Source organism: Schistocerca serialis, chromosome 9 (assembly GCF_023864345.2).
Source record: "Schistocerca serialis cubense isolate TAMUIC-IGC-003099 chromosome 9, iqSchSeri2.2, whole genome shotgun sequence".
Lineage (NCBI taxonomy): Eukaryota > Metazoa > Arthropoda > Insecta > Orthoptera > Acrididae > Schistocerca > Schistocerca serialis.
This window is the reverse complement of record NC_064646.1, coordinates 418,840,463-419,074,010: the sequence shown is the minus strand read 5'-3', so window position 1 is coordinate 419,074,010 and position 233,548 is coordinate 418,840,463. Positions and strand designations below refer to the sequence as shown.

General features: G+C 42.9%; 3 protein-coding genes across 3 annotated transcripts in view; 2 read left to right on the top strand and 1 right to left on the bottom strand.

Annotated features, from left to right (window-relative positions):
* Positions 1-16,408: 16,408 nt before the first annotated feature.
* Positions 16,409-60,130, top strand: LOC126419265 (uncharacterized). Its single transcript, XM_050086423.1, has 7 exons — positions 16,409-16,550; positions 28,348-28,426; positions 49,543-49,601; positions 50,547-50,582; positions 50,720-50,828; positions 58,449-58,513; positions 59,871-60,130. The coding sequence occupies exons 1-7, from the start codon at positions 16,479-16,481 to the stop codon at positions 59,928-59,930; spliced, it is 480 nt and encodes a 159-aa protein (XP_049942380.1). The 5' UTR covers positions 16,409-16,478; the 3' UTR covers positions 59,931-60,130.
* An 833-nt stretch (positions 60,131-60,963) lies between these two features.
* On the bottom strand, positions 60,964-186,844 carry LOC126419667 (hatching enzyme 1.2-like). Its single transcript, XM_050086853.1, has 6 exons — positions 186,797-186,844; positions 143,633-143,894; positions 118,567-118,731; positions 101,910-102,215; positions 77,876-78,009; positions 60,964-61,065 (listed from the first exon to the last, which is right to left on the bottom strand). The coding sequence occupies exons 1-6, from the start codon at positions 186,842-186,844 to the stop codon at positions 60,964-60,966; spliced, it is 1,017 nt and encodes a 338-aa protein (XP_049942810.1).
* A 41,620-nt stretch (positions 186,845-228,464) lies between these two features.
* The window catches only part of LOC126419666 (major royal jelly protein 3-like), a 53,981-nt gene continuing 48,897 nt past the window's right edge, over positions 228,465-233,548 (top strand). Inside the window, exons 1-2 of the mRNA XM_050086852.1 lie at positions 228,465-229,148; positions 229,225-229,433. Of these exons, the coding sequence (XP_049942809.1) occupies positions 228,527-229,148; positions 229,225-229,433 (831 nt within the window). The 5' untranslated portion in view covers positions 228,465-228,526. The remainder of the gene's footprint in view (positions 229,149-229,224; positions 229,434-233,548) is intronic.

Below are 233,548 nucleotides of genomic sequence, written 5' to 3'. Positions count from 1 at the left end.
CTAAAGCTCCATCTGCGTCTTTGCGAATCACTATGTAATCCATGGCAAAGGGAACGTTTTACCGTTCCATATATTAAAGATTCTTTCCATTATAATCACAGACGTGAAACTGGAAACAGTGTCCGTTTTTAAGCCTCTGCGAGCTATTACATTCATAATTTTTTGAATGCTATTCTCTTCTACATCATTCAGTAAATGCACTATCTTTTGTGATTGCACCGGTGCACTGCATTGATCGGAACACACCGACTAAGCATGATGTGCTTAGCATAGCTACATGTCCTTGCATTGCACTGCGAAACTTTTCTTTGTTTAGCCGGTTTGTTGCTGCACTATACTTTAATTTCACCACTTTCGAGCAGTACCGAGTTTCCGTTGTCATAGGTAAGGCACGAAAAGTTTTGGGAGCCAGTTTAACGTCACAGTCAGGACGCTACAAAATGAATCACAGTTAAGCTTTGCATTCCAAAATTACTATCAGTTTCAGTGAAGTTCAGTCTACAATTCATTTCTTTGTCAGATAGTCTTATTCTTCCAGTGCAGTGTTGCATTTGCTTCTTTATAGTTCCGTGCTTAGAATTTTATTTAGAAATGTTGCGTTCATTAAACTGCAGGACATTTTATAGAAGCTGTTTGGACAGTTATTTTTTCAACATTAGGTTTGTGATTTTATGTGGAATTTTTATTCTTTTAGTTTTGTGTGTTGTAACTCGAAGTCATATAATGTGACGTCATTCATTGTAGCATTGTTCACTGCACCGCGCAATACAGAATCACAGAACAGCTTATTGAGTATACAGTTTCACGTATTCTAAATATCATTAGTAAAGGTTAATTTGCAATAGAGTCATATAGTTTCAGATTGTTTTGGCTACATGTCTATCAGCTAGCGTTTACGTAAGCATATCGCTTGCACTGTTGAGGTTCGCATTCAACAAGACACACACGAAGTTAAGAATTGGAAACTAGTAGCACTTCCAACGATAACAAACTTTTCTTAATACATGTTACGCCATTGATTGTCCAAATTGACTGAAACCAGAAATATGCAGTTATTTTCCTTTAGTATAGCAGAGTAAAGTATCACGCTTACTATAGTTGTCAAGTATATTCAAATAAATATGTCGAACACTGCATGACTCTAGTGAATGTCTTGTGAGGGGAATGATAGTCTCACTTTGGGCTATTGGCTGATGGTTCACGCGACCTGTCACTTTTTCCAGCTAATCTTTCTGTCACCAGCCGTGTAACGTACAAATAAACGTAGAAGGAGTAGCAGGTTGGAGCTAAATGTCAGGGCATTGGAAATGGAATAACAGCTCGTGTAGAAAATTATGAAAAATGAAACTCTCACAGTTCGTTTTACGTAGTATTTCATCAACAGTTTTCAGAACAATTTTGAAATATTTTCGCCCACTCGGAACCTAAACTTTCTAGGCACAAAGTCATGTTTCTCAACGTAACTGCCAGGGTGTGTACGTAAGTGACTCATACAGTTTTGAAAGTATTGGAATGACTCAGATCAGCAAAATAGGGTGGATGTCCCACATTGTATTGTGACATCATGAGTGTAATGCATGGAACATAAGAATACTTAAAGTAATAAAGACGGTGCCACTCAGTACAGATTCTCTCACCACTCACCCACCTTGGAATTAGAAAATCTACTAGTCTGCTTCAAGATTTTTGAGAAATAAATACAATCTCAGTCGGGTGATGACAGGTCAACAATATATATAACTGTGTCAAAAATTTCATAGCAACTACCTCCCAGTTCTTTATTCATATAATTCACTTTGAAATTTATACTTGCACTTCCTTTCATAAAAATTTCGGAAGTTCTGTGTATTCCACAAGACTGCGAAGGCAGCAAATCAGGCCTAATTTCCGCCAGCACTATGTCGAGTGTATTTATACTCAGTCCAACATAACTGTACACCATTTTACCAAAAGAAATTGAAAATATAAACTAAATTACAATTCTTCGAAAATGTCTTAAAAATTATTGACTGAACAATGGCTACAAGCAGAAAACAAAAAAATGGTTCAAATGGCTCTAAGCACTATGGGACTTAACTTCTGAGGTCATCAGTCCCCTAGAACTTAGAACTACTTAAACCTAACTAACCTGCCCGAGGCAGGATTCGAACCTGCGACTGTAGCGATCGCGCGGTTCCAGACTGTAGCGCTTAGAACCTCTCGGCCACCTCGGCAGGCAGCAGAAAACATTTATAGAAAAAATCTGAAAGTAGATGTTAATGTAGGAAGCATTTGTTCCTAAGAAGTACAATTTGCAAATATTTGACATTCGAGATGTGTGTATGCAGTAATAACATTTGCATATTTGATTAATTTCTATTTGTTTCATTTTCATTGTAAAGAATGATGTAAATTTTGTCTCTGTTCTCTGCTAACATCAGTACAATGTAAGTATTCTTTGGGTGGATAAATGAATAAATAAAAATATTATGGAACCTGCCATACACTTGCAGTGATTTAGAGGAAATCATGGAAATTCTGAATCAGCGTTCCCGAAATGATATTTTGAGTCCACTCTTTCCAAAAGCCAGTTTACTGACTTAGCCACTGATGAAAGAACTGCGGTGTGGAATCCTAACATCTGTTGCTTCTAAGATGAGGAGGCGAGAGCGGCTACTGAGAAATTAAATAGCAGTCAAGTCATGAATTTCGGCAGTAAATTTTCTACTGCGCGGTTTATTAAGGCAATGGCACTTTCTTGCCGCCAGGACTTAAACGAAGCGCACCTCGATTTTGGCTTAAATTTAGGGGCTAGCCGAAAAACAGGTCTTGATTACAGGGACGATCACTGGCCATTAGTTTTCACACTAACGATTACACTTTGTTTATAGCCCATTTCACTCGTAGCTCTACTTAAGCAGTTCTGACCGGAAGAAAGGAAAGTCTGGCAGGTGACTAATGAAGCGAGGAAACCAGAAATGAGAAACAGATAGGCGGGTGGAAACGCCTCCGCGCCTAGAATTATTGTAATTACCTGAGCTCGCGTCGCAGGTCAGCCGGAGTGGCTAATGGGAATCACCACAGAGGCCAGGCTGGCTCGGCTAGCTGTCAGCTGGTTTGACTAACCACAGGGCGCCAGCAACAAGCGTGACGCACTAAACAGACTACACTTAACGCTCAGCGGGCGTTGTCACGCAAGCAACTTTCTCTCCGAATGATGCACTTCCACTTACGGCGATAATATTCTACTGGAATGGAAGCGAGACACCATTCTGACGTTCTAAATTTTAATGAAAAATATTTGGGGTCATACTGAAAGGCTGGGTTGCAAATTATCATCTCTAAAATTGCTGAAGAAACGATGGAGGGAGGTTGTAATGGTACTTGAATTACGTAACCATTACGGCACCTCACCTCAACCTCTCGATACCAGCAATATTCTACTGTGTTTCTGTAAAATAGTTAACATATTTCTGTGACAACATTCAGATTTGATTTCATTAATGTAGAGGTACTTCGATACATCGATATGTATATATTGCAATGATATTATTGTTATGTGTATTCTTTCTTTTGTCACTATGATCATTGACGTACTTGTAACTCTGATTTTTGGGCGCTTAAGCGGTTATTAGAGAGTCAAGTTTTGGTCGTCATGTTAAAAAGACGCAAATTGTAGTCAGTTTATGAAATGTGAACTTTAACAATGAGGAAGATATTTTCAAGTATGTTTTATATTGTGAAGTGATGTTCTGGAACGAGTTACGTGATATTGCGACAAAAGTAATAAAAAAGAAGTGAACTTAAATTCGGGGTGCTGATTACTTTTTTACATCACCATTGTCCTTGCAAAAGTTTAATCTTCAAGAATGGTTTATGAAACACATCTATAAAACTTTTGAATATCGCAGAATAACACCTAGACCTCTTTGCATCCGAGCTTGGAATCATCACAGCCTAGATTTTCGACGATTGAGCCATGAGTTCACAACGAGACCAGCGTGGGAAACACGAAAAGATGAGTGCTTAGTTTATCCATTATTTCAAGAAATGACTTTATTAACTGCGCTCTAATGACATCTGCCACATAATATAACTTTGTTGTTGCCCGAAAATGGAATATATAGCAGCGTGAGCAACACTACAATCATAATTAATTTTTGACCTTTGTTGTGGTAGGGTTGTATATGTAGGGTTGTATATGCATAAAACTGCCTGACACAGTATGTAGCAAGTGCTATGTTGGCAGGTAACAGAGCACGAAAGATTAAATAGAATGGACAGAATACGTAGAACAGTAGTTGGTTTATGTAGATTCAATGAGATGTTTAGTTTTAGAGGAAATATCCACTCGCCAAATACGAAAATTGCAGACTAAGAATTACAGCTTTTACAAATAGTGTGTTTTAAGGTTGGTGAGTATCTCCAAGTACGCAAGGAAGAAGTAAGTAACTCATTTTCCTCTAGACAGTAGGCCAGATACTGAAGTGTGGACGCGTGGATGCAAGACGGATAGATTATACTGACAAGCGTAGTCCGACTCGCTGTGCAGCTGCGACGTGACATGTCTGCGGGAAGACTGTTAAACTCAGAGAAAGGCAACTGACACACGGAAGTGGGTACATATTAACGTGCCAATTACTTTGGAGAGGACTACATATGGCAAACATAAACCTTTCCTTGATTAAAATAATACAACAGATGTATAAAGATAACATTGGCCAAGTGAAAGTTGGTAATATACTTTCACAGAAATTTAGAACAAGCAAAGGCCTTTTACAGGGCTGTTCCATGCCACCATTATTATTTAAAACCTATATAGATATTAGCCTTAGAGCATGGTCTCGTAAATTTAATAGTATGGGATCAGAAATAAGAGATGGAGTTTACCAACATCATTTATTGTTTGCTGATGATCAACTAGTCGCAGGACAAGATCGGGCCGCGCGGGATTAGCCGAGCGGTTTCAGGCGCTGTAGTCATGGGTTGTGCGGCTGGTCCGGGCGGAGGTTCGAGTCCCCCCACGGGCATGGGTGTGTGTGTGTGTTTGTCCTTAAGATAATTTAGGTTAAGTAGTGTGTAAGCTTAGGGACTAATGACCTTAGCCGTTAAGTTCCGTAAGATTTCACACACATTTGACAAGATCGGAAGGATGTTAACTATATGTGCAATCAACTAACAGTAGTATATAAAACTTGGGGTTTGAACATTAATTACCGAAAACCAGAATACTTGACTAATGATTCAGATGAGCTATACATTGAAGGAAAGAAAATCAAAAAGACGAACACTTTCTGTTATTTGGGATCCATTTTAGAAATCGACGGAAAATCAGAGTCAGAAATCAATAAAAGAATTAGTAGCGGAGGGAAGGTCACTGGGATACTTAACTCAGTCTTATGGAACAGCAATGTAATGAGCAGAACTAAAAAATTAATATACAAATCTATAGCAGAGAGTGTGGCTCTGTATGGAACGGAGACCTGGACAATTAACCTGAAGCACATTAAAAAATTACAAGCTCTAGAGCTGGACTTCTGGAGAAGATCGGCAAAACTCTCCTGGAAAGAGAAGATAAGGAACACCGAAATAATAAGGAGAACGGAAATAAAAGAAATATATGACGTAATGGATAGGAAGAAATTACAGTGTTACGGGCATGTGCGACGAATGGAGAAAGCCAGAATATCAAAATTGATACTGGAGTAGGAACCGAAGGGGAGAAGAAGAAGAGGATGACCTATGACCACCTGGCTCCATAATGTACAGCACACAATGAGGAGAATGGGCGCAGAGGAAGAGGACACACAAGATCGAAACACCTAGAGGAATATTTTGAAAATGTAGTTTAAGAACGTTTATTCTTTGTATAGTAATTTCCGAGAATTTGGAGATAAGCCTCAGTAATGATGAAAAGCTCAAAATAGTAATATGATCACACCACCTGTAGCTATACCCCTAACGCCCTGTGTATAAGGTCATCTACATAAATAAAGCATATGACAGCATTGAAATATTAGTAAGGTGTCTGTAGATCACGTGGTGTTCTATTATCAAATACAAGTTAAGACAAATGAAGAGACTGACAAAAAATAAATGTCCCGGTTGAGACGGAAATCGGCAGGTGTGATGTACATGTACACACAAATAAATGATTACAATTACAGATAAATTGGACGAATTGTTCAAGAGAAAGAGCTTCACAAATTGAGCTAGTCAATAACTCGTTGTCACATCTCTAGTCCTTGGCATTGACAGAGTTGTTCGATGTCCTCCTGACAGATACTGTGCCAAATTCTGTTCAATTGGTGCGTTAGACCATGAAATTCCTGATACAGAGCTAGCTGAAAGGCCTGCCCATAATGCTCAAACCCTCCCAATTGGGGGAAGATCCGGCAGCTGTTGGCCCAGGTAGGGTTTGGCAAGAACGAAGACAAGCTGTAGAAACTCTCGCCGTGTGCACGCGGGCATTATCGTGTTGGAATATAAACCCATAAGGGCAACAAAGTGGGACGTACAATATCGTCGACGTAGCGCTCTGCTGTAAGGATGCCGCAGATGACAAACAAAGGGGTCCTACTAAGAAATGGACCCAGACACTCCTGGCTGTTTGGCTACATGGCGGATGACAGGTAGGTATCCCAACTCTATTCAAGACTTCTCCAGACACTTCTTCACTGGAATCGGGGCTAGGTTCGAAGCGGGACACATCACTGAAGACGAATCTACACCATTCGGAGAGATTCCAGGCAGAATGTGCCCGACACCACTGGAAACGGGTTTTTTGGTGTATCGACGTCAGTGGTAGTTGACGAAAGGGGCGCCGTGAACTCGACCCACGTTCGGTGAGCAGTCTATTAATGGTGGTCGCTGAAGGATCAGTTGCGCGTTGGATGAATGCGGGACTTTGTCATCTCTGTAGGTCGAGCCCTTCTTTCTTGAAGCTGTGCTGCTCGGCCATGGTTCAGCCGTTGAATAGTGGCATCGCTCCTGTTACGATGTCTTGCCCTCCGCCAATTACTCCAACCGGCATCTTTGAGACCAGCTGGACATCCCCTCTTGAATGTTGACCAGGGTATATTGCTCAAGCGCCTCTGCGAGGCATAGTTACTGTACAAGTGAGTACACGAAATGAAATTCGTAGGGACTTCGGGCCTTTCTATCAACATGCTCCTATTTTACTATCATTGTCAGCTGCCCAGCGAAATTACGCTGTAGCAGCACATACTTATCCATCGGCCGCCGAGGTTGTATGAACATCAGTTTACTACCAGTTTGCACACCTCCTTCGTGATAAGTCATTTCTTTTTCTTAGAAAGTAATTTGGCTAGATTTATTACAGCAGCCAGTGGTAGCATTAATTCCATGGTTCAGTTTTAGATGTGAAGATGATCTATTTGGGCCGGCCTCTGTGGCCGATCGGTTCTAGGCGCTTCAGTCGGGAATCGCGCTGCTGCTAGAGTCGCAGGTTCGAATCCTGCCTCGGGCATGGATGTATGTGATGTCCTTAGGTCAGTTAAAGTAGTTGTAAGTCTAGGGGACTGATGGCCTCAGATGTTAGGTCCCATAGTGTCAGAGCCATTTGAACCAAGTAAAACTGAAAGATTTGTTCACAGATATATCCTCTAGTCTCCTCTTAACCAGTGAAGTGCGTGGGAAGTGGTATTACGGTACTGTGTGGTTAGGGTTTGACCCCTTTATTGCGCTTAAGAAAATTCTAAATCGGAAGGATTTTAACACATTTCACAAAATAGTGTAGTGTGCACGATAGAGGAAACTTCGGGGACAGTGACTGAGCTCCTTTGAGGCAATGATCTGTGTACTGTGCTGATCCCGACCTTAAACCATTGGCCCACTTTTGGGATAAGTTACAGCTTTGGCTTCCCACCAAACTCCAGAGTCCATCACTACCTTCTCTGGTTTCAGCTTGAGGACGAAAGACTTCCCATTCTTCCACATACATTCTGATACCTCATTGATAGCGTCCCTAGCGGAGCTGAAGACGTCATAAACGCGAAGGGTAGGCACACACCGTATTAATATCCACGAATGCGTGTCTGATTACTTTTGGTCAGGAAGAGAAACAGTGCGACCCGCATTTTATGCAGAGTGATACTTGCTTTCCCAGCAGTAGCTGCAGTTGGCTGACACGCGCAGGCAGCCGCCAGGTATCTGGGCGAGCCGATCGGGTGACGAGGAAGGAAGCGCAGGGCCGCGCCGATAGCGGGCGATAGAGGGTGAGCGTGCGTGGCCCACGCCCGACAGATACTCGGCCCGCAGAGTCAACGAACTGGCCCACTGCGCGCGCGCACGGCAGTTCCTGCTGGCCTCGTCGCACCGCGCACGCGCTGTTGTGACCGGAAGCTTCCGCAGGGGCGTTCCTCGGCAAGTTCCAGCTCATGGAATTGTAACTGCATACACAGCGTAGTTCGTGCAAGCATCATCGTCATCATCACCATCTTCTCGTGCTAAACACAACGCATTGTCACTGCAACAACCGTTCTCATAGCTTTTTTTTCCATCGTGCACCAGCTGGTTTCTGCGTACGGAAAATTAAGCCTGTTGTCAGTTGTAAGTATTCGTTACTGAGTAACGAATATTCCACGAAACTCGAAGTACTGATTCTGCGCTCTATAAAACGTTTAATTCCTTGCATGTCTTTTCTCCCGCAAAATCGCCCATGCCTTGGGTCGAATTCCGCCAGTTCGTCTATCTGGAAACCAAGAAAAATGCCTGTACGTACTTGGTAGGACATACTCTCGCCCGCTAAACCACAGGGCAGAACAGGTGATTAGGATTGTGGAAAGGGCCAAATAAGGTGTCGGTCAGGTACACTCAAAAATTGTAATTTAATACAATTTAATAATACCTTTAAACCAAAATGGCACCTAGCCCAAGCTTTAGAACTACGAGTTTCAAAAAGGCAATTATTTCACGGCTGAGGGCCTCAAAACAAGAAATCTTAAAAGTCAACGAATTGAAAATGCAGATAAAATAGCAAATAAAATAATTAAAATATATATGGTATCACAGCTACGCTGGAAAGCCTCAAGGCAAAAGTAGACAGAACACACATGCAAAGTGCAACACATGCAGCTGAGAGCCACAATTAAATTTGAAAATTTTAAAATATATTACCATAACCTTTTAAGGCAAAAGGGCGCAATGTTTTTGCTTGAAGGGTAATTTCAAGAATAAGGTTTTAAGCGGCTTAAGGCCCACAATTGATTTTTCCAAAACTCAAAAATACATAAAGTCTAGTAAAAACCAGAATCTTTAAATCATTGGCTATGATAGATTATAAACAGACAATTAAACACTGGTGAGAAGGACAATAAAGAAAACGGCACTCAGTCGCTCTGCCCTTGTTCACTTCGGTGAGACAGGTGGTGAGCCCAACTACACTTGATCCATCGGAACGCAACCACGGGACAGTCACGGACCGACCGACATGCTTGCCACCAATCAGCACACGAGAACTCAAACACAATAGGTTACGAACGTGATCATGAACAATGAAATATGTATTAGCTGTCAAAACTACACACCATCTTGGACAGCTAAAACAGGTGAGGAAAGGATGCTGCCTGTAATTATGTTAGTAAACAGGGCAGGCAACCAGAACACTAACGGCCACAAGGCAGAAAATTCCGCTGATGCACTCAAATTGTAGTCAACCAATATAGTTAATTGCACCACATGGTGGCTAAATTTCAGGAATAGAAACACTCGGTGCTGCTCACAAGAAAACCTCCCCAACAGCGAACCACCGAAAAGAAACACACAACATGAATGGACGTGTCTTGGGTAGTTGACACCACTACTCAACTTTGACGTCCTGGGTCGGTGAACCACTAAGCTCGTAGCGATTGGACAGCTCCACACCCACTCCGACACTGCACCGCACGGAGATAACTTCTCTGGTCCGCAGCAACCGACCGACTCCCCTCAGAATGCCGACAACATCTAAAATAGTCGTTAGGAAATAACGTCAACTACACACACAACCTGAGAAACACTTGCACGAAGACAAATCAGGAGTCGATGCACGCACACACACACACACACACACACACACACACACACACACACACACAGCCGACTCATGAACGATCGGCGAGTCAAAACGCGTCGTCCGGTAGGACGACCGACCGACGATCCACCAAGACCGTGGCCCGGCTCAAGTGATGCGTGGCGGCAATGGTCGGGCGAGCCATGTCGACGCAGACCTCACTGCTCCAACCCGACTGCACTAGTGCCGCATTGCAAGTCCCCAACTGGCAGGTCCAGACTGCGCTCCAGACGCGTTCCAACTGACTGCCGTCCGAACTCGCGACCCGAACAGCCTTGCGACAGACAACCACCGGAAAGTAATGGCAGCCGAGCAAAGATACTACGAGAGGGGATATATCGATACGCGCTGCTAGCGCCGGTCACGGTCAGGCAAAGCAGCAACTCAGTGACAGTAGTAATTTAAATTAACGTAGTGAGGTGGAAGTACGTTAAAAACAGGGTGTGAAACACATGATGGCGGGAACACGAGCCACGCACAGCTCAATGCATAACTAGTGATCAGGATGAATATAGATCGCAACCCAGGCACAACTACCAAGGAAAGATAACATTCTTATCGAGTTTCCAGCCGGATCAAACTGTCATGATAATTATCGGCGAGAGCAGCATAGCTTTTCTCACCTGATGATGGCGGTCAGATGGACAGCTGAAATATTGTGCTCAGATGTTTGATCCAGCTGGAAACCCGACAAGAATATACTAATAAGCCGGGAAAATCTACATACTCACTAAGGAAAGACGGTAAATATAGGTAAAAGTATGCAAACTACATTGGTGTGCAAAACCTAAGCACGAAAGCAACTGCCAAGTAACATAGCTCGGTGAAACTTGGATCACACATGGAAAGAATTGTAAATAGTAAAAAAGAATCATTATACTGATGTTGCCGCGATTTATGGTGGTTCCCTGAACACTAGAAAACCGCCGAACATGGTTCTTAATAGTGTGTGTGATCAGCAACGGACGGCAGTGCATGTTCTGCAGCGTGCTCCTATGCTGCCTGGGAGTTTTTGTGGTTGGGCGTTCCGTTCACCCACCAGCGCCTATGGCAACTGTTGGATGGTCGTTGGAGTACGTGGACATCGGGCAGTACGTCTCCCCAACGCATCCCAGACTTTCTCGATGTGATTAAGTTGGGGAACAGGCCGCCTAATCCATTCGCCGAATATCCTCTCGTTCCAAGAGGAGCTCCATCTGCACAGTCCCTTGCGGTCACGCATTGTCATGCATGAAAATGAAGTCATGGCCCAATGCACCCATGAAAAGACGCCTGGGGAACTGCAGCGACACAGTAACGTGGACCAGCCAGTGTACTGTGTTCAGAGATTTGGAGGTCAATACGTCCATGCACCTTCATACCTCGTCACACCATAACATATTCGACAATGCTGGACGTATCCTCATGTGATGGTAACAGGTCATACAACCAGAAACATTGTCCAACATGATCGTTATGACTTCCAAATTTTTGAACATGGTACACTCACTGGTCACTGCTATTGCGATACTGTACTCCTTTCTACGTGCGTCTTTTCAGGGATGAGTTCGGCCCTGATTTCATTTTTATGCATACAATGCCCAACCGCATCGAACTGCGCTGGTGAATGAGCTCTTGCAACTAAAGAATATTCGGTGACTGGCCTGGCCTCCCCTTTCCCCCTGTTTAAATATCACTAAGGACGTGTGGAATGCTTTGGGAAGGCGAATTGCAGTACGTGCACATGCACCAACGAACGTCCAGCAGTTGCCACCTCCGCCGCCGGAAGAATGGCTTTCATCGGAGCACATTGCAGACTGACGTCCGTTGTGATAAGAACCATTTCACACCTTTGTAATGTCCAGGACAATAATCACAAAGCGTGGTGACTTCAGAGCCATTACTTTGTTTTGAATAAAAGTGTAATATTTAGTTCATCACATTTTCTTCAATTACCTTGTGTACTACACTGCAGCTGTTATTTCTATGTTTCTTTGTTGAGGTCTTCAGTCCAGAGACTGGTATGGTGCACCTCTCCATGCTACTCTATGCTGTGGAAGTTTCTTCATCTCCCAGTACCTACTGCAACCGACATCCTTCTGAATCTGCTTAGTGTATTCATTTCTTGGTCTCCCTCTACGATTTTTGCCCTCCACACTGACCTCCAATACTAAACTGGTGATCTCTTGATGCCCAAGAACATGTCCTACCAACCAATCTCTTCTTCTAGTCAAGTTGTGCCACAGATTTCTCTTCTCCCCAATTCTATTCAGTACCTCCTCATTAGATATGTGATCTACCCACCTAATCATCAGCATTCTTCTGTAGCACCACATTTCGAAAACTTCTATTCTCTTCTTGCCCAAACTATTTATCGTCCATGTTACACTTCCATACAAATACTTTCGGAAATGACTTCCTGACACTTAAATATATACTCGTCGTTAACAAAATTTCTCTTCTTCAGAAACGCTTTCCTTGCCATTGCCACTCTACAATGTATATCCCCTCTTCTTCGACCATCATCAGTTATTTTGCTCCCCAAATAGCAAAATTCATTTACTACTTTAAGTGGCTCATTACCTACTCTAGCTCCCTCAGCATCACCCGACTTAATTCGACTACATTACATTATCCTCGTTTTGCTTTTGTTGATGTTCATCTTATACCCTCCTTTCAAGACACTGTCCATTCCGTTCAACTGCTCTTCCAGGTCCTTTGCTGCCTCTGACAGAATTACAGTGTCATCGGCGAACCTCAAAGTTTTTATTTCTTCTCCATGGATTTTAATTCCTACTCCGAATTTATCTTTTGTTTCCTTTACTGCTTGCTTAATGTACAGATTGAACTACATCGGGAATAGGCTACAACCCTGTCTCACTCCCTTCCCAACCACTGCTTCCCTTTCATGCCCCGCGACTCTTATAACGGCCATCTGGTTTCTGTACAAATTGTAAATAGCCTCTCGCTCTTTGTATTTTACCCCTGCCACCTTTAGAATTTGAAACAGAGTGTTCCAGTCAACATTGTCAAAAGCTTTCTCTAACTTTACAAATGCTAGAAACGTAGGTTTGCCTTTCCTTAATCTATCTTCCAAAATAAGTCGTAGGGTCAGCATTGCCTCACGTGTTCCAACATTTCTATCAAATCCAAACTGATCTTCCACAATGTCGGCTTCTACCAGTTTTTCCACTCGTCTGTAAAAAACTGGCGGTAGTATTTTACAACCATGACTTATTAAACTGATAGTTCGGTAATTTTCACATCTGTCAACACCTGCTTTCTTTGGGATTGGAATTACTATTTCTTCTTGAAGTCTGAGGGTATTTCGCGTGTCTCACACATTTGCTCACCAGATGGTAGAGTTTTGTCAGGGCTGGCTCTCCCAAGGCTGTCAGTAATGCTAATGGGATGTAATCGACAGTGCTGTATCAAACTCTTCACAGTATCATATCTCCCATTTCATCTTGATCTACATCCTCTTCCATTTCCATAATATTGTCCTCAAGTACATTGACCTTGTGTCGACCCTCTATATACAACTTCCGGCTTTCGCTTTCACTTCTTTGCTTAGAACTGGGTTTCCATCTGAGCACTTGATATTCATACAAGTGGTTCTCTTTTCTCCAAAATTCTCTTTAATTTTCCTGTAGGCGGTATCTATCTTACCCCTAGTGATATATGTCTCTACATCCTTACATTTGTCCTCTAGCCATCCCTGCTTAGCCATATCTCTTCCTGTCGATCTCCTTTTTCCCTGCTTCATTTAATGCATTTTTATATTTTCTCCTTTCATCAATCAAATTCAATATATCTTCTATTACCCAAGGATTTCTGATAGCCCTCGTCTTTTTACCTGCTTGATACTCTGCTGCCTTTACTATTTCATCCCTCAAAGCTACCCGTTCTTCTTCCACTGTATCTCTCCCCCATCCCTGTCAATTGTTTCCTAATGCTCTCCCCGAAACTCTCTATAACCTGTGTTTCTTTAAGTTTTCCCACATCCCATCTCCTTATATTCCCACCTTTTTGCAGTTTCTTCTATTTTAACCTACAGTTCATAACCAATAGATTGTGGTCAGAGTCCACATCTGCCCCTGGAAATGTCTTACAATTTAAAACCTGGTTCCTAAATCTCTGTCTTACCATTATATAATCTATCTGGAACCTTCCAGTATCTCCAGGCCTCTTCCATGTGTACAAACTTCTTTCATGATTCTTGAACCAAGTATTAGCTATGATTAAGTTATGCTCTGTGCAAAATTCTACCAGGCGGTTTCCTCTTTTATTTATTGCTCCCATTCCATATTCACCTACTACATTTCCTTCTCTTCCTTTTTAGGGTCCAAATTTCGTAGAGCTATGTTACTTGGGAGTGACACATCATGCGTAAGTCATCCTTAAGTTTTTCACGTCAGTGTTGATGTCAGCACTGGAAGCATCGAATATATGAGGCGGAACAAAGGGAAGAAAAATAAGGAAAAATGCTGCGTTTGCAGTTTCTGTCTAGTTGACTGCTGCTGATGGCTTCCTCCGATAAGTTTGTTGTTACTGCCGTTGCTAATACCTGCAAAATTACGTTGCATAGGAAAACAAACGAAGCATTTGAGGTGGACAACATGGTTGTGCCTGGTCGTTCAACTAAATTAATGTGTCTTATCGCATAGCCAATTGATAGTTCAGCTGTTCACTCAAATTGGGAAGTGGAGAAGTGACGCTATTTTTAAACATTACATGTTGAACCGAGAAAAACTAGAAAAGATTGCTGAGGAAGAAACTGATGACACAAACACAGCAGGGGAGTGAAGTAGCCAAGGTGAAAATTCTAGCGGGCACTCCATACTGTAGTCAAAGGTTACTCAGTAATTTATAGTTGAAACGGCGTAAGAAACTCCCAGACAGTCCAGTGGATATGGCACGGCAGTTTCGAGTCGCTGTCTCAGCCAATCGCGCAACGCGATTTTGTTAATATTTCTATGACTACGTCTCATGTTGTTGCACCACTATAGTTGGCTTTTACTTTCACATGCAACAGCTTGCCATTAGCACTTCAAAGCTGGCAGTAGTGTTCCTACGTGTAATGACCTTACAGATTTTCGGCTACAGAAACGTGTAAGTGATACACTATGTGATCGAAAGTATCCGGACACCCACAAAAACATACGTGTTTTATATTAGGTGCTTTGTGGTGCCACCTACTGCCACGTACTCCATATCAGCGACCTCAGTAGTCATTAGACATCGTGAGAGAGCAGAATGGGGTGCTCCGAGGAACTCACGGTCTTCGAACGTGGCCAGGTGATTGGTTGTCACCTGAGTCATACGTCTGTACATGAGATTTCCACACTCCTAAACATCCCTAGGTCCACTCTTTCCGGTGTGATAGTGAAGTGGAAATGTGAAGGTACACGTCCAGCACAGAAGCGTACAGGCCGACCTCGTCAGTCGACTGACAGAGACCGCCGACAGTTGAAGAGGGTCGTAATGTGTAATAGGCAGACATCCACACCACCACACAGGAATTCCAAACTGCATCAGAATGCACTGCAAGTAGTACGATAGTTAGGCCGAAGGTGAGAAAACTTGGATTTCATGGTCGAGCGGCTACTCATAAGCTACACCTCACGCCGGTAAATACCAAACGACGCTTCACTTGGTGTAAGGAGCGTAAACATGGGACGACTGAACAGTGGAAAGACGTTGTGTGAAGTGACGAATCACGGCACACAATGTAGCGATCTGATGGCAGGGTGTAGGTATGGCGAATGACCGGTGAACGTCATCTGCCAACGTGTGTGGTGCCAACAGTAAAATTCGGAGGAGGTGATGTTATGGGGTGGTCGTGTTTTTCACGGAGGGGGCTTGCACCCCTCGTTGTTCTGCGTGGCACCATCACAGCACAGGCCTACATTGATGTTTTAAGCACCTTCTTGCTTCCTACTATTGTTAAAAGAGACTGAAGAGTGGAGATTTTCAAATCAAGGAGCCCAATAAAATAAGTTCGGAAAGTAGACGGCTGAAAGGTGTTTGATTTGACAATCTGTACTGAACAGCCGCAGTCCTGAAACCATCTCTGAAAAGATGGACATACACATACTTGAAAAGGTTAACGCTGTCAGTAAACGAGAAATGTAGGAGGAAGGACGTTCGTTTATAGACTCGGACCGTAGTGCGAGTGCCGTTCTTGACGTCCTCTGTGCGACAGCACTCATTGGATGATTGCTGCGGCTAGGCTGGCTTTTGTTGTCCCTTGCCGCAGAATAAGACTCTAAGATGGAGGGGGCGGGGGGGGGGGGGGGGGAGGGAGAAGGTCCAGAGACATAAGAGCAGTGGCCGGCAGTGCGTATCTCTATCTGTGGCGAGCGCGGAGCACGCATCCCGGCAGATAGTAACACGGCTATAAAACAAACGGTCCAGCCGCCCGCTGCACGTCACACCGCGCCTCACGATGGCTGCTGCTGCTCGTCTCCTCCGCCTGCTGCCGCCGCTATTGTTGGCAGTCAGCTGCGTCCTCGCTGCGGTGAGTCCGTCGTTAACGCACTACGTAGCCTACGGCAAGACTTTGTGGAGAAAGAAAGACTACACGCGAGGTTGGCCTCGGCAGGAACACGTTTCCAGAGCTTGTGTTCTGAATATTGTTATCCCCTTGTCCTGCAAACTATAGTCTCCTACCATATGACAGGCAGATAGAATGGTGTTTCCCAACCTTTTTGAGACCAGAGTACATCAGATGTCATTCAGTACCTCCAACAAAAGTTGGGACCAATTAAAAATTACAATGTAAATAAAAATTAACTCCTATTTTAAAATGGCAAATTATTTATGATTGTTAAGAGGACATTGTATGTTCTATGCCGCCAATTTTGTGATCCATTATCTTTTAAGGCACCAACTTACAATTTTCCATAATTCTTGAGTGCACCTTTCTAGATACACTGAACTAGGCTTATTACTAAAATTGTATTGTGGGGCATGTTATCTTTTCTTTTTCGAACACTCAATGCTTGACAGAATTTTGTAAATAAATGAACATAAAAACATAACAACTCAGAATATTTTAATTATTCTATTTTCATATGTGTTGACTCTCACACTTGGCATGCTGTGAAAATTTCATATCTCTACCATCAGTACTTTTTTAAAAAACGGGTCATTTATTGCAAAAAATGTAATTCAGAGATACCGAGATTTAAAACTTTCTTCATTAGAAATTCTTATACAGACTTACATTTCCGCCTCCTTTATGCACTAGAATTGCCTGGCCCATAGTCTGTGTCTTCTTCAGTGTCACAACAGCCCAGTGCTTGTATCCTTTTTTTTCTTACTTCTTTTGTCATTTGCTGAGCAGCCAACTCTGCTTTACGTACACGACGCTCAACCAGTTCCCGCAGTCCTTTAGCTGTGTTCTGTCCAAATCTGACCCCTAACTTCTCCAGAACCTTAAATCTTTCATAGTTTCCACCATTAAAATCTATTACAGCATCAGACATTGCTAACTTTAGAGTCATAAAGCCAACAAATACACATTTAGGCACACGGTACCACACAACATTACTGAAGGACTCATTCACGATCTGGATTTTCCCATCTAAACACTTCTTTCCTAGCTCAGGATTTGCCAAATCTCTGTAAATAGGTTTGATTGCCTCCATTACTACCAAAGAAAGAGAAAGTTTATGTGCAAATTCATACAAGGTGCCAGAAAATTCAGTTTTCCTATATTTACACGAAGTGTTTGGTGCATGTGGACGCAAAGTATGACATTGCTTTTCATCGTGTTTTCAAGTACTTCAGAAGAAACTGCAGGTCTCACATATCTGTTACCCTCAAATTTGAGTTTCTTGAAGTTACTTCTGTGCTTAGTCATTTTATTTATGTATAAGAAGCAACAGGATTTAGCTTACTACAAAAACAGCCGATAATCACACTACTTTCAACGAAAACTAGTATCAGAAAGAAAGGACTGATTTGTTTATTCGTAATGCCAACTTCTGAGACGTAGCAATAGGCACAAAATAAAGAAATTCAGAGTCTTCTTCCCAAGATATGACTGCTCAACTGTGACACTATATGCGTACCCGCGAAATTTGACGTCATACGTAAACAGTCAAAATATTATTTGAAGATCTGACGATTGTCTGATTTTAATATATTATATACCAAACTGTCCAGGAAAGTCCAAGTACATTATGGAATAGAAAACCTAAAATGTCAGATTTCAACTAATTTCAGGTACAATGCAAATAAAACTCTCGCTAGTTCTACGTTTTTCACTACATCAAGAAGTATCGAGTCGGTAGGATATTTTAGGGCATTTTGTTTTGTTTATTTCTCACAGCTTTGTGTTTTGTTTGGTGTCCACCACTGCATGTCGTAAGTCATGTGTCAAATTAATTCGTTCTTTACTTATATTTTCATTACTACCATGAGCGAAGCTCTATGTCCCAATCTGTGAACTGTGAGTAATGAAATCGGTATTTTTAAGAGTTCTTCCTATAGTGGTAAGTACTAATCATCGAATATCAGCGTAAATACTCCTGATACCAGTGTTGTTTCGTTGAAATCTCTTTACACTGTGTTGCCTTTCCGATGTTCAAAAAACTGTACTTTCCATCGTAATACACTATCTGAAAATATTCCTTTATTCACAGAAACTGGTCTTGTACCACTGATTATCACACATCAGTTTCATAAATCACAAAAACAGGTGCTATTAAATTATATTATTGACAACGAGTGGTAACTAGTAGCACTAGATGGACAGCAAAAGAAGTAAATAGAAAATTAAAAATGTTCTTCAGTGCTCTTGGTAAACTAATTAAATTTTCAAGCTACTGGACCGCAAAAGAAGTAAACAAAAGGTGAAGATAACATCAAGTGTTCTTGGTAAACTAATTAAGTTTTCAGAATGATGCTTTTATTTTTATTTTTTACAACTGAACGTCTACAAAGCGTCCATACTACCAGTTTTTACTCATGACAGTGAGACATGGTGTTTTAACACGAAAGCCGTTCAAAATTTGAGGGTAACTCACAGAGCAGTGCAGAGATGTACATTAAAAATTATGCAGAGAGTAATACAACTAAATGGATCAAGGAATATAACTATGGTATTGATGATAAAAATTTGATATGGCCTGGACAGTAATCAGGAAGCGGGACATAGGAAGTTTTTTTCTGGATTCCAAGAAATAACAGAGAAATGGGAAGGCAAACTAATGGAAGCAGGGTAGGTAGATGACAACAGAAAATTAATGGAACTATCAGGAATTCGTACCGCTGAAGAATGTAGAGGACGTTTCAATATAGTAGAGTACGTCAAATTGCTGATGATCAGATATATATTAGAGTATACTGCAATAGTGACAACAGCGATTACTTTAAAAAATATTTTAGGATAGTCACTAAATCATAACAACCAATTTTGCTTTACCTCTGAGAAAGTTTCGTTTTACCCTCATGGGGTAATTAGCGCCAAACTGAAAACCACTAAGGTAAAAGAAGTTAATTTCTTGGGGTTACAGCTCGATAATAACTGGCAGGAGCATACCAAAAACTGCTGAAACGCCTAAACAACTCCCTATTTGCAGTGCGGATGCTATCAGACATAGGTGACAGAAATATGATACTGCAGTGCCTGTGTTATTCTGAATTATGATGGGAGGTTCCTTTGGTCATGCACAAATTTTCGTTGTCATCATTCCTTTCTACAGCTGATGGTTGTCCATTATCACAATTGCAAATACGTTTAATGTAGGTGATATAAAATTAAAAATTTAGTATACTTTGCTAATTTTTATGTCGTGCAGGATCTTTTTTTGGGGGGGGGGGGGGGGGTAACTCATCAAAACAAGCTAAAGCTCTCTAGTGCGAAAACATGTAATACGAATTACTTGTGGTGTGCACTCAAGAATGTCGCAAAGAGGCCTAGTGAAGGGACTGAGGATCTGACTACTTTTTCGCAATATTTAAAAGTTGATCCCCTTTTTGAAACCAACAGTTCAGTTCGTAGAATCGATACTAAAAATAAGAATAATCTTCACAAAAATTTAAAGTCATTTACTTTGATCCAGAATGGTGTCGATTATTCACGAACACGGTCTTCAGTAAATTTTCAGCAGCTTAAAAAGTTTAATTAGTAATTACGTTCAGTTCAAAAGGAGTTTGAAGAATTTACTAACTCTTTCTGTTCCACTGATGAATTTCTTAACAGAACCGACTGATGTGTATATTGGTTCAAATGGCTCTGAGCACTATGGGACTTAACATCTGAGGTCATCAGTCCCCTAAAATTACTTAAACCTAACTAAGGACATCACACACATCCATGCCCGAGGCAGGATTCGAACCTGCGACCGTAGCGGTCGCGCGGTTCCAGACTGAAGCGCCTAGAACCGCTCGGCCACAGCGGCCAGCACTGATGTGTATATGTCATTAATAATATCAAATAACGCGATTGTTATATAAATCTAACTTCTGTATAAATTCAGTGCAGTAATGCGATTGATGTAGATAAGTGATGTAAAATGATTTTTCTGTTTGATGATGATGGCTACAATAACCTGAGAATTATCATATGCGCCTCAGTGCAATGAACATTTACATGTTTTCTGATTAGTTTGTTTTAAATGAAAATACACGATCCAGTTACATGAACGTATCACCTGTCAAAATCCTGAATAATCAACTTTTGCAGCACGGACGTGCAGGAATACAATGAGGTATTCTCGAACCATGGTGACACCTTCAGATGGCCAACTGCACTAGGTTTCTCGGTTGAGGGTCCAAAGCACGAGCAGCCCGCTCGAGATGATCCCACAGATTCTCGCTTGGGTTTCAACCTGGGGAGTTTGGTGGTCATAGGAACACAGTAAACTCATCCTGATTCTCTTCAAACTACGCAGGTAGACTGTGAGCTTTTGACATGTTGCATTGTCCTGCTGGTAGATGCTATTGTGCTGAGGAAATCACAAACCGCATGTACAGATGGAAGTCCAAGGACAGATACGCACTTCTGTTTATCCATTAAACTTTCCATAATTACGAGATTACCCAGGAAATACCTCCTCAAGGACTGCCACCTTAACGTTGGTGGGGAGGTTTGTGTGATCCACTGAGCTATGCTGGCGGGAACTATGATCCCAGTAGGGTCACCCATGCCAGACAGGTCAGTTGGTGAGATTCCAGATAAAGAGTAGTCCCCCCAGGGGACTTGTCCTGTCTTGGCAGTTTGTGGGTGGCAACCACATGGTCCCTTAGCTAAGCCTGACATTACTACCACTTACTTGTATCAGGCTTTTTCTGTTTTCTTTCCTATCGGCCTCCCTTGGCCAGCTCTTACTCTTTCGGACCCAGTGGTATTAGGTTTCGAGGACTGAGGGTGTCTTGCATTTCTCTTTTCTATTCTCCAACAATCAAAGTTTGGCAAAGGACCCTGGAGTCTGCTCAGGCTCCGATACCTGTTTGCAGAAACAAAACTCTGGGAAAAGTCCAATGAAATTTGAGAAATCAATGCAGCTCTACCAACAAAAATGCTTCAAATGGCTCTGAGCACTATGAGACTTAACATCTTAGGTCATCAGTCCCCTAGAACTTAGTACTTAAACCTAACTAACCTAAGGTCATCACACACATCCACACCCGAGGCAGGATTCGAACCTGCGACCGTAGCAGTCCCGCAGGTCCGGACTGCAGCGCCTAAAACCGCAACGGCCACCACGGCCGACTCTACCAACAAACCAGACTCCCACATCCTTGAGGGCATGAGTCGTGAGACCCCTAGACAATGTATGACACACAGTGAATACGGGCTACAAAGCCAATGGGAAAGGATGAAAGGCGAACTTATTCCCGGCGCCTTTAAATAACCGGAACATATCGGCTAAGGGACACAACCCCGAAAGAAAATCCCGGTCCTCCTAGAAGGGGGTTGGTAACCAACTCTCAGAAGACACATACTCCCAGTACCCAGGGAATACCACGAAAACATTCCCAAGAGTATAACGCTCCCTCCTCTGGCCTGGACTCATACGAAGGTTATTGCAGGACAATAACCGCCAACGGCCATCTGTCCGATGGAGCGTAAAATGTTATCATCTTGAAAGGACACCTGCCACCACTCCGCGGACGACCAGTTCCAGTATTGGCGTACAAATTCTAGCCTTCGTGGTCAATGAACAACAGTCAACATGGTGCACAAAAAAGGCGTTCGGTGTAGAGGCCCAGACGCAGCAACTTTCGCTGAACAGTCGTTGAGGAGACACTGTTGGTAGCCCTTTGGTTCATCTGGGGGTCAGTTGATCAGTGGTTGTACTTCTATTCGCCTGTACACATCTCCACAGCCGTCGTTCATCTACGTCATCTTTGGGCCGTGGCGCATCACAGTTTCCTCAAAGCGGTTTTCAGTTAGCACCATTTTGCAGTGTATGGTATGCTTCAACCATTGCAGCACGCGAACAATTTACAAACTTAGCTGTTTTGAAAAAGCTTCCACCCTTGGCCCGAAAGCCAATGATCATGACCTTTTGGAACTCAGGAAAATCGCTCCGTTTCTGTATTACGACAATGACTCTACTGTTTTCTGCATCCCCCTGAAACATTTTACATACCCTCCACTGCTACTACTACCACCTGCCGTCTGTTAGTGGTTATTGCACGATGACGTCGAACATGATGATCCAGTCAGTGTGACTGGACTGTGTATGTTTAAACTCTTTTAGTTACTCCGCATCCCTGACGTTCTACGTCCGGGAGGATTCCCCAACGGTCTGCTGGAATTAAAAGTACTTCTAATCTAATACACATTTCCAGCGAAATCTGTGTCCACTTAGATGACAGATGCAACAGTTACAAATTCACAGGGTAATGTACAAGGTTTCCCTTCAGAAAACGGGAGAGATAATGTTTGCTACCATCGCTCAGTTACTTTACAGTCTCCAATGAAGTACATTCACAAATGTCAATTGAACTTTTAAGTACTGTGGCCAGCAACCGGTGTTTACATTGAAAAGATTTGAATTTGAAAATGAAAGAATTTAGATTTTTGTGAATGAATTATCTAAAGAAACGGAGGAGCTAGCTGCAGCTTATCGTTCTTTGTTAATACAATGTGAACGGCCGGATGTCTTTATCCAATGTACACAATACTCTGAGGTGACACGAGTCATGGGGTACATACTAATGTTGTGCCAGTTCTTGCACATCATAATGCAGCAACTCGACTTGGCATACGCGCCCGGGTTCCCGGTTTCGATTCCCGGCGGGGTCAGGGATTTTCTCTGCCTCGTGATGACTGGGTGTTGTGTGATGTCCTTAGGTTAGTTAGGTTTAAGTAGTTCTAAATTCTAGGAGACTGATGACCATAGATGTTAAGTCCCAAAGTGCTCAGAGCCATTTGAACCGTTTGACTTGGCATAAACTCAATAAGAACTCGGAAGTCCTCTGCAGAAGTATTGAGCCCTGCTGCCCCTATAGCCGCCGATAATTGCCAAAATGTGGCTGGTGCAGGATTTTGTGCGAGGTGTGTCATGGAAGTTCGACGGGATTCATTTCGGGAGATCTGGGTAGCCAAACCGTTCGCTTGAATTGTCCAGAATATTCTTCAAACCAATTGCGAACAATGGCAACCAGGTGACATGAAGCATTGTTATCCATAAACATTCCACCGTTGCTTGGAAACAGGAAGTCCATGAATGGTTGCAAATGGTCTCAGTTGGCTCAGCTGGACCAGAGAACCCAGTCCATTCCAAGTAAGCGCGCTCGCGAGCACATACCCACCCGCCCACTCACCCCCCCCCTCCCCCCCACACACACACACATTACACACACACACATTATGAAGCCACCACCAGCTAGCACAGCGCCTTGTTGACAACTTGGGGCCATGGCTCCGAGGGGTCTGCGCCAGGCTCGAACCCTACCATCAGACCTTACCACTGATATCGGGACTCACCTGACCAGGCCCGGTTTTCCAATAGTCTAGGGTCCAACTCATACGGTCACGAGCCCAGGGGACGCGCTGCAGGCGATGTCGTGTTGTTAGAAAAGGCACTCGCGTATGTTGTCTGCTACCATAACCATTTAATACCAAATTTCACCACACTATCCTAACGGATACGTTTGTTGTATGTCCCACAGTGATTTCACGCAATGTTGTTTGTCTGTTCACAATGAAAACTCTATGCAGACACCGTTGCTCTCGATCAGTAATTTAAGGACGATGACCACAGCTTGTCCGTGGTGAGAGGTAATGCCTTAAATTTCGTATTCTCGACACACTTTTGACGCTGTGGAGGTATATTGCATTCCCTGACGATTTCCGAACTGGAATGTCAAATGTGTCTCGCTCCAAAGTAAAATTCCGTGTTCAAAGTATCTTAACTTCCTTGTGAGGTCATATTGACGTCTGTAGCCTTTTCGTATGATAATCACGTAAGTACAAACGATAGCGCCAGCAAAGCATTGCCGCTATCCATGATTTTTTCACCTCAATGTGTTTCGGCAAGCGACGACGTTGTGAGCATCAGGTGCGCCGACAAAGTCATTACCCAGAATCTGGCGCATGCTTGTATCTCCTCCTGAGCCCCTCCCTCATACCTCGTTATTTTCTGATGAATGTGCTACATATCTCAAATACGAGGAACACGGTTTTCTGATCTAAGGAAGATGAGATGGCCCGGGATGTTATCACGATACCTGGCCACACCTAACCACTTCCAACAACTGTGTGTTGAATAATCTAATCCCATCTGTCTCAAAGCCGGTATAAGACGTAGAATTGTTTTGGATCTTTTTGAAGCATAACCCTGTGGCGCTCCGTAATACATTGAAGTGCCAATGAAACTAGTACAGTTATGCGTATTCATATACAGAGGTAAACAGGTAGAACACGAAGGTGGGGTCGGCAACGCCTATATAAGACAACAACTGTCTGGCGCAGTTGTTAGATCGGTTACTGCTGCTACAATGACAGGTTATCAAGATTGAAGTAAGTTTGAACGTGGTGTTATAGTCGGAGCACGAGCGATGGGACACGGCATCTCATAGGTAGCGATGACGTGGGGATTTTCCCGTACGACCATTTCACGACAGTACCGTTAATATTAGGAAGCCGCTAAAACATCTTGTCTCCGACATCACTGCGGTTAGTAAAAGAGCTTGCAAGAACAGGACCAACGACGACTAAAGAGAATCGTTCAACTTGACAGAAGTTCAACCCTTCATCAAATTGCTGCAGATTTCAATGCTGTGCTATCAACAAGTGTCAGTGTGGCGAACCACCCAACGGAACTTCATCGATAGGGGCTTTCGGAGGCGAAGGACCACTCGTGAACTTTTGATGACTCCACGACACAAAGCCTTACGTCTTGCCTGGGACCGTCACCACCGACATTGGACTGGAAATATGTTGCCTGGTCAGACGAGTCTCGCTTCAAATTGTATCGAGCGAATGGACGTGTACAGTTTTGAAGACAACCTCATGGATCCATGCACCCTGCATGTCAGCAGGGGACTGTTCAAGATGGTGGAGGCTCTGTAATGGTGTGGGGCGTGTGCAGTTGGAGTGACAAGGGACCCCTGATACGTCTAGGTAAAACTGACAGATTACACGTACGTAAGCATCCTATCTGATCACCTGCATCAATTCATGTCCATTGCGCATTCCGACAGCTGTGGGCAATTCCAGAAGGACAAAGCGACACCCCTCACGTCCAGAATTGCTACAGAGCGGCTCCAGGGGCACTCTTCTGGGTTTAAACACTTCCTCTGGCCAGCAAACTCCCAGACATGAACATTATTATCTGGGATGCCTTGAAACGGGCTGTTCAGGATTCATGGTATCAGTTCTTTCCAGCACTACTTCAGACATTAGTCGAGTCCATGCGACGCCGTGTTGCGGCACTTCTGTCTGCTCGCGGGACCCTAAACGATATTAGGCAGGTGTACCAGTTTCTTTGGCTCTTCAGTGTAAGTCAAGGACTGTATGGGTTGTGCAAGGTACGATTATGCACATATACGGGTAGATCCACTGGGTGTACAGTTTTCATTTGTAAGGACTCCAGTATATAACGTGCGTATCCTGTTTTATTATAGGTACACGAGAACTTCTCGGGCACACTGTGGAACTACTGCATGTAATCTGTATCTGCAGGAAGTAAGGGAGATCGAGTATTTTAGGTAGCAGTGGAGATGTGTTCATTTATATTTCCATCGATGTCTACGTCTACATTCATACTCCGCTAATTAAAGTGAAGTGCGTGACAGAGAGTACTTCCCATTTCACCACATATTATAGTTTCTTCCCTTTTGATTTGCGTATGTAGCGGGCCTATGGCCAGAATTACTGCTTAAATGGCTCAGAGCAGTGGTGCACGTGGAGCAGTGCATAAACTGCCAACATCTGAACGGAGTTTTCTTTCAGATGTCGAAGTAAATTTTCTCGACGAAGGCAACATTTGACTTATATTTGACGTTCTACATGTGAACTTAACCAAGAGGTTATTATTTATTGTTACGTGTGCATATATACGTAGTTTTCAGCAGACTACTATGATTTTTGAAAAAATAATTGTACATTTTCTTCTTGTGTTATACTATTCGGTTGGTTGACTTTAAAATGATGCTTTCTACTAAAATTAGTCGTCAATGAAGCGTTCACTCAAAATAACTTATGGTTGTAACATGAATTTCGTCCAGTTATGGACTGTAATCTCCATATATTCACACGCGTTCGTAACAGGTGGGGGTGGGAGGGGAAGGGGGGCGGAGCAGCGCCCGTGGCGCATTCTGGGATCAAAAGTGTAGGCTTTTCATTTGTTTCGGAATTCTGGTTTATTTCTGGAATTCTCTGTGATTCTACTTAACCGAGTGTATTGCCTTCTCAGCATTACATTTCCGGCAGTCATAGGAAAACAGGTTTTTGACGTGTTTCGTTGATTTAATCGGTATGTGATGTGTTTGAGATTCAAAGGAAGTTCTGGGTTTGCTGGATTTGAAACGAATGTTCTTAGATCGTCTTTTATGTAGGTTAGCAACTACCACTTCTGCCAAACTCACTCTCGTTTATTTCTTCATGTTCTTGTTACCTTTGTTGAACACCTTTCTTGTAATAGTATCATGACCAAAAATGGCATTATCACTGGTGACTCTTCGAAAGATCGAGCGTGGTGGCAGAAGGCCCTCTTTTACCTTAAGAGCACATTGCGTGAGTAATGACAAACAGAGATACGCTCAGTAGCAGGTGGTGAACAGGCAATACAAACAGATACGGCGGCACCTAGCAACAGCTGACTAATTCAGCCTCGTCGTTCAGATTTCACGTCAAGCTGCAAAATCTGCACAGGGATTCATAAGGTCTCAGCATCTGCACTGTCGGCACCTCAGCCTACAAACTGTTCTTCGCAGTACAAGTATTTGATTTCTTATCTTCTGCGGCTTGTTTCAAACAGCTGAAGGTGCAGGGCAGCAAAAACAAAAGACGCATTCTCCGGTCTGCTAGTTCGTTTGCCAGCAGAGCCGCCACAGGAATCTCTTTAGTTTGAGCTCAATATTGAAGTGGACCTTGAAGAGCTAGTAGTTGTGCTCTCTGTGCATCGTCGAAATAAAAAGAGAACGCAGAAAAGGAAGTTCTGGGTACATCCCTTCATTGCTTATCGTAAAGTAAGCAGGTTATTTCACACGCTACATAATGAATTAAGAAATTACAGTGGAATTTTTGAATTACATTAGTATGTCAGTACTTTCATTCAACGAGCTAGTGGAGACCTACACAGACGAACAATAAAAAGGACACGGTTTTAAGGAAAGACATCTCATTGACTGATTCAATCGAGTAGTCTTCAGTGATGAGCCCAGCCTCGAATTCGGTCACGATGACCAGCGACGACACATTTAGTGACCTTAAATCAATACTGTTGCAGCTGCACGATAACAGGTAATAAGTATCTGTAACAGGTATCTTGATCAGATCTTGCGATAATTTATATGCATATTCTTTGTCAGTCGTTAGAGTAATTAGTAAAATGGAAAACTTAATGAATGTAGAAACGGTGGTTCTTACTCATATTATGAGATCATTTTTCCTTAAATACAGGTTCGTGAGAGTAAAATTCATCTGTGACAAGATACGATTACGCTTTTAATAGTTGCTAACAGTATCTTCCAGAAGAGTGAGACATGGTCTTCATGCATGCGAAACGAGTTTCCTCTCGTCAGGATAACGTCGCACTTAGATTTGCTACCACGAATAGGGTATCCTCCTATATTTAAATTTTAGATGAGTGTTAAATGTACCTTAACTAGTATATCTCCTTTTCCAGCCAAGCATCACATCGGAAGAGATGAGGACGGACATCATGGTGATACAACAGTGCAACGAAACGCACCCTGTGCCGCTTAGTAAGTACATCATAATCAAGAATTCACCTGCGTCATCAACACAAAAGAATTCATTTGCATATACCTAAAAACAATGTTTCCGACCTAAGTAAGGACGTTATGCCTAAACCACCGTCTAACAAATGGGAAAAAAAATCAGGATTTTTTCGAGAACATTAAGGAATAGTCTTTTACTACTTACGTGGAAAATAATTTTTACGTATTCCAATTTATAACATCATTTTATGAGCATAAATTGTGACCCTTGCTGTCCAGTCGTGATTTACAATCACAATGTTCTGTCCCCTGGGTTCGAACACAGCCACACCTGATATAAGCAGTCACCATCGTTCTGCCAAAAACCTTGTGTAACAAGAAGGAGCGGACAGAGTTTCAGGGCAACGTCTTACCGTTGGGTTGGGAAACTGCCCTTAAAGGCGGAAGAATCAGTAATGATCAACGATTTGATAATGAAGAAGGCAGTGGAATCAGGGCATTGAAGACGCACAGTGTTGATCCATAGGGCATGTGGCTTTAACAGAAAAAATTTCGTGCTAATCTCTCCATTGACAAAGGGTTTCATAAGTCTCCCATTCGGATCTCCGGGAAGGAGTTACCCAAGTGGAGGTGACCATGACAAAAAGATCGAATAACAACGAAAGGGTAACACACAGAGTCGTGGAGTGGAATATCAGCAGTTTGAGCATGGTGGAAAAACTAGAAAATGTGAAAAGGAAAATACAAAATCTTAGTCTTTTTATTGTGGTAGTTAGTGAAATGAAATGGAAAGAAGATAAAAGGCTTCTGGTCGGACAAAAATGTAGGGCAATATCAACAGCAACACAAAATGATACAACAGAGCATAGATTTGATTATGACTAGGAAATCAAGGAACAGGGTGAGTACCTGTGAGCAATTTAGTGATATTGTTGTTCTCACCCGAATCGACAGAAGACCAATGCCAACAACATACTTAAAGTATACATGCCGACGTCCAAAGCAGAAGCTGAATAGATAGACAAAGTATGAGGATATCGAACAGATAATTCAGTACATACGAGGAGATGATAGTCTAATAATCACGGGGAATTAGTAGGGGAAGGAATGGAAGACGGATTACGGGAGAGTGTGGGCTTGGTAGAAGGAATGGGGGAGGAGAAAGGGTAATTGAATTCCAGAATGATATTTTCACTCTGCAGCGGAGGGTGCGCTGATATGAAACTTCCTGGCAGATTAAAACTGTGTGCCCGACCGAGACTCGAAGTCGGGACCTTTGCCTTTCGCGGGCAAGTGCTCTACCACCTGAGCTACCGAAGCACGACTCACGCCCAGTCCCCACAGCTTCACTTCTGCCAGTATCTCGTCTCCTACCTTCCAAACTTTACAGAAGCTCTCCTGCGAACCTTGCAGAACTAGCACTCCTGAAAGAAAGGATATTGCAGAGACATGGCTTAGCCACAGCCTGGGGGATGTTTCCAGAATGAGATTTACACTCTGCAGCGGAGTGTGCGCTGATATGAAACTTCCTGGCAGATTAAAACTGTGTGCCCGACCGAGACTCGAACTGAGTTGTGCGATAAATTTCGGCTAGTAATAGTGAATACACTTTTTTTAATTACGAGAGGTGGAGGTATACCTGCAAAAGGAGTGGAGGTACGGAAAGATTGCAGCTGCAGTTCATAGTGATCAGAGAAGGATTCCGGGGTGAGATAGTGGGGGTTTTATCCTTTTTTTGGTCTTTTGGCTATTTTGGTGCAGACCACCTCCTGTGCTAACCTCTTCAGTTCAGATCAGCATTTTTTAGATGTTTACTCCAATCTCTCTTCCTGTGCAGTTTTTAACCTTTACAGCTCCCTCAAGTACAATGAGAGGTATTCTCAGATGTCTTAACACGTGTCGTATATCCCGTCCCTTCTTTTCAGTGTTTTTAATAAGTTCCTCTCTTCGCCGATTCTACAGACAACCTCCTCATTCTTTATCTTCTCAACCCACTTATTTTCACCTTTTTTTCTGTAGCACCATATCCTAAACGCTACGATTCTATTCTGTTCCGGTTTTCCTACTGTTCGCCGGCCGCCCGGTGGCCGAGCGGTTCTAGGCGCTACAGTATGGAACCGTGCGCCCGCTACGATAGCAGGTTCGAATCCTACCTCGGGCATGGATGTGTATGATGTCCTTAGGATAGTTAGGTTTAAGCAGTTCTAAGTTCTAGGGGACTGGTGACCTCAGAAGTTGAGTCCCATAGTACTCAGAGCCATTTTTCCTGCTGTTCATGATTCTCTACCATGTAATGCTGTGCTTCAAACCTACGTTCTCAGAAATATGTTCCCCAATTTAAGGCCTGTATTTGCTATCAGCAGGCTTGCCTCGACCGGAAATGGCCTGTGCTAACCTGCTTTGTCACTGTCATCCTTGCTTCGTTCGTCATGGGTTGTTTCCGAGGTATCAGAATTCTTTCGTGATCAGTACTGATAAGCTTTTCGCTATTCTCATTTCACATACTTCTCACTACTTTCGTCTTCCTCCGATTTACTCTCAGCCCATATTCTGCACTCAGACTTCATTCCATTCAACAAAATCTATAATTGTTTTTCACCTTCACTGAGGATAACATCATTGCTCCTTCTGTATGTACGAGTAGATTGAGCAATAGGGACAAAAGACTGCACTGCTGTGTTAGCACCTTTTTAATCGAAACGCTTCGTTCTTGGTCTTCAAAACTTATTAACTCCTCTTTGCCCTTTTACACATATTACTCCTACTTCTGTCAGACTTTCGAATATCTTGCACCATTTAATAACGTCGAACGTTTTTCCTGATCGGCAAATGCTGTAAAAGCGATTTTATTTCGCTGCAGTTTTGCCTCCGTTATGAAGCTCAACGTCAGGACTGCCTTTCTGGTGCCTTTACCTTTGATAAAGCCAAACTGATCGTCTAACACAAACTCAATTTTTTTTATCCATTCTTCTGTATCATATTCTTGTCAGAAACTTGGATGCATGAGCCGTTAAGCAGATTGTGCCATAGTTCTCGTTCTTATCTGCTCTTGCTATCTTCGCAATTTTGTGACTAATATGTCCTGAAAGTCTAATGGAATAAATTCTACAACCAGCTCAACTCTTCCCTTGGTTGCCACTAGCCCCAGTGATTTTAGAGATTCCGATAGAACGTTATCAGCATAACCGTCGTATTTGAAGTTAATCTTCCATAGCGTTTGTAAATTCTGATACTAATCTGGGTCTCCTGTCTTTTCTATGTTAACCCTCACTTCTTCTTTTGTCACGTCATGAGACAAGTTCCAACCCTTAAACAGGTCTTTCTTCTACTCTTTACAATTATCAGATCCCTCTTTTGCGTTTAACAGTGGCGTTCTTATTGTACTTTTGATGTTGCCACCCTTGATTTTCATTTTCCAGAATACTGTTTTGACTTTTGTATATGCTGAATCTGTCCTTCCGACGAACATTTCTTTTTCGATTTCTTCTCGCTTATCCTAAAGCCATTTCATCTTGGCTTACCTGCACTTCCTATTTATTTCATTTCTAAGTGATTTATACTTCTGCATTCCTGTCTCTGAACGTTTTTGTACTTCGTTATTTCGCTGATTAATAAATACTACTACTAGATTTCTCTGCAGTTACCTTCCTTGTAGTAATGTTTGTCCATCCAACGTCTGTGACGTTGTTCGCTTCTCTTCAACTGAAATATATACTGTGGTATTCCTTACAGCAGTATCCACATCTCTAGCGAACTTCAAATATATCATTCATTACTTCAGCATCTCACTTCCCTCCACACTGGTTCTTTCTGACGATTTTATTAAATTTCAACTTACTCTTCATCATTACCTAATTGTGAGGTGAGTCACTGGGCGTTTTCTCTACCTGATCATGATGTAATGTAACTGGAATCTTCCCACATCTTCCTGCCTTTTCCAAGTATACTTCCTGCACATTTGATTCTTGAACAGATCATTCGCTATTAGTAGCTGAAATTTGTTGCAGAACTCAATTACTCTTTGTCCCTGTCATTCTTTATACCAAGCCCATATTCTCCGGTAACCCTTTCTTCTACTCCTTCCCTTGCAACCGCATTCTAATTCCCCTAGACTATTAGATTATTATCTTTATTTCCATAATTGCTTCTTTTATGTAGAGAATGAACAGTATTGGCGAGAGACTGCATCCCTGTCTGTAACTGACTCTGTCCAAGCTTCGGTGTCATTTTCTGTTGCTTTTGATATTACTCTATATTCTTCTGACCACCATCATTAGCTTCTTTCCTTTTCATATCGCTGAGCCCGCTATATCTACATTGAGGCTTAGCATTTCCCTTTTCATATTTTCTAGCTTTCCTAATACGTTCGAACTTCTGGCAGCCCACTCACCGACCTTGTGGTCTCCTCCCCCTTGGTAGTCCCAACCCAGATATCCGACTGGAACTGCTGAAATTGTGCGCTACTGTTCTTTGTTAACGTAGTTTCTCTCTGTAAACGTATACACTTTTTCGATGAGTTGTTCCTCTATCTTTACCATATCGCACACCTCTTCGGTTAAGACAACATTACCGCAGTGTGGATCAACACGATATGTGCTGTTTCATGTAGAAAGTATGACAATATTCTATTGTTGTTGTTGTTGTTGTTGTTGTTGTTGTGGTCTTCAGTCCTGAGACTGGTTTGATGCAGTTCTCCATGCTACTCTGTCCTGTGCAAGCTTCTTCATCTCCCAGAACCTACTACAACCTACATCCTTCTGAATCTGCTTAGTGTATTCATCTCTTGGTCTCCCTCTACGATTTTTTACCCTCCACGCTGCCCTCCAACGCTAAATTTGTGATCTCTTGATTCCTGAGAACATGCCTTACCAACTGGTCCCTTCTTCTAGTCAAGTTGTGCCACAAACTCCTCTTCTGCCCTATTCTATTCAATACCTCCTCATTAGTTACGTTATCTACCCATCGAATCTTCAGCATTCTTCTGTAGCACCACATTTCGAAAGCTTCTATTCTCTTCCTGTCCAAACTATTTATCGTCCATGTTTCACTTCCATACATGGCTACGCTCCATACAAATACTTTCAGAAACGACTTCCTGACACTTAAATCTATACTCTATGTTAACTAATTTCTCTTCTTCAGAAACGCTTTCCTTGCCATTGCCAGTCTACATTTTATATCCTCTCTACTTCGACCATAATCAGTTACTTCGCTCCCTAAATAGCAAAACTCATTTACTACTTTAAGCGTCTCATTTCCTGATCTAATTCCCTCAGCATCACCCCACTTAATTCGACTACATTCCATTATCCTCGTTTTGCTTTTGTTGATGATCATCTCTTATCCTCCTTTCAAGACACTGTCCATTCCGTTCAACTGCTCTTCCAAGTCCTTTGCTGTCTCTGACAGAATTACAATGTCATCGGCGAACCTAAAAGTTTTTATTTCTTCTCTTTGGTTTTTTATACCTACTCCGAATTTTTCTTTTGTTTCCTTTACCGCTTGCTCAGTATACAGATTGAATAATATAGGTGAGAGGCTACAACCTTGTCTCAATCCCTTCCCAACCACTGCTTCCCTTTCATATCCTTCGACTCTTATAACTGCCATCTGGTTTCTGTACAAATTGGAAATAGCCTTTCGCTCTTTGTATTTTACCCCTGCCACCTTTAGAATTTGAAAGGGAGTGTAACAGTCAACATTGTGAAAAGCTTTCTCTAAGTCTACAAATGCTAGAAACGTAGGTTTGCCATTCCTTAATATTTCTTCTAAGATAAGGCGTAAGGTCAGTATTGCCTCACGTGTTCCAACATTTCTACGTAATCCAAACTGATCTTCCCCGAGGTCGGCTTCTACCAGTTTTTCCATTCGTCTGTAAAGAATTCGTGTTAGTATTTTGCAGCTGTGAACTGATAGTTCGGTAATTTTCACATCTGTCAACACCTGCTTTCTTTGGGATTGGAATTATTTTATTCTTCTTGAAGTCTGAGGGTATTTCGCCTGTCTCATACATCTTGCTCACCAGATGGTAGAGTTTTGTCATGACTGGCTCTCCCAAGGCCGTCAGTAGTTCTAATGGAATGTTGTCTACTCCTGGGGCCTTGTTTTGACTCAGGTCTTTCAGCGCTCTGTCAAACTCTTCACGCAGTATCGTATCTCCCATTTCATCTTCATCTACATCCTCTTCCATTTCCATAATATTGTCCTCAAGTACATCGCCCTTATATAGACCTTCTATATACTCCTTCCACCTTATCAAAACAACAAACATAAATCAATGATATAATAATGAAGAGTTTATTTATTCTTCTTTGCTTAGAACTGGGTTTCCATCTGAGCTCTTGATATTCATACAAGTGGTTCTCTTTCCTCCAAAGGTCTCTAGCTATCCCTGCTTAGCAGTTTGGCACTTCCCTGTCGATCTTATTTTTGAGACGTTTGTATTTCTTTTTGCCTGCTTCATTGACTGCATTTTTATATCTTCTCCTTTCATCAATTAAATTCAATATTTTTTTCTGTTACACAAGGATTTATACCAGCCCTCGTCTTTTTACCTACTTGACCTTTTCTGCTTTCACTGCTTCATCCCTCAGAGCTACCCATTCTTCTTCTACTGTATTTCTTTCCCCCATTCCTGTCAATTGCTCCCTTATGCTCTCCCTGAAACTCTCTACAACCTCTCGTTTAGTCAGTTTATCAAGGTCCCATCTCCTAAAATTAGCACCTTTTTGCAGTTTCTTCAGTTTTAATCTACAGTTCATAACCAATAGATTGTGGTCCGAGTCCACATCTGCCCCTGGAAATGTCTTACAATTTAAAACCTGGTTCCTAAATCTCTGTCTTACCATTATACACTCCTGGAAATTGAAATAAGAACACCGTGAATTCATTGTCCCAGGAAGGGGAAACTTTATTGACACATTCCTGGGGTCAGATACATCACATGATCACACTGACAGAACCACAGGCACATAGACACAGGCAACAGAGCATGCACAATGTCGGCACTAGTACAGTGTATATCCACCTTTCGCAGCAATGCAGGCTGCTATTCTCCCATGGAGACGATCGTAGAGATGCTGGATGTAGTCCTGTGGAACGGCTTGCCATGCCATTTCCACCTGGCGCCTCAGTTGGACCAGCGTTCGTGCTGGACGTGCAGACCGCGTGAGACGACGCTTCATCCAGTCCCAAACATGCTCAATGGGGGACAGATCCGGAGATCTTGCTGGCCAGGGTAGTTGACTTACACCTTCTAGAGCACGTTGGGTGGCACGGGATACATGCGGACGTGCATTGTCCTGTTGGAACAGCAAGTTCCCTTGCCGGTCTAGGAATGGTAGAACGATGGGTTCGATGACGGTTTGGATGTACCGTGCACTATTCAGTGTCCCCTCGACGATCACCAGTGGTGTACGGCCAGTGTAGGAGATCGCTCCCCACACCATGATGCCGGGTGTTGGCCCTGTGTGCCTCGGTCGTATGCAGTCCTGATTGTGGCGCTCACCTGCACGGCGCCAAACACGCATACGACCATCATTGGCACCAAGGCAGAAGCGACTCTCATCGCTGAAGACGACACGTCTCCATTCGTCCCTCCATTCACGCCTGTCGCGACACCACTGGAGGCGGGCTGCACGATGTTGGGGCGTGAGCGGAAGACGGCCTAACGGTGTGCGGGACCGTAGCCCAGCTTCATGGAGACGGTTGCGAATGGTCCTCGCCGATACCCCAGGAGCAACAGTGTCCCTAATTTGCTGGGAAGTGGCGGTGCGGTCCCCTACGGCACTGCGTAGGATCCTACGGTCTTGGCGTGCATCCGTGCGTCGCTGCGGTCCGGTCCCAGGTCGACGGGCACGTGCACCTTCCGCCGACCACTGGCGACAACATCGATGTACTGTGGAGACCTCAAGCCCCACGTGTTGAGCAATTCGGCGGTACGTCCACCCGGCCTCCCGCATGCCCACTATACGCCCTCGCTCAAAGTCCGTCAACTGCACATACGGTTCACGTCCACGCTGTCGCGGCATGCTACCAGTGTTAAAGACTGCGATGGAGCTCCGTATGCCACGGCAAACTGGCTGACACTGACGGCGGCGGTGCACAAATGCTGCGCAGCTAGCGCCATTCGACGGCCAACACCGCGGTTCCTGGTGTGTCCGCTGTGCCGTGCGTGTGATCATTGCTTGTACAGCCCTCTCGCAGTGTCTGGAGCAAGTATGGCACACCGGTGTCAATGTGTTCTTTTTTTCCATTTCCAGGAGTGTATAATCTGATACCTTTTAGTATCTCCAGGGTTCTTCCATGTATACAACCTTCTTTTATGATTCTTGAACCAAGTGTTAGCTATGATTAATTTATGCTCTGTGCAAAATTCTACCAGACGGCTTCCTCCTTCATTTCTTACCCCCAATCCATATTCATCTACTGCGTTTCCTTCTCTCCCTTTTCCTACTCTCGAATTCCAGTCACCCATGACTATTAAATTTTCGTCTCCCTTCACTACCTGAATAATTTCTTTTATCTGATCATACATTTCATCAATGTGTTCATCATCTGCAGAGCTAGTTGGCATATAAACTTGTACTGCTGTAGTAAGCGTGGGCTTCGTGTCTATCTTGGTCACAATAATACGTTCACTATGCTGTTTGTAGTAGCTTACCCGCACTCCTATTTTTTTATTCATTATTAAACCTACTCCTGCATTCTATAACATTGAAAAATATTCTACAATATTCGTAAAATTACGTGAACATTATAGAACAATTTCGAATGTTTTTCACTTGAAAACTACATTGCTGCGAAAGAGATAGAAGGATCCTATGATAACGGCTACTTCAGACGCTCGTATCTCCACAACTTCAATTGCTACCACCGCACGGTAACTGTCTGCGGGAGCTTTAGGAGGTATCGTCAACTTAACCCACAAACACTTCAAAATAAGCACAATTGTGCAAGGACGTTGCAGAATACCAAAACTGTTGTCAACATCCCCACAGAAAGCTATCACATTCTTTATCCAATAAAGTAATCAATTCCTGTGAATCCAGTACGTTATTCTGCTGATATTGTTTCTTTTTTATTTCAAAGAAAACTAATCAGAGAATGTAACTTAATATGAGTGCCGGCCGATGTGGACGAGTAGTTCTAGACGCTTCAGTCTGGGACCGCGCAACCGCTACGGTCGTAGGTTCGAATCCTGCCTTGGGCTTGGATGTGTGTGATATCCTTAGAGCCATTTGAACCATTTAATATGAGTTTTAAAGTGGCCATAAAAACCATTGACAGCAGAACAGAATGTATAATCAACACAACAAAAAGAAAATAGCCCAAATTAAGAACTAGGTCATAGACCTGGAAATGAATTTTTGTATTTGGAGCAACTGAAAGTAACGGCTGCATGGGCAGCAAAATAAAGAAAGGAGTAAAAATGACCCGAAGTGCTTTTGGTAAACTGAATAGTTTTCAGAAGTAAATTGGTAATACTTCTGGAATGGAATGTGTACGCCGGCCGCGGTGGATGAGCGGTTCTCGGCGCTTCAGTCCGGAACCGGGGGACTGCTACGGTCGCAAGTTCGAATCCTGCCACGGTCATGGATGTGTGTGACGTCCTTAGGCTAGTTTAAGTAGTTTTAAGTTCTAGGGGACATGACCTCAGGTGTTAAGTCCCATAGTGCTCAGAGCCATGTGAACCATTTTTTGGAAAGTGTACACTCAGTGTGCAAGAGAGTTTTCGACTGACGGCAGTGTGGCATTATGTTTTAATGAGAAAACCTTTCAAGTACAAATGGTTGCTCAGAGAGCACGGAGAGGTGTATGTTTCCAACTAATAGGAGTGGCAAATAATCAAATGGATCAGGGAATAGACTGGAATAAAAGTCGGAATTAAAACTGCAATGAGGACGAATTTGAAGTCTTTGGGACAATTAGCCAAGTAGATGGTATATGCACCACAGGAATTCTTTTCTGTATTGCAAGTGACAAGAAAACCGACCCGGTGATGTAAGGCAGTCAGGGCGGATGACATTAGAAAATATGGAGGAAGACACATATACAGGGTGTTCAGAAAATGTGTCGAATACTTTAAGAGGTGGTAGGACTCATCAAAATAAGAAAACTAAGTCCAATAAACATGTGTCGGGGCCGGCCGGTGTGGCCGTGCGGTTCTAGGCGCTTCAGTCTGGAACCGCGTGACCGCTACGGTCGCAGGTTCGAATCCTGCCTCGGGGATGGATGTGTTGCGGTGTAACGACGTATTAGGGTTTTCGTTTGATATATGTATGACCATGTGCAGACTTCGTCACCCACGTCAGTTACACTCACTTCAAAAAATTATTTACATTTTTTTTTAAATTGTCATAGAATGGTTCTTGAACGAAACTGTAAAACATCCGTTGAGTCGTATGCAAAGAATTACATCACTTGGGCCAATTGGTTTTCGTAACTTTTTCCCAATTTAAATTTCGTTTGTTTCTCGTCAGAAAATTATATCGACACACGTTATCTTGATCTAATCGATATCAGAATAACACATTAAATAAACTTTTTTTTTTAGACTCAAAGTTTCGGCCAACGCTGTCTGAATCAATAATCTTGTCAAATATATTATTAATCCGTTCACATAACTCTTCATAAATAAATCTTCACGACACGTGTTTCAACTTTAGTAGCATGCACTATTTTTATTAGCTTTCTACACATACAGATGTGAACTTGAGCGTTGACAGACAGTGACTAACATTTCAATAAGACTAAGCTCATTATGACGTCATTGTTGTACAAAAAAGAGTATAAAAATTCATTTTTAATTTTTAGAAACACGACGCAACAACTCGGTTCCAGGATCTTCTGTTGCTCCTTGGCTGTCGACCCGCGACGTATAGCGGCCAGCAATTTCCTCTCTGGTCGCGGCAACGAAGATGCTGTCCCCGTTCGTTGCGCCGATCTCTCCGTACATGAAACACATAAAAAAAATACAAAACTTTTAGATAATTCACATTTATTACAAATAATAAGAAAACACATAAACAAAAACTAAATTAAACTTATAGTCACCTGCAAACTGGGCTGACTTGGTGGATGGGTGACGTTTAATTTCGTCCCACTACATACCCCACCCACAAGCTCAGTTTGTCAGGTTTTAACCGAAATTAAAACTGTTCAATATACAATATTTAACTGTTAATACATTTTCCTCACATTTTACGTAACCTAGAGTCCTTGCTATTAGAGAGATTTAATCCTTTTAATACGATATCGTTGTGACTATTTGTCATTTACTCTTAATTGTGCTCTTATGGTAATTCGTAACCGAATATAGGGAGATTGCTCCTCTTCAGTTAATAGTTGCTAATAAATACTAATTTAGTACGTTCTTTAACGTTGTACATTAGGACAGAGCGTTCAAATTGTGATAGATTAGTTTCAGCTTCATTTATTTACTAGAGTTATTCTTTTCAAGAATGTATATTACTAATAAGTTTCTCACAATAACTAATAGTACTATTTACTTTACGTCATTCTCTTCCCTAATGCCTTATTTATGCCTGAGGTCAAGAAGAAATCAAGCAAAACTCTCTTTAGAATCTCGGCACGGCTTTCTTTACCTTCGGACACCTTGTTGGGTAATGGCCATTTATTTAGGAGAAACAAGCGAGAGAGCCCCGTTTGGTGTGTTCTGTATTAACACTATTGCAAACCTCTATTAAAGGCACTCTGCTATGTTCTCGTGAGCCATATAGCTCTGGACGCCCATGGTCCCTAAAACTATTAACCATCCCCTTTGGTTCCTACTATCCGAGTAAATTTAAAATATGCAAAATTCCTTTTGACCTAAGAGCAAAGTTTCTTCCATATAAATCCCCCTTTGGGTTATCTTCCTCTTTTTGAAGTACCAGTAGATTATTGTAGAACACATGTTTAAGCTTTCTGTCATTTATTTAAAATAACACGTAACTATCACGAAAAACTTCACATGAATAAACTATGAACGCTCTTCCGTGTGTAACATATACTAAATATTAACTTATTTAGGAATGAAGGGTTTCATTTGATCAACACTATATAATCCTTTAATTACACCTGATGAAGGTTCCATAAGAAGTAATGCTTTGGGATGTACAATCTTATGTACAACATATGGACCTTCAAAGATAAAGAAGAATTTTCTACATTCCTTATCGATCTTAGAACTTTTAGGATGAGATCGTACTAGCACAAGATCTCCTACCTGAAATGAGGGTTCTACAGCCTGTTGATTATAACTTTTAATTCTCCGTTCGGCATTTTTTACAATCTGTTCGCAAACTTTTTCGTCTGGAATATCTTGTTGTATCTCATTTACTGGTGGCCAAGGTAAAGCAGCTAGTAAAGGCTCACCTATAATTCGTTTGCCTAAAATTTCTATAGGTGATAATCCCGTCGTTAGGTGAGGCAATTCATTTAATATCTTTTCGAATTCAGGCATTAGTTTGGCCCACCGAGTATGTTTATGTGCACAATAAGTTCTACATAATCGTCCTAATTCTTTCATGACTCTTTCTACTAAATTACTTTGAGGGTGATATTTCGAAATTAAGATATGTTTGATTCCATATTGTCTTATCATATCTTGAAATCTTTGACTAATAAAGGCACTACCGTTGTCAGACATAAGTCGTTTAGGAATGCCCCAGTTAACAAAGTAATTTCGGGTGAGGCAGCGTATAATGCTTGCTGTATTCGCTCGTTTCAAAGTATACAGTTTCACATGTTTGGACCAACATTCCATTACAACAAACACATATGTTAATCCTCCTGAACTCCGAGGCAGAGGGCCGAAAAAATCTAATGACAGTAGATCCCACAAACCTCGAGGAATTACAGCATATAATTTATAACGCTTGGATTTGTTATTAACTTTAACCTTTTGACAGGTTTCACAAGCCCTAATAATACTTCTCACAATACGTGACATATTTTTGAAATAATAATACTTCATTAGATGTTTAATACATTTATGAATTCCAAAATGCCCGTAACCTTCATGAATATAAGTAATTAACTCGTCCACAACAGTTTCCGGAATGCAGATTTTCCATCTTTGGTGTTCCCTCTGTGCTTTCCAATACAACAAGTCGTTAAAATATAACCACACACCCCGGGTGTTAACTGTTTCGTCCCCATTATTAAGGTTTTGTATAATTCGTAGAATAACATTTTTCTTTCTTTTATGTAATACGGTAACCTACTACTTAGGACCCGTATTAGATGACTTTCAATTAATTTAGCACGGTTTAAATTCCATTCAAAATAATTCCTATAACCTCTCCACCGTTTAGAATATGGAGGAGGGTCTAACAACTCTAAAGTTAAGTGTTGTTGTTTTCGTCTTGACCAATAATTTTGCTTAAACTGCTTAACAAAATCATCCCAATCCCTGAATTCATTTCTATGCAGTACTGCCCATTCCGCAGCTTCTGCTTCTAAATGTCCTATTACAAATTGAATGCGTTTTTCATTACTCCATTTAGGAGATAATGATGTTTCAAAAGCTTTTATAAAGATTATAGGGTGCAGTTCGCCTCCTGGTTTGAATACAGGAAATCGACTTGCTACATTTGAATTTGTTGTTATGTCATCCAGACATTCTGCGAGAGAAATAGTCGGATTTTGTTTAGCTGGCAGAGACGGAGTTGCATCGGATTGGCTTGCCGTGACTGCCTTATTCATATTGTTGTCGTCCGAGCTAGCAAATTCGATGCGACTGTTGTCTCTGATTATGTTATTACCTCTGCTACCTGAAATGTTCTCGTTATTATCTAATTCCGATAACCGTTTAGTAATTTCCTGTATCCGCAGTTCTGTATTGGATACGCGATTAGCTAATATCGATTCTTCACTGTGTTCACGATGTGAACGCTCTGTACCTTCATCAATGTTATTATCTTTGGCAGTCTCAAGGTTACTGCATATTTCAGTAATTAAAGATTTCATGTTTTCGATTTCGGTATGGTCCTTTTCTACTTGATGAGTTAATGTCTCTAATTCTACATTATCTATTGAAGAAATCTCTACAGGTTTGGTAGAGACCTCTTTAATAGATTTCAATAATTCTCTGCGAACAGTTTCTGTTTGCATAGAAAATTCATCTCGTAACATATCGTTATTTTTCTGTATTTCATTTACAACTAAGATATTGACACTATCTAGTCTGTCGGTTAAGTCAGTAATATCGTGTCGCATACGAGCTTTTTCCTCGCGCGATTCCTGGATATATTCTTCTAACCTTTTACAATTATCAGCAATCTTATTACTAAGTCCTACTAATTTTTCCTGCATTTCAACTTTAGAAGACTCTATTTTATCACTTAATTCTCGACTGGTTTCATTAAGATATTCCTGCAACCTGTCTGTTGATTTTGTTAGCTCCCCTTTAAGTCTAGCAGTAGATTCCTCGTTTGACTGTTTTAATTCCTGTTTTAGTTCCTGTTTCAATCTAGCAGTAGATTCCTCATTAGACTGTTTTAATCTAGCCATAGATTCTTCGTTAGACTGTTTTAATTCAGCTAGGAAATCCCCGTTAGATTGTTTTAATTTAGCTATCGCCCTAAAAAGGGATCTCATGCTCCTATCGGACATAGATTGCTCTTCGTCTGACATTTCACTTCCCGACATTATTGTAAGATATTAACTATTTACACACGCAGACTTGTAATCAACAATCCTATAAAAGCACACTTCCTATGTACAACACTCCACTTCCAACTTGAAACAAACTCACCGGACACTAATATTGTAATTTGTAGTTCTCGATGATTAGTGTGCTGCTATGGGCTGCAGATGTAACAGCCGTCGATGCAGCCGCTGAGATGCTGCGACCCCGCTTCCGCACCCGGCAGGACGCTGAGTCGAACACCGGAAACGTCGCTGGCTGCAACCACGCCCGGCACCGCCGTAGACAGGCGAAGCCCTCAGCAACACCTCTAATACCAGCCGGAGGAACGCCCCGCAGCTGACGTACTGGGCCTACTAGTTTAGGGAAAAAAAAGGTTGTCGGGGTTTGCAGCGTTCAGCTGCTGCCCAACAGATGCGCCTTCTCGTGGAACAACTGCGTGACCGTACTGCTTGGCTGCGGCTCCGTCAGATGCCCACACCCACGAAGTCGCCGCTGGCTGGTGAAGGCTCCACGAAAACTCGCGTTGACTTCCGAAGGACTCTTGATGTTTTGTTTCGTACCTGTGTGCCTTAGTTGCACACAAGTCCTGTTTCTAAGGTCGCCACGGTGCGGTGTAACGACGTATTAGGGTTTTCGTTTGATATATGTATGACCATGTGCAGACTTCGTCACCCACGTCAGTTACACTCACTTCAAAAAATTATTTACATTTTTTTTTAAATTGTCATAGAATGGTTCTTGAACGAAACTGTAAAACATCCGTTGAGTCGTATGCAAAGAATTACATCACTTGGGCCAATTGGTTTTCGTAACTTTTTCCCAATTTAAATTTGTTTGTTTCTCGTCAGAAAATTATATCGACACACGTTATCTTGATCTAATCGATATCAGAATAACACATTAAATAAACTTTTTTTTTTAGACTCAAAGTTTCGGCCAACGCTGTCTGAATCAATAATCTTGTCAAATATATTATTAATCCGTTCACATAACTCTTCATAAATAAATCTTCACGACACGTGTTTCAACTTTAGTAGCATGCACTATTTTTATTAGCTTTCTACACATACAGATGTGAACTTGAGCGTTGACAGACAGTGACTAACATTTCAATAAGACTAAGCTCATTATGACGTCATTGTTGTACAAAAAAGAGTATAAAAATTCATTTTTAATTTTTAGAAACACGACGCAACAACTCGGTTCCAGGATCTTCTGTTGCTCCTTGGCTGTCGACCCGCGACGTATAGCGGCCAGCAATTTCCTCTCTGGTCGCGGCAACGAAGATGCTGTCCCCGTTCGTTGCGCCGATCTCTCCGTACATGAAACACATAAAAAAAATACAAAACTTTTAGATAATTCACATTTATTACAAATAATAAGAAAACACATAAACAAAAACTAAATTAAACTTATAGTCACCTGCAAACTGGGCTGACTTGGTGGATGGGTGACGTTTAATTTCGTCCCACTACAGTGTGTGATGTGCTTAGGTTACTTAGGTTTAAGCAGTTCTAAGTTCTAGGCGACTGATGAGCTCAGAAGTTAAGTCGCATAGTGCTCAGAGCAATTTGTACCACATGTGTCAGAAAATGCGTACACTCTGAGATAAGACCAATGAACATGTACGGGAAATTCATACTTCCTGCGATGAACACGTGTTCACAGAGGGTGTTAAACGTGGCGTCCATTCATGAGAATGCAGCACTCTGCCCTCCGCGTAAAGAGTGACGCACCGTTTTAAGTAAACGCAGTTGTTGCTGTACACGCTGGAACGCATTGAAGACGCGACCGTGTAGTGCCCGCACATCGTTTATTGGCGTGGCGTAGATCAATACCTTCAAGTGTCCCCATAACCATACATATAAGGGATTAAAGTCTGGGGAACCTGGGGAAAGAGCACGCCTAGGTGTGAGCCTCCCTCCCACCCTCCCGACCTATCCAACGGTCCTGAAATATCTGCGTCAGATGTTCTCGCACATTATGACGAGAGTGTGCTGGTGCGCCAACATGCATGAGCCACATTACTATTCGTTACTGCGATGGCACAACCTCCAGCAAGGTAGGCTCTGCATTAATGGGACAGCCCAGATAATGCGCCCCAGTTAACCTTTGTGGTAGCATCTATGGCCCTGCTACGCCAAGTACGCCTGCCCATACGTTAATTGAGAATCGTAGTTGATGCTTTCTTTCCTGAATTGTTTGGGGATTTACATCTGCCCATACATGCTGGTTACGGAAATTCAAAATAGCATCTCTTGTGAACTCTCCCTCATCGGTAAAATAAAGTCTTGGATGTGAACTATGGATCTGTGGCACACTTCTTTAGCAGCCATTCACAGAACCGCCTTAGGGCCTGAACCCGCTGTAGGTGATACGAGTGCAACAATTGTTCATGAAGTATCCACCCACCCCAGACAAGAGAGAGTCACAAGTCTTCTGTTGCTGCTAATCGTCGCACACAGGTCCCATGGGTTTCTTTCACCGAACGTAGCACACGCTCCCTTATGTCAGGCGTGCGGGCTGTGCGATGCTTTCTACTGTCAGTCTACGGAGGTGCAAGGATACCTGTATCCCTCAGACGCTGGAAAAGTCTGCCTAACAGCCTATAAGAGGGCGCTCTGCGCTGTGGATATTTTTCGGCGTAAAGGGCACAGGCTCGCAAGCTATGCCTATTTGCTAAACCATAGCAGAATATGGTATCCGCCATTTCACTTGTCGAGTAGCGGAAGGGAGAAAACGTAAATGTACTACACCATTTGTACGTACATACAGCGCAGTAATTAGTAAACACAAAAGTGAATCCGCGTTTGGAAGAAGGTAAAACATGATACGTACCTAGGGTTGACGTACTGTACAAGAAAGCACACAAACACGACGAAAACAAACATAACATACAACATGACTCGAACAACACAACTGACTGCAGACCGCCCAATGGCAGGTAGAGTGCTGTGAACAAGACGACGTAACAGCCTGCCGACACATTTGACGGAGCGCCAATGCAACATCTGTGCTTCGAGTAATATCCGTAACAAAGCGTCGTGCAGCTCTTCCTATAAACACACGTTTATCTCGGAAGTATGCGTTTCCGCACCCAGTATTATTGGACTTATTTTTCTTGTTTCGATGAGTGCTACCACCTCTCAAAGTAATCGACTATTTTTTAACAACCTGTATATGAGGATTATAGCTCGTGGAGCTGAGTGTAAAAAGCGTTCTTCACGATTTCGCATGACAAAAAGCCAAATGAGGTTAAGTCTAGTTCTTGTGTCCACCTAGGAACTTCAATTGATTGAGTAGTCTAGGAATAATACTACAAGTTAATGAAAAACTATTCTGAAAATATAAAAGTTTTACTTAGTGTTTAAAGATTTTGGAAGTTCCAAAAAGATTCCTTGCATGTTATTCAGTTCCTAACAGGGGCGATGGCAAAGAGGGGGGCGGGGGGATGGGGGCTATAGCCCCCCCCCCCCACCAATGGAGTATCATATTGCACTGTATAAAATGACTTCATAAATCAGCGAATATATTACTCCAACAGATTCAATCTTTTTTTATAATTATGTAGGTATATAGGTTGCAATGTATTTCAAACACATTTTAACAAAAGAATAATAGCAGCAAATAACTTACTATCCAAACCAATAAATATCATTTAACTTAAAATGGGCATCTTATTATTTATTAATATACGTTTTTACCCTGAACTCCGAAACAGTTACCAAAACTTAAGCAAAATCAAATTTTACCAATTTATCGGTGGAGGACTCCAACTATCCTTTTGTTAAGCGATATTCCATTTCCCCAAACCTCCTCCCCCCCTCCCCCCCTCCCCCCCCCTCCCCCCCCCCCCCCCCTATTAGCCCCCGATTCCTAAAGCATTACTCTCTGCACCCTGTCTGCCATCATATGTGGGTGTTTGCTACCAAATTGTGAAACACCATCCTGGGCATTGTAAAACACCACCCTGGGTACTGTACAGGGACTACACCAAACACCTGAACGTAGTACTGTTGTTGCTCGGACACGTTCTTATACACAATGAAAAGTAGTTACGTGCAGCCGGTCTTCATTGCACGATATTGAGTCATGCATTGAGAATGGATATTGTTGAATCATGGACGATAAATAGTTTGGGCAAGAAGAGAATAGAAGCTTTCGAAATGTGGTGCTACAGAAGAATGCTGAAGATTAGATGGGTAGATCACATAACTAATGAGGAGGTATTGAATAGGATTGGGGAGAATAGGAGTCTGTGGCACAACTTGACAAGAAGAAGGTATCGGTTGGTAGGACATGTTCTGAGGTATCAAGGGATCGCCAATTAAGTACTGGATGGCAGCGTGGATGGTAAAAATCGTAAAGGGAGACCAAGAGATGATTACACTAAGCAGATTCAGAAGGATGTAGGTTGCAGTAGGTACTGGGAGATGAAGAAGCTTGCACAGGATAGAGTAGCACGGAGAGCTGCATCAAGCCAGTGTCAGGACTGAAGACCACAACAACAACAACATTGTTGAATCTTAATATAGCTGCGAAGCTTGTTCTACTGACTGTTTTCTCACCCTGAAGTACATAATAACAATGTGTGAGACACTCCACCTTAGACCATAAAAAAATGTGTGTGAAATCTTATGGGACTTAAATGCTAAGGTCATCAGTCCCTAAGCTTACACACTACTTAACCTAAATTATCCTAAGAACAAACACACACACCCATGCCCGAGGGAGGACTCGAACCTCCGCCGGGACCAGCCGCACAGTCCATGACTGCGGCGCCTTAGACCGCTAGGCTAATCCCGCGCGGCCCTTAGTCCATACATCGGATAGACAAGGCTTATTTTCATTGACTTATGGCGTATGATACTATGTTTTGGGGTAACTCTTCTCATTTTCAAAAGATATTTTTGTCTCAGAAATCGTCGGTTCGGGCAATAAGTTGCGTAAGTTCGCGAACCTGTTGTCGACCCCTGTTCATTATTCTGGGTATTCTGACATTGGCTTCTCAATATTTATGTTCCTTACTATCATTTCTTGTTAACAATATGAGCTTGTTCCCAAGAATTGGCAGCTTTCACTAAGTTAATTCTAGGTAGAAAACCAATCTGCATTTGGATCACACTTCCTTGACTCTTGTGCGCAAAGATGTGCAAGACAATGCTGCATCAATGTTCAATAAGCTATCGGAAGAATTCAAAGATCTTAGCAGTAATCTACGCGCTTTCAAATCGAAACAGAAGAGTTTCCTCATGTGTCACTCCCTCTATTCTGTCGAGGAGTTCCTTGAAAAATTAAGCTGATTCCTGTGTTACAATATTGACTGCGTTTACTTAAACTTATAGCCTGTCTTTTTTTAAGTTCATAAAGATTTTATTTTTATCTGTTATACTTTTACGTTGTAATTTCATGTAGTGACACGTCGCATAACCTGGCGGATTTGCTTCTCAATTTGGTCCTACGGCACTAGACGTTTAAAAAAATAAAAAATCATGAAAGGGACAAAAACGCAATGAGTGACGAAGTGATTTGTGTAGCTTGCATACAGTCTAAATGCATAATATAAGGAAGACAAATTCTGGCGAATGAATCTGTACTGCATGCCCCACAATACGAAAGATGATGAATAGTATCACTTGTAAGTTTCCACTAATATACAGCACCAATATGGGTTTTCCAGTGGGTTGCTTTGTAACTCGTAGCTCGTAACCAGAGAATGCATGAAACAAACCTCATTGCAAGCTTTCACATACAAACCCGAGTACAACCGCCAGCCAATCTCTCCGTCAACATAGCATACACCGTTCGGCGAACAGCGTCGTTTAGACTCCTTGCCTTGCCTGAGCTAAGACTGTGTTCACCGCAGACATCGATTAGTGGGCAAGATTATCTTATCGAAAATGCTCGCGAGTTAGCAGGTGCGGAAAAAATGAGAAACTGAAAGCTGGCATACCTGACAGACAACTTTCAAACTCGTTGATAATGTTAGCTATTGGGGTTGCGCTATTCCTAGAAATTATTCTAGGTAATGTCACACTGAAAAAAATTAAGTACCATCCGATAGGCTGAATTGTGAAGACGGTTACCAGTCCCATTACCAGTCCTCCTCAACTGTATCCACGGATACATTCGTCACATTCTTTTCATATCTTCTTATTCAAATTCTTCAAATAAGAAATTTACGGATCATGACGGGGATTTTTATGTTAGATTAGATACCGTTACTACATGAATACTCTTACCAGACCTCATCAATAATAAGCGTAGTTGTATCCATTACACTCTTCTCATTTTATCTTATCCATATTTCTTTAAACAGAAATTCACAAATCATGAACGCCATTTTTATGTTTATATTGGGTTCTGTGATTCCTGTTATAACCCTGGAGAACGTTCTAGCTGCCCAGTGAACTTTGGTAGCTACCCAAGAAATGCAGCTTAATAATAAAAGCTACTAATATTATTTTTACTTCTTTTTTTGCAGTGGACATGAATAGGGCACTGATCAATAAAAAGATAGATCCAGAAAACATTGGCTTCAAGGTGAGTAAACGCTTATTTTGTTATCCTTCTCAAATTGTTTGTTGCAACAAAATACACTATAATACTTGCAGTCTGTTACTCGTAAGGTACAGCGACGCTGTTGTTTCATTCCTCCATTGTATTACACTGCTACGTCGTTACAGCTCCACACTGCACACGTAAACCTGTATTACGCCACTAACGACGAAGATTCAACCGATACTTTTGACAAAGTAAAATAAAAACTACCCCGAACGCTAACACACCGAGATAACCGAGAGCAATGACAAGACAACGTGTCGTTTCTGCAGCCACTAAGCACAATACAATGTTCAAATCAGTATGTCATTGTTTAACTCAGACACGACTCATCCTAATAACTGCACAAAAGTAGTCACGGTCGGATGGAAACCATTGTAGTCGCAGTTATGTTACATCAAAATTATAAGGAATAAAACTAAAAAGCTGGATGCCGGACTAAGAGTAGAACAAACAGAAACGTGGAAACGTATGACGTACATGGACACCTCTGCACGTGATTTCCATACTGCAGTGAATGCTACATGGGTCCTCCCGCTAATGGTGATGATAATAATGGCAGTGGTCAAGATGAGATAGTCTGCTGTATTATATACCGTAACTAATTGTGTTGGCAATAAAAATCCAACCGATCTAGATGGCACGGTGTAGTACACTCAACCCTAATTTATATTTAGGTTTTCATTAAAGACGACTGTCAATAATTCTTCCATCTTTTATCACGGCAGGCTTCCTGTCCAAGTTGATGTTGTGTTCGGTCTTTGACAACTTTGGTAACGATGAGATGTCAGGCACAAGCGTAATCCTCCATTACTACTAAAAAATTTAAAATGTTACGTGCTACAATATGCTGATGTTATTATATAGTTTAAATAATCATATTCGTATTTTGAGAAATATAATCCTAATTTCTACTTGCATTTTCAGTGTTTTGTGTTCTGTCTTCTCAACAAGTACGAGTGGGTAAGTATAACATGCACGGAATAGTTTTCTATTGCTTCAGTTCAAACAAATTCATTTTGCTTTAGTTTAAATTAATGTTCTTGAATAGTGTGAACGGCATTTTTTCTCTTGAAACAACAAAATCTACCTTTTTCTAGATGGATGACGAAGGCGGCTTCCTCATAGCAAACATGAAGCACAATTTGTCCGATTCTCACCTCGACCAATTAAGCATCGATTTTCTCGTTTATAAATGTTCTGCGACAGGTAAGTAAACTGCTGTCGGCATCTTGGTGTACATAATTACTTTAGGAAAAACTACGTAAAACTGGCCTAATGGTTTACCAAAAACTATCAAGTGCGTAGAGTAGAATGAATCATTTTACAAAATTTTGTTCTCATATCACCCAGAGGTATAGCGTAGGAAGACAGTCATGCGTCTGTCTCTTTTTCACCATTATCGTTTCGCTTTTGTCTTTGTCATTTTCTTTCAATGCCAAGTTCAAGGACAAGACTTTATGATACACTTCTGTGGGATTCTGTTACCTTTTTTCTCGCTGGATTCTTTTCTTTCTGATTTTCGTCGCCATCTCGTCCTTCACTACACTATATTATCCATCCGTATAACGCATTCAAATATGTTACATATTTTCCACGGTTTTGTCATCTAACTTATGTGATGAACTAATACAACGTTACCCTTACTGATCCTACACCTTCGGAACATTTCCCAGTGCAGCCTAACACTTGGCTTAACTTCTCGTAGCTGGAGTTCGCAATGTAAAGTTTTGTAAATGACATCGTGGTAGCCTTATGGCAGTAGAATGATTAATTTGTACAACCCGTTATTGCAATTTCGGCCGTATGGCCATCATCAAGTTCTGGTAATTGTGTTTTAGCGCATGTCGAAACTCGAAAAATCTCACATAAACTCTGAAAGAAACAGAAAAAGACAAACCACAAAGGAAGTGGAATGAAATGTCGTGTGACGAGGGCCTCCCGTCGGATAGACTGTTCGCCTGGTGCAAGTCTTTCGATCTGACGCCACTTCGGCGACTTGCGCGTCGATGGGGATGAAATGATGATGATTAGGACAACACAACACCCAGTCCCTGAGCGGAGAAAATCTCCGACCCAACCGGGAATCGAACCCGGGCCCTTTGGATTGACAGTCTGTCGCGCTGACCACTTTTTTTTTTAATCTCATTTTGTTCGCTTTTGTTCGTTGTATCTGCTCGGGGCGGACGTCGATAGACACCCATTTCAGTTCGTTGTTGATCCATTAGCTCAGTTTTTTTATTACCGAGGGTAGCTAACCCTCTGACCGAACACGCTGAGTTACCGTGCCGACATCACTCAGCTACCAGGGGGGGACACAAAGGAAGTATCCGTTTGGTACGGAGATGGATTGATGTGATTTACATATACACACAAAAAATGAGTATAATTTCAAAAAAAAAAGATTCATAATTTATTCAAGAGAAAGAGATTCATTAATTGAGCAATTCAATAAGGTGCTGGTCCACCTCTGATCCATATGCAGCAGTTATTCGGCTTGCCATTGATTGACAGAGTTATTTGATGTCTTTCCCAGGGATATCGTGGCAAGTTCTGTCCAATTTGCGCGTTAGATTGTCAAAATCACGAGACGGTGCTTCAAACACTCTCATTGTGGAAGAGATCCATCGACCTTGCCGGCCAAGGTAGGGTATGGGAAGATCGAAGACAGATAGCATTAACTCTCGTCCTGTGCGGACGGGCACTACCCTGATGAAATGTAGGACAGGGTGGCTTGCCATGTGGGGCAGAAAAATAACGACGTAGATTATCGTCGACGTACCGTTGTGCTGTAAGAGCGCCGCGGATGACGACCGAAGAGGTCCTGTTATGAAAAGAAAAGGCACCACAGATCATCACTCTGTTCGTCGGGCCGTATGGCGGACGACGGGTTGGTATCTCACCATTGTGTGTGTGTGTGTGTGTGTGTGTGTGTGTGTGTTTGTGGAGTGTTCAGACACGTCTTCTGCCCGGAATCTTATTCAGGTCAGGTTACCTTCCATTCAGAAGGCTGTTGCACGCAGCGAATGTTATATTGACTTGTAAATAATAGATTTCAGCAATCAGTCGTCCTCTTGAAATTTTATTGGCAAATTAATATTTCAGCTAGAAATTAGCCATACTCAATGCACTATCATTTTTTATCAATGCATGTAATGCCTGTTGGTCTGTCTTGATCCACAGTTCATTGAACAGGCATTACATGCAATGATCAAAAATGATAGTGCATTGAGAATGGCTAGTTTCTAGCTGAAATCTAGATCTGCCAATAAAATTTCAAAAGAACAACTGATTGCTGAAATCTATTATTTACAAGTGGAAACTTATTGACTGGAAATAGAACTGATTTCAGTGATGAGTCCTGCTTCGAACTGAACTCCGATGACCAGCGAAGGCACGTCTGGTGATGTTGACCAACAAAGGGTCGCCGGATCTCTCCCTGGTCGAGGACGTTTTGAGCATGATGGGCAAGGTCCTCCAACCAGCTCGGCGTTTTGATGATCTAACTTGGTAACTGTACAGAAATTGGCGCTGTATCCATTATGAGGACATACAACAACTCGATCAATCAATCTCAAACTGAATAACTGCTTGGATAAGGTCTTTCACTTGAATGAATCATGCTTTCTATCTGAAACTTTAAATGTTTGGTTGTCCGTACATGTACCTCACATCTACCGATTTCCGTCACAGTCGGATAAGTCTTTCAAGGTGCACCTTTTTTGGTCTTAGAACGTATTTCAGATGGTTTTTTTAGCTTCTGGCACATGCTAACGCACAATTATTACTATTTCATATTGGCCATATGAAGAAATAAATAATTTTACAGTCAAGAGGCAACCATGTCGACATTTCCTAACAGTTGGAGTTAGCAGCTAACTATTCTTGAAGTCATCAGTGTTGTCTGATACCTTTTCGTTTCAGCTGTACGGAATATTTTCGATAACTCACTTGCGAAACATGAAAAATAACTACTTCTAATGAGACGGAAACTGTATATTGTTTGAATGAGGTACGTCTTTGTTGGCAAATTTCAAAATGACAGGAATCTCAAAATTTACGAAGTCGCATAACAGACATACGTAAAGACATGAGTGAGTAGAAATAATACATACAAAGTTAATATCAACATTTTGATACACTCATGATTATACCGTAAGAAAAAGTTCAAATAAAAAAAAAAATTCGTATACGATCTCCTCACACTTACAAACTAAAAGCTAACCTCCGGACAGGCCTTGATGACACAATGGTACCGACCGGCCGCCGTGTCATCCTCGTCCTTAGTCTTCACCGGATGCGGATACAGAGGGGCATGTGATCAGCACACCGCTCTTCCGGCTGGTGCCGCTATTCCTCAGTCAAGTAGCTCCTCAATTGGAATCAAAGAACCAAGCGCAACCCACTTGCCAATAGCACTCGGCACACGCGGGTAGTGAATCCCCAAGTGCTAGCCAGGCCCGACAGCGCTGAACTTCGGTGATCTGACGGAAACCAGTGCTGAGACTGCGGCAAGGACGTTGACTCCTCACAGCTAGTCGAACAAAATATTGTTTTCCATCTTTCTTTGGATCTCAGTGACGATGTACTACTGAGCAAGGCAGAGACATGAAACTCAACTGATGATCTAAGTCTTGGCAGTACGTCCTGTGTACGCGACATTCGGCTGCATAGAATCAGTGCACTATGACGGGTCGAAGTCGAGGTGCGACAGAATGGGAGAAAAAACTATAGTGTTTGTATTTACCCGTGAAAACAACCGATTGAAAACACTCGATTTGCTAGTGCGTCAAGACAGACGGTCCAGTGTGTCTACAAGGAGTGGTCTCCCCCTTGCGTCTGTATAATAAGGTGTAAGAATATAGACTCCGAGCACAGGCGCTATTAGGTCCATCTGTCCCGACTGACTGCGGTGGCACTCTCTGCCAATGGCGTCATTGGATGCGGTATGGTGAAGTGTAGGGTCAGTAAACCGCTCTCCAAGGCTATTATCAATTTCGTGGACTAGAGCCGATACTGCTCGCCCCAGTAGTTCTTCAGTCAGCTTCATGAGGCTAAGAGTTAGTACTATGTCCTCCCACCAAGGAAAGATCCCTGGTGTAACAGAGTATTGAACTGGGTCCTCCGTGTGGCAGTCAGCCGCGCTGACCGATCAGCTATAGAGGCGGACACAGTGTAAGAGCAGTCGTCGTCAAAGTACACTAACTGACACCGGTTAGAGACGAGTGTGATCGATTCCCAGCAACAATCTGTTTCAAATACGATATGGATTGTTGCTGCCAATGAATGCAGCGCCGTTTCAGTTTCCGATCCAACATTTCAAAGGCAACAACTTGCCATGGACATTTGGAGTCGGATACTTCGCGGAAGGCCATAACTCTTAACGACATATAAAGGTAAATACACGGTCCGGTCACATAAATGTGACCACCGCTTATGTTCAATGTCAACGTGCAATTACCACTCACAGACGACATGTGGCAGCACTAGCAGTGGAGAGTGTAAAAAGCGAGAAACTGTGCCATCGTTGTTGTCGGCGCGGAGGCAACTGTGGTGCACCACGGGCCATAGATGACAGGGGAGAACGACGAGTGCGAAGATCTGTATGGGCGAATAAGATGTGCAACCACTGAGCAACTGACCACCCAGGCGAACCAACAGTGTCTCCTCAACGATCATTCAGCGAACGTTTCTGCTTATGGGTCTCTACAGCTAGCCCCTGCTTCACGCACCCATCGTGACTGCTGTTCATCAGCGACAGAGGCTGCAATTTTCTCGCCAGTACGGCAACTAGACATGAAATGAGTTGCGACAGGCAGCCTTTCCAGCTCAAGCACATTTTATCCTTCACTGGATAGATGGACTTTAGCGTGTACGGCCCTACAACAATCGTCGGAAGGTTTGCATCCCGGAGGAAGGACCGTTATGGTCTGGGGAATATTTTCGTGCCATTCCGTGGATGATCGCGTCATTCTGGAAGGCACAATGGATCAACAAAAGTATGCAGCTATCCATTGGAACACATCCACACCTTCATGCAGTTTGTTCCTCCTCGGGATGATGATATCTACCACTAGGACAGTGCAACATGTCCGTGGTTTGAAGTTTACCACACTCCTTTGACCACCAACCTCCCCAGATTTAACCCCAACAGAAAATCCCTGGGAGCACCTCCATAGGACTGTTCGCGCTGTGGATGCTCAACAGAAAAACCTATCGCCGCTGGCCACGGCATTGCCTTCAGTATGGGTCCTTCTGACTCACTTACTCTCTTCATGCACGTTTCGCAGCAGTCCGAACTGTAAAAGATGATTATTCAAGCTTCTGGCAGGTGGTCACATTAAATGTCACATTACTCTTCAATGAGCCAAATAACAAAGAAACTGGACTTTTTTGGCTATAGGTGTGTAATGTGTTCTGAGGAGACGGAAATTTGCCTCTTCTCAAATGATGCATGGCGTCCATTTCATCAAGAGTCCAGTGTGGCATTTAACTGTAAATGGGTAGTTCAGGTCAGAGGTGGATCAGTGATGGTTTGGGGGAGTTTTTGCTCAATAATTTGGACCATCTCATCTACAAACTGATCAGTATGTTTATTTTAAAATTCTTGGTAGCCCAAAGTTGTCCTTTCTTCAACATCTCATGACGACTACGCCGAGGACACTCGTCTTCTATGATGACAATAGCCACATCTGTAGGCCTCCATACGAACCGGTTTGACAAACACTCACGCACCTAGTCGCACCTCCATTATCCCACTGGATCACCCGATTTTATTTCCACAGAAAATGTCTGGGACTATTTGGCACAGTGGGTGAAACGCAGCAATCAACATCATCGCATTTGGTTCCTCTGCGGGATTCAGTTATTATGAGTGGCGCAACTGAGGAAACTTGACCTTCTTTCTCACCGAACAGAGGTCGTTATCAAGTGTAGAGGCGTTATTACGCCGTGTTGTCTTCTGGGGTAACTATCCGCACGTACATACCGGTCCCAGAGCTTCTGCCACTGGTCAAACGTTTTCTGGACGTCCTGTTCTTTGAGGGTGTTTATCACCGCCAGCGATGCTTCTTGAATCCTCTCTAGAGTGTCGAACCGACGGTCTTTCAACTTGAGTTTCGGTTTTGGGAATAGCGCGAAGTTGCAAGGTGTCAAATCTGGCGAGTACGGTGGGTGGTGTACAACCGCCATGTCGTTTTTTGCCATAAAGGTCCTGGTGAGCAAGAACGTGTGACAAGGCGCGTTGTCGTGATGCAGCAGCCAGTTCCCTTGACGCCAAAGTTCGGGCCGTCGTCGCCGCACGTTTTCACGGAGCCGTCGGTGCTCACTTCAACATACTGTGCCTTCTGATCGGCAGTCAAGATCTTTAGCATGCCCAATTCATCAGTCAACATTCGTTGACGTGTCCCATAACCAATATAAACTTCATCCGCATCATCTTGACATTTCCACTCTTCATACAATCTCCTGCAGGTCCACAATACAACCTCCCTGGAATTCAGGAAACTGTATGAATTTTCCTTATCATCGTCGCTCTTTCGCGTCTTCATTGTTTACTAAACCTTTACGACGCTCGAAATAACACATTTTTTCAGTTAGTCGAAAGCTGTTAATTAAGTCAGCGTTTCCATTTGGTTCTCAGTAGTCGCTAAGTAGTCTCCTTCTCAAAATGGAACCACCTAGCAATCGGATCTTTAGAACTTTTTTTATATTTATGGCACGTGAAGCTCTCTCAAAGCAGCGCGATGCAACTCTACAAAATTCTCGAATAAATCGACTTTTAAGTTTTCCAAACATGTTTCATATGCGAAAATAAGGTTCGTATTTGTTGACGAGAAATGGCCTGTGACAGAGTGTTCACCCGCTGTATTGATCAAATTTTTAAACAAAGGTGCGTGTTCTACAACCATTTCCGTCAGGCGTAGAAAACATTAGGCGCCCGAGACTGATAATCACTCCGTCACTATTTTTTCGTTTTTTCTTTCATTTCAAATACCTTTCTTCACTTAAATATAAAATTTACCACATATATGCCAGTTAACGGATCTAATAGTCATATCTATAAAAATCACGTCTTCTTCTTTGTAATTATGTATTGCACACAAAAATTCAGCTTTCATTACGAACAAAATTTCTTAATTGCCATCTTTTGTAGAAGATTGTTAACCAGGACTGTATAGTTAGAAAAATACGTATTAATTTTTTCTGTCTTTCTGTACTTTACGTTTCACGTAAATTCTCATAGAATGCTTGTTTTAAAATTTGATTCTAGCAGGACTAAAACCCAGGTCCTACCACTTCACCGCCTATCACATAGCCACACTGCTTGTCGAAAGAAAATCATCTTAATTTAGTGTTTTAAAAAGGGCGGAAATCTTAAAAGTCGATGTTCTCGAGTATTTTTGAGAATTACAGAGAACTGCTTTGGGCGAGGTATATTTCAGTTCTGAACCACATATATCATAAACATAAAAATTACAAAAATCCGATTGCCGTGTGGCCCCCTTGTCAGATGAGTTACTGTTTCATAGCACCCGATCAATGGACGAAATGCTGATTATTGTATTACTCATCGTATAAGCAGTATGGAAAATTCGTAGCAATTACATGTGGGCCGAGTTTCCAGACGCCGATTCCGTTAACATACTTTATGCAATAGTATATAGCCTTCAGAGAGGAGACGCTACCACACCCAGAGTTTTCGATTACCGCTAGAGCCATGTATAATAGGTATTATTATCTTTCCAAAAATCTGCAATCACTGCAGAAAAAATAAAACTTTCATGCAACATATATACCTAAGATATTTCGTTGGTTTTATTGTTTCAGGCTCATCGGACAAATGTGAGCGGGCCTATCGATTTACGGAATGCTTCTGGGGCGAGGTGACCAAGGTGAGAACGTAGTAACTACCCTACTAACCTATAGTTATAATTCAGTATAGTGCTTTATATAGCGGAGTTGACATTACTGTAAACAGCTGTTGAGTATGGTTCATAACATTATATTGTACGTTATGGATTTGGGAAGAGCGTTATTGTAACATCTATAACTGACGATGAATTTGAGCTAAAAAGGCAGTATTTAGGTTTACAGCACTATTTCATTGCCACTGGCCGATTTCGGGTGTTTTCAGATGTGCTTACGGTTGCTACTTATTTAGATCCATACGATATACAGCAATGCGTGAAGCTGTTATGTAACATCAAACGTATCAGACTTATAAATGGTTTCCGCCATTTACTCTGGGCATTTTTTTTCCATTCATTCTACAGAGTACAGCGGCTATTTCACATTCGACGCATTTCAGAATCGCAGCTTCTTCCAGTTAAATACCTTTCACTCAAAAATATTGGTGAGAACCTAATGGGTTGGAACTATTTTACATTTATTTATGAGGCAATGTCATTCATTGATATTAAAACTGTGTATGTTTGTGTGTGGTAGAGGTCGTATTTGTGGTGGTTATGGTGTTGGTGGTGGTGCTGGTGTGTGTGTGTGTGTGTGTGTGTGTGTGTGTGTGTGTATGAAGAAGAAAGAAGTAGTGGCGAGTGTTGAGGGCAAACGTCCGGCCTCCTATCTATTTTAAATGCAGTGCGAATGTAATCGTTTGCATTCTGCAGATGCGTGTGAAAACACCTGAATCCGATCATAGGCAATCAAATGAAATGGAAAATAAATAGTGGCAATCGCAATGCGTCAATTTTATACGTGGCCCTGCCTAAGCGTTAACACTGGTCTTCCAGATTACCAAAATTAAGCGCTGCCAAGTTGGGCTACCACTTGGATTGGCGCTGTTGGCAAGGGGGTTGGGAGGGGGGGGGGGGGGGGGCTGCTTGATTGAGAAGTAGCGGCTCCGGTCTCGTAAACTGACGTACGGCAGGGAGAGCGGTGTGCTGACCACATGCCCCTCCATATCCGCATCCAGTGATGCCTGTGGTCTGAGGACGACACGGCGACCGGTCGGTACCGTTGTGCCTTCATGGCTTGTTCAGGCGGAGTTCAATTCTTCTGGTACACATTCCAGTTCCTCAACAAATCTGACGAGAAGAGCGATGATTCCAGGTTTTTCGCACTGTATCAGTGACGCAAACCAGTCTAAGTTTCAGTTATTGCAGATTTATCCCCAGTAATAACTCACAGCCTTTGTGCAATTAAACCTAAATGTACATCTATAAATTGTTCATATAGTTGCCAATCATAATGCATGAAATTCATTAGCTGATTCTCTTCTTTTTCTATACATTCCAGTTCCCAGACAACTCTGATGAGAAGTTCGACGATCCCAACTTATTTGCACTATATCAGTGACGAAGAGGTAGTTCCAGTTCCAGGATGACTGTCTCGCCCCAAAATGAGTGTCCGTGCTGTGAACGCCAATACTTGTGAAATTTTAGCAAAGAATGGAGTCAAAACATGAATTCAGTGTATTTATTTTATTTATAAAAATACAAACCAGTATACAGTGAAATAGATCTTTGTGGTATGACAATCATTATTCAAGTGCAATAATACATGTTAAATACTTATTTAAAATTCAATTAAAGTTTCATGTATTTTTGATGTGACATAAAAAATTGTTGGCACTATTAATCGACATTAACTGCAACAAAACTGCTTCGTGCATTTACGTCTTACAAGTGTAAATGACTTCCTAAACCTTCATTATCCTACGAAAGCAAGCAAGAACAGGTAAGATAAGCTGTAGATGTTTTATACAAAGTAGATTAATTATAGCACACACATTATGGACCAAGAATGATGTGGACTTGCGTCTCGCCTCTCACAAAACTCAATGAGCCATTTGACAGTCGATTCACCCCATATCAACCCTTGAAAAGCAAAATGAAAATAATAAGATAGATGCAAATTAACTGATATTTAAACGAACGTGACAGGCCCTACCGAAGAATCATAACGGTGAGTAACACATCCATGTTGTGTAAATATGTCTCGTTTAAATGCTTGTGGTGAGTAATAGTCTCAAGCATTCTTCACAGATCCATTACACTTGCTGCAGTCAATTATTCGAACTTCGTTTTGTAGTTTTCTCACAGAGGTAACACTGTCACAAAATGCAAAGATAATGTGGTAAAGGCGTCTGATCTGTTTTAGAGACAGTTACAGATGTGATTACAGTGTACTGCAACTGTTCCATTTATGTGTATCCCCTAACAGTCTGGAAAGCAACAAAATGATTAGAGAGACATCTAACTCAGTACGTGACGCGAAGGCATAGTCTTTAACGCCGACGAGATAGCAGCTTGAAAGGCTGCTGGCTGCTCAGATGATCCACGTGGAATGGATCGGACCCAACTGCCAGCACTTAGACATTTTCTTCAGATTAAGCCTTGGATGACTTGCGCTTCTGACACTCCTTCTTGTACATGCCGTTGATCTTACGCAGGTCGCCCTTGCTCAGACCTTTACGCTGACCCAGCTTCGCCTTGCTCTCCTGCGAACAAACGAGATAAAGTAGAAGGCAAAATGAAAAAGAGGAGAGTGATGGAGAAACGCGGAAGGGAGGAAGCGAAGAGGAAACAAAGGATATTTAACAGTCTACATAGCGGATGGGGTCTTAGAAAACAGATCGCAAGTTCGTATTGTCAAGCATCGGAAAGGAAATTGGCGGTGTCAGTTTCAAAGAAACCGTACCGCCATTTGCCTTAAGAAATTAAGGAAAAAACTTTGGAAACCAAATTCTGGATGACAAGACGAGGATTGCAACCAGACGCCTCCAAAACATGAGTCCATTGTCCTAGGGACTGCACCGATCAGTGAACGGGAGATTGAGATCGAGGAAGAGAAAAACACTGAAGGGAAAGGTGGCGTACTAAGTGATGAAGTACGATAGTTCACATAGCCCTCTGGGCATCTTATCATGATGGAATCTCCGCTATTCCAATGGGCTACGATAAACTGTTGACGGAAGAGGAGCCCACTATTTCGCTTGCTAGATGTAGATTGTAACACAGAGGTCGTCAAACTGCGCTCGCGAGCCGCAAATGGACCAAATAAAGTATTTGTGGGGCCCGCCGTTCACAGCCTTATTTGATAATAATATGCATTTTGCAAGTTACAGCCGAGCCCAAAAAAGTCAATGTTAAGAGCTTCTTGAAGAGTGTACTTTTCCTGCTCACGAGGGGAACTCCCCATCGCAACCCCCTCAGATTTAGCGCTAAGATAGCCCAGTGGATAATGCGTCAAAAATTGAACACAGATCAAGCATGAAAACAGCAAGAAGGTGTATCGAACTGTGAGAAAAGAAGCAAAATAAAAACAGTGAACGGTCCATGTTCAAGATGTACAATAACGAGTGCATTTGCACAGCAACGCCGTCGTGGTTATTTGAACACGGTGTTGGATTGTGAAGGAGGAGGTCTAGGTACAAATCTCCCTCGTGCCGCATACTTTTCATTTCTTCACAAAATTATGAACTTCCCGTCCGGGGCCGGCCTCTGTGGCCAAGCGGTTCTAGGTGCTTCAGTCCGGAACCGCGCTGCTGCCACGGTCGCAGGTTCGAATCCTACCTCGGACATGGATGGGTGTGATGTCCTTAGGTTCGTTAGGTTTAAGTAGTTCTAAGTCTAGGGGACTTATGACCTCAGAAGTTAAGTCCCATAGGTACATGAAGGGACCTCCAGGCGTGCGCGTCTTCTATTTGTTCTTCACAAGTACCATATGTCATGACTCTTGCGTTTCGTTTTGGAATTTTTTAGTCTTGAATTCCTTTGTTGTAACATAGTTCATCCCCATTTATCTGTTGTTTTCATTTCTGTAAGAGGTCTATGCATCATTTAGCCTGCTCTCACTTTTCATCAGATTCACTTGCGTCGGTAATATATTCTTACCATATGACACGTATTCTATAAGCTATGTATAGTATGACAATTGGCAAGACTACAGAAGGAGAACAGATACGTCAGTGACCGGATAGTTCATAAGTCTGTGAAAAAAAAAAGGCACGAGTGAGGTTTGAAGACGGATCTCCCGCGTCGTAGTCCGACTTCGTGCCCACACAATCACGACACGGTGGGCATTGTGATTCGCTTCTTGTTGCACATCTTTAACTTAGACCGTTCACTCTTTCTATTTTGCTTCTTTTTCACAGTTCAGTGCACCTTCTTCCTGTTTTCACGCTTGATCTGTTTTCGACGGCTATCTGCTGCGCCATTTTACCACTACATGTGAGGGGAGTGCGATGCACAGTTTCCTAATCAGTAACAAACGAAAATACTTACATAGACAGTAACATTTTATGATTGCTCGATTTTAATTGAAGCTGATAGTTCGGGCGCAAGCTAATGAAGTTTTCCTAATACCACATGGGCAGATGGGTAAGTAGTGCGACCGTTGCAGGGTTAGAGGATGTGAGAAAGGTAATGCGTTATTGTTAGTCTTCCAGTATTGTTAACCAACGGATCTGCGCGACTTGTACGGTCAGGTGCTATGGTGCAAGCCGCGCGGGATTAGCCGAGTGGTCGGGGGCGCTGCAGTCATGGACTGTGCGCCTGATCCCAGCGGAGGTTCGAGTCCTCCCTTGAGCAAGGATGTTTGTGTTTGCCCTTAGGATAATTTAGGTTAAGTAGTGTGTAAGCTTAGGGACTGATGAGCTTAGCAGTTAAGTCCCATTAGATTTCACACACATTTGAACATTTTTTGCTATGGTGCAAATTTTGACACGGAAGTAACATCTATTGGTGAATGCTATTACAGAGATGGTCATCACCACATATGGTGTTTGTGACAAGGAACATTAAATTAAGGCTGTTGTAATACAATGCAGTGAGCAAAAATTCAAATGGCTCTGAGCACTATGGGACTTAAGTGCTAAGGTCGTCAGTCCCCTAGAACTTAGAACTGCTTAAACCTAACTAACCTAAGGACATTACACACATCCATGCCCGAGGCAGGATTCGAACCTACGACCGTAGCGGTCGCGCGGTTCCAGACTGTAGCGCCTAGAACCGCTCGACCACTCCGGCCGGCTGCAGTGAGCAAAAGAAAAATCGTACTCAGAATACTTATTCACCTTTTTTTATCGTGTCTCATATTGTAAGCACTAAGTCGAGCAGATGTTTATTTTCATACCGCTTGCTATCATTGGTTCAAATGTCTGGTGTTCCACTTACTTGCATTATTTTGTACTAAAAGTACCTCTGTGATTTCTAGTCCGTATTGTATTTCTTTTTTCACCTTTCTAAAAACTCTTAGGCTTGTGAGTATTCTTTAATTGCGTTGACTGCAAAGAGTCCTTCGGACATAGCGACCGAAATTGAACGATACCAAAACAAACTGCAGTAGCTGTGTTGTGACGAAGCACTTCTACACAACGCAGGCACTGCAGTTTCGTATTCAGCCGATACCGAGCCTGCGACTTACGAATAAAATGTCTACTCCGTACGGGAATCATATTAACAAGATATACGAGTATAGGTGTGAAAGTTTGGGTCTGGCAGTGAGTAGTGTTCGGATAGCTGAAGGGACCGCTCGCATAAAGCGAGAAGTCCAGGCTCGAGTCCCGCTCCGCCACAAACTTCCATTGTCGTCATTTCATTATACAGCTGCAGGTGGATCATATTCGGAACTGCGAAAACATTTTATGAAATTGAACAATGCCTGGTCAATACAAATACCTTGTTGTTTCAAAGTAAACCAGCAATACTGAATTAACGTCTGATTTCCATGTGACAGGTCTATAGTTGATCAGAGCATTAGATACAGTACTGACCGAAAGTTAGCCTGACTGACGGTGTAACCTTTTGTACCAATAACCAAACTGAAATTTTACGCTAAGAAGGCATAAGTAGTGTATATCTTCACTCAGTAACTATAGGTGCAATATGTGATCATGTCAGTTGTGATATGTAATTCCTAATTTGTTCGAGTATTTTCAGAAAATGGAAGAAAGTGGTACAATGTTCCACTGGTTGACTGCAATGCAATTAAATATAAGTGCAGTTACTGTTATTAGTAAATTACTCATCTGCTCGTACAGACAAAAAAACAATAGTTCGTCAGACAATTACAGTGTCACAGCTTTGGGGTCGCTGAGGATGGCAATAATCTGCAACGTTCCTCACGAAGTGTTCCGAATCGTGGCGACATATAACAAACATTAGAGAAGGTGATGGAGGAGTCGTCAGTATTGGCCCTTGGGCAAAGAAGCTTGGCTGTCAAGGATCTAACAGGTACCATTAAAGATCCAGGGCTGCCGCCGTCGTAGAGACGAGTTTTTCTGTTTCTCTGTTGGGCTGACGATCGAAAGCAGGATTCGCTTTGCTATCTTTCTCGGTGCTGAAATTTAAGCAGACGGTAGGCAGACGGAAATGAGTACGTCTGCCTTGCTTTAATCATCTTTAGCTTCAGTTCTATCATGCTCATGGACCTTTGGGACAGAGGGCTTTGCTACATTGATTTATTTTATACACTAGGGGGGAGTGTACCTTGGAACATTCTTCAGACTTTACCCTCTAGCCAGCCACGTAACAGAAGATTAATATATTATTTCATTCCCTTTTGAAATGATAGTATACACTTCATGTAGCGGCAGTCTTTTTCTGAAATTACAAAAATTACTCTGGAAAATTATGATTTTCTCAAATGTGAAAAATTGGTACGAGGTACAACATGGTCATGTACGTAGCAACGAATGTTGTGTTGTGGTGTTCATTTCGCAGACTGATTGGATGCAGCTATCCATGATACACTGCCCTGTGAAAGCCTCTTCATCTCCGAGTAACTACTGCAACCTACATATTCTGAATCTGCTTACTGCCTACATCTACATGTACAACTACTGTACTCATCTCTTCGTCTCCCTCTAAGATTTTTACCCCTTCTCCTCCCTCGCTTCCCTCCAGTATTAAATTGGTGACCGCTTGATATGTGAGAATGTGTCCTGTCAACCGAGGCCTTCTTCCAGTCAGTTTGCTCCACAAATTTCTTTTTTCCCCAATTCTGTTCGGTACTTCCTCATTAGTTACGTGATCTGCTCACGTAATCGTCTGCATTATTATGTAGCGCTACATTTCAAAAGTTCTGTTCGCTTCTTGTCTAAACAGTTTATCGTCCACGTTTCACTTCCATACATGGCTACGCTCCTCACAAATACTTTCCGAAAAGACTTCATAAAACTTACATCTATACTCGATTTAAACAAATTTCTTTTCTTCAGAAACGCTTTTCTTGACATTGCGAGTCTACATTTTATATGCTCTCTACATCGACCACCATGAGTTATTTCTGCCCAAATAGGAAAATTCACCAACTACTTTAAGATATCCTTTTCCTAATGTTATTCCCTCAGCATCGCCTGTTTTAATTCGGCCATATTCCGTTACCCTCGATTTGCTTTTGTTGATTTTTATCTTACATTCTCCTTTCAAGACACAGTCCGTTCCGTTCAACAGCTCTTCCAAGTTATTTGCTGTCTCTGTCGGAATTACAGTGTCATCGGCAAACCTCAACATTTTCATTTCTTTTTCCTGGACTTTAATTCCAACTCAGGATTTTTCTTTTGTCTCCTTCACTGCTGGCTCAGTATGTAGAATGAATAATATGAATAATATGAATAATATGAATAATATGAATAATAACCATGCCCCATTCCCTTCTCAACCACTGCTTTCCTTTCATGCCCGTAGACCCTTATTCCTGCCGTCGGTGCATACTAGATTTTATCGATTACAACACTTTTGAATTTGTGTAGCAACAACTATTCTTCACAATTTTATAAGTGTTGAAATCGATAAAATCTATTATACACCGATAATCAGTAAGTGAAATCAAATTAAGAAAAAATATTATCGGAAATTAGTTACAAATTAGAAACATTTTGAAACAATTGCTATTGGGAACTAACATAAATTTCGATTTTCAAGCCAGGGAAAACTATTAAGACATTAAAGAAACTCAGTTCGTTTGGAAACGTCGCATGTGTCATGGTAGAAAACCTCCATCCTTATCAAAAAAGAAGATGGTGCACTACTGAAGAATTATGCTTTAACCGTCCACAAGTTATGTAACTGGTTTCAAATATGCAGCATTTTACTCACCTAAAATCTCTAGCTGAAGAATTAACAGCATTCTCCAGCGTTTTATATAATACAGCACATAAATATGTAGAACTCGTAATATTAGCAAATGCTGCACAATGCCAATGTCTCATGACAAGAAAAACTGTAGAAAATTCCGAAAACTGCTTATAGTGGTTTCTAGTGCTCATTCCTTGATGTGATTCTAAAATCAGACTCTAGAGTGAAACACCGACCAGGAAACATTGTATGTTCCTATATACTCACACGATCCTCGAGGTACAACCATCTCCATTATCAAATCTTTTTTTGTGTTGACGTAATGGCTGTTAACTCTTGTCTCGGGATCTTCGGCCGACCTATGTTTAAAACTTTTTCCAACGTTTCACCAGCAGGAGGGGTTGGCTTTGTCAAAGGTTAACCGTCGATTGTTTGTGACGGACTGCAGTCGTTAGCCCATAGCCGAACATTTCACAATGCCAGCCACTAGTGTTGAAAAGTAGTTTAACAACATTCTCGACCGAAGATTTTACTATAGGTGACCGTGTGCATAGAAGTACTGACATGGAGTACAACATACGAATACCATCGAATATACAATTGCTACAAAGCTTCACAATACATTTATCCAGGTTGTATATAGTTCGTGTTTAATGAAAATTACTATATATTACATATTTTAAAACGAGATTTAGTTTTGCTTTTGAAGTCGTGATGGTGTTAATGTTGCTGTTTTCGCGTTACTTTTAGGGCCAAATGATGACGAAGTGTATCTGTTGTGACTTGGCAAGACAGCCAAGCCACTATGAGATAGCCGAAAGGCACGCGCTTAAGCTCACGCAGGCTGGCGTGAGGTCTGGAACAGTTAAAGGAATTGAGTCTAGTGAAAAAAGTACGGAGCTTCTGGAATACTTAACTTTAATCCATAATTGGTGAACATCGGTCTGACGGTACATGCATCACAAGATAAATAGCAAATGATAATGGCGCCTTGCTAGGTCGTAGCAAATGACGTAGCTGAAGGCTATGCTAACTATCGTCTCGGCAAATGAGAGCGTAATTTGTCAGTGAACCATCGCTAGCAAAGTCGGCTGTACAACTGGGGCGAGTGCTAGGAAGTCTCTCTAGACCTGCCGTGTGGCGGCGCTCGGTCTGCAATCACTGACAGTGGCGACACGCGGGTCCGACGTATACTAACGGACCGCGGCCGATTTAAAGGCTACCACCTAGCAAGTGTGGTGTCTGGCGGTGACACCACAGTATCGTCGAAAGCGGTGGACTATAGAATGGTAATGAAATTACAGCTGATGGCAGTGTAGAGAATTGTAATATTCCTATCGGCTGCTGTCATTTTTTTCCTATTTCACAAAGATGTAAATGCCGAAAGATTTTAGGTCTTTTTATCTTGGTAGACTTCACTGAATGCTTCTCGCTTACCTCTCCGTACGCTCGTCTCGACTTCACTTTTTGTCCGCAAGTACGTAACAACTTGTCATCGGACCTCGTAAAACTGACTACTCGTGAGTTATTGGCGGACTGTAAACTGAATGGTTGTGCTAAAATACTGCTGTTTATGAGGACAGACTGCTTATATAGCGCCAGGTTAGTGTGTTAAGAGCGATTCATCACAGTAGTAACCTTAGGAAATGTAGGTACTGAGCAAAAATGATTGCTAGTATATTACAAACATTAAAAAGTCATGGAGGCCACTTTAGATTTAGTCACAACCAACATATTGTGTCCGCACGTAAAAACATTGCTGTGCTAAACCTAATGACAAAAGTAACTTTTGTTTGATGTACCACTGCAAAGTAATATAGCTCAATTAAACTTGTACCATATAGAAGGAACTGCTACAATACAGTACAGAAGGCAGCTGAAAGAAGCATACAATGAGAAAAACAGAAATGACACTTTCATTTCAAGATAATACTTACACTGTAGTCACCGCGACGTTTTATGGACACCTAGACACCACAAAATGCACAACATGTTTAATAGGGCGTGTTGTCACCATGGACAGCAATCCATGCCAACATGAGAACAGTAAGGATGCTAAAGAGTTCACCGCGGTGAATGATCGTTAGTGCGTAAGGACGTCCTACCGTAAATCTCTCCTATGCATCACACAAGTGTGCGATAGGAATAAAGCAGGGGCAACGGGCGGGTCAGTCCATTCGCCGAATATCCTCTCGTTCCAGGAGGAGCTCACCTGTGCTTTTCGATGAGATCACGCACAGTAATCTACAAAAATGAAGTCAGGGCCGAATGAACCCCAGAAAAGACGCAGATGATGAAGGAGTACAGTGTCTCAATAACGTTTACGTTCGAGTGTACCGTGTTCAAAGATTTGGAAGTCAGTACTCCCATGCTGCATCACTCCTCGTAACACCATAATACCTGGTCCACAAAAACAATATTCGACAATATTCCTGGATGCATTACGTACTCTCATACAGCGACCATACAAGAACATTGTCGAACATTATCGTTTTGGTTATCCAGGTGTTACGTTGTAGGGAGGCATAATTTTCCATGGGCGCTGTGAGCTTCGAATCTTTGAGTATGGTACACTTACGGAACACCTTTATTGTGACACTGTAGTCCTTCTACATGTGCGTACTGACGGTGAATTCGGCCCTGACCTCATTTTTATAAATGACAGTGCATCAAACTACACAGGTAGAGGAGCTCTAGGAACAACAGGATATTCACTGAATGGAGTGACCTGCCCTTTCCGCCTACTTAAACCCCATCGAGCACGTTTGGGATGCGTCGACGAGACGTATCGCAGCAAGTCCAAATACACAACCATCCAGCTCTTGTCAATCGTAGTGGCGAACAAACGTAAACGATCCTTGGCAACTTTATAGTCGCTATGGGAGCACTTACTAGAACACGCACTGCCGCCTGTAGTTATCACATATCCTACTAAGAACCATGTTCCGCCTTTTCTGATTCAGCCGTGCGCAGCTCGTGTTCCTGCCGTTATTGCTTGACATCTTGTCTTGGCGGTACTTCCGTCTCGTTTCTTATTCGATTTAATGGCGCCACTAAGTTGCTGGCTTGCTTGCCCGTGAGTGGCAGCAGCAGCGCTTATCGATAGCGAGTACTGTGGTACTACACTCCTGGAAATTGAAATAAGAACACCGTGAATTCATTGTCCCAGGAAGGGGAAACTTTATTGACACATTCCTGGGGTCAGATACATCACATGATCACACTGACAGAACCACAGGCACATAGACACAGGCAACAGAGCATGCACAATGTCGGCACTAGTACAGTGTATATCCACCTTTCGCAGCAATGCAGGCTGCTATTCTCCCATGGAGACGATCGTAGAGATGCTGGATGTAGTCCTGTGGAACGGCTTGCCATGCCATTTCCACCTGGCGCCTCAGTTGGACCAGCGTTCGTGCTGGATGTGCAGACCGCGTGAGACGACGCTTCATCCAGTCCCAAACATGCTCAATGGGGGACAGATCCGGAGATCTTGCTGGCCAGGGTAGTTGACTTACACCTTCTAGAGCACGTTGGGTGGCACGGGATACATGCGGACGTGCATTGTCCTGTTGGAACAGCAAGTTCCCTTGCCGGTCTAGGAATGGTAGAACGATGGGTTCGATGACGGTTTGGATGTACCATGCACTATTCAGTGTCCCCTCGACGATCACCAGTGGTGTACGGCCAGTGTAGGAGATCGCTCCCCACACCATGATGCCGGGTGTTGGCCCTGTGTGCCTCGGTCGTATGCAGTCCTGATTGTGGCGCTCACCTGCACGGCGCCAAACACGCATACGACCGTCATTGGCACCAAGGCAGAAGCGACTCTCATCGCTGAAGACGACACGTCTCCATTCGTCCCTCCATTCACGCCTGTCGCGACACCACTGGAGGCGGGCTGCACGATGTTGGGGCGTGAGCGGAAGACGGCCTAACGGTGTGCGGGACCGTAGCCCAGCTTCATGGAGACGGTTGCGAATGGTCCTCGCCGATACCCCAGGAGCAACAGTGTCCCTAATTTGCTGGGAAGTGGCGGTGCGGTCCCCTACGGCACTGCGTAGGATCCTACGGTCTTGGCGTGCATCCGTGCGTCGCTGCGGTCCGGTCCCAGGTCGACGGGCACGTGCACCTTCCGCCGACCACTGGCGACAACATCGATGTGCTGTGGAGACCTCACGCCCCACGTGTTGAGCAATTCGGCGGTACGTCCAAACGGCCTCCCGCATGCCCACTATACGCCCTCGCTCAAAGTCCGTCAACTGCACATACGGTTCACGTCCACGCTGTCGCGGCATGCTACCAGTGTTAAAGACTGCGATGGAGCTCCGTATGCCACGGCAAACTGGCTGACACTGACGGCGGCGGTGCCCAAATGCTGCGCAGCTAGCGCCATTCGACGGCCAACACCACGGTTCCTGGTGTGTCCGCTGTGCCGTGCGTGTGATCATTGCTTGTACAGCCCTCTCGCAGTGTCCGGAGCAAGTATGGTGGGTCTGACACACCGGTGTCAATGTGTTCTTTTTTCCATTTCCAGGAGTGTATCTTTGGAGCGACCGCTAGTATTTCCGGGTCGTCGTGTGTCGGGAGTTCAGTGGGTATGGAGCAGCAGTGAGGTCCGGACAGCCATGTCTCGCCCGACCGTTGCTGGCACACATGACTTCAGTGGGGACGACCTAGGTTGGTCGTTCGGTCGCTCGTCTCATCGGACGACGTGTATTTAGTCGCCGAGAGCTTCCGGGTTCTCTGTGTGTTCAAATAGTTCAAATGGCTCTGAGCACTATGGGACTTAACTTCTGAGGTCATCAGTTCCCTAGAACTTAGAACTACTTAAACCTAACTAACCTAAGGACATCACACACATCCATGCCCGAGGCAGGATTAGAACCTGCGACCGTAGCGGTCGCGCGGTTCCAGACTGTAGTGCCTAGAACCGTCGGTCACTCCGGCCGGCTCTCTGTGTGTGTCGACTTATGATCCCTCCTAGTTGTTTCACAGTGACTAGTTTTAGTAGTATTCGAGTTGTTTGTGGCAGTGTTTTCGCGGAACCGTGTGTAGCTTGTGTGGTTTTGACTGAGCAGCTATTTTAATGCTGTCTACGTGCTGCATGTAGTAAGTCGGTTAGGACTGAGCAGCGAGGAAGTCTCCGCGGCGCGCATAGTGATTTGATTCACAGGTCCAGTTATATGGTCCCTTCCGTGTATAGCGATTTTACCACTATGACGTGTGGGGCCTGAAGATGGCATCAATGTAATGCTGAAACTGGTTGCACATAAGAAGTTCATAAAATAAATGTCTACAATACATACGGCTGTTGGTAAATTATTGTATCAAGAAATACATGTCAGCCGTTGTCCCACAGTCCATAGTGGATCAGCAAAGCTCTAGTTTTTGGTGTGGTTTTGGACCTTCAGGCCAGAAAGCATCTCAAGTTTTCTTTAACTAGGCCTTCAGCCGTATTGTCTAGTTGTGATCTTTTAAAGCAATGTGTAAATAAGTGGTTCTTAGAAAAACAATGTAGTGTGTTTGAATGTGCAACTCACAGTAACATCATAAATCGCGATGACGTCAGTGTGAGTGCTGTCTCTTTGCGTATTACTTTACTTACCTTATACAGTACGCCATAAGGTCCAAGATTCATCGACCGATGCTACTTGGTAGCAACACGTTATAGGAAAGTTACTTTCGTTCTCAAGTTTTGCACACCGGGAGAGTTATATCAGCAAACCCACTATAATGACCTGTATGAAAATCATAGGATTGTAACATATGCATGGCAGTATAATTATGATTACCAGTGCTTCAGACAACCGACGTTAAAAACATTGAAACAACAAATCCCGTGTAGATTTCTTTATCGATACGACTGAGAGAGTCTACCGAAAGATACTTTGTCCGTATGAGCCTGCAACTTTAATAAACTTTCATCATTATGCCCCGCATAAATAAGCATGCAGAATTCTCTTTGAGGTCAGATGGTCTAGTAAGATATGTACTTAACTGTTACCAGGGATAAAAGGAAATCATTGTGGAGAACGGGGGTAAACAGGATTTAATTTATTTTGAAGGAAACGTATGTGATGGTCCAGCTAACAAGGAACAGGATTCATGACGGTGGCGGGGCTTGTCGGATGGTAACGTGCTGACGTCATTAGTACACATCGGAAGGAGATAAACGATGGTGTGACCGCTAGTGGATAACAAGGCATCGAATGACTACGCCCCCTCCTGAAAATTGGGTTAGCTGTTTTATAAAGATAATGCGTGACAAAAGGTGATGCAAGCGAGATAGAAATACATAAGTGGAGGAGGCTGAAGGGATTCGGAATGCACTTATCGCGGGACTTTTCTGGTAACCGAACTCCATGACATTGTATTCTATTGTGTTATTCTCATGACACTGTCACTCTTACTGTAATCAAAACTAGGATCATTATATGCCATCCTCCATAATAATGCCTGTTCAACATAGGCTTCGAAGGCCATAAACAAGTGTAAGTATTGTGGATAACTTGAATCTCGGTATAGCTAATGTAGTGGACTACAAAATTACAAGACGAAAGTAACTTCCGCATGTGTCACTGCCAAGTAACATAGCTCGGTGACACTTTGACCATACGTAGAAAGAATTACTGCAGTAAAGTAAAGATATTCGCAGTGGCACGAGCTGAAACGACGCTCTTATTCGAAGACAATAATTATACTGAAGTCACCACGATTTATGATGTATCCTGGGTGGTATCAGATATCGATACCACCCAAGGGTTTCTTTAAGTTGGCAATAGAATTTCAAGTTTCCGTCTGATACCGTTACTGTCACGCTGGATCGGGCAGATCCAATGGTGCGCGCCAGCTGGGCGTCGCTTACATTGGCTCTGGACTGCGAACGCCTTCTGCCGCCGCAATATAGGACGGCCGACGGTAGCCAGACTCTCTACTTGCACTTGGAGTCTCTTGGCTGCGATCGTTCGTGCTAGTACAGCGAGCCTTAATCTTATTGACGTTGTGCTGGCTGGATTCTGTTTCTTGTTGCATTATTTGTAAGGAGCCTCCACCAAAATTACCGTGTTGGACAATGTTCCTGGGTGCACTGCGAACTCCCACCTCCCGCCGAATGACAGTACATCCAGAATCACTACTCAGTCTGAATGTGCCCTCGTCCGAGAAGAGCATGTGAGCCCACTACTCGTTGGTCCAGTCCCTATGTCGTTGGCACCATCGCAAAGGGTCCGCCGATGGGCATGTCGTCAAGCAAAGAGACTATCCCCACGCAGTCACTGTGAAATTGCGTGCCCCGCAGTTCTGTTAAATGTGGTTGCAACTCCGGTTTCCCGATGATTCTTCCCTGTCTGAAGTCATCCAAATGTTGTGTTTCGCTAGGTTGTAATGAAACCACTACAGTGCCCCATAACTACTCGCTGATTTATATGCACTGTATTTTGCCATTTCTACAGTTGCGGAGCCACCCACATATGGTGCCATAGTCACACTGACCTACTGTGCATGACTGGAAGACCAGACAACATGCTCATGCGCTTTCATTCATTTCCGCCGAGTGGTTAATAATTTATGTTACTTTACCGAGTTCGTCCATAAGTTTTGCAGAGCAGTGTATCTTCCCCAATATGCAAAGGTTTTGCACAAAAATATACTACAAAGAAAATCGTCTCTGAACTTTTCGGGGGTATGATGAATACCATTTAACATTTTGGCTCCCAGATCCGCGATTATGGACCTTGCTGAACAAGTCTAGGTGTCAGCTGGTAGGCTATTAGGATCAAAAGCCCCTTTGATATACAGAAATTATTTGACTGGTGGGCAGTTGTCTGATGGGATGTACTATTGATACATACCAAAGACTTGCGTATCGCTTGTCAGGAACTATGAAACCTAAAATGACAGTACAATATTAGTCTGGACCGTCGTAATGTCCTGACTGCTCTACGTAGCTACAAATCATAAATTAGGTACATCTCATTCTGGAACTTCTCAAGTTGTCTAACGTAGACATAATACCAGTCAACTTACAGGGGACAATTATTGAACTATATGAAAAAGAAACATAAATTAGTTACAAACTACGGCGTGCACACACTTAATTCGACATGTTAACGTCACTACAGATTTTCAGATTTAAGTTACGACGTGTTCGATATGCCTGCCATCATTGGCGCTGATGTGGCGCAGACAAATAGCGAAATTCTGCATGACCCGCTGAAGTGTCGGAACATCGATGCTGTCGACGACCTCCTGAATGGTTGTTTCAGCTCAGTAATAGTTTTGAGGTTATCGCTGTACCCCTTGTCTTTATTATTATATTTTTTTTTGGTCATCAGTCTACTGACTGGCTTGATGCGGCCCGCCACGAATTCCTTTCCTGTGCTAACCTCTTCATCTCAGAGTAGCGCTTGCAACCTACGTCCTCAATTATTTGCTTGACGTATTCCAATCTCTGTCTTCCTCTACAGTTTTTGCCCTCTACAAGCTCCCTCTAGTACCATGGAAGTCATTCCCTCATGTCTTAGCAGATGTCCTATCATCCTGTCCCTTCTCCTTATCAGTGTTTTCCACATATTCCTTTCCTCTCCGATTCTACGTAGAACCTCCTCATTCCTTACCTTATCAGTCCACCTAATTTTCAACATTCGTCTATAGCACCACATCTCAAATGCTTCGATTCTCTTCTGTTCCGGTTTTCCCACAGTCCATGTTTCACTACCATACAATGCTGTACTCCAGAAGTACATCCTCAGAAATTTCTTCCTCAAATTAAGGCCGGTATTTGATATTAGTAGACTTCTCTTGGCCAGAAATGCCTTTTTTGCCATAGCGAGTCTGCTTTTGACGTCCTCCTTGCTCCGTCCGCCATTGGTTATTTTACTGCCTAGGTAGCAGAATTCCTTAACTTCATTGACTTCGTGACCATCAATCCTGATGTTAAGTTTCTCGCTGTTCTCATTTCTACTACTTCTCATTACCTTCGTCTTTCTCCGATTTACTCTCAAACCATACTGTGTACTCATGAGACTGTTCATTCCGTTCAGCAGATCATTTAATTCTTCTTCACTTTCACTCAGGATAGCAATGTCATCAGCGAATCGTATCATTGATATCCTTTCACCTTGTATTTTAATTCCACTCCTGAATCTTTCTTTTATTTCCATCATTGCTTCCTCGATGTACAGATTGAAGAGTAGGGGCGAAAGGCTACAGCCTTGTCTTACACCCTTCTTAATACGAGCACTTCGTTCTTGATCGTCCATTCTTATTATTCCCTCTTGGTTGTTGTACATATTGTATATGACCCGTCTCTCCCTATAGCTTACCCCTACTTTTTTCAGAATCTCGAACAGCTTGCACCATTTTATATTGTCGAACGCTTCTTCCAGGTCGACAAATCCTATGAAAGTGTCTTGATTTTTCTTTAGCCTTGCTTCCATTACTAGCCGTAACGTCAGAATTGCCTCTCTCGTCCCTTTACTTTTCCTAAAGCCAAACTGATCGTCACGTAGCGCATTCTCAATTTTCTTTTCCATTCTTCTGTATATTATTCTTGTAACCAGCTTCGATTCATGAGCTGTTAAGCTGATTGTGCGATAATTCTCGCACTTGTCAGCTCTTGCCGTCTTCGGAATTGTGTGGATGATGCTTTTCCGAAAGTCAGACGGTTTATCGCCAGACTCATATATTCTACACACCAACGTGAATAGTCGTTTTGTTGCCACTTCCCCCAATGATTTTAGAAATTCTGGTGGAATGTTATCTATCCCTTCTGCCTTATTTGACCGCGAGACCTCCAAAGCTCTTTTAAATTCCGATTCTAATACTGGATCCCCTATCTCTTCTAAATCGACTCATGTTTCTTCTTCTATCTCATCAGACAAATCTTCACCCTCATAGAGGATTTCAATGTATTCTTTCCAACTATCTGCTCTCTCCTCTGAATTTAACACTGGAATTCCCGTTGCACTCTTAATGTTACCACCGTTGCTTTTTTTAATGTCCCCAAAGGTTGTTTTGACTTTCCTGTATGCTGAGTCCGTCCTTCCGACAATCATATCTTTTTCGATGTCTTCACATTTTTCCTGCAGCCATTTCGTCTTAGCTTCCCTGCACTTCCTATTTGTTTCATTCCTCAGCGACTTGTATTTCTGTATTCCTGATTTTCCCGGAACATGTTTGTACTTCTTCCTTTCATCAATCAACTGAAGTATTTAGCCCCACAAAAAGGAGTCGCATGTGTTCAGATCCGGAGAACAATCAAGAACCATGCCAATGGCCTCTGAGTACCCCAGAGCCAGAATATTCCTCCAGGACAGTAAACACTCTCATGCTTCGATGGGGTCGAGCTCCGTCTTACATGAATCACATCTTGTCGAAATCAGGGTCATTTTGGATGGAAATGTTAATGAAATCCCACGTTTGTTGACAGAGTGTAGGGGAACGATGCGGGAGACCCGCACCGTCGTACTAGGCAAGGTCCTAATGGAGGCGGTTTGCCATTGCCTTCCTCCGACCGTAATGGGGATGAATGATGATAATGAAGACGACACAACACCCAGTCATCTCAGGGCAGATGAAAATCCCTGACCCCGCCGAGAATCGAACGCGGGACCCCGTTCCCGGGCAGCGAGAACGTTACCACGCGACCACGAGCGGCAGATTCATTTTGGATAATGGAGATTAAATCATCTTCCAAAACCTTCACGTATCGTTCGGTAGTCACTGTGCCATCAAGGTTTATAGCACCAATTATTCCTTGCCTGGACATTGCACACCGCAAAGTCAGCTGTTGAGGGTGAAGAGACTTCTCGATCGCGAAATGCGGGTTCTCAGTCCCCCAAATACACCGGTTTTGCTTATTGACGAACGCATCCAAATGAAAGTGGCCGCTAACAACAAGGCGCGTGGGCATGCTCATACTAATTCCCATCATGATCATGCTCCGCGCCCAACGTCCTAATGGAAACCGTTCAGAAGTCGTGACGATTTTATTTCATATAGTTCAATAATTACCACCTTGTAAAAGAGCCAAGTGAAGAAAAAATACCTGTCAAGTCAAATCGCTCTCATTTTGAAAGGTGCAAAGCTGTTGTAACATCTGTGGTATGGATAATGCAAAAATCTCTTTCTTTCGAAAACAATAAAAAAATACCTGTCAGCACACATGAAAGTTATAGAGGCCCGTATTGGAGGCACAATTAATTTTCAACTTACTGCTGGCACGATCGTGGGCTGTCCGTTGATGGAGAAGGCATTCGCAGAATAGTGCATGACACTATTGTAGTCGTACTTCACTCCATAAGCGAAGGTTTCCTCTTTCGTCGACTTCTTGAAGTTCAGCTCGCGACCTGAAAAAAAAGTGCGTTAATTAATCGAAGTTCCTCATGTGAAAAAGGTGTTTTATGTAAAGCAATATATACAATAATACAACGTAGAGAAACAGCTGCGAGGAGTGATTTATGCCACTACTACAGGCTGGTCATGTGTGAAAGAAGTCGCTTACTAAGCACTTTCTCACTGTACTGACTTCCGTCGTTTTTCCAGGGAGGGGGCACAGGCGCAGGGATACTGGAAAATTACAAAAGTACAATTTAGAAACATAGTTTCCAGCGGTGGACAGCCTTTCACTTTGAATTCTGTGGACGAGTCCTTAGCGAACCCAGCCCTCCACCTTAAATTTTATTGATGCGGAAAGTAAGGAATTTACTGTATTTATTAATCTTTTCACTGCTCCGGCCTTATATACGGAGTGGACCATTTTAATTCATAATGAGGAATAACTCGGTATAATAATGAGATACAGCAAAATGTTCTAGGTAAAAGCTGTAGCGGGCAAAGAGGATCACCCATTGCTACCAATGGCCGTGACCTCGAACGTGATTTTCAACGTGATTTGGAGATTATTTTTTAAAATGGTAACCCTAATATTTTATATTGGAACAAATAAGCCCTCGGTCACAAATATTAAGTCAAAACTGACCTGGTATCGACGCAACTATGAGCGTCGTCTTCAGAATTAGACTAACTGTTCTAAAACATATTAGGTACATGGCACATTAATAAAATTAAAGTTTGTACTGACTGGAAAAGATGCAGTACTTAACAAGTCACATATTAAAAAAGATCTAAGCCGGAAAGGCGACGTCATGAACAGTTGTGAGATGGCGAGCCGCTAAGAGCTGCTCGTACTGTGAACAAGGGTTGCAACGAGACTGAGGTGCCCAATTTAGAAAGTGTGGGCAAGTAAACATGGTGTTGCTACGAGCGCGATCTAGTAGCCGCAGAAACAACTAGGCTACTGTACATTCAAAATTAGACACATGAAATTGTGATGCAGCTGATTCAGGCATAACGTAAGCATTAATATTTTATTTGAGATTTGAAAAGAGCAGCATTTTTTTCTTGCACAATGATACATTATTCAAAGTCGTAGCAAGGTTCAATGAAGGTCAAGTAAGCAAATATGTTCTCAGGTCTAATGGAGTTAACTCGGAAGAAAGGAGGGATAGAGCAAAATACAATGTTAGATACAAATTGGAAGAGGCATAAGGCGTGACGTGTTATTACCAATAACCATGATTTTAAAGATAATTATCGTAGATCATTTGAATGTCGAGCTTTATTTCATTGAAACCCTCATTTGTGACGCAGGAAAGAGTGAAGAGAGATTTGAACTTTAAGTTTTAATTAACGTGTTTATTATCAAAACTAAATACATTACAAAGTATAACGTCATAAATAAAACGTAGATCATTGAGAACATCCTGCTGGAAGGACATCAGCAACTGAGCACTGTACTAGAGGTTGAAAATACCACTTCAGTAGTGAAGTTTTTTTTATTTTTCACAAGTTAAAACGCTACCGATTTCGGGCTCTTAAACGCCCATCATTAGCTGTTTTAACTTTGCGCCACGACGCCGAGTGCGACGGTGGGCGAGTACAGCAGCGGTGTAGCATCCGCGAGCGCAGGGCTCGTCCATGGCGGCGCTCACGGTCATAGAACAAAGTCGTCAACACCTGAAGATGGGCATGTAAGAGACCGAAACCAGTCGCATTTTAACAACTGATAAATAAAAAAACTCCACAACTGAAGCGGTATTTTCAACCTCTGGTAGATCATTCATTTTCAAGTCGTATGAGTCCTCTCGTCTCTCGTTCCTTGGGATGCCCCTTCCATTGTATTATTATGAGTTAATCCCTATTAGATCTCAAAACACATTTACTTGTTTGACCTTCATTGAACCTTGCCATGACGTTGAATAATGTATCATTTTATACAAAAAATTTGTCGCTCTTATCAGATCTTAAATCAAATATTAAGGTCCTCAGTAAAAAAAAGAAACTACTTCAGCCTCCAGATCGCCTTGAAAATCACGTTCAAGTTTACAGCCATAAATAGCAGTGCGTAATCCCCTTTTCCATCTACAATTTTTATCCAAAACACTTTGATGTATCTCACCTCTATCCCCAGTTATTCCCCATTATGGATTAAAATGGACCACCCTGTATATGTCAACCGTTTCAGTACTTCTTGCGTATACACACAAACAGAGGTTTCCTGCTACAAGGTTATAGGTATCTATAATGCATTAACGTCTGCTACGCGACCAGCAAGTTGGAGATCACTTTTGCACTAGTTTGTGAGCTGATTGGAATTCAGGGAATTATCCGAACGACTTACTGAATGCTGAATTCTCTTTAAAGTTCATTCATATCGTAACATTACCCAGTTTGGGAGCTACGCTTTGTCATCGAATAACATGGGATAATATTATCGTCGGTTTACAGACGAACTGCTGAGACTTCTGAATCAAAGGACTTCTTCACGCCCAACCCAGATGGCTATGGCTGAACAGATAGTGACGCCGATAAGCCTGTGACTTAATACGTCACCACAAATATTCAAAATATTAGTAATCAGCAAACTGAAGTTACCATCGCTCCTTCCTCCGATTCCGAAGACCAGCCTGAGAATCTGCAAAAAGACACAAAAAATATGATTTGGACCCAAAGTTATAACATTGATTCCGACTGCAAATTCGTGGATTTAGATATTCATCTGCTGTGTATGACTGCTTCCAAGCTTTTTTCTACCAAAGAAATTGCAAATTACATAGCTGAACAATGTAATTTATATTTTCGAGCACCTTTGCAACGATTCCAGTGGAAAATCAAGATTGCGGCCTTGGAAAAACACAAACACTGATGAAATTTATTGCTTCCTGGCCGCAAACTTACTGATGACTCAAGTGAGAAAAAGTGAAATAAAGATTTACTAGAGCAACTATCCGTTTCTATCTACTCCAGTGTTTGCGCAAATCGAGCCAAGAGATAGGTGCCATCTGTTAACAAGAACGTTACATTTTATTGATAACAATGAGGACGCTGGAGATGATAAAATCTGAAAAATAAAGCGAATTGTGAATCATCGAAGAAAAGCATTTCAAGATGCTTTCTAACCTTTTAAAATTTGTCAATTGACTTTAGTTCGCTATGAAAACTGTGTCCTCTTATAACAGTACATTCCTCCCAAACGCCTTAGATTTGGCGTAAAGATTTTTGAGTTGTGTGACAGTGAAGCGGGGTATATTCTCGACTTCATTATTTACGTGGGTGCACTAACGGACGTAAAAAAAGACTGATTTTGGCGTAAATACTGAAATTCCTGGAAGCATTTTTCTCACTTCACTAGAACGCTACCTTGTTAAATGTAGCTGTATGTTGACAATTCGTACACTAGCCCGATGTAATTTTCTTATCGTCCTGACAGAGGGACTAATGCTTGTGGAACTGTATGGAGAAACCGTAAAGACGTGCCTGCTAGATCAAAGGAACTTAAAACAGGTGATATCGAGTTTATGTCAACAGGTAAACTTCTTCCTCTCAAGTGGCAGGACAAAAGTGACGTGAGGATGATTTAAACTCTTCATTAAAAAGCGAAATTATAGCGAATGAAAAAATTGACAGAGGCACAGTTGAAGCGAAAAGAAAACCGACTTGCATCATAAGCTACACTGAAGATATGGGGGCCATCGACAGAAGCGAAACGATGCTAAGTTCAGTAGAATGTGTACGAAAAACTATAAAATGGTATAAAAAAGTTGGTAGATGTCTCTTCTGAACGTGCATGCGTTGTATAAAAGTCAAAAGAGAATAAATATTTCAGTATCTGCATTTTAACAGCTCATCAAGAAGATCTTAGAATTACCACCGACTGCAAAGATACGGCCTTCGTGGAAAGAGATCGGCTGGTGGTGATGAACCATTACGGCTATAAAAGTAATATACCCTTATGTTTGAATTTTTGTTTCGAAAGATGCAGTATTTTGGAGTTTTACCAGTGTAATAACTTATGTAATTCTTTCCTGAATAAATTATTTTTTTGAAAAAATAAATATTTCTTTCCAAAGACTGGAAAAATGAGAAAAATTAACATGATAATACTGCATTCTGTGTTTTAATTTAATCTTAATAATAACGATATGCTGCTACATTCGTGTGTATTAAACGCAACACTTGAAAATTAAGCGAACATGCCAGGCGGCCGCTCAGACTAAATGTGCAGAGAAAGGGTTGAAGTAACATTAAGAGTTTGTCTCCATGTCAGTCATTCGTACAGAATGGTATCGTTACACATATCAAAAAAAGTTTTGCATCACCCCGGTTCCGAGAACTCCTGAAGATAGACTTTGACCGTGGATATTGTATCACAAACACAGTCCCTTTGACTGTTCATAGATGTCACAAAACCCGCCCAAAGATGTAAACAACCAAGCATGAGCAGCGCCTATTCGATGGAGGGGTCCGACAGCCGATCAGTTCCAATCATTCCACCAGGAAGGAGGTACACGGCTCGTGTTGTCTGTAGTTCATCCATTCCTAGACGGTCAATACTGCGGTTCGATCGCGTCCAAACTGTTACTTTGTGCCAGGACGGGCTCTCAGCAATGGAATTGTCCAGGCGTCCCAGAGTGAACCAATGTTGTTCGGACATGGAGAAGATACAGAGACAGGAACTATCGAAGACATGCCTCGCTCAGGCCGCCCAAGGGCTACTACTGCAGTGGATGACCGCTACCTACGGATGAACCCTGACAGCAACGCCACCATGTTGAATAATGCTTTTCGTGCAGCCACAAGACGTCGTCTTACGACTGAAACTGTGCGCAATAGGCTGCATGATGAGCAACTTCACTCCCGACGTCCATGGCGAGGTCCATCTTTGCAATCACGGCACCATGCAGCGCGGTACAGATGGGCCCAACAACATGCCGAATGGACCGCTCAGGATTGGCGTCACGTTCTCTTCACCGATGAGTGTCGTCTATGCTTTAAACCAGACAATTGTCGGAGACGTGTTTAGAGACAATCCAGTCAGGCTGAACGCCTTGGACACACTGTCCAGCGAGTGCAGCAATGTGGAGGTTCCCTGATGTTTTGGGGTGGTAGTATGTGGAGCCGACGTATGCCGCTGGTGGTCATGGAAGGCGCCGTAACGGTTGTACGATACGTGAATGCCACCCTCCGACCGATAGTACAACCATATCGGCAGCATATTGGATATTGGCTAGGCATTCGTCTTCACGGACGACAATTCGCGCCCGCATTGTGCACATCTTGTGAATGACTTCCTTCAGGATAATGACGTCGTTCGACTAGAGTGGTCAGCGTGTTCTCCAGACATGAACCCCATCGCACATGCCTGGGATACATTGAAAAGGGCTGTTTATGGACGAAATGACCCACCAACCACTCTGAGGGATCTACGCAGAATCGCCGTTGAGGAGTGGAACATCCTGGACCAACAGTGCCTTGATGAACTTGTGGATAGTATACCACAACGAATACACGCATGCATCAATGCAAGAGGACGTTCTACTGTATGTTAGAGGCACCGGTGTGCACAGCAGTCTGGACCACCACCTTTGAAGGTCTCGCTGTATGGTGGTACAACATGCAATGTGTGGTGGTACAACATGCAATGTGTGGTTTTCACGAGCAATAAAAACGGCGTAAATGATGTTTATATTGATCTGTATTCCAATTTTCTGTACAGGTTCCGGAACTCTTGGAACCGAGGTGACGCAAAACTTTTTTTCATGTGCGTAGTTTCTCTCCCTGAAGTGTGGTTGTGTCAAAATCTTAATCAGAAAGAACTGACACCGTACGAATAACTGCTCTGACGGTAAGGTCAGGTGAGTTTAATAGGTTGAGGACGTGTGACTGTCCTTCAGGGATGCGGGACTGGCAGTTGGGTCAATGTCAATATAGTGTCACGCACCTCTCTGAACTGCCACTTGCTGCAACAATGCGTTATGTCCGAAAGTATATTGTCAATTAAATCTGACATTCTAATTTCTCTCAGAGCCGGCCGATGTATTTCGTCGTGTTCATCAACAACATAACTGTTAAATTCACAGTAAGAATTAATCTGACAACTAGAGGATATTAGGAATATTTCTACGCGGTGTATTTACGGTGGCCTGCCGTCGGCTGCTCACACTTTATAGCTCTAGCTCCATTACAGAAGTATTCTTTGAGTTATTTTTGAAATTTAATTTAACTCACAAGTTTTGTAAGAGCAATAGGAAATTGAAAAGCTGATTATTACCTTGTGAGTGAGTTGAGGACGACTATCAACGAGTTTGAATTTACCAAAATAATTGAAACGAAGTCTACAAGGTAAAACTGAGAATGGCCAATAGTACTTAGTGCACATAACAGCACATGTGAAAATAATGAAGTACCCTTCAATGAGAGTTGCCGTCCAGAATAACTTAGCAAACAGTTTGTTATTAATGCCTAGTAAAAGAAATGCGAATAAGAATTAAAGAAAAGCAATTAAGGAGTAATAAGTTGTATGGACATAGTACACATCGGGTTACATGATGAAATATTGTCTAGTTTTAATTGCAAAAGGCACTTTTGAAACGCAAGATAAAGCAATTCATTCATTATTATTACTAATAACTGGACCAGCAGCACCATCTCTTAAGATAAATACAAAGTGAAGAAGTTATGATGCAATTGTTATGTACATGTTTACTTTAGGCTGTTATTGTTGCGATAGCAGTTTAACCAATAATAACTTGGTTAGGTATTACACATCCTGCAGTAGTAGCAAAAGATGGTACCACCGAGACATTAAGTTTTTCACGAGCTTCAGTCGGAATCGTCACAATGCAGCTTTATGGCTTATTTTGCACGCCTACTCTCTATGTTTTTCTCTAATTTTCCGCCTCTACTGATCCTTCCACTGTCAAAGTAACTGTAGCAAACTACTGACAGTCCTGGAAACGTATCCTTCTCTTGTATATTGCTGAAAGATTTGTGATGGGAAAAAATCGCAGACAGCAGAAGTAAATCACTTCTGCTAAGTTAAAACGCTAAACGAACGAAATTAGAGAAAATTGTTCGAAATTTCCATCTCAAGAGTCTTTAGATATTACCAGTTCTTGCGTCCAATATGCAAAAATATAACGTAATGTTGTTTTGTAACTTTGCCTATCGAGAGGAAAATCTACTTCAAGTGTCAGGCAAGGAGTGACCTGTGTCACTGTCACAGAATTGTCACTCGTTGAAAACTGCAGAATATAAAACAGGAGGAGTAGGCGAAGAGCAAGTTGAAACTTATTGGTACGTGATAGGGAAAGGGGGGGGGGGGAAAATCACTGTGAAAGAAGCGCCATCTAGCTGCCATTTTAACTTAGTGCAGTTAACCTATTTTGAATTTCCTCCCATTTTTTCTCTTAAGAGAAGCACATTACATCTATCATCTGATGCACCTAAATTTTCCCGGTATTGATTTCAAATAAGCTAATAGGTTTATTCGAATTTGTCACCATTTTTTTACTCGACATAACTGACGTATTTCCGGATATCCCGACAAAATTTATTCCCTTCCATTTCTATATACTATTAGTTGCATACATCCACCATTTTTATAGAACATTTTAAATTATCGCCTGTGATCTACTTCCTCCATATTGGTATTTCCTACTAGAAATTGGCAATACTGCATATTGCGATGGGAATGGGTCCAATGATCTTGAAATCTAGCAACAAAATAATCTCAGATAACAACTCTTTCTATGAACAACTCTTGGATTGCTTAACGTCTCACTTCACAGATGACACGCTTACAGCAAATTCTTTAGTTCCTCAGTTTACGCCGTAGTTAAAAAGACCCTTCCTATAAGTTGTCATGTGAAGATCCCCAAGGAATGCTGCATGGGCGCACAGCGTATATCTTGAGAACCAACGATAGAAGTCGCAACCTATGTACACCACTCAACTACGTAAGCAGACATGACCGCAATTATAACTGAATACTTTCATCAAAAGAAAACAAACTGGAAGAATTTATAAAAATAATATTTTAATATTCTTATAACGGCTGATACAAGTCTAACGAGGCATATTATGAAAAACCTATCTAAACAGCAGATTTCTGGGCCTTCCTAGAAGACTGTGGAGAAAAGAACAGGCAGATCAATCAAACATGCAAGTAGTATTATGATAACAGTATTATAAAAAAAAGGTGGAACACAAAAGATACAAAATAACAATGCAAAAAGTTTAAAACACTTGCAAAGAAACAGACTGAAAGAGAATGTAATGAGGTGGATTTAGAGCGAAAGAGTGAAACAGTACTCGAGGGAAAATATAGCCATTGAAGGCCAGCTGACAAGTTCAGCTGCTAGTAAAAGTGTGTGTGTAGTGGGCCACCAACTGTACTGATAGTGTAATCTCAGTACACAGACCGTTTATTTCAGCTGTACGTGCGGCAGCCCTCAAACTGCCATTCATTTTACTATCGCCACGAACCTAGATAGTATACCACAAGCCACTAAACAGCCAGGTGACGAATCCTCCCTATCCACAGGACATATTCTTTTTTTTTGTATTTTTCCAGTCGTCATCACGATCAGTGACCACGATGCATTTGTATCAACAATGATTATCGAAAGTGCGAAGGGCAAGTAAAACAAGTAGAAGGACTTATACGGTCAGCAGACAAGATATGGAGGCATTAGTAGCATATCTCAGTGAGCTACTTGAAACGTTTAAACCTGGAGTGGCACAAGTTAAATAGCTGAGCATGCACTTGACAGATGTGTACCCAGTGACATGTTCGTGACGGTATGGTTCCTCCATATATACAGACAGTGAACACATTGCAGAGGCAGTATTTCTTGAGTTGCAAAAAACATTTGACTCTCTACCACATATACGCGTATCATCGACTGTGCGTTGTGTCAAGAGAAATTTGTGACTGGTTTAAGGATATCTTGGCGGGAAGGACGCAACAATTTTTCTTGGATGGAGAGTCATCTACAAATGTAGAAATAATTTCAGCCTTTCACCGTGGAAGTGGGTTGGGACCCTTGCTAGCCGTGCTCTAAATTAACGACAAATTGTAAGGATAGTATTAACAGTAACCTCAGATTTTTCACAGGCGCAATTTTATCGAATAAAGACGTGTATGGCGACCGTAGTTGTCGTGCAGTAAAGACTGTAGATGGCGTACAGTAGCGTCAAGTCACGAGGAAACCAACATAAGATGTCTTTTGACGAAAGTGTGAAAGTCCTCTGCTGTTGAATTGTATTAATTCGAATCCGCTAACGGTGCTTTTTCAATAAAGTAAAGTGAAACTTACGTGTGGCTGGTTGCTATTGAATACCATCAACAATCTTTTCACAGATGATGCGGCTGTCTGCAATGAAATACTGTCTGACAATACCGCACAAATATCCAGACAGGTCTTGATAAGATTTGTAAATGTTGCATAGATTTTCAACTTAATGTTCAGAAATTTAAAATTGTGCCCTTCACTTCCTCTGACTGCTATGGCAACGAGTCACCATTGGCATTCGTCAATCATACACATACCTTTGTGTAACAATTTGTATCTTAGTCCAGAATGTTTGGTTCGTAAGAACTCAAGCTCCTTGTAAACAATAGCCAGTAGTTATCTGAAGACGGCCTAATAAGCCGAAAACTAGTTCATACAAATAAAAAATCAGCAGAAAAAATAAAACGCTTAAGTGTTATTCAACCCTCAATATGGAATTGTTCTACCAAGACGCGATGGAAGAATCCATAAATAAAATTTTTAGGGATATGAAATGGAACAATCACATGGGTTCAATCTTTGGTAAACCAGGTCGCGGATTAATTGGTAGAATACAACTGAAATGCAATCAAGCTACAAAAGAGATTACTTACAAAACATTTGTGCGATCTAGAATATTGCTCAAATTTGTGGGAACTGTACCAAATAGGACTAACAAAGGACACTGAATACATACATAGAACGGCCCCATGAATTGTCTCAGCTTCGACTGATCCATGGGAGTGTGTCACAAAGATGCTGAAGAAACTGAACAGACGCACTCTCGAAGATACGTAGATGCGAACTACCTCGAGGAAGCCTTCTCACAAAATTTCACGAACCAGCTATAGGTGATGACTCTAGGAATACACTCCAACCACCTACGCATCGCTCCCATACGGATCGTGTGGACAAGATAAGAGCAATCAAAATGTGCGCAAAGCCATTTAAACAATCATGCTCCCCGCGCTCCATACTTGAATGTAATGGGTAGAAGCCGTAATAACTGCTACAATGGGAAGTACCCTCTGCCACGTACTTCACAGTGGTTTACAGTATAGTTGATGTAGATCCATATGGTCACTATTGCTTGCCTTACTCGTTTACAAACCTTTTCACAATATAACTGTCCTCGTTTAGTTCCTGATATCCGTCACAGTATTTCCTCCATATGAAGTTTTCACTAGTTGTTGTCAGTAATTCATTCCTAATATTCGCAGCTTTACAGACGTGCAATTCACAATTCCTCTGCTTTTATTTTAGTGTCCAACTTCCACTCCACTCTCAGAGTGAGTATATAAGGAACAGGAAGTCACGTTCGACAAGTATAATTTCATTTGAAATGGAAGCAAGAGGAGTTTAACGTATCGTCGATGGCGACGTCATGGAAACAGAGCACACGTTCGGTTTGTACAAGCATGAGGGAGGAAATCTGATGTGTCCTTTTTAAACAAACTATTCAGACATTCCGCTCAAGCGAATTAGGGAAGTCACGGAAAATCTATCTCTGGATGGCCAGATAGGGATTTGAAACATTTGAAAGTGTTGTATGGAAGCTAACCAAAGATGGCGTTTCATTGGCAGAACACTCAGAGAATGCAATAGCTCTGCCTACTCTACGTCTGTTCGTCCACTTTTGGAGTAGTGCTGCGCGAAATGCGATCCTTGCAAGGTAGGGTTAACGGAGTACATCGAGAAAATTCAAAGAAGTGCAAGACGTTTGGTATAATCAAGAAATAGGGGAAAGAGTGTCACGGACATGATACAGGATTTGGGGTGGAAATCATTAAAGCAAAGGCGTTTTTCGTTGCGGTGGTATCTTCTTATGAAATTTAAATCACCAACTTTCTCCTCCGAAAGCGAAAATACTTTGTTAACGCCGACCGACATAGGGAGAAACGAACATTATAATGAAATAAGGGAAATCAGAGCTCACATGGAAATATATAGGTGTTCTTTTTTTACACGTGCTGTTCGAGAAGGGTATAATAGAGAATTTGTGTGAAGGTGGTTTGATGACACTCTGCCAGGCACCAGGCATTTAAGTATGATTTGCGGAGTAGCCATGTAGATGTAGATGTAGATGTGAATGAGAATCGATTGCACTAACCACTGCGCCATCTACCTATGTGCATTCACCACTTCGAAGTTGCCCTTACTTTCGACCAGGTAATTATGTAGTCTGAGGACGTTATCATTCGAATATCCTCCCTAGGCACTGAATTTCTTTCATTTCTTCAATTGCTTCTTTGTACAATTTCTAATTAAATTACTCCTCAGTTGAAAACGTGCCACCTGAAATGTCGTGAGACAAATTCCATTTTCTACGTGAGTCAGGCACAGAAAAAAGACCACTCAACCGGTAGTGATTTTCGTACAACAGATAAGAAGTGTGACCTTGGTCCGAGGCAACTTTGGGTACTGGTACCCTTATTACACTGACGTGAAAAAAGTCATGGTCTAGCGATTTGCACATGTGCAGACGGCGGCTGTACAGCGTACACAAAGGATAAAAAGGCAATGCATTGGCTGTCATTTGTACTCAGGTGATTCACTTGATAAGGTTATGGCCGCAGGAAGGGAGTTAACAGACTCTGAACGCCGAATGGTAGTATGAGCTGGACGCATGGGAATTCAGTATTCCGAGATCCACAGTGTCAAGAATGTGTCGATAATATCACATTTCAGACAACACCGTTGCCGAAGGCCTTCACTTAACGACCGAGAGCAGCGGCATTTGCGTAGTGTTATCAGTGCTAAAAGACAAGCAACACTGCGTGAAATAACCTCAGAAAATAATGTGAGACGTACTATGAACATATCCGTTAGGACAGTGCCGAGAAATTTGGAGTTAATGAAATATGGCAGCAGACGACAGGAGCGAGTCTCTTTGCTAACAGCACAACATCGCCTGCAGCGCCTCTCCTGGTCTCGTGCCATATCGGATGGACCCTAATCCTTTGGAAAACGGGGGCCTGGTAAGATGAGCCCCGATTTCAGTTGGTAAGCACTGATGGTTGGGTTCAAGTGTGGCGCAGACCCCACGAAGCCATGGACCCAAGTTGTCAACGAGTCACTATGCAAGCTGGTGAAGCTGCTGGTGGTTCCACATGAGCTGATAGTAGTGTTCGAGTGTGCTGTAAACTCCTCGAAGCCATGGAGCCAAGTAGTCAACAAGGCACTCTGAAACTGGTGGTGGCTCCATAATAGTGTGGGCTGTGTTTACATGTAATAGATTGGGTTCTCTGTTCCTATTGAAACGATCACTGACTGGCATAAAGATGGTTATGTTCGGCCACCTGGAGAACATTTTCAGCCATTGATGGACTCCACGTTCCCAAACAATGTGCGATATGTCACAGTGGGCCTGAATTGTTCGCGATGGGTTTGGAGAACATTCTGGACAATGCGACGAAATGATTTGACAACCCAGGCGCAATTATGGTCCGCTATAGCAGCATGGCTCATTATTTCTGCAGTTGGCTTCCCACGACTTGATGAGTACATGCCACGTCGAGTTGCTAGTACTAAGCATGACAAAATGAGGTCCGACAAGATATTAGGAGCTATCCCCTGGCGTTTGTCACCTCGGTGTAGCTGGACAAATTGAACTGATCGCCCTATGAGCGCTGCGCTAGCACAGTTGGACAGAGGGCTGCCCAATTTTCTTTTAAGGCTTTACTCTCCCAGGGAGGCTGGCTTCACTAAGCCTAGGAGTCTCCCTCACCTCTTGCTTATAACTGGAGGTGATTGGACAAGGACATAGTAGGGATCGCTTAGAATAGCAAGGAACCGTTAAGCATTTGTGGGACACATTCCGTCTGGCTTATGATAGAAAGGGACTAATAATCTATGAGGGACACACTTCGTCTGGATCTTTCTCTTTCCTCTGACCGACTTGCGTTACCCTTCTGGAACATAAGCTACCGCCAGCATTGCACTGCGGATCCGGAGCATGCAAACCTCCTCGCCCGCACAAACAGTGCTAACATTTATTTAGATAATGCAGTCCGAAAATGAAATGAAATTTTAACGGGGAGAGTAAGAATTATAAAATTCATGCTTGAATTCCCTTTCAAATGCAGACGATGCCCCGCTGATGGCAGATAAAGAACGTGAAGGGAAACATATTTATTAAGTAAGATCCAAGAAAAGTGATTTCAGAAAATAGGAGAAAAAAATATTTTTAAAGAAAAATAACCTGTACGTCTTAAATCGTGATTAATAATAGAATAGGTCAAACAATTTAGGTATTTCGATTGCGACGTCACATATCAGTATGCCGGAAACGAAGATTTGGAAACATCTGTGGTACAACAATCATGTGACCAAGTAATAAAACAGATTAAAATTTTATAAGACAGTGGCTTTCCCAACGCTTGTTTACAGACGTCAATCGTGGGTTGTAAATAAATACCAAGAAAGTCGCATAGAGGCAACAGAGATGAGATTTCTAAGAGCAGTAAAGGGTTCCACATAAACAGAATACAAGAAAAAGAGAGAAACTGGAATGAACGTCTGAAAGAATGAATGTAGAAATATTATATCTCCAGATAGGAAGCTTTAACCCAGTTGGGAGAGGAAGTAGAGGAAGGCCAAGGAAGCGATCGGTATTAACAGGCAAAACAAAAAAAGCCCAATGATTAAAACGAAGAAGAAAAAGAAAGAAGAAGATGATCAGGATGATGTGATTATGATGTTGATGAAGGTGATAACAAAGCTGTTTAATGCCATTCTGAACATATCAGGAAGTTTTCTTTTCTCCCACTTTTGTGTTTAGAAGAGGATGTTTTCCCATTCACTCTGTATAATTTCATGAGATAAAACGAAGTATCTGTGTAAAAGTGCTTCTAAATTCATCTTACAAGTTTCTATGACGCCAGTTAAGCACCGGATGTACAGTGGTTTGGGTTGCTACGCACGACCAGAGATAAATTAACAAAAGTGGGAAATATATTCCACTGTCCCACATCTCACTGATGAGAGAAATGGTTCAAATGGCTCTGAGCACTATGGGACTCAACATCTTAGGTCATAAGTCCCCTAGAACTTAGAACTACTTAAACCTAACTAACCTAAGGACATCACACACACCCATGCCCGAGGCAGGATTCGAACCTGCGACCATAGCAGTCCCGCGGTTCCGGACTGCAGCGCCAGAACCGCACGGCCACCGCGGCCGGCCACTGATGAGAGAGCGACAGTGCTTTATTACGACTCTGCATTATTAATTTAAAATCCTCAAACTAACGTGGTTATAGTGGCCAACAAGACAACTGCTGCACTACTATAACGGCTTGCCATTCATCAATGGATGGAGAGACACCGACTGTTTAACATAGCACAGAGATTCGTTTAGTTACTCATTAAATAAAGTCATTGGTTGCACCCGAGTCCTTATGGCATTTGTGATGCGAGAAAGAAACTCTGACCAGCGCTCTGTAGGTTTAGAGCGTTGTCTGACTAGTTCTTCTGCTTTTCTTGCATCAGGAATATGTCGTTCCAACAGGATAATGTACGTCAGCTCACTGCTCTTTAAATTCAAACTGTTCTGCAAGACCTGCACCAAATACTATCGCAGAACTAGCCTCCAATTGAGCATACGTGGGACGCAACAATTATTCCAGACCTAAGCGAAAAGGTCTTGCAGATGTAGAATAACGTATCCCGAACTGCATTATCCAACTGAATTGTCAGCTCCATACCAGAACCAGTGCCGACATTTTGTCGGTGGAGATTACACAGTGTACTAATTTGGATGATTCATCATGGGTCCATGCTTGCTACCTCCAAGTCAGCTGTAAAAAACAAAATGTGTGTGAAATCTTATGGGGCTTAACTAAAAATGGCTCTGAGCACTATGGGACTTAACTGCTGAGGTCATCAGTCCCCTAGAACTTAGAACTACTTAAACCTAACTAACCTAAGGACATCACACACATCCATGCCCGAGGCAGGATTCGAACCTGCGACCGTAGCGGTCGCGCGGTTCCAGACTGTAGCGCCTAGAGCCGCTCGGTCACTCCGGCCGGCTGGGAATTAACTGCGAAGGTCATCAGTCCCTAAGCTTACACACTACTTAACCTAAATTATCCTAAGGAGAAACACACACACCCATGCCCGAGGGAGGACTCGAACCTCCGCCGGGACCAGCCGCACAGCCCATGAATGCAGCGCCCCAGACCGCTCGGCTAATCCCGCGCGGCAGTTGTAAACACTTCATGTATTACACACGCAATGTTTCTAAGACGAATTTTGATTAACTTTGATGATTTTCAAAGAATGTTATGATTTTCTTCCGACAATGTATTTGGAAGGGGTGGTGTCTCGTTTTTGACTGGGATTATGCATTACCTACGTACACCTTTGATATCAGTTTGAGGTAATTTAACCTTTCAGCAGTAGTCCAGTGATATTCTTCAACCATTGATACAGACCTTACGGGATGAACTTAGTACTCAATATTCATGCTCAATATTTGCCTTCATCGAGGTGAGTTAGTGTGATCTCCATGACTGATGTGATTTTCAAACATATGGATTGGTCAGCTCAATCACAAGACATGAAGTGCAATGACCATCCACGTGAGATCGGAAACGGCTGTTCTTGTATGTCCGAAACCTCCACAGACATTTGCTGACTTTTCTAGATTTGCCTAGATGGTACGAGATCATCTTCAAGATTACCCAATTGTAAAGATCTGAACCAAGTCGCAGCGTTTCAGAGGTCTGAACGATGTCAGTAAAGAGTATACACGGTACCATGGCTGAGAGAAGTAGGGAAAACCTCCACTAAAAGAAATTGGAACCTGAGCAGTATTAATGCTCGTTTTCATTAGAAACTGCAGTACAGAAGTACTCTGTACCACTACATCTTAGATATTCCAGACATTTTTAACGTTTGGTATCCCAGTTTACGTTTTACATGTGCAATGGAAAACAAATATAATAATTATCAGGGTAACAATAAATCAGTATAGCTCTTTTACCCAGCAGACGTTGAAATTGGATACAGCGTTTCGATACCTTTGCTTTTGTGTTACAGAAATACTTTCCATTCAAAGCATTATTTTACTAGACGCCTCTATACATGAAATGATCAAGTGTGTGTTAATTTCTAAGGGACCAAACTGCTGAGGTCATCAGTCCCTAGTCTTAGACACTGTTTAAACTAATTTTAACTTATACTAAGAACATGCCCGAGGGAGGACTCGAATCTCCGGCGGGAGGGGCCGCTCATTCCTTGACATGGCGCCTCAAACCGTGCGGCCATTCAGCGCGGCGCTCTACACATCCTTGGGGTCTCTATTGAGGAGACGAAAGTCATGCGACAGCGATGCGCATATACGCAGATGGCGGTAGTAACGCGTACAGAAGGTATAAAAGGGCAGTACACTGGAGGAGCTGTCATTTGTGCTCAGGTGGTCACGTGATTATGGCCTCACGACGGCAATTAACAGACTTTGAAAGCTGAGTGGTAGGAAAAGCTAGACTCAGGGGACATTCTATGCGAAAATTGTTGAGAACTCAGCATTCAGCAATCACAAGAGTGTGCCGAGAATACCACATTTCGGACATTATCTCACACCACGGTCAACGCAATAAAGAAGCTCATTAACATCTTGTAATAGCGACCTATCAGCATTCGTTATAATTTTTATTAGTATCACGAAGGATAGCTAGGAGACAACATAGCTAGCTACTTCGGAAGAGAACAGCTGATTGGACATGTGAAGCAGGATGTCATGGAGCGAAGCAGCCTGGTGAGCTTCCAGTCGGGGCTGGCGATGGACTGCTGTCAACACGGGGCATCATTTCCGTCTGCAGTAGCGCACGGTGCTTGGCTTCATGATTCCAGGGAGCACAGACCGGCCAGGAGTCTAGTATTGTTGTGTGTTTCTGCCTACGAGTGTTAAAGGAAATTGTGCCTGTTGTTGTCAATGCCTTCTTGCAGTGCAGATTATGTCTGGGTTGAGCGAATTAAGTTATCAATGAATCACAGTTATCAAATGCGGTAGGGAACTGTAGAACCTAGTGTTTTAAAGTTGTAAAAATTTATTTTATTGTTGTTTTCAGGGACATTCAAATTTCTCCTTGTCACTGATGTTCATTATTTTGTTATTCTCATTTATTTTGCGAAGCAGAGGGTAACTTCGACTTGCGGATCACTGATTTTTACTCTCTTGTTAAATGCTTGTTAGTCAGGGTGTCAGCTTTTGTTGGGTATATTTTAAGTATTGGTATTCCTGTCTAAGACAGTTTATTGCGTGTTTCCTTTTTACTGTTGTGAACTATTTTTGGTGTATTTGCTGCCTCCTTTGTTGCAATGTTAGTGAAATTCACAGGGGCATATTACTGCATTTTATCGTGCGTTCTATATTAAAGTATTGGATTCTGTTCACTTGAACGCTGAATACCTTACTTGTGTCTTCTGGTGTATGCGCGTAGAGTTGTTGAAAGTGATTAGTAAATATATTTCAGTATTGTTAAGCATTTAGGCCTACACAACCTGTTCTACATTCGACTCCCACCTTTTGCTACGCCGCACTGTTCTCTGAGTTGTTCTAGCCTCTGTTGATTCCTCCAGCATTAAGAGACGAAACGTTAGGCAGAAGAATATTCCTTAAAGCACGACCTAACGCCCATAAAACAAAATTCACCAAGGACGCAAATGCCGGCCGTGAAACCCCGTATTGTAATACATGGTAATGTTCTCTAGATATTAGCAAGTAGTGTACAAATTGAGCGGGAACAGAGAAATGGAGGGTGGTTTACTATAGTCACGCCACGAGCTGGCGATGGGGAGCTCCCGTGTTGTGACAAGAGTAGCGAAGTCGTATGTGAAATAATCCACGTGAAATTCTTGGGTTTTCGTATCGTATAGTTTTCAAAAACTTCGAATCCTAATCGATTCGATCCTCTTGCTGAAGCCTTCTTTTGGGAACTGGCCGCTCTCTGTCGATCGGTACCATAACCCGATAACTACACTCCTGGAAATTGAAATAAGAACACCGTGAATTCATTGTCCCAGGAAGGGGAAACTTTATTGACACATTCCTGGGGTCAGATACATCACATGATCACACTGACAGAACCACAGGCACATAGACACAGGCAACAGAGCATGCACAATGTCGGCACTAGTACAGTGTATATCCACCTTTCGCAGCAATGCAGGCTGCTATTCTCCCATGGAGACGATCGTAGAGATGCTGGATGTAGTCCTGTGGAACGGCTTGCCATGCCATTTCCACCTGGCGCCTCAGTTGGACCAGCGTTCGTGCTGGACGTGCAGACCGCGTGAGACGACGCTTCATCCAGTCCCAAACATGCTCAATGGGGGACAGATCCGGAGATCTTGCTGGCCAGGGTAGTTGACTTACACCTTCTAGAGGACGTTGGGTGGCACGGGATACATGCGGACGTGCATTGTCCTGTTGGAACAGCAAGTTCCCTTGCCGGTCTAGGAATGGTAGAACGATGGGTTCGATGACGGTTTGGATGTACCGTGCACTATTCAGTGCCCCTCGACGATCACCAGTGGTATACGGCCAGTGTAGGAGATCGCTCCCCACACCATGATGCCGGGTGTTGGCCCTGTGTGCCTCGGTCGTATGCAGTCCTGATTGTGGCGCTCACCTGCACGGCGCCAAACACGCATACGACCATCATTGGCACCAAGGCAGAAGCGACTCTCATCGCTGAAGACGACACGTCTCCATTCGTCCCTCCATTCACGCCTGTCGCGACACCACTGGAGGCGGGCTGCACGATGTTGGGGCGTGAGCGGAAGACGGCCTAACGGTGTGCGGGACCGTAGCCCAGCTTCATGGAGACGGTTGCGAATGGTCCTCGCCGACACCCCAGGAGCAACAGTGTCCCTAATTTGCTGGGAAGTGGCGGTGCGGTCCCCTACGGCACTGCGTAGGATCCTACGGTCTTGGCGTGCATCCGTGCGTCGCTGCGGTCCGGTCCCAGGTCGACGGGCACGTGCACCTTCCGCCGACCACTGGCGACAACATCTATGTACTGTGGAGACCTCACGCCCCACGTGTTGAGCAATTCGGCGGTACGTCCACCCGGCCTCCCGCATGCCCACTATACGCCCTCGCTCAAAGTCCGTCAACTGCACATACGGTTCACGTCCACGCTGTCACGGCATGCTACCAGTGTTAAAGACTGCGATGGAGCTCCGTATGCCACGGCAAACTGGCTGACACTGACGGCGGCGGTGCACAAATGCTGCGCAGCTAGCGCCATTCGACGGCCAACACCGCGGTTCCTGGTGTGTCCGCTGTGCCGTGCGTGTAATCATTGCTTGTACAGCCCTCTCGCAGTGTCCGGAGTAAGTATGGTGGGTCTGACACACCGGTGTTAATGTGTTCTTTTTTCCATTTCCAGGAGTGTATTAACTTCACAGCCAACGGTCGCGAAACCTACATTCTGATCAACTGTAGCATTGTCAGTGTGGTAAATGGAGCAATGCTGACAACTGAGGTTGCAGCGTCGGCGCCAGCTGACATGGTTACAAACTAGTGATTTCAGTACTACTGATTTCAGACCGATTCCGTATTTCTGGATTTCCGGAAGGCTTTTGACACTGTATCACACAAGCGGCTTGTAGTGAAATTGCGTACTTGTGGAATACCGTCACAGTTCGTAGTAATTGACGGAAAGTCATCGAGTAAAACAGAAGTCATTTCTGGCGTTCCCCAAGGTAGTATTATAGGCCCTTTGCTGTTCCTTATCTATATAAACGATTTGGGAGACAATCTGAACAGCCGTTGTTTGCAGATGTCGCTGTCGTTTATCGACTAATAAAATCAGCAGAAGATCAAAACAAAATGGCAAAACGATTTAGAAAATATATCTGAATGGTGCGAAAATTGGCAGTTGACCCTAAATAACGAAAAGTGTGAGGTCATCCACGTGAGTGCTAAAAGGAATTTGTTAAACCTCGGTTATCCGATAAATCAGTCTAATCTAAAAGAAGTAAATTCAACTAAATACCTAGGTATTACAATTACGAACAACTTAAATTGGAAAGAACACACAGAAAATGTTGTGGGGAAGGCTAACCAAAGACTGGGTTTTATTGGCAGGACACTTATAAATTGTAACAGACCTACTAAGAAGACTGCCTACACTACGCTTGTCCGTCCTCTTTTAGAATACTGCTGTGCTGTGTGGGATCCTTAACACATAGAAGTGACTGAGTACATCGAAAAAGTTCAAAGAAGGGCAGTACATTTTGTATTATCGCGAAATATGGGAGAGAGTGTCACAGAAATGATTCAGGATTTGGGCTGGACATCATTAAAAGAAAGGCGTTTTTCGTTGCGACGGAATCTTCTCACAAAATTCCAATCACCAACTTTCTCCTCCGAATGCGAAAATATTTTGTTGACACTGACCTACATAGGGCGTAACGATCACCACGATAAAATAAGGGAAATCAGAGCTCGTACGGAAAGATATAGCTGTTCGTTCTTTCCGCTCGCTATACGAGATTTGAATAATAGGGAATTTTGAAGGTGGTTCAATGAACCCTCTCCTAGGCACTTAAATGTGATTTGCATAGTATCCATGTACTGGGTGATCAAAAAGTCAGTATAAATTTGAAAACTGAATAAATCACGGAATAATGTAGATAGAGAGGTACAAATTGACACACATGCTTGGAATGACATCGGGTTTTATTAGAACCAAAAAAATACAAAAGTTCAAAAAATGTCCGACAGATGGCGCTTCATCTGATCGGAATAGCAATAAATAGCATAACAAAGTAAGACAAAGCAAAGATGATGTTCTTTACAGGAAATGCTCAATATGTCCACCATCATTCCTCAACAAGAGCTTTAGTCGAGGAATAATATTGTGAACAGCACTGTAAAGCATGTCCAGAGTTAAAAAATGGTTCAAATGGCTCTGAGCACTATGCGACTTCTGAGGTCATCAGTCACCTAACTAACCAAGGGCGTCACACACATCCATGCCCGAGGCAGGATTCGAACCTGCGACCGTAACGGTCACTCAGTTCCAGACTGCAGCGCCTAGAACCGCACGGCCACTCCGGCCGGCTGTCCGGAATTATGGTGAGGCATTGGCGTCGGATGTTGTCTCTCAGCATCCCTAGAGATGTCGGTCGATCACGATACATTTGCTACTTCAGGTAACCCAAAGCCAATAATCTGGGGACTTGGGAGGCCAAGCATGACCAAAGTGGCGGCTGAGCACACGATCATCACCAAACGACGCGCGCAAGAGATCTTTCACGGGTCTAGCAATATTGGGTGGAGCGCCATCCTGCATAAACATCGTACTATCCAGCAGGTGTTTATCAGCCAGGCTGGGGATGATGCAATTCTGTAACATATCGGCGTACCTCTCACCCATCACGGTAGCAGTTACAAAAGCAGAATCACGCATTTTCTCGAAGAAAAAAGGCCCGATAACGGTAGATGTGGTAAATCCAACCCATACCGTGACTTTCTCGTCGTGGAATAGAGTTTCCTCGACAATTCTAGGATTTTCGGTAGCCCAAATTCTGCAGTTGTGGGCGTTGACAGACCCGCGGAGTGTGAAACGAGCTTCGTCTGTCCACAACTCGTTACTCAACCAATCGTCATCTTCCGCCGTATTTTTAAACGCCCACACTACAAATGCCCTCCGCTTCACTAAATCGCCAGGTAGCAGTTCATGATGCCGATGGATTTTGTACGGATAGCATCGGAGGGTACGCCTCAGTGCCAACCAAACAGTAGTGTATGGAATACCGGTGCGACGTGCGACTGCACGAGCTCTGACTTACCCGTGCATAGACGAATCCGCTACAGTCTCCATTTCTTTCTGAACCGTCTCAGCAGCATTACGCCTTGTGCTCGGTCGGCCACTATGGGGTCTAACGTCTAAACAACCCATGGCTTCGAACTTCGAAATCATTCTCGCCACAGCTGCATTTGTCGACGAACCTTTACCCGTTCGAATCCTCTTGCTATGGCGATAGGATCGTAACGCTGAACTAGCACATTCCCCATTCTGATAATATAGCTTCACTAAAAGCGCCTTTTCAGGTAACGTCAACATGCTGCGCCTGCTGGCACATCTGATTCTCTCTTTTTTTGTTTTTTCTTTATTGTTATTTTAAGCACCTTTTACAAGGCGGGCTGTCAGCAGCATAGTACGCTGCTCTTCAGCCGTGAGTGGTACAACAATATGACATAGAGGTGGCACAGATAATACAATAAAAACGGCGGGCAAAAACTGTAGACACGAAAAACAATAAACATGAAGCCGTTCACGCTGGACGAGAAAAAACACTAACACTTGTTGACACGGCGCACATAACACGGACGACTGCGACAGCACACGTGAACAGTGGTGGCGTGACGGCGAAAGAACACGAAACACAAAACGAAGGCACACACACGAGACACTGATGGCGATGATCTCCGGCGCGCGAATGTCCACAGAGCGTGTACGAGTCCGGGGACCTGCCAAGAGAGGAGGAGGGGGGGGGGGGGGTGGGGGTGGGAAAGGGAGGCGGGAGAGCAGAGATGCCACGGGTAGGGGAGATAGGGGGAAGGGAGGAAGGGGGAGAGGAAACCCGGGGGAAGAGGGTAGATGAAGGAGGATGGGGGAAAGAGAGAGAGAAGGGAGGGAGGGTGCCTAATGGAAAAGACACAGGAAGTGGGGGGGAGGATCAAATTTGATAGGAGGGGTAGATGGAGGGGAGGAGGACATCATCAGGGAGGGGGAGCTGGCGGAAGCCACCTTGGGAGAGGGTAAGGAGGGTGGAGAGATGGAGACCGGGTGGGACGTGGGAATACAGGTGCGGCAATGGGCGGGGGCCGGAGAGGATGGGCGAGACGAGTGGATGAGGAGGATCGAGTTTACGGGAGGTATACAGGATCCGTATCCTTTCAAGGAAAAGGAGGAGGTGGGGGAACGGAATGAGATCGTACAGGAGGGGGAGGGGAGACGGATGCGATAGGCGAGGCGGAGAGCATGGTGTTCAAGGATTTGAAGGGATTTATAAAAGGTAGGGGGGGTGGAGATCCAGGCCGGATGGGCGTAACAAAGGATAGGGCGGATGAGGGATTTATAGGTGTGGAGGATGGTGGAGGGGTCCAGACCCCACGTACGGCCGGAAAGGAGCTTGAGGAGATGGAGTCGGGAGCGTGCCTTGGCTTGGATTGTCCGGAGATGGGGGGTCCAGGAGAGGCGGCGGTCGAGGGTGACGCCAAGGTACTTGAGAGTGGGGGTGAGGGTGATAGGACGGCCATAGATGGTGAGATAGAAATCAAGGAGGCGGAAGGAAGGGGTGGTTTTGCCTACAATGATCGCCTGGGTTTTGGTATTCTCTCTCTCATTACAGCTCCTTTTATATACGATTGTCATGCGCAGTCACTGACGTTTTGCTGTCCAGCGCCATCTGTCGGATATTTTGTGTACTTTTTTTTTGTTCTAATAAAACCCCATGTCATTCCAAGCACGTGTGTCAATTTTTACCTCTCTATCTACATCATTCCGTGGTTTATTAAGTTTTCAAATTTATACTGACTTTTTGATCACCTGGTAGATGTAGATGTACTGCGACGCCTCCCCGCGGCGCGCGCACAGAGTTCGACTCACCTGGCTCGATGTTCTGCCAGTTGATGGTGACGTACTTGTCGCGCTCGTAGCGGTTCTGCTCGTGCAGGAAGCCGAGCGCGTGCATGAGCTCGTGCGCGGGCGTGCCCAGCGTGCCGGTGCAGCCCGGGTCCTGCAGGTTGACCTCCTGCGCGCCGCCCAGCCGCCCCACGCTCGACCAGCAGCCCGTGTTGCCGTGCGTGATGTAGATGTAGTCCGTCTCGCGGCCCGTGTACGGCCGGAAGCGGACGCACGTCAGCTTGTGGTAGGCGCGCATCGCGCCCTTGATGTTCGCCATTGCTTCGTCACCTGCGGAACCGCACCGCACGCTTTACTCGTTTTTCTTTTTCTCGACGGAGTGTGCTGACGACATTCATATATAGTAACTGATCAACAGTATCCGGACACTCCTATATAAGGCGAAATTTTTTTGTGGCATTATGCCTCGTCACAACATAAAAACAAGATGCACACGTGCGTTGTCAACTCAGACCATAAAACCTGAAACATCACAAGCCGGTGCAGCCGCAGCTCCCAAGGTGCAGTGGCAAATTGAGAGCCGCTGCCATGACCTACCAGCGATGATATTTACTTGAAGCCTAATGCTCAGCACAAACGGTGGATGCATCGACTTGTGATGTTTGATGTGCACGTGTGCACCTTGTTTCTAAGTTGTGACAACGGCTAATGGTGAAAAAAATTTTTAAGGTAAACTATAACTCAAAATGTCTGTAATCCTTAAATTTCTGTAGATATAAGGAACATTGTTTTATCTGGTTTCCTTGCAAATGGGATAATGTTGTCATGAAACATGTTATGGTAATAATCACACGATTGACAACTTGCTTAAATAACAGTTGTGTGATGGCTTCACATCAGTTATATAGTAATGGCAGCAGAGAAGCAATATCAGCACAACGGGTCGATCAGCAGTGCTCATTGACTTCGAAAGTGGATTAGTCACTGGATGGCAGCTGAGTAAGAATCCATCAGCGTCATTTTAACCATTTTAAAGTTACCCCAGTCGACTGTTGGTAATGTGACTCCGAAGTGGAAAATGGTAAGGAACAACCATAGCTAAACCAAGACTACCTAGACCCTATGTACTGATGGACGGAAACCGCTTAGCACTGAGGAGAGACATTACACAAAAGTAGCATGAGATCCGAGGAAGGAGTCACTCGTGAGCTCCAAAGAGCTATCGTCAGTCCAACTAGCACAGTGGCTGTATGTGCGGTGTTAAAAAGGATGGGGTACAATGACCGAGCAACTCCTCCTACAGAGTGTGCCAGTGACGCTTGGGGTGATGTAAAGGTTGACGCCACCTGACAGCGAGAAACGAGTTGCTTGCAGTGATGAATCACACTATATTCTGTGGCAATCCGTTGGATGAGTCTGGAGGTGAATGCCTGGAAGACGTTGCCTGTCATCATGTGTGGTGCCAGCAGTGATCCACAGACACGGTGGGTTGGATTTGGTCTCCTTATTGCGCTTAAGAAAACGTTAAATGCTGAAGGATATGAACGTTTTACAGCATTCGATGGTGCTTACAGTAGAGGAGCAGTTCAAATGTGTGTGAAATCTTATGGGACTTAACTACTAAGGTCGTCAGTCCCTAAGCTTACACACTACTTAACCTAAATTATCCTAAGGACAAACACACACAATGCCTGAGGGAGGACGAACCTCCGCCGGGACAAGCCGCACAGTCCATGCCTGCAGCGCCTTACACCGCTCGGCTAATCCCGTGCGGCAGGAACAGTTCGGAGACGATTATTGTGTCAGCGTCACAATGCACCCTGTCAAGTCTGTGAGGCAAAGGCTAGTGGACAATAACGTTCCTGCCAACGGCCTGCCCAAAGCCCTGATCGCAACCCAATGCGTCAGCTCCAAAACCGAGCACCCAGCGTCTCTACCTTCTCTGGTTTTGGCTCTTCAGGAAGAATGGTCTTCCGTTCCTCCACAGATATTCACACACCTCATTAAAAGTGTCCCCAGTAGAGTTCAAGTTATCATGAAGGTGAAGGGTGGACTTGCTCTGCATTAATGTCCAGTAATGTCTATCCGGATACTTTTGATCAGATAGACACTGTTTAATTCAGTAACAATGTCATTTTTTCCTCAGGGCTCCGGTTGCAGTTATAATTTTTAAAATTAACAACGAAGGTTAAAAAATCAGTGAATTTCTTATCATTAAGAGACGCTGTCAGCATTTTACTGTCGCTTCATTTGCTGCTGGAAACACTATAGCAAATTTAGGCTTTGTTACATTTGTTAAGTGCTTCATTATTGTCCTTTCGAAATTAGTCAGATTGCGTCTCATAGTAGGCTAAATATTAAGAAAATCATATTCATAACTTCCTGACAGATTAAAAGTATGTGTCAGATCGGAGCTCGAACCAGGGACCTTTGCATTCCGTGGGCAAGTACTCCATTTTTCTTTTTTTTCCCCACAGAAGCTCCCCTGCATAGCTTGCGGGACTGGCATTCCAGGAAGAAAGGATACTTTGGAGACATGGTTTAGCCACAGCCTGGGAGAGTCATTGCAGGATGAATTTTCACACTGCAGCAGATCGTGTTGTCATTGTAAACTTCCTGGCAGATTAAAACTGTGAATCAGTGCTCTGGTGCAGACTGCAAATTGTGTCATATTCATAATTTGACCATACAGGGATCGTCATGATAATGCTTCTTACATATCACCGTTGACAACTTACACGATATTTCGATAATACCATAACATGAAGATCCGTGTGTGGTCAAATAACAAATATGACGCTCTTAAGATGTAGTATGACATGCAGTGTAAATAATATCGAAAGGACAAATTGCAAGGTCGGATTTCTCACTGTAAATGGAGGAAAAAGGGTACTGTGAACATGTGTCTGGAAATTCATCGTTTCATGGTAGATGGCGCTAACCAATGACGGTTCTGACCATGTGCCCTGTGTCCCTTGTGTGTTACAGGCTGTGTCATTGATGCAGTGTGGTCTGCTATTCACGTCTGGAACCAGCCGATAAAAAGGGCTTGATTAGCCATCCTGCCTCTAGATCACCTGCTTGGCTGTACACAATCACCATCACGGATTGTTCCTAACATGAATACCGGACCATTCTGCTGCTTATAGTATGCTGCCTCAATGACACAGACCCAAGACCCAGGCAATCATCGTAGATCGTACCACTCGCTCCTTCCAGCTCCTTGATTTTTTCCTTACCATCTGCGCCCATCCTGTCAGCCTCTCCCGCACCTTCACCTACCTTGGCTTCACCATTGACCGTCACCTCACCTGGATCTCTCATCTCCACTCTATCCAATCCAAAGCCCACAACCGCCTCCAACTCCTCAAACACCTCTCTGGCCGGACGTGGGGGTTCAACCCCTCTACCATCCTCCACACCTACAAATCCTTAATCCGTCCCATCCTCTGTTATTCCAGTCCTGTCTGGATATCCACTCCCACCCCCCAAATTTTATAAGTCCGTCTAGATCCTTGAGCGCCATGCACTTTGCCTCGCCTTCCGTATATGCCTTACTTCCCCCACACGGATCCTCTACAACCTGATTCCTTTCCCCCATCTGCTCCTATTCCTCGAACATATCTGCATACACTACATCTCCCGCTACCTTGATCCCTCATCCCCTGGTAGCTCCTCCCTTCTTCAACCCCCCGCCCACTGCTGGGCCTTCACCGTTATGTCCCCCATACCCCCCATCTCTACACCCTTCATCTCCTTTCCCAAGGTGACTTCTGTCGACTCCCCCTCCCAGATGATGCCCCTCCAGTTATCCCTCCTATCAGCTCTTATCCTTACATCCCACTCCCTTCTTCTGTCCTTTTTTCGGGCTCCCTCTTCCCCCCTTCCATCTTGTTTTTTCCCTGCCTACCCTCTCTCTGCCTCCCTTCTCTCCCCTGAGTCCTTTTGCATTCCCCATTCCCTCTTGCATCTGCCCTGCCCCTCCATATGAGTTCTCTCCCTCCGTCGGTTCCACCTCCCCCCCCCCACTTCGTTTTTCCCTCATCTGTCCAGGTCCCCCCCCCCTCTGCCCTTGGCTGTGGTGTGTCGTCTTCATGCCAACTTTTTAGTGCAGTGTTTTCAGTGTTGTGTGTCTTTTCCAAAGTGTTGCAAATGGCAATCATACTGTCACTGGGTGTGATTTTTATATCTCTTGCGAACAGAAACTAGACTGTTGCCGTGTTTTTTAATTGTCTGTCTACTATTTTACGTGTATACTTCCTGTGAATTATTTTAGCATCGCCAACCCTTTGTTTTATGTTTTCACTTTCCACGATTTTCCGCCGTTTTACAATTAAAGTCACCGTTTTACCGCCTGTTTTTATTGTTTATTACCTTCTTCTTATGTTTTAAAAATTCTGTAGGCTGAAGAGCGGCGTACTAAGCTGCTGCCAGCCCGCCCCCTTCGAAAATCAATAAAGGAAAAAAAAATCACACAGACCGCAACACACAAGGAATACACGGCACGTGGTCAATGGAACTGTCAATCAGAGTCGTCTATCGTGGCAACGATACATTTCCCTACACATGTTCATAGGATCTCCTTTCCTGCATTTCCAGCCAGGAATCGGTTCCTACAGTTAGTCGATTTTATTAACGTTCACACTGTATTGTGGGAAGTGAAATAAAGCTATAGCGAAAACATTATCCCTTACGCAACCTAGAAAAGTTTTCATAAACGATGCCTAACATGTTATTATTTTGTGAAAAAACTTCCTGTTCTAGGTTAATAGACTAGATCTTCAGTTTGAATCATGTATAAAGTATAAGTCAAATATAAATTAAGAGAAATAATTCTGTATTAATGAATAATAGTCAACAAAAATAATGTTCTTTCACTTCTAAATTTATCAAAAAAATTGGACATCCTTTTCCTTTCTTCAGATTTTTCGTCGAAATGTGTGACACATTTACTTGGACGTAACCATATTAATAATTAATTTTTTTTTTTAATGGTTTGATGAGGTCCGCCACGAATTCCTTTCCTGTGCTAACCTCTTCATCTCAGAGTAGCACTTGCAACCTACCTCCTCAACTATTTTCTGGATGTATACCAGTTTCTGTCTTCCGCTGCAGTTTTTACCCTACACAGCTCCCTCTGGTACCATGTAAGTTATTCCCTTATGTCTTAACAGATGTCCTACCACCCTGTCCCTTCTTCTTGTCAGTGTTTTCCATCTATTCCTTTCTTCTCCGATTCTGAGAAGAACCTCCTCATTCTTTGCATTATCAGTCCACGTAAGGTTCAACATTCGTCTGTAGCATCAATTGAATAAGAAAGATATTTACATCACTGCATAGACGAAACTCAGAATGCAGCTGCAACTTCATTAAAACAGTGCAACAAACATTAAATTGACATTCTTCGCTGTGCAAATGGGTACCATTTCAGAGAAATGGGAGTAGGTCGTAGTAACAACATCTATATCCTGCATAGAGGAAAAGATTAAGTAGCAGATTTCTAATCCAGTAATCGCACTTTAATATTGGTTGCTTATGAGAAGATGGGATTATGTCTTTTGTGTTGAAGAATGGTACACCAAGAATGAAGTACTAGGATTGGAAACAGTATAAAACAGCGATGCAGTTTTCAATATTTGCTGCCGGCCGCGGTGGTCTCGCGGTTCTAGGCGCGCAGTCCGGAACAGCGCTACTGCTGCGGTCGCAGGTTCGAATCCTGCCTCGGGCATGGATGTGTGTGATGTCCTTAGGTTAGTTGGGTTTAAGTAGCTCTAAGTTCTAGGGGACTGATGACCTCAGCTGTTAAATCCCATAGTGCTCAGAGCCATTTGAACCATTTTTTTGAACGCGGCATTGTTGCAGCCTCCTTTGACGCGGATCTCGAGGTAACTGCGAGTTAGCAGCGGTGCTCCCAACGCAAACCTGTATTATCACTTTTTATTTCATCCAATTTTATATATATGAACTGTTTGTTAATTTACGCATTTACGTGAGTGTATCGACACCTAAAAATCATATCTAATAGCTGGACTAATTTCGTTCATCTGATATTTTTGTACTTCGCATGTTTTGTTATCTCTTTTCAGTTTTCTCTTGCGTTGTCTCGCTCTCGTAATGTACGGTTGCCATTCTCATTGTAAAGATTATCATGTAGATGATAATTAGGTTTTCTTAATACACTCCTGGAAATGGAAAAAAGAACACATTGACACCGGTGTGTCAGACCCACCATATTTCCTCCGGACACTGCGAGAGGGCTGTACAAGCAATGATCACACGCACAGCACAGCGGACACACCAGGAACCGCGGTGTTGGCCGTCGAATGGCGCTAGCTGCGCAGCATTTGTGCACCGCCGCCGTCAGTGTCAGACAGTTTGCCGTGGCATACGGAGCTCCATCGCAGTCTTTAACACTGGTAGCATGCCGCGACAGCGTGAACGTGAACCGTATGTGCAGTTGACGGACTTTGAGCGAGGGCGTATAGTGGGCATGTGGGAGGCCGGGTGGACGTACCGCCGAATTGCTCAACACGTGGGGCGTGAGGTCTCCACAGTACATCGATGTTGTCGCCAGTGGTCGGTGGAAGGTGCACGTGCCCGTCGACCTGGGACCGGACCGCAGCGACGCACGGATGCACGCCAAGACCGTAGGATCCTACGCAGTGCCGTAGGGGACCGCACCGCCACTTCCCAGCAAATTAGGGACACTGTTGCTCCTGGGGTATCGGCGAGGAGCATTCGCAACCGTCTCCATGAAGCTGGGCTACGGTCCCGCACACCGTTAGGCCGTCTTCCGCTCACGCCCCAACATCGTGCAGCCCGCCTCCAGTAGTGTCGCGACAGGCGTGAATGGAGGGACGAATGGAGACGTGTCGTCTTCAGCGATGAGAGTCGCTTCTGCCTTGGTGCCAATGATGGTCGTATGCGTGTTTGGCGCCGTGCAGGTGAGCGCCACAATCAGGACTGCATACGACCGAGGCACACAGGGCCAACACCCGGCATCATGGTGTGGGGAGCGATCTCCTACACTGGCCGCACACCACTGGTGATCGTCGAGGGGACACTGAATAGTGCACGGTACATCCAAACCATCATCGAACCCATCGTTCTACCATTCCTAGACCAGCAAGGGAACTTGCTGTTCCGACAGGACAATGCACGTCCGCATGTATCCCGTGCCACCCAACGTGCTCTAGAAGGTGTAAGTCAACTACCCTGGCCAGCAAGATCTCCGGATCTGTCCCCCATTGAGCATGTTTGGGACTGGATGAAGCGTCGTCTCACGCGGTCTGCACGTCCAGCACGAACGCTGGTCCAACTGAGGCGCCAGGTGGAAATAGCATGGCAAGCCATTCCACAGGACTACATCCAGCATCTCTACGATCGTCTCCATGGGAGAATAGCAGCCTGCATTGCTGCGAAAGGTGGATATACACTGTACTAGTGCCGACATTGTGCATGCTCTGTTGCCTGTGTCTATGTGCCTGTGGTTCTGTCAGTGTGATCATGTGATGTATCTGACCCCAGGAATGTGTCAATAAAGTTTCCCCTTCCTGGGACAATGAATTCACGGTGTTCTTATTTCAATTTCCAGGAGTGTATGTTATGAAGATAAAGTTATTCTGCCTTTTAGTTCTAGCAAAAACCATGTCACTTTTATATGATTTTTAATTTGTATCATGTGTCTTCAGAGGATCGAGGGTGGAACAGGGGCGTCAACGGTACATTGTTATTGGACGCAGTATTTTCACGCAAGCTATGCAAAGAATGATTCGGACATTGTGTACTAATGACGTCATTGTGCGGCCTACACCTGTCGGACACAGGACCCACGAACGTTCAAAAGTTTTTGGTGCGGTTCATTTCCCTTATGTGTTGCATTCTCAGCTTCACGCCGAAGTCGGTACGAAGCATTGGCTCTATCACCGTGCTGAGATGTACAGTCATGCTCAAAAGTGTCCGAACGACCTGAATTGCATTTCGCCTGATTCGCATGCAACCCACATAACGCAGCTGTCTAGCAGGTCCTCTAATCGCTCCCCGGTGCAGTCGTTTGACTATTGAAAATGGTTCCAACAAGTCACCACTAGAAAACACTGCTCTGTATCGCTATAACTCAACATGTTAAGTTATACCACAATACTACAAATATCAGGGAACACCTTATCACAAATAAGACTGTCCTCAAGACTTGAAAGCATACATTTATTGCAATAAATGACATACCTGAAATGATACCACTCTCATTATTACGTCAGATAGCTAATGCATGTAGTAAATTCGTCGTATTCATGATTTCCTCTTCAAAGTAACATACCGTGCTTATTATTTAACACAAAATGACATTAAAAATTTAAGTTATTCACGAGCAGCTAGTTCAGAATATGTATGACCTTCAAATGACACGACGAACCGTCTCTTTCTGCATATCGATTCAAACCCAGATCATGCAGACTAAGCAAAGATTTCGTGACTAACGGAAACTAACAGTCATTCCTGGCTATGCACACAGAGAGTGATGTATCTAGATTTTAGACAGTTTCAGTTGGCATATATCTACTTTAAATTACATAACGTAAACATTTTTAACGGACAGGAATTACTACCCAGCATCTATTGTCCCTGTTGACGAATTACGAGAGATGTTAAATATTGCTTCTTCACAAGCAACTTACTGGAAATGCCGTGAGGTAAAGCTTTGGGTTGGAGAGAGATTCGAACCCAGAACCTAATCAGATTGTTATCGAAGCACAATCAACTGTGCATATCGGATTTTCTCAGCAGTAGCTAGATGTTTTAACTGAAATGACGAGACGAAACATTAATTTTTTCCTTCCCAGGGCTCCAACCGGACACCTATCGCTGTTATATTCTACAGAAAACGAACGTTAAATATGGGTTTGTTACACCAGCACCGACATGTGTGCGTGTTTGAACTAGACATACACTACTGGCCATTAAAATTGCTACACCACGAAGATGACGTGCTACAGACGCGGAATTTAATCGACTGGAAGAAGATGCTGCGATATGCAAATGATTAGCTTTTCAGAGCATTCACACAAGGTTGGCGCCAGTGGCGACACCTACAACGTGCTGACATGAGGGAACTTTCCAACCGATTTTTCATACACAAACAGCAGTTGACCGGCTTTGCCTGGTGAAACGTTGTTGTGATGCCTCGTGTAAGGTGGAGAAATGCGTACCATCACGTTTCCGACTTTGATAAAGGTCGGATTGTAGCCTATCGCGATTGCGGTTTATCGTATCGGGCCATTGCTGCTCGCGTTGGTCGAGATCCAATGACTGTTAGCAGATTATGGGATCGGTCGGTTCAGGAGGGTAATACGGAACGCCGTGCTGGATCCCAACGGCCTCGTAACACTAGCAGTCGAGATGACAGGCATCTTATCCGCATGGCTGCAACGGACCGTGCAGCCACGTCTAGATTCCTGAGTCAACAGATGGAGACGTTTGCAAGACAACAACCATCTGCACGAACAGTTCGACGACGTTTTGCAGCAGCATGGACTATCAGCTCGGAGACCAAAAAAAATGTTCAAATGGCTCTAAGCACTATAGGGCTTAACATCTGAGGTCATGTCGCCTAGACTTTGAACTACTTAAACCTAACTAACGTAAGGACATCACACACATCCATGAACCAGGCAGGATTCGAACCTGCGACCGTAGCAGCAGCGCGGTTCCGGACTGAAGCGCCTAGAAGCGCTCGGCCACAGCGGCCAGCCTCGGAGACCATGGCTGTGGTTACCCTTGACGCTGCATCACAGACATGAGCGCTTGCGATGGTGTACTCAACGACGAACCTGAGTGCAGGAATGCCAAAACGTCATTTTTTTGGATGAATCCAGGTTCTATTTACAGCATCATGATGGTCTCATCCGTGTTTGGCAGCATCACGGTGAACGCACATTGGAAGCGTGTATTCGTTATCTCCATACTGGCGTATCACCCGGCGTGATGGTATGGTGTGCCATTGGTTACGCGTCTCGGTCACCTCTTGCTCGCATTGACGGCACTTTAAACAGTGGACATGACATTTCAGATGTGTTTCTTCGACCCGTGGCTCTACCCTTCATTCGATCCGTGCGAAACCCTACATTTCAGCAGTATAATGCACGACCGCATGTTGCAGGTCCTGTACGGGCCTTTCTGGATACAGAAAATGTTCGCCTGCTGCCCTGGCCAGCACATTCTCCACATCTCTCACCAATTGAAAACGTCTGGTCAATGGTGGCCGAGCAACTGGCTCGTCACAATACGCCAGTCACTACGCTTGATGAACTGTGGTGTCGTGTTGAAGCTGCATGGGCAGCTGTACCTGTACACCCCATTCAAGCTCTGTTTGACTCAATGCCCAGGCGTATCAAGGCCGTTATTATGGCCAGAGGTGGTTGTTCTGGGCACTGATTGCATGAAAATGTGATCACATGTTAGTTCTAGTATAATATATTTGTACAATGAATACCCGTTTATCATCTGCATTTTTTCTTGGTGTAGCAATTTTAATGGCCAGTAGTGTAATATAACGAAGAGTTTAGTGCTGACTGGGAATCGAACCCCACTACACACAAGATGCGTTTCCAAATATGTAACCGTGAATGTACTGGAACTATCGACATCTTATCTATGGTGCGCGACGCTTACCATTACGCTACTAGCTGACAAGTAGCTACAGCACCTCCAGAAGTCAATAACAATTCCTCCAGAACTTCCGCATTCCACAATGCTGTGAGATAATGCATATGACCGGTTTTAGACTTCTGAGAGACAGAGAGTTACAGCTTTTCTTTTGCATTGCACGACGTTTTCAACGAACAGATAGAGCAATAGAGTAGCTCAAGTGGAAAGGAACACTTCCTATTTAAATTTCTGCATCCTACACTGTTGGCAATTCTGTGTAGGTGGCAGTTTCTTCATTTTACTTCGGTGATTACAAAATAGAGTCGAACGTATGCACTGGGTAACTGAGGCAGCTAGTTGATTGCGATTTGGTCAACCAAGTAAATGAATGTACTTAACATGCTGCAAACCACTACAGGAAGCCTGTGTGTCAGAATTCCGATCCAGTGTGGCGCAATGGCGTTATGAGGAGCGGGTTCGGTGGTCTGTGGCATTGATAATAGGTTCATATACTTAAGGCCTGGGTTCGATTCCAACTTCTGCCGATGATTTTTGATAGGGAGAGACAGATACTATTCTCTTCTGGTTACACCAAGTGAAGAAGGTGTAATGGCGTTGTGGTCTGAAATTCACATTTGTCACGATATTCCTTCTCTACCAAGTAGACGTTAGGTTGAACCACAATAAAGTCAGGAGTGGCGACATGTAGAAACACTACCACCAGTAACCTTTATTATACTAGTTATTTATTTCTAGTGACGAAACAAACGCTATGTAGGGTCCAGGACGCATATTCCATCTTTTATTTGAGCTTCTGTATGTCGATAAAATTGGTTCTAACTGGGAATGCAACTCAGACCGCCCTTAACGCGAAATTTGTATCTTTCGTGATAATACAGTTCGACTACAATTAGTAGTTTGTTCAAAACTGCAGATTCTTCAACATCTGCACATATTGCGCGTGAATGGGTTCGAATCCTGGCCCAGCACTAACCTTTTCATAATGTATTATCAAGCTCTAGCGTGAGAACACCTATCTGCTGGTGGATAACAATTTTGATTTTTAATGCATTTTCATTCGTTGTCAACACTAACGATATCTGACGTTTTTGACTCCCAGTGAGACACAGAACTATTTGCGAGATCACTGTAAGTTCAAGGATGCTGGTGGAGAAAAATTTGGTAGCTGACGTCTCTTTGTGTGTAGTCAACAACGATATGTGTGGGGTTCGATTCCCAGTCAGCACTACACTCTTCGTCATATTATTTATAGTTCAAACATGCTCACATGTCGCTGCTGGTGTAACAAACCCCTATTTAACTTTCGTTTTCTCTAGAATATAACAGCGATAGGTGTCTGGTTTGGAGTCCTGGGAAGGAAAAAATTAATGTTTCGTCTCGTCATTTCAGTTAAAACATCTAGCAACTGTCAAGAAAATCCGATATGCACAGTTGATTGTGCTTCGATAACAATCTGATTAGGTTCTGGGTTCGAATCCCTCTCCAACCCAAAGCTTTACCTCACGGCATTTCAAGTAAGTTGCTTGTGAATGAGCAATATTTAACATCTCTCGTAGTTCGTCAAGAGGGACTATAGATGTTGGGTAGTAATTCCTGTCCGTTAAAAATGTTTACGTTATGTAATTTAAAGTTGATATTTGCCAACTGAAACTGTCTAAAATCTAGGTACATCACTCTCTGTGTGCATAGTCAGGAATGACTGATAGTTTCCGTTAGTCACGAAATCTTTGCTTAGTCTGCATGACCTGGGTTTGAATCGATATGCAGAACGAGACGGTTCGTCGTGTCATTTGAAGATCATACATATTCTGAACTAGCTGCTCGTGAATAATGTCATTTTGTGTAGTTAGTAAGTACGGTATGTTACTTTGAAGAGGTAATCATGAACACGACGAATTTACTACATGCATTACCTATCTGATGTAGTAATGAGAGTGGTTTCATTTCAGGTATGTCATTTTTTGTAATAAATGTGTGATTACAAGCCTTAAGGACAGTCTTATTTGTGATAAGGTGTTCCCTGATATTTGTAGTATCGTGGTATAACTTAACATGTTGAGTTATAGCGATACAGAGCAGTGTTTTCTAGTGGTGACTTATTGGAGCCATTTTCAGTAGTCAAACGACTATACCGAGAAGCGATTAGAGGACCTGCCAGACAGCTGCGTTATGTGGGTTGCATGCGAACCAGGTGAAATGCAATTCAGGTCGTTCGGATACTTTCGAGCACGACTGTACGTTTTGTGGTCGACAATACTCGCACCCACCATCTTGTGACACCTAACCTTTTTTAATTTATATTAAATCATTGAAATTACCAAATTTGAATTTATTTCAGGGTCGTAAGGTGTCAGAACCTGAGCACAGAAGTGTCACCACTTCGTCTTTCGAAGGAAAGCCAGTTGTGCATATGGCATTATTTTTGGCCAGCATGTTCTCCGATCTCTCAACCACTGAAAACATCTGGTCAGTGCCATTGGTTACACGACATAATCACTTGTGGTTTGTATAGAAGGTAATTTGGACAACTGCCGTCACATTCCTGACGCGCGAAGGCCAATGGCTGCGTGCCTCATCTCAAGTTTCCCGTGAATTGTTTACAACAAGACAGCAAGAGTCCTTGCTGCCCCGGCTGTTCTGCCCTAACTCGACACAGCGTTTATTCGACTGTCACCCCGGCCAGGATGTTCTCCGGTCTCTTAACCACGGAAAACAGCTGGTCAACGGCTGCCGAGACACTTGCACGCCATCAATCACCAGCCACTACGATTGATGATCACTCTCAATGGTCTGAAGCAGCGTGGAATGACGTGGCTATGTCTGTCATCCAAGCTCAGTTGCCCAGTTGCCCAGCCGGCCAAGAGTCGTTGCTAGTCCCAGAGGGGTCGGCTGAATATCTCCAAATCTCCTACAAATTAATCATGTGTTCATAGTACTATACAGTAAGTTTAGTTTACTTATGTGGTGTCACCGCCAGACTCCACACTTGCTAGGTGGTAGCCTTTAAATCGGCCGCGGTCCATTAGTATACGCCGGACCCGCGTGTCGCCACTGTCAGTAATTGCAGACCGAGCGCCACCACACGGCAGGTCTAGAGAGACGTACTGGCACTCGCCCCAGTTGTACAGCCGACGTTCATAGCAATGGTTCACTGACAAATACGCTCTCATTTGCCGAGACGGTAGTTAGCATAACCTTCAGCTAAGTCATTGGCTACGACCTAGCAAGGCGCCATAGCTTTGATAATTAATATTGTGAAGCATGTATCATCAAGGGCGATGTTCTACAAATGTGAATTTAAGTTAAGTATTACAGCAACTGCGTCCATTTTCTAAGTTCTCATTTCCTTTTAACTGTTCCAGACCTCACGCCAATCTGCGTGAGCTTAACGCGTGCCTTTCGGCTTCCTCTCGTTGTGACTTGGCTGTAGTGCTAAGTCACAACAACTTATTTACTATTATTGCCGGCGTTGCGACAGTAATAGACACGTGTGAACTTCTGTGATTCATCAAAGCCTCTAAATCAAATGGCCTACATCTGTTACGAAACGGCCGGCCGGGGTGGCCGAGCGGTTCTAGGCGCTACAATCTGGAACCGTGCGACCGCTACGGTCGTAGATTTGAATCCTGCCTCGGGCATGGCTGTGTGTGACGTCCTTAGGTCAGTTAGGTTTAAGTAGTTCTAAGTTCTAGGGGACTGATGACCTCAGCAGTTAAGTCCCATAGTGCTCAGAGCCATTTTTTTTTTGTTTTTTTTTTTTTTTTTTTTTTTGTTACGAAACGATGATGTCACTAACTACAATCGATCATCAACAAAGAATTATCAGTTGCACGAAAATCTAAAAGTATTGATTATTGATAAATAACTGTCACTCCAACATTTAGCTGTTAATTGTAGCTATGTTGCAGAAGCATTTGCCAACGGCCAAAATGTCTGAATTTTAACTGTATTGAATAATATACCAATACAGTCCACGGCGGAAAACACCCTGAAAAAAATCTGTGGAGACCGTTTCCACTAGCATCTGTTCATTAACTACTATATCTTATTTCGTGTCGAGCAGGCATTGTTAAGTAGTGGACGTGCTGTTAAAGTGTGAGAACGCTGTTGTGCAACAAAAGAATGTGTGTGACTTCCCAAGGGACCAAACTGCGTCCGCAGCTCGTGGTCGTGCGGTAGCGTTCTCGCTTCCCGCGCCCGGGTTCCCGGGTTCGATTCCCAGCGGGGTCAGGGATTTTCTCTGCCTCGTGATGACTAGGTGTTGTGTGATGTCCTTAGGTTAGTTAGGTTTAAGTAGTTCTAAGCTCTAGGGGACTGATGACCATAGATGTTAAGTCCCATAGTACTCAGAGCCATTTTTTGGACTAAACTGCGGAGGTAATCGCTCCCTAGACTTACACACTACTTAAACTAACCTATGCTAAGAACAACACACACACCCATGCCCGAGGGAGGACTCGAACCTGCGGCGAGAGGGGCCGCGTAGTCAGTGACATGGCGTCTCTAACCGTGCGGCCACTTCGCGAGGCTGTTATGTAACAAATAGCACTGGAGCAACACGTCTAACTCACGTTCCAAGACATTCGCCATATTTTTCTGAAGAAGAGAAAAGTGTGTACGAAGTTTGTTTCTCACACCTTCATACACGAACAAAAACGACCACACGTGGATGCATCCTACAACTTGTCTGAGATTCAAGACGTGCACAGTTCTTTTGTCAGAAAAAATCGTCACGAGGGAAGAGACTTGGTGTTATCAGTACGAACCTGCCACAAAACGACAAATATCAGAAACTCACATCAAGGGTCAAAGCTTTGATGATATAACCGACATTCTAACCAATGTGACACGCGAGTTGATCAGCATCGGAAAGACGGACATTTATGAAACATTCGCATGACTTGATTCAGCGTTTTGTGCGTTGTACTCAAGTGAGAGGACACTACGTAGAATACCAGAAGCTTTAAAGGCACCATTGTAACTTTTCTCTGTTTTTCATTTACCCAGTTCCGAAACATTTTGGACTACACTTCAGTGGATTCTAGGGAAGTTCGTTTCACGGACGTGACCTCAACCACGTAGCTGATGCTTCAGCAAAGGCTGATCTCTCTTCCTCGACACAGCCGTTTCGTTATGGTGACCTGCTTCAAAACAATACAAACAGAAGGGAGGCGTATTGTTATACAGAGCAAGGGAACGCACTTCTGATGCAATCAAATATTTTGTGAATTTTGTTCTTTCTCACGGCTACACTGTTCACATGGTATTCTCATACGTAAATCGAAGTCACTTTCACAGCCAAACTGCAGCACTTTTCTCATAGCTTTTCCGAGAGCATTATCACGATGTTCCGTTTCAGTCAATGTGGCGCGCCAGATGTAAATGAGTTCATAACGCGCTTTAAGTGGCTTAAACTGTTCACTGAACGTACCGTTTGCATTATTAAGTGGCACTGACGTACACATTAGTATAGTGATTAAGATAAAATAAGGCGTTCCCCTTGAGTAAAACCACATAACTACAGCAAAAACAAGTAATTCACATTTATCTGAAATTGACATAATAATGTATTGTTTGTCAATAATGATGATGCACATTTAGTATAAGGTTTGCATCATACAAAGAAACATTTCCCTTTGTTTGGCTTCTGATATACCAAATTCCTGTTAGTCGTCCTTCTTTTACTTCGATGCCCACTTTCTTTTATTTTGTAAACTCTTATTTTTATTTCTTCGAGTTGTTGGCTGCATTGTGCTAAAATACGAAAGGTGCACTTTTTCGAGGTTTTAACACTTTGACATCGTTCTATGCAGCTTTTACACCATCCACGTGTTTTTCTTCCTGTCTGCTCCGATCTAAAACCACATCATGCATTCAAGAAAACCAAATAAACAAATGGAGAAGGAATCAAACTTGAGGGAAATTACCAGTGGCGGTCAACAAATAACAATAATTTCTTTTCGGCGAATTTATGAAGTAAGATGTCAGAGAGAAAACAAAAGAAGAGCGTACTCACTGAAGCCGGGGCTGATCTGGTAGTGGACGACGCCGTGCGGCCAGCGGGCGCCCTTGGCCCGGATGCCGTTCCTCGACATCGGCTGGATGATGTCGCCCTGGAAGTACTCGCCCACCTCTTCTGGGTTGTGTCCGCTCTCGCTGCTCCACGACGACACTTTCTTGCCTGTAGCAGAACCCACTTCCACGTCACTAACGGAATGCTGCAACTCTGTACAGACGACACAATGCCACTACAGTCGAAATCTTACGTTGTAAGTACCCTAGCATTAGTTCCTGAATCAGATCTGTTTCGTACTCTGTCAGCCTACGCTCCGTTGCCATTATCAGTCCAATAGAGAAGGTGTTGCCGACAAACAGGTTCATTACAATCAGCAACATTCACAATGAAGGTACAGCATCAGTGTTTTATTGGCATTTATCAAACAAGTGAAAGCTATTGCGTCACAGCCAGGTCCAACGAACTTTCCCGTCGTATCAAGAGAAATAATTTCTAGCTGAAAACATGTAGTACACTTTTATGAAACACTGTTTAATTTTATTGGGACCAACTTCTACGTAATGCAGCGATGCTTGTTACTATTACTGAGATAAAAATTACCCAAACATAACTGTGGTGTCACCGCCAGACACCACACTTGCTAGGTGGTAGCTTTATATCGGCCGCGGTCCATTAGTACATGTCGGACCCGCGTGTCGCCACTGTGTGATCGCAGACCGAGCGCCACCACAAGGCAGGTCTCGAGATACGGACTAGCACTCGCCCCAGTTGTACGGACGACTTTGCTAGCGACTACATGGACGAAGCATTGCTCATTAGCCGAGCCAATAGTTAGAATAGCCTTCAGCTGAGTCAATGGCTACGACCTAGCAAGGCGCCATTAGTAACATTGCATGTATCTAAAGAGTCTCACTTGTATCGCCACAATCTCCAGATGTACCAAAAGGATGGATTAAAGTTAAGTATTACGGAAGCTACGTACTTTTCTTTATAGCATTCATTACGTATCCTGTTTCAGACCTCACGCACCCTGCTTTGGCTTAGCGCGTGCCTTTCGGCTTCCTCTCATTGTGTCTAGGCTGTCTTGTCTAGACACAACAATAACACTGCTAGAATATTATAAATGGCATGCACGAGTGTGAAAAAATGTCTCTGAGCACTACGGGACTTAACTTCTGAGGTCATCAGTCCGCTAGAACTCAGAACTAATTAAACCTAACTAACGTAAGGACATCACACACATCCATGCCCGAGGCACGATTCGAACCTGCGACCGTAGCGGTCGCGCGGTTCCAGACTGTAGCGCCTAGAACCGCTCGGCCACTCCGGCCGGCGAGTGTGAAAAGCTCTCGTGCTTGCTCTCTTTTTATCTAGTGCTCTTCCTCTCTTGCTGTTAGGTGTTGAATGGAATTAGATCTTTGTCGCTGAGCTGTGCTAATAAAAGTGAGTCTGATTTACGTGTGTGCACTGAACGTTCATTAAAACTAAATTGGGCAATACGACTACGTTATTTGAAAAGCTTCCTTAATTTTAGACAAAAAGAAAAATAGATTTCATTGATTAAAAGTCAGGAAATTAAATACGGAAGCCTTTCGTTTGGTTCGTGATTATTTCAAAAGCCATTTTGCTTGTAATAACTATTTGCATTCATTAGAACCTGCGACCATTTATTTTTCTCGAAGTCCGACAACTGTTTTTAGTGCAACTACTATGAAAGCAAACTTCTTTTCCTTGCACGGTCAGTTAAATATCAAACGATTGCTTCCACGCTATCTGTGGGCCACAGCTATTTTGCATTCCTGATTTTTACGAAAGGCTCGAGTTTTCTTATAATATTACTGCCAGAGGTGAACGTTTCAGAATAATTTTACGTAACATTTCATGCTGTTGAATATCAGATACAGAATGTAAAGCAAATTTCACGTTATTACAAGAGATAACGCTATGTTATAAAGTAGTAACGTCGGTCAGTGAGGTTCTTCACGGCAGCTGCTGCAAAAGCTCTCGTCTGAGAGGGATTTTATTTCAGTCAACGTTCACATAAACTGTTTAATGACTATACTGATTTCGAATGATTTGTCATTATCAATAGCCCACAAACGTTTCTTGGCTAATGATTGTGTCAAAAGTTACTAGAGCTCTACTAGATACCTCTGACACCGGGCAAACAAAAGTCTATGTTGCCGAAAGGTGTAGCTGCGGACAGTAATCAGTTTTATTTGCCTTTGGTATATCGTATTATACGTCCAGATCTACAACAGGACTAATACATTTTAAAACCCATTTCGCACAATCGTCTACATGATAGATACTTTATTTCACATCTTGACATTGCGTCAACTGCTCCACAGTAATTGTCTGTGTTACGTTCGAAGACGAGAACGGCTGACGAAGCTTTGTGAAGGCGTCAAGTACAGTTATTCTCTAAATGACGATTGTCTAATGACAAGATCATCGAAAAATATTGCAATAATTGCCATTTATTGCGATTTGGACTGTAAGTAAAAATGTAATACACAGAAAAATTAATCAAACTTAAACTGATGTCATTTCATTTGTTTGACAACTGTTTCTACTCGATATAATTTCTTAAAATGTGTACAATGCATGTATACGGGTGTGTTCGACTGTAACGAAATGTAAATTACTGTGCTTAAATTACTGGTAGCAAAGACTAACGCAGAAGGTTATTTTAAAAATTATCTGTATATTATCCGATGTCAACAGAATTAGTCCAGATTCTTCTCCTATCGGAACGTTAAAACTGCCAGTACCATCACTAATGTTCCAGCAGGTATTCATGGAATTATTGATTCATCCCGGGTTTCGTCAATGTAATACATTGTTGAACTACCTCTTCCTCTTGTATCGCCTATCTTTATAAGGGATGTCGTTCGTGGTGTGCTTATGTCACTTCTTTCAGTCAAAAGCTATCTTCTTAACATATCTGAAACCAATGTCTTTTAAAATTCTTCGCATTGACGAAGCACTGCCTTTAAGGCCAATTTACTTATGCATTTTGTGATATCGTTTCTTCCCACCTTATACAGGGTGTTACAAAAAGGTACGGCCAAACTTTCAGGAAACATTCCTCACACACAAATGAAGAAAATATGTTATGTGGACATTTGTCCGGAAACGCTCAATTTCCATGTTAGAGCTCATTTTAGTTCCTTCCACCTACGCTCAATGGAGCACGTTATCATGATTTCATACGGGATACTCTACCTGTGCTGCTAGAACATGTGCCTTTACAAGTACGACACAACATGTGGTTCATGCACGATGGAGCTCCTGCACATTTCAGTCGAAGTGTTCGTACGTTTCTCAACAACAGATTCGGTGACCGATGGATTGGTAGAGGTGGACCAATTCCATGACCTCAATGCTCTCCTGACCTCAACCCTCTTGACTTTCATTTATGGGGGCATTTGAAAGCTCTTGTCTACGCAACCCCGGTACCAAATGTAGAGACTCTTCGTGCTCGTATTGTGGACGGCTGTGATACAATACGCCATTCTCCAGGGCTGCATCAGCGCATCGGGGATTCCATGCGACGGAGGGTGGATCCATGTATCCTCGATAACGGAGGACATTTTGAACATTTCCTGTAGCAAAGTGTTTGAAGTCACGCTGGTACGTTCTGTTGCTGTGTGTTTCCATTCCATGATTAATGTGATTTGAAGAGAAGTAATAAAATGAGCTCTAACATGGAAAGTAACCGTTTCCGGACACATGCCCACATAACATATTTTCTTTCTTTGTGTGTGAGGTATGTTTCCTGAAAGTTTGGCCGTACCTTTTTGTAACACCCTGGATGTATTTCAATCACTGAGTGCTTTAAAATATCGTTCTCAATACCATCCATTTGTGTAACAGGTGTCTAGCGATTTCGGTGTTTTCAAGGTGACATGAAAACAAATTTTCCTGACGTTTCTACGGCTCTGACACTTTCGTTTGCAATTCTTTGTACATTTATCTTGCAAACACGTGCTTCTGGAATTTGTTCTCGAGTCTTCAAAATATCAAAAATAGCAGTTTCACCTCAGTTTTACATTTGAAAAGTTTTAAATGTGACACAGAAAACTCCTCGCATGCTTGTCAAGGATCTACATCAACACGATTACTCTGCAGTTCAAATTAAGTGCCTGGCGGAGGGTTCATCGAACCACCTTCAAGCTATTTCTCTATCGTTCCACTCTCGAACACCGCAAGGGAAAAAATGAACATTTAAATCTTTCCTTGCGAGCTCTGATTTCTGTCATTTTATTATGATGATCATTCCTCCCTATGTAGGTGGCTGCCAACACAACATTGTTGCCGGCCGCGGTGGCCGTGCGGTTCTGGCGCTGCAGTCCGGAACCGCGGGACTGTTACGGTCGCAGGTTCGAATCCTGCCTCGGGCATGGATGTGTGTGATGTCCTTAGGTTAGTTAGGTTTAAGTAGTTCTAAGTTCTAGGGGACTTATGACCTAAGATGTTGAGTCCCATAGTGCTCAGAGCCATTTGAACAACATTGTTACATATTGAGGAGAGAGGAGGTGATTGAAGTTTCATGAAAAGAGCATGCCTCAACGAAAAATGACTTTCTTTTTTAATGGTAGCCACCCCAATTCACATATCACGCTCGTGGTACTCTCTCCCCTATTTCGCAATAGTACAAAACGAGCTGCCTTTCTTTGAACTTTTTAGATATCCTCTGTCAGTCCTATCTGATGCTGATCCCACACTGGACAGCTGTACTCCAGGAGAGGATGAACAAGCGTAGTGTAAGCAGTCTCTCTAGTAGACCTGTTGCGTTTCCTAAGTGTTCTGCCGATAAATCACAGTCTTTCGTTTGCTTTCCTCACAAAATTATCTGATTGTTCCAATTTAAGTTATTCATAATTGTAATCCCTAAATTAGTTGAATTTGCAGCCATTTGATTTGTGTGTTTTATCCTGTAACCGAAATTTGGCACCCTCCTTTCGGTAGTCATGTGAATGACTCCACACAGTCAACTATCACTTTTCGCACCAAACAGATATCATATCTAAATCGTTTTGCAGTTTGTTTCGATCATCAGATGATTTTATAAGATGGCATCGTCTACAAACAATCTAAGAGGGCTTCTCAGATTATCTCCTAAATCGTTTATGTACATCAGGAACAGCAAAGGGCAGACACCACTTCCTTAGGGAACACCAGATTTCAATTCTGTTTTACTCGATGATTTTCCCTCAGTTATTGCGTACTGTAACCTTCCTGACAGGAACTCACGACGTCATTCGCACAACTGAGAAGATACTCCATAGGCACTCAATTTGATTAGAAGTCGCTTGGGGGGAATCTCACGTTTATTGCCATGCCTGACATATACTATGTCATCAAAAGTATCGGAACACCTGTCTGAAAATGACTTACAAGTTCATGACGCCCTCTATCGGTAATGCTGGAATTCAATATGGTGTTGGCCCACCCTTAGCCTTGATGACAGTTTCCACTCTCGCAGGCATACGTTCACTCAGGTACTGGAAGGTTTCCTGGGGAATGGCAGCCCATTCTTCACTGAGTGTTGCACTGAGGAGGGTTATCGGTGTCGATCAGGGCGGCTGGCACAAGTCGGCGTTCCAAAACACCCCAAAGGTGTTCTTTAGGACTCAGGTCAGGACTTCTGTGCAGACCAGTCCATTACAGGGACATTATTGACGTGTAACCACTCCGCCACAGGCTGTGCATTGTGAAGAGGTGCTCGATCGTGTTGAAAGATTCAATCATCACCGAATTGCTCTTCAACAGTGGGAAGCAAAAAGGTGCTTAAGACATCAATGTGGGCCTGTGCTGTGATAGTGCCACGCAAAACAACAAGGGGTGCAAGCCCCCTCCATGAAAAGCACGACCACACTATAACACCACCGCCTCCGAATTTTACTGTCGGCACTACACACGTTGGAAGATGACGTTCACCGAGCGTTCGCCATACCTACATCCTGCCATCGGATCGTCACATTGTGTACCGTGATTCGTCACTCCACACAACTTTTTTCCACTCTTAAATCGTCCAATGTTTACGCTCCTTACACCAAGTGAGGTGTCGTTTGGCATTTACGGGTGTGATGTGTGGCTTATGAGCAGCCGCTAGACCAAGTTTTCTCACATCTCGCCTAACTGTCATAGTACTTGCAGTGGATCCTGATGCAGTTTGGAATTCCTGTGTGATGGTCTGGATAGATATCTGCGTATTACACATTACGACCCTCCTCAACTGTCGGCGGTCTCTGTCAGACAACAGACGAGGTCGGTCTGTAAACTTTTGTGCTGTACGCCTCCCTTCACGTTTCCACTTCACTATCACATCAGAGGGATGCTTAGGAGCGTGAAAATCTCGCCTACAGACGTATGACACAAGTGACACCCAATCACCTGACCACGTTTGAAGTCCGTGAGTTCTGCAGAGTGTACCATTCTGCTCTGTCACAATGTCTAATGACTACTGAGGTCGCTGATATAGAGTACGTGGCAGTGGGTGGCAGCACAGTGCACCTAATATGAAAAACGTATGTTTTGGAGGGTGTCCGGATACTTTTGATCACATAGTGTATTTATTTGTAAATCGCGCAAAAACGTTTACAGATAAACATTCACTGTTATACTACAACAAGGAACTAGCAGCGATATCTGAATGAATAATTCGTTCGCTTTGTAAATGAAACCGCATTGTCGTCATGTATGGCAAAGGCAGGAGAGAGATTCTCAGTCTAGTCTGGAATTTGCGTTCAGCCGCTCGGAGAGAGAATGAATCGTATTGGCTGCTAGCAGTTCCTGGAGGGGGATGCGCAGAATGGCTGAAAATTTGGCCCTCTTCCTACATGACGCGAACTACTGTATCCAGCAACCCCATGTACCCGCAATATGGATGTGACTGGCGGGTTGCCGTAGCTCTGGTCCCCCGCTGGCTTCACAACACAATCTGCACTATAGATCAACACAGCGGCCGACCAAAACACGCTGATCGGTTTCACAAGTCCGTTGCCGGTGGACGCCAAAGAAACGTGCTGCGCTGGCTTCACCACTTTTGGTGCTTGCATGATCGCAGGCAGTGCTATATGCGTGGGACTACTTGCCTCCAAGAGTCAGGTGTTCACAGGAACGCCAAGCAAATATCAATCTGCCAAGCCAGTATTTAAGCGGCCGTCTGATCACAGAGCGGCCAGTTCCAACCACAGAATCAACTATGGAGGATCACTACAGAATCATTACAACCATCCGTCATCATCAAATGGAATTACATTTTCCTGGAGACATATGAGTCTCAACTTTATCTTCGAAGACCCATCAGCAATCGCAGTGAGAGACATTGTCCCCACCGACCTTGGTCTGAATCTGACACTGTGCTCCTGGGATGGTGAACTCTGGTTGACTCTGATTTTGTGATAGTACACAGTAACTGTCTTCAGTGATAGACGACAAACCAGAGTGAATAATTTCAGTGTAGTTGGTTATCGTTCACAAACTAGTAACCTCTGAGACAATTTATTTTGAAAAAGATAATTAAGATTACAGTTTGTGGTTTTCAGACTTTATGGAATTGCATCCTCAAGCACATTGTCAATTACTTCACTTTTTGTGTTTCTTTGTAAGACTCGTTTAACACGTTATGTGGTGGTTGACTGAAATAAACTTCACAATACAGTAATGTGCTAATACTGCTGCTCTCTACCAAAACATGGGAAATGTGAACAAGATTTTGTTCGAATCCAGCTACTCGATAGAATTTTCACAAGCAAGGAGAGATAGTACTGCGTAACTGCTGATGACGTCATGGGTTGAATATCATATATCTAAATATCCAATGGTGTGCGGCATGGGATAGACAAAATATTCCCGTGGGCCATATGCGACACTCATCCTTTCATTGATTGTACAGCCGATTTCCTAGACGTCTGATAAGGTATACCACATCAGGCTAACATTCCAAAGAAGAAGCATAAAACTAAAGCAATAGTTTCAAATATTGCAGTGTGGCTGAGTTGACAGTTAACCTCTGCAATACGTTTGCCCTATAAGGGTCCTTTGACCAAATGGGGAAGCAAAGTTTTTGAAAATACGCAATCAAGAGCAACTCCCAAGTAGCGGAAATTAGAATAATGCTCCACAATCGCTGACTTCCTCGAGGTTACCAGGTTCCTTAACGCTTACCTTTGGAAAACATGAGAAAAACAATTCAATATTTTAAAGGGGACTTCGCTTAAAATGAGTTTCTATGTAGCACTGTTAACGCTGAGTTATGGTTGATCTAACAGTGCTGGGAATAGTACGATGGCAAACAGAAAGGACTGACATAGACTAGTGTAGTGCAGCTTACCGAAGACGTTGAATGACGTGCGTGTGAATGATGATGGAAGGGGTGAAATGGAAAACAGCATCAACCTACATTGAAGATAGATCACTTTTGAAACTACTGTAATTTGGGACATCTGATATTCTGTACGATCGGCAATAGATGAAGAAAAAGTTAGGTGGACTACATTTGTGGAGCAGTGAGCACATTCTCACTCACGAGAAACACATTCTCATCAGGCACTGTCACTTGTTTACGGTTCTGAGTAAAGTTATTTATTATGAATTATGAACCCGCCATCAATTTCCCTCTTGTGTAAACCTCTTCATTTCAGAGTAGCACTTGCAAATTACGTCCTCAATTATTTGCGGAATGAATTCCAACCTTTGCCATCCCCTGTGCGTTTTACACTCTGCAGCTCTCTCTAATATCATGGAAATTATTCCCTGATAGGACTATCTTCCTGTCCCTTCTTCTTGTCAGCGATTTTCATATGTTCCTTTCTTCGCCGATTGTGCGGGGTCTCCAAATTCTATGTCGTATCAGTCCACCTAATTTTCAACATTGTCCTATAGCATCACATCTCAAACGCTGCGATTCTCTTCTGTTCTGGTTTTCACTCTGTCACCTTATAATGCTGTCCTCCTGAAGGACATCCTTGGAAATGCTCAGGTTAACGTCTGACACTAACAGACTTCTCTTGACCAGAGATGTCCTCTTTGCCTGTGATAATCTGCTTTTAATGTCGTCCTTGCTTCGTCTGTCATTTATTGCGTATTTTGCTTCGAAAGTAGCAGAATTCCTTGACTTCGACTATTTAATTGATCACCAGTTGTGGTTTTAAGATTATCACTGTTCTCATTTCTTCTTCTCTCAATTACTTTCACATATCTTCAGCGTACTCTCAATCCATATTCTGCACTTATTAGGCTGTTCCTTCCATTCAGCACGTCCTGGAATTCTTCTTCTCTTTCGCTGAGGATAGCAATTTTATCACCTTCAAATTTAATTCGATTCTTCAACCTTTTTTCTCTTTCTGTCATTGGTCCTTCGATAAGTAGATTTAATAGCAGATATGAAATACTAAATCCCTTTCTTACATTATTTGTAATCTGACCGTTCGTCTTCTTATTGCATCCTCTTGGTTCTTGAACCTGTTTTATATTACCAGCGTGCCATCCACGTATCTTACTGTATCCCCCGTATATTTCATCGTATCAACTCCCATTACTCCCTCAATGATGTCGTCAGACAAGTACTGCCCCTCGCAGAGGCCTTCAATGTACTCTTTCCATCCGTAGGTCCCTCTCTTCGCTTAGCGCTGGAATTTCCATTGCACCCTCAGTCCCCCCACCCCGGCTTTTAAAGTCACCGAAGACTGTTTTGCCTTCTCAATTTGCTGACTCAGTCCTTCCGACAGCCACTTCTTTTTCGATTTCTTCACATAGGCATTGGAATATGTGCAACCCATCGGCAGTGTGCAGACATTCAGAAGCGGGTGACCAATAAATGTGACCCATTCCAAATAGAGCACGATTTATTACAAAGAGTGCATGAAAAACCGCATGTGTCAGGATGCGAGACAACCACACTGCGTATTGTAATGAGGGAACAGACTGGCCCTCATCTCAACAGATACTGGTTTCTGGACATCACTGTAGGAACTTACGTTTAGTTTTGACCTATACTGTCTCCTGTACGAGTACGTGACACTTTTTTAAGCGCTCTGTATATTATCGTTGTCAGCAGCTTGGATGCGTGAGCTGTTGATATGATTGTACGATCTCGTGCTTATCTGCCCTCACTGTTTTCGTAATTTTATGGATGACATAGGGTGTCAATTATCGAACGAAAAAAAAACATAGTTACAAACTACGGCGTTCTCACACTTTATTCAACACCACTACAGATATTCGGATTTAGGTTATGACATGTTCGATTTGCCTGCCATCATTGGCGATGATGTGGCGCAGACGAATAGCGAAATACTGCATGATTTGCTGAAGTCACTCTGGTCGAGGTATGTCGGGACAGCAAGGGAAGCATGTGGTTTTGCGTTATCTTGTTGAAAGAGAACGCCACAGATACCTCCAAGACAGAGCCCAATCACCACATCAGAAATGTAACGGCTGCTTTCCATCTACGTGAACCGGAGGTAACTGTGTTGTGTACTTGACGGTACCCCATATCTTCACACCAAGTTCTAGGCTCATATGATGATGACAAATATAATCTGGCATCGTTCGTTCTCGCAGGCTGCACAAACAGGTCCATCCCCTTGATTCTATGTGTAGAACCAGAACTCGTCTGAACAGCACATCTTCATGCCACTATTGTGTCCAAATGTTGTTACAGGGCCCGCTTCTCTCTCTACAGCCGCTTCGGGGGAAGCAGCAACAGTGGAACAATGACCGCGGTGCTGACAATCGCTGATACTCCACTCGTCGTCTCAGTATCCACGTGAATACCTCTTGTGCTGTAGACACGCCATTTTCCCAGACTGGAGGTACGTTAAGTGGCTGTATAACCCTTCCAACAGAATAAACAGAGTGCCTGTCGTTATGGGCGCTAGTCACGTGGGACCTTTGTGATCGTGCGAGACGTCCAGTCTGCCCCTCCTGATCCTGTCGATTCAATATTCGCGTGACAGTCTTTTGATCCCAAACAAACTCGACCTGAAGAGTCGTCAAATGGCATTCTCGATGGGCCACTGACCTGTCACAATCGAATTCTGACACGTGCTGCTAGACATTTATCCTTCTGCCATCAGGCATAACACAATCTTTTCACAAATAAGTGTAGTGTTTTTGATTAGTAATCAAGGGGAGACGTCATCGGTCCCCGGTTCAAAACCGGCCAAGGCTTAAATTTTGATTAATAATCAGCATTAGCGGCCGAAGATTCCGGCATAAGAATTCACCCTCATTCCGCCAACGGCGTTGTCAAAGGTGCCTGAGGAGCGGACAGAGGTTCAGGACACTCTCTTGTCCTTGGAGTGGGAAACTGCCCCTAAAGGCGGAAGAATCAGCAATGATCAAAGGCATGAGGATGCAAAAGACAATGGAAACCACTGCATTAAAGACACATAACGAGTAGTCAAAGAACATGTTTGCCTGTAATTGAAAACGTGTCATGATGATCTCTCCATTGGCAAAAGATTCCGGAATAGTCCCCCATTCGGATCTCCAGGAGGGGACTGGCAAGGAGTGGCCATGAGAAAAACATTGAATAATCAACGAAAAGATAAAGGATTACGAGTCGGCACGTGGAATATCAGAAGCTTGAACAAGGTAGCGAAACTAGAAAATCTAAAATGGGAGACGCAATGGCTCAACCTAGTTACAGTAGGGGTGAAATGGAAAGAAGACAAGGAATTTTGGTCAGATGAGTTCAGGGTAACATCAACAGCAGCAGAAAATGGTATAACGGGAGTAAGATTCGTTATGAATATCAAGGCAGGGCAGAGATTGTGTTACTGTGAACAGGTCAGTGATAGGGTTGTTCTGATCAGAATTGAGGGCAAACCAACGCCGACAACGATAGTTCAGGTATACATGCCGACGTCGCAAGCCGCAGATGAAGAGATCTGTTGATCTGGAAAAAGCGATCGACTATGTGAAATTGTGCAAGATGTTATAAATTCTAAGAAAAATAGGGGTAAGTTATAGAGGAAGACGGGTAATATACAATACGTACAAGAGCCAAGAGGGAATCTTAGAGTGATCAAGAACGAAGTACACTTTGGCCGCTGCTGTTCAACCTGTACAGCGAAGAAGCAGTTATAGAAATAAAAGAAAGCTTCAGGAGTGCAATTGAAATTCAAGGTTAAAGGATATCAATGATACGATTCGCTGATAACATTGCCATCCTGAGTGAAAGTGAAGAGGAATTACATGATCTGCTGAGTGGAATGAACAGCCTAATGAGTACAGAATATGGATCGAGAGTAAACTGAAGATAACAAACGTAATGACATGTAGCAGAAATGAGAATAGCGAGAAACTTAACATCAGAATTCATGGTTTCAATATAGATGACGTTAAGGCAGAAAAATAACAATGACGGACGAAGCGAGGAAGACATCAAAAGCAGACTAGCACTGGCAAAAAGACACTCCTGGTGAAGAGAAGTCTACTAGTATCAAACATAGGCCTTAATTTGAGGAAGAAATTTATGAGAATGTACGCTTGGAGTACAACATTGTATGGCAGTGAAACATGGACTGCAGGAAAACCCAAACAGAAGATAAGTATTTGAGATGTGGTGCTACAGAAGAATGTTGATAATTAGGTGGACTAATACGGTAAGGGATGAGAAGGAGGAGGAGGATATTAGTGTTTAACGTCCCGTCGACAACGAGGTCATTAGAGACGGAGCGCAAGCTCGGGTGAGGGAAGGATGGGGAAGGAAATCGGCCGTGCCCTTTCAAAGGAATCATCCCGGCATTTGCCGGAAGCGATTTAGGGAAATCACGGAAAACCTAAATCAGGATGGCCGGAGACGGGATTGACCCGTCGTCCTCCCGAATGCGAGTCCAGTGTGCTAACCACTGCGCCACCTCGCTCGGTGGATGAGAAGGTTCTGCGCGGAACTGGAGAGGAAAGGAATATGTGGAAAACATTGGCCAGGAGAAGGGACAGGATGATGGGATATCTGTTAAGAAATCATGAAATGACTTCCATTGTACTAGAGGGAGCAGTAGAGGCCGCGCGGGATAGCCGAGCGGTCTGAGGCGCTGCAGTCATGGACTGTGCGGCTGGTCCCGGCAGAGGTTCGAGTCCTCCCTCGGGCATGGGTGTGTGTGTTTGTCCTTAGGATAACTTAGGTTAAGTAGTGTGTAAGCTTAGGGACTGATGACCATAGCAGTGAAGTTCCATAAGATTTCACACACATTTGAACATTTTTGAGCAGCAGAGGGCAAAAACTTTAGAGGAAGACAGAGACTGGAATACGTCGAGCAAATAATAATTGAGGACGTAGGTTCTAAGTGCTACTCCCAGATGAAGAAGTTGGCACAGGAGAGGAAAAAATGAAATGAAATGTCGTGTGACGAGGGCCTCCTGTCGGGTAGACCGTTCGCCTGGTGCAAGTCTTTCAATTAGACGCCACTTCGGCGACTAGAGCGTCGATGGGGATGAAATGATGATAATTAGGACAACACAACACCCCGTCCCTGAGCGAAGAAAATCTCCGACCCAGCCGGGATCGAACCCGGGCCCTTAGGATTCACAGTCCGTCGCGCTGACCACTTTTTTTTTATCTCATTTTGTTCGCTTTCGTTCGTTGCATCTGCTCGGGGTGGACGTCGTAAAATATCCGTTTAAGTTCGTTGTTGATCGATTAACACAGTTTTTTTTATTACAGAGGGCAGCTAACCCTCTAACCGAACACGCTGAGCTACCGTGCCGGCTATCACTCAGCTACCGGGGGCGGACACAGGAGAGGAATTCGTGGTGGGCCGTATCAAACCAATCAGAAGATTATGACTCAAAAATAAATGGCTTCTCTTAGAAGATAGATTAAGGAAAGGCAAATCAAGCATTAGAGAAAGCTTTTAACAGTGTCGACGGGAATACTCTCTTTCAATTACTGAAGGTGACAGGGGTAAAACAAAAGAGCAAAAGGCTACCTACAATTTGTATAGAAACAAGATGGAAGTTATAAGAGTCGAGGAGCACGAAAGAGAAGCAATGGTTGAAAAAGAAGTGAGACAGAGTTGTAGCCTATCCCTATCCCCGATATTATTCAATCTGACAAAGCAATAATGGAAACCATAGAAAAATTTGGAGTAGGAATTAAAGTTCAGGGGGAAGAAATAAAAACTTTGAGGTTTGTCGATGACACTGTATTGAGTCAGAGACATGAAAGGACTTGGAAAAGCAGAACAGAATCTCGAAATGAGGATATAAAATGAACGTCAATAGGAGTAAATCAAGGATAATGGAATGTTGTCAAATGAAATCAGGTGATTCTGAGAGAAACAGATTAGGAAGTGAGACACGTAAAGTAGTAGATGTATTTTGGTATTTGTGCAACAAAATAATTTATGATGGCCAAAGTAGAGAGGATGTAAAACATGATTGGCAATGGTAAGAAAAGCGTTTCTCATGAGGAGAATTTTGTTAACATCGAATATAGATTTTTGTTTTATTAAGTCTTTCCTGAAGGTGTTTGTCTAGAGCGTAACCATGTACAGAATTGAGGCATGGACGATAAACAGTTTAGGCCAAAACAATCTAGCGGCTTTTGAAATGTGGTGCTACAAAAGAATGCAGAAGATTAGAGGTATTGGACAGAATTTGGGAGACAAGAAATTTGTAGCGCACGAAGGCGTTTAAGAAATCATTTTTCCCGCGTTGCTTACGCGAATGGAACGGAAGAAACCGTAATATTGGTACGATGGGAAGCAGTAAAGTGCTCCCTGTCATGTATTTCACGATGAATTTCAGAGGATAGATGCAGATGTAGGAAAGGATCATACGAATGCCGAGGTAGTAACTTTCAAGAGGACACCGCCGATATTCTTCAGATCCTTGTCTTCATACACAGCAAAATCGTCTTGTCACGTACGAATTCGGCAAAACAAATCTCGTAGCGGAAGTGCTTTAAAATAAAATGCCGCAGGACATATGTTATCGTTTGATGAATGTTAGTGTCAAGCATAGAGTGAGGCAGGTGAGGAGAATGGGGGTAGGGGGAAGGGGGTGCAGTTGGTTCTGTAAGCTGTGCTGCCGCACTTGACAATGGAGGGAGTAGCGGTAAGTTGAAAACACACAGGCCTTCACAATAGAGACGGACATTTTCCGCTGTGTGTCCGCTATACCCTGACGGCTGCTTGTAAGGGGAGTCCTCTGTGTATGGCAGTCTTTGAGCTTTCGGGGGACCGTTTGGCACTCTCCTATAACAAAAGAAAACCAGTTCCGAAGGGGAGCCAGACCGTTGGCAAGGCAGGTATGTGTGTGTGTGTGTGTGTGTGTTTGTGGGGAAGGCAGTAAACAGCAATGTAGCCCTCCTTCAAGCAAAGCTGGAGCTGTGTCGCAGTTAAACGCAACCGTCGAACCCAGCACAGGAAGTGAATGACGAAGTTTGAGGAAGGTTGTGCGAGAAAATGAATGGAATAAATGAACAGTTTGATGGACGCCCTTCAGTATTTGTGAGTGAACACAACAACAAAGAACTATATAAATTTCACGACTGTCACAACAAATCAGAAAATGAGCTTCACCATGGAGTTGGAGAGTGAGGTCGGGCACCCGTTCTTAGATGTACTGACCTGTAGAAGACCTTACTCTAGGGCACAGAGTTTATAGGAAGCCTTCCAACACTAACGGGTATTTAGACGCCGCTTCGAAACGTCACCCAATCCAGAAGCATGCCGCACTGAACACTGTATCTTCTCCTGCGTGCCACATCAGTAACTAACCAAAGTTAGATTTCCTTAGGCAGACATCGAAGGTCAACGGCTAGATTGAGCTTTCCCTAAAAGGGTTTTCAGACGAAGCAATAACAATGAAAGAACGAGGAAAATCCCGCACATTCTGTAAAGCTATTGTTTTTTGCTAACCGGCCGCTGTGACCGAGCGGTTCTAGGGGCTTCTGTCGGAACCGCGCTCTGCTACGGTGGTAGGTTCGAATCCTGCCTCGGGCATGGATGTGTGTAATGTCCTTAGGTTAGTTAGGTTTAAGTAGTTCTAAGTCTAGGGGACTGATGACCTCAGATGTTAAGTCCCATAGTGCTTAGAGCCATTTGAATTTCTTTGTTGCTACAGTATACAGAACAGGCATAATTCTTCGGAAGAACGGTGGAAGGACTACATCTTTCTGTTAACGGTGGATAAAATTCTCTGGGCTGCAATGGACGCACCTGACAGCCTCCACAATGCGGGAGTGTATGAACTGATGCGTAGTTGCGGCACAGAACCAGAACTCCGCCGACAAACTTTTCAGAGGTTGTTCATGGATATCTTCTGAGTATTTTGGTACAACGGACTCACGGTCTTCGGCGGCATTTCGTTTAGTTTCTTGTCCCAGTTAGCTTTGCACCTGACAAACGTGCACAGCAGTGAGAATGTGGACGGCATGTCCTACACATATCTTGCTTGGAAACAAACTTGTTCCATTCACTCACGGCACTTGGTGTTGTCAACAGCCATGTTCACTTTATTCTTCGCCCACAAGCTGGCGTTGTGTACTGCTCGGTGCCGTCTCGCGAGTGCTTTTTGTCTCGATTGTATTAATTGTACGTTAACAGTGATACGCAGCAGTATGGATAGATCTTGTGATGAAGAGTTGGTCGATACACATCTCGTGTGAAATAGGAGAGCGGCGAGTGACGGTATGGTGAGCTGTTCCTGTAGCGACGGCGACTACAAACAATGCAGTAGTTTTGGGTTGATTTGGGTTGTTTTGCCGGAGGAGACAAGACAGCGAGGTCGTCGGTCTCATTGGATTTGGGAAGGAAGACGGCCGTGCCCTTTGAGAGGAACCATCCCGGCATTTGCCTGCAGCGATTTAGGGAAATCACGTAAAACCTAAATCAGGATGGCCGCACATGGGATTGAACCGTTGTCCTCCCGAATGCAAGTCCAGTGTGCTAACCACAGCGCCACCTCGCTCAGTGCAGTAGTTTTGCGTCTGAGGGTTGTTGCATTACTCCGTGTTGTGTTTTGTGTGTCGTACGTTTTCATTATTGTATATACAGGCTTGCTTCCTCTTGTAAGCGATTTTCACAGAAACAAGGGTGAATGCGATAACAAACGAAATAATTACGTTGGTACTGTGTAACGATTCTCCGGGCGCCTTCGGTCCCTTGTACCAAGGTATTACTTAGAAGGTGTCCTTGAACGGCCTCTGAAAGTTTGTCGTTCGAGTTGTCCTTGTATATCGGCACAATTGGAATGACAGTAAAAGAATCCATTAAGGAGCACGAACGCCACACACGTTTAAGTCAAAGCGTAAAATCAGCGGTAGTGGAGCACAAAGGAGAATATGATCAGGTTATGTGCTTTAAGATGACCACTAGGCACAGGAAGTAATATTTATAGAATTAAAGTTTGTGAAGCAGTTGAAATGTCGAAGAATGGATACAATTTCAACAGAGATGACGACTACAGGCCTCTGTCTTCGTAGCTGCTCGCTATCACGGAACACCCAGCCACGGCCAACGAGGAACATAAACGTATACTGGGAAACAACCGAAGAGGCACAACAACTACATTTTGCGTTCCCCTCTGTTACAACATCTGTTTTCAGAATTTACCCAATGACGACGGCCCGATATCATCCTGAAGATTTTTACCCAGTAACTTCACTTCTCTGCAAAAGCGCTGGAAATAGCCTTTGCCGTGAGGGCGCCTTGCCACGCTTCACGCGGCTCCCCCTGTCTGAGTTCGAGTCCTCCCTCTGGCATGGGTGTGTGTGTTGTCCCTAGCGTAGTTAGATTAAGTAGCGTGTAAGCCTAGGGACCGATGACCTCAGCAGTTTGGTCCCATAGGAACTTACCACAAATTTCCAATAGCCTTTTATAAGTGAACGCGACATTTGACTTTCGACAGTGTCTGTCATCGAGAGACGCAAGTGGGATCCTGAAGATGATGCCTCCAGAGACGTCGAAATGCCGAGCATTCAAAAAGTCTAAAGAAGAATATGTTGCGACCTAATGACTCAGAAGATTTTACCACCAAATGTTACGTTGTTCTCGCAAAACCCCATTGAGTATATTATGTTATTTTCAAAATATATCTCGGTAGGGGTCTTGGGGATAACAGCATGTTCAGAGGCACATAAACAGCCTCTTTTCCCCTTGCTGTACGTCGCAATAGAATAGGGTAGAAAATCGGTTGTACTCACTCGAAGTACTCTCTTCCACGAAGTAGGGATGGCGATTATCGCTAAAACAACCGGTTGTCGGTTACACCCGTTTTTTTCGCCTTTAGTTTAGCCTGACTGTCAAAACCGTTAAGAAATAATCGATTTCTGAAGTAACCGATTTTCGGCGTTTTATTGCTATTACTTACAGTAATAAACGTAGACTTTAAACAACGGTTGAAGAATTCTAATACTGCTGGAAGAGTAAGAGATTATGATTGCGTCTGCGGAAGAAATCGGCCCCATTGTCTCCAGCAAAGATTCCGAAGCTGAGGAAACGAGCGCGGCGACAGCAATAGCAAAAGGACTCAAGTCGATGACTTCCCTGCACTGTCACTTTTAGATGCTGTCAATTCTCCACACTTTAGCAGCAACAAAGTTACAGGTTCAGTTATCCTAAATTTATAGCACGTCAATAAAATTAAACATATATCAATTAAATTTATCGTCTCTTCTAAGGATCAGTGTGGATGTTTTCTCCTTGTTAGTTGTACCTCCTGCCGTTTGTAACCTTTGAAAGTAAATAAAGCACTACTCTTCATTGCAACCGCATTTCGTAAAATACTTACAAACTGAGTACGGTACCACTCTGCAGTACAACTGATGGCCGTGGACGACAGTAAGAAACCATCGTATAGACTAGGTGAGGGCAAGTCTTGCGCACTGCAAGTATTCTCGTATCGTCTAATAGGCCACGCCGCGCGGCAGCGGGCACATCGTTGTCCCTGCAATACTGTACCGATTATTACGTCATGTGTTCGTTGCTAGTTTCTAGCTTTAGGGGTTATTATAAAAATAGTGCTGATCGCTTTTCCTAGTTTCTATAACAATCCAATATTTCAAAGCTGAAGAAATTTCACGAAGAAGTATTACTTGTTTTTAAAAAAATTTGTACTTAAAAACCATAAATTTTAGCACTGCTGCTATGGTAAGTTGATATGTCTCTTTCTTTACCCGATTATTAATAAAAAATGGAAAAAATGTTATAGCCGAGACCAAACAAATACCTAAAAATTCCCGTTATTCAGAACTAAAACATCGGTATCGGTTTTAGAGAGTCGGTTTTTCCCATCCTTACCATGAACTATACAGCACTTTGCGAAGTACACAGGGGATGGACAAATATGTGGAATCATCAAAAACACATCACAGCTAAATCATTGGTATTCAAAACAGCTTCCACTCGTCTCAGAATGGATAAATACAGGCACTGTGTGGTTTTCAAGAGAATCTTACACCATTCTTCATGCAAAGTAGTGGTAGTTTCGGGGCACGAAGATGAAGGCTGATAGCTATCACACACCCTTCTCTCTAAAATAGACCACAAAGGCTCAATAATACTGAGATCTGGTGACTTGGTGTTATATTAAACTTGTGACAACCCATCCTGTTGTCACAGCCGTCAGTCAACCAAAGGTAGGAAAGCCTTGTTTTGGGGAAATCCTTCTTTTTTTTTAATTACTTGTTTAATGCAGCCTGCCACGAATTCCTGTCCTGTTCCAACAACTATATATTAGAGTAGCACTTGCAACCAAGGTCCACAATCATTTGCTGAATGCATTCAAATCACTGTCTTCCTCTACAGTTTTTACCCTTTACAGCTCCCTTTTTTGCACGATGAAAGATATTCTGTGACGTCTTAACAGACGTCCTATCATCCTATCCCTTCTTCCTGTCACTGTTTCCCAATTCCTTTTTCTCCTCGATTCTCCGGAGAATCTCTGCATCCCGTACCTTCAGTCCACCTAATTTTAAACATTCGTCTGTAGCACCATATCTCAAATGCTTCAGTTCTCTAATGCTCCGGTTTTCCCACATTCCATGTTTCACTACCTTGCAATACTGTGCTCGAAACATAGATTCTCAGAAGTTTCTGCCTCAAATTAAGGCCTATGTTAGATACTAATAGATTTCTCTTGGCCAGGAATGCTCTTCTTGCCAGCGCCATTCTGCTTTTGATGTCCTCCTTGATTCGTCCGTTATTGTTCATTTTGCTGCCTAGGTAGCAGAATTCCTTAACTTTATCTACTTCGTGATCACTAACCTTGAAGTTAGCTTCCTTGATGTTCTCATTTATGCTGCTTCTCATTACTTTTGTCTTTCTTCGAATCACTCTCAATCCATATTCTGTACTCATTAGTGTGTTCATACCGTTCAACAGATCCCGTAGTTCTTCTTCACTTTCAATGCTGATAGCAATGTCGTCAGCGAATCTTATTATTGATATCCTTTCACCTTCAATTTTAATTCTACTTTTGAACCTTTCTTTTATTTCCGTCAATACTTCGTGGATGTATAGATTGAATAGTAGGAGTAAAGGCTGCATCTCTGTCTTACAGCCATCTGAATCGGAGCCCTCCTTGGTCTTCCATTCTTATTGTCCCCTCTTGGCTCATGTACTTATTGTATATTACCCGTCTTTAGCTACTGTTTACCCTTCTTTTTCCCGCCCTTTCGAAGATTTTATACCATTTTACATTGTAGAATGCTTTTTACAAGTCGGCAGATCCTGTGAACTTGTCTTGATATTTCTAAAGTCTTGCTTCCCATATGATCCGCAACGTCAAAACTGCCTCTCTGGTGCCTTACCTTTCCTAAAGTCAAACTGAAGGTCATCTACCATAACCTCAATTTTCTTTTCCCTTCCTATGCACATTATTCTTTTCAGCACCTTGCATGCATGAGCTGTCAAGCTGATTGTGCGATAATTCTCGCACTAGTCGGCTCTTGCTATCTTCGGAGTTGTGTGGATGTTGCTTTTGGGAAGTCAGGTGGAATATCGCCAGACACACCAACGTTAATAGTCGTTTCGTTGCCACTTCCCCCAATGATTTTAAAAACTCTGCTGGAATGATATTTACCACTTCTGCCTTCTTCGATGTTAAATCTTCCAAAGCTCTTTTAAATTCCAACTTCAGTATTGGATCCCCTATCTTTTCTATACTGATTCCTGTCTCTTCTCCTATCATCAGATAAGTCTTCGGCCTCATTGATGCCTTCAGTGTACTCTTTCCAAGCATTCGCTCTGTGCTCTGCATTTAACAGTCGTATTCCCGTTGCTCTCTTAATGTTACAGCCCTTACTTTTAATTTCACCAAAGATTGTTTTGACTTGCCTATATGGTGAGTCAGTCCTTCCGACAAACATTTCTTTTTCGGTTTCTTCACATTTTTCATGCACTGTTTCGCCTTAGCTTCCCTGCACTTCCTATCTATTTCATTCCTGAGTGATTTGTATTTCTGTATTCCTGAATTCCCCTGATCATTTTTGACTTCCTTTCTTCATCGAGAAGTTTTTCTTCTGTTAGCCATACTTTCTTCGTTCGCAGTCGCCTTTTTTGTACCTATGTTTTCCTTTCCAACTTCTCCTGTTTTTAGAGATGTTCATTCCTCTTCAACAGAACTGCATACTGAGCTATTCCTTGTCGCAATATCTATAACATCAGAGAACATGACACGTATCTCTTCATTCCTTAGTATTTCCGTATCTCACTTCCTTGAGCATTGGTTCTTTCTGACTAGTCTCTTAAACTTCAGCCTGCTGTTCATCACCACTGAATTCTGATAAGTTAATATATCTTCTACTCGGTAAAACTTACAAGCTGTTATCTGATTTCGGAATCTCTGCCTGACCATGACGTAGTCTTCCGCAAACTGAAATCTTCCCCTACCTTTTCCAAGTACACCTACTCCTCTTTTGATTCCTGAACAGAGTATTCTCTATTGTAAGCTGAAATTTGCTGCAGAACTTAATTAGTGTTTCACTTCTCTCAATCGTACTACCAAGCCCATATTCTCCCGTGAACCTTTCTTCTACTCCTTCCCCTACAACAGCATTCCAATCCCCCATAACTGCTAGATTTCCATCTCTCTTTACGTACTGAATTTTCCGTTCAATGTCGTCACGTACTTCCTCCATGTCTTCACCTTCAGTTTGCGACATCAGCATGTATACCTGAGCTATCGTTGTCGGTGTTGGTTTGCTGTCGATTCTGATGAGAAAAACTCTGTCACTGAAATGTTCGCAGTAACTCGCTATCTGCCTTACCTTCCTATTCATGACGAATCCTACTCCATTTCAACATTTTCTGCTTTTATTGATATTACCCTTCACTCATCTGAGCAGAAATCCTTCTCAAGTTTCCATTTCACTTCGTTAATGCCCACTATATCTAGATTGAGCCATAGCATTTCCCTTGACAGATTTTCTACCTTCCCTACAATGTTCAAACTTCTGACATTGCAGGCCCCGACTCGTAGAATGTTATCCTTCCGCTGGGTATTCAATCTTTTTCTCATGGTCACCTCTCCCGGAGATCCGAATGAGGACTATTCCGGAATCTTTTGCCAATGGAGGGATCATCGACACTTTTTCAGTTACAGGCCACATGTCTTGTGAATACACATTATGTGTCTTAAATGCAATTGTTTCCATTGCCTTCTGCATCTTCATACCTTTGATCATTGCTGCTTCATCCGCCTTTAGGGGTGGTTACCAGCCCCAAGGGCAAGAGACTGCCCTGGGTCTCCGTCGGGTCCTTCACCCTCTTTGACAAGGCCGTTGGTTGAATGTGGACTACCTCTATGTCGAGTATTTGGCAGCGATTGCTGATGATTTTTATTCAGAATTTAAGCGGTGGTATGGTTTGAAACCGGAACCGCGAACATTTTGTTTACTAACCAAGGATACTTTCCTTAGGCCATGTGAAAAAGTGTGTGAGTTCCCTAATTAAAAAAAAACAAATAGGTATACAAAAGAGAGAAATCTAAGCTGGAGGGTCAACACTGTCCTGAGGTAGTACTGTTCGTTACATCGGCGTGTCGAGTCAGCTCTGACATATGAAACATCTCATATGTTGTTTATTATCTGATCCTAGAGTGATTTTCAGAGACCTTTGGAATTTAGATATATAAACTGACGAAGTCCGTTAACTATGATTCATTATTGTGTTGCAACGTGGTAACACTAGTCTTCTAATGTTAGCTTTTGAGTGGTTATCGTATTGGATACAATATGTCGAGATAACTGTGTATCTTCCAGTCCGACCTCCGGTTATAGCTTTGACAAATACACAGCCTAACAAGAAAAGTGAAGCACCCATGTAACACGATCGGACGTCAGCATAATTTCGTACCCGTACCCACAATTAGCGGTACGTAACTGATGAGTTGCAATTCTAGCCGGCCGATGTGACCGAGCGGGTCTAGGCGCTTCAGTCTGGAACAGTGCGACCGCTACGGTCGCAGGTTCGAATCCTGTCACGGGCATGGATGTGTGTGATGTTCTTAGGTTAGTTAGGTTTAAGTAGTTCTAAGTTCTAGGGGACTGATGATCTCAGGTGTTAAGTCCCGTAGTGCTCAGAGCCATTTGAACCATTTTGAAGTTGCAGTTCTCTGTGACAGGCAAAACGGCCACTAGAGCACACTAGCGTTGTTCATATTTAGTGTTGTTACCAAGCATGGTAGGGTATACAACGGGCGTGAATAGCGTTAGGTGTTGAGTGATCATTGTGAAGATGCCGCGCATTTCACAGCGTTGCCAGTCGGAGTTTGATAGGTCTCATTGTAGGTTTATATTTCGCGAACTGCTCGAATCGTGCGAATATCCAGGTTTGTCGCGCCTTCGTATGCGACGGTACCTAGTCGTGGTACTGCAGTCCCATCCAGTACCACATGAGAGCAGGCATACGCGTCATCGAGTTTCCGTCCGACCACGTCTGACCGCCACAAGGGAGGAATGTCATAATGCGTACCAACCACACTGTAATCCTTTCACGTCCGCCCCTGCCACCCAAGAACAAGTAATGGACTCTTTGTCGGTCTCCCAGCCGGAGACTGGCAGCAGCCGAACTAGGGAAATACTGTCTCATCTGTTAACACCATAAAAGAAAAAGCTGTGTATTTAGTAGTGCAGAGATTGGAAAGCATGCCTTGTTGACGAATGGCATCGCATTGTGTTCAGCGATGAATCGCGGTTCTGTACTACCTAGGGCGACCATCGTCGGCGAATATGGGGGCGACCTGACGTAAGATCCCATTCTTTTCGTGGTTTCTAGAGGCACAGCGATGTTATACCAGGCGTCATGGTGTCCTTTAGCCATCGTGTATGACTTAAGTTTACAGCTACTTTTTTTTTTTATTTTATCCATACTGGATGAGAGGTCGTGGTTGTGAATGTCAATGTTAAAAAATATATCGGCTCAACCGCTTGTTTATAGTGTAAAACACTAAGATTGACGCGTTTCGGAAGTCAAGCTTCCATCATCAGAATAATGGAAAGTAAAAGAACCTGTTAAAACTCGCTAAAATGGAACATGCACTAGGCACAATAAAATTGATAGTAAAATTAAAACATCGTGGCTACTTCCCTTGTTGCAGCCGTGTCTTCCAAGGGAAGTAGCCACGATGTTTTAATTTTATTATAAATTTTATTGTGCCTAGTGCATGTTCCATTTTAGCGAGTTTTAACAGGTTCTTTTACTTTTTATTATTCTGATGATGGAAGCTTGACTTCCGAAACGCGTCAATCTTAGTGTTTTACACTATGAACAACTGGTTGAGCCGATATATTTTTTAACATTTACAGCTATTAGTGACTGAGACGCTACAAAAGTACGTCACGGACATCCTGCTTCATGTCCTACATCTCATGCGGCTGTGTCATGGTACTATATTTTTACCAGGACAATGATGTTCCAGACATGGCATGTGTTTCTATGAATGTCTCCGAGATGCTGAGGTACTCCTGTGGATAGAAAGACGGCTAGATCTATCCTCGATAGAACGTGTTTGAGACCAGTTCGGACGTCGAGTCTATCCCAGTGTTGCGTATCCTGGATATCAAGGACCAAATACTACGATGCACTCAGACGCCACTCACCTGTCTCGTTGCTGGGCGTGCCGAAGAACATGTGTCCCAGCTCCGTGAGGCTCTCGGTGAGGAAGCTGGCGATCTCTGAGGAGGCGCCACCCGCCGCCTCGCCAGAGGCCTCGCCCGATTCCTCTGCTCCCGGAGGGTCAGGCTCTCCAGCGTCCACTGGCTGCACCGCCTCCTCCTCGTCGGCCAGACCCGACAGCTCCAGCGGGACAGCACTGGCTGCCACCACCAGCAGCAGACAGACGGCGAAGCAGCGACACAGCATCTGCAGGCCGATAAAAGCAGTTCCTTACTCCAGTCTGCATACAGGCACGACGTCGAGCGATCGTGTTGAGCAATTATCAATTACGAGGACTCTGACAATCAATGAAATCAATGTTCTCCACATATATATTCTGACAGAGCAGTGCCAAGCAATGACACCAATTGGTCTATTGTGAGAGTTCGAGCAATTTACAACTAAATTAATTTCTAAATATCGAGTTGAAAGGTGGCCAACCCCCAACTCATTCTTCTAAGAAGCGACTGGACGAATTAACACGTTCATAGCAAGTGAACATAACAATTTCATTTGGAATTTACATGTGGGATATGCCAGTGATTACAATGGCAGCACACATTTTCTGTGTTCTTATGTTCTGGTTGGTTTTCCTGCAGGCTATAATAATGATGTGTAGAGACAGACATGAAGTTGTAAGGGGACAGCGACTGCCGGAGGGACATTGCTACCCACACCAAGGGTCGTCCGTTGAGACATAGGAGGCGGTGTCCTTTCAAGCCAGACAGTAAACTCAAGGCCAGGGAAGAGCGAACGAATGTCGTTTTGTGGCCCCTGAGTCGCAGATGGCCACGCAGCCGCCAGGCAGTCGCTGGGCCACGCACCACCACTTAAGTGTCAGGAAACCGTTTCTGAAAGTATTTGTATGGAGTGTAGCCATATATGGAAGTGAAACATGGACAATGAATAGTTTGGAGAAGAAGAGAATAGAAGCTTTCGAAATGTGGTGCTACAGAAGAATGCTGAAGATTTGATGGGTAGATCACATAACTAATGAGGAGGTATTGAATAGAATTGGGGAGAAGAGAAATTTGTTGCACAACTTGACTAGAAGAAGGGATCGGTTGGTAGAACATGTTCTGAGGGATCAAGGGATCACCAATTTAGTATTGGAGGGCAGCGTGGAGGGTAAAACTCGTAGAGGGAGATGAATACACTAAACAGATTCAGAAGGATGTAGGTTGCAGTAGGTACTGGGAGATGAAGAAGCTTGCACAGGATAGAGTAGCATGGAGAGCTGCATCAAACCAGTCTCTGGACTGAAGACCACAACAACAACAACTTGAGGGCCATACCATGCACCCACACGTCAACGAGATGAACGTTCCCAATGATGGAGGGATTTCAGACGGCTAGTCCCACTCTTTAGGTGGAGAGGGGTTGTAACACAGTTCATTGGGAAAATGTTTTTACAGAGCCGTTGGAGGGAGGATGGAAAGCATTACCAAAATACCAGGTGGTTATAATTAAACTTTCCCTAGTTAACACGATATAACACGGAAAATAATTACTATACGAGTACCAAACTTGGTAGCATTAATGTCCAGAGTATGGGGTGCATGGTTTCCACGTGTCATAGCACCGCCATCCAGTTCCAACTATGGCCACCAGGTGCCGTGGTCAGTCGTCGTGATTCATAGTCTCTCCCACACGACCATTTACAGTGCACTTGTTGACATGTCAACATGAGCTTGGAAAAAAGGAGCAGGGCATTATTGGTGAAGCTCTATTATCAAAACAACAGTAATGCTGCAGCTGCACTTCGAGAATATTACAGCTGAAAGGATTACGGAAGGGTCTTCTTTCGCCATTTGCTGTGCGGAGCATGATGAAGAAGTTCGAATCAACTGGAGAACTGGGCGTCGCTCCGCGAAGAGGCCAACGACCGGTTGCACCACAGGAAATTACTGTTGCTATGGCAGATAACGCTGCACACAATTTCCGATCGTCAGGCATTGTCCGTGTTGTGTCTGGTCCGTTGAACATCCCGTGGTCCACGGGACACACAACGACGTGTTGACTTCGCTCTTCACGTTCTCGCAAGGATTGAAGCTGGCCCTGAACCAACTTATGGACAAACGAAGCTCATTTTTCTCTGACGGGGAAGGTGAACACGCAGAACTGGCGAGTATGGGGATCTTCACCTCCAGTCACGGTGCATGAAGTTCCTCTGTACGGTGTACGTGTCACCTTACGGTGTGGTTTCACGGATACGTTCTTAACTGGCTCATTCTGTTTTGAACAGGTTAGCACTCGAGGACCAAAGGCCAGCGTTACTGCGATATGTTTCGCCAGCGTGTCGTATCCGCCCTACAGGAGAGAGACGCATTGAACTCAACAGTTTTCATGCAAGATGGTGCCCCACCGCACATCGCTTGTGAAGTTGACACGCTTCTCCGAAAGACATTTTGAAACGATCGAATTATCGGTCGATCGTTTCTAAATGATTGGCCGGGACAATCACCTAATCTCACTCGCTGTGATTTCTGGTTGTGGGGCTACTTGAACGTTTACCAGGGGAACATTCACACATGTGCTGATCCGAAGCGCAGCATATGAAGAGAGGTAGCCTACGGACATGTTTCGTTCTTCTACGCAGAATGAAACCCAGCGCTCAGACTCTTCTGGACACTAATGGGTGCCATGCTGAGCCCCTTTTCAAGCAGTAAAGGTACCGATATGTAATGGTATGATGTACCGTAGCAGCACGTTAACAGTCTTTCAGATGAATCGATTCTGCATTGTTTCTCTTTCCAATGTCCTTGACATTAATGCTACCAAGTTTGGTACCCGTGCGGTAATTAGTTTCCGTGTTATAACGTGTTAAATTGGGAAAGTTTAATTATAACTACCCTGTATACTAAGGGGCAAGGTTGGCAGTAAATTTAGTGACCAATCGAAAAATGTTTGGGTGTAAAACACAGCTGCCAAGCTGGAGTGGAATTGCCTTTTTTTGGGCACTCAGCTGGGGGTGATGGAAAAGGGCACTCAAACTATGGGGACAGAGAAACACAGGAGACTGAACTAGTGAGAAAGGATGACGGACTCAACCTAGGGAGACACTTCGGATTCTGTAGACGAGACCTAAATCCAAACTCTGAGGAGAGACGGAGGGCCCCTTCCTGTGACGCTATTACAGGGCGACGGTGGTCACCTCCGACTACGGTAAGAACACATTACAGCAACAGCATTACAGGGCGGGAACAGCGTGTTAACTTGTTAACTTTATGGAAGTAACGAATCTTCGATAGGTCGCTCTGCCCCAATAATGTGCTTGCCTTCACTTGCTGTCACCCTCTCGCCTTGCAACCAACTTGTTATTTAACCTCGCGGTAGGATAACGATGACAAGAAATTGGCGTAACCAGATTACTACCCTTATCAACCTCAGAACTTTTCCAACAGTTAGCTACAGTCGTTATTTCACCATCTATGCACTACTTGATTCAGAGCTGTTTATGATGAATGTTTGATTCTTTCAGTATGTAACAAGCCAATTTGGAGTAAATCATAAATGTACTTTACTCCTTGATTTTCCTTTTGTAGTTAATGAAACCCAAACTCATAGGCAGAATTATTAGAAAATTAGTTGAGACCCACTCAGGACATAGTGTTCAGGTCCCCACGATTTATTGTGTTCTATAAATTCCGTTGCATAGCCCGATTAATTAGCACTGGTCCTTGGGCAGCAGTCTTGTGCCATGTCTGTGTCAGTCAGACTGTGAAAGCAAAACCAGACACGCTCGTGGGTTCTCACATTTTTGCCATCTTGCTTCTAGCGGCACGATAAAACTATTCTCCCAGTCAACTGCCTTACTGCCTCTCTCACTCTAAAAAGTGGGGCACAGGACCTATATCACAGGCCGGCTACGAATGCAGGATGGTGTCTTCCTGGCAATTTTTTTTTTACCATCGTGCAGAAACAAAAAGGAATAAAAGTTCTACTCTTTTTACCACAGCTTGACGGGCTACCAGTCTTGCGATAATAAGACAAACTCAGCGGTGTTTCTGACTGTGCTTCTCTAAAATCGCTCATACTACAGGGAAATTTCTTCTGGCTACCTGTCAGTGCAAATAGAGCCCAGAAATTAGACTGAAGGGAATCAGGGAGGATTGTGTTTTAACATCGCGGTGGTATCTCCGTGTATTATTACCAGATGTATCCACAAACTGCGAGTATATATTGACATCTGTTGTGAATTTTACTAATTTTGTGCGCAACGGACTCTAATCCAGATTTCCCACTTACCGAAAGCAGTCGCCTTAGCCATTTTGGCTACCTGAGTATACCTCCCGGACCGATCCAGACTACTGTATGTCATTTTGTCCATATCCCTATATCCCTTGTATTTGCACTTTGTGATTCCTACACAGAGAAAGACAAATTTCATTTATTGTCACCGTATTACCCTCTCGTGGCATATATACCAATGATTTACACAATCTCTGTGTTTATAGAGTGTCTGTATACTACATTAAATAGCCGGCCGAAGTGGCCGTGCGGTTAAGGGCGCTGCAGTCTGGAACCGCAAGACCGCTACGGTCGCAGGTTCGAATCCTGCCTCGGGCATGGATGTTTGTGATGTCCTTAGGTTAGTTAGGTTTACCTAGTTCTAAGTTCTAGGGGACTAATGACCTCAGCAGTTGAGTCCCATAGTGCTCAGAGCCATTTTACTACATTAAACATATACTTATATCTCCTTCAGTCATACTTGCAAGCATGTCTGAAGGATACCATAGTGTAAAATACAGACACTGTAAAAACAGACTTTTTGTAACTCATTGGTCCGTGTTTTGCCCCCAGCATTGGTGGTCCGTGGCCTAGCGCCTGCCTCGCGTCCATTACTCAAGGGGACAAAGCACTGTTCTTTCGTTCTTCCCTGGCCTTTAGTTCGCTATCCAGCTCGAAAGGACACTCCCTTCTACGTCTCAAGGGGAACGCCAGGTGCAGCCAGCAATCTCCCTACAGCACTCGCTCTCCCCTTTCGGCTTCTTGCCTCTGTCTAGACATCGTTGTTACACTGGGGCGACAAAGGTAACGGATACCTCCTAACGTCGTGTCGGACTACCTTTTGCCCAGCGTAGTGCAGCAAAGCGACGTGGCATGGTCTCAGCAAGTAGATGAAAACCACTGCAGAAATATTGAGCCATGCTGTCTCTATCGCCGTCTGTAATTGCGAAAGTGGTGCAACTGCAGGATTTTGTGCTCGAACTGAGCTCTCGATTACGTCCCATAAATGTTCGATGGGATTTATGTCGGGCGATTTGTGTGACCAAATCATCGAATTATCCACAATGTTCTTAAAACCAACCCCGAACAATTTCGGCCCAAGGACGTGGTGCATTGTTTCCATAAAAATTCCATCGTTGTTTGGGAACATGAAGTCCATGAGTTGCTGAAAATTCTCTTAGAAGTAGCAGAACATAATCAACCTAGGTAATGATCGGATCATTTGCAACAGATGTCCAAGTTCATTCCATGTAAGCACAACCCACACCCCTATGGAGCCACCACCAGCTTGCACAGTGCCTTGTCGACAACTTGCGTCCATGGCTTCGTAGGATCAGCGCCACACTCGAACCCTACGATCAGCTCTCACCATCTGAAACCAGGCCATCGTTTTCCAGTCCAACCGATATATTCACGAGCCCAGAAGAGGCGCTGCAGGCGATGTTAGTAAAGGCACTCGTGTCTGTGGTCTGCTGCCATAGCCCATTAATACCAAATTTCGCAGCACTGCCCAAACGGATTTATTCGTCGTACGTCCCACGTTGATTCCTGCCGTTATTTCAAGCAGTGTTTTTGGTCTGTCACGAATGACAACTCCAAGCACATGCCGCTGCTCTCCTTTCTATAAATGGAGGCGGTCGACCACTGTGTTGTCCGTGGTGAGAGATAATGCCTGAAATTTGATAGTCTCGGCACACTCTTGACACTATGGATCTCGGAATACTGAATTCCCTAACGATTTCAGAAATGGAATGTCCCATGCGTCTAGCTCCAACTACCATTTCTCGTTCAAAGTATGTTGATTCCCGTCTTGCAGCCATAATCGCGCCCGAAACCTTTTCACATGAATCACCAGAATACAAACGACAACTCCGCCAATACACTGCCCTTTTATATCTCGTGTAAGTGGTACTACCATCATCTGAGTATGTGTTATCGCTATCACGTGACTTCTGTAACCGTAGTGTATAACATGAGGGAAATAAAATCGCCGGCCGATGTGGCCGAGCAGTTCTAGACGCTTGTCTGGAACTGCGCGACCGCTATGGTCGCAGGTTCGAATCCTGCCTGGGACACGGAAGTGTGTGATGTCCTTAGGTTAGTTAGGTTTACGTAGTTCTAAGTTCTATGGGACTGATGACCTCAAACGTTAAGTCCCATAGTGCTCAGAGCCATTTGAACCACTTATATTTATAAATGTTTGTTGTTAATCAGAATTAGCGGCTACCATAGACACTTCGAGAGCTCTGTTGCAGGGCAACCGTATCTTTGCATTTGACTTGTGATTGCTGCACACCAAACTAATCGGAGGACGTAGGTGTGTTTTTACCACGTTTCCTGCCATTTATTTGATGATGTACGACCCTCTTCCTGAATTGTGTTTGGTCAATGCAAACAGTAGCTGGGCCTAACCAGTTGGGTGCAATGTAAGAAGGACTGCAGACCAGGTGAGGGCAGACCCGTTTTAATCGGTAAAGGACGCGCTGACAGAGCACGAGCACACAGACAAGGAGATAGGTCTCTGTTATTACTCCGCTTATGGCTGAAGACCGCTCGTGCTAACATACTTAGCAGACTTTTGGGACTATTCCTCCTATCTTGTCTAAATCGATGAACAAAATTTTCATGGGTACGGAGGTACCATGTATCAAATGGGCTGTGGCCTCCGCTTACTGTAGTAGGAAGATGTTTCTGGATTGTACGGCTGCTCACTCGCCGCTGTTGCCCAATACTGAATTGGCGAGCAGTTTGTTGTTCTGTGGCTTCCCAAAGTCGGCGTACTTGTACGTACACTAGTCATAGTGAAACTTGAGAGCCGCGCGGAGTCGCCGAGTCACGGCCCACACGGCTCACGCCGTCGGAGGTTCGAGTACTCCCTCGGGCATGGGTATGTGTGTGTGTGTTGTCCTTAGAGTAAGTTAGATTAAGTAGAGTGTAAGCCTAGGCACCGATGACCTCAGCAGTTTGGTCCCATAGGAAAATTTTTGCACTCGACCTCCACGCAGAAGGCCAGTAAATAAATGTAAATGTCCTGTGACTAGGGCCTCCCGTTGGGTAGACCGTTCGCCGGGTGCATGTCTTTCGATTTGACGCCACTTCGGCAACTTGCGGGTTGATGGGGACGAAATGATGATGATTAGGACAACACAACACCCAGTCCCTGAACAGAGAAGATCGGGAATCGAATCCGGGCCCTTAGGATCGACGTTCTGCTGCGCTGTAACAATTTGTAAGGACGTAGAATGGAACGATCATATATGCTCAGTAGTATGTAAATCAGATGGTGAGCTGCGGTTCACTGGTAGAATAAGGAAACTGAATTAGTTTACGATGGGGACTGCATGCAAAATACTCGTGCACCCATCCCATAGTATTGCTCAAGTGTGTGGGATCCGTACCAGACACGACCGGGACGGACGAAAGGCCAGTAAGATTACATAGTTTTAGCTAGTAGCTTATTATCAAAAAATTGTACACCCCTCAAAGAGTAGAGCAGTTGATCGTATTATCTGTCTAGCAGTCGCAATACAATGTCCATTCTGTTGCAGAGTGCAAGCTTAGAAAACTCGCACACCGAATGAAGCAGCATCGTTTGCAAAAACAGACATATTGTCTTATGGGATAACAGCAATCAGTGATTTTATAATGTTACTTAAAATCCGTCTTGATTGCAAATCTTTTATTCATATGACCGGTTTCGGTTCATTCAGAACCATCTTCAGATCTGATATTTCAGTTACAGGTGTAACCCGTCCAAATCCAGCAACTTTCACATACTACGTCACAGATGTTCAGGATAATACAAAACGAGCTGCCCTTCTTTGAACTTTTTCGATGTCCTCAGTCAATCGTAACTGATGCGGATCCCACGCCGTGTAGTAATACTCCAGAAGAGACGAACAAGTGCAGTGTAAGGAGTATCTTTAGTAGACATGTTGCATTCTCTTAAGTGTTGTGCCAATAAATCACAGTCTTTGGTTCGCTTTTCCCACATTATACACGTGATCGTTCAAATTTGAGTTATTCACAACTGTAATCCCTAAGTATTGAGTTGAATTCATATTAGCCTTTACATTTCTATGATTTATCGTGTAATCGAAATTTAAAGGATTCCTTTTAGTGCTCATGTGGATGTCTTCACACTCTTCATTATGTAAAGTCAACTTCGACTTTTCGCTCCATGCAGACATCTTGTACAAATCATTTTGTAAAACTCGTTTTGATCATCTTGTGGCTTTACAGAACTGTAAGTGAGAGGATATTCTGCAAAAAATCTCAGTTCATGTTGCCTTATAAATCGTTTATATAGATCAGGAACAGCAGAGGGCCTATAGCACTTCCTTTGGAAACGCCGTACATTATATCTGTTTTATTCAATGATTTTCCGTCAGTTGCTGTGAACTGTGACCTTTATGACAGGAAATCACGAATGCAGTCACACAACCGACACGATACTCCGAAGCCACGCAATTTGATTAAAAGTCGCTTGTGAGGAGCGGTTTCCTGGTGGAAATCAGAAAATGCCATAATTTAATTTAAACAAAAGTAATTTGCTAGTTCAGCAACTGTATACACAGCTATTATTGTAAAAACCTTTTACGTACCACTGTCGGATCAAACGAGCAAATTACTTTTATTTATGGTTCTTCAGTTTCTCCCGGCGTATTTGTTGCTCGAACAGTTCACAGGTATACTGCCGGTTCATAGTGTCCAACGGGCACAATATTTCGGCGATCAGACATGTCGCCATCGTCAGGTGCGCTGACGAACTGAGCTCCTGAGGGCGGGCGGCCGATTTAGATCGCCTCCCCCCGCGGGGCGCTCTCTTCTCCGTCCGCGCCCGCGCGCCGGCGGTCGCGAAGACGTGGGCGTGGGAATCCGTCGTAGCGTCGATGTGCTTGCTACGTCCGCCCTGTTCGCCAGTTCGTACTTCTTGCTGAGAGTCTTCTTAATAACATTCAATGCCGGGTCCCAAGCCTTGCTGAGATTATAGCCGCAATCTCGGTTGATAAGATCTTCCCTGGTGCGAATTTCGATAGCCTCCCTTATAACGCTGTCCCAATATTTAGAGGTCTGAGCCAGGATCTCGGTACGCTCATAATCCATCTCGTTTCTCGGACAGACAGTGCTCTGCTACCGCCGACTTATTTGGATATTTCAGTCGAGTGTGCCTTTCATGTTCTCGGCAACGATCTTCGATGGTGCGTACTGTTGTCCGACATAAGTCTTCCCACACTCACAGGGAATTTGGTATACGCCGGCCTTCCTCAAACCGAGGTCATCTTTCACACTTCCCACTAATGCCCGTGTTTTACTGGGCGGGCAAAAGACGGTTTGCTCCACCCGCGAAAGGCAAAGGTCCCGAGTTCGAGTCTCGGTCCGGCACACGGTTTTAATCTGCCAGGAAGTTTCATATCAGCGCACGCTCCGCTGCAGAGTGAAAATATCATTCTAGAAACATCCCCCAGGCTGTGGCTAAGCCATGTCTCCGCTATATCCTTTCTTTCAGGAGTGCTAGTTCTGCAAGGTTCGCAGGAGAGCTTCTGTTAAGTTTGGAAGGTAGGAGACGAGGTACTGGCAGAAGTAAAGCTACGAGGATGGGGCGTGAGTCGTGCTTGGGTAGTTATGTTGGTAGAGCTCTTGCCCGCGAAAGGCAAAGGTCCCGAGTTCGAGTCTCGGTCCGGCACACGGTTTTAATCTGCCACGAAGTTTCATATCAGCGCACACTCCGCTGCAGAGTGAAAATCTCATTCTGGAAACATCCCCTGTCCTGTCTGGTACGGATTCCACACACTTGAGCAATACTATGGGATGGGTGTACGAGTATTTTGCGTGCAGTCCCCATCGTAAACTGATTCAGTTTCCTTATTCTACCAGTGAACTGCAGCTCACCATCTGATTTAAATACTACTGAGCATATATGATCGTTCCATTTTACGTCCTTACAAATTGTTACACACAGGTATTTGTATGAGTTGACCGATTCTTACTGCAAACTTTGTGAAGTGCACAATTTTGCATTTTTGGGCGTTTAAAGCAAGTTGCCAATTTTTGTATCAATTTGAACTCTTGTCGAGATCCTTTTAGACCGTAATTCGTTACAGGTAACTGGATCATCTGCGAAAAGTCTGAGTTTACTGTTGACTGCAAGGTCATTAACATTCAACATGAACTGCAAGGGTCAGAACACACTTTCCTGGGGCACTCTTGAAGTTACTTCCATATCTGACGATGACTCTCCATCCAAGATAGCTTACTGTGTCCTCCCCAGAAAAAGAAATCTCACTGCAGTCATAAATTCTGCTTGATAGCCCATATGATCCCATATGATCGTACTTTTGATAATAAATATAGATGTGGTACTGAGTCAAATTCCTTTCAGACACCGTGAAATACTGTATCTCCCTGACAATTTCTATCCGTAACTCTCAGTATATCACCTGAGAAAAGTGTGAGGTAGGTTCCACATGAGCGATGTTTTCGGAATCCTTGCTGGTTGACATGGAAGGCGTCATTCTTTGTTTGTATGTGTGTGTGTGTGGGGGGGGGGGGGGGGGTGTAAGGAGCTGTGGTTTACTAGGGGGGACGGGGATGCGGAAGGGGGCTGGGATGAAGACGAAACGGTGTGGGACTTTGTATTTCTCAAGCAACTGTGCAGATGCTTGTCAAAGGCCACGTGATATCAAGGCGGAAATGGACCTACAATCTGACAGAAGTATTTGATGTATAAATAAAGCCTCCTACAAGACGGAAGAGAGATCAAGCATTTATAGATGATTTTCAAACATGAATATTTGCGTTAATTAACAGTGATACAAGTTTGGCGAAGAAGTCAGTGTAATATACTAGCACAAGAGGAAAAAACCGGAAAAGCGCCAGTAGGACTCGACTTCAGAGGACCCAGTACAAAACATAATTATATATATAGACAGATCAGCTATGGGTTTTCATGAGTGAATTTGCTAATATCAAAACATGTTACATAAACAGCGTTATCTTTTTCCTTTGATTGCATCCACTTAGAAGCTTTTTACACCGCCAAGGAACTCAGTATTTGACATAAATTTCAACATGATACCTCTGCCCGTTCCTGAGAAAAAGGGTTCTTAACTGACGGACAGACAGACGGTTCCGCTTACGTCGATTTAGATAAGGAATCCTAAAAAATAAATGAGTATTTGAGAAAATTCAGTGTGATGGAGAAAGAAGTGTCTAAATCAGTAACTCCAGGCCCTCTGCGTAAAAAGTATTCATATGCAGCTTTACAGAAGAACACAGGTAAATGAGAAATTTAGTCCGTACCTCCACGTTGTTCAGCTGGAAGTCGTTGCTAGAACTAAGCGCTCGAATATCAACGCTCGAGGTATATATACTCTGGCGTCCACCCGGTGGGCAGCTTGCAATGTTCTGCTGCCGCTAAAAGAGGTCAACCGCGATAAGTATTTAAGTATTACTCCTGGAAATGGTAAGTGGAGACAATGAGGTGCCAGAACAAGCCACTTGCCTAGCTTCCCAAACCTACGGCGCGCCCTGGCGATAATCAATCACTACTCGGAAGCAGCCCTGTCATAAGTCAGAGGAGGTATCGCGCCGCCGCCGCGGGACCCACTGTTTACAACGAAACACGAGTGTCCTGGCTGTGCACTAACCCAGCCTGCTTATCACCGGAACTCTTATCATTTATGACATTTCAATCGCACACTAAACGACCAGCATTTCTTTGTATTTTAGGCTAGTAACATTTTGTGTTTCACGGGGTCCTTCCGGGTTGGGCTGAAAGCGGTAGTTAATTATAGTGATCCAGGACGTGAAAGGAAACAGAGAAAATAACTGTTTCTGCGAATGATTTTTGGTAACGTACAAATCAACAACCTCACGCTATACAGTCCTCAGCAACTACCGCTTTTCTTACGGGGCTATATAATAACCAGATAGGGCAAAGAGGTCTCAACGCCAGGTCTTTTTCCATTATTCCTGTTTAAACCCCACCACATAAACTGCGTTCCTTGCTACGCTCTAGAACCAAATTTAGTTAATCAAAATTATCCAGATTACCAGTAGCCAGTTTTTTGACGTTCAGCTTCGAAGAACCCGAGTGTCTTAGCGCTATGAGGCTAATTTGATTGTCGAGAATAGTGGGATACAATGTCCATTTCCACTTTACTCCTTCTAGTTCAGATGTTCCACCATAAGCAGTGCAACTGAATGTCGATGAAGTCTCTTCTATTGCGTTTAATGTCTCGTCGATATTACTATAAATGGAATATTTTTTACTCGATTGGAAGAAGGTGTAGAGGGAACTGACCATGGTGATGTTAAAACACTCATCACAACTTTAAGGAAAAAATGGGAAGCCTAATTTTTGGTATCCGGATTGTAATTTGAGCCCCCATCTTTCTATGTACATGTCCAGAGTCTTAGCCACTGTTGAACCTCACTCTGCACGGCTTCAGTAAGTCTCAAAACGCAACTTCATCTTTCCCAAGAATTTGTCTGTACTTTGAGCTTAATTAATTCCTTGTCTAAGATCCGAAAAATCCGAACAAACCATAGTAAAACACAGTTGCTAAATGTGGTTCTCCGAAATTCCTTCACCAAAGAAGACGATGTAAATATTTTAGAATTCGAATCAAGAACTACTGCCAATATGAGTAATTCAGACATGCTATCGTCAGGGGATGTCAAATTTCAGCATTTTCAGATTTCCACCAGGAAACCGCTCCTCACAAGCGACTTTTAATCAAATTGCGTGCCTTCGGAGTATCGTGTCGGTTGTGGGACTGGATTCGTGATTTCCTGTCACAAAGGTCACAGTTCACAGCAGCTGACGGAAAATCATCGAATAAAACAGATATAATATACGGCGTTTCCAAAGGAAGTGCTATAGGCCCTCTACTGTTCCTGATCTATATAAACGATTTATAAGGCAACATGAACTGAGATTTTTTGCAGAAGATCCTCTCACTTACCGTTCTGTAAAGCCACAAGATGATCAAAACGAGTTTTACAAAATGATTTGGTTCAAATGGCTCTGAGCACTATGGGACTCAACTGCTGAGGTCATTAGTCCCCTAGAACTTAGAACTAGTTAAACCTAACTATCCTAAGGACATCACAAACATCCATGCCCGAGGCAGGATTCGAACCTGCGACCGTAGAGGTCTTGCGGTTCCAGACTGCAGCGCCTTTAACCGCACGGCCACTTCGGCCGGCACAAAATGATTTGTACAAGATGTCTGCATGGTGCGAAAAGTCGACTTTAAATAATGAAGAGTGTGAAGACATCCACATGAGCACTAAAAGGAATCCTTTAAATTTCGATTACACGATAAATCATAGAAATGTAAAGGCTAATATGAATTCAACTCAATACTTAGGGGTTACAGTTGTGAATAACTCAAATTTGAACGATCACGTGTATAATGTGGGAAAAGCGAACCAAAGACAGTGATTTATTGGCACAACACTTAAGAGAATGCAACATGTCTACTAAAGATACTCCTTACACTGCACTTGTTCGTCTCTTCTGGAGTATTGCTACACGGCGTGGGATCCGCATCAGTTACGATTGACTGAGGACATCGAAAAAGTTCAAAGAAGGGCAGCTCGTTCTGTATTATCCTGAAACAAGGGAGAGAGTGCCATGGATGTGATATGTGGATTGGGGTGGCAATCATTAAAACAAAGGCATTTTTCGTTGCGACAGGATCTTCTCACGAAATTTCGGTCACCGCTTCCTTCCGCATACTCATAGAGAAATGATCTTATTAATAAAATAAGAGAAATCAGAGCTCGCACTAACATATTTAAGTTTCATTTTTCCCACCTATTGTTCGAGAGTGCAATGGTAGAGAAACAACTTGAAGGCGGTTCGATGAATACTAACCCAGGAATTTAATTGTGTATACGGAAACAAAACCACCCATTGCTGTCCAAAGAAATTTCTGACTTGAGTTGCAAAGCCAGCCACTAGATGTGAAGTCGATTAAGTCTTGGTATGACAAGTCCCAGGGCACTGGGAGTCTAAACAGGCAGGTTCTGGTTCATCTGATGAAATGGCACAGGAGATCCAAGAGATCTTCCAAAGGAGCCCATCAAAGTCAGTTTGCTGAGCACTACGAGAGTATACATCCCTCGTTCAACAGTTCACAAGATGCTTCATATAAGACTTAGCTTGCATACTTGCAAAGATCAAACTGTGCAAATATTGAAGTGAAACGGTTTGCAACTTCGCCACGAATTTGGTATTAAGATGTTAGACCCCAGATGTCTAAGGAATGTCGTTTTCCTTGACAAAGTGGCCTTCTATACTTGTGAAAAGGTTAATAGGCATATCAGTCACATTGGGGTTCGTAAAACCCACACATTTCTCGGGAACATGTCAGAGGCAGCGAAGAGGTGAATGTGTAATGTGCACTGATGAACGGCAGCATAGTTGAAGCATTTTTCTTCAGCATTCAAACAGTAACAAGGGCAATTTGCTGTCCCTCAGCTTCTTCCCATCAGCCAAAAGTCATCTTCCAGAAGAACGGTGTACCACCGCGCTGGTATTTACCTATTTGTGACTTCCTGGTTCGAACATTTCCGCAGCGATGTATAGGACGTTGTGGACCAAAAAATTGGCCACCGTGATGTTCGGACACAATACCTCTTCCTGTGAGGTCATGTTAAAGACATTGTGTCTGCCTCGCCTGTACTTGGCCTTGGCTATCTCCACAGTAGTGGAAGCAAATGGTTCAAATGGCTCTGAGCACTATGGGACTTAACTTCTGAGGTCATCAGTCCCCTAGAACTTAGAACCACTTAAACCTAACTAACCTAAGGACATCACACACATCCATGTCCGAGGCAGGATTCGAACCTACGACCGTATCGGTCGCGCAGTTCCAAACTGTAGCGCCTAGAACCGCTCGGCCACCCCGGCCGGCGAAGCAATTGTTTCCAACGTCCCAGATGTGCTTATGCGCACGGCGATTGAGATGATCATCTAGATGTTTTATGTTAAATGAAAGGAGACCATGTAGAAGTGTGTCTATTTTATGTACAACCTCTTGAGCTAATTTGCACGTGAGGCAAACCGCAAGTGACCACCTGTCAGAAGCCCGAATAATCACCTTTTGCAGTGCGAGACGTGCAGGAAGATAGTGAGGTTCTCAAAGGTACCGACAGGTATGTGGAGCCATGCCGACTCAAGTGCCGTGGCCAGCTGTGCTGTGTTTTTCGTTTGAGCATCCATGGCACAAACAGCTGAATCGAGTTTGTCCTGGGGACAGAAAATGCAATGGTGTTCTTCGAACTATACATGTGCACTGCAAGCGGTGTGACACATTGCATTGTCCTGATGATAGATTCCATCGTGCCGAGGAGAAACAAACTGCGTGTGGGAGTAGATATGATCCTCAATGATAGAAGCATAAAAGGTGCAACAATAAAGTAATGAGACTGATTTTCTTTGCAAGATGTTGCAACCCTGCAGGCTTGCTTAGGCATAATATATTTGACCTTGGTCTATAAGCTGCTTCTAGTCCAAGCGGCACATCGATGCAACTGCTCAGTCCTGAGTTATGCTGTAATAACTTAACACGTGTTTGTGTCTCTCATCACGGAAATGGAACCGCATATTGTTGGGCAATGGTATGCCATTTCTTTTCGCTTTAAATTGGGTGAAAAAGCGACGACAACTTACGGCAAGCTTCTGAAGGCTTTTGGAGAGGAGGTTATGTCAAGAGCTCAAGCTTTTCATTGGCGTAAAATGTTTAGTGAAGGCAGAACGACTGTTGAAAATGAAGACCGCAGTGGACGACCATCAACCTCGCGGACGGATGTCACCTTGGCCAGGGTGCATGAACTCATACGATCTGATCGAAGATTATCCATGAAAATGATCCATAAGAACTGAATATCAATCGAGAAACGGTTTGTCTAATAATAACTGAAGATCTTGATATGATAAAGATTGGATTCTGCATCACGATAATGGGTCATCCCTTACTGCTTTGTCAGTACAGCAATTTTTAGCCTCAAAACAAATTTCAGTACTACCACAGCCACCTTATTCACCAGACATCGCTCTGTGCGACTTTTTTCTATTTCCAAGAGTCAAAACGGCGGTCAACAACACAAGATGTACAAAAAGCTGTCATGAGGGTCTTGGAGGATATTACAGAAGGTGAGTTCCAGAAATGTTACCATAAATGGCAGAAGCACCGATAAAAGTGTGTGCAATCAGAAGTGAACTACTTTGAAGGAGACAACACTAAACTTGACTAAAACGGTATGCAACATTTTTTTTTTTTTTCACAACAGTCTCATTACTTTATCGTCCCACCTCGTATATCACGGCGGCAGAGGGCGCTCGTGGCACAGAACAGCTGGAGGAGTGGCTCAGTGTGTACGTAACATTGGGTCCTACAGATTCTGCACACTCGCTATCGGCATCTAATGGAAACTTTGCAGTCCATTACCAACCTAAAAACGCCCAAGGGGTGATATCGATATGTGACACCACACTTCCGTCTTCTCCTCATAATCTTTAAATGTAAAACCAAGAAATATCCTGCAGTGATTAGGACAATGGACTCGCATTTGGAGAGACTGAAGTTCAGATCCCTTTATGGCTATCCAGATTTAGGTTTCTCGCGATTTCTTGAATCACTTAAGGAAAATTGTGAGATGGTCCCTTTCAAAGGGAATGGTCGATTTTCATCCCCATCCTTCCTTCATTCGAGTTTGTGCTCCGTCTCTAATGACCCTGTCGTCGACGGGACATTAAACCCTAAACGTCCTTTCTTTCTATAAATGTAACAGCGTTAGCAGAAAATTGTCGCACCTGTCTATCAAAATTTTCCTGTTTGCACAGTGAGATGACAAAGCGCAATGCTTCCAGCAGCAACTGGTAGAACAATCAGGTCAGTTCCCACCATAGCTGCATCCACGGTTGAGCAGTATTAACCTTACCAAAGACTTCACAGGTTTCTTGTCGCAGTGTGAGCGTTCCGAAAAAGGTAGATTAGATTTAGATTAGATTAGTTTTTCGTTCCATAGATCCGTGCTGAGGAGATTCTCGTGGATGTGGAACACGTCAATTTTTTTTAAGCTGAAATAACAATACTAATGGTATGAATATATACAATACATCATTTGTTTCTATTGAAAAATTCGTCAATGGAGTAGAAGGAGTTGGCCACTAGTAAGCCTTTCAGGCTCCTTTAAAACTGATCTTTATTTTATGTTTGCTGGCAAATTATTGAAGATGAGTGTTTCTGAGTAGTGGACCCCTTTTTGAACTAAAATAACTGCTTTTAAGTCATTGTGCAGATCATTTTTGTTCCTGGTATTGTATGTATGAACTGAACTGTTTGTTGGAAAAAGAGATATATTATTTAGGACAAATTTCATTAAGGAGTAAATATACTGAGAGGCTATAGTTAGTATACCCAGTTCTTTGAAGAAGTTTCTACAGGACGTCCGTAAATTTACTCCACAAATAATACGTATTATACTCTTTTGGACTCTGAAAACTTTTGTTTGACTTAAAGAGTTACCCCAAAATATTATACCATATGACATTATCGAATGAAAGTAGGCAAAGTATGCAAACTTTTTCATTTTTATGTCACCTGTGTCTGCTAACACACGAATTGCAAATACAGATTTGTTAAGGCGTTTCTGCAGTTCTGTGGTGTGCATCTACCAACTGAATTTATTATCAAGTTGTAATCCCAGGAATTTAAGACTGTCAACGTCTCCTGTCTGCTCTTCATCATACTTTATGCATATTCTGGGTGGAAACCTCTTACAGGTTCTGAATTGCATATAGTGAGTCTTTTCGAAGTTTAATGTCAGTGAGTTGGCTTTAAACGATTTATTAATATTCATGAAAATATCATTAGCAGATCTTTCTAGAACTACACTCGACATGCTATTTATTGCAATACTTGTGTCATCTGCAAACAAAACGAACTCCGCTTATGGCAGTGTAACTGATGAGAGATGATTAATGTACACAAGAAAAATCAATGGCCCTAAGTAGATCCTTGTGGGACACCACATGTAATTTCTTCCCATTCTGATGATGACTGATGACTTAATTCACTAGTCCCTTGCACTGACACCCTTTGTTTCCTGTTAGCGAGGTGGGAATTGAACCATTTTGCAGCACTGCCCGTGACACCATAGAATTCAAATTTATTTAAAAGGATGTTGTGGTTCACACAATCAAATGCCTTTGACAAATCACAGAAAATACCTGCTGCTTGTAATTTATTATTTAATGAATTAAGTACATTTTCACTGTAGGTGTATTTTTTTTAGCCTTCTCGATATCAGAAGCCTTCATAAATCCAAACTGTGTTCTTGATAATATGTTATTTGTGGGCAGATGGTTGAGAAGCTGCCTGTACATTACTTTTTCTAAAATTTTTGAGAATGCTGGCAAAAGTGAAATCGGTGTGTAGTTTGATGGTATCTCTTTATCCCCTTTCTCGAATAGAGGCTTAACATCTGCATATTTTAGCCAGTCTCGAAATGTCCCAGTTATAATTGACTTGTTACACAAGTAACTTAGAATTGTACTAAACTCACAAGAACATGCCTTAATTAACTTTGTTGATATTTCATCGTAACCACTAGAATGCTTTGTTTTTAAAGATTTTATTGAGGAAGTTATTCCTTTCAGTGATGTGAGTGACATATTCATGTACCTGAAGCTATTTTTAAAGGCTAGTTTCAGATATTCAAGGTCATTATTTACTGATCCTGACAATCCCATTCTGTCAGTAACGGATATAAAGTACTTGTTAAATAGATTTGCCACACTATGCCCATCGGTTACTAATGTGTCATCTACCCTTAATGCTATTTGCTCCTGTTACTTTGTGGTTCTACCAGTCTCCTCTTTCACTATATCCCATATTGTTTTTATTTTGTTCCCTGACATTGCTATCTTCTTCTCTTAGTGCATTTGTTTAGGTGTCTGAATTACTTTTTTTAATATTTTACAGTATTCCTTGTATTTAGCTAAATCATCAACACTGGAGCTATTCTTGGTCGACAGATACATTTTCCTTTTTGTCTTACAGAAAATCTTTATTCCTTGTGTAATCAATGGTTTTATTATAGACTTCTGTTTAATTTGAGTAACTTTTAGAGGAAAACAGTTCATGAATGTGTTATATTTTTCATTCGTGTCATGAGCACTATAAACATCTTTCCAGTTCATATCTTTGAGCAGTTTTCTAACACTCTATTTCTGGTTGATCGACTACTCTCCTGTACTCAGATTTAGCAGTCTTGATAATCTGCTTAGAATTTACATCTAAAACAAGGAGCTGCATGTCATGATCTGATAGTCCATTAATTACAGGTTTTATGATATGATTTTGTTCCTTTGATTTGTCTATAAAAATGTTATCAATGGCTGTCCTTGAGGATTTAGTTGGAAAGTTTACAGTATGAGTTAGATTGAAAGACAACATTACTAACTGCAGTAAATGTTTACTGGAAGATTGCATTAGAAAATTTTTATTAAAGTCACCAGCAATCATAATTTCTTTGTTTCTTCCTGTTAAATAACCCAAAAGAACTTCTAGATGATTAAGAATAGATTATAATTACCTGCAGGTGCTCGGTAAATATTTACTATTGTATAGGATCAGATATTGAACTCTACCTCTGTTGCACATGCTTCTAGGTGCTGCTCTAAGCAGAATTTATTAATGTCAATGTTCTTGAATTTATGGCAGTTTTTAATAAATGTGGTAACTCCTCCTCCATCCATATCTACTCTGCAGAAGTAGGAAGTTAGCTTAAATCCTGAAATGTCTAACATATCTATACCAGTGGCCACTTGATGTTCAGAGAGGCAGGTTATGTCAATTTGGTTAGATGAATTCATTTCATCAATACAAATGAGTAGTTCATCAACTTTATTTCTGAGTCCCGGAATGTTCTAAAGATAACTGATACTGCATACTAATGTGATTATAACTGCTTTGGCGAAGATGAACTGGCAGTTTCTGATTACTTTCTGTTAAACATTGTTTAAATGGAGGCTGTATGCTAAAATCTGACTCCTGTTCATCTGTTTTCTCAAACTGAGCGTGTCTGCCAATCTCTCTTAAAACTCATTTGCTTTCCCTCTTCCCCATCTTAAAAAAGGTATCCCTCTCTCTTTGCATCTTCTTGGGAAGATACAGTACTCACAGGCCATGCTGGAAGAGATATACAATATAAGTGGAAATGGGATTATGACTTGCCCCAATGAAGCCTAGAGGCAGCACTGTGCCGTGTTGTGTGGCGGCGTGAGCGAAAGAACTAGCCGACGACTCGGTGAAAACGAAGAATATGAGTCAGTATTACTTCCGTCGTGGGGAAGGAAAACAAATGCGCGAGAAAGGCGTCTTAGTGTAACTGAAAACGATTTATGGATGAGAAAATGTTATACATGTGTAGTGATACTAAAGCAAAGTGTTTAATTCCTGTTGCTTCACGCTGAGGTAATTCAAAGCACTCGCAGATGCTCAAAACGGCTTCTCCAAAGGGAGATCGTGCACAAACTGAGTCCCGTGGCGCAGCTAACAGAAAAAAAAGAATACAATTTACCAATGTACACCACGTTTATTGATCACAGAAAAGTATTCGAGAGGGTAAACAGAGTAAAGCTATTTTAAGTGTTTGTGAACACGTATCTCATAACATCTGGTAAGACCTATAGACAGTATGTACAAGAAAACGATCATCAGAATTCTGGATGACACCACACGAACTGAGACAACCCATGGCCTTAGAGAGGCCTTTGTCATCCGTGCCATTTCATTTTTATATTGATGTCATTACTGGCTGGCAGAAAAAAAACGTATTTCAAAATTAAAGACACCACTCTAAATAAAACGCTCCTTCTACATCTACATCTACATCCATACTCTGCACGCCACCTGATGGTGTGTGGCGGAGGGTACTTTAAGTACCTCTATCGGTTCTCCCTTCTATTCCAGTCTCGTATTGTTCATGGAAAGAAAGATTGTCGGTATGCCTCTGTGTGGGCTCTAATCTCTCTGACTTTATCTTCCTGGTCTCTTCGCGAGATATACGTAGGAGGGAGCAATATACTGCTTCACTCCTCGGTGAAGGTATGTTCTCGCAACTTCAACAAAAGCCCGTACCGAGCTACTGAGCGTCTCTCCTGCAAAGTCTTCCACTGGAGTTTATCTATCATCTACGTAACGATTTCGCGATTACTAAATGATGCTCTTCGTTGGATCTTCTTTATCTCATCTATCAACCCTATCTGCTACAGATCCCATACCGCTGAGCAATATTCAAGCAGTGGGCAAACAAGTGTACTGTAACCTACTTCCTTTGTTTTCGGATTGCACTTCCTTAGGATTCTTCCAATGAATCTCAGTCTGGCATCTGCTTTACCGACAATTAATTTTATGTGGTCATTCCATTTTAAATCATTCCTAATGCCTATTACTGCCAGATAATTTATGGAATTAACTGCTTCCAGTTGGAGACCTGCTATATTGTAGCTAAATGATAAAGGATCTTTCTTTCCATGTATTTGCAGCACATTACACTTGTCTACATTGAGATTCAATTGCCATTCCCTGCGCCATGCGTCAATTCGTTGCAGATTCTCCTGCATTTCAGTACAATTTTCCATTGTTACAACCTCTCGATATAGTAAAGCATCATCCGCAAAAAGCCTCAGTGAACTTCCGATGTTATCCACAAGGTCACTTATGTATATTGTGAATAGCAACGGTCCTACGACATTCCCCTGCGGCACACCTGAAATCACTCTTACTTCAGAAGACTTCTCCCCATTGAGAAAGACATGCTGCATTCAGTTATCTAAGAACTCTTCAATCCAATCACACAATTGGTCTGATAGTCCATACGCTCTTACTTTGTTCATTAAACGACTGTGGGGAGCTGTATCGAATGCCTTGTGGAAGTCAAGAAACACGGCTTCTACCTGGGAAACCGTGTCTATGGCCCTCTGAGTCTCGTGGACGAATAGCCTGAGCTGGGTTTCACACGATCGTCTTTTTCGAAACCCATGCTGTTTCCTACAGAGTAAATTTCTAGTCTCCAGAAAAGTCATTATACTCGAACTGTAAGATGGCAAGAACTATGCCCCTTACATGAAGTCATTAAAGATCACCTAACTCACGTTGAGCGAACAGTAGGGCTGAACAAAAATGACTGACAGGGCACAATGCATCTTGTAGAGGGTATAGTGTGGGCGTATTGGAATAATTAATGTCGGGTGATGGTTTTAAAGTAATTCACACAACATGAAAACTTTGTGGAAACGCGTCGATTTACTGGAGGCTAGTTTACCCCGGGGAAGAATTGACCGTGGCCGCCGGGGTAGCGGCTAAGGGAAGCGACAATAGGCAGCTTAGGGTGGCTCAAGCTCTGAGAAAGCGGTAACAGGGCGCGGCCTCCAGCCGTCTTAAGATGAGTGACAGTGAGTGGGTGGTTGACCCCAACCCCATGCTGGTGTACCGAGAAGCAGACGGAGAACTTGTATGCCTGTTGATAAATGTCCATCGTCCCGTTTTCAGTGAAACATGCGAGAAAGCCGTGCAAAGCTACAGTGGAGCGGTCAACAGAGGTCAAAATATGCGTGTTCGTGACTATAGTAACTTCACGCTGAATTCACAGTCCGCAGAGTCTGAAGTAAATCAGGTGAAGAGCGACAGAATGAAATACACCGGCCTCCGATGGGAACGTAGGACCAAGGAATTTGAAGTACTCTCCTGCGAGTCAGAATTCCGGAAAACTTGGTGTTTGTGCAGACGCTAACCTTGATGGGTGGAGCTAAATAGCAGAAGTTGAGAGGAAGGGAAATTTTGTGGGAATTTGTTCACTTCCCACAGCAGGCATTGGTCGGCTGGGAAGCGACGCATAATTAACGTGACTTGCGCTGCAATTGGCGTAAGTGATTTTGCTGGAGGGGAAACCGAGGTGAAGAGCGGACTGGGAAAAGTCTCCCTTGTGGTCTTCCGTTCCCAGCTTGCCTAGAGTGCGGACGTGGCGTTATTTACTCAGATTGCCTGAGAAAGAGTGAGCATCTCTGCAGTTTAGGACTTAGCAAATGGAACGATTGAGCTTGGAGATAGGAAGTTTAGGTTCAGCTATGTACTGAGCAAGATAGCTAGGAGTGAATAGACGAACGCAGCCTTGCAGCACCACGAGGTCGGCCAACGTCCACACAACGACGACGCTCCGCCACGCTGTATTCGGTGATATTGCGCCCACTCCGGCCACTGATTAATTTGTTGGATCACGTCGGTGAAGTTTCCACAAGCGTTTCATGGGCCGTGTATTATAGAATTCTTCTCGCACTTCGCATTACACCTGGGTCAGTCGATAGGAATTACTTTTGATTTATCGCGCTTTACTCCACGCAAACGCAATTTATTACCACTGCCTGATAGGAGAGTCTTGTAATGTGATGACTTAAGGTCGGGAGTGAAAATAAATTTGTGCTAATCGACTGCATCTGTTTTCAATCAAGTAGTTGAAATCCCAAGTCACTTTCTTAATTAATTTTATGTTCAACATTTGCATCTGGTGTTCAATAGCTGAATATCACATCAATGTGCGCCCCTTTTTAATTAAAAGTGATCAATCCTGAATCAATTAATGTCAACACTGCCACCGCAGTTCAATCAGGAGTCACAGGGCCTTATTACTTTTTTTTGCGTTATCCGATATTGCAGCAGTTTTGCACTCTCTGTTGATCTGTTAATCAATTAGCTGGGGCGAACACACGCCAGAACCAGATAAGTGACGGGTGGGGTGTTACAGAACATAATACGTGTTCCAAAATTCTACAACTGATCGACGTTACAGATATAGGTCTATAGTTCTGCACATCTGTTCGACGTCCCTTCTTGAAAACGGGGATGTCCTGTGCCTTTTTCCAATCCTTTGGAACGCTACGCTCTTCTAGAGACCTACGGTACACCGTTGCTAGAAGGGGACAAGTTCCTTCTCGTACTCTGTGTAAAATCGAACTGGTATCCCATCAGGTCCAGCGGCCTTTCCTCTTTTGAGCGATTTTAGTTGTTTCTCTATCCCTCTGTCGTCTATTTCGATATCTACCATTTTGTCATCTGTGCGACAATCTAGAGAGGGAACTCCAGTGCAGTCTTCCTCTGTGAAACAGCTTTGGAAAATGACATTTAGTATTTCGGCTTTTAATCTGTCATCCTCTGTTTCAGTACCATTTTGGTTACAGAGTGTATGGACATTTTGTTTCGTTGTTTTGATCCACCTACCGCTTTGACATAAGACCAAAATTTCTTAGGATTTTATGCCAAGTCGATACATAGAACTTTACTTTCGAATTCATTGAACGCCTCTCGCATAGCCCTACTCACACTACACTACATTTAGCTTCGCGTAATTTTTGTTTGTCTGCAAGGCTTTGGCTATGTTTATGTTTGCTGTGAAGTTCCCTTTGCTTCCGCAGCAGTTTTATAACTCGGTTGTTGTACCACGGTGGCTCTTTTCCATCTCTTATGACCTTGCTTGGCACATACTCATCTAATGCATACTGTACGATGGTTTTGAACTTTGTACACTGATCCTCAGCATTATCTGTACTTGAGACAAAACTTTTGTCTTGAGCTGTCAAGTCCTTGCGATTCGTCACGTGGTTTAGCGCACACAGAAGAGAAGGCTGCAGACACTTATCAAAGTAGCACAGGAAAATAATTTTGACAACTTTACAACAAAGACTAAAGTGATGACGTTCAGAGAATATGAGCCAGTCAGTGCCAATACAGCTAACAACAACAAAACAATACAGCAGGTCAACAAGTTCTTAAATCTGGCAGTGAGCTACAGCGTTAACTATACGTATATCACATCATGACAACACTTCAAAGCTTTTGTTTCAGATTTGTGTAGAACATTCACGTGGACCTTTCGGAATGACAGAGAGGAGACACTTAAAATTTCACAAACTAATGGTAGTCCCAGCATTGTTTTGTGGAAGTGATACTGGGCAGATACTAAAAGCTGCGAGAGACCAAAAGAATAGACAATACAGAAATTAGATGTCTTAAATGCGTAATGGACTGTATGTTACTGGATAGGAACAAAACTGAAGACATTAGAAGACACCTGAAGAGATTTAACCTCGATGAAGAAATAATAAATACGAAAGGAAATGGAAGGAACATGTGCCAATAACTGTCAGAATACTGAAGATATTGCTCAACAGCCATGCCAAAACATGCAAGAAGCAAAGTTGAATTAACGAAGAAGTAATGGCTGGACAAATAAGAGGGTTGTTCAAAAAAGTAATGCCCCACATTTATTTTTCTCAGAACATATTTATTGTTAAGAGTTAAAATTTGGTGACAATATACATCAACATGTCTTGTCCATGTCCTAATTTTCTACGTAGTCTTATCACGTTCTACGGCCATACGCCAACGTTGTGAAAGAGCATGTATTCCCTGCTAGTAAAAGCTCTTGTCCTGTAAGCGTAGCCATGGTTTTACTGCATGAATGACACCCTCGTCATATTCAAAGTGTGTTTCCCGTAGAGAATCTTTACGCTCCAACCGTTCAGATGAAATGGCCTTTCTTTGAATCTTGTGGTCCGCTGTGAGCATTCGTGGAACTCATCGCGAGCACCTCTTTGAATATTCGAGAGTCTCGATCACTGCAGACGCACTTCCAATGCTGACCGACAACTGTAGAGGTAATTGTCGAGTTGTGATGTGCAGATCGGCACGAATAATGACATCCGCGCGATTCAGCATATCTGGAGCAGTGGCTCTGGCAGGACGTCCCGATCGTGGCTGATCATGGCGCTCTGTTACGGCATTTCCTGAGGCTGTAACTTTCTTTACCCATCGCCCAACTGTACTGCTATCAACTGCAGCATCGCTACACACTGCACACAAACGTTTATGGATGTTCACTACTGTTTGTAACGTGAATCGCATGTAAACGCCATTTTGACGCTGTACTAAGGCTCTGCCATCTGCCAGAACGGTTCGAAACTCTATCGGCGCACGGAACAAACATCAAAAGCACCAACAAGGACGTTTGTCTTTATATAATAATGGCTTTTTAAAAAACTGTGGGACATTACTTATTGAAGGAGGAGGAGGAGATTAGTGTTTAACGTCCCATCAACAACGAGGCCATTATAGACGGAGCACAAGCTCGGGTTAGGGAAGGATGGGGAAGGAAATCGGCCGTGCCCTTTCAAAGGAACCATCCCGGCATTTGCCTGAAGTGATATAGGGAAATCACGGAAAACCCAAATCGGGATGGCCGGACGCGGGATTGAACCATCGTCCTTCCGAATGCGAGTCCAGTGTGCTAACCACTGCGCCACCTCGCTCGGTATTATTTATTGAAAGGCCCTCTACTTTGTAGGACAGAACATACCAAGAACGATCATGATGATTCTCCGTATCAGTTCTGCACATGCACAGGGTTCATAGTCGAAGGGGTCGTCAAAAGAAAATGCTAACCAACAATGCTGTATTTTCGAATGTACCACATGCTGGAAACGAGTTTTTTCGAGTGTGTCGCTGGAAACAGCAGCCTTTGAATTTAATGAAACATATAATAATGAACATCTCAAAACACGTTGTTGTGGGTTAGTACTTTCTTGCGCCGATCCCTTCAGTTGCGGAGAACGATATAACTGTGAGTCCACACAACTCGCTCTCATTCGAAAATACGTCATTGACGCCCCAGGCACACACTTCGCTTGGTCGAGCTGAACGAGATTTAAATCTTTTGCAAAATGTGTCAATCATTATTAAATCGCTTACTGCGAAACTAGCTGTCAAATTATGTAGTTCAGGTATGATCCGATTACAGAGCCCGGAAACGGAGGCGATTATTTCAGTATTTATATCTGGATCCTTAGTATAAAATTAGAAAGATACAACGACGAGCTCAGTTCAGTTCAAAAATAAAACACTCATTAAAACTGAAAACAATCAGCAGACAACTTTTCATCGACAAAGAGAGAGCAACACTTCTGTTCACTAGCCAGACCTGACATCTAATAAACAAAGCGGAGGAATTACGACATCAGGGCTATTAAAGAGGGGCCGCCAGAAAAGTGGGCGCTCGCGGTAAAATGGTGCGGTCATCCGTCATTACGCAGTGTAAGGCTAAGGACAAACTATGAACTGCCTTGGGAGGCATGATCATGTGTTAGGTTCGCCGTAGCCTTACAAGCATACATATACTGACGTGACAAAAGTCAAGAGATACCTCGTAATACCGTGTCGGATCTCCTTTTGCCCTGGGTATCCAGCAACTCGACGTGGTGTGGGCTCAGCATGTTCGTTGGAAATCCCATGCAGAAATATTAAGCTGTGCTGCCTCTGTAGTCGTCCACAATTGCAAAAGTCTTGCCAGTGCAGGATTTTGTGCGCGAACTGACTCTTGATGATGTCCCACATATAAACGATGGGATTCATGTCGGGCGATCTGGGTGGTCAAATCATTCGCTCCAATTGTCCAGAATGTTCTCCGAACCAACCGTGAACGATTGTAGCCCGTTAATATGGCGCATTGTCATCCACAATAATTCAATTGTAATGGTCTCCAAGTAGCCGAACATAACCATTTCCAGTCAGTGATCGTTCAGTTAGACCAGAGAATCCAGTTCATTCCGTGAAAAGACAGTCCACATGATAATGAAACCGCCCTCAGCATACACAGGCATTGTTGACAACTTGAATCCATGGCTTCGGGGATCTGCGCCACAGTCGCTCTTACCAACTGAAACCGGGACCCATCCGACCAGGTCACGTTTTCCCTCGTCTAGGATACAACCGATATGGTCACGAGCACGGGAGAGACACTGCAGGCGATGTTGTGCGGTAAACAAAGGCACTCGCTTTGGTCGTCAGGTATCATAGCCCTTCACGCCAGATTTCATCGTACTGTGATGACGGATACATTCGTCGTACGTTCCACACTGATTTCTGCGGTTGTTTCACGCAGTGTTGCTTATCTGTTAGCAGTGACAACTCTATGTAATCAGTGCCGCTCTAGGTCGTTAAGTGAAGGCCGTCGGCCAATGCACTGTCCGTGGTCAGATGTAACGCCTGAAATTTGGTATTCTTGACACACTCTTGACACTGTGGTTCTCGGGATATTGAATTCCCTAACGGTTTTCGAAATGGAGTGTCTCATGCGTCCAGCTCCAACTACCATTCCGAGTTCAAAGTCTATTGGCTCTGAGCACTATGGGACTCAACTGCTGAGGTCATTAGTCCCCTAGAACTTAGAACTAGTTAAACCTAACTAACCTAAGGACATCACAAACATCCATGCCCGAGGCAGGATTCGAACCTGTGACCGTAGCGGTCTTGCGGTTCCAGACTGCAGCGCCTTTAACCGCACGGCCACTTCGACCGGCTCAAAGTCTATTAATTTCTGTCGTGCGGCCAAATTCACGTCGGAAACCTTTTCATGTGAATCACTTGAGTACAGTTAACAGCTACGCCAAGGTGTCCGCCTTGCATACACGATACTGCTGCCATCTGCATATGTTGCACATCTCTATTCCATGACTTTTGTCACCTCAGTGTACTTAAGGCGTATTCAAACTGCCTATTGGCTTCTGTCTCGGGTTCTTCGGCCGACGTTCATCTAATGATTTTTCTGACGTTTCGCCAGCAAGAGTGGCTGGAATTGTCAAAGCTTCGCCCTCCAATGCCGGTGGCGAACAGGAGCCGAGCTCGCGGCCGCAGACTATATACACCTGGCGCGCCGAAGTCCGAAGGCTTCTCCGCGGCCATTTCCGGTGCGGTTCTCCTCTTGCTACCTGCAACTGTCGTTCGCTGCAGTACGGGAAACCAGGATCCGTTTACCTTAAGGCTTTCCTCTTTCTTGTTGAAACTGTTCGCGTGTTTTTTGTATTTCTGCAGCTTCTCTGAACAAGCGTGTGTGATAGTGTTTCTCTACAGCCAGAACTTCCGTGTCGGCGAATTTTATTACGTGGTCGGTCTCATTCAGTGAGTCCTCTGCCACGGCCGATTTCTCCACCTGCCCCAGCCTGCAATGTCGCTTATGCTCTTTGATCCTGGTGTTAATCGATCATGCAGTCATTCCGACATAAACTTTTCCGCATGTGTATGGTATATGGTATATTCCCGACATTGCAAGTGGGTCCCTTTTCTCCTTCGTCGATCTAAGACACTCTTTGATCTTCCTTCTCGGTATGAAAATCGTCTTTACGCCACGTTTGCACAATATACGGCCGATTCTCTCCGTTACTCTGGGAATGTATGGCAGAAAGGCCGTATCCAACATTTCTTTATCTGATTCGTTACTCCGCCGAGTGTTTGGCTCTGTTACACTTCTAATATAATTTGTGGAGTACCCATTGCTCTTCAGAACATTTTCCAGGTGCTGCATTTCTCGTTTGAGGCGCTGCGGTTCACATATTCGTCCTGCTCTCGTTACGAGCGTACTAATCATGCCTCTTTTCTATCTCGGGTGGTGGTTTGATAGTTTGTGCAGGTATCGGTCCGTGCGTGTCGGTTTTCTATACAAGCTGTGTCCCAGGTTTTCGCCGTCCCTTGTGACAAGCACATATAGAAATGGCAGCTTCTTGTCCTTTTCTACTCTGACAATGCCAGCCACTCGTGCTGGCGAAACGTCAGTAAAATCATTAGATGAACGTCGGCCGAAGATCCCGAGACAGAAGCCAGTAGGCAGTTTGTCAACAAGTGGCCACGAAAGCCTTAACAATTTTGTATTAAGGCGTAGTGCTTAAAGTGAAGAGTTGATCATTTTATACCGATGAAAAGCAGCATGATGGCCGGGTTAGGAACTTAAAAGCGAAGATCAGACATGCCAACATCAGTGTACAGCATGTCAGTCTATCTATTGTTAGAACTTACATACCCATACTTTGATAAGTAATTGCATGGTAAGTTTAATACTAAAATATTTTTCGTAGATATAAATTTCCATCTTTACAAGTGTCCAGCTACAATTACGTTGATGTCTGGGCTTACATACTTGTGCGAACAGCTTCATTTTCCCTACGTCGAGACGAAAACTGCCCATAGAGGCTCACTGAAAGACTTCAACTTAAAAGTTCGTCTTCCAGTCAGTTGTGCTCAGAAACATTCATGGTGTAGCGAAAACCAAAACGAGTAGTTTTCATTGACAACATGTTTCTTTACGTTTAACTTATGAATAAAATGGTAACTAAATACAAGTCCGAAACAACATTCCTCACAAGGCTGCTTCAGTCGTAAGAAATATGTTCCGTTCTTAGCTGCCCCATGTACTCAGCTTCAAAAAATTAAAAAAATGGCTCTGACCACTGTGGGACTTAACATCTCAGGTCATCAGTCCCCTAGAACTTAGAACTACTTAAACCTAACTAATCTAAGGACATCAGACACATCCATGCCCCAGGCAGGATTCGAACCTGCGACCGTAGCGGTCGCGCGGTTCCAGACAAAAATTAAAAGAAATGTAAGTTTCAATTCAGTGCCATTTTTCATTAATACAACAATCTTAGGAAATATATTTGCCACGAAAGACATTAATTAGCCACCGTGTAGCGATACAGCTCCGTAGAACCAACGTTAGCACCCATAGATTAGACTCGCTGACAAATTTATCGTGCGGAGCTACCATCTTCCGATTTCTCCTCCCCCCCCCCCCCCACCCTTCCAAGTAATAGCAGTGAGGCGCCGAGGCGCCCAACTGGGCCTTCTGCGACGTGAGCGCGATGGAAAGAAGATAGATTAGGGCAGGTCTGTCGCTAGGATTTTTGCCGCTCTAGGCGAGAATTGAAAACTGACGCCCCTTCTTTTATACTACTGTCGGTCTCCCTGATTCCCCCGTGCCCCTCCCCCAGCACCTACATCCAACTTTACAACAGTGCAGATCTCCTATTATACTTTTAAAGATTAAATTAAAGTGACCAGCCATCGTCATTGTCTGGGGACAGTCTTGAATTTTCATGCTTTGTCCTGAATTGCTTTAAAACTGAATGAGGACAAAAAATGCCCTTAGCTCCTTAGCTGCAGCCAGATGCTCTTCCATTGCAGTCTCTTCCTTCACGCTCACAATCACGACCGAAAAATTTCGGGGAGAGTGATCACTCTGCAAGTGCCAATTCACTATTACGAAAATTAGCGAACATATTTACAACTTTCGCAAATAAAAACACAGACCGCCACTTCCGAGGCACTACAAGGAAAAACAGCAACACGGACGCGACTCGGTTGCGTGTGGTTCCCAGACGAACGGGCCGGAGCAGAGGCTTCATTCATCCCACGTTTGGTCTACGGCCAAGACATGTCACTAGACCTTAAAGGACCCCCTAAACGATCAAACTTTTGTCAAACTTAACTATGGTTGCCAAATATTTGACCATTTACTGTGCAGTTTGACATGTTTGTCAAGCATAGATCGTGTTCGACGTCTTTGCGAGACATTTTGATTGACAGATAGTTTGACAAGATGGCGGACGTTGTTTGTGTCGACGTTACGCCGTATATGTTAGTGAAAAATTATTTTATTACAATTTAACTCACTGCACCGTGAGGTTCCACTACTATTAAAATTATGGTCAAATATCAAAAAAACAAAACAGCACCGACCGTCACCAAAATGGTTGAGATGCCACATCTAGCACAGCCATTACGTATGAAGAGGTTATGAACAAAATCAATATTTTACGCATACAGTGACATAATAGCGCATATCAACTGCGTTTTTTTTTTAACAGAACCCCCATTTTTATTGCATATTCGTGTAGTACGTAAAGAAATATGAATGTTTTAGTTGGACCACTTTTTTCGCTTTGTGATAGATGGCGCTGTAATAGTCACAAACATATGGCTCACAATTTTAAACGAACAGTTGGTAACGGTAGGTTTTTTAAATAAAAATACAGAACCTAGGTACATCTGAACATTTTATTTCGGTTGTTCCAATGTGATATCTGTACCTTTCTGAACTTATCATTTCTGAGAACGCATGCTGTTACAGCGTGATTACCTGTAAATACCACATTAATGCAATAAATGCTCAAAATGATGTCCGTCAACCTCAATGCATTTGACAATACGTGTAACGACATTCCTCTCAACAGCGAATAGTTCGCCATCCGTAATGTTCGCTCATGCATTGACAATGCGCTGACGCATGTTGTCAGGCTTTGTCGGTGGATCACAATAGCAAATATCCTTCAACTTTCGCCACAGAAAGAAATCAGGGGACGTCAGATACGATGAACGTGCGGGCCATGGTATGGTGCTTCGACGACCAATCCACCTGTCATGAAATATGCTGTTCAATACCGCTTCAACCGCACGCGAGCTATGTGCCCGACATCCATCATGTTGGAAGTACATTGCCATTCTGTCATGCAGTGGAACATCTTGTAGTAACATCGGTAGAACATTAGGTAGGAAATCAGTATACATTGCACCATTTAGATTGCGATCGATAAAATTGGGGCCAGTTATCCTTCCTCCCATAACGCCGCACCATACTTAAACCCGCCAAGGTCGCTAATGTTCCACTTGTCGCAGCTATCGTGGATTTTCCGTTGCCCAATAATGCATATTATGCCGGTTTACGTTACCGCTGTTGGTGAATGACGCTTCGTCGCTAAATGGAGCGCGTGCAAAAAATCTGTCATTGTCCCGTAATTTCTCTTGTGCCCAGTGGCAGAACTGTACACGACGTTCAAAGTCGTCGCCATGCAATTCCTGGTGCATAGGAATACGAGGTGCAATCGATGTTGATGTAGCATTCTCAACACCGACATTTTTGACATTCCCGATTTTCGCGCAGTTTGTCTGCTACCGATGTGCGGATTAACCGCGACAGCAGCTAAAACGCCTACTTGGGCATCATCATTTGTTGCAGGTCGTGGTTGACGTTTTACATGTGGCTGAACACTTCCTGTTTCCTTAAACAACGTAACTATCCGGCGAACGGTCCGGACACTTGGATGATGTCGTCCAGGATACCGAGAAGCATACATAGCACACGGCCGTTGGGCATTTCCATCACAATAGCCACACATCAACACGATCTCGACCTTTTCCGCAATTGGTAAACGGTCCATTTTAACACAGGTAATGTATCATGAAGCAAATACCGTCCGCACTGGCGGAATGTTACGTGATACCACGTACTTGTACGTCTGTGACTATTACAGCGTCATCTGTCACAAAGCGAAAAAAGTGGTCCAACTAAAACATTCATATTTCTTTACGTACTATACGAATATGTAATAAAAATGGGGGTTCCTATTTAAAAAACGCTGTTGATATCCGTTTGACCTATGGCAGCGCCACCTAGCGGGCCAACCATAGCGCCATCTGGTTTCCCTCTTCGAGTTTCGTTCTTTGTAGTTTTTTCGTTTGACGCTTATTTCATGAGATATTTGGCCCGGTCACTATCAATGGACCACCCTGTATAGCTGCCTTTCTACTGGCACGTCACCGGCGATATGCAAAGGTAATTACAAACCCGCTAATTACCAGCACATTTAAGGTGCAGTCACCCTGCAATATTGCTGTGGTTTGTTCTGATAGACACCTCCTAACGACACGTCATAAGAGGATAATTGGCCACGATGTCCAGTGATGTGAGAACTACCTGGGCTGAACGGGTAGCACAGTAATTAAGAAAGAAACTTATGACTTGTGATGCTTTAGCGCCTATAAGAGTTTCATTCACGCTGCAATAACGGCTAAATACCTATCACATAGGAACTGTTTGAGCAATGCAGTCAGGCAGCAACGGCAGAGTAATTTTGGCTTACGTGGCTGGGGCACATTTCGATTGCACATCCCTCCACTTTTTATGCTCGTTTTCTTCACGCTGTGCCAGCAGAAGAGCCAACACCGTGTTACTAGTGGAGGCCGAAATGCACGCGTTTTAGCTCACGCAGGCTGGCGTGAGAAGGGAAGGACTATACTGACATGAGGTCTGGAACATGACAAGGAATTAGAATTCAGAAAGCGGACGGAATTAGTTTGATACTTAACTTTAATCCATTAATGATGAACGTCGCTCTTGACGGTACATGATTCACAATATTATCTGTTTAGAATACATTCATAGTAACTGAATATGGTGCCTTGCTAGGTCGTAGCAAATGACATAGCTGAAGGCTATGCTAAACTGTCGTCTCTGCAAATGAGAGCGTATGTAGAAAGTGAACCATCGCTAGCAAAGTCGGCTGTACAACTGGGGTGAGTGCTAGGGAGTCTCTCTAGACTACACCTGCCGTGTGGCGGCGCTCGGTCTGCAATCACTGATAGTGGCGACACGCGGGTCCGACGTATACTAACGGACCGCGGCCGATTTAAAGGCTACCACCTAGCAAGTGTGGTGTCTGGCGGTGACACCACAATCACACCTCGCTCCAGACCTTAGTCGTCAGAAATCGATCAAAGTATTGATCCATCAAGCACTCGTCTACCTCAGAGATCCTATAACACAGGGTGTTTCAAAAAGAACTACCTGATTTCAGGACTTCATATTTATTGATAAAAACATGCCACAAACATGCCATAGGCTGCAGAATACAAAATCTTAAACTTTGCATAATGTACCAGCTTTTACAGAAGTTACCTGGTGGCTGTCATTCTTCACTTCACCTATGTCGCGAGGTAAAAGGGAAGTGAACACACTTTCCTTCACGTATCTCCGCAACAAATAATCACATGGATTCATGTCTGACGATCTTGGAGGCCAAGAATGCAGGTCAGTGTCTTTTAATCCCATGAGCGGTTCTAGGCGCTTCAGTTTGGAACAGCGCGACCGCTACGGTCGCAGGTTCGAGTCCTGCCTCGGGCATGGATGTGTGTGGTGTCCTTAGGTTAGTTAGGTTTAAGTAGTTCTAAGTTCGGGACTGATGACCTAAGATGTTAAATCCTATAGTGCTCAGAGCCATTTTTTAGATCTCTTCACATGCTGCAGAACTGACTTTTTCCATTACTTCAGGAGGATTCTGATGACTTCATTTTCCAACAGGATGGAGCTCCACCACACTGATACAACAATATTCGTCAGTTCCCCAATGACACTCTGTCTAAACAATGGATAGGGTGGGAGGGATCCAGTCCTCCAAGGTCGCCAGCCATAAACACATGCGATTTTTTCTAGTGGGGATATGCGAAGGACAGTGCGTTCGTCTCCCCTTCAGCTCAAAACATAGAAGAAGTGAAGAACAGAATAACAGCCACCAGGCAGCTTCTGTAAAAGCAGATACATTGTGTAAAAATTTAGCTATCGTCTAAATGTTTATGCTGCTGCTCTGAACACATTGAGTGTAGCTAAAACGTAGATCACGTAACTAATGAGGAGGTACTGAATCGAATTGGGGAGAAGAGGAATTTGTGGCACAATTTGACTACAAGAAAGAATCGGTTGGTAGGACATGTTCTGAGGCATCAAGAGATCACCAATTTAGTATTGAAGGCAGCGTGGAGGGTAAAAATCGTAGAGGGAGACCAAGATACGAATACACTAAGCAGATTCAGAAGGATGTAGGTTGCCGTAATTACTTGGAGATGAAGAAGCTTGCACAGGATAAAGTAGCATGGAGAGCTACATCAAACCAATATCTGGACTGAAAACTACAACAACAACAGCTAAAACTTTAAGATTTTGTTAGTATTTTGCGACCTGTGGCATGTTTGTAGTATGTCTTTATCAATAAATATGGTGTCGTGAAATCTGGTCGTCCTTTTTGAAACACCTTGTGCTATAGCGAAGTAGCAGCAACAGCTCCGCTATTGAACGAAGAGAGAGCTGTGCAGGTGGCAGCTGGAAGCCGAGCTGACTGTTGCCACATAAATCGCGTTGGTGGTTGACGTCTGATCGTTGGTAGTCGTTTCTTTGTGATGCTACTTGGACAAAATGAGAGTGTGACCAGAGCATGCGTTTACGGTCGCGGTGCGAAGGAAAAGGCTTCTGCTCGTAGGCACGAGGGGTAGGAGAACACACATACGTCTCCCGCTTAATTCTTAAACTATCTTTTTTATTTTTTACACGGTTTGTTTTTGCACTCCCTCTGTGCCGGGGCCTTTGGTGGGTGCCAACCTCACCAAGCCCTCGGCACTGCCCTGACCGCAAGACACTAAATGGCTTCTCTGTAGCACCAGAGCGTGAATTTTGGCGAGGAGCGCTGCAGACACTTAAAAGCACTTAACATAAGCCGTGAGCTTGCTTCCCGGCGGTAGGAAACTTTGGAGCTGTCCTTTAGGAATACCCTTCCTTCTCATCCCAGCCATTAAGTCTTCCCTGACCTTGGGTTATGGGCCATTTCTCTGAACTCATTTCCTAAATCCCACCAGTCCTTTCCCTTCACCTCTATTTCTTCCCCGTCAACCCTTCTGGTGGAAGAAGGAGTTAGTGGCTCTCAAAGATTGCAGATTTAAATACCTTTATATGTGTGTTCTTCTGCTGCCACTTTCTCATTAGATTTTTTATCTATCCAATAAGAGACTATGATTTGATTAATTATTTTTGTAGATCAAAACACAAAGGTGCAGGTGTTGCTATATAAAAGAAGTAAATCGACAGTCTGCAAGATATCGAATACTGTAAATGTTTAAACCTTCCAGCATGCATCGAAACAGATTTTGGAATAACTGGCATAACGAATGAAGAACTAAAAATTTTCTGTGAATAAAGGTCTCCAAGTGGTAATATTACAACATTTTTGAAAAAACTAGAAAATTATTACTGAAATTTAAAATGATGGATATAGTTTTGATGTTTATTGATAGCCATTCATCATGTTTACCATGCAACTGGCTTCGTCAATTGCACTTGGGCTTTATAGTTAAATATATATAGTCTTTAACACATTTACAAATTAATGATACTCATTACATAATTCATATTCTAGCATATCTCATTACATATCTACACAGCCATATACGAATAAATACACCATCTCTTCCATCATATATCTCCATCATTAATTCCACTTTCACATTATGTTTACGATATTTCTACATGGATAAAAAGTATATTCTAATACACATGTGATTTGAATAAGTACACATTATGACAATCTTATTTACTAGCAATTTGAGTTTTTTCTTTCATCATACATGTCCTTCGGGTCACTTTGAAGGTATTCTTCCACTGGATAAATGCCAGATTTTTAACCCATACCTCTCATACCGTATTAAATATCCTTAGAGTGAGGATTTTTACTGATTGGGGCAGTTTATTACATATATTCAGACTTAGGTATTTGTAGCTTTCATGTGTAGTGACAGCCTTCAATATGGTGTGTCTAGAGCATGCAATATGCTACTGTGCATATGTATATTCGTTCTCAGAATATTTTCTTTTACATTATTAAGCAATTATACATGTAAAGAATTGCGACTGTCATTACATGAGATGGCTGAAGTGTTTCTTAGAGAATTCTCTAGTATCCAACCATTGAATACATCGGTTAACTTTTTTTCTGTCATCTGAAAACGAAATTTGTACTCAGTGGATTTCCCCATAACAGTATTTCAGTAATAGGTCTTCTGACTGGTTTGATGTGGCCTGCCACAAATTCGTTTTCTGTGCCAACATTGTAGTCTCAGAGAAGCACTTGCAATCTATTTTCTCAGTTATTTACGGGACATAATCCAATATCTGTCTTCCTCCACAGTTTTTGCCCTCTGTAGCTGCCTCTAGTACCATACAGTTTATTTCCTTATGTCTTAACAGAAGTCCAGTCATCCTGTCCCTTCTTCTTCTCAGTGTTTTTCATATGTTCCTTTTTTCACCAACTGTGTGGAGACTTCCTCATTCCTTATCTGCCCTGCCCACCTGATTTTCGACAGTCTTCTGTAACAAATGCACTGATTCTCTTCTTTCCTGGTTTACCCACAGTCCATATTTCATTACTATAAAATGCTGTGCTCTAAACACACATTCTCAGAAATTTCTTCCTCAAATTAAGGCTTACATTTGTTGATAGTAGACTTCTCTTGGCCAAGAATGCCCTTTTTTCCAGTGTTAGTCTGCTTTTCATGTCCTCCTTGCTATGTCCGTTATCGGTTATTTTGCTACCTCGGTAACAAAATTCCTTAACTTTGTTTACATGGTGATCTCCAATATCGATGTTTAGCTTCTTACTGTTCTCATTTCTACTACTCCTTGTTACTTTCGTCTTTGTTTGATTTACTCTCAATCGATATTCTGTACTAAATGGCTCTGAGCACTATGGGACTTAACATCTGAGGTCATCAGTCCCCTAGAACTTATAACTACTTAAACCTAACTAACCTAAGGACATCACACACATCCATGCCCAAGGCAGGATTCGAACCTACGACCATAGCAGTTGCACAGTTCCAGACTGAAGCGCCTAGAACCGCTCGGTCACAGCGGCCGGCTATATTCTGTACTGTTTCCATTCAATATATACTGTAATTCTGGTTCACTTCATATCCTTTCACTTTCAAGTTTAATCCAATTCCTGAACGTTTCTTTTATTTCTGTCATTCCTGCTTTGATGTATAACTGAGCAGTAGGGATGAAAGACCAGAAGTATTGGGGCAAGGGCGTATCACCCCCTTCCCATTGTTACCAGATGTATCCAAATTGGCGGCGATGACATCATCCAAGATGGTGGCATGTAGACTTGGCAACAGCGCATCATGTCATCCAAGATAGCTCCATGATGTCATTCAAGATGGCTGCTTTTGGTGGAAAGTTTGAATTTCAGCGGGAAAACGGTCACCTCCACTAACCTAACCCCCTCCCCAGAAAAATGGCGGGAAGTTCAAATAATAATGCACCACACCGTGGTTATCTCTACTAAGCTAAGAAAGTCGCAGGAAGATAGCTCACTTGGCCTACCTCCACTAACCTAAGTCACACGACCGCCATTTCTTCCTATGGACTGGCGCCAACTTTGAATTTTGGCGGTAAACAAAGGTCAATTCGTGTATCTCTACTACCCTAAGAAAATGGTGCCAAAGGAAGGTCACTTGGACTAGCCTCAACCACCTGACTACCACTTCCTTCTAGGAACTGGCGACAAGCTTAAATTTTGGCAGTAAAGAAATGTCACTTGGGGTTTCGCTACCAACCTAAGAAAATTGTGGGAAACAAAACTCACCTCCACTAACCTAAGTCACCCTGCTGCCACCTTGTCCTAGAGGTCAGTGGGAATAGGACTCAGGCTGCACTAGGGTGATGGAGAGAGGAATACTTTATTTATTTTGGAGCAATTTATTTAGGGATGGAGTATATTTATCACAGTGATACAGAACACATTGTCTGACATGCCCCACAGCATACAGACCTGCAAACTACTCCTACATAACTCTTGTATAATGCTCTATACACACACTTGCTAATTGTAAGCTGTAAAAAATAACGCATTGCACAGCCTACAAACATGCAATACATTTACATCCAGAGAGCCAAACAACTCGTCAATTGTCAAAATAATAATCCATCTAAAAGACTCTGCAAACATGCTTGCTATTCATCAACTGTCAAAATCATGCACCAGTCTTTATTTAAACAATCAGAGGCAGCACCAACATCCAGTGTGTTCGCCATGTCTGCACTACAATTGACCTAGTACACAGCGCCACCACCAGAGGCCGCTGTCGTCCAAGATGGCGGCCATGACGTCAGATGATAACGCAAGTACAGTTATCCAAGATGACGTCAGACAGTGTCTTCACCACAATGTCTGGAGCTAGTACTCAGTACCAACACCAGAGAGCGCTGTCGTCCGTTTTGTGACATAACCCGACATGGTGGGGGTAAATGGTGGGAAAACAATCCTGCCTGTACTGAACATGAGTTTTTATTTTGCAGGCAGTGTCTCCAACACAGGATCTAGACATCACCTGACCTAGCACAAAATACTGCCACCAGAGGGTGCAGTCATCAATCCTGTGACGTAATCCAAGATAGTGTGGGAAAATGGCGGCAAAACGACTCTGTCTGTGCTGGGCATGAGTCATCGTTTTGTAGGCAGTCTCTCCACTATGAGATCTAGAGTCCAACAGATCTAGTACACGATACTGCCAAGAGAGGCTGCTGTCATCCCTCCTGTGACGTAATCCAAGATGGTGATCTGTAGGGGGAAAATGGCGCGAAAATGACTCAGCCTGTGCTGGGTTGCTGGGGAGAGTAAGTAAGGAGTGTACTCTATTTTCGAACATTTTATTTAGGTATAGAGTATATTTATCACACTGATACTAAACACACGCTGACATGCCTGTGGTTGGGGCACATGGCCCACAGATCTGTAAACTACTCCTAAATAATGCTCTCCAGACACGAAAACTGCTGAGCTGACTACCGTCCCCGTCGATTTAGGGCGTGGTCTGCATGCCATCATCATCGTCAGCTGTGTGCTCCCCTCATTGCTGTCGTCCTCGTTCCTTGTCAGCTCGTGTGGGGTGCGTCAGGTGTCGTAGCTTCAACTCCCTCCTGCTCAGTTACGCCACCTTAACACACTAAGACAACTGATTTTAGTACATGGAAAGTGCTCATGTTTAACAATCAGTACCATACTTTTCTTTTTTTTTACATTTGCTTTACGATAATGAACTTGTTTCATTACAAAAGGAATAATTTTACTTATTTGTAACTCAACTTTAGGATCAATTAAAATAGAAATGTAACAGAACTTTTTTTTATACATAAACATAAAAATGTACAAGACAACTTGCTTCACAGTCGTTCACACACACACACAATCAAGGGATAGGGAATCAAGATTATCTGGACAGGATCCACTCACCATTTCTAACTACCAATTCCTACGACTACACGGTGTTGGCCAACCTGACTACATATTTACTATTTACTACTTTTTGTCTCTAATCTTGTTTTTTCTTCTGAATTCCCTATGTGGCAGACGTCCCTCTTATTGTGCCTGCGAACATGTATAAAACACAACAAACTTAGACATGTGTCAGTCTTACCAAGATTTTTGTTGGAAGTTTGTATAGCGTCCTTTATCGTGTGCTATTGCGACTCTTCTTCTCTCCTCTATTTTCTTCCCGTTTTCTCCTTTTGTCACGAATGGTTTTATAAGGCCTGTGAACATGTTTCGGATTAACAATGTCACAATGGCACAACACAAAAATAGCTCACTGCTCACACTCGCAGTTGTTACACTATCTTTGTATCAACAACTATTTCTGGCGTATCAATGCTGCTGTTCACTCCTTAGATGATTACATCCGGTTCTTTTTAACATGCACTGGGTGCGCTAATTCACGCAACTGCGCATAGCTGTCCACCTCTTACGTATTCAGGGGCATACGAGACGCGTCGGTGCGTCCTCGTAACGACCTACGGGACTGGCCACCTTAAATATGTTCTCCAATGACGGAGATACAACTACCGGGAACTTTTCTGTAATTTACAGAGTTCCTAATCTATCTTTTTCTAGGGATACGCCCAGAAATACTTGTTTTCCATTCTTTAATCATGTGTTTTTACAAAATACTCTGGTGCACTTCATTTTCTCAACACCTAGAGGCGAGATATCATTATTAATAATAAAAACACAAAATATAGGCACATATAAACGAGACATTCTACCACTAAGATCAGTACACATACAAACAAACAAGACACTTTAGCAAAAATCCTTATTCTAAGCCTATATTTACTACGTCTGCGCTCTGGTCTAGTCATTCGTAATCCTGCCCGTTAAGGTGGGATGGACCAGGCTTCGGAGGGCGGACTTCGACCTCTTCCTGGTTGTTATTTTGGTAACCATTATTCCTGTTCCTTCCCGATTGCTGGTTACCGCCCCAAGTCCTTTGTAATTTATAATGTTGCACCGGAGAGTGTCGCTCTTCTTCCGTGTACCTTCTTTTCGAGTTTCCATTACTCTTTATCTTGATTGCGGCCGTTGTAGTTCGGCACTGGCCTACTATCCCACTGAGGTCCATTATTGCGACGGTTGTTATTTTGTTCACTCTGTCGGCGTTTCTCCCGCGCCTGTTCCTCTTGAAATGCGAATTCCAGTTCGCGCAAAATGCCCTTAAATACCTCAGTATCGCTACCACAACGACCGGCAAGTAATTGTTGGTTCGAGATGGGAAGTTTCATGTAGCATAATCTGATGATTTCCGTACCGCTACATGGGTTGTCTAGGTACTGGTTCCTTTTTGTCATATTTTCAAAAAATTTGACCGGACTCCGGTACCCGGCCCCTTCCATATCTCTGGACATCATAATTTCTTGTTTGATCCTTTCTTGGGTTTCTTTAGACCAATATTTGCCCAAGAAGGAATTTTTGAATTCTTCGAACGAGAGGCTCGTATTCGCTACATTTCTCGTGAACTCAGCGGTCGCGCCCTCCATATGGGAGCACACAAAATCCAGCTGGTACATCAATGGCCAGTGTGGGGGCAAAGATAACTCGAATTGTCCCAAAAAGTTTTTGGATGCAAGCTATTACCTTCGTCCTTGTAGTGATGGAACTTTCGCACTGATACAAAATGCTTGTAGTCAAACCGGTCATCATTCCAGTTATCATTTTGCCCGTTCTTACGATTCGTATGAACTTCGGGACGTGGACTAATTCGTTCCGACACGCTATCGTCATCTCTCCCCATCTGTATGTTCGACAGTTGTTCGGTACATCTAATCAGCCGACAGCAATTGTGCTCACTGGACAGCTGCGCGCTGTCAGTATTTACCTCGGTCGTTGCCTCAGAGCTGTGAATCAAGGCGTGGCTCCCGTTGCTTATAGTGTCAATTTTGTCACACCGTGAAGCGGTTATCTGTGTTCCGGCAAGTGACAGTTCAGTCGACGCAGTAATTACACCCTTCTTCTTTCCTAATGTCTCTGTAATGAGACGTTTTACCTCGTCCTCTAAATTTCTTTTTAATATCGCCACCTCCTCTTTCAACATCTCGTTAGGCTCTATGTCCGGTTTGTTGCTTTTCTTCGACACGTTTTATCCTGCTTTGTAGCCTTGATAACATGACCTTTCCTACTTTTGCCGTGCTTTGCGTGGAGTCCCGAGTTTCTCTCGCTATTTTCCTTGCACCTTTCGCAATTAATTTGGCTTCAATTGCCGTTCGTTTGATGATGGCAATCTCCTTCTCTATTTTGACGCCGAGATTCTTTACCTCCTCTTTTACTTCCCTATGAACTTGTGAGCCTATAGTTCAGCTCCGAATTCGCCTTTTTAATTTCGGCATTAAGGTTGTCTTTCAGCTCCGAATTCGCCTTTTTAATTTCGTCATTAAGGTTGGCGCTCTGCTCTAAGTTCAGCATTTGCATCTGGTGCAACAGGTCCGTAATGTTTTTGAGAGTAGTCGCATTTTGATCCTCGTCCTTTTGTGGTTGAAAATGCGACTCTTCTCCTCTGTTCTGAGGAACCCTTCGATATCTAGACAAGTACCGTCTCCGCGCCCCCGTCGGATCACTTGTGAATGAATCGTTTGATAATGGTCGGACACCAATTTGTTCCAACACACTCTGGCTTCTTAGGCTGGATCTTCCATACTTTTTTTTTTTTTTTTTTTTTGCGGCGTGCACTGCAGCTGTAGCTAAGTACTGACAAACTTATTTGTGCTCTGTAATACAGTTATTAAATTTAATAGATTTCAGCGCTGTTGCGTGCCGTTTGTGGCGAAATAACGACTTAATAAACTTTTGTAATCGTTCGCTCGCTGTGTTTTATAGAGTTTCCAGTGTGTTGAAGTCGTTTAGTAAATTTCGTGCTTTAGTTTTCAACTGACGTTTATTATTCTTTCTAGTGAAATATTTCAGTAAAACTTTCATTTAGTGTTTTAACTTCGCTTAATGTTACAGTGGTCGTTTTAATTTTTTGGTTTTAGCTAATAATTTTGTGAAGTTTTGCTGGTATTGGTATCGGCTGTGTTGTAGTAGTATTGATACAAGTAGCTGCTTTCTTAGTAGGCAGAGAATTTCGAGGCCATTATTGTTAGTTCTTAAATAGTTCTACTGGTGTAACTGAACTTTGCTAACGTAGACGTATAGTTTTTTTTCAGTAACTGTAAAATTTTACCATGAGTGAAAAGTGTGGGCTCTGTCGTAGGTTTGTGAGTAGTGGATTACGGTGTGGGATTTGTTCAAAGTATTTTCATTGGGGGGAATGCAGTGGGGAAGCCAGTGGTCATTTTAGGGAGATCCTCTCCTGGGAATATAGAATCTGTAGTAGAAATAAGTTAATAGAGGAACAGGAGCGTAAGATCTGTGCCCTTCCGGTGCAGTTACAATGCGCAAAGGAAGAACTAGATAGGTTGAGGAGGGTGAAGGGTGGTAGGGAATGGGAACTGGCAGTTGGCAAGAAGATAGCTAGGAGGAGGAGGTATTCAGACAGTATTACTCTGCATACATGCAATAGATACGACCAACTGTCAGAGTTGAGTGAAGAGGAGCCTCGTGTAGCCGTAGATGTAGGTAACTTGCAGTAGTCCTCAGCAATTAGGAGGCCTAGGTTGGTTGCAAAGTCTAGCAGAAAGAAGTTTCTGCTGCTAGGTAGCTCCCACGGTAGAGGTGTGGGCCAGCAGTTGCAGGAAGTGTTGGGGAGTGAGTACCAGGTCACCAGCACTGTGAAGCCTAGTGCAGGGTTGGCTCAGGTGACTGAAAACATAGGGCAGTTATGTAAGAATTTTACGACAGAGGATCAGGTAGTGATAGTGGGTGGAGCAGGGAACAGTCTCGATAGGGACGGGGAATATGATGTCAGTGGTGACTTGGTTAAGATAGCTACTCAAACTGGTGGCACTAATGTGCATTTCATGCAACTGTTTCAGCGTCATGATCGGCCGCACCTTAATGCGGCTGTTAGGCGCGTTAATGTGGGGCCTGGGGAGGGCACTGATGGCGGAGGGCATGGATAACATCTCAGTGATGTCAGTTGGGTCTATCAGTAGATGGGGTTTCACTGGGCATGGCCTGCACCTCAATAGGTATGGGAAGGGGAGGTTGGCTAAGCTTATAGGTGACAGTGTAGTGGGTGGTGGTGGTGGTAGTGGTATCACTCATGGAAAAATTCCTGTAGTAGTTGGTGTTAGAGCTGCACCTTTTTTAGACTGAAGTCAGCTGATAGGTATACCTGCTTAAAGGATGTGCCTCTAACTAAGGGCTCACCTCCAGAGGATGTAATGTTTCCAAGTAGAGAAGGAATTAGCATATTTCATCAAAATATAAGAGGTATTAGAGATAAAGTTAGTGAACTGCTAATAGATGTTGACTCTGAAATTATTGGTATATCAGAGCACCACTTAAATAATTTGATAATTCAGAGGCTCCCTTTACCAGGCTACAGATTATCTGGCTGTTTCTCAAGGAGTTCCTTGCGGTGTGGGGGAGTGGCTCTCTACGTAAAAAACAGTATTTCATTTGAGTCCATAGACGTATCACGACACTGCACTGTACAGATATTTGAAAGTTGTGCAGCATTAGTTGAATTTAGTGAAACTAAACTTCTAATTCCTGTTGTTTATAGGTCCCCTAACTCCGACTTCAGAGCATTTTTGCTTAAGCTAGAGAGGGTTCTTGATTCACTTTGTAGGAAGTACCAGAAAGTAGTTATATGTGGTGACTTCAATATTAATTTTGTACATGATTGTGCAAGAAAGAGGATGTTGGTAGATCTCCTAAATTCATATGATCTGATGCAAACTGTGTTTTTTCCAACTAGGGTGCAGGGGAACAGTAGCACAGTCACAGACAATATTTTTATTCATTCTTCATTACTAGCTGGGCATTCTGTTAGTAAAAGGGTGAATGGCCTTTCAGACCATGATGCACAAATTTTAACACTAAAAGGTTTTTGTACTCAAACCAATGACGTATTTAATTACAAACTATGTAGGAAAGTTAATCCAACAGCAGTAGAGAGTTTTTCAAAACTTGTCAAGGAACAAGAGTGGCAAGATGTTTATAGTGCTGATAATATAGATGATAAATACAATGCTTTCCATAACACATTTCTCATGATCTTTGAGAGTTGCTTTCCATTAGAGCATTCTAAACGGGGTACTAGCAGTAATCGACAGTCCGGTTGGCTGACTAGTGGGATAAGGATATCATGTAGAACAAAGTGGGAATTATATCAAAATGTTAGAAGTAGTCACAATAAAGCTACAGTAGCCCATTACAAACAGTATTGTAAGGTGCTTCAAAATGTAATTAGCAAATCAAAAAGTATGTTGAATGCAAATAGAATAGCTAATTCACAGGATAAAATTAAAGCCATATGGTCAGTTGTGAAGGAAGTGTCTGGTCAGCAGCACAAGGTTGATGACATAAAGTCAGTTCGCAGTAATAATATTTCTGTTACTGATAAATCAGATATATGTACAGATTTAACAACCATTTTCTGAGCATTGCTGCCGAATTAAATAAAAATTTAGTTTCTACAGGAAATCATATAAACACCTCAGCAAATGCCTTTCCGAGATTGACGTCTGAAATACTCCTCTGTGATACAGACAAGAGGGAGATTGATCAATAATTAAATCACTGAAGACTAAGGACTCTCATGGTTATGATGGGGTGTCTAGTAGAATATTAAAGTACTGTGCTGCACATGTTAGCCCTGTATTTAGCCATATTTGTAATTTTTCCATTAGGACTGATCAGTTTCCTGAGCGATTAAAGTACTCAGTAGTAACGCTGCTTTATAAAAAGGGAGAAAGGGATAATGTAGATAATTGTAGACCTATTTCTATGCCATCAGTGTTTGCAAAAGTTATCGAAAAGGCTGTGTATGTAAGGTTAATTGATCATTTTATATCACACGATTTGCTATCAAATGTACAGTTCAGCTTTAGATGTCGTTTGACAACTGTAAATGCTATATTCTCTTTCCTCTGTGAGGTGCTGGATGGGCTAAACAAAAAGTTTCGAACGCTTGGCGTATTTTTTGATTTAACAAAGGCATTGTTGATCTCACAATATTGCTCCAGAAGTTGGACCATTATGGAATAAGGGGAGTAGCTCACAATTGGTTCACCTCTTACATTAGCAACAGGCAGCAAAAGGTCATTATTCACAATGTTGATAACGGCTGTGATGTGGGATCTGGGGTACTGTCAAGTTGGGGGTGCCCCAGGGATCAGTGTTGGGGCTGCTCCTGTTCCTTATTTATATAAATGATATGCCCTCTGGTATTATGGGTAACTAAAATATTTCTGTTTGCTGATGGCACTAGCTTGGTAGTAAAGGATGTTGTGTACAACATTGACTCGGTTTCAAGTAGTGCAGTACATGGCCTCAGTTCATGGCTTGTAGAAAATAAACTAATGTTAAATCACAGTAAGACTCAGTTTTTGCAATTTCTGGCACACAATTCAACGTTTTAATCTCACAGAACGGGCATATGATTAGTGAAACTGAACAGCTGAACAGTTAAAATTCCTAGGTGTTCAGATAGATAGTAAGCTGTCGTGGAAAGCCCACGTCCAGGATCTTGTCCAAAGACTTAATACTGCCATTTTCACTATTCGAACGGTATCGAAAGTGAGTGATACTTCGACACGTAAATTAGCCTACTTTGCTTATTTTCGTTCACTTATGTCGTATGGTAATATGTTTCGAGGTAACTGTTCCCATTCTAGAAGGATATTTTTGGCTCAGAAACGGGCGGTTCGGGCAATAAGTGGTGTGGGTTCACGAACCTCTTGTCGACCTCTGTTCACGAGTTGGGTATTTTGACTTGGCTTCTCAATATGTATATTCCTTATTGTCGTTTCTTGTTACCAATATTAGTTTATTTCCAACAATAAGCAGCTTTCACTCGGTTAATACTCGGCAGAAATCAAACCTCCATTTGGAACGGACTTCCTTAACTCTTGCGCAAAAAGGTGTGCAGTATACTGCTGCATCCATTTTCAGTAAGCTGCCACTCGAATTCAAAAATCTTAGCAGTAATCCACGTGCTTTCAAATCGAAACTGAAGAGTTTCCTCACGGGTCACTCCTTCTATTCTGTCGAGGAGTTCCTTGAAAAGTTAAGCTGATTCTCATGGTATTGCTGATAGCGTTTGCTTAAACTTATGGACTGATTTTCTTTCAGGTTCATGAACATTTATTTTTATCTGTTATTACTTTTATGTTGTTTCATGTAGTGACACGGTCCATGACCTTGGAGATTTGCTCCTCAATTTGGTCCTACGGAACTTGACATGTAAATAAAATAAAAATGGATTAATCCTGTACTCCCTGCGTCCCCTAAGCCCTCTGTACCACTGCCTGAATTAACGTCCTTTCTATTCAGAGGACTAAACCAGTCGTGAGACGCAGTTTCAGGAAGTTACAACTCGCGTTCGTCATGCTCATCGGTAGAGCTTTCCCTACTATCACCCATGTCCTCCCGAGTAACAGTCTGCTTATATTCTGCCGTTGTCTTGGCTTTTCCCCTCGTTATCATTTGCACTTTTATCTTACACGAAAACTCAAAACCCAAGTACCCCTTACACTCAATAACTAGATAATGCAAAACATATATCAGGACACAAACTGATACACTGGGTGTGAGCAGTGACCAGACAAATAGTTCATGAAGCATTCCCCCAAAAGGGCTAGTACCAATGATTGTGTTCTGTGTGCTCAGCATCGGCTGATTACGGCACTGCACATCACAAGTACTCCAACAAATCACAAATATAATGCATAGGCATCTATAAATGTCAATTTGAAAGGACAGCACTCGGAAAAGACAATGTAACTTATTGTAACTAATGCTACCCGTTTTTCAATTAACAAAGGCTAAGCAAGGCAAAAAGGCTAGTACCAATGATTGTGTTAAGTGTGCTCAGCATCGGCTAATTACGGAACTGCACATCATAAGTACTCCAACAAATCACAAACACAATGCACAGGCACCTATAAATGTCAATTTGAAAGGAGAGCACATGAAGAAGACAGTGTAACTTATTGTAACTAATGCTACCCGTTTTTTTTTTTTCAATTGAAAATGGCTAAGCAATGGATCACGTGGAAAAATTTCCAAGACTACTTCCTACCAAATCCCTAAGTATCGTATCCTGGCATGGGTCAGCCATATGTAACACCCCACTTAGCTGGTTTTGGCGTGTGTTCACCCCAACTAATTGACTAACAGATCAACAGAGAGTGCAAAACTGCCGCAATATCGGATAACGCAAAAAAGTAATATGGCCCTGTGACCCTGATTGAACTGTGTAACCTCCCCACAAAAATTTAAAAGACAATATTTAATAGAAATGGAGCCAAGTGTAACCTCCCTGCATAAAATGTACTGACTATGACAATTAAATGTTTGACTCGCAATCTGACTCAACGTGCAAGCTCCCACAAAAATAATGAACGATAATTCATTGACAATGAAATTTCAGCGATAATGATAACTCAATTAGACCGAAATGTCGGTCTTTGGCCCTGTGCAAAAAAAATCATAATTAATTTCTTACCTCATTCAAAACTGCATGTCAAAGTTCTGCTCTTATTGTTGGCCACGGCTTGGAGGAAATGCATTGCAAGTATTATTTTTTTTTTGAAATTTAACTGAAACTTTTCTTTAAAGGAAATGGAAGGAAATCGTTCGTTCAATTAAATAGTTCTTTTGTTAAAAAAATTGCTTTGAAATCAAAATTATTATTGGGGCACTTGTTGAAAATTAATTACAATAAATAAACTTTACATTATCTGATGTGCGCAATGCAGCTTGGTTACCTTAATTAACAATATACCTCATTCAGCATCTTGACCAGAGACCCATGTCGACGCCTGCGACTGTGTCCCGCTCGCGACCGTACTCGACTACTAGTGCTAACAGACTGCCATTCGCAACTGAACTCGACTACTGCTACCGACAGAGTGCAACAGACAACTGCACTGCCGACAGACTACCAACAGACTACCGCTCGCAACACTCGCGTGGTCAAACGCAGACTAGGAATGACAAATAGCTCTCTGGTCAGAGACTCTGCAATGCCTCGCCATCGCCGCCACACAACATACGTGTTTCATAACCCTCCACTGGGGGGGCAAAAATTTGGCAGCGATGGTGAGTCATTTGGACTTGCCAAGCGCGGCAAAATTTTTTCTTTAATTAATCAACTTCTACAATTTACAGCATATTTAGATGTAGTACATGAATTAAATGTTGTGCACATGCACCGAGTACAAAACATTTCAGACAAAGACAAAATGTGATTACAAAACATAGTAGCAAATCAGAAAACTGTATATACAAATTATTTGACAGATAACAAAGTGCACACGCACTGAAAAAATTCTTTAGCATTTTCAGAACAAATAAACAGAATGGCAAAAAATTATGTTGACAAGTGACATGAGTGCACATGCACTGCAGTTGAGAACATATCAGCAAATGACGAAATGTATATACAATGAGTAACAAATGACATAAGTGCATACGCACTGAAGTAATGAACATATCAGGAAATCATAAAAGGTATACAGAATGAGTACAAATCATATTGAAAAATGAGAAAAGTGCACAGGCACTGCAGTTCAGTAGAAAACATATTAGCACATAACATAAGTGCACATGCACTGAAAAACTTTTGAACATTTTCATAACAAATAAACGCAAAGGTAAAAAATCATTTTGACAACTGACATGAGTGTACATGAAGTGAAGTTGAGAATATATCAGCAAATCACAAAATGTATTAATAAACGGCAAAAAAATACACACGCACTGTATATGAATTTTTCATTTTACAAGAATTAGGGAAGGAATAGGAAGGATTGCATCATGGTTGTAGCACTTAGGTTGCACGAAGCTGCACTAAAAGTCCATATCTTTCCACAGAAGTACAGCACCAAGTGAGACAATTTGCAGTTCTTTTCCCAGAAGTATTTATCAGCGTATCCAAGACACTGGAATGTCGTAGTAATATTTCCTGTTATCATTTTGGCAGTACATCAGGTACACCAAACAGTGGGACCATAATAACGTCTTCATCGCTCACAGTGGTGGACAGCATGTCGTGTCAACACCACGCTCTTACAAGGCACACCAACGTAGAATTAGTGCAAAAACCAAATATAGTGCTCCATGATCATGAGGATGGACAGGACAAATGGATATTGCAGTAATTCAGGGTAGTTAGCTCATAAGCTGAAGGACATTAAGTCACATAAGAGGCTTCATTGAGAATTACAGTAGTAGTTTGCGGCATTCATAGCCCATTTATTGAACATTTCTGTACCAAGTATGTAGTATTACAGAATAATGTTCATAAAATTAAATTATTGGCATCATGGGTAATTGTATTACAATAAACAGTGGCAGTCCTTGGCCAGTTACAAAGCATATTTAGTATGACAGAATAATGTTCATCAGAAGTCTTCATTGAAAAGGAGAATCAATTATTGGCCTAGCATTAACATAATACATTGAGTGATACAAATTATTGGCACTCATTGGCCATTTACCAAAACATGAAAAGTCATCATTGAAAACAAGAGCTGATTCATTTAGTTACATTAATTATCGGCACTCAGTGGCCAGTTATAGAACATGAAAAGTCATAATTCATTTAGTTATATTAATTATTGGCACTCAGTGGCCAGCAAGTATTGAATAGTATAAAACATTGTTCATCATTCAGTATTATTCAGATCATTAAGAAGTCATTATTAAAAATCAGTTAATTAGAGTCATAGCATTAATAATCATGGGCATTATAAGTAGTCTCATTACAATAAACAGTGGCAGTTATTAGCCAGTTACAAAGCATTATTATTTTTTTATTTATTTTTTTTGTATCATTAAGAAAGTCATTACTGAAGTGACATACTATTCAGAGCTGATCAGCATTACTCAGAATTCTCTTAAACTAGTAACATTATTTGGGACTGGAAATACATTTTTTGTTAGCAATGCACTGCTTAGGGTAATTATAGAGGAAAGCAAGAAGAAAAAATTTGTTTCTGGGTTGTTCCTGTAAATGAAAAATGTGTAACGTCATTCGTCATGAGTCAGCTGTAGCAAGGTTGTGACACAAGTGGATATAAAAAAAAATGCAAGTACTAGTATAGGCTTAATAAGTAACAAGTTTAGTAACTATCATGAAAGGCTTCTCCTGAAAAAAAATACAAAATGGATTATTGAGCTGAAAGACGAAACGCAGACTATGCTGAAAAGTAGTGAACTTCGAATTAACAGGTAGTGAAATGTGTATAAAAAATGTGTTCCATAGCTGTCCTTTCCAAAACCTTCAGTCATTATACTATGCAATATAACACCTGCTGTCAAAACGAACTGCAACAAATTCTTAAATAACTACATAGCATAAACATAACTTCAACATTATCCTCATCTGCAAAGAAAACTTCATTATCCATATCATCATAACTCCATTATCACCATCACCTGTAAAGAAAAATTTCATTATTCATAGTAGCATATTCTTCATCATTACTCTTCATCAGTATTCATTATCATCTGCAAAAAAATCACTTCATTACTCATTATACAACTATTCCTTATTTCTAGCATATTTCATCACTAAAACTAAGATGTGTAGTTCTGTCTGACAGCCTGTATCAATCACCTTGTATTCTGAAAGAAAAAATTAGTTAAGACTGCTATTCTACGATGAGTATAGTACATTCTTGTTAATGCTTGTTAATCATGATCCATTTACTCTTCCTCATAAAGTTATTGCATCTTCTTTCGTTTATTCCGTAGGTGAAATTCCCGTTTCTGTTTAATTTATTTCCTTTACACGTTATTTCTTTCTAAAAATGATGAACAAAGATTAATGTCTTGCGTTTAAATCATATACCCACTAAATAATGACTGGTTTAAGGTAACATAATTAAGCATACAGCATAACATGACAGAAAACGTAATATGTCAAAGACATTGACAGTGTTCAGATGCAAAAATGTACACAGAATATCACAATGCAGCAGCAAAAAATGTAAAACAGTCACGATCTTGAGATGTCATTAGGCAAAAAATGTCAAAGTCAACTGGTGTGTGTTATATCTTAACTATTTCACAGTGCATACAAACAAAACATGAAAACAATTGTACATACATAAAAAATGGAAAAATGTACACGGTCTGATGTGTAACGACAAGAAAAGCGACCTGCTAACCTTACCTTGCCGGGCACTTGCCAAGAAAAAATACTATAATCATCAATAATTGTTCACATAAATATCTGGAAAATGTATTACAGTGTGATAAATCCTAAAGTATGTTCATTCAATAAACGGTTTAACATTGGAGATATGGTGATTGCCTTTCGATTTTTTGGTTCTCAAAGTTTCGACGTGTACAACATTGGGGTGAGGAATACTGCGAATCCGATATGGACCTGCGTATAGAAGTTCAAATTTACTGCACTTACCTTTTAACTTGCTGGATAAATAGTGTGTTCGTACTAATATCTTCTGTCCAACGTGAAAGTCTCGGCGTGTACAAACCTGTTTTTGCTGTCTTCTCCGGCGCTCTGCGGCACGTTTGATGTTGTTCAGTGCAATGTTAATTATTTCATGGTGTCGTAGGCGACGACTTATTCTGTGATTTTGTTAGGTGGTTCAACATTTTTCAGTATAACAGACGGACATAGCATAGTGGACTTATTTGGAATCGAATTAATTACATCTTGGAATGAGAATATGTGTGTGTCCCAATCAATATGTCTTTTGTGGCAGTATATTCTACACAGCTTACCAATTTCTTTCATTAATCTTTCACAGGGGTTCGAAGAAGCATGGTACTTGGATATATAAATCGGAGAAATTTTTTTAGCTCGTAACATACGTGTCCATGTAGCAGAACGAAATTGTGATCCATAGTCAGAAATTACTTTCATCACATGCCCTACATGAAATAGAAAATGTTTTACAAATGCTTTCGAAACAGTTCTAGCAGTGGCTTTGCGTAACGGAGTGAAAGTAACAAATTTTGAAGTGAGTTCAACAGCGACAAAGATGTAGCAATAACCTCTATTAGTTCTCGGAAATGGACCAAAAATGTCTACTGCTGCCATGTGTCTTAATTTAACGGGTACAATGGGATATAAAGGAGGAATATGTGAAGTGGTGTCTGACTTAGCTTTCTGGCAAATTTTACAAGACGCTAAAACTCGTCGTATACGTTTCTCCATATTGGTAAAATAAGTTCTGTCTCAGTATAAGAAAACATTTTCTGGGTCCGTAATGTGCGTAACTTAAATGAGTATACCAAATTAATTTGTTAACAAGTTCGTCAGGAATGCATAATAACCAATTGTTGCTGTCTGGATGAGAGCGGCGAAACAGAATGTCATTGCGTACAGTGTAATGGTGTCTAATCGTAACATTATTCTTATCTTGCCAAAGGTGTTTAATTTCTTTCCACACATTGTCTTTACTTTGCTCTTTTGCTATGTCCTGTAATGACGATGAAATAAAGTTTTCAAATGCAACTTGCTGAATGTACATGACACTGAAATTTGCTTTGCAGAAGTTGGTTGCTACGTCTTGCTGATTGTTGCTGAGAGAACGCGATAGTGCGTCTGCTATAACATTTTGTGTGCCGGGAATGTGAACAATCGTAAAATTAAATTCCTGTAAATAAAGTTTCCATCTGCTTAACCTATCGTGCGTAAATTTAGCTGAAAGTAAGAATTGTATCGCTCTGTGGTCTGTATAAACGGTGGTATGTCTGCCATAAAGAAAGTGTCTAAATCTCGTAAAAGCCCATACAACACATAATGTTTCAAGTTCTGTAACAGAATAATTTCGCTCAGCAGGTGACAGAATGCGGCTTGCAAATGCGATGTTTTTAATTACTGTAGAACCATCTTCTTCAATTTCCTGGAAAACGTGTACGCCTAAAGCGGTGTTAGAACTGTCGGTGGCAATGGAAAAATTTCTGGTAAGATCTGGGTGCGATAAAAGTGGAGCATTCAACAGAGCATGTTTCAGGTTCATGAATTCAGAGTGTGCTTGCTTATCCCAAGACCAAATACTGTTTTTACCTGTTAATTGGCATAATCTAGGTGTGTCTAAAGCAGAGTGATGAATAAATTTACGAAAAAAGTTAATTAAGCCCAAAAAACTGCGTAATTGTTTTTTTGTCGTAGGAACAGTAATGTCACGTAGAGCTTGAAGTTTTTCCGGGTCAGGCGCAATGCCTTCTGCTGAAATTACGTGTCCAAGAAATTTTATAGAAGTTTTGCCGAAGTGCGATTTACAGAGGTTAACTGTGAGTCTTTGTGCATGAAAAGTTTGCAACAGTTGTTCTAAAATCACACTGTGTTCAGACCAGTTAGCTTCTGCAATAAGAATGTCATCTACGTACGTCGTAATTCTGTCCTTAAGTTCTGTCGGAAGTATTGTGTTCAAACCGCGAATAAAAGCTGCAGAAGAAATAGTTAAGCCGAACGGTAATTTACAAAATTGATAACAGTCGCCAAAACAGAGAAAATCTGTGTATTTTCTGCAGTTCGGATGAAGTTGAATTTGCCAAAATCCCGATTTCAAATCTAGTGTAGAATAAATAGCCGTACCATGAAATTTCTGTAGAAGTTCCTCTAATGTCTGTGGTCGATCAGTTTCATTAATAATAATGTCATTAATGTGACGTGAATCAAGTACAAGGCGAAGTGAGCCATCTTTTTTCTTAACAATATGTAGCGGGTTTATGTACGGACTAACTGCCGGTTCAATAATTCCTTGGTCGAGCATATCCTGCAACTCTTTCTTAACCTGTTCTCTATGAATATACGGAATGGGATAATGCTTGGCTTTAAATGTGTCGTGCTGTTTGACTTGAAATTCATACATAAAGCCGGACATAGTACCAGGAATGTTGTCGAAAACTGGAGCTTGCTGTAAAAGAATTTTGCGTAGTTGCGTGCGTTCGTCGTCTGTATTTGCACTGCTTTGTTTAACTTTATCGGAAATCATCTGCATTACGTCGTAGTCAGTTTCGTCTGGAGTATTATAGTTGTGTACGTACGTATCTGTGAACAATGTGGAATTACAGTCAATGTTACGTGTTGCGGAAATGACCTCTGTGCGGTTAATTGTTTGTTCTTCCGCAGATAGTGAGTGCTGAAATTCTAAAGCAAGTTGTACATTTTCATCCTTTAACATTAAATAAGAATTCTGAAAATCAACCACTGCATCGTGTTGTACGAGAAAATTCGTACCTAAAATAACGTCTGTTGTCAATAAAGGAACAATCCAAAAATTTGAGTGGAAAGTATGACCTCCAATACAAAATGATAAATGCGTCTGTAATTTAACGTCTACTCCTTTACTCGATACTGCTCCTTTCACTTTTGTTTTGCCTAAAGGTAATGTCGGATAGGTATTCTCTTTGTTACACTCGTTAAAAGTTTCTTCATTTATTACTGATATAGGTGATCCGGAATCAATTACTGCTGAAAATTTCGATGAACCAATTTTAATTTCGACGACAGGATGTGAAATGGTTTTTTGAACAAATGGTCTTTCCTGCAAGAGAGTGTCTCGTATGTCGTCAAAAGTAATTACATTTTCGTGAACAACATTTTGCGTGTCAAAAGTAGTGCTTGTGTTACTGGAAGATGCGGCTTGTACAGTATCTAGTCAGATTCTATCTGATGTGTTACTATTTTCAGCTGGATGTTGTGGCATTTCTACTATTTGAACTGTTCTATTACTTCTTCCAGACGTGTTACGCTCTGGATGATACCTACTGTCGGGTTCATTCATGAGAATATGTTCTTGCGGATGAATTTGCTGTTGGTAAGATCGACTGTTATTATATGTACGCTGATAATTGTGCTCATCATTTTTACGTCTGTCGTAATAGTCATTCCTATACGGTGTATTGCGATAGGAATTGAAATACTGTCTTCTTTGTACATAGTTGTTTCCTTGCTGCCGTGCGTTACTATTTGTTGGATCTGGGACTATACGTGCACGCGGCGGAACATTAAAGCCTGGTTGACCTTGTGCATTCCTTTGTTGGTTAGGTATACTAACCGGCTGGTTTTGTTGCTGTTGTTGTGAAAAACCTCTATTGTTACTAAAATATGGTTCCTGCTGCTGATGATTTTGACGGAATTGATGATTGGAATTTTGCCTGTTATTAAAGCTTTGGGAGTTGTCGTTCCTAAAGCGTCTGTTACTTTTACTATTGAAATTACGTGGCTGATCGTAATTGCTGTACGTTTGTTGGCCTTGGTTGTTATATGTGAAGTTTTTGTTTACGAAAGAATAATCTGATTGCTGCACTTCTAAAAGCTGCAGCAGATCCCTGAATGCCGAAATATTTTCTTTTTGCTGACCTGTTAAAAGTGACACTCTTAATGATCGTGGTAATTTAGAGATACATAACTGAATGAGTGCAGATTCACTGTACGGTTCACTTAGGTACTGGTTCTGTTGCACCATGTGCTCAAAAAATTGCGTCACACTGGGAAAATTGGAGTTCTCATAATTGGTAAGCTAATTAACTGATCTTTAATTCCGCGCTGTGTCGTCTTCGACCAATACGCAGATAGAAAGGCATTCTGAAACTCTTCTACTGAATAACATTGTCTCGCGATCGGCCTCATACGAGTTGCCGGTTCGCCTTCCAAAAAGCTGCAAATAAATTCAAGTTCATGCGTAACGGGCCAAGTCGGTGGAAAAGCAAAGCTAAACTGTTGTATCCAATCCAGTGGGTGAATCTGTGTTCTGTCGTTTTTAAACACTTTAAACTTTCTCACTGACAGAAAATGTTTGTAATCAAAATTATCGTCTCTGTGTGATGGAACAGGTTCAGGATTGTAAGAGAATCTATTGAACTGTAGTTGTTCGGAATCTAAGTCCCGTACTCTCTGTAGATTACCCAAATTATACGCGTTGCGCGAGTCTGACAAATGTTCGCAAAGTGGCGTCTGCTGTGATGTGTTATTAACTGAAATACTTTTCATCTCTGTTACTTCTTGTTGTAAACTTGACAACTTTCTACGCAACGTGTTATTAGACGAATCGATCTCATTAATTGTCTGCTGTAAATTTTGAAATTCAGGTGTTTGATTAAATGAAACCGGTGAAGTATCGTCTGATTTATTGTCATTAGTACTTTCGATGACGTCAATACGACTGGCCAGTTCATCACATTTTTCAGTCAGTATTTTTACCTGATCATCGGTTTTAGTTTCAGTAGCATTAATCTGTTTTTGCAATTTACGTGTAGTTTCGTTCAGTTTTTTAACGTCGGCTTGAATTACATCGGAATCCTGTGTTAGTTCTAATTGTTAGAATCTGTCTGTCACTATCTGAATATCTGCTGTGTGTGTATCTGTTTTTGATTTAAGGTCAGAAATCTCATCACGTAATTCCGCGTTCAATTGTTCGATGGTATTAATTTTGTCGGACACTGTAGCAATATTGTTGTCTACATATGTTTTTGCCTTCGCAAACATTTTACGTTTGTCTTCCTGTCTCTGTGCAGTGATTGTTTCCATTACCTGACGTTTTACTTTATTTTGATCCTGAATAAATTTACGGAAACGCGTATCACTGTTTTGTATGTGAACACTAAGACGTTCGTTAATTTGAGAGTTCTGTTGCTCGAATTTCGCGTCTATCTTTTAATCCATTGTGCGCGAAAGTTCTGCTGTCATTGTTTTAAACTCGTCGCGTAATTGTGTACCCTTTTCAGAGCATTGTTTAGCGACTGTACTAATTTCCGCTCTAAGTGTTTCTGTTGCGGCTGTTTGCAATTCCCTTAATTCTTGCGCAACAGACCTAATTTCTTCGCTACTTTTCTTTGAACAAGCCTCAATTTCCTCACGTAAGTGTTCCTGAGTGTCATGACACTGCGCGGCAACGGCTCTAATTTGTTCACTAAGCTGTCTGGAATTGTCGTCTAATTTTTCATGAAGCTGTCTGGAATTGTTGTGTAATTTTTCATTAAGCTGTCTGGAATTGTTGTCTAATTTTTCATTTAACTGTTCGTTCTGTTCACTAAGTTGTTGTTTGAGATCTTCTTTAAGACTGTCTTGTTTTTCATTATTGTCATTAAGTTGTTTACTCATTTGTAGCAACAATGCCATAATTGGATTCGACACAAAATTATCATTTCTATTCTTCGTGTTGTTTAGTGGTGTACCTGGAATTGTCTCGCTTTCCGTAACCATTTGGTTATTCTGAGATTCACAAAAAGGTTTGTCAGTCGGATGTACGCTGTCAGACATTATTTCGGAATTAAATAAATCCGTCGTACTTTGTGTACATTTTCATTAGACAAATTTGTGTGTTCGTTACATGAATTTAGTAAGCCGGTTGTGTTAAGCTGGGCAGCGCTCATTACAATAGAGCGCCCCGCGCCATCAATTGTCGTCAAATCAACAGAGGACATAACCGAGTTCGTTTGTTCATCATTAAGACAAAAGTCATCATTAGAGGTTGGAACGCACTGATTGTCGGTGAACGCAGGATTGTCATCATTACACTGCGTGTCACAATTACTATCGGTCACGTTGTTCAAGTCGGTAATTTCGTTCAAAATACCTCGCGATACACTATTCATAGTCTTTCGCGGCATTTTTACAATACTCACAATTATTCACAAAACAAATAAGCACAATGCAAAAGCAACACACAAATACAACAGAACAACTAATTTCCTATGATCTGAGGAAAGAAAGTCATAAAATTAGTAAAAGCGTTGCGCCAAATCCTAATTATATCTGTAGCGCATTCTGTCTCGCGACCATATCAGAGGTTCTGCGATTTATACACTGAGTTATAGGCGATGACTCATTAAGAAGGAACACAAACAGCAGTAGTAGATGATGTGCCGATTGAGATCATAAGAAAATGTACACTAGCTTCCCAGGTCTCTAGTGTTACACTATCTGCTAGAAATGATGTCTTTTATTTAGAATCGGGTCTTTCCATTCATGCACATATCTGCATTGGATCCAATTGACAATTCCTTTAATGATTACAACCACTACTCAACCATATTTCTGGCACTCTAATATCTCGAATTGAGTCACCTTTCCCAAACCTAGCTGCTACAGTAAAATTCCAACATGGTTTTAGACACCCCCTACGCATCTTGCAACTGCTCCCATTTCTACAGTTTTCCATGTGTGATCATTCTAATTTAAGTCAGAACTAAGCAGAAGTCAGAGAAAGACATATCCACCACCTTCTGCAACCCACGTATAAACAGAACGACCTGAGTTACGGCAACAGCAGACCATGCTTTGACTATTCAGTGGAAATGCGCACAATGTGGCACGTCTCCAAACTTGATAAAGATACTACAACCCGAAGCAGATCCACGTCCATTCAAGTCAATCATCCCAACATGCTCATCTGATTTAGAAGTCACTTAGGTACCGATGCTCACCCACTGATGCACAGCTGCGGTGGAAAGAGATTTCGCAATGCTCTCCAGTATAGCGCAGCGTGCAGCCATCCAAGCATACCTAACAGTATACCCAGTCCCTCATCGAATTTACACCTTAGTAGAAATACACGAATTGACCTTTGTTTACCGCCAAAATTCAAACTTTCCACCAGTTCATAGGAAGAAGAGGCGGTTGTGTGACTTAGGTTAGTGGAGGTAGGCCAAGTGAGTTATCTTCCCACGATTTTCTTAGCTTAGTAGAGATAACTGTGGTGTGATGCATTATTCTGTTGTAATTTGAACTTCTTGCCATTTTTCTGGGGCGGGGGGCTAGGTTAGTGGAAGTGACCTTCTTCCCGCCTAAATTCAAACTTCCCATCAAAAGCACCCTTTGAATGACATCGTGGCAGCCATCTTGGATGAAGTATACGCTGTTGCCAAGTCTACACGCCGCCATCTTGGATGATGTCATCGCCACCAATTTGGATACATCTGGCAACAATGGAAAGTGGGGTGATACCGCCCTTGTCCCAATACTACCACATCCCTGTCTCACACCTTTTTTAATCTGTCCGCTTTGTTCTTGTTCTTCCATTCATACTGTTCCCTCTTGGTACTTGTACATATAGTGCATTACGTGTCTTTCTCTATAGTTGAGCCTCATTTTTCTGAGAATTTCGAAAATCTTTCACCACCGTACATCGTCAAACGCTTTTTCCAGGTTGACAAATCTTATAAATGTTCTTTGATTCTTCCTCATTCTTGCTTCCATTATCAACCATAACGTTACAACTGCCTCTCTGGTGGCTTACTTGTCCTAAAGCCAAACGGATAGTTATCTGACAGATCCTCAATTTTTTCCCATTCTTCAGCATCTCGGATGCATGAACTGTTAAATTGATTGTGCAATAATTCTCGTTTAGTCGGCTCTTGCTATCTTCTGAATTGTGTGGATGATGTTTTTCGAGAAGTCTGATAGTATATCGGCAGTCTCACACATTCCACACACTGAAATGAATAATCGTCTTGTTACAACTTTAGGCAACGATTTTAGAAACTCTGATGAATATTACGTATCCCTTCTACCTGCACATTTTCGAATTTACTTCTTTCAACAGTCTGGTAATGTATTTCTTCTGTAACCCATAGTTTCTTTGCAGTTACCTTACTTGTACCTATGTTCTCCATTCCAACTTCAGTTACTGCCCTTTTTGGTGATGTCCATTTTTGTTCAACTGAATTGCCTGCTGAGCTATTCATTATAGCAGTTTCTGTAGCCTAAGAGAACTTCGAGCTTATCTCATTATTCTTTAGTACTTCTGTAGTCTACTTCTATTTACACTTTTTCTTTCTGCATAGCTTCTTCAACTTCACCTTATTATTCACCATTATTAAATTGTGCTACAGGTATGTATCTGCTCCTTGATATGCCATACAATTCAGTATCTGATTTTGGAATCTCTACCTGGCCATGATGTAACTGGACTCTTCCTATCTCCCAGACTTTTCCAAATATACATCCACTTGTGATTGTTGAACAAGATATTTGCGGTTACTAGCAAAATTTATTACAGCATTCAATTACTTTTTCTTCATTATCATTCCTACCACCAAGTTTGTCTTCTCCCTTAACCCTTTCTTCTACCCCTTCCCCTACAACCACTATTCCATGACTATTATATTTTCATCTCCCTTTACATACTGAATAACTCTTTCAGTATGCTCATATATATATATATATATATATATATATATATATATATATATATGTATATATACTCTCTCTTTCTCTTCACATTCTATGTGTGACATCAGCATGTATACTTTAACTATTGTTGTCAGTGTGGATTTGCTGACGATTCTGATGAGGGCAACCCTATCACTGAACAGTTCACAGAAACTCAATCTCTGACCTACTTTCCTGTTCATAATGAATCCTACCCCCATTACACCATTTGCTGCTGTTGTTGATATTACCTTTCATTCATCTGTTCACAAAACCTTGTGTTCTTTCCATTTCACTTCAGTGACACCCACTATATCTGCATTGAGCCTTAGCATTTCGCTTTTCAGGTTCTCTAGCTTCCATACCAGTTCAAAATTCTGACATTCTATGCTGCAGCTTGTGGAATGTTACCCTTTTTTGGTTCCTTAATCCTTTTCTGATGAATACTAACAGTGAACCAGAATCACAAGTGCAAGTTTACCTCATCCCTTGAGCTTCTTTGGTCTATTATGATGCCCAACAGTTTGAGTCTCTTCTTTTTGTGCCTTTAGGTTAAAATATATTTCCTCTGCCTTTGTTTTATTTGTACATAACCGATTAGCTTTACACCACTGACTATTTTTGCAAATAGTTTCCAGTTAGTGTCCACAGTTACTTCATATTCTCATCAGATGAAATCAGAGCCATATCATCGACGTATAGAACATTTTTGCATGTCATATAGTTTGAAAAGCCATTAACTTAGACAAAAAAAAGGAACGGCCCAAGTACAGAGCTTGTGGGATTCGTCTCTTAATTTTCATTAGTTTTGACCTCTCCTTCTTGACCTCAATTAAACGGTAAGATTTAGATAAATTTACCATAGTATTCAAGGTTTTTGCAGAATCAAAAGATTTATTTAAGTCTATAAGTGTAACATAGGTGTTCAGTTTCCTTTCATAAGCAGTGCAAGTGGCAATTAACAGATTTTCAATAGCTTTTATGATTGAACGGTTTGATTTGAATCCTTTTTGTCTTTCATACAATAGCTTTTTATTCTCAAGAAATTTGTAGATCTGTATATGTATGCAGCTCTCTATGATTTCATTCATTTTATATATTTATTTATTGCTTATTTAGCCTGACCAGATTAGGGTCTTAAGGCCCTCACTTACATCTGACCAAGAACAATATATACCAAAGATTTCAAAAAGAAGTTCACAGTGATATGAGGGTCACTCCAAAAGAAATGCACACTATTTTTTTATATCCATCTTTTATTCTACATGTTTGAAAGTTTTACAATGTGTAGATACATCCTTTAGGAACAATATTTACATTTCTCCACATAATTTCCATCCCTCTCAACTATCTTACCCCATCTTGGAACCAGCGCCTGTATACCCGCATGGTAAAATTCTGGACCAACCTGTTGTAGCCACTGTTTGGCAGCGTGCACAAGGGAGTCATCATCTTCAAACCGTGTTCCACGAAGAGAGTCTTTCAGTTTCCCACAGAGATGATACTCACATGGAGCCATGTCAGGATAGTAAGGCAGGTGTTTCAGTGTTGTCCATCCTAGCTTTGTGATCGCTTCCATGGTTTTTTAACTGATATGTGGCCGTGCATCGTCGTGCAACAGCAAAACATCCTGCTTTTGCCGATGCGGTCGAACACGGCTCAGTCTAGCTTGAAGTTTCTTCATTGTTGCCACATATGTATCAGAATACATGGTGGTATAACTTGGCATGATATCCACAAGCAAGAGTCCTTCGGAATCGAAAAACACTGTAGCAATAACTTTCCCAGCAGAAGGTGTGGTTTTGAATTTTCTTTTCTTGGTTGTGAATTTGCATGATGCCACTCCATTGATGGCCTCTTCGTCTCTGGTGAAAAATGATGGAGCCATGTTTCATCACCTGTCACAATTCTTCCAAGAAATTCATCTCCACCATTCTCGTACTGTTCCAAAAGTTCGCTGCACACCGTTTTTCTTGTTTCTTTGTGGGCCACTGTCAACATCCTGGGAACCCACCTGGCACAAACCTTTTTTAACGCCAACACTTTCAGTATTCTGCAAACACTTCTTTCCCCTATCTCAACGTAGCGTGACAATTCATTCACTGTGATGTGTCTGTCAGCAGTCACTAATTCATTAACTCTCTGCACATTGTCTGGAGTGTGTGCAGTGCGAGGCCTGCTGCTGCGAGGACAATCCTCAATATTGCCATGCCCACTTTCATCACGTAACCTGCTTGCCCACCAACTAACTGTACTGCGATCGACAGCGGCATCTCCATACACCTTTTTCTACCTCTTGTGGATGTTTTCCACTGTCTCGTTTTGTTTTCACAGCACAGGAATTCTACGACAGCATGTTGCTTCTGACGAATGTCAAGTATAGCAGCCATTTTGAATACATGCTGCGACGGTGCCACTCATGGGAACAGGTTGAACTAAGTTTGAAAACAAGGTGGAAGAATGTATCTACGCTCTGTAAAACTTTCACACATGCAGAATGTAAACTGTATTTTTACAAAAATAGTGTGCATTTCTTTTGGAGTGACCCTTTTAATAATCATAATATTATATATATATATTAACAACGATAATAGTAATGATTGTAATACTTGACACAGTAAAAAACAATAATAATGATAATGAAAATAATAAAATAGTTGTATAGCATAAGAAATTATATTAGTACATTTGAGTCCATTGTATTAGGATGAAAAAAATACAGATGAAAGAGAAGATTGAAATGACAGCGGCAGCAAAAGATAGGAAACAATAAAAAGCAAATAGAGAACTCTGCTGACAAGAGGGGGATTAATGGTGGAAGAGATTCTCGATATTGAAGAGTTATGAGTCTTTTACAAGTGACTAAGATCGCCTGTATTTTAGATGGGATAAGTTTCAAACCTATGCCGGCTGGGGTGGCCGAGTGGTTCTAGGCATTACAGTCTGGAACCGCAAGACCGCTACGGTTGCAGGTTTGAATCCTGCCTCGGGCATGGATGTGTGTGATGTCCTTAGGTTAGTTAGGTTTAAGTAGTTCTAAGTTCTAGGGGACTGATGACCTCAGAAGTTAAGTCCCATAGTACTCAGAGCCATTCAAACCTATTTTCTGCACCCAGTCTGACATGGCAAGCAAATCAGAATTTACGTGCTGGATGGCTGTGTACAAGTTTGTTGGTTTTGCACTTAAATATGGCTGGATATCATCAGCATATAAGTGATTACAGTGGAAGAGAACAGTTGAGATGTCACTAACATATAATAAGAATAGTAGTGGAGCCAATACTGTAACTTGAGGGACTCCTGACACTATATCCCTCCACTGTGACCTTTTTGTTCCTATCATTAAACATTGCTGGCGTCACGTTCGGTGTGAGTGAAATCATTCTAAAGCACTTGAAAAAAAATTAGGCTTTTGAGTTTAGCAAGTAAAATGTCAAAGTCCACAGTCTCAGATGCTTTAATGAAATCTAAAAAGGACATAATAGTCGTCTGCTGTTTGTCCATGGCTTGTTTTAAATCGTCAGTCACTTTTATAAGAGCAGTTTTTATGCTGCAGTTTTGCCAGAAACAAGACAGGTATTCATCTAAAAGGTTATGTGATGTCAAATAATTAGTGAGTTGCCCATAATTTACATACAGGTATTCTACCTTGGAGAGTGCTGGTAGAATGCAAATGGGTCTGTAGTGGGAGGGTTCTATGACAGATTTTTTTCTTTTAGGAGTCCCAGCATTCAGTTTGATGGGAAGGTGTAAGAGGTAAAAGAATTGTTAGAAATGTCCGTTATTGTGAGCAGCAGTGTTTCGACAGAAAACTGATCATTTGAACTGTAATATTGTCGTGTCCTGCACCTGGGAAACGAATTCGCGCAAATGACTTCCTGACTGTGTTAAGGCTTACAGTCTGCAGAGAAATTTCTTGTATCCACTAACCCCTGATGCATTAAGGGAATAGATAGTTTGTACCCTTGTACGTTGGTAAAGTATAGATGTCGGTGTTATGAAATACTCATTTAGGTCTTCAATAGGAAGTAGAGGTTCAGCAGCAGATTTAGGTCTTCCTATTCCTAGGCCTCGTAGATTTTTCCAGTATAGCAAGTCTATGAAAGACCTCAGTTAACGAGTGGACATATCTGAGTTTTGCATTCCTGATAGATTGACTTACCCGGTTGCTTAGCTGCTTATATGTGATGTGATTGCCAGATGTCAAGTGCTGCTTGTATTTTCTGTGTGCTGCATCTCTGACACCCATGACATGTGCCACAGCACATGTATTCTCCTTACTCTTACTGTTTTAGGGTAGCATGTTAATCACATAAGTTACTGAGACCCTCAAAGAAATTAGAGACTATTATTTATCTCAATGGTATTTCCTGATTTTGTCTGCCAAGAAATATCATGATCATCTGCTGTAAGCTTAGACAAATTCACACACTTAAATTTTCTAAAGGTCTAAGTTTTTGGTTAATTCTTTGGGAACTGCAGTGAGTAATCCATGAATATTACATCATGAGCAGACAGGCCTGGTGTAGAAATCTGATCAGTGCAAATTACACTGTTCGGTGATTTGGTTGTGAATATATCAATGAACATACGAGTGTTTGCTGCGTGGTGAGTAGGTCCAAGTGAAATAAGTGTGAGATTTGAGCAGGAAAGTATGCAAGAGTATTTTGATACAGAAAGCCTATTGTTCAGAAAATTTATGTTGATATCTCCAGTTAAAATTGTGTTTTTATATGAAGATTCAAAATGTGACAGTGCAGACTGAAAATTGAAGAGCTGTCCAACTTTATATGTATTGCATATTACACAGATGAAACACTTTCTACTGAATGGTTTAATTTCGAAGAACATGTATTTGGGCTGTTTGTCTTCGTTATTAGATGTGAGCATGAGCTTTGGGTACAAATTTGCACATATATATATGCTGCCACAATGCACGCCCCCCCTCTCCCCATCTGTTGCATCTGTCATGTCTCATAAGAAAGTAGCCATCTAGACTTAGACAACTGGAGGAGATACTACGCTTCAGCCATGTTAAAGCCAGGAGTATGACATGAAATCTGAGGTCCTGAAATATGCAGCGTAGCTCAGATGGGCTTGCAAAGACTGTACATTTGTGTGGTCGATCTGTAGCGTAGAGGTTACCAAAGTGGCCTCTGCTGTTAGTGTAGATGTGGAATCGTTGGCTGCCCCAGAGAAAGACATGGGCCAGGGCCTTGCAGAATACTGTAAGGAGGGAAGGAAGGATGCGTGGAGCTGGGCGCAGGTAGGTAGGACAATGGAAACAAGTGGGAGGTTCAAGGTCAGGCAGACTTGCCTGACACAAAGCACGACCTACTAAGGCACAGGGTTCTCCTCAGGGCAGCACAGCACGACCACAAAAAAAGCAGAGTATAACAGTATGAGAAAATGGTAATGAAAGAATGATTATGCTGATGCAGTAATGTAAGAGAAAGGAGAAGATGCAACAATTTAAAGTTAAACAGGAAAGAAATAATAATCTTATAGGCAAATAGAAGGAGCAGCAGAGAAACAGTGTACATAAGATGAAGTTACCAGTGAAATAAAATGATATATTTGCTGTGAAATGATTCTAGGGCTATCGAGTGTCCAACCAGATGCGATCGTTGAAGTCCCACGATATTTCGGCGAATAACCTTACCGTCATCATCAAGTAGTTCTGACGGAATGGTCTGTCTGCTCTCTCTCTCTCTCTCTCTCTCTCACCTTTTACTTTCCCCTCCTTGGGGAAGTGTAAGGAGGAGTTTATAGCCTGTTGGCTTTTGCTCCACAATGTGTGTTGCGTGTGTGTGATTATTTTTGATTGTTTTGGCTGTCTGAGTATTGTGGTGGTGTTCTCGTGATGTCTTGTACTTGCCTGAGGTTGGCGAGATGTTGGATATTTTAAGGATTAAGGATTGGTATTAGGACTTGGAGATTTTGGGATTTTTCTCTTACACTTAGTCGTCGAAGATCGTCATAAGGTGTTTGTGCTTATCATGGGACATGTCATACCGAGCTAAGGAATGGATGACGTTATTTCCAGGTCTGAAATAACTCTCATAGAAGGCCCTTGCCAGATCTCGGAATCTTTCTTTGAGAAGGGGGACTTCGACAGCAGTGAGCAGATCGTCGGTGGGGAATCCCATTGGTAGATGCTGTGTCCCCCTGAGGGCGCGATTCCGCAGCTTCTGGAGTTTGTCCAGATGCTGCTTCACCAAGTATCCCCAGACAGTTAACACATACTCCATTACTGGGCATATAAGGGCGTGATAGACATTTACTCCTACAGAGCAGTGAAGGGAGCTGGTTGTGTTGATGACTGGGTATAGGATGGACATTCTAGCACAGGCCTTCCTGTGGACCTCATCTATGTGGGGTTTCCACGTTAATCTCGAGTCCAAGGTTACGCTGATATACATCGCGGATCTGCACCAGGAGCGTCGAGATCCATGTTGGTGCAGATGAGGAAGGGGGTCCACATCTCCCGAGCCTCCTGGTGATCAGCATATCATGTGTCTTTTCAGGGTTGCTGGTGATATGCCAGCGATGGGTCTAGGTTTCTGTGTTATGTAAAACCTTTTGTAGCTTACGAATGACCAGGTCCTTCTTTGCCTTACTAGTGTAAAAGGCTGTGTTATCAGCATACTGTGCAGCGCATACCTGCGGGGCTGTGGGAGTGTCCGCAGTGTACAGACAGTAAAAAAGGGCCCCGGGACCGATCCCGATGGCACCCCAGCACGAATAGACCTTTTGATGGAGGTGGCTGTTTCCACCTTGACAGCACCTTTTGGTGGAGGTAGCAGAGAAAGTTCTATTCGTGACATAGCTTTGGATTAACCTGACTATGCTCCCGGGGAACCCCTGCGTGTATAACTAGTATAATAGCCCTTTATGCCATATTGAGTCGAAGGCTTTGGCTACATCAAGTAGCACTATCCCACAGTAGCCTCTGTGGTTGAAAACCTCTGTGGCTGCTTCCACCAGTCTCATGATCTCTTGTGGGGCAGAGTGCTTCTGCTGGAATTCGAATTGGAAATCCGGCAGAAGACGCCCATTGCTGATGTGGTCTCATATGGGTATTAGCAGGAGGCGCTCATGGATCTTGCTGAGAGTTGTCAAGACCGATCGGCCTGTGGTGCTACGGGAATAAAGGGTCTTTCCATGGTTTGAGCATCACGACAACTTCCATGTGTTTCCAGTAAGCTGAGAACTCGGGGGTAGGAGTAATCTCGTTGAAGACGTTTGAGAGGTGTTCGATAGCTGAGGTCAGGAGGTTTTTAACTAGGTGGTTGGTGACACTGTCATGTTCTGTCGGCTTTTTTGCAGGGAGGGACCTAATTACTTTTGCCACGTCTTTGGGGGCGAAAAGTGGATGTTTGTCGTCTAGGTCCTCCTCAGCATTGAGAAAGACAGCCAGTTGACGATGGATTATGTCTTCGAGTTCGTTATTCTGGGGTTCCGCCGCTTGAAACCGCTTCTCAAAGGTGTCGGTGAGGGCGTTGACCTTTTCAGAATGGCTCTAGGCCAAACCTCTCTCGCTGTGCAGTGGCGGCATCCTAACGCATCTTTTGGTGAATTGCTTGGTTGCTTGCCATAGTGAGTGATCGTCTACTTTGAGGGCTGTGAGGCGGTTTTGCCATTGGTATCTGTGCTCATTGAGCGCTGCCTTCAGCTCTCTCTGTAGAACGATTGAGGAGCCTCCTGGTGACCTAATTTCTGGTGATCTCCCACTCTTTTCCCACTCTGTTCTTGTTTCGGGTTTGGGTTAACAAATGTCCCGGGAGTTGTACTTGTGGGGATGGGCCATCCCTTTGTGGGGAAGTGGCATCTTCTGCAGCCTGCAAGGGTTCCTGTTAGGTCTTGTAGCGCTTGTTCTACTCTTTTGGCAGTAGCTGGTGGAGCACGAGCGATATCAGAGCAACAGTTTCTCAGTATCGCTCCCAGTCTGTACGTTTGTAGGCTGTCTGGTACCGTGGGAGTGTTACCCATTCTCCTACATCGACCCCTATAATCACTGGGTTGTGGTCGGAGGACATTCTGTTGATTTTCCTTGCGGTCACAAACCCCATGATCCTCCTAGTGAGAGCTATGTCTAACACGTCGGGCCTACCTCCAGTTTTTGGAAAATGTGTGGGCTCGACCAGACTCCATGTTTTGAAGTGGTGGTTGCATGCTAGTTGTTGCAGTTTGGCGCCTGCTGTGGACGATACTCTGGCGTTCCAACCAGCATGTTTGGCACTGAAGTCACCTCGTATTATGGGTTTGCCACCAATTTGCCCTAGAGCAGCTATGTCTCCCTCATCTATCTCGTCTTGTGGGGGTTGTTAGAGTGCAACAATTGTTAGGGGTCCAGTGGCAGTGGTTACTTCCATCGCCACTGCTTCAATTTTATTGTTAACTGGAAAGAATACCTGATGGTGGAGGATCCCTCTTTTTGTGTATATGGCCACTCCTCCACCTTGGGTTGGCCTGTCTTTCGGCGGTAGCTAATGTAGTTGGGAACTGTCACTTTTATTCCTGTTTTTAGGTGGGTTTCCCCCACCATGCATATGCCGATGGATAATTCCTTCATGAGTTCTCTGAACTCGACCTCTTTATTAACAATGCCATCTGTGTTAAAAACGTATATTGTCAGGCGTTGGATATTTGAAGCTACTGAGGAAGTCGGAGAGGGGAGTGGACTGCTGCCTGAGGGGCAATGAGGATGTGAGTGTTCTGCTTCTGGGCCTCCCTGAATGGCCTCCCTGAATTCCTTCATCATTTCCATGACGAGGTTCATGGTCTGGACCATAATACCTAACAATTGATCTGAGGGGGTGGACTTTGGGGTTCCCTAGAGCGTCCTCTGTCTTGGTGGACCTGGTCGTTGTTGTATTTTTCCCAGTGCTGTTCTTGCGTGTGTGTCTGATATTGTGATGACTGGGCTTGCATCGATTTCTCGACGTTTCCGTGGCTCTTTGGTGGAGAAACCACTTCCACCCATGTTGCCCTTGGTGTGTCAGACCTCGGTTTTCCCCAAGTTTTGTCTGTGTGTGTTGTCCTGTTTTTTCTCTCTGTGTTGTTTGCTGCACCTTCACCTACAATTAGCCCTCACACTTGAGTACCATCCCTGAGATGGGTGGATGGTGTCTCATGGGCCCATGCTGACTGGACACACCAAGGCTACCAGGCAAACAACAAGAAGAGATGGAGCCAATGAAACAAACCATGATTAACCTTACGGGGGACCCATAGGACGACACAGCCACTTTCATACTCGAAAAAGGACTCAACTTTGTACCGACGCCAGCTCACCTCCCCTCCACTGAGATCATCTCCACAGTGGAACAGGTGGTCTGGGGCTTAACCGAGGAAAAGGCTGAAGAAGTTAGGAGGGAAACATGTTGGATTCTCACCAAGGTGAAACCGACCACCAGCTACATCTCACAGAAAGAAAGAGTGGTACTTCAGGCCCTGAGAGAAGACACTGTCGTCCTGCCTGCTGACACAGGAAACACCACAGTCGTTCAGAACAGACAGGATTATGAACAGAAGATGCTCCATCTACTTGATGACCCAGCATACCGAAAGATCAAGATGGACCCGACCAACAGGATACAACTGCCACCCTGCTAGAAAATGGCGCATTTGAGGAGAACGATATCAAGAGACTTCGACGGCGCTCCACAGTAGTTCCGAGAGTATACAGCCTCCCTAAGACACTTAAGGAAGGGATGCGCCCCATTGTCAGCAACAAAGGGGCGCCCACGTACCCTCTCGCACAATACCTGGCAGGCCTGCTCAGACTGTATGTGGGATAGTGCGAGTACCATATTCCAAACTCAACGGACTTCATTCGTTGTCTTAAGGAGCTGACCCTACGTGAAACAGACAGTGTGGTCAGCTTTAATGTCGTATCACTCTTCACACAGGTAACGCTAGAAGATTCAATCCACCTTATCAGCAAGAAATTTAGTCCCGAGTTTACACAACCTTTCCAGTTCATACTTTCATCCACCTACTTTGTCTTCAACGGCCAATACTACAAACAGACCGACGGTATGGCTGTGGGGAGCCCTCTCTGACCAGTGGTAGCCAATTTATTTATGGAGAGTTTCGAAGAGGAGGCACTACAAGTGTGTGTTTTTTCCGATACGTGGACCCGATCATCAGCACACATTTTTAGAACATCTAAATTCCGTCCAGGCGACATACGGTTCACCATGGAAATCGAGAAGGAAGGGAATTACCCTTTATTGATTTACTTTTAGAGCGGAGATCAAATAGCACGCTTTGTCATAGGGTGACTGCAAGCCTACACATAGAGACTTACATTTACATTCCTCGTTTTCCACCATCCTGCACAACTCAACGGGATGCTCAAAACGCTGGTTCACAGGGCATACTCGATATTGGATGAACAAAATATGCACAAAGAACTCAAACACCTTGAAAATGTGTTCCGCAAGAACGGTTACAGCAATCGACATATCCAGACAGCCTTCAGACGACGGAAACACAGCCGAAACCCAGAAGAAGAACAGTCTAAAGATGAGGAACCAGGCCTTGCCTTTCTACCGTAAGCAGGCAACGCGACGTCAAAAATTGGGAGACTGCTAAAACAACGCAAAATTGACACGGTCTGCTGACCACTGTTCAAGATACGCGCCTTACTGGGGACAGTGAAAGACGGAGTTGGTCTCAAGAAAGCGGGCGTATATAATATTCCATGTGGTTGCAACAAGTCCTACATCGGTCAAACGATCCGAACAGTCGAAGACTGCTGCAAAGAACACCAACCCCACACGCGCCTAGGCCAGCCCTACAAATCTACACTGGCAGAACACTGCCTGGAAACTGGACACAATGCGAAATACGAAGAGACCGAGATTCTCGCCCCTACCAGCTTCTACTGAGACAGCATCTTCAAAGAGGCCATTGAAAATCGCGTAACGGACAATCTCATAAAACGAGCCACAGGTTTTCAACTGAGCAAGGCATGGAAACCATTACTTAGCTCCATCAAGGAGTCACGCCTCAAGCGAACACAAGTTCCTTCCACGACGGCCGCCAAGAACACTCCACGGGATTCTGCATCTTGCAACACTCGGCGCGACGCGGGGGACGGCGCCGACCTGGGTCGGCCCCAGCAAACGGGTTGTCGGCGGCCGCAATCGGACCGTCGGCGCAGGGAATCGAAGCCCGACTGACGGCAATAAATAACACCGACTGTGAGCATACAGACCACTCGCTGAGTGGCAATCAAGCGTGGAGCATCTGTTCTGCTTACTCGCACACGTTCAGCCATAGATCCCCACTTGCACGAGCTACAAAACAGGAGTCTTCCGGCTTTGTTTTTATTAAAGCATTGGCGAGTAGTCGCATCGAGGTCTTGCAGCATAGCAAAACGGCGCTTAGAAAGTTTTGCATGGCGTCAACCGACAGCAGAAATGTCGTATCTTCTCGTCGAGGTGGGATGTTGAGCTTGGACGGCGCCTTGGGGGGGGGGGGGGGGGGGGGGGGCGGCGGTCTCATTCCACCGACGATACGAGGTGCATTCTCTTGCTGCCGCGGGCCGCACCGCCTGCCTTTTCGAGCATCTCGCCTGCCGCAGAGCCAGGCTCTGCTCCCCCCAAGAATAGGGAAAAAGTAGACCAACACCTGGAAGCAGGCTGCGGAACCAAAGACAGGTTTTCCGCCACCTCCGTCCAGAACTCCACGTCTGCCATCGTGCTATTGGGGCCAGCAATGCAACCGGGAAACACCACGATGCCAACAAAGATTGTAACTGGCAGTCCCCTGGCAGCAACCCCCTTTTCAGTTCTGGACATTGCGACGTCTACACAAAATGCGAATACACATAAAACCCAGACAAATAATTACATTCTCAGTATTTGCGATCGCCTCCCTCCTCTCTCCTGAGCCCGCTCCTGCTTGCCAACGCCCAAAACCGACTCGCCCAACACATCCTCGACCTAAATGATGGCAAGCAGAAGTCCTGTCAACTGACTAAAATCCTCCCCAAACCTACAACTGCGACCCAACCTCCTACCCAATCCCAATTCCTTAAATTCTCCCCCACTCAAGTGCGCGTCCACGAAGCAACAGCATGCAAAGAAGAAGCGAAAGGATAAACGCAAGAAGAGCAGGAATTTCAGCCCCCCCCCCCAACCCAAATGCCCCCCCTACCCTGAGGAGCCCGCAGTTCCTGAGCCACCAGCAGCACCTGGTATCGTCCTGGAAGGGAAATGGTTCAAATGGCTCTGAGCACTATGGATCTTAATTGTCCCTAGAACTTAGAACTACTTAAACCTAACTAACCTAAGGACATCACACACATCCATGCCCGAGGCAGGATTTGAACCTGCGATCGTAGCGGTCGCGCGGTTCCAGAGCGCCTAGAACCGCTCGGCCTCTCCGGCCGGCCTGGAAGGGAACAGGAAACCACTGCCCTGAAAGGTAACCATAAAACCGGAGAGGATTCGGTGGGTTTTGTGCCGACGGAAAAAACCTTTCGCCACCCGAGGCTTCCATCTGCTCTAGGAGTGGAACCCATCCCAAACAGGTTTCAGGCAGTGGCCAAAGTGCAAGATGAACCACATGAAACAACACAGAATCACACATCACACCACTTCCCACTGATCGTCACGGAGCTTCCCTGTTACTACAAGGAACTTCATAACATGATCAAAACTCAAATTATGGGGGACAACTTCACAGCAAAACCTACAAGGGGGGGGGGGGAGGGAAGGCACAAAATAAAGATCACACTACATAATATAGAAGACAACAACTTCACAAAAATGACCCTCACTGACAAAAATATACCACACTACACGTTCCCCACCAGCAAGGCAAGAAACAAAAACATAGTTATTAGGGACCTCCCCAGACCACTCCCCCCCCCCCTCCTCAGCAGTCAAAACAGACCTGACTGCCCGGGGATTTGGGGTAAAAGCTGTTGAGCAGATGGGCAAAAATGGGGCAGAGAGAAAGTGGCCATTATTCCAAGTCACTCTGCCAGACATACCCCAGAAAAGGCACGAGATCAAGGTTGTCCTGGCAGTCCCTGTAACCATGGAGCTGCTTTACCACAAGAACAAGGTGGTGCAATGCTTCAGGTGTCAGGGACTGGGTCACATAGCCGCCCATTTCCAGATACCTGTGTGATGCAGGAAATACACAAAACCCCATGACACTAGCACTTGCAATATGAAACACATGGACCTGCAGATAAAGTGGAAAAAACCACACAGCAGGGTACTGAGGCTGTGAGGTCGACAAAAGAGACACACATAAGGTAAAGGGTGTGATGGCTGCTCCAAACACATGAAAACAGGACACCACCACCCCATCAATTCACACAGAGAGACAAAACAGGACAACACACACAGACAAAACTTGGGTAAAACCGAGGTCTAACACACCAAAGGCAACATATGCAGAAGTGGTTTCTCCACCAAAAAACCACGGAAACGTCGAGAAATCGATGCAAGCCCAGTCATCACAATATCAGACACACACGCAAGAACAGCACACCAAGACAGAGGACGTTCTGGGGAAACCCACACTCAATCCACCCCCTCTGATCAATTGTTAGGCATTATGGTCCAGACCATGACCCGTCATAGAAATCATGAAGACATTCAGGGAGGCCTAAAAGCAGAACACTCAGATCTTCATTGCCCTTCAGGCAGCAGTCCTGCAGTCACTCCCCTCTCTGACTTCCTCAGTAGTTTCAAAACCCCATCATGGATACACGATCAAATATCCAAGGCCTGACATTGTGTGTCTTTAACACAGATGGCATTGTTAATCAAGAGGTTGAGTTCAAAGAACTCAGAAGGAATTCTCCATCGACATATGCATGATGGAGGAAACCCACCTAAAATCTGGGATAAAAACGACAGTTCCCAACTACATTAGCTACCATGAAGACAGGCCAACCCAAAGTGGAGGAGTGACCATATACATAAAAAGAGGTATCCCCCACCACCAGGTATTCTTTCCAGCTAACAATAAAATTGAAGCAGTGGCGGTGGAAGTAACCACTGTCTCTGGACCCTTAACAATTATTGCAATTTAACAACCCCCACAAGACGAGACAGACGAGGGAGACATAACAGCTCTAAGGCAAATTGAAGGCAAACTCATAATACGAGGTGACTTCAATGTCAAACACCAGGTGATTGGAACTCCAGAGTAACCTCCAGAGCAGGGGCCAAACTGCAACGACTAGTGCGCAACCACCACTTTCAAACATGAGGTCTGGTCAAGCCCAAACATTTTCCAAGAACTGGAGGTAGGCCTGACATGTTAGGCATAGCTCTCACTAGAAGGATCGTGGGGTTTGTGGCCACAAGGACAATCAGCAGAATGTACTCCGACCACAACCCAGTGATTCTAGAGGTCGATGTAGGAGAATGGGTAGCACTCTCATGGTACCAGATGGCCTACAAATGTACTGACTGGGAGCGATACCAAGAAACTGTCGCCTCTGATATCGTTCGCGCTCTGCCAGCTACTGCTAAAACAGTAGAACAAGTGCTACAAGACCTAACAGAAACCATCTTGCAGGCATCAGAAGATACCACTCCTCCACAAACGGACGTACCACACCAGCAAGTAAGACTCCCATAACACCTGCTAGCCCAAACCCGAAACAAGAACAAAGTGGCAAAAGAGTGGAAGATCACCAGAAATCAGGCCGCCAGGAGGCAGCTCAATCGTTCTACAGAGAGAGCAGAAGATAGCGCTCAATGAGCACAGAAACCAGCAGTGGCAAAACCGTCTCACAGCCCTCAAAGTACACGATCACACACTACGGCAAGCAACCAAGCAATTCACCAAAAGATGTGTTAGGATGCTGCCACTGCACGGTGAGAAGGGTCTGGCCTACAGCCATTCAGAAAAGGCCAACGTCCTCGCCGACACCTTTGAGAAGCAGTTTCAAGCGGCAGAATCCCAGGATGACGAACATGAAGAGGTAATCCATTGTCAACTGGCTGTCTTTCTCAATGCTGAGGAGGACCCAGAGGACGAACCTCCACTTTTGGCCCCCAAAAGACATTTCAAAAGTAATTACGTCCTTCCCTACAAAAAAGGCGCCAGGACACGACTGTCACCAACCACCTAGTTAAAAACCTCCTGCCCTCGGCTATCGAACACCTCGCAAAAGACTTCAAAGAGATTACTCATACATGCGAGTTCCCAGCTTACTGGAAACATGCAGAAGTGGTCGCGATCCATGAACCAGTGAAATACAATTTATTCCCACAGCACCACATGCTGATTTGCCTTTTGCCAATTCTCAGCAAGATCTATTAGCGCCTCCTGCTAATACCCATATGAGACCACATCACAACGAGCGACTTCCGCCGGATTTCCAATTTGGATTCCGACAGAAGCATACCGCTCCACAACAGATCATGAGACTGGTGGAAGTACCCACAAAGGGCTTCAACCACAGAGGCTACTGTGGTATAGTGTTACTTGATGTAGCCAAAGCCTTCTACTCAGTATGGCACAAAGGGCTAATGTGCGAGTTATACACGCAGGGGTTCCCCAGGGGCATACTCAGGTTAATCCAAAGCTATCTCACGAACAGAACTTTCTCCATGAAAGTAGAAACAGCCACCTCCACCAAAAGACATATTCGTGCTGGAGCGCCACAGGGATCGGTCCTGTGGCCCGTTTTTACAGTCTGTACACTGTGGACACTCCCATAGCCCCGCAGGTGCACACTGAACAGTATGCTGACAACACAGCTTTTTACACTCGTAATGCAAATAAGGACCTGGTCATTCATAGGCTACAAAGGGTTTTAGATAACACAGAAACCTGGGCCCATCGCTGGCGCATCACCAACAACCCTGAAAAGACACAGGCTATGCTGATCACTTGGAGACTGATGAGATGCAGACCCCTCAATGCCCCCCCCCCTTTTCACCTGCACCAACATGGATCCCGATGCCCCTGGAGCAGATCCGCCAAGTATCTTGGTGTAACCTTGGACTCGAGACTAGTGTGGAAACCCCACATAGACGAGGTCCACAGGAAGGTCTGTGCCAGAAGGTCCATCCTATACCCAGTCATCAACACAACCAGCTCCCTTCACTGCTCTGTAGGAGTAAATGTCTATCAGGCCCTTATATGGCCTGTAATGGAGTGTGTGTTAACTGTCCAGGGATACATGGCGAAGCAACATCTGGACAAACTCCAGAAGCTGCTGAATCGCGCCCTCAGGGGGGGGGGGGGGGTGGCACTGCATCTACCCATGGAATTCCCCACCAACGATCTGCATACCATTGCCGAAATCCCCCTACTCATAGAAAGATTCCAAGAGAGTTCCTTCAGATCTGGAAATAACCTCACTCACTCCTTAGCTCAGTATGACATGTCCCATGATAAACACAAACCCCCTATGACGATCTTCGACGACTAAATGTAAGAGAAAAATCCCAAAATCTCCATGTCCTAATGCCAATCCTTCATCCTTAAAATACCCAACATCTCGCCAACCTCAGGAAAGTACAACACACCACCAGAACACTACCACAATACACAGACCGTCACAACTATCCAAAAAAATCACACACACACATAACACAGATTGTGGAGTAAAAGCCAACAGGCTATAAACTCTTCCATACACTTCTCCACAGAGGAGAAAGCAAAAGGTGTGTGTGTGTGTGTGTGTGTGTGTGTGTGAGAAAGAGAGAGAGAGAGCAGACAGACCATTCCTAATGATGGCGGAAAGGCTATTCGCCGAAATATCGCATCCGGCCAGACACCTGAGAGCCCTGGAAACAATACATACGCTGGGAAAGCCTCCAATCACATATTGCTGTGAATTAATCGTCTGATACAAGACAATGTAAGAATGGCGAGATAATAGTGAAATACTGATTATGTTGGCGCTGGAAGTTTGATAACTGAATACACAATTTATAACCAGGTCTAGAAGTAAACTTAAAAAGACTTAATGATAAAGACAGGAAACTATTTCCAGTTTGAATGCTCCAAATTAAGACGTTTGTTAGCCAAAGCAACTTGCACTAAGAATAAAACTAAACAGACAAAATAATGTTGGTAAAGAAAACTGTTTTCAAGATAAAAGTTAAAAACTGGAGTCTTCCTATACAGAAATAACCAGTACAAAGAACTAAAAATAATTCTAAAACAGCAAGAGATAGAGACTGGAAAACTCATTTTAAGGGTAGTACAACAAAGTAAAATGTTTGTTTAAGACAGATCATTTAGGACTCCCACAGCTTCGGCTTTCAAGTTTCTTGCTTTTGCTCGCTAAGTGCTTTTCCGCAGCTGTCTGAACGATTATTTTGCCATCTCTGTTCCACACATTCTGCAGTCCGAACCGTGAGATAGCGCTGTTCAGTAACTTCATTCTTTGAGGTGTAAGGTCCTCACATATCATGATTCCTCATTTTGCTGCTTTCTTTTTTGCTACAAAGACTTCAGGGCGTTTCCGATAGGACAAAAATATTATCATGGAAGGCCTGGGGTTTTGGAATCTGGCATCCTTCGTCCTACCCTGTGGCTCCTATCGACAACATTTTCCGAAACGTGAGTGCTTAATTTTTCACGGGCGATGCTTCATCTGTATTTTCACCAGGTTCTTCAGGTACACCAACGACTCTGAGATTATTGCGTCTTCAGTACTGTTCAGTCTCGTCCGATCTGTCAATCACCTGTTTTTCAAAGATACGTAGTTTCTCGCTAGCATCGGCAAGGGACTTCTCTAGGGCACGAACCTTGTTGTTGTTGAGTGCAACAGTGCTCTCTGTTTTCTCAAGCACAGAGTTCGAGAAGGAGTCGATGATGGCTTACACTACCAGGTCTTATGCTCGGTTTACACTAGCAAGTTTGTGCAGCAATTTACTTGCGCAGAACAACTTGCCGCGCGATTTGCAAGTGTAAACATATCGCCAAGTCTTGCGACCGTAGCAATTTATTGCGGAAGTGACTTGCTGCACGTTCTCCGCTTCCAGTGTGAACACCACTCAAGAAGTATCTGCAAGTAACTTGCAGCTTTTAGGATTTATTTCTATTTCCTGCAAGTAGGAAGCGCAAGTTATAGTAAGTATGTCGTCTGCATAACACTCGTATTTAACATTTTACTTAATGTGCTGACTTAATTTTATGCAGCCATCTTACATATTATATGCAAACAATTTTAAGAAATGGAGGAGAAATGGGAATGGATGAAGCAGGATACAGAACATTTTATGGGATCTGTGGATAGCTACCCCGAAATATGGAACGTGCAAACCGAGACTTTAAGGATAGAGTGAAGAAGATGAGCACATTAAATGAAATCTCGTCGATATTCGACCCATCTGTGAAAGAAGTACATAGAAAGTAGCATAACTTGAAGACACAATCCCTTTGCCACCTGCATCTACTCGCTTGTTGTTTTAGGAGTCTAGTAAAAGACAGTGTGTAATTATTACATGTTCTATTTAATTAGCTTGTCACTTTGCATTTTATGAGCATTAGGAAAAAAAACATTTTTATAGGCATACCATTCTGTAAAATGCAGTTTATTTCACTAAAAATTACTTTCATTGTTGTGTTTTCACATACCTTCAAATAATTTTCCCTTTTCAAGACGTTCAAAATTGCTCTATATACATCGGGTACAATCAGAGAAATCGTGCTGACGGGAATATGAAACAAGTATATTAGGGACTTGTATGAGTCTCCTATAAAGAAAAGATTTTAAAATTCAAACTTTTTTGGTTGTATGGTTCTCATAAATAAATGAAATGCCTATTTTATTCGTAGCTCACTGATAGCTATAAATCATAGAGTGACTAGCAAACGTTCCTTTGCTGAAATAGCAGTACGGACATTTGTGTCTCGTTTTGATATGACAGGCGCTATTAACATCAACAAATACTCCAGATCATTTGAGGACATTCTGCAAAAGTTTTGAAAATTTTCCATGCTCTCGATATTAAGTTCTTGCAAAAGGTTATTATAGGCACCATTTTGCGATCTTCTCATTATCTACTCTCTAACCCAAATACTTCTTTTTTCTTTTTCACGTTTTGCATTACAATTACAAGAGCTGCAGCGTATCTCACCCACTTACTTGTCATTTTACACTTCGGCTGACACTCCTAGTGGTGCTGAAAGCATATGTAAACACTATCAGCAAGTTGTTGACGCAAGTTTCTTGCGCTGTTGTGTAAACACAGCTGCAAGCGACTTGCTAGAGTAAACGCAGCTTAAGATGTCTGCGGGCTACAGCGGCGCCGTCACCCTCTTGCGGACGAGCTCGCCGCCTCTGCCGGACGGGGTGGACTGCCGCGCTGCTGTCGCCGCCGCCGTCGATAGTGGAATCGCTGCACGCTCCTCGTCGTTTTACCATTATTCTGAAGACACACGCGCGAGAGGACGAAAGAAGGAAGTGTATCACAGTTTAGTTATACTCAGAGATTCGCAACACTGGCACTGCTAAGGAACACCTTCAGTCACAGAGTAAACTGGCGAGCTGTATCAGGCGCTGTTGACTCACTAGGCGCCATCTTGAGTTTAGGTATTATATGACAACTGATATTGGTCTGTAGTTACCTGCTATGGTTCTGCCACCCTTTTTGTATATTGGAAGTGTACCTGTAATTTTAAGGTATTCAGGGAAATGGCAAACATCAAGAATTATATTTATAAGATAGAGCAATACCTTTCTGATTTCCTTAATTATACATTTTAGAACATAATTACTCAACCCATAGCAATCCTGTTTTCAGGAGCTGTTCGGCTTGTTTACACCGTTAGCAATGTCTGTGGCAGTAATTCTTATCCAAGCAAATCTTTCATTTGTTTTACTCTATGATCGAAAAAGGAAGGCCTCGGAGTCAGAAGTATTCTCACTTTGTGATACAAGGGAACTTACAGAGTTTACAAAATTTTCAGTGAGAATATTACAGCTAGTTGAAACAATGATTTCTTCCTGTCCCACATTTATTTCACTTTTCACTACATTACAGACTGCTTTACATTTATTTTCAGAGTTGCAGATGTGCACTTCATTTGCTTTGGCTTTTACTGCTCCAATTTCAGATTTTCAGATATTTTTTAATCCTATGTAGCTGTTCTTGTTTTCACGACCTTCAGCAATTCTATACCTCAGTATGAGCATAAGTGTCATGATTTTATGTATGTTGTGGTTTGTGCTTATTGCTAGTATTAAATCGTTTGGTACTAAGGTGGCTGTTACTGTCTAGTGCACGTTTCATGATAGAAATGTGAAGAAGCATTCATTAATATCTTTCTCATTGGTCAATACCCTTAACCATTCTATTAGTCTAAATTCATTTCTCATACTTTCAATGTCCTTTTCATTGAGAAGTCTTTTATATAGTTAATATCTTGGAATTAACAATAGGTAAATTTCCAATTTTCAGCCACATGTCATCGTCATTAGAGCTCTCTAATTTGATGGTGTCACATTCTACTTGATTTCTACATGCTAATTATATTGCCAAGGCATGGTTATTTTTTCATTTAAGCAGTAAAAATTCACTGACCTTAACATATACAGTGAAAAAAATCATAAATTTTTCCTTTCACTCTTATATCTATGTTAATATCTCCTATGACAAAAATTTTATAATGCTTTTATTTGGCAATCCTTAAAGTTAAAGTGGAGAGTTTTTCTCCAAATGTTTCTTCATCAGATGATATTCAGTAAACAGATGCAATAATGAGTTTCTGAATGTGTAGGGCCACAGCAGAGTCTTTAAAAACACTTTCTACACATAGGCTGATGAGATCTATGATTGAGTATTCCAAAGGACACTCCACCATGGAAAATATTTTCTCTACTATAAATTGTTGCCAGTGAGTAACCAAATGGTATAAACAAGTTTATTTCTGTACTTTTTGTCCAGTATTCATTCACACAGGTAATGCTGCATTTAATTGCATCCAGCAAGTACTATAGTAAAATAACTCCATTTCCTAAGGACTGCTCATTTTTTTTGTTCCAAATCAGCTCATTTTTGCTATAGGGAGACACAGTGTTTATATTGAGCCCCGTTTGCTTATTTATTTTTTTGTGTGCCTTTTACACTATACTCGGTTTCTCTTTGTTCTGTGACAATCTGAGACCCATACATTTTTCCTGGTCTGGTTGTGAGAGCTAGAACATGTTGTCTGACTTGCTAAAGCAGGCTAATTTGTTATGTGCCACATTAAGCGTTTTTTGGTTTTTTTTTTTTGGGGGGGGGGGGGGACATGGATAATGTTGGATCTAATCAAAAGTGTGCAGAAAGTTGTACATAGTAATTTAGCTAACATACTCTGAGGATATTGTTCTGCCTGGGAAGAAATCATGTATGGGTCCACCCAAGACTCAATCTTTGGTCCACTATTGTTCCTCATACATATGTAAATGATCTTCCATCTAACACACAACCAGCAGAATTAGTTCTTTTTACTGGTGACAATATCAGTCCAAACATACATACAGGAACAGAAGAAATGGTAAACAGCGCCCTTAAGAGTACTAGTGATTGGTTTCTACAAATAGTCTCACTCTCAATTTTGAAGAGACGCAACACATTTGGTTCTGCACATCTGGTGGTACTACACCAATGATAATAGTAACACACAGAGAGGAAATTGTAAATTGGGTGCAAAATTCTAAATTCTGAGGTATCCATATGATGTGAATTTAAACTGGAAAGAACACATTTTGGAGCACCCAAAACAACTTAGTACAGCCACATTTGCACTTAGAAACATTGCTAATCTTGAGGAGAGACAAGTCAGTAAGCTGACGTAGTCCACGTATTTTCATTCAGTAATGTCATATGGAATAATATTCTGGTGTGACTCACATTTAAGAAAGTCTTCATTGCTCAAAAACGTGCCCTAAGAATAATAATATATGTTGCTCATACATGATTATCTTGTAGACAGTTGTTTAAGTAGTTGGGCATTCTGGTTTTCGCATGACAGTATGTTGATTCCCCTGAAATATGTTGTAAACAATGGTCTACAGTTCGATAGGAACAATGATGATGTACATAATTACAATACCAGAAGGAAAAATGACACTCATTACTCCATGTTAAGGTTGTCTTTAGCTCAAAAAGGTGTGCGCAATGACACGATTAAAATTTTTGGTATCTTATCCAATGATATAGCCAGTGTAGCATTATTACGCTGATCGCAGTGAGAAAAAACTAATTTATATCAAAAATTGAAGTCACCCTAGAAATATATTTCTACGGACAGCTATGGGTGTGTTCAGGTGGTATTGCTACACTTTCTTTTTAGAATTCATTTAATTGTATTTTACTGTAGGTTACCTGTAAAATAAAGATTAATTCTTAATAATGCACATATTAATTTTCGTGCTAGCTGAAAGAAATTATTGTTTACGCATGTGGGGGATAGTGGTTTGTTTGCATTGCGTTGGCTACCCTGTAAGCGGAACGCACTTCATTTTTTTCAACCATGTGCTTGTTGCGAACTAGGCATTCATGTTTCAAATTTGTTTAGAGGAAGAGTAGCAAGATGTCTCAACCCTCGTGGCCTGAGTTGAAACAAATTGAAGAAGAGAACAGACATGAATTAGTGATTGGATCGATGTATTCAAAAGCTATTGAAGAGTCAGGTATAGATCCGTTCCTATTCTCGTTGGTGAATTTAAATTATTTGAATATAAATGAAACGTGCTTGACGAGTGTTCCTGATGACATCGGCAGATTAATCAATTTGACAAGTCTGATTCTCTACTCCAATAAAATAAGCAGCTTGCCGCAGACAATCGGGAAGTTGAGCAAACTCAAAATTCTTGATCTGTCTAGGAATAAGTTAGAATCAATCCCAGATGAGATCAGCGCTTTGGGACAGTTGTCGACTTTAAACTTGGGCACAAATATGCTGACAAAGATCCCAAGTTTGGTTAAAAACACGAAACTTAGTATTCTCGATCTGTCTCACAATCAGTTTGAAGAATTCCCTGACGTTTGCCATTCGGAGCTTATCCATTTGTGTGAAATGAAACTGAACGGAAACAACATTAAAGAAGTATCGCCGACCATTGGTCAGTTGCCTGCCTTGAAGATGCTCGATCTGAGTGATAATTCCATTGCAACAGTTCCAGGAGAATTGTCGGACATACCAAAACTAAAAGGTAGCACTAGACATGCGCATTTTTTGCTATTGTAATAATCTTTATTGAACGTTTCTAAAGTCTTTGTTTATTGCAGAAGTAAATTTGAAGGGCAATAAATTAAGTGACAGGCGATTGTTGAAGCTAGTTGATCAATGCCATGCGAAGCAAGTGTTGGATTATATAAGACAAAGTTGCCCCCGAGTGACTGGTGTAGCCGAATCTGGTCATGGTGGCAAAGGCAAAAAAGGAAAGAAAGGGAAAAAAGCTGAACATAGTGAATCGACTAACCACACTTCAGAAACGGTAATGTAAAGCTACTTTTTTGCTTGTGTGATCTGGTCATCCAAAGTAGTAAATAATGTAGTATTGCATAATTATACATGTGTTAACAATCTGTTTCGTCTGCGTGTATTGCGGAATGTGTTGTCATCGTGTAATAAACTTCTTGTATGTATAGGTGAAATGTAGTTTAGGTACCTGATATACATCTTTTTAGGAACTGATCAGTTATCACAACATGATCTGTTCATTAGTTTTTGCCCCACAGCTTGCAGATTCGTCGAAAAATCTTTTACCACCATAAGCGACCGTTAAAATCCAAAGGTGGTGCTGTTTTAGTTACCTATTACTAATTATCATGAGGCATAGAAAGTTTTTTCAAATGCATATTAGCTTTTATACATGCATGTCACGGCATTCCATCTCACTTTACATGATGGCAAAAACACACACTGGACAACAGAGCTCCATAATCAGAATTCAAACATTGTTCATATGATCCATGTCAGTACTATCACACAGTGAAATGTGACTAATTTGGAAATCAACCAAATTGTGATATGTCCAAATTATAGTAAAGGTTTTGAAAATATTGATCTACAGCTGAAATTGCAGAGGGTACATAGTGATTAAATAAAACAAGATGAACTGTAACATTGTGTAATACTCCACAGTATATTTAATTTAGCAGCCCAGTAATGAAAAATAGCACAAAACATTAAAATTCCAATACTTTTTCAAAGGTTCATGTATACTGCTGCACATACACATTACTGTGTGCATATTTGCTACATTTAGTGTAGAATAATACATTCTTAGCAGTTATTTTCTGATGTCATCTACAATGATATGGTCCCAGCAATCAGAGGGGCACTACTGCCCAATATTGATGCCTTTGTAATATTTTCATTCTGGTTGTATCAGTACTACACCTGAATCAGAATAATGTTGATTGGCAGTTGAGCATGGAGTGGGGAATGTTAGACATAAGTGGGAAGTGGATTATGGCTCTGCTAGCAGCAGTTGTGTGGTTCCGTACTGAATTTGACACATTCGCCGTTAATGTGCAATATTGAGTTTGCTTTGTGGAATCATAGTGGTCTTATTCGTCTTTGTTAGCAGGGTAATTTTCTGGTGGGATCTGATTGGAAGTGGAAGATTTATTATACACCTTAACAAACTCGATATGTTGGCAAAAATACCTGTTCAAAGTTGGTGGTAGGCATGAAATGTCACCTTTAATTGTACTAAATGCTTTCTTTGAAAATTTTTATGAACAATTATTTCAGGAGCTCACTCGTAGTTTAAATGGTTGAGGAAACATACTTGTTCTCTGGGCAACAAATAATCCTGAGCAAATAGGGATCATCATGAAGAATACAGGGATTAGCCTCCACAAACTCATTACAGCAAGACTGAATACCAAAACATCCAAACCCACCAAAAATAAATGCAAAACAATATGTATTTAAAAAAGCAGAAAAAATTTGCTCGACCTCTTTGAGAGAGAGAGATAGCCACCTTTCCTTTCAAATTATGTAAGCATGAACGACATGGTTTAAATTAAGAGAAATAGCTGCCCAGGAGGCTCACATCTCTGTGAGAGTATGTGCTTGGCCATCACAGGGCTGCAGCCCTTACAGTGCTACTTCCCTTTCCATACTGCAAGTGTATCCTTCCACTCTTCTTTTTTGCTCTTTGTCTTTCCATTGGATGGTATTCTTGGTGTCAGTTGTGCTTGGATCTGGTTTGTAATTTTGGACACTCGTTTTCTCTCCTTCCAGCATTCTGTAACTTTCCATTGTTAACTGACATTCTCTGTAAGTTGCTGGAACGCATGGTCAGCAAGTAGCTGTGGCTCCTTGAGTCTTGGGCCTTATGGCTGCATCTCAGGACATTTTCGCGTAGGCCACTCCACTGCTAATAATTTGTTTCACCTGGAGTTCACTATCTGGACACCCTCTGCCCATCTTCAGCACCTCATCACTGTCTTTTTCTGACCTACAGAAGGCTTGTGATAAGGCATGGTTGTCACCACATCCTTACTACATTACGTGAGTGTGGTCTCTGGTGTCCACTTGCAAGTTTTGTAAAGAACTTTGTCGCACCATAAATTCTGGGTTCAGGTGGATGATTTACTCAGCACCTCCCATACTGAAGAGAATTGAGTCCTGCAGGGCTCTGCACTGAATGTTCCCCTCTTTCTGATGGCCATCAATGGTTTAGCATAAACTATGTGGTATTTGGTATCGCATTCCTTATATGCTGATGACTTTTGCTTTTATTATTGCTCCTCTAATATGAATGTTGCTGAGTGTCATCTGCAGGGTGCCACACGAAAAGTGCAGTCATGGGCTCTCAACAACGGCTTTCAGTTTTCAGCCTCCAAGACTCGTCTTATGCACTTCTATTGCTATTGTACTCCTCACCCACTGCAAGTGCTTTACCTAGACAATCAGTTACTTGTTGTAGTCAGCCATCAACCTGGCTGGTCAGTTGTTTTCATTTAGACCCCAATCATGTTGGGATTTCAGGAAATGAAAAAGTTGGCCACCAGGATGGCGATTCTGGAAATAGGAGTCCCAGAACTGAATCTTTGGTCATTTAAACAGCATAGATTGCTGGAAGTCAGAATGGTATGTCCTGCTCTCCCCAAACAAACAGAGGAAAACCAAGGAGACCACAACTGTGTGGCAGTCTTGCCTGCGGCTTCTCGCAGGGCGTCAGCCGTCCCCTGTTGTCTCTGCATTGGTCACACTTGGCAAAGGAACTATGCTCAAAACCTGGCATAGTAGCCATTTCATTGTGGTGGGGGGCAGGGAGGGAGAGGTCGTAAAGTACCTGCATTGTGTTAGCCCCTGACCATGAAGGGATTGCACTCTTGGTGCCTGAGATGGAAAATCCTCATGCAAGCCAAGGATTGTGTGTCCATCATGGCTGGGTCATGGGGCCTCTGGGCAATGGTTTACTAGCAAGGTAATCATTGCAGTGGCTGTAGCACCCATGGGGAGACCCTCTGTTCAGAGTAGGTGGTACCATAGTGGAAGATTCACACATGAAACAAATTACTTTTTTCTGCTATTGGCCACAGGGCCCCAGCACTCTTCTCATATCAAAAAGACTATTCCAACTCGAAGAGATAAGATTCCACAATATTTCATTCCATGGCTACACTGTGGGAAGAGGGACAAGTCAGACATCTGGGTGTGAAACTCTTCAACCAATTCTTGGTATGTACTCCGGCTAATTCGGATACTTTCACTGTGTAGAAACCATTATTTTTTGTTGGAAACATTGAAGACAAATTTGAGGAAGTTGTCTGTAGGAAAATGTGAACTGGTTTCTTGAAGCATGTGATAATCTAGGTGACATACCTGTGACCATTGACCCACACACAGCTTTGAACATGGTCCAAGAACTAGACTTCCACAGAACTCTTACATTCCAAACAGATGAGGAGCTCCAGACTAATCTCCAGTGGTGAGGTGTACATTTTATCAGAGGTGTGCAAAAGACGCCAAAGATAATCCTATGGATACGGACACCTTTATATTAGCCTTTGAAGAGATTGTCTTCGTGGAGAAAGTTAATGTCATAATGTACAGGTGTGATGAGAAACTATATGTCCCACCACCTACGATGTACTTCAGATGTTCTCAGTTCACGCATGTGCCATCCCACTGCATGGTGGATCCGAAATGCAGTAACTGGATGATCATTGCACGAAGACGGTCCTTGTGAGCATCCACCTTTGCGTGTCAACTGTGCAGAACATCAGCCACCACTTTCACCAATTTGCCCAGTTTTCAAGAAAGAACAGAAGATGCAGGAATACAAATCTACTGACTACTTGTCATATATTGAAGCATGGATGGAATATGAACACCTACATCCTGTGGATATTACAATCAATTGTGCTGCCATCATCATGACCATTGTGTCATCTCCCCACCCCCCCCCCCCCCCCCCCCATCCCCAACCTCAAACTTCCACATATAAGATCTCCCACCACCCACCTTTCCTGAGATTCCCACATTACATTCTTCAGGAACCACTTGCTGCATCAGGCCAAAGAAGCACTCCCTTTCTTTGCTGTCAACCGATGACAACGCTCCCCTCTTGGTGTACCTCTTGCTCAC

Coding starts and splice junctions, on each gene's coding strand:
- LOC126419265 (XM_050086423.1), top strand. CDS start 16,479: ATGGCTGCTGCTGCTCGTCTCCTCCGCCTGCTGCCGCCGCTATTGTTG. Junction 49,602..50,546: donor CAGAAAACATTGGCTTCAAG/GTGAGTAAACGC, acceptor TTGCATTTTCAG/TGTTTTGTGTTCTGTCTTCT. Junction 50,583..50,719: donor TTCTCAACAAGTACGAGTGG/GTAAGTATAACA, acceptor ACCTTTTTCTAG/ATGGATGACGAAGGCGGCTT.
- LOC126419667 (XM_050086853.1), bottom strand. CDS start 186,844: ATGTTGAAAGAGGAGGTGGCGATATTAAAAAGAAATTTAGAGGACGAG. Junction 118,732..143,632: donor CACGCCCAGCAACGAGACAG/GTGAGTGGCGTC, acceptor GTTCTGCTACAG/GCAAGAAAGTGTCGTCGTGG. Junction 102,216..118,566: donor CCAGATCAGCCCCGGCTTCA/GTGAGTACGCTC, acceptor GCGGTTCCGCAG/GTGACGAAGCAATGGCGAAC.